We start from the raw sequence: 243,793 nt of genomic DNA, 5'->3' as shown, positions 1-243,793 counted from the left end.
TGGCACCCGACGGTCCTTTCTTCCCTCTGAAGGGAAGCCGGTGACCCAACCTTCAGTTGTAAAGAATAAAACCAAGGACGTAAGACAGAATAGACCAGATAAAACCATGCTCGTGTGGACTGGCTGGGGGGTGAGCTGAGTCTGAGACTACAGAATATATGAATTTTTCCTTGCCCCTGAAGTTGTGACAGGGACCTGAAGGAGGGGCCTCGGGATTCCTAACCACGCCCACGGGGGCATCAGGGAGCTGAGAGAGAGCGTGCCAACCTGGTGTCCAGGAAAGGTATGCCCAGCAGCGGCCAGGCTGCAACCACCCGACTCCCAGACCAGGGGGGACCGGTCCCACGTGTGCGCCACTGTCGAGGGCAGGAGCTCTGCTCTGGAGCCTGCCCTCTGATGAAGAGGGAGAGAGCGCTTACCGAGGACTGACGATTGCGAGTCCACACACCATTCTTTATTCACGGAAACAAGTCGTCCAACCTGGGCTGAGCCTGCTGCCAGCTGGCCGTCTGGGGAGCAGAACGGAGTGGGGTTTGGGTCTGTTCCCCAGACTGTGTTCTGGGTGGTCAGGTCTTTGTAAGGCAGCTGCCACCTCCTGGACACACTGGCACATAGACTACTCCTGACTCTTCTCCCTCCCGCACACTTTGGAGGCAAACTGTTGAGAGATGGTGCCTCTCCCTCCTGGCAGATTTTTCCTGCCCTGGGAGTTTGCAGTTCGCTTGGTAATTCCACTGCTGAGCCCTTTGCACATTCTTCACTCATTCAAGAAATGCTTATCCAGAAATGCTCACCAGGTCCTGCCCACTGAGCATGGCCCCTGGAATGGGGGAACGGGCGGGGGGGCTCTGGAGAGGCTGCCATGTGGCTGAGGAAGGGGATGTGTCACACACCTGTTATGTCCGGAGCGGGTGCAGGCAGACCCGTGAGCCCAGCGTTCCGGGACCCGTGCAGGTAAATGGGGCACTGAGGACCCTCGGGCTGCAGCCTTCCGACTCCTGTTTGGAAATGCACGCAAGCTCTAGAGCTACGATCTTTTCTCCCGGCCAAAAGCTTGTTAGATTTCTGAAATCTGTGTGGAGCCTTGCCAGGATGCAGGCTGGATGAGAAACACCTCTGGGAGACATTTAGGAATTTCCCATTTTGGCGTTTGCTGTGTACGCGGGCCTCAGGGCTAGAATTCGGGTAATGACCACACAATGAGAACTGTCTTGGCAACGATCGTCACACACAGACCCACAAGTGCTTAAATACAGATTTATTGCAAACCAACACCGGAGACAGGGTGATTTTGCAGGTGTGTACCCCACTTCCTTGGACCTCAGCTGACGGAGCTCAGTGGCCAAACTGCTGCTGCCAGGTTTGAAGAGAGAAAATGGGCAGAGTGCACAGGCTCCAGGGCCCAGGCCGGCAGCGAGGGGCAGAGGTCTCCCACGACACGGCGAGGGCGAACGAGCACTCCCTCCCCTGAAGCCCCGCACTCCCAGATGCCTGCGAGCTGCTGTTACAGCGGGCGGGGTGGGGAGAAACCAACACTGGAAATCAAATCGGGCAAAAGGAAGACAACTGGCCACCGAGTCCACAGCTCCCAAAGTCTCCCAAACAGCTGAGGCGCAGGCACCACAGCCCTGCCGGTCGCAGCAGAAGACCCCACGGGGGCGGCGGAAGGGAGGAGGAGACAGGGGCGTGTTGAGAATGGTTCTCTCACAGACACGTGCCAGTGAGACCTTTCGCTATGTGGGACAGGTGTGCAAATCCTGAGGGCGCTACAGAGGGGCCTCCAGCAGCTCCGTGACCAGCCTCGGTGACAAGTGCAAACAGCAGGGCCCTGTGCTCCCATGGTGGCGCTTCCCCCAGCCACCTGGTGTCCACGCCTCCTGTGGTGGCATGAGAGCAAGCAAACGCTTCCCAGGGACCCAGGGATGTGTCTACAGGGCGCTGTGAGCCAGAAACCTGCCCCCACAGACTGTGATGAAGCAGCTCCCACCTCTGCAGTTAAAGGGGGAAGGCTCCAGAAAGAACGCCCCCCAGACAGGGCTCCTTCCTCCCCCAGACCAGAGAACAGAGCTCACGAGGGCAGGTTCCAGGGTGCAGAGACCTGCAAGGTCACTGCCCGGAAGGGCAGCCCCACAGTCCTGGTGAAGGGCACAGGCTCTGGGTCCTGGGACAGCGGTGGGAGCAGAGCCACGAGCTCTGTGCGGTGCAGTCTGGCCTCAGCCAGGAAAGGACCAAGGGCTGCACCGAGCAGCTGACACACCACGGGGCCTCCTGAGGGTGCCTGGCCCAGCTCACTTTGACAAGAACCGGATCCCCCGAGAGAAAAGTGCTAGGCTGGGTGGCAGCAGAGCAGCCCGGTCAGGAGAGGGACAGATCCTGCCGTGCCTGCACCTGAGGCCACAAGACACTTTCTTCCAGCGTCCAGATCCGGCGGCAGGACCCCAGTTTCCCCAGCTCCTCAACGAGCTGAGGCAGGCGGTGAACGCGTACAAGCAGGCGGGCAAGACCACACGTGAACACACCCAGCAAAAGGTCGAGGCTGCGCTCTCCCCAAACTGGCCAGGAGCTCGGCCCTCAGGCTGCACAGTCCTGCCCACGCTTCAACAGCCGAGCAGCACCCACGCCCGCCCCAAGCGTGAGAACAGCAAGCAGAGAGCACACGAGCAGCAAGCGGAGGGAGGGGGTGGCTAACGGCCAGGAGGGGCCGGAGCTGCGCCTGCCAGGACACCCCCTGCTCTCTAACACCCGCCCGGCACGGGCCACGCAGCCCCCGCCCTGCTCTACAACAGTCTGGAGATGCAGGGCCAGAGTGGAGGCCGGGTTCCCCCTTGAAAAGAAGGATGGCAAGGGTGAACCAGGCGAGCGAGTCCCCGCCGGCGAGGGCTTCCTTTACTCCGGTCATTAAAACTGCACAGCCCCGGGGGAGATGTTGAACATGGCCGGGTCGAATCGCTGGCCTCGGAAGGGGGAGCCTTCAGCATCCCACCCCTTCTTCAGCATCTCATGGACTTTCTACAAACAGAAAATAGAGAGGTTAACTGTAGTCACCAGGCCCGCATGTCCTAGAGCAGGACTCTGCTCTGCTTCCTCCGGAAGAGGACCTGCCCAGGGTGACAGCAGACCCTCCGCAAGACTGTGCTTCCCACATGCAGATTCCACCCCCATCTTGTCCCCAGCGAAGCACCGGCTATCTTCCTGGCTCAGATGCTGTCCCTTCTCACCAGAAATACCTATCCGAACTCCAAATGGCCTGAGGGCTACAGCCCACAGGGCTGACTGAAGTGCAAAGAGGGGTTCTCTGCTCCCCCTTCCCAGGGAGAAGGCTGGTGGCCTCGAGGCCTGCACCCTCAGATAGTCTGGGAATGACCCAGGCTGTGACTCAGAGAGACCTCAGGGAGTCTGGCTGTGGACCCACCAGTCACCGACCCCTGCAGCCCTTGGGGGGCAGAGGTCAAAGCTGCTGGATCACGTATCCCAGCACATGGGCAGCCTGGACCATCCAGCCTTCAGGGGCAGCAGCAGGCCAAGCACTGTGGCCTGGGCCAGGGCACGGCAGGAGGCTGCGCCTATGAGGGAGGTCCCTCGAGGTGCTGTAGGCCCTCCTTCCCCGCGGGTCCCCGGGTCTGCCCTCTGTGCTTCCCTGCGAATACATCAGGCTGGGAACCATCTCCCCTTCCTTCTGACCAGGAGAAACAAAGAGACTCACTGCCACGGGGCCAGAAAGCCCTGTCCACCTCTGGCCTCTAGGCTGACAGACTGAGCTGAGGGGAAAACTCCCGGTGTCTGGCGAGGCTGCAGGACTCCCCTCCTGACGGGGGGCTTCTTTTCCCTGTTATGAAACCTACGTGGTGCAGCAGCAAACACATCAAAGATGGGTAGTACATCTCAGGGATTAATCCATATTACTCCCAACTCGGTACAGATGACACACGCCAGGGACGCTGGGAAGGGCACTGGAGGAGCGGGCAGTGCTGCCCGCAGGCCGCCCCCCGTGGAGAAGGGGCCAGAGAGGCCGGCCCCGCCCACCAGCCTGACTCCGGGGTTTCCTGGCAGCCCTGCTGGGCCAGGCCTCCTCCTCCGTCCCATCCCTCTTCCTCTAGCTCTCGCCCACCTACCCCTCTGAAGCCCCCTCCTCCCAGTCTCTCAACTCACTCTGTGCCCCTCACCTGAGCACCTCCTCTGCTGAGTGAGCCCTGACCCACCTGACGGGCCCCTCACGCTCCAGCTCCATGGGGCCCCGGCCCGCTGCCTGCGCTGGTCCTGCCGCACGCCCCTCATGGCCACCACCTGCTTTCTTAAGCCGCCCCTCCTCCCGGTAGCCCCCATCTGAAGCCACCAGTCAGTCCTGCTGACTCTCCAGCCCCGATTTCCTTCTTCTCCTGGGGACGCTTTCCTCCGAGGACTCCAGAGACTGTCCGTGGCTTCAGCACCGCGAAGCCCAGCTCCCTCACCGCCAGGCCACGCCAGCTCTACTGGCTCCTCGCGCCTCCAAAGCTCTTCTCTCCGTCCGGATCCTGCTCCCCACACTGCGCTTCCCTCAAGGCCCCGTGTACTGAGGACAGTCCACGTGGAAGCCTGGGAGGCCCCGAATGTCTGCTAAGCCCAGATGAGTCCCAGACAGCAATGCTGGTGCTCCCCCTCTACCACCACGGCCCTGAGGTGTCAGTCCTCTACCATCTCCAGCAAGGGCCGGCGAGCTGGAGGCCCCTGCCCGTCCAGGAGCAGGTCAGCTGGGCGAGGGGTCACCCCCGAGTCCTGCCGCCTGCACCACCAGCCATGGGCTCCTGTGTGTCTGCTGAAGGTCTCTACAGGGCACTGCACTCGGCCAGGCACTCACGCCCCTTCATGGTCAGCACACTGCCTGGCACATGGCAAGCCCTTCCAGAATCCCTTTCGACTCAAACCACAGAGGTCTTTCCATTAGACTGCAGGGTCTTCCAGGCTCTTCTTCAGATCCTTCTTGATCGGCCGGCCCCATCCCTGAGCTCATCAACAGGGACTCGGCTTCCTACTTGGGTCTCACAGCCAGGTGCCTGCCCACTTCGGGGCAGCGGCACCCACACTTTCGACGGCTGCACAAGGTCCCCTCCCGTCAGGCCAGCGTTCAGAGTGCTCTTTCACCTGGTGGCCACAGGCAAATGCAGCACAACTGGCTAAAACTGCCGCCTAAACGTGCACAGAGGTGGGTTGCACTCCGCGTCCTGTGCCCTGCGAGCTCAGCGATTACAGCCAGGGGCCAGTTTCCGTAGACAAGACCAGCAGATGCCTGTGATCCAGTGGTCAACCGTAGCCCTGGCCTCTAGCCCCAAAAGCCCAGGTGGGTCAGGGAGCCAGACCAAGAGGCGATTCAGAGACTCGGGGAGGAGTGACAGACAAGACTGGAACCAGCTCAGGGTTCAAACCCCAGCCCTGCTGTCTGGCTGTGGGACCTTGAACACGTGCTGTGACCTCTAAACCTCGACCCCCCTCTCAGGGGTGCTGCAACAGGGACCATGACCCAGCCAACCCGACCCAACCTGCGTGCAGTAAGCACTCACTAAGCACTCCCCTCCATGGCTCCTTGGCCGTTGAAAGAGCGAGGCAGGCCGTTTGCATGCAAGGTCTGAATGAGACAGAAAGGAAGGACCACAGGCACGGGGCAGTGGGCGGGGGCGCTCGACGGCCCCAGGCCTAGAACACTCACAGGAGCCACAAAGTGAGGCCCCTGGGAGACAAAACAGGACGCCTGAGAATCTGAATGGCACTGGGGGTGGGGTGGAGGGCGGGCCTCGTGTCTGACACATGAGCAGCCTTGGAGATGGGCCGTGGTGCCATGGCTCAAACTCCCGGCGCTGTTCACGTGGGACACTGGGAACTAAAAATAACCTGAGAAAAGCAACCCTCACTTCTGCAGGGAGCCACTCTTGGGAGTATTAAAGCAGAAGGAAGACGGTACACATCTAACTAATCCTCCTCGTTGTGGCCACCACAGGCTCAGGCACGAGCCTCCTCTTTAGTCACTAACTTCCTCCCGTCCCCCCACAGCCGCAGGCACACTTCTCACGCCTCTGACATTTCGAAGTGACTTGGAAGGACTTTCTTCCCATTGGCCCTTTGTGGTCAAACCCGCACCGCCCTGAGGCAGGGCTGGGCCTGACTCTCCCTCCTGTGCTGAGGGTCCTGGAGGGGCTAAGGGGAGGGATCCGTCCGCACGGCCCCAGCGTGTCAGCTAGCAACACGCGATACCACCGGGACCCCGAGGACAGACAGCTCTTGGCTCTGCTGGCTGGGCGCCCCGTCCCAGGCGGCCAGCAAGCCGGCGTGCCCGCGCCAGGAGCCCACAGCAGCTCGCCCCGCCCCCGCTCCGACCCCAGAGGGCCCGTACCAGCTCGTGGCTCTGCGGCTTGCCCTGCAGCTTCTGCTGGTAGTCGAAGGCGAGCCTGTCCAGGACGGCGCGCTCCTCCTCGTCCACCGTGGCCATGGAGCGCTCCTTGTTGATCTGGTCGATGTCGATTTGCTCCTCCCCCTCCAGGATGGCGTTCCACCAGTACTCGCCCACCTTGTTCAGGCTCACCTGGCACACGAGGGCAGAGACACAGTCAGTGTCGGGCAGGTGGCACCGGGGACCCAGCGGGGCTGTCTAGACCCCGGGCACTGAGTATTCCACTCTCCACCACCATGACTGGGCGGTGCCTGCGGTCCTTGTCCCCCAGGTCCTCTCAGAAGACACTGACCCCCGTAGGCATCAGCATCCGCACTGCTCAGTCACCAGAAGCCCAGCCCACTCGGACCAGAGTGGGGCGTTTCCCAGCACTCCGAGCTGCCCCATCCGCTGGTACCCAGACCCCGTCACGGTCTCCCGAGCTGCCGAGGGAAGCTGGAGCCCAAACAGGAGCTTCTGTCAACATCCACCTGCCCGGGCCCCGCTAGCTCACCCCTCTCCCTCCTGCTGACCGTTGCCGCCTCCAAGTGCAGCACCCAGGCTCCTGCCTGCTGGGGGGACCAAGCACTCGGTCTGACAATGACTACCCGCCAGCCAGACGCCCAGGCGCCTTGTCCCATTCTCTTTCCTGGCCAGGCGGCTGCAAGAGTGGCTCCCCAGCCCTGCGACCGCTGCATGTGACTCACCTGCCACTCAGCCTCATGGTGCAGCCCAGTGAGGGACGGGGGGAGTCGGGGGGACACAAGAACTCAGAGACGGGGACTGCAGAATAGCAGGGCTTTGCCTGAAGCTGATGCCAAGTACACGCATCCCAGGGACCACACAGGGAGGGCCCAGGCCACCTCCTCCCTATGGTAACTGGCCGGCTCATCGGGAAACTCTTTACTGACTGGCCAAGAACTGACAGGAGGGCTGCCCACGCTCCCTCACTCTGTCCACTCTCAGACGGGATGTAACCCCCACTCATGCCCAGAGGGGCAGGGAGGTGACACAGAGATGACGGAGCCAGCAGTGAGAGCGGCGCTTCCTCACAGGAGCACCGTGAGGAGAGGCTCACTGGCCAGCGGGCAATCCTGACAAAGTGGAGTGCGAGCTGGCCCACAGGCGACATCTGTGAAGACACCGCAGGCCCACGGGGCCTAAGGAGTCGGCCCCGTGGCTCACGGGCTGCGGGGAGCGGTGCTGCCAGCTCCAGCCCTGCTGCCCGAGTCCACGGAGAGCCCCTGCGGAGCCCGGGTCCCACAGCGTCACAGCAGAGCTAAGTCTCGGCCCTGAGAGCGGCTGAAGCGTGGGCAGTGATGAGGGCGGGTCACACAGTGGAGACAACCTCCAGGAAACCACAAGCACAGCATGAATGTCAGCATCTCAGCACATTACAAAAGCAAGTCGCCCCACTTCTGACCATCCTGGGTGGACGCGGGCGTCCTGGGTGGACGCAGGGGTGAGATGGCAGGGGTTCTGAGCACCCCCTGCCCACCTGATCAGATGAATGACCTCTACCCTGCCAATGCCACTGTTTACATTCAGGGTGCAGCTTCTGTTTTCAGATGCTCTGTCTAGCCAGCTTCTGGCCAACTGCACTCTCCTGTTTGCATGCGCAGACCTGACCTGGCCCTCAGAGGCCCCAGTGCCGAGCACTGAGCCCCGTCTTTACAGAGCTGCAGATCACTGCGCCAGTGCCACAGAAACCTTCCACGGGGGAAATACATTCTCTTACCATTCCAGGAGAGACTTCTGAGGAAGTCGGCCCTCTGTATCCACAGGTTCTGCATCCACTGAAGTCAACCAACTCCAGATCAAAAATATTTGGGAAAAAAAATTTCCAGAAAGTTCCAAAATGCAAGACTTGAACTTGTCACACTTCAGCAACTGTTTACATAGTATTTACATTGCATTAGGTATATGATGTGAAGTAAACAGGAGGATGTACGCAGGTTACATGCAAACACTACACCATTTATGTAAGGGACTAGAGCATCCTTGGACGTTGGTATCCTTGGGGCGGGGAGAGGTGGGGGGAGGGCTGGGTTCTGGAACCAATCCCCTGAGGATACTGAGAGACGACTGTAAATCTCCAGAGACAACAGACCCTTTAGACTCATTTTACTTGTATCTTCGTTAGTCGTCATCATGGCCAAGATCTCTCTAACATGTATTGTTAGCGCTCACAACCTCTGTAAAATACCCACTATTACCTCTACCTGGAATTCAGCGCCTCGCCTGGATCGCCCAGCGCTACAGGCAGAACAGAGCCATGCTCGGACCAGCAGCCCGTGACAGCACTGTGGGGTCAGCCCAATCCCCGCCCCAGGGCTCTGCTGCTGCTTCTGCGCGTACGAACCACACACGGGGTGTCCCAGCCAGGTCCACACACACATCCAGGCCCGACACAGCTCGGGGGCTCAACGGGACTGACCCTGAAAACAAGGAGCCTGGTGGGCCTCGCTGCCCGGGCCTCGTGTGTCCACAGAACAAGTCCGCATGGGCACTCTGCAGACCCAGTAAACATCAAGATGAGCCGAGCACCACAGTAAAAATAATTTAAGGTGAAATTCACATTAACATAGAATTAGCCATTTTAAGGTGAACAGTTCAATGCACTTAGCGCATTCACAAGAGTCTGAGCTATTACCACCTCTTATCTAGTTCCAGAACACTCTCATCACCACAAAAGGAGAACCCGTGCCCATGAGCAGTCACTCCCCACTCTGTCCCTCCCCCAGCCCTGGCAACAAACCATTTATTTGCCTGTTCTGGACATTTCCCAAAAACGGACCCACAGGCTATGTGTCCTGTGCCTGGCTTCTTTCACTCAGCACGATGTCCTCACGGTCCATTCATATGCTAGTGAGTCAGAACTTCATTCCTGTTTCAGGTGGAATAATACAGAGTGCAGAAGCAAGAGGACATGGGTGAAATGTTCTTGGAATGGAGCTCAAGGATTCAGGTCTAAAAGTAACATCTTTGATAAAGCAGTCTGATGCTTTAACATTTGGTTTTGATTTTTTATTTTAACATTTTTTTATTTTTTTTTTAAATCAGGTTTGTGGAGGCGTAAGCTGGCACACAGTAAAATTCACTCTCTTGAGGGTGCATCCTATGAGTTTTGACAAATGCAGCCACGTAGCCACCACTGCTATCAAGCCACACCCCAAAGCTCGCGGTCCCCTTTCGACGGCGATCCCCTCAGCCCCTGACACTTGCTTTGCCATTTCGTTGGTCTGTGTCCGTTGGTCTGCTCTTCTCTTAGCGCAGTGGCCTGGTGTTCAGCCATGCTACGCGCGCATGGGGGTCACCCCGACATAGGCCGACGCACCTGTGGGTGGACAGGTGGGTGTTTCCAGGGTTCAGCGGTCAGCTACCAGGCTGCCTGCAGGGCTTTGTGGTCTCCTTTCCCCTTCGTAGGTATCCAGCAGTGGGATTGCTAGGTCCTATGGTAAGTGCACATGTAACTTTATAAAAACTGTCAAACTGTTTTCCAAACGACCTGCACGGTTTGGCCTTCCCATCCACAGTGCAGGGGAGCCCTAGGGGCTCCACACTGTCACCAGTCCCTGCTCCTGTCGATTCTTTCCAGGAGCCAATCAAATAAGCGTGAAGTGACATGTCGCCGTGGTTTTAATTGGTACTGCCTTAATGACTAACGACGTTGAGCATCTTTTCATGGGCTTATTTGCCATCTCATTTCTTAAAACATTCTATTTAGAATAATTTCGAACTTACAAGTTATTAGAATTATTCAAGTACAAAGAATACCTTTTCCTCGAGTCACGCACTGTGAACATGCTGCGCCTTTTCTTCATCACGTGTATGTGTGTCTGCACATACGCTCTCACCCTATGTGTGTAAGTTTATAATATGGGGTAAATTACCGGAATTTTTTTGGAATCATCTTGGCCCTTTACCCCTAATATTTCGGTGAGTGTCTCCTTCCTGAAGGTATGGAAGTTCTTTACTATAGTAACTTCAGCTCACCTTCCCTCCTGCACAGGATCCAGTCCAGGGTCCTGACTACATCTTAGTGGGCCTGTCCCCTTTCATCTGGAACATTCCACCGCCTTTGCCTTTTGTTGTTAAGGACCATCCTTCATTTGGGGTTTGTTTGGTGCTTCCTCCTGATTAAGCTCAGGGATGTGCCCCCGCAGGACCTGCACAGGTGATGCTGCAGCCCTCCTGGGATATCCCCCCTGCAGGCACAGAAGTCATGTGCCACATTCCCGGGGTTCCTCCCTGACCCCATCTGCCCCACAATATGGCAGGGACATACTTCCAGCCCCAACAGGTGCTGTGCAGGGGCCAGCAGGGGCCTTCTCCTCCATGATGCAGCCACTCTGTCGTCAGCACCAGCTCCTGGACACATAGCATCTCAATGGCTCACTCATTCCCATCCCTGATCACACAGCACTCAGAGTGCCCCATCTCGGCTGGTCACGGGTGGTTGCTGTGACCTGATAACACACCCTCGTTCCTTGGCTTTCCTCCAGGTTCCTTTTAGCAATCGGTCCCAGACCTAGAATCAGTTTCTCAGGGGAACCCCTAGAGTGCTGGTTGAACAGTTTTCCCAAAATGTCCTCAGAGAAACTTCCAACTCCACATGGCTCAGCTCACCTCAGCACCCCGATCTGTGTGGTGATGATGACTCACCCACACTCATCTCCCTCCCCTCCTTTGTCACAGAACGCTGCTTCTATTCAGAGAGGGAGGCAGTGCGCCCGGCGAGGAGGACGGCTCCTCGCAGTTGCCCGTACGTGGGATCAAGCTTGGGCCAAGGAGATGCAGGTGAAAGCTGTGGGATGGGGCTTCAGAGAGGCGCCTTGAAACAAGGACAGAGGACAGGAAGAGGCAGCAGGGGCCTGCTCAGCTCCAGGCACTTCTGCGGGGAGGACGCGGCCCCGGCCAGACCGCTGGCCTCTCAGGGCTCTGCCAGAGGCAGCACTGCAGTGGGCAACCTCCTGGTTTTAATGTCGTCAACAAGTGTTTTAAGCTTAAACATTAAAGCACTGTAGGGCCAGACAGAACCCGGCCATGGTGGGCTGTGGATGCGAGGCAGGTGACCACGCAGTGCCAAGCTGCGTCTCCACTCTCCTCCCCCACGGGACGAGGGGACGCGCGCTCTGTCCACCAGGAGCGTGGTCTTCCAGTTCTGCTCGACACGTCCCTTCTATTCACAGGCAACTTCTCCAGAACATGCGGACTCGGGCTACCTGCTTCTCAACACCCGGTGGAGATCCAGGTGTTGGTGATGATGCCAAAAATGTGACCACCTTGAGAAACACGACGGGTCCTGGGAGACATGAGCACTGAAGGCCAAGAACTCGCATTTCAGTCCCTGGACTAATTTCCAGGCTTTGGGCTCTTGCCAAAATACTAACGTAATTTAACTTGTATTCTAAGCTGAACGATGGCCCCTCAGAGCCAGGCAGGGGGCCGGTGGCCACCAGCGACAAAACAGAAGTGGTGAACCACTTCACAGAGAAACGCACATCCCCACTCGAAAACAGCCCAGTGCCAGGGCACACAGGGATCTGCTGATGTCACAGAAATCCGACATCCTTCTTAGGGGAGCCCACGGCAATGGCCGAGGACTACACTCAGCCTGTAACTCTACTTTTGAGGACTGTAATCTAAATATATAATCTAAATACGGGGCACGCAGCTTATATAAAAACACTCATAGGTTCAAGCACCAGACACACCCAGTAGCGCGAGCTTTAAGGCAAGCAGATGAAGGTCTGTGAACACTCTGCAGCTACTGTACCAGCTTTAAATGACGAGTGTGGATCGTGTCAGTGTGTGGACTGGCGTCGCCTCACGAATGGCTACAAACGCCGAGACCGTGGAGCCTCGAGGGCTCGAGGCCATGGCCTGCAGGTGCCCACGGCAGGGCCATTAGCCCCACCTGCAGGGAGAAACCAGGACAGTGAGCCGAGGCGGGTTCTGGGACAGAACAAGCCACGGGGGGAGGCCCCGATTTCGCGTCTCGGGAACCAAGAAAGGAGCTTGCCTCAGAATCAAGAAGCCTCATTTAACATTCTCGAGTGTGGGAGGGAGGGAGGCAGGAGCTGTCATCCGGGTTTAGCTGCCACCCCTGCCTGCTCTGAAAGCCTGCCCGGGCGTGTCTGATGTGGATCCGGCTCTGGCAAGGAGGGAGTGGTGGCTGGGCATCAAGGGGCATGTCTGCACTGGCCTGCTTGGGAGGTCAGGACCCGGACCACGGACTCTGGTAAGGTGACAGGCACCCCTGGGGTGACCCCTCCTGTCCCAAGTGGCCCCCACAGAGATCATGCCACGTAAGGCCTGGGCTAGTGTCCTGGGGCAGCCATAACAAAGCGCCACGCGCTGCGGGCTTCAAACAAGACTCTTCTCCGTCTGGAGGCTGGACGGGGCTGCACTCCCTCCAGAGCTTCCAGGCGACCTTGCCTTGCCTTCACTTCACTCTGTGTCTGTCTCTTTTCCTCCTGTAAGGACACCTGTCACTGGATTTAGGGCCCACCTGGATAATCCAGGATGGTCTCATCATCGCAAGGTCCTTAACCTCATCACATCTGCAAAGGCCCCGTCTCCAAATAAGGACCTATTTGCAGGTTCTGGGATCTGGCGAGGACATCTGGAGGCCCTTTTCGGCCCACGCAGCCTTTAGGAGGAGGGCCCTTGGCTATTTTCCTTAATCGCCCCAGTGCCCAGCACAGGGTCTGCCACTTAGTGATAAGCAACCAACAAACGTCTGGGGATCGACCAACCAAGGCTCTGGGCCTCACTTTAAGATCGAGGAACGGAGGTCCAGTGAGTGGGGCTGAGGCACAAAGCAGGCCTGGCCACCTGGGCAGCCACGCTCTCCCCCTCCAGAGGCTCGAGGGAATGGCACTTGTTCTGGTCAGCAAAGGCCCCAGGGTCTTCACACATCAAAGCCATGTGCTTACTGAGCTACAATATCATCTCAGATACGTGGTCCTCAATGTTACCAGTAAATAAATAATTACACTGAGAACACACCCAACCTTCAGCTCCATAAGCAGCAATGTCTCCATTAAGACACTGGCATCGGCTGTACCCGAGGACCGTGGTCAGGAGGAAGGCAGAGACAGGCAGGATCCCCGCAACTCCTGAGAAGGTGCACGCCAGGTGTGCAGGGGGCTGGGCTGGCAGGGAAGCTCCGGAAGAGGATGTGATGCTCTAAATTAAGTCCTCTTCTTTTTCTACAAGTGGTGGAGCAGCATCAGAAATGTGATGCCATCCACGGATGATGAAAGCCACTCGAAGGAACCTCGGGGAAGAACCAGCCCAGCACCTGCAATTCTGAGAGGTGTCTCCGTGGACCTCGCAGGGTTACGCAGGAGCAGAACAGCCAGAAGCCATGCTCACAGGCAGTGACAGGTGCACCGCAGCCCGTTCTGCTTCTTTATAACTCCTCGAGCAGCAGGTGCTTGGCAAAAGCAAACTGGAAAACTAAAAGGCAGTCAGGGCACAAGCCTCCCCCTGGACCAGAGGAGGGCCTGGGACGACCACGGGGCCTGGGAGCATGACCGGACACTGAGGCCGTCTCATCAAGGTCAGCAGGGAAGGCGACGCACCAGTCTCCCTGCTGGCCCGGGGCTGTTGGTCACAAGCTATGCTGCGCCGCTGCCAGCTCTCCTCCCCGCGCCTACTCGCTCCTGGGTGCCTTTCAGCTGAAAGTTAGAGAAGGAGAGAAACGGGAGGCTTCTGGGTCTGGGGTCTGGCTCCACCCTGAGCAAGCTCTTCACCCTCTCTGAGCGCCAGCATCCTGATTTGTACAACAGGCTTGCAGAGACGAAACAGCACCAACAGGCACCTCACAGAGCCAGGGCCAAAGTGTACCCAATAGATGGAGGCCATAATTACAAGGAGTTATTGCCCTGGCCACGAGCCACGTCTGTATTCAGACGCAAGTTGCACAAAACACGCAAAAAAGGTGACACGGCTCTGGAACAGGCATGAAGAAGTCAACATCACCTCTGGCAACGAAAATCCCAAGAGTGAGGTACCTGCTTAACAACCACATCTCTGCAGAAGCCACGTCAAGTACAGGGAATCCTCGGTACCCTGATCACAACCCCGACAGACCTGTGTGTAAACAGTGGCTGTGGACCTTCAGCGTCCAGCAATGAGGTCAGTCTTTCCGTCCCAGGTGGGGACTCGAAGACAACAGGGCTGAAGACAACAGAAGCACCCCTCAGAGGGAGCAAAGCACAACCAGCTGTCTGCCGGGACGAGCTCTACGTGCACAGCTCTGGGCGGTCCATCAACCCCACACAGGAGGAGTGAGGCCCGGCATCCGTGGACAATGGGGCACCCAGGATCACGGGTCCACGCTCCCTGTGACCACTTGAGCCATCATAGCGGCGCCGGGAGAGGGTGGGCTGCCTGCCGCGGCCTCCCGCTGGCTGCCTGCGTGACCTCGGGAGGCGGGGGGATAATGAGACCCTGGCTTCCTACTCCCCACAATCGTGGGAGGTGCAAATGAGACCATGCCCATGAAGGTATTCTGCAAATGGAACTGGTGGTTAAGAGCATGGGCCGTAGTCTGGGGAGCGGCACTGGGGGTGGGGAGGCACGGGGGTGAACAGACGAGCGACTGAACCCCAGGGTGATAAGGGGGAAATCATGACTGTTGCACACTAGTGGCGAGAAGCAGAAACCTCGGAAGGGCAGGGGAGGTGCGACAGAGCACGGTTTAAGCAAGACTCGGGCAGACTTGGCCGGCGCTCTGCCACCGGGTGTTCCTGTCACACAGAGGGGCCTGTGTGTGCTCGGGGGTCCCGGGCATGCCGAGACCTCCAGCCCCCCCAGCAGTGATGGAATGCTCTCCGCTCCACCGGGTTTGTGTGTCTGCGAGCTGCGAGCAGCCAGAAGAGAGCGCCGCGGGCCTTGTCGGTCAGGACCAAGCAGGCAGGCCCATGGGCACCTATTCCCAGAGAGAGTGGATCACGAAGAAACGGCTCACTTTGCACATATAAAAAACATGCCTATATAAAATTCTGAGGTCTTTTGTACCCAAAGACTTAGTATTTTTCTTTTCATCTTTACCCCTTTCACCACACCCTGGTTAAGCATCCCAGCAGGAAGGAAGAGGAAAGGAACAAACCCAAATATATAGTCTCCCTTCGCTGTATGAAGCCTCTCTTCGCTGTATGAAGCCTCCCTGGGTGCTGCCCACTGACCAGGTGCAAGGCTCTGACGAGGGAGGATGGAGCCACCGAAGACTCTAGTAACTGGAACACGTACCCCTTCGTTTGGATCTTGCACCCTCGGCTAGCTTAGCCAGTTGAGACCCACTTTGTCAAATGGGCTGTCTGTTTGAATTTAGTAACTCTGCATCCCCCAGACTGGCATTCATGAAAGCGACCTGCCTTTTAATTTTTAACTTCTTTGGTTTTGCCGTAGATGTAACTGAATCCCTGGAGAGCAGAAGCCTCTGGAACTGAGGGGACATGTCCGGTGTGAGCAGAGCCGCGCTCTGGGGACGATGCCCCAGCAGGACCTCCTCCGTGGTCACTGCATGCGGTCTGTGCATGGGCAGGACAGGAAGCAGTGAGAAACACTGCACTCCAGCGCCCCTCCGTTTGTTGTTGACACGGGCCCCACCTCAAGGAAGCAAGCAGTGGGACGCCGAGAGGCCAAGGCTGTAGATGCAGCAGTGACAATCAGCTGAGGCCCACAAAGGTGCCCTTCGAGCTGCTCGGAAAACACCGAGGAAACTCCCCAGCTGGCAGAAATCAACATCCTCACAGTATCACTGCCCACACTTACCAAAACGCACTTCCCGGGTTCAAGGCTCCAGAGGGAGCTCTCGGTGTTGATCTTGTGGGTGAACTTTCCTTCCATGAGGACGCGCTCCCCGTTTTCCTCCAGCACGGCCACCCGGATGGAGCTGCTGCTGAGGGCCACAGAGACCTGGAACAGAGCGGAGGAGAATCATCTCGCGCTGGGAAGGTGGTGGCCGGCGTGCTCCAGGGTGGGAGGGAACGGAGGTTTCCAGGGCGCCTGACCACACACTGCAGGAGAACAAGATGCAAAACCAGCCCAAAGGTCATCAGGCTTTCTGAATGATGAAAACCATACCATCCAATTCACACGTGAAGCAGCCTCTGCATCATCATCTCCTTCAAGGAAATGCACTAGAAGATGTCTCGATACGCGTAACGGTAACGCGGGGGGCTTTGTGGGAACCGCTGGTTTCCCGCCGCAAACTCTACTCCTATTAGGGGAGGCCAACTCCCTGGGCAGAGGGCAAGCAGGGCCGGCAGCAGGAGCTGTGCTCCCCCGACGCCCACCCTACTGTCTGGCGTGGACAGCAGCCCTGCCCTGGAGGACACGCCCGGGGGGCAGAGCAGCCGCGAGCCCGGCTCTGCTGCCTGCCAGGAGCTGCTGTGCCACCTGTGGCCACAGCTCAGCTTTCACCCAGGACGGTGAGGCCAGGTGCTCTGGTTTTATATTTTGTCTTTGTTCTCCCATCTCCTCATTCGCTGGAAACACCCTCTCCCTGCTCTCACCGTCTGTCTCCACAACAGCACTGGAGCTGCTGGACTGGGGGCCTTATTTCGTGTGTGTACCCCGGCCAGCAGGATCCCAAGCACGTGGACCCCAGGACGTTCAGCAGATCAGTAAACAGAGGGGAAAGAAAACAGAACTCCGGGTTTATTTTCCCCCCACTTCTTCTAAATTCTAAATTTTGCGTTTTATAACGTAAAAATCTTTTATAATAGTATTTGCATAATGTCCGCATTAGGACTTTCTCACAGGTGGGTGGTGTCAGTCAAGGCGTCAAAACAGTCTGGAGATGGCCCTCCCATGTCACTTGCGAAGTGCTTATTAAATGCACTTGAAAAGAAACCCTCAGTGTCACAGAATTTTCAAACTGGAGTCTACACCTGTCAGTGGAATCTGATACTATAACCTACCTGTATTTTAAATAACCATAAATAAGCGATGGAAAGGAGAGAGATGCCTGCACACACCGTGTCCGCATGCAGGTCCCAGGGGGGTCCTGTGAGCCCCAGCTCCAATTGCACCCAATTTCTGAGAGAATGTACCACTTAACTCGGTTCTGCTAAGGCACGGGCACAACTCACTTCACTCCCAGCTGCCCAACAGCGGCCCAGCACACTCCTAGACAGATGCAGACAATCGCTGGCCGAATCGCGCGTCCCTGACCACGAACTCGGATGTGCGGTGAACACCTGACAGAGCGGACCAAGGCTCCACCAGTCCTGGCCTCCCAGGAACAAGCTCACTTTAACAAATAAAATCCTCCAGCCAACTTTATGTCACAGGATAATTTCCAAACCTGGGTGAGCTTCTCACAATGCTCGTCTCTTATACAAAGCGGATATACCCAAGCACCAAGGGGAAACCAGACCAGAGATGCTTCCAGGAGCTCCACAGTTCAAGACGTCACTCTGGGAACAGGCGGCCGTCTCCTGAACTCCATGACCCACAGAGATGACAGGAAGAAAGCACGCAGAGAAAAACCCCAGACAACACAGGGAAGAAGGGAGAGGCCAGGACAGAGAAACTTTCAACAACTCTATGGAGAGGAAGGAGAGGCGTGTGGCAAGAGACAGCACGGAGCAGGGACAAGCACAGCCGAGTGGCGCTTCTGACCAGCAGTTAGCAGGTATGGAGCATGGAGGCAGAGCGGCTGAGTCAGTCCACGGGCAGCCGTGCCAGCGGAAACCCCGTGAGAAGGGATAAGAACCCACTGTGTGCCACGGAGCTACAGGGGGCCCTGCTCCAGAAAAACTGGCCGGCAGTCTGAGGGAACTGGGTGGACACCCAGCCCAACACACTGCATGGCAAAGCCAGACAGTCAACTCCTCAGTTGTGAGCAGCGATGGGAGCGGCAGACCTCAGACACGTAAAGGAGAAAACCATCAACCTCATCCCACACTCCAAAGAATGGGGAAGATTTTTTTTTTTCTTTTTTGCCGCACCACGCAGCATGCGGGATCTGACCAGGGATGGAACCCGTGCCCCCTGCAGTGGAAGTGTGGAATCCTAACCACTGGACCACCAGGGAATTCCCAATATATTTTTAAAATAAAAAAACTAACACGGAACTAAGGATTGCATTCTATGAGAAAAAGCAGCAGCACAAAAAGACAGACTTAGGTTAAAAAAAAAAAAAAGTAAAGATTACAGAGCTAATTAGGAAAAAAGGGAATTCTAAAATATTTCCAATTTATACCCTCGGAGAGATCTGAGAAGATACGGTATCTATAGAACCAGAATAAAACATGAAAACAGAACTAGACAAAACAAACGCTTAGAAAAAAAGAGAGTGAAAATAAGATTTTCAACAGAAAAGCTGGAAGATAAAGTCAAAGAAATCAAGGTAGAGCCAGGAACCAATCCAGGCAATCAGTTTGGCATTCCAGAAACTGTGACAGCAACAAGACAATTTTCCAGAGCTTAAGAAAAATATGGCTTCAGTTTAAAAGGACCCACTGAGGGCTGAACAGGACGAATGAAAGACGACTTCCACAAACTCATGACATTTCATACCACTGAGTATTTAAAATAAGGTCTTAAAAGTTCCAAATAGGAGGAAAAAAGTTTACTCACAAAGAACCGGAATGGAAGACATTTCTAGAAGCTGTAACAGCGGATGTAAGAAGACAGGAGAATAATGCCTTTAATCTTGTTAGGGGAGATTTTTTTTTTTTTTGGCCACACTACGCGGCTTGCAGGATCTCAGTTCCCCGACCAGGGATCGAACCCGGGCCACAGCAGTGAAAGCCCAGGCTCCTAACCACTATGCCAGCAGGAAACTCCCAAGAGAGTATTTTTTAAAGTTAGAATTCTATAAAAACTCAAACCACAAAATAAGCGGAAGTTTAAAATAACCGCATTTTAAGACATTCAAGAACACTGCATTTATTACCACACATCAATTCGAGAAAGTTACCTGCGTCTATACCACAACAAAATGAGGATGAAAACAGAGGAAGATCCTGGATGAGGAGGGGGGTCAAAATCCACTCATAAAATGAGTAAGTTCTGGGGATCTAATGTACAGCATGGTGACTGTAATGAACAATACTAAACGGTACATTTGAAAGTTGCTAAGAGAGAAGAACTTAAAAGTTTTCATCACGAGAAAAAATTTATAACTATGTGAGGTGATGAAGGTTAATTAAACTTATTGTGGTAATCATTTTGCTAAATATACACATCCCAAATAATTATGCTGTACACCTGAAATTAATACAACATTATATGTCAAATATATCTCAATAAAACTAGGGGAAAAAAAGAGGAAGATCCAACAAGGATCTAAAACACAATGAATTTAACCTAGAAGTGCAGTGAAAAGAAGTTCCAGGATGCAAGCTATACAACCGAACTAGAAAATAATCAGTCCGGATGGGAGTCAGAGGTGAGAGGGTCTGCAGGAAGTGATTTCTGGACAATACACAGTACTAGTGAGAGTCTGAATAATTCTGAGATTATGATGAAAGTGTACTATTTTTTGACAAGAAAAAAAGACAGTCAGAAACTCCAGAAAAACAAAAAACTATACAAGAAACTACTGATCCAAAGGGATGTAATGAAAATGGAACAAGGACCTGCAAAGCAGCTTGACGGGAGGAGCAGCAGAGACCAGAGCCCTGAGTGTAAGGGGTGGTGGGCTCAGGGCACTTGCACTCTCAGCGTCCTGACAGCCTGAGCCAGATGACATGGGAAATCTTAGGTCCCCTGAGACTTTCCCGGGCAGCCACTCTGGCTGGCAGGCACGGCTGAGGCCCTGGGGGCATGGCGGCAAACACCAGAGACCAGAACCGCCCTGGTGGGGCCGACAGAGGGAACTCGGGGTGGGGGGCGCACATCATCTGTGCTGAAGGTGGGGCTGCGAGGCTATTTATTCATAGTTGACAACTTGACAACATATGCATAGAAAACATCTGCCCAAAGATCCCAGGAACTAGTACTGTGATTTCTGAGGTTGGGGTGGGGGCTGGTATAGGATAAAAGGGCAGAGGCAGGAAAGAAACCTCTCCTTGTACATTTTATTCTTTTGAACAGGTAAATGTCCTATGCATTCAAACAAAAACAATTTTTTAACAGATAAATGCAGCCTATTAGCCTTTTCTGCTATGGAAGTTTCCTATAAAAAGGAGTCTTCCTACATTTTTTCTAAACGCCTTCTAAGAAGGGAACACTGTGTAATAGAGCTTTTAAGCACAAATTCCTACAGCTGAATCAAGCTCTGGGGCACAGCGTCACTGTACAAGACATGCCCAGGGGCCTTGGTGCTGTTCTGGAAGGTTCCCATGGTGAGGCGAGAGATGGCATGCAGCATGGCCGTGAGCCCACCAGCCAGCAGGAAGGGCCTCAACCGTCAGTAAAGACCCTGCACAATCTCCGAGAGGAAAGAGAATACTGAGAAGGAAAGTAATTCACTTGTCACTCAATGTCATCCAGTCATGACTGTGTGCAACAATATCATGACATTTTCCACGCAAAAGACAACTGATCAGACAGGGTGGAGGTGGGAGCCGGGTCCTGCGCTCCGCTCCACCACCGTCTCACCGGACAGTGTGGCGCCCTAGAGGTTTAGGTCTCCAGGAGAGCTCTCTCATCTTCAAAATGAGAGTCAGACTAAAACTCTCTGGAGTTCAATTTTCCTGCATTAAAATCCTATGATTCGGGCTTCCCTTGTGGCGCAGGGGTTGAGAGTCCGCCTGCCGGTGCAGCGGACACGGGTTCGTGCCCCGGTCCGGGAGGATCCTACATGCAGCGAAGCGGCTGGGCCCGTGAGCCATGGCCGCTGAGCCTGCGCGTCCGGAGCCTGTGCTCCGCAACGGGAGAGGCCACAGCAGTGAGAGGCCCGCGTACCACGAAAAAAAAAAAAAAAAAAAAGAATGGCAGTTTTAAAAAACTTATGAGCTACAATAAACCATTTTTTAAAAAAATCCTATGATTCAATGAAATGCCAGGTTTATAACCAGCCCCAGCTGACATTAGCAATCACACACATGACGTCCTGATGGCAAAGTTCCTTCTCCCTACCCCATGGCTACACTGAGGAAAGAATGGGGAACTCGGCTGCTTTTCCCGTGCAGAGCGGACAGAACAAAGAACGTGATGAAGCAAAGACCTAACTACATTTCACTGATGAATGAAACCAAAGCTTCATTTCGAGAAGTTTTCCGTTAGATGCACCAGCAAAATGATAAAAACAACACAGACAAAAAAACAGTCGCATGTAAAATAAGAACGCTTGAACTTAAAGCGTTATGCACCTGCGTTTATCTGTCCCCCACTACCCTTGAGAGGCAAATACGTTTTCCACAGGGAAAAAATCGGCAAGGAGTAAAGGAGGGGCAATGTTCTGAGTCCTCAAGCACCAAGCTACAGCTGAAGAAGAGGGGGCCCGGGACCCCCCTGCATTAACCCTCAGTGCTCCCACATCTACCCATTACCCCCAACACCCCTGGCCCCTCACACACAGAGCTAACAACAAATCCAGAACAACTGCGACATCATCAGCTGGGCCTCTACAATCACAGCTACCAGCATGATGCTATCGGATAGGTGCCACAGACAAAAACCAAAAATAAACACTGCTGACAGGTAGCCGTGACAGGTACCGCAGGCAAGAGCTGGAAAGGAGCCAGCCCAGAAAGAAAGTGGCAACTCAGAAAAAACCCTTAGGCCAGCAAAAGCCGAGAGATACAAAATAAACTTATCCCTAGGTTTAAAGTGAGGCATGCCTAAAACTCTTTAGATCACCAAGAACTAGAGAGACCATGCATTTTTCAAAGGCTGCAGTATAAAAGCGACCTGGAATTTGAAAGTTGCTAAGAGAGTAAATCTTAGAAGTTCTCATCACACACACACAGTTCTGTAATATGGTGAGCATGTTAACCAGACTTACTGTGGTGATCATTTCGCAGCACACACAGATATCAAACCATTATATTGTACACCTGAAACTAATATAACATTGTATGCCAATTATACATCAATTTTTTAATGATATGGGGAAAAATACTACTGAAGGAGAAAAAAAATTCAACCACGTAGGAGACTAGTGTAAATTAAGTCAGCAGGTGTCACAAAGCGCCAACACTAGATAAATAAATGCCTTACGGGGAACACGCCTCTTCCAATCCCAGCGTCACAAACACCCAGGCTCATCCACACCCCGCGAGTGGCGGGAGCGCTGGCTCCAGAGCAAGCCAGCCTGGAGAGACCCTCACCGTCTCCGCGTTTCCCCCTGTGCACACCGCAACGCCTCGAAGGGCTGCTGGGAAGAAGGGCCCGAGGGGTGCCCGGCTGCACAGAGCTGGTTGAGCCAACAGCCTGTTTATGCTCCACACGGCACCCGCCACACCCTGGAACTGTACTGGCGCACCTGCTGTCATCAGCTGAGCCCCACGCAGGTCAGCTCCAGAGCAGCGATCTTGTTTGAGTCTTGGGGACCATCATGTGGTCAGTAAACGTCTAATGCAGGAATGAGCAAAACCCAGGGTTATCCTCAGTGAAAGCGAGGCCATCTCCTCCCAGAGGTCACAACAAGTGGATTTAGGAGGCATAGATATGACTGAGGCATGACAGTCTGTCCCTCAGCGCAATGAGACGAAGGACAGGCCCCTCACAACACACCGCTCATGGCAGGGCAGCATCGTGAGACTGACACCCCCATGACCAGGGTGCACATCTGAGATGCTGTTTTCAATGGGAAGGTTTCCCAGATGGCTGTGGGAAGTTCAGCAAGAGATGCCAGGTAACCTGTGTCTCTTAAGTCAAAGAAAGAGAAAATAACTAGTTGGGTTTTTTTTCTTTCTGGCCGCACAGCGCAGCTTACAGGATCTTAGTTCCCCGACCAGAGATTGAACCCTCATCACCGGCAGTGAAAGCGCGGGGTCCTAACCACTGGACCACCAGGGAAGTCCCCAAAATAACTAGTTTTAGGTTGGGCCTAACATAAGTCCTTCCAGAGAAAGCTCCACAAGTTCATGGAGAAGTTAGAAGACAGACACTAGACCAGGAAGCTGTAACATTTTTAGCCAAGTAGTGAAGTATAGTTACCAACGCTTTTCATAATTTATTCGCCTACACACAAGGCAATCCTACCAAAAATCAAAATGAAAATCAACACCTGACCCACTAAAACTCTAAAGGATGCTAAACAAACTATTCTGACAAGGAAGGTCAGCCTGTACCCACTATGACCCACCACAATCAGAGGGAACACAGTCATCAAAAGTAGGACTCTGTAGTGATGACCCCTAGCTACCTGGTCTGACCTGGATCCTAAAGTCCATTGGGTCACTGGTCACTGAGCCCTGGTGAGATCTCCTGGGATGGGGTGGGAAAGGGAGAAAGGGAGGAATGAGCAGACAGTGCTGCTGCAGCCACCATCTCCATGACACCCTGGCGCACACCCACGTGGAGCCGTGAAGGCTCAGGGGCTCCTGTCCGGCTCCTGTCTTCTGTGCTGCAGAATGAACTGCATTCGTCTGACACTGGCGGAAAGTAGCCGTATTCTTAGAGGCTTCCCTGGGCCCCACCCGGACTCCTGCACAGGGCAGGCCTGTTTTAGGTAGAGTCTAGGGAACCAGGGAGGGAGCAGCAGGGGCCTCAGGACGGGGGCGGGGTGGAGGGGAGGCCTGGAGGGGCTCACTCACTGCCCAGAACCTGGATCCACACACGTACCCAGACCAGCAGGAGCCACTTTACAGGGCATCGTTTCTCGAAAATGCATATGAAACTCAACTTCTGTTTTACATGCTCTGGGACCTTCTCTTTGAAAGAAGCCAGCAGTTATTTCGCTTTATCAAGTGAGGAGTGGGACACAGGGAAAACAGCATGAGCTTCAGAAGCAAACACACGTGAATCAAACCACGGCTTTACCACTGCACCCATTCAGCCATTCACTCCTTCAGAAACATTCGGGCAGTGCTCACTGGCCCCGGCACAGCAAGAGTGACGGAGACACATGGTGACTTTTCCACGTCACCTGGATAACCAAGTAACTTCTCTCGGCCTCAATTTCTCATCTATAAAACATAAAAGATACTACTTACTTTGCACGTTGTAGTTTCTCATTATGACTGAAATAAGGAAACAGTTTCTGGCATATATCGGAATTTTTTATATTACGGATTATAGTAACAATGTCCCATTTCACGTGAGAGTTTTTCCTTTAAAGTGATGCCTACCTATTTCCAACAAGCTACAATCATGTTATTCTCAGCAACGTCCCCAAGTAAACATCTCTCTCCTGCTAAAAGATTAAATTTCTACTCACTCAAGCTCATTAAGATGGAGAAATCAACTCAAGCTGTAAATGTTACAACTCCGCAGAGCACAGGACTGGAAGTCCACTTGTCACTACAGAACCTGTAGTTCTTTGCTTTGCCTCTTGGGACTCCACTTTCTCCATCTATGAAATGGGTATAACAATAATTGCTTTGCCTACTCTGTAGTGCTTTTGCAGAGACTAAAGGCAATAAATGATATGAAAATACTGTCATTAAAAAACAACAACAAAGCTCAGGTTCTATTCACGTAGGGGGCTGAGCTGGGTCTCATACTTGACGTGGTTAAAGAGGATATGGGGTGGCAGGCTTGTGACTGCAGAAAAGAAGCGGTTTTGTGTTGGTGGCAAAACGGGGAGACCAGCTCCAGTGCAGCCCACAGCCTGAAGCCTATGCCCCAAGGAAAGAAGCTGAGCAGAGAAGCTGGGAAGAACCCCCGAGGTTACCTGCTTGCCCTTCACCACGTGCTTGGGCACCGGCACCTTGAGCTCCAGGTCAGTGTAGTCCTGGGACCAAGCGTAGTTCTCACGCACAGCACCATTGTAGCTGTCGGGGTTTCTCTGGAACTGCTCCTGCCTCCTGAGAAAGAACAAGAAGTAAGATGACAGCCCAGGCCCACACACAGGGCAGGAAGGCCACAGGGGAACCCAGGTACATACTGTCTCTAGGTTGTGAGAATTTTCACCTAATCTCACTTGGTTTTGCATCTAAAACTCTCCCTCTCTCTGGGCGATTTCGTTTCTGACCCCCCAGCTCGGGCTTCCTGGGAGGTCACAGGAACAAAGAGAAAAGCCCAGGAGAAGACCCTGAGTGCAGCACCCTTAAGGTTAGGGAAAGTATCCAGCACCACAGACCACGGCACAGCCTGGTCCTCCTGGTCTTCATGAAGCTTAGAAACCAGGCCAGCCCACAAACCAAAGAGCCTCATTAATAAAATCCTGAGGGGACTTCCCTGGTGGCGCAGTGGTTAAGAATCTGCCTGCCGATGCAGGGGACACGGGTTCGAGCCCTGGTCCGGGAAGATCCCACATGCCACGGAGCAACTAAGCCTGTGCGCCACAACTACTGAGCCTGCGCTCTAGAGCCTGAGAACCACAACTACTGAGCCCACACACCACAACTACTGAAGCCTGCACACCCTAGAGCCTGAGTGCCGCAACTACCGAGCCCGTGTGCTGCAGCTACTGAAGACCACACACCTGGAGCCCATGCTCCGCAACAAGAGAAGCCACCGCAGTGAGAAGCCTGCATACTACAACGAAGAGTAGCCCCCGCTCACCACAACTAGAGAAAGACCGTGTGCAGCAACGAAGACCCAACACAGCCAAAAAAAAAAAAAAAATCCTGGGGCTTGTGGGTGCCTGGTTTCTCATAAACTACTTGGCAGGACGTATCTCTTAAAAAAAAAAAAAAAAAAGGCAAAACAAGTTCAGCCTACAGCTGCTCAACTTCAATCCTAATCCAACACCAGCCTCCATTTTCTCTCGGTAAATAAATGAAAGCCAAGGCAATGTACTAAACTGCAGGCTTTCCTAAGATGCGAGCAGTGTGCTTATGAGACAGCCTAGAAGAAACCCAGTCAGCCAAATCCTCCTGTACACGCATTACCAACCCAGCACAGATGCAAACAGGCATGGCCAAGAAGCTGATGTTAAAAATAAAATACAATAAAATACTTGCCACAGAATTTAACAGTGTTAATGATAGTATGAACACCATACAAAAATAAGCGTAGAGTCCATCATAGTGAGTTTTAGATCTAAATTAAAGACAGAAGCTTAGTCGGGGAGGAGGCAACACCTATGAGGAAGAACAGATTCATTCGGCCACCTTCTCCTGCCCTCGGAGAGCCCAGCAGATGCACCTGGAGGGAGAGGCCGACGGGTGAGATTCCACTCACCGTGAGCATCTGCATGTGTGCAGATGGAAACACCCAGAAAAGGGTCAAGAACACATGTACCCATCAGCCCCTCACCCCTGGTCAGGAGGAGTTGGGAGCGGTGGTTAATGAGGACTCACTTTTTCTGGCAAAAGTTTTAAGCCAAGAACATGTTTACCTCCTGTGGGTATGCTTTACACACCTTGTATCTGAGGCTGGGCGTCCATCACAGCGCAGGCTCTCTGGGCTGGTAAACTGGTGGCTGCTACAGGCTGAACCATGTCCCCCAAAATTAATACACTGAAGTCCTAACTCTCAGCACCTCCTTTGGAGACAGGGTCTACACAGAGGTAATCCAGTTAGAATGAGGTCATTAGGGTGGGCCCTGATCCAATGGGACCGTGTCCTTAAAGGGAGAGAGATCCGGACACGAAGACACACGCACAGAGGGACAACGTGTAGAGACTCGGGGAAAAGACAGCCACATGGCGACGGCAAGGCAGCTGCAAGTCAAGGGACGCTGAGGGCTGTCAGCCACCCCAGAAGCTGGAAGAGGCAAGGAAAGATTCTACCCAGAGTCCCAAAGGGAATGCAGCCCCGCAACACCCTGATCCTGGACTTACGACTGCACAACTACGGGAAGATTTATTTCTGTTGATCTAAGCCACCCAGTTTGTGGTACTTTTTGCAGCAGTTTAGGTCAGGGGCAGGGCTGGGCACTGACCAATCAGAACAGATGCCAGCCCCAAACTACCTGCTCACGCAGCCGGGGAGGGATGGCGGGCCCCAGAGGAAGCAGGGTGGGGCAAAGGAGACGGGAACGGCCAAAGCCTGGCCACAGGGTGGTCAGAGTAAGCCTGATGCGGATGCCACCAAACGCAAGCGTCTGCACAGGGGCTTCAGTGATGCGAGGAAAGCTTTCAATATACTATAGAACTGACAGAGGACATGCAGCTTTTGTGCATGGTACAGGTTCAGTCTTCTAAGAAAACACACACATAAAGACGTGTGTGTATGTATAAAAGGAAGTCCATTAAGCCTCTGTGGTTGTCTCTGGGTAGCAGGATCACAAGCAGTTTGATTTTCTTTTCTGTATCTTTAGGTATTGTCCGAATTCCCTACAACATGCAGACACTTTACCACCAGGAGAAAAAGAGCTCTCTTTAAGAACACACTGACAGGAGACGGTGATCTGCCCTGTGGCCCCCACTCCCGGGAGCTCTCCAATGGCCACGCCAGCCTGCTTGCCTGCTGAGCCCCTGAAACAGGTCCGGGGGACAGGGTGGCCCAATACCCACGTGTCCCTGACCCACAGGCTTCCTCCCCGCTCTAGCACCTACTGCAGCTGTAAAGCTCACATCTGACAAACACTTGAACGTGCACAGAATACCGCCAATGAGCACCAAGTAACAGGAGGGGTGGGAGGAGGCCTGACCCTCCCCGTACATCTTCTCTGCATGGCCTTTTGAATCGTGTGTGTACGTTACCTGTGTGAAATAATCAAGGTTATGAAAACACGGAAATAAAATACCCACACACAGAATAAAAGCCTATGTGGCCTGGCACTGGCAGAGGTTAGGAAATAAACCTAAGAACCCTCAAAGTGGGGGGATAGCTACTTCCCATGACATACGGCTAAGCCCTTATCGGCTGCCATCCACGTGGGCCCTCCAACCAGGACGGCCAGCAGACGAGCAGAGGATGGGAGATGCCATGAGGTCACACCTCCTCAAGGGGCCACCCTCCACCCCACGGGCGGCTGTGCTCAGGGAACCCCCTCCCCCAGAGCAGGAGGGGCGCTGCTCAGGCAGCATCGCAGGGGGGCGGCTCAGCAGGCGCTTGCCCCCCTCCCCCCAGACCTGCAGCCTCTTCCCAGCGGAGCCAGGAGAGTCACTCCCAGCACAGATCAGCAAGCTGCTGGGCGTTTTTAACTCTAAAAATCCACCTTCTCTTTAAATACAGTTGATTACTTCCAGCCAACAGTGTGCAACAGTAAGTCTCCTGCCATGGGCAGATGCTCTGGGTCCCCGCCCTCACCCTGTCCCCCACCAGCCTGCGGCCACCCCCCTGCAGCTGCTGGCCAGCGCTGGAGGTGGGGAAGGGGGAAGGAGGAGCGTGAGTCAGCAGCCAGGGCGCCGCGGCGGTGGCGGGTGGCGCTGGCCACAGGCCTCACTGCAGCCCCCACGCCTGGAGCCGCAGCAGTGGATTACAGGGCTGCGACCGTGTTAAAGGAAACGCCAGGCCCTGTGTCTCCAAGGGACCGGCTCTGCTGGGCAAACGCCCACAGCCAGCATCACCTGCACAGGTGGGGTATGAGCTCAGGCCGCCCCCACTCTCCCCTTCCACGCCCCTGCGCCACGGCAGCATGGAAATGAGAACAGCCAGTGGCAAGTAGGAGTCATCGCGGGTAAAAGGGGTCACAGCCCCCAGATAAAGGCTTTTGTGCAGCAGGCTGGAGCCCATACAGGGAATGGGTTATAATTCGGGGAGAAGCCGGGGCTGCTCTCAGGCCCCTTCCCAGGCTCCCGGGGTTGGTGGTGGCTCCCCCTACGTGAAGACAGGTGCTGGGCAGTGCTCACCAGGTTCCCAGAGCCAGAAAGAGCTGCTTTCACCCTGGAACATCCTGCCTCCACACACTCACACTTGCCCCTCATGACCTAAGGCAAAGGCCACCTCTCCACTGTCCTCAGTGGTGCCCAGGTGTGACAGCTCTGGCCACACCTCCCTACCCACCTGTAGATGCCACTGCCCCTGAACCCAGTGGGAGGGGCCAGGGCTTATGCGTGTACGAGCACACGTGTCGTGCATGGGTATATGTGCATGAGCACATCATGTGACCATGTGTGCTGTAAGCATGTGCATGGTGTGTACGTGTGGTGTGCACGTGTGTTATACGCATGTTTGTGGTGTGTGTGCGTGTACGGGGTGTATTAGGTGGTCAGTAGACAGCAGCTCATCCTCTCTCTTCACAGACCAGCTCCATCTCTCATCGACTTCCTTCTCTTCTCACTGATCCCACCATATCCCACATGTGGATGGGAGCCATTGGAAACAGTGATTTTTCCTCTGGATTTCTGCATTTTCCAACCTATACAAAGTGAGCATTGTTAGAACACTTGCCCACCTCGGAGCCCCAACTCCCTGCTTCGGAAGCCCAGCACCAACTGTGCCCTCCTGGAAGCAGGTCCCCGGGCAGCATTCTCAGCACTGCAATGTGACTGTCGGGGCCGGGATCCTTAGCCATTGTGACTGTCTGGGATGACCACGCCACACCATGTCACACTTCACCTCTGCAGCTTAGAAAGGAAAGGGTCAGATGGCAGCGTCGGTCCACATGACCCGCCCAGAGGGCGCTCTGCACCAGACGGCCCACCGTCCTCCCTAGCCTCCTGCCCAGTCTCCTCTGGGGCCCCCCACCTGCAGGATCCTTTCTAGTACCTGCCTCTTCTCAGCTCCTCAGGCAACAGGAGCTAACACCACCGGGCCCCAGGTGCGGGGCTCAGAGCCCTCTACACCAGGCCCAGTGGTCACTGAAAACCCCGTGTCCACAGCACTCAAGGCCCGAGGCCGAGCCCATGTCACTGGGTGCCAGCCATGAAACCTCAAGCAGGTCATGGCACTCCAGTCCCTGCTCCCCAACCATAAAACCAGAACACTGACAGCTCTGTCCCAAAGAGTGGCCAAGAAGAATAAGCGAGACAAACGTGTAAAATGGCCCAAACGGGAAAATGTTCAGGGTCACCGCCCTCCGCGCGCTGGATCACTGCCCTCTTCAGTGCCTTCCCACCCAGTTAGAAAGTCTGCCTACGGACGCAGGACTCAACAAGTGACTTTTATGAATAGAGATTTCTTGACCTTCTGGGGCATTCAGGGAGGGAAGTTATGCATTCTGCCTAATAAGCTTCCAGTTCTACCCTTGAGTTTCTTTTTAAAAATCTCACATCAGTAAGTTTATCTACACTGATCTCACCAGTTTAGCATCTGCCACCAATCGGTCTCCCCAGATAGTAGCGGGCCTGCCTCACCAACAGGACCAGAGCCCCTGTGGAGAGGCGGCTAGTCTCCAGCCGGCCTAAGCTAAGTAGTCCCCTGAGAGCAAAGATGCCATTCAAGGTGAGGAGGGTCCCACGAGAGGCACACGAGACCCCCAGAGGGCTCCTGCTGGCCAAAGATGGGACAATTTGAGCATCAAAAAGAATAACATGAAATAGTTAAAGATCCATGAGCTCATAAAACCCCAGTGGTCACCTCTGGTGAGCAGAGCACAGCTCAGTCTGAAAATTAATTTTAAAAAAAAAAGGTTCTACAGGAACTGGAATTTCAGAAAAGCCAAGTCCCTCTATAAGGATTCCAGAAAAGCCAAGTCCCTCTATAAGATAATAAATGAAGGTATAACAGAATGAGAAAATCACCACTGTGTAAACTACAATGGAAACGTGAGGCTGGGCAGCATCCCTTGACAGACGCTGAGCGCTAGGTGAGTGGCAGATGGGAGTCTGCCCACGGAAGGATCAGAAAATCACCTATGTCCGCAACAGCCAGATACCAGGCACCTCCTGAGAGAGCCTCACCTTTGCTGTAGTCCTGCACCAACGCTGGGCCTTAAATCCACCCCACCCCACAGGTCTAATCACTATAGGGAGCACAAGGGACAGAGAACATCTTCATCAAAACCACGTACATTGGGGCTTCCCTGTGGTGCAGTGGTTAAGAATCCGCCTGCCAATGCAGGGGACACGGGTTCCATCCCTGGTCCGGGAAGATCCCACATGCTGCAGAGCAACTAAGCCCGTGTGCCACAACTACTGAGCCCACACGCCACAACTACTGAAGCCCATGTGCCCTAGAGCCCACGTATCACAGCTACTGAGCCTGCATGCTGCGACTACTGAAGCCCGTGTGTCTAGAGCCCATGCTCCGCAACAAGAGAAGCCATTGCAATGAGAAACCCGCGCACCACAAGGAAGAGTAGCCCCCGCTCACTGCAACTAGAGAAAGGCCGCGCGCAGCAACGAAGACCCAACGCAGCCAGAAAAGCAACAACACCAAAAAAAAAAATAAAACCAGCCAAGTCCAGAATCTGGAAAATTACAATAGACAAAACTCTAAGTTTCTTTACAAATAAATGGCATAAAATGAAAAAAGAGAAGGGAAATGATTCTAAATTAAGAGACTTAGAAGATAACAGCAACCAAATGTAATGTTTGGACCTGCTGGAATACTATTTTGAAAAAACTAACTGAAAAAAGACATTTTGAGACAATCAGGAAAGAGTGAACACAGACTGGACATTAGATGATTATAAGGAACCATAAATTTATAAGTTATGATAATTACATTAAGCCCTTTTTTTTTTTACTGAAGTATATATATGGGTGAAGTCTGTGATTTCTGGGATTTGCCATATCAAAAAAAAAAGTCTGGGATTAGGGAGAGAAATGAAACACGAATCATGACATGCTGCTAACAAGGAAGGGGGGGAACCTCGTGGACATTCGTTATGCTACGCTTTCCTTTTTGTGTCACAAAACCTGAAGGGTTTGTCTTGGTTATGCACCCAGGAGTGGGCCTGCTGGGTCAAGAGTGTAAAAGTAAGCAACCTACCCTTAAGAGGCAGTGCGAACTCATTTCCAAGGGCTGCCCCAATTCACCATGCACCAGTGGTGTGCACGGGGTCCCGTCAACCCATGGGGTCATGTTCAACAGTGTCACACTTTCTTAAGTTTTATGAAGTAAAAATATGTAAAAAATACTATTTCCGTATGGTCTTGATTCACATTTCCCTGCGTATTAATGTTAACTGGCCGTATATGCGACTCATTTCTGTGAAATTCCTGCCATGGCTTTTGTTTGTGCTTTCCCTGGTTTGAAGAAGTTCTCTATAAACTGATAAGAATTCTTCGTTGGTTTCATAGTTTACAAACGACTTCTCCTGGTTTATTAACTTGTCTTCCTACTTCCTTCCAGATGTTTGATTAACTCAAGCTCCATCACTACCACCAAAAGATCTTCACAGCTCCTCACCTCCTTGAGGTCTGAAGGGTGTCGTCGCGCCTATTTTCTAACAGGAATACTCTAATTTTTTAATCTCTACTTTTTGGAGTTATTGCTCCCTTTGCATTCAACATGGTTTCCTTGTGTAGTCTTTTCTTCTCTTGACCAGTTGTACCAGGAGCTTGTCTAAATATAAAGGGAAAGTCCAGCTGAGGAACACAGAGGGGCCAGCTGGGGACAGGACTGGCCCGTGGTCACTGCGTGCACCAGCCTAGCTCCTCCGGGATGCCTTCCATTCCTTAGCGCCCACTCATGGCCAAGAAACTGTCAGGAAGGCTCAGTTTAATAAAAAAAAATCTTACAAAAAGTATATTTTGAAAATGTGCTTTTAACATTGTAAAATTAATTCTGTAGCACAGTTAAAAATATGAGACGATTCTATATTTACCTAAAATAAATGAGGCAAGGTGATTGGAGTCTCATGATAAGCCCATGAATCATTTGACAGGTAAAAATGCAAATTTAGGGAACGTCTTTGACAATCTGTATCAGATGGTCAGCCAACAAAAACATAATCAATATTTACTATGAACTCTTCTAATTAACTAAAGATATAAGTTGGTTATAGTGAAACTTTTTCTTAAATCGTGTTAATTACTTCAACAAGGGAAGAAGGCATTCCAATTTTTACAAGTATATAAATATGAAATATACATTTAAAAAAAAAACTAGATAATCTACTCCATAAATATGTTGAATTCTTAGTCTTTAACTCAATTTTCTATTCCTAGTCATCCAAAATCAGGACAGTTATGACCAGCTTTACTATTTCAAGTCCCAACAGACTTCCCAATTGAGGAACACAAGCACACCTCAGAGATATGGTGGGCTTTGTCCCAGACCACCACACCACCACAATAAAGTGAGTCACATGAATTTTCTGGTTTCCTAATGCATGTAGAAGTTATGTGTCCTCTACACTATACCATGTAACTATTCTGTAGTCTGTTAAGTGTGCAACAGCATTATGTCTAAAAAGACAATGTACATACCTTAATTAAGAATATTTTATTGTTAAAAAATGCTGACCATCATCTGAGCCTTCGGCGAGGCATAATCTTCGTGCTGGTGGAGGGTCTTGCCTTGGTGTTGGTGGCTGCTGACTGATCAGCGTGGTGGGTGCTGAAGGCTGGGGTGGCCGTGGCCATTTCTTAAAACAAGACAACAATGAAGTCCGCCGCATCGATTCACTCTTCCGTTCCCAAATGATCTCTACAGCAGGCAATGCTGTTCGACAGCATTTTACCCACAGGAGAACTTCTTTCAAAATTGGAATCAATCCTCTCAAACCCTGCTGCTAAGTTTATGTAATATTTAAATCCTCTGCTGTCATTTCAGCAATCTTCACAGCATCTTCACCAGTAGATTCCATCTCAAGAAATCACTTTGCTCATCCATAAGAAGCAACTCCTCATCCGTTAAGTTTTATATTTATAACAAATATAATAATAATGAAAAGGTTTGAAATATTGGGAGAAGTACCAAAATGTGACACCGAGACCTGAAGTGAGCAGACGCTGCTGGGAAAATGGCGCTGCAAGGCCTGCTTGACAGAGGACTGCCGCAGACCTCCAACTCGTAGGAAACACAGTTATCTGCGAAGCACGGTAAAGCAAAGCACAATAAAGTGAGGTACAGTCTGCAATTAGACCAGAGGGAAACAACACCCAAACCTCAGAAGGGGTGAACCCAGCAACACAGCCACCTGTCAGAAACGCCTGCATCAGAAGTTGCCCGTGGAGACAGCGTAACAAGGGGCAAGAGGTCCAGTGAGGGGATGAAACGGAACCCAAACCAGATGCGTGCGTGAGAACCGAGCACTGCCACACGCTCACCACAGATGCAGACTAGAAGCCACACCTGGCTGCAACATCAACAAGCCTCAGCACTCAGCCCCTGCTGTCACTAGCACTGACTATTCGTGACAGCAACTTCCCCAAAGAGCCCTCAACTCTTCCATGAATGTAAACTCAACCCCCACTTTACACCCAGCCTCTGAATCCCTCAAAATCATAGCCTTGCAGTTTCCACCAATCCTGACTGTCCTCACCCAGTCCTAATCAAGACTCCCACCCCACATTCTCACGTTGAAAGACCCACCTTATATCAAACTTCTAATTCTCAACAAGTTCTGGCCTTACCACCCCCTCCAAGAGGCTGTCAGAGCTCTGGAGGTGGTGCTGTCCCTCCCGAGGTGAGCAGTACTTAGCTGTCTCACCAACAGATGACATGGTGGTCTCTGGGGCTGCCGTACGCAGGCATGCAATGTGCACATGTGATGTGCATGTCAGGACACAGCAGGGTGGCTCTGAACCCACAGGGTCTGCTCTTTCTGATGCTGACATCCCATAATAAGTGAAGTTCATCAAGTCCTGCTTCAGGTGGACCAGGTTGTGATGAATGAAAAGTACCACACTGGAGGAAAGAGATCGGCGTTACTTTTATTGAAAGTAAAAATCAAAAAATAGGAAAGAAGGAAACTTGGGAGGGCTGAGGAGGGCTTCCCTGGGCCCAGGTGAAGAGGCGGTGAAAGTGTCAGGGTTGAGGGGCAAGCCTCAGGCCATACAATCGGCTGGCCACCTCTGTCCTGGTGACAAAATGAACTGGTTAATGACACCACCACTATCACTGTCAAAGAATTTACAGCCCAATCCGGGAAAGTCGTGTGCCCAGCCCAAGATGAAAGGTGCCAAGTGTTAGCTGCCAGCGCTAGGCTGCCCAGTACCTGCGAGCACTGAGGGACTTCGGGGGGGCGGGGGGGGCAGGGAGAACGTGGACACCCCGAGACGGGGAGCAAGGCGAGGCGTGGCGACTCCTATCACTAGGACATGTGGTCAGGTCACGTGGGATGGGGCCTCCTCCACTCCCAGGGGCTCCATCCTGGGAAGGGGCAGCATGGAACAGCAGACGCACAAGGGATTCAGGATGATTAGCTACGACCGCTCACACCCTCTCTGGGCTGCAGGTTCTTCATCTCCTTTTCACCTCCCAGGATTCTTAGATGAGAATCATATGGAAGTGCATGCACACAGTGCACCTGGTAACAGGCATGCTCTGTGTGATTTTATCTAGTGTTTCCCTCCCATAAACCACCACCCGCAACTCCTCAAGGAAGAAAGCAAATGCCCTTTCATCCTGGAAGCTGTCTGCTGTCCTCTTCTCTCAACATCTTCCTGACCATCCCACCGACTGGACGACCTCACCCACAGAGCGAGGTGGCATGCCTGCATCTCTCCAGTCCAGACCATAGAGAGAGGAGGATAAGGCCCAGAAAAAAGAGAGGTAGGGGAATTAAAATAGAGACCAAAAAGGATGCCAAGAATCACCAAGATAATTCTAAAGAAGAAGAAAAACAAGGGGGGAGAACAGCCCCTGCTGATGTCAAGTGTGATCCTGGCACTCGGAGCAAATATGGCCACCAGGGAGAACACCCAGCCCTGAACCAGCCCCTCCCACGGAGACCGAGGTGGCACACGGGTAGGAAAGAATGGCTGCCTGACAAAGAGCAAAAAACTAAACCTATATGTGAAAAACACACTTGTCTTTAAAAATTTTATAGGGAAATATTTTTATTAAATCCAAGTAGAGAAGTATTAACAAGACACCTTATAGCATAGAAAAGACCGATCAGTTAGGGCTTCCCTGGTGGCGCAGTGGTTGAGAGTCCTCCTGCCGATGCAGGGGACACGGGTTCGTGCCCCAGTCTGGGAAGATCCCACATGCCACAGAGTGGCTGGGCCCGTGAGCCATGGCCACTGAGCCTGCGCGTCCGGAGCCTGTGCTCCGCAACGGGAGAGGCCACACAGTGAGAGGCCCGTGTACCGCTAAAAAAAAAAAAAAAAAAAAAAAAAAGACCGATCATTTGAATCTAAACTAAATGTGGGCTTCCCTGGTGGCACAGTGGTTAAGAACCCACCTGCCAATGCAGGGGACACGGGTTCGAGCCCTGGTCCGGGAAGATCCCACATGCCGCAGAGCAACTAAGCCCATGTGCCACAACGACTGAGCCTGCACTCTAGGGCCCGTGCACCACAACTACTGAGCCCGCAAGCCACAACTACTGAAGCCTGTGCACCTAGAGCCCGTGCTCCACAACAAGAGAAGCCACCGCAATGAGAAGCCCGCGCACCGCAATGAAGAGTAGCCCCCGCTCACCGCAACTAGAGAAAGCCCGCGCGCAACAAGAAAGACCCAACGCAGTCAAAAATAAAATAAATAAATTTAAAATAAAACTCTAAACTAAATGTAAAACTTCTGTATGAGAAGGCCCCATGAGTACACAAAGTTAAAACATAGGCCACAGGGACTTCCCTGGTGGTGCAGCGGTTAAGAATCCGCCTGCCAATGCAGGGGACACAGGTTCGAGCCCTAGTCCGGGAAGATCCCACATGCCGCGTAGCAATTAAGCCCATGCGCCACAACTACTGAGCCTGCGCTCTAGACCCTGTGAGCCACAACTACTGAGCTCGAGTGCCACGACTACTGAAGCCCGTGCGCCTAGAGCCCGTGCTCCACAACAAAGAAAAGCCACCGCAATGAGAAGCCCACACACCACAACGAAGAGTAGCCCCCGCTTGCCACAGCTAGAGAAAGCCCGCGCGCAGCAACGAGGACCCAATGCAGCCAAAAATAAATAAATAAATGAATTGGGGGGGGAAGAAAAGGTAGGCCACAGAGAGGAGGAAGATCTGTGACACATAATCAACAAAGAACTGGAACATATAAACAATTTCTACAAATCAGTAACAGAAATAGGAAAGTCGGCAAGGGCTATATAAAGAGGACATTCAGAGAGGAGGAACCCGAACTGCCACTGAGCATAGGGCTGCATGGTCTCCCGAGTAACTGCAATCATGACCAAAATGACGGACTCACCCATCGACTGACGAAAAGGAAAGGAAACCACCGAGGTAATCAGAGAGCAGGGCAAGAGGACGTAACTCTGCACACACCACTGGAGGGTGCACACCCTAGAACAGCACTTCTCAGAGCACGGGGCATAAAATCTACATGTGGAACAGAACACAAAATGGAACAGACAATGGGAAGCTGTACTGCAGAGAAAGAGCCAGCACAGCTTCACGGCGCTGCCCCCATGTTGGTACCGGGAATCTGAGGGCACAGCCAAGACAGTGTGCAAGTCGCTGCCTAAGAGAACCTATCACACACGCAGGAGAGGAACTGCACCATGGTCAGGAGAGGTCAGGGAGTCGAGAGAGGGTCACAGGGCCAGGAGGGAGGAGGGTCCTGGGGTAAAAAGGGGGTCACAGAGTGAGGAGAACACCACATCAGAGATTATCTAGTAGCCAGTGAGGGTGAACAAACAAATGACAACAGGTTCAATCAGTGGCCCGGTGTATGAGGCTGAATAACTGGAAACAGAGCTTAAAGATGAAGGGTAACGACTAAGTGGTGCTAGCGTTGGGGGAAGGACACACCCATCATCACAAGAGAGAGACAGAAGAAGCTGGGGGCTCACAGTCAACCAATCAATCACAAATGTAGGAACACCTCCTCCAGCACACATCCAAGCTGGGACACAGAATTCACCTATTAGAAGGATTTGCTAATTGCATCACAGGTGCAGGTGACAGGCGCCATGCTCTGGTTCTCAGAGAAAGGTACAAAGATTTTCATATATTTCCAGAAAGAAAGATATAAAAATAAGGAGACAAGCATGTACACTGACAGGGCCCAGAGGCAGGGGCGCCCAGCAGCAGTGAGCTCATCCACTGCCACATACGGCTTCTAAACACTGTCCTCACACAAAGCAATCAGGCTCCTTGGAGAATGGGTGGAAGAGAAAATACGAGATGAGCCTGGAGCACCTGGCAGTGCCAGAAAGTAAGGAAGTGCTCAAAAAACCACAGGATGCAGAATGTCAAAAGGACAAAGAAGCCAACCGGAGAGCTCCCAATGGGCAGAGCTGGAACTGATACGAGTGGCTAAATATATAAAACAGCACTGGATTATAATGCAGAGAATAGGGACTTCCCTGGTGGTCCAGTGGGTAAGACTCCACGCTCCCAACGCAGGGGGCCCGGGTTCGATCCCTGGTCGGGGAACTAGATACCGCATGCATGCCGCAACTAAGAGTTGCTCAGAAAGGTCACAGAGCCACAACTCCGGTCAAGGGAGCCACTCGGAGGCTTGACAGGTAGGAGGAGGGTGCCTATGACCCCGGTGAGCAAGGGAGGCACACAGCTCCAAGCCAGCTCTGCCACTGACTTGCCGTATGACCCTGAGCGGATGCCTCAAGCTTCTCACCTGTAAAATGGGGACGCATTAGTACCGACCTCACAGATGTGAGGATTAAATGGGTCGAGATATATATAAAGCACTCAGAGCAGAGCCTGGCCCAGAGCAGGTGTCCCAATCATCAACATCTTTACTCACCTGGATCATCAGTCCTGTAAACACTGCCACTGTTTTGTCAAAGAGAGTAAGCGGTCGTGCCAGGCAAGACCTGGGCTTTTAAAACCAGGCAGGGTTCACAATTTAATCAAAAAGTCACAGGTAGTCACCACAGCATTGGAACAGGGAGTGACATCATTTGATTGTTTTAAAAGGTCCCTGCAAGGTTGCCGTGCGGAGGCAATCGGATGGCAGGACGCCCACTGCATGGGAAAGGAGACTGGTCAGTGCCGGCGGGAGTCGGGCTGGTGGGGTGTCGGCAGGGATGGGAAGAGCTGTGGAGGCGAGGGTGCTGGGGGCCCAGCCTGCAGGCGGCACAGGAGCCTGAAGGGTGGCAGGAGGGCGAGCACCTGGAGGGCTGGCAGAGCCCGACACTCAGAACGTGGGGGCTGAGGGTGGAGGGCCGGGTGACCCCCACTGGAGGCCTGCCTCACCTCATCCACCCGCTTTTCTCAGCCCGCTCATCCCATCCTTTCCCCTCACCGCCAACCTCTACCAGGACCAGGCTTCCTCCCTGATGACAAGAGGGGCGAATCTCCCCCTTCACAATCAACACCAGGACACAGACGACACCGCAGACACACCCAGAGCAGGCCATCCTGCACTTACACTCAGGTAGCCACATGCATAGCTGTCATGGGGTCCCATATGAGACCACAATCTTCCAGAAGAAAAACCACACCTAACATGGGGTCTAACACACTGGTATACAGTTGGGACAAATTCTGAACAAACTGAACATAAACCACAGAACTTAACGAAATACATACATCATAATCTTATGGAAGAACTTCTCCCCGTTTCCTTTAAATCCATCCAAAAAGCTTCAAGTTACCAATGTCTGAGTTTTGTTTTCAATCTCACAAGAACACCCTGGAACTCTAAGTAGAGATGTAGTCCATCTCCTCAGCTGTGAAGGCCCGGAGTTATCAGGGGTGGAGAGGGGTTTCCACTGCAGGCTAAGGCCCAGCCTGAAGGTGTCCTATTGCGGGTCAGCCCTCAGGTCAGCCTTCTACATATGCACCAGCTTCCTCTCAGTAAAGTCTAGAATGTCTTTTCTGCAGGCAAAAATGCACACCTGGAATTTAAGATCATAATCCATTAAATTCTGGTAAGTAAATATCGATCACGAACTGAAGGCCCGGTGCACTGAAACAGGACCCTGGCATAAGACTGGGTGGCCAGCACAGGGCAGCTGCAGGCCCAGGCCCTGTCCGGCCATTTCTATCCTCTCTGCTCTCAAGTTCCCTGAGATGGAACTGGCCTGGCTCCTCCATCCCCACCTCAGGTTCCAGCTGCCTGGCTCTCACCCGCCCCCTAGACTGTAAATCCAAACAGAAAAAGTCAAGGCAGGGGAAGCAGCCCTCTTCTCAGCCAGGCATTCGCATCACTCCCTCCACACCTTCTCCACCCTCGGCCAGGCTGACCGCGGGAGGAGGTGCACCAACCCCTGAAGACCTTCACTCGGGTGCGGTGTGGCGTGTATCTACGTTTGCAAAGAGAAAATCTCCAATGAACTAAGGAGTCTGCTATTGAATGGAATCTTAGGGTAAATGCTTTTGGTAAAGTGAAGCATTATTTTGACACAGCAAAGCTCCACTTCTCACTGAACACTATATAACACGGAACTTCGACGTCAACTAGAAATGCTGAGTCCTGGGGACCTGGGCTGTGCTCTTGCTTCTTGCTGTCAAGGTCAATGGGCCAGGCCCCCTGGCCAGCTCCTGCTCGACCCCTCCCACAGATATCCCCTGTCCCTCAGAGCCACACTGCTCCAGCCCTCACACCTCACCCAACCTTAAAGACAAACAAACAAGGACTCGAAATCCTGCTCCCACCCTGCCTTCCCTTCAGGAAGTCAATTTCTCTCCACCTCACCTTCCAGCACGCCCCACTGTGAAACTCTGGCCAGCCCAGCAACCTCCAAGTGCCAAAGCCAAACTGGCCTTTCATAGGTTTCAGAACCTGCTTTCCCCTACAACATCTGACATCAACATCCTGCCCTAGACACACCCGGTCTCCCCCTCTCTCCTCCACCATCACACCCACCACCACCTGGTCTCCTTTGGCTGACCTCTCCTCCCCATAAGCTCCAGGCGACACAGCAATAACCCTGCCTCTTCCACACACACACCTGGAAACACTGCAACAGTGAGGTATCCTGTCTGCATCCCCAACCTCATCCACTCTGTCTGCTCCCTGTTAACTTTCAAACAAGCTGGAGTACAGAACTCTGGAGTTAGAAACCACTGGGTAGCCCACTCTCCACAAGATAGACTCAATTCTTCAGCATGACACTCAGGGTACTTGACCGCGTCATCCCAGCCCCCCAGGTACACAGACAAGCCCTCTCTCCTCCGACCTCCTGCGGGACCACAAGAACTCCAGCACTGACTGTACAGGAATTCCTCCTGACAGGGTGCCTGCCCTTCTCAGCCTGCTGACCTCCCATGCCATCTCCCCCACAGTCGGGCACAGTCTCCCCACCGACTGTTCCTGGTGTTCCTGTCTGCTTTGTTTTTGGAAGGGAGGAGGACTGCTGCTGTGAGCGTGTGCGCACACACATGTGCACAGCAGAAGGTGCATTCCAGACTCTAACACAGCATAGGCGGTCCACACGGTGTCAGGACCGGAATCAGCAGCTCTGAGCTGATGTGACACGTAGAAGCAATGAGTACCCGACCCTAGTGAGAAAGTGAAAGACTAGGCAAAGGGGTTCAAATGTCAGACCTCCTTAAGGGAAGGAAGGTCTTCGAAGGATTTCAGATAAAAAAATAAAGCAGAATAATTTAGTGCTCGAGGACACAGACTCTGGAGTCAAAGTCCCTGCTGGGCCACAGACCAGCAGTGGAACCCTGGACAAGCTGGCCCCGCTCTCCAAGCCTTGGTGTGCTCATCAGTGCAATGAGGGATGTAACCCCTCACTGCGAAAACAGCACGGGCTTGCGAGCTAACAGACCGGCAATGGCTGACACCCCCAGAACCCACCTACGGGTTGTGTTGATCCAATCCTTATCCCCAGTTTACACACATGAGGCTGCACAATTCAGGTCCAGACACACGCTCTAGGCCCAGCTGTGACCTCTGGGTGCCATCCACCTGCCCACCCACACGACCCTGAGCCCTGAGAGTGTGTGGTCAGACTTTCACGCTGACAAAACGCACTTCTCCATACATGTCCAGGGTCTTGTGTGGCTGCTTCCGCCTCCTGACAACAGCTCAGCTTGGAAGAGATGACGGCCCAAGAGCACAGCCAAAGCAACAACGTGCCATGGGAGCACTAACGCTTGCTGGATTTCAGTCTCTGCAAATAGTACTTTCCGTTCTCATAGTTACAGGCTGCCAGGGAATTTTAGCTGTGAAGAGAGTGAAGACAGGCTGGAGAAACACTCCTACTATTTACGAAGTTCTGTGTCAGACTCGATCCTCCCTAACAGCCCCCTCCCCCCATATATATGAGCTGAGACCCTCCAGCAAGTGCTGTTCTGAGGGGGGCTGAACGGATGGCTGGACAAGACCCAGGCCACAGACTGGCCAGGTCCTCCCGCAGCGCCGGCAGTGAGCTGCAGCACGATGCCACCCAGCCTCTCTGAGCTACTCTGCTGCTTGGCTCCTGCTGCCTGTCCCCACACAGCATGAACTGTTAACTTTACTGCCTCCTAAAAAGTGCTTCAGGGCTTCCCTGGTGGCGCAGTGGTTGAGAGTCCGCCTGCCGATGCAGGGGACGCGGGTTCGTGCCCCGGTCCGGGAAGATCCCACATGCCGCAGAGCGGCTGGGCCCGTGAGCCATGGCCACTGAGCCTGCGCGTCCGGAGCCTGTGCTCCGCAACGGGAGAGGCCACAACAGTGAGAGGCCCGTGTACCGCAAAAAAAAAATAGTGCTTCAGAGGAGCCTCTTAGACTACGGTATATATTTGCAATCTCTGTAATTTTACCCTTTAAAGAAGCAGAACTGGATGCTCTACCAAACATAATTACCTCATTGGACTAACAATGCCTGAGGAATGCAGCCTGGTTTCTGGCAATGTAGACTGGAGAGTTCTATGTAGAGGCTTATAGAGAAAGGTCTTTCTTACGATAACAAGAGTCACAAACAAAACTAGCGTCAGAAAGGCATCTCTGACAGACAGCCCATGCTCCGCAACAAGAGAAGCTACCACAATGAGAAGCCCACACACCGCAACGAAGAGTAGCCCCCATCCGCCGCAACTAGAGAAAGCCCGGCGTGGCAATGAAGACCCAACACAGCCAAAATAAATTTATTAAAAAAAAAAAAAAGGAAATGTTGCCAAGGATATGGAGAAAAGAGAACCCTAGTACATGGTTGGTAGGAATGTAAATTGGTGCAGCCATTACAGAAAACAGTAGGGAGGTTCCTCAGAAAACTAAAAATAGAGTTACCATATGATCCAGCAGTTCCACCCCTGGGTATATATCCAAAGAAAACAAAAACACTAATTCGAAAAGATATCTGCACCCCAGTGTTCATAGCAGCATTATTTACAATAGCCAAGATATGGAAGCAACCTAAGTGTCCGTCAACAGATAAATGGATAAAGAAGATGTGATACACACACACACACGCACACGCACACGCACACGCACAATAGACTACTACTCAGCCATAAAAAAGAATGGAATTTTGCCATTTGCAACAACAATGGATGGACCTTGAGGGGATTATGCTTAGTGAAATAGGTCAGAGAAAGACACACACTGTATGTTATCACTTATATGTGGAATCTAAAAAATAAAACGAATGAATATAACAACACAAAAAACAGATTCATAGACACAGAGAACAAACTAATCGTTACCAGAGAGAGGGTCAAGGTAGGGGTAGGGGATTAAGAGGTACAAACTCCATGTACAAAATAAAATACAACAATATATAGTACAGCACAGGGAATATAGCCAATATTTTACAATAACTTTAAATGGAGTATAATCTATAAAAATGCTGAATCACTGTATGTTGTACACCTGCAACTAATACAATATTGTAAGTCAAATACATTGTCATATAAATCAATCAATCAGTCTTCTTCCATGTCAAAACTGTATGCAAAGAGCACATGAACAGAACGATCTGCTGATCTACCAAGTCCTGCCATCCCAAATGTGGCCACATGGTTGAATGGGTGAGTTCAACTCCTCGAACTCACTCTCAGTCCACTGAGTCCCACCCTGCCCCCGCCAGACGGCTCTGCCCACTGTCCCAGCTCAGGTCAGCAAGTCTTTCCCAAACCGTCTTGCTCTCCGATTCCCCCTCCACCCGTCTTACCCCTCTTCAGGGATTGTCTTACCCCTCTTCAGGGATTCCTTTTCTTCCACCGGATTCGACAGTCCCCAGAGCTTCAGAACGCTTTCCCCCAGTCTCTCACTGGCCGCTGCCCTTCTCACTCCCTTCAGAGACAAAACTTCATTTCCAGGGTTACAACCACCACTGCCAAGATGATGACTCTCACACCTGGCTCCAGCTTTTGCTTCTCTCCCTAAACTTCAGACTGACATGTCCCTGTCAGCTAACCGCTTCCACTCACATGTCCCAGTCACCTCATACCTGAAACCAAACACACACTTCTTATACCACAGAACCCCCAAAGGCTCTCGAGCTGGGGACACAAGTTACCTTAGGAAGTAGGGAAGTGGGGCTAAATACTGAGGACAGGTTAAGGAATCTGTCTAGGAAGAAGTCAGCCCCCTCTTCTATTCCACAAAGAGGCAACCACCCCCCCACACCCTCCAAAACCCTAGAGGTTTATTCTACACGGAATTGGAGACAGATAAACACACACACGTACACACATCTCCATCCTCGTGTGTGTGTCCATCCTCTCACAACAGTGAGAAGATACCGCAGCCTTGAAACAATAACAGAATATTATGTAAAAAACAACCCCTTTCAGAAAACAAAGAAAGAACTTGTGGAAATGAATACTGATAGCAGAGTACAAACCAACTCAATACAAGGACTGGAGGATACAGGTGAGGAGATCGTGCATGAGTTTCCCAGAAAAAAAAAGAAAAAAGTCAGAGACAGAATACACAGGCTTACCACATTTTATTGCACTTTGAAGATACTGCATTTTTTTTTTTTTTTACAAATTGAAGGTTTATGGCAACCTTATGTTCATTGTCAGATGATGGTTAGCATTTTTTAGCAATAAGGTATTTTTAATTAAGGCATGTGTATTGTTTTTGATATATAATACTATTGCACACTTAACAGACTTATAGTGTAAACCTAACTTTTTTATGCACTAGGAGTGACTCGCTTTATTTTGACATTTGCTTTATTGCAACGGTCTGGAACCAAACCTGCAGTATCTGCAGAGTGTGCCCATCAGTCTGACGGGCCCACCAGGCACAAAGCACATCAAACTGAACTAGAGCCAAACTCAGAGAAGCAGGATACACTTTTGGAAGAGCAGGAACACTGGGAAGAGTAAGCTTCCCACCAAGAGCAAGAATCCAAACGCCCTCCAACTCCCTAAGAGTGACACTGTGAGCCAGAAGAAAACAAGGGAATGCAGGGCACACTGCCAACCTAACACTATATAGAGCCAAACTATCAATCAAGTATAAAGAAAACACAGACACATTCACACATTTGGTAGAGTGGCCGGCCTGCCGTGGTTTCCTTGGGGCTTTCTTTGCTTCAGCACTGGATTCTCACATCCTGGGAACCTGCTCAGTCATGGGCAATGGTTTGCCCATAAAACTAAAAGTCCCTGATCCCAAGAACCCTTTAATCCCAGGAAAATCAGGAAGGTTGGTGAGGTCTCAAAAACTTTCTCTCAATGGTCACTTTCTCAGGAAGTTACTAGGAGGTGTTCTCAACCAAAACATGAGAGTAAAGAAAGACTAAGGCCCACAGTTCACATCACACTTAAGCGTGAAAGCCTGAATGCTTTTCCCCAAGTCTGGGAACAGGACAAGGATATCCGCTCTCATAATTTCTAGTCAATGTTGTACTGGAGGTGCTAGCCAGGGCAATTAGGCAAGAAAATAAATAAATAAAAGACACCCAGACTGGAAGAAGTGAAACTATCTCTATTTGCAGACGACATGATCTAGATAGATAGACAGATAGACTGACAGATAGATGCTTAAGAATTCACTAAAAATTATTAGTTAATAAAAGAGTTAAGCAAAGTTGCAGGTTACAAAATCAATATGAAAAAATCAATTGGGTTTCATAATGGTAGCAGTGAACAATCTGAAAAAGAAATTAAGACAATTCCATTTACAACAGCATCAGAAAGAATAAAATGCTTAGGAATAAATTTAACAAAAAAATGATAAAAACTTACACTCCAAAAAGAAAACATTGTTGAAAAGAATTAAAGAAGAGCTAAATAAAATTGAAAGGCATCTCAAGTACAAGGACTGGAAGACTTAAATACTGTTAAGATGACAATACTCCCCAGACTGATCTACAGAGTCAATGCAACCTATCAACACCCCCACTGGCTTCTTTGCAGAAACTGGCAAGCTGATTCTAAAATCCATATGGAAATGCAAGTGATCCAGAATAACCGAAACAATCTTAAAAAAGGAGAACAAAGGTTCCAATTTCAAAGCTCACTTACTAACAAAGGTGTAGTAATCAAGACAATGCGGTACTGGCGTAAGGACAGACATGGAGATCAACAGAACAGAACCGAGAGTCCAGAAACTCTCAAATTCACGGTCAACTGATTTTCAACAAGAGTATCAAGTCTATTCAATGGGGAAAAGAACAGTCTTTTCAACAAATGGTGCTGGAATAACTGGATATGCAAAATAAAGTTAAACCAATAGCTCATATCGTATGCAAAAATGAACTCAAAATGGATCAGAGACCTAAATGCAAGAGCTAAAATAATAAAACTCTAAGAAAATATAAGAGTAAATCTTTGTGATCTTGGGTTAGGCAATGATTTATTAAATATGGCACCACAAGCATATGCAACCAAAGAAAAACTAGACAGACTTCATCAAAATTTTAACCTTTTGAGCTTCAAAGGACATTTTCAAGAAAGAGAAAAGATAACCCACAAAATGGGAGAAAATATTTGCAAATCATTTATTTGATAAGGGCCTAGTATCCAGAACATGTAAAGAACTCTTCTATCTAATGATAAAAAGACAACACAATTAAAAACTGTATTAAAGGATTTGAACAGACATTTCTCCAAAGAAGATATACAAATGGTCAATAATCACATGCAAAAACACTCAACATTTGTAGTCACTAGGAAATGCAAATCAAAATCATTAGGATGGCTACAATCAAAAAGATAGATAATAACAAGCGTTGGCAATGACGTGGAGAGATTGCAGCCCCATAAAGTGCTGGTGTACAACGATGCAGCCGCTGTGGAAAACAGTCTGGCAGTTCTTCAAAAGGTTAAACATTGAGTTACCATGTGACGCAGCAATTCCACTCCTAGGAATATGCACAAGAGAAATGAAAACATGTATCCAGACAGAAACTTGTATGTGAATGTTCACAGCAGCATTATTCATAATAGACAACCAAAATATTCATCAATGGATGACTTAACAAAATGTGGTCCGTCCATTCAAGGAAGTATTATTCAGCCAATAAAAGGAATGAAGTCCTGACCCATGCTATACCACTGATGAATCCCCAAAAGCATTATGCTAAGTGAAAGAAGCTAGACACAAAAAGCCAAATATCATATGATTCCATTTAAATGAAATGTCAGAACTAGCAAATATAGACAGAAAGTAGGATGCTGGTTGCCTAGGCCTGGGAGGTTTGGGAGGAAATGAGGAGTGACTGCTAATCGGCATAAAGTTCTTCTGGGGATAATAAATATATTCTGGAACAGAATTAGATAGCAGTGATGATTGCACAACCTTGCAAATTTATTAAAAACACTAAATAGCATATGATAATAGGTATTTTATGATGTGTGAATTGTATCTCAATTTTTAAAAACTGTGTGTGTGTGTGTGTGTGTGTGTTGTGAGCATGGAGGAAGGTATGCAAGAATATATTTCGCGGTATATTAACATTAGCTACAGAATTAGGAGGAAGAGTTTACTTTTAAATATACCTGTAATTCACCTATTATAGTGGCCAAGTATTTTCTAATGTTAAAATGATCTAAAAAAAGAAATAACAAATGTAATTTTTTTAATTGGAAGGAAATTCAACAGTATAGTAATACTGATGGAACTTGAATAATTTTCTCTATTTTCCAAATTTTCTAAAGCCTGCCTTTATTACTTTTATAATTAATTAACTGCTTTCCGAACTGCCACAAGCTGTAACAAACAGTGGCAAAGAAAATGCCATTCCTAAATGCAACATGAACATTAAAAACGTGGATATTAATTGAACTCAGGATACATGAAATCTGTCTATAACCCTCCAGGGCAACTTTCTGTAACTGAATTTAATGAGAGAAGGAAAGGAAGCCATGAACAATGCAATGATATACCTGCTTTTAACAGGGTATTTAATGGGAGTATAATGATAACATATACTGCAAGTTAATATGCGGTTTTACCGTAACATCAATTAAAGACCCAAAGGGGTATAACACAGAACTTGATCAAGTCACAGTAAAATTCATTTTAAAGAAATCAAACAATATTAAAGAACAGCCTCAAGCCCCTTGTACACAGTGGAACGGTACATCCAACCTACGACTTGAAAAGAGAGAGAAATTTCTAAAATCTAACAACATAAAGGAAATCACTGAACTCAAGATAGATGTGGCAAACTCCCTGCACAAAGTTCAATGAATCAACTGGAAAAAGAAAAGCAGCAAATAAGAAGACACGTTAAGTTTTATTTGTGAAACTCTACAGAAGGGAAATACCCAGATTCCAGGTACTGGAGTAGTTAACAGAAGGAAACACCAATTTTAAATCACTGCACAGAAAATGTAATCCTTCTTATAATTAAATTAATGCAAATTAAGCTGTAAGGTACTGTCACACATGTTTAACTGAAATTTAAAACTTGCTTGTTATCCATGACGACCAAGTAGGCCTGTCCCAGAAGAGGCAAAACACAGAGAAATAGGAACGTGCTCCATCCCGTCACCACAAGACTCTCTACAGACAGCATACCAGACTCTACCACAAGCCCTTTTTAAAAAACCATCAGTATGTGTAATATTCACCACCACCAAAGCTAGACTAACCACAGGAAAAAAACTTTCACCACTGATGACCCCTGAGGCTTCAAATCTACCCATACACACTCTCCCCAAAGGACACTAACAAACCAACTACCTCCAAGAAATAGAGGAAAATACGACTGTGGCATGAAAATAAAGGTGAAAAGGACCTGATGCTTTAACTTTGGGGGAAAAAAGAAAAGGGAGATCAAAAGTTTAAGTACTGGATGGAGGATGAAACAACTGCAACTTACACTGAATTCATAAACACCACAAGACACTCCACATGAAGTAATTCCACTACCCAACCTGTGACCGTTATACTTTTCACAAAATTTGCAATAAGGGATTTTAGTTTTCTTGGAAAAACTTTCAGTCTTTGTTAAAGTCTATCTGAACTGCATCATGATTCTTTTCCACGCCCACACATCCTAGGTGGCCCCAGACAGCAGACCCAAGAACTAGCCTGGCCGCAACCCTACCCGCCTCACAAGCTCCTTCAAGGCTGCACCCTTCCGGGGAAGGGCCCTGGCGTGCCCGCCCGCCTGCCTGCCTGCCGCCACACAGGCTGGAGGACTGGGAAGCCCCCACCCCTGGCTCCCGGAGCCCTGGCCAGCACACCCTCACCAGGAAGCATTTCGGATGTCTAAGGGAGCTGTCTGACCTCTTCCTTACACTCAGCACACTGGACTACAGCTGTCTGTCCCCGTCCCCACACCGTGAGCCTGCAAGCACCCCCTGTCCCCCCAGCACCTACAGCAGGGCCTGGTACAGCACACAAGAGACACAAACACGCATGTGGATGCGAGGGGAGAAGGGTAGGCCCGTGAACAGACACCTCCTCTAACATCAGAGCAGTCTGTGAAAGGAAGAGGCGTTGCAAATAACCGGAGTTTCCCGTCACTGGCCTGATTGATTCCCACCCTTGGGGGTGTGTGGGAAGGCAGAGGACAACCCACCCCCAGCGCTGAGGGTCAGAACCCGGCGCCCACAGCTGTGAGTGCATACTGGGCCATGCTCTGAATGGAGTGTGGCCATGCCTTTAGCCCCAGCAGCCGGAACAGAGGAAACTGAGGAAAAGGGAAGCCTGGGAGCCAAGCCCAGACAGGTGGGACAGGGCGGCTCCTGGGGGCACTGCCACCCTCCTCGGCAGCCGGCCCCGAACCCGTGACCCCATGGAAGCTGTCCACACTTGCAATGAACAGGTGATGACAGGACAACTTCTACAGCAAACAACATCAGTGCTCAGACCAGTCAGCTGTGCAGGCAGATGTCCGTGAACAGGTGGCCTCCCTAGGAGACTTTCTGTAGCATTGTAAAAATAAAGCCACACACACACTCCCTGGGAGAGAGGGAAAGACAAAGAGAAATGTGTGTTACCTCCAGATCCTTGAGCATATTTCAAGTTACTCAGTCAAAGGGCTGGATATATTTTGCTTACAAACATTGCACAAATGGCCCTAAAATTTCAACAAAAACTAATTTCCAGGGTTCTAGTCACAGTTTGAACAAATGTAACCTATAATAAATTAACACACATGCAATTCACCTGCTAAAATCCTCTAATGGTCATGTCTCCAGGAAAAGTCCTAGGTAAGAAAAACTGATCAAAATATAAGCTTAACTTCTAGTGGAATAAAGAAACCCTAAAGCAGATCACTCCACTTGTTTAAATGTACATGAAACCAGGAAAGTCCTACTTGATGGGCAGCTCTCAAAGGGAGGGACACCGTGGAGTGTTGGCGGCCTGGAGGGAGCTGGTGACACTGGGCCCTATGCACTGTCCTCTGACCCACACCCCTCTACACGTCCCTCTAGACAGCAGGCAGGTGGCAGCATGTTTATAATTAATCTGAGCCTGGAAAAGAGCTCAATTTTAGATACAAACCCTAACAATCTTTTGCCTGGTCTCATCACACTGTGAATTTTCCAGGCACACAAGCGTGTGTGAATCTGTTTGATTCTGGGCTCAAAGTTAGTCACCTTTTTGAAAACTCATGACCAGCACAGCGCTACTGAAGCGACACTGGTAGACTTCACCTAGAATAGTCAAATGCAGTGGCACAAAATATTTCTTACAAACATGGAGCATGGTCTGGCAAGGTTAAGAAGTTTAGGAGGAAACCTAGTTTTCACTATTTAAATAAATGAACGCTTAGCAACTCTTCAGAGAGTCACCTCTTGATATAAACTTACGGGTCTGAAAAGTAAACACAACACAAGGAGCTGGCTGTGAGGCTCCAAGCCACACAGGTTTTCCCCACAGACAAAGCCACCCGCCGGCCCTGTGCCCCCGACGAGCAGCACGCACAGGGCTCGGGCCACACTCAGGGGACGCTGTGGCTCCATGCAGGACAAGTGCTCTGTGCAAATGCTGTGCCCCCAGCATTACAGAGCGGAGGCTGGAAGGACCGCAGAGATCATCCGGCACCATCCCCTCATTTATCCAGGACAGAACTGTGACTTGTCCACAGGCACACAGCTCTGCCACCGCCTTGTCCCTGACCCAGGCTCAGCAGTCAAGTCCGCTCAGACACGTTCGGGGAGTAGGTGCTGAAGCGGTGCCTCAGAGGCACCCTAAAAGAGGGAAGTGAGGGAGCTTTTCCCTGGCAGGAGCACCGCTCAGCAGGAGTCTAGTGGCCCGTGGGACACGCCTTCTGGACGATGTGCGGACCCGGGCAGTGTCACCAGTGCCTCAGGGAGGACCAAGGCTGAGCCAAAGGTTCACATCCCCTGGGGCTCAGACCTGTCAAGTCCTCTTGCAAAACGCGGTCCCTAACAGATGTCATAAGGACACCTGAACAGCCATTTCGGAAATGGTAACACTGGATCCACACCTCACACGTACAAAGAGAGCAAATGGATCAGAGGCATAGATATAAAAAATGATACTACACAAGGGTTATTTTCACAGAACTATAGAAAAAAAGCACACAAGTACCACAGGAAAATGGGTGAAATCCTTCCTGAACTCAACACAGGGAAAGCTTTCTAACTCAAAATCAAAAAAAAAAAAAAAAAAAACTGATAAAGTTTATGAAACAAACATTTTAAATATTAAAAAAAAGTTTTGCTTGGAGCAAAACCTATCATAAGCCAAGTCAAAAGACAAACTGGAGGAAAATATTTATAATATATTACAGATAGAGGTCTAATTTCCCCAATACAGAGAGCGAGCTCTTAAAAGTTGAAAAAAGTAACAAACCCTAACAGAAAAATGAGCAAAAGACATACAGTATTCTCAGAAAAAAGATATACAATCAGCCCTTAAATGCATGACACTACATACAACTTCACACATGATAAAAGAAATAAACATTAAAATATGAGTGTATCTCATCTTCCAAAGAGTAAAAATTCAAAAGCTCGGCACACATAGTCCACTGCCCAGCTGTGGGGACAGGCTCGCAGTAGGAATGCAGACGGCGCAGCCTTAATGTCATTGGCTTATCTAACAAAATCACGGACACACACATATGCAGCGACTGTAAGGGAGTGGGTGGCACACAGAAGGAGCGCGTGGGGAAACTTCCAGTTATTTCTCGTTTGGGAATATCTTGTTCTGGGTGGTGATTCACGGCAATGCTCATTTGTAAAAATACACCAGACTGCACTTGAAAACTGCACCCATAACAGATGTGTGTGCTGTGCCACCCTGGCTAAGGGGGCCCGTCTCTCCGAACCCCCTTCCCCAGGCGGTTCTGAATTAGAGTCGGCCAGAAGCTGCCCAGGGATGGAAGTGAAAGCTTTGAGGGGGTAGCAGCCTCAACTGTAAGACAGGCCCGGGGTGTCTGGTGGGCTCCAGCTCAACCTCATGACTTAGAGCTAACTAGTATTACTTCGCCTGCTGGTGGTTGAACAGACCACCATCAGGCCTGCAAGAACCACTACTAAGCAGTATGTGGCTAAATCTACCAAGTATTCCAGGGGCCTTCCAGGTCTGAGCCCAGGTGAGCTGGTGACTAGGGACAGAGGGAAGATCACGGGGTCGGGGGGCCCTCAGCAGCATGCAGGGGCGGCCCCGACTCCTCAGCAGAGATGGGGGTGAGCCCTGTGCTGAGATGGTACCTTGCTGAGCAGGTGGACGGAGGCAGCGCCGGTGCCCAGAGTACTTCCCTCCCCAGAATCAGGAGAGCAGGCCAGGCTGCACGTGGAGGGGGCAGTTCAGGCAGGATAACCTTTTGGGTTTCTAACTTACAACCTGCTTCGGATAATTAGCTGCAGGGTGCACCCCTCAAGCCTATGTCGTACTTACACACACGAATGAAGTCTGATATGCAGAAAGTGATACATGCTGGGAAAATGCACCTGAGAGACTTCAGGGAGGCCCGGCCTGGACAGCACTAGAGCGAGCGTGCACAGGCCGGAGAGGGAGGCCAACAGAAAAGGAGCCGGCGTGCAAGGGGCAGCATCCTCCTGTGAGGGGAAGGAAGGTCCACAGAGACATCAGGGGATGAGCCGAGGATGGAGGGGGAACAGCAGGAGACGCCCCCCTGGGCAGAAGTCTGAAGTGCAGAGCATGAGGCTTGCAGGAGGACAGGGACCGGAGAGAAAGCACCCAACGAGCTTGGGTCCTGAGACGGGGCTGAGTGACTCGAAGCCTCAGGGAGGGAGGGAGGAGGCCACCCGGCTTCAGGGAAGTATTTTACATACCTGCATGAATGTGTATGAGACTAAGTGGAATGGAGAAAGGCCACAGACCAAGCAGGAGGCTTCAAGCCCCGGTCTGCGTGGAGGGGTCAAAGATGCAGAGATGGACCCAGCTCTGGTCTCTCCCAAATAAGGAGGGCCAGCGTGCTGAAGGCAGGACAACAGAAGGGCCACGAGTCCACCTCCTGCCCCCTTCCCAACACATATAAAATCTGAACCAAGTGGCACCCAGCCCAGAGAGTGTGGGGACATGTCTGGTGACAGCCGGGAAGTGGAACTCCATTCCTGCAGAACAGCAACCAGCGCAGGACACCCTAGGCCACTGCCTAAAAATTTCTAGAGACCAGGTGTGGAACAGTGACAGCATTCACAGACAGGGTAACAGGAGTCTCAAGCACAAAAATGAACACAAAATCAGGAATCACCAAACCCTTCCCAGGGCGGAGGCCACCAAACTCTACAGGGAAAGAAGTGCTGCTGAGAGCCACGGAGGGAACCGGGCACCAGGACTCCACAACAGACACGATCACCCTTCCAAGTGACGGGAGGGACACTGCACTCCGAAAACTCAACCAGCCATCTGAGAAACTAAAACCTGTGATCACTGAAATTAAAAAAACAAACACAAAAGGTGAGCTCCAGAAGAGCAGTTGCCTCTGGGAGCAAACTGCGATCGGGGCGGTCAAAGGGGGCCTGAGATTTACCTATGCTTCTGAGTGTACTCTTTAACTATTGTGTAAATTAAAATTAATGAAAAACTTCAAAGAAATATATTTTCTGGATGAAATAAATGAGAACTTAGTACTTCTATAACCTTTCAGGCTCCTCCGAAAAAAAAGTCCCTCAAGGTGACAGCAGGCCAATTAGGAAGGAAGGAAAAGGCCCTGTGGTCTAACTGATTTGGTAAATGCTGGGTTAAATCACACGTTTCTCTCTTCCAGGACCACCAGGTGACAGTGCCACAGCGCAGACCAGTGAGTCACTGATGCTCCAAGAACACCTGCCACAGAAACATTCGCGACTGGAGATGCCCAAATCTGCGTGTCAGCTTTCATTCTTTTTTATTCTATGAACCAAAAGCCTTTTGGAAAAAAAGCAACGCCCACTCCTGGGCTTCTGGACAGTCTGTGCCCCCTCATTCATTTTCCTCAGTGAATACACATTACTTCGGAAGGTATTTTTAGGACTGTTAGAATCTCATAGTCTGTTTAGTCACTGTTCTCCTCTAGTTCCATGAGAAACGAGGCCGACGGAGCAGACAGAGTCACTGAGCACAGTTTACACAGAGGAACACGCCAGGTGGCCGCTCCAAAGCACACAGAGCACCGAAGAGGACACATTTATAAGGTTCACCGTGTGAAAAAAGCCAGGGATGAGCAGTGTACACAGCGCGCCATCCCCCCAGGAAATCACCCCGAAAGGCACGATGGTGACACAGGGAGGCTGTGCGTGTGGGAGCGGGGCTGCGTGTAGACTCTGTGCTCTGCTCACTTTTGCTGGGAACCTAAAACTCCTCTAAAACATACAACCTGTTTTTCTAAAAAGTAGGGGAGAGGAGCACATAAGTACCCTCGGATCCTCACAGACTTCCCCTGTGGTGTCCCTGTGGTGACAGGCTCACGCCGGGGGGCCTCTCTGCAGACAGAACAGGGAGGTGGGGTCATGGTGAGAGGAGGACTGATGTTCCACGGCCCCCCTTTCTGCTATTGCGATCTCTTTAAACATCTGCATGCGGCATTTTTCAAAACACCAGTAAAAAAATGGTTTTAAGGAAAAAGGAAGTTCTAGGGCTAAAGGGGTACAAGGGAGACAGATCTAAGTAAAGGCTGCAGCAGCAAAATCAAAGGCACTTGGCCACAAAGTGGGGAAGAGACTGGCACAAGGAGGCAGAGTCTGTAAAGAAACGACCATGGGACCCAGGGGCACAGCCTCTACCCTGCAGCCAACTGCGACTGTAGGGCCCAGGGCCACCCTCGCTCGCAGGGCTCTCCCTACCATCCTCCTCATCAGATTTCAGCCTAAACCTGAAAACTGCTGGTAACAGTGAGATCTACTCTGTGTCGCTAAGAGGGCACTGCCAACCTGCTGGAGGACAGGGACCACACTCCACATCAGCTGTGTGGCAACCATCCCCCTCCTTCCTGACTCTGAGCTCTGCGAGGTACTTCCATGAGTTTTGCTGCTTTTGTTGTTTGGAGAGTCTGGGACTTGTTTTTCTTGGGAAGGAGAAGAGACTTCTTTCTGTTCTCTTACTCCGGACCCAACAGAGTGGGCAGGGGTGGGCGGTCCCACGAAGCAAGTTAGGAAACCAGTTGTCACTGCACCGTGTTGTGCAGCACCCATCCTGCCAGGCATATAGGCACAAGGGTCATGGGGTCAGCATGCAGGCACTGGGGTCATGGGGTCACCCCGTAGGTACCAAGGTCACAAGGTCAGCTTGTAGGCACCAGGCTCACAGAGTCAGCAGCACTGCCTTCAGAAACAAGAGGCAAGAAGAGGCCTGGAAGTTTGTTCTCCTGGGAGAACATGAGCATCTGAAATGACATTCCTCCTACTTTATTCAGCTTTCCCCAGGGACGCCCTGAAAATGCTCAAGTGTTTTTAGGTCACAGCTAGTCCTACCTACCCACTTACTGCAACGCTCCAGCAGCAGCAGAACAGAAAGCTCTCAGGGAGCCTGTCTTCCTGCCCGGGGACACTGGCAGGGGCGGATCGGGTGCCCAAGGCACAGGGCTTCGTGGGGGGACCAGCCCAGACCTGTCTCCCACCCCTCCTGCCGTTCCCCCGCAGAGAAGATTCTGTCTAAGCATCTGGGGGGCTCGTGGCCACCCCTGCAGAAAACTAAGGGGCGCTGGCTGGTTTCCTTCCAACTGCCCCCCTCACCAGCCCCCAGGCTGCACTTACTGCGAGCCACACCCCACTCCACGGAAGAACCGGCCAAGAAAGGCAGAAAGGTTACGCCAGAGGAGGAGGAGAAGTTCCTTCCAACCCCACACAGGACAGTGCCACCCAGAGATGGGCGATGAGCGGGGTGCTTGCTGTCAGAAGCAGAACATACTGCTAGAACCAGGACTGCTCCTTTAACTGGGGACAGCGAAGCACCCACTCCTCTCTCCCCGCATCCCTCCAGCTGTAGAGCAGCTCGGGATCAAGGAGGCTTCGGAGGCGCTGCCCCTGCACCAGCCGGCCAGAGGCCCCACCAGGCTGGCACTCCCAAACCCCACATGCCCCAGGCCCTGAAACAAACCTACACAAGCATTCATTCCATAAATACTTGCTGAATGAAAGCACCCAACTGAGCACTCAGCGTGTGCTGACCACTCTCATTTTACTCTCTCATTTAACCCTCACAACAACCCTTTAAGCTGAGAATCATCACCCCTACCTGACATATGGGAAAACTAAGGCCTGAAGGCCAGATGGCTCAGCAAGGTCTGAGCTGGCATTTGAATGCAGGGCTTCTGACTTCGAGATTCACACTCTTAATCCATACCATGAATTTTTCAAAAGGGAGGAAAGAAAACTGGAAGTGAAAAGTTGGGCAGGATGGTTTCAGAGGGTAAAGTAACCAGGAAATGGGCATAAAACAGGCCTAGAAGCCAGGACACCAGCAGCGACAGCACACCTGGTGCCCAGATCCTTGATTTCAGACCATTCTCCAATCAAAAGCCAAGGCTGGGGACTTCCCTGGTGGAGCAGTGGTTAAGAATCCGCCTCCCAATGCAGGGGACACAGGTTCGAGCCCTGGTCCAGGAAGATCCCACATGCCTCGGAGCAACTAAGCCCATGCGCCACAGCTACTGAGCCTGTGCTCTAGAGCCCGCGAGCCACAACTACTGAAGCCCGCGTGCCACAACTACTGAGCCTACGCTCTAGAGCCCGCAAGCCACAACTACTGAGTCCGCATGCCACAACTACTGAAGCCTGCACACCTAGAGCCCGTGCTCCACAACAAGAGAAGCCACCGCAATGAGAAGCCCGCGCATCACAGCAAAGAGTAGCCCCCGCTCACTGCAACTAGAGAAAGCCCGCACGCAGCAACAAAGACCCAACGCAGCCAAAAATAAATAAATAAATTTAAATTTAAGAAAAAAAGCGAAGGCCACTTGGAGAAAAAGCCGACTTCACAGCAGGATGACATGGAACATCTTGTGGTGCAAGCACACAGAGGAGTGCTCAAAAAATGATGCGAACATGTCAAAAGGACAAGCCCATTTGAAGGGCACCCTGAGCAACAACCCAAGACAGTGGGGCCATAACTATGTAGTCAACATCTGTAAGGACACAATGACACACACAAACAAGTGCATGAATGAGTGAGTGAGTGGAGGAGAAAGAAAAGCCATTCCTAGCAATATAATCCCAATTAATAAATGTAGAAAGAAGGATATAAACAGGAAATCGCAATTTGGCAGACACCACAGCAATAACTGTTTCAGGCAAGAATAATCAATGGTTGCTAAGATTAGTGGGCAAAGTATGAGAAGAAACAAGATATTTAGAGTCTCAAAGTATCTCCACACAAGACACTTATTAATCACAAAAGGGAAAATAGTAACTCTTTAGCACAGAAGAAAAGCAGCCACTGCAGCAGCCTTAGCCGGTCACAAGGAAACATCAGACAAAACCACGCTGAGAGACATTCTACCAAGGAAAAAAAGAAGTCAGTACTCCTTAAAAGGGTCAAGGTCATGAGAGACAAGACTAAGAAACTGTGCCAGATAGAGGAGACTGACGAGACGTGCCCATAATGCAGTGACGACAACGGATGCAACGCTGGCCCGGGAGAAAGGACACTACTGGAACAATGGATGAAACTGGAACAAGGTCTTCAGATGCGCTCACAGCAGCCCCGGGTTACAGGAGGCACAGACATCTGGCATGCTGGGAGAAGGATGTATGGGGTCCCGTGCATGATTTTTGCAACTTTTGGGGGCAGATCTTAATTATCTAAAAATGAAAGTTTTCTTTAGAGACCACAAAATAAATGGATCTTGAGGGCTATATGCGAGAACACGTGGTGGCCCTTGCTCAGCTAAGGACTGGCCCCATTCCATCACATTGTCGAAGCCACGGACCTGACCCTCGAGAGATACTCAGAACCCAGGCTCACAACCAACCAGACACACAGGATTCAGAGCTGAGTCATCCCAGACATCCTACTCCAGGGGTTCTCAAAGTGAGCCTGGAGATGAAGCCACCCGTGCCTCACAGCCCTACGTCAGCCAACTGCTGAGCCCTCACCTGTTGTACGCAGAGGCCTTCCCAGGACTCCACTTACCCACAGGAGGGCAGGTTCCCTGGCTTAAGAAAAAGAGACAAAAAACTCAGACCTGCTCCCACTCCCTTGCAGTACAGCCTACAGGGCCCAAGACCTGCTCACACCAGGGCTCTTGACTCCCAGTCCCAGGCTCCGTCCCTAGAGGGTTCTTCGCCACTAGGGAAGCTGAGTGCCTGGCCCTTCAGTACAGAGACAGGGAAACGATAGAGGCCTCAGGGCTCTATGACCACACAGGACTCAATTAGGGAGTTTACAGAACACTGAGTTGCCCTAAAAGAAGACAGGGATGAACAGTACATAGAAGATGTGAAAGCCCTAACTATGAAAATTCAAGAAAAACTGAATGTTACTGGATAATGGAATTCATTAGATATGTTAAAATTCAAAGGTTTATCATTTTTTCACATGACTTTTAATTTGAATCACACACTCACTCAGCTGGTTACTAAGTGCCAACTATGCCGCCAGGGACGTTCCAGGCACTGGACACACAGTGGACAAGATAAATAGACCAAGGTGCACACAGTAACAGAAAAGCTGCACTTTCTGCCGACTGCCCTCCTCCTGGTTTCCCCGGTGAGAGAACTAGATACAAAATAGGCAGTTTACACGGGGACACACACGGGAGCCGCCACCCGGGGCCAGAGACAAGGGTGCAGTCTGAGCCAGAGGCCAGAGAAGCACCCGCCACAAGGTGAGCCAACCACAGAAACAGAAACCAGAGGACAGGTCAGGAGTGTATCCCAAAGGAAAGGGGTGACGAGCGAGCTGAGGACTTCAGGGCTGGACGGCTGCAGGGAGCAAGCGAAGGGTGAAGTAACAGCGCATGTGACGGTGCAGCGCGTGTCACCACTGGCCTCCTCCCGCGTGACAGGACACTCTCCTGGTTGCCTTGCTCGGGCCTGCTCCCCCAGGTCACACACCCCGTTCTCCTGGCCCCCTAGGCAGACGGCGCCTCACCTCATGTACGACCCCCCGGCTCTCAATCCTTGGACCTCTTCTCCATATACACTCACTGCCTCGGTGACCTCATCCAGTCTGTGCCTTTAAACCCACTGATATGCCGATGTTTTTCAAACTCCCACCTCCAGTCCTGCTCCCCTCGGACTCCACCTACATGGCTCACAGCTTCTCGGACCCCGGAGACCCCGCTGTGGCCAAAGGCTAACCTGTCAGCCTCAGAACCAGCCGCCCCCGACCCCTTCCCTCTGCAGCTAGTGTCAGCTCCATCCTTCCAGGTGCTCGGGGCAACACATTTTGAGAGGGAGAAAAAAAATGAAGTTACATTTAAAATTCAAAATATTAAAAATGTATTTATTACTGAATATACTTGTCACTAAAATACTATAATAAAAACTGAAGAGTCTATATTCCTAGAAAATCCAAGAAAATCAACAGAGAAACTATCAGAAAATAGAGAATTCAGTATCGGTGTACAGGGCTTATTGAATAAAAACATTAAAATTCTACAGAAGAACATAAAACAAGACTTGAATAAATAAAATACACCCTGTTCTTAGACAGAAAGACTCAATAATGTAAACCTGTCATTTCTCTCTAATTCAAAACATAAATTTAATGTATTCCCAATGAAAACTTCAACAGAATTTTCACATGGAAAAAGTTTCCAGAAAAGTCTGGGGGCAAGGGATTAAACACTAGTCCCACCAAGTATTAAAATGTATCATAATGAAGCTATGGTAAATAAAACAGCTTGGTACTGGCAAACAAATAGAACAAATGGTTTACTATCTATGAATAAATGGAATAGAAAAGGAAAAAAACACAGAAACATACACAGAGCCAATCAGAACCCAACATACGTCACAGTGAATGGCATTTCAAATAAAACCAATGAAGCAAAAGTAAGAGCAGCCAAGAAATGGGTTAGGGATGCTGGCTGGCACCTGGGGTGGGTCAGGTACCCACCATCAGACAGCCTGGCAGTGAGAGAACAAACCGGTACAATCTCTCTGGGGCCACTTTAGCAACATCCATCAAAATTACACACTTCATACCCTTTGACCCAGTAATTCCTGTTCTGGGAACTCGTCCAACAGAGATTCATACACATGTTCCAAGAAACACATACAGCACAGTCACTGCAGCATCATTTGTGACCGCAGTAGATTGGAAACAACCTAATAACACTGCCTGTGGAGACTCACTAAATAATGACGCCACATCCACAGGATAGAACTCTGAGGGAGTCGAGAGAAAGACTGTAGTCAAGTCTGACTCTTGGTTACAGCCAGAGTCACCTGGGAAGCTTCTGAAAATCCTGACACATGGTCACACCTGGGCCAGTTAAATCTGATCTCCAGGGGCAGGCCCAGGAATCAGCATCTTAAAGCCCCACAGATGTGAGGACAGATACAACGCACAGCAGGAAAAATGGCACCTGGCAACAGGGAGACTGCCTCCTTGTTAGCTGCTTGTCAGCTGCTCGGGGGGATGTAACTAGAAGTCCACACACAGCATACTGTATACAACAGAGAAAATATACATAAACGAATATGAAAAATAAAAAGTTTATAAAACAGAAAACTTTTACGAAAGTACGCACAATGGCTGCCTTTAGGGAGAATTCACTTTCATTACACAGGCTTATAACTTTCAAAAGTATTGACCCTAAATCCAACTGCCAATTTACTACACCACGTAACAGTCAGAGAGTGGGAAACTCAACATACCAACAACCTGATTTTTTTCTTAACAAATAAATTTTGAGAGAATAAAAGCAAGAGAAACAGAGAGTCAGCTACAAAGTGATATGTGGTTGGAGCCTTATTATAGATGTAAACTTTTTTTTAAAAAATTATGACATTATGAGAAGACTGGAAGTTTAAACACTGGTTGAAAACATTTACAGATGAAATGATGAGGTAGAATTTGCTTCTGAATAACACAGGAGGGGGAGAAGTAGCCGGGTGTACTTCACAGGGTTGGCAGTGAGTACACGCGGATTCACTGCATTCTTCTGTCTACTCACCTTTGTATTTAAATTCAACCTAATACATTTTCCACAAGGTGCATACACCTTTTTTTTCAATAGGAAAAGAAAAAAAAAGCTAGCATAAAAAGTTATACTTCTTTAGTGACATAGAAAAATATTCAATTAGATACTGGTTGTGTTAGTTTTGAAAAGTATCTCTTAGATAGTTCTGGTAATAGTTCCTTTTTCTTAACAACAGCAAAGCGAACATACCCATGTCTGGGCCTCTAAGCGCACTGGGAACTGCTTCAGTTCCCCATGACTCTGGCCCTCCTTTCTAACTACGGTTTCAAGCAAAGCACTTCACCACTGTTCATCTCCATTTCTCCATCTGTTAAAAGGAAGCCGATTGGGCTCTGGCATCTGGAAGTACACACTTCCCAGGGGGAAGAGTACCCTGGGGGAGTCTCACTGGCCTCCTCCTCCGGCCCAAAAACATGCTCACTCTCACAGGCTAGGACGCCAGGTCATTTTTACCATCCGGCTTCAGTATCCAACCAACTCAACATAAGTCATCGCTGTAAGATATACAGGCCAATCTCTTCTAAAAATGAAGCCTATAAGCTAGAAATGAACTGCAAAATGAAAACAAAAACACAATGCTTCTAGAGGAAAAAAAATCCTTCTAACAAACAACCTTTCCTCATCTGTGATTTAAATCAAATCCCTGAGGCCACTTACACCTGAGGTTCCTTAGAGAAGGGGCAGTTTCAGGGCGAACTGGGTGAAAGAACAGCTTCTATACCAGATGAGACTGAAAACAGACCCTGAGGCCGGCAGGCCCAGCAGAGCCCCAGTGGGGGAAAGCTGGCAGACATCCCTGGACTGCTGGCTTTCTGTTTACTATTCTCTTGAGTGCATGATTACAGCCAACAACCTCATCTGAGCAAAAGAACCTCTTGGGCACACAACACTCAACAGTGTACAACATGAATTCAAAATCAGCAAAAGGGATGCAGGAACCGTTCAGCATACAATGTTCAGCAAAACAGAAGCCACAGTGTAAGACAATTTTATAAGCATACTTTGGTGTGTGTGTGTGTGTGTGTGTGTGTGCGCTCAAACATACCCACGCACATGTTTATATGCATAGAAAAAAACTGTAGAAATATCCCAGAAAGTTAATAGGGAGTGGTAGGACGTTTTCTCTTCTTTACACACTTATCTTTATTTTCCAAATAGTCTACACTGAGCATAATGAGGAAGAAAAACAGTTTGTTCTTGTTTAAGTTAAGAAAAGCAATACTGAGAACAGCTCGTACCTACTTGAGGGCTCACTATGCGCCAGGAATCCTGCTCACCAGGTCTTACACACTGACCTCAGTCAATCTTCACCATAAGCCAACAGGGTGGGTATTTGGGGTAGCATTCCGGTATGTCCACGTGACTCTATCAAAGGGCCTCCTGCAACGGGCACCTGAAAAAGCAGGGACCAACAAAGGAAGGACCCCATTTAGAGACAAATCCAGGAAGCCAGCTCTCAGGCAGCATGACTGCACACAGAAAGGATGCCCCAGCAGAGAGCAGCACCCTTCTGGCTCTTGTGACAGCCTGCCTAAGGGACATCTAAGCCACAGACATCACGAGACATGGGTGAGTAGAACCAAAGGAGAGGCACTAAGGAATGAACTCAGCACGCATCGGATGCTCACCTAACACACAGCTGGGAGCTGAGAGGGGCTGAGTAAGTCTCTGCCCCAAAAATGAAAGATGTAAGAACTAGCCATAAACAGATGTAAGATGAAACCCAGGCTCAGAGGAGACGCGGATACCTGTGGCAGGGAGCAGAGGGACAGAGGCGCTGGAAGGCCTTGCTGTGTGGACAAGAGCACTGAAGAACGTGAACAGTTCTGTGCTTGGGGCAAATGAACCAGGTGTGATGAAGATGAAGCATCTGCTGAGGATACTATTAGAAATCTGAAACTTCTCTTCCAAACTACACCATCCCTTTCCCAAGATGGATCCCTGTAACAGCTGGACACAAAGGCCATGCCACCCAAAATAAAAGAAAGCACTGAGCAGCTTTCTAACACATCCTTGTTCTACCAGGACTTCACCAGATGGGTCAACACATCAAGTAGTTCCATGACACCCCCTTCTCACGAGGCCCTGCTGTCTGCTTCCCTGTGCAGGACAGAGGGGTAGCTCAGGAGGGACTCAGGGCATGTACCACCATTCAACACCGACAGCGCAGGAGCGGCTCCTCTGTATCCACAGTTCCACATCCACGATTCAACCAACCACAGATTCTGTGGTATTGTACCGTTTACTACGGAAAAAAATCCATGTATAGGTGGATCTGTGCAGTTCAAGGTTGTGTTGTTCAGCGCCAACTGTAATTTACTCTCAGTGCTACTTTCTTTCCTTTTTCTTCTTTTTAAAGAATCCTGTTTGTGATTTATAAGGGCAAAAGCCAGAGGTGGCACAGCCTTTTGTACATTTTGCTTGTGCATCCCAGCACAAGCAAATGCAGTTATCACTGTTTTGCCTACAGCGACACCTGCAGATCGAGAGGGAAACTGCAGGACCTATGGCCACCGAAGCGGGACCAGACACAGATAGCACCCAAGAAGCAAACCCCACCAACAGCTCTGAGAGGTGCCCGACTTAGTGATTAGGACGTTGATGCTGTTGGTTTTGCATCCCTCTCTCCTTCCACAGCACTAGTAATGTCATCAGCATTTCTGAAAGCTTCCCAGCTCCCTAGAAGTCCTTTGAGCACAGATCACTGGGTCAAGTACAATATAAACACTGCACTTTTTACAATATCTTCACTACGGATAACTCATAAACTGTGAAGCTCCTTTGCAGAGTATGTGCACCTCTCAAAGCTATCTTGTATGGACAAGGAAATTTTTGTGTACCCAAATTCTCTCATCTCTAAGGAATAAAACTGGGCACTTTGAGCACTAGGGTGGTGGCATGTGGCTTTATGTGTAAAAATCTGTAATTTTATGTATAAACGAAAATGTACACTTCAAAAACTTTAACCCACGGTTGGCAGGGCCTAGGCTGGGGACAGGGGGTTGACTCCAAAGTGTGATTTGCCTGTAGATGGAGCGAAGTTGCCATCACCACTACCTAATCCTGGGCAGAACCACCAGCAAATGGGTAGCAAGCAGGAGTAATCAGAAGTCAGCAACGTCAGACCCAGATTCTAGGTATGTAACTGGTTTTTGGACAGGGTGCCCCACAAAGGCAGTGCTTCTGTGTGGTCACCTGAAGAACAACTATCTTAAGTTATTTAATTAACAGAACCCCCAGATCTACAGTTTATAGGATAAGCAATTCTGGGCACTGACTGGAGCGACTTGGGGGGCCACAAAAGCTACAACAAAGATAAGGATGGCTTTCATGTTCCATTTCAGATCTGCCACAGAACAGCCTTTCAGATGGAACTAGAGCGATGTGGACCACAATTTCTTGTTTTGTTCATAGAAAACCAGTGAATACCTGAAGGCTGAGAAGGTTCAGTCCGTGGACGCGTTGAGCCTGCAGCACCAAACTAAGGTTTCCTGGAACACACCCAAGTCTTCAGTCTATGCTTACACCACGGCAGGACTAGTAAAACTAACGCTGATACTAACCTGGATACAACTCATTGGTCCAAGAATAAAAAATAGGGTCTCTACAAGATAACAAGGCAGCTATTCTAATCTATTACTCAGGAATTAAAAACAAATCCCCCCTTTCAATAGAGTTTTTAGAAATTATAAAAAGAATGCAAAAAAATTAGTAAAGCAAAGTGTATAGTTCATTGTAGAAAAATTAGAAAAAACAGTAAGGGACAACGATGGCAATGAAAAACACTCACAATTCCACCACTATTCATAATGTATTTCCTTCTGGGCTTTTTCTCTGCATGTACAGTTAACCCCCCTTGAACAACAGGGGGTTAGGGGCACCGACCCTCCATGCAGTCGAACTTGGACTTTGAGACTCTGCAGCCTTGCCCCAACCTATCTCCACAAAGTTTATTTTCCCCCTACTCCGCATTTTATGCCACTCCAAGTTGTTCACTTTGCTTCATTAACTAGGAACTACATTCAAAGAGTCCCCAAAACAGGTCAGAGGGAGAGTGCAAGGAGAGGGAAGAACAGAAGGGAAGTTTAGTCAGAGAAGGGCCAAGGGGGAGAGAAAACCCAGGAGAGGGCAGGGAACAGTCCCATGAAAGAGGGAAGAGAGCAGATTCGCCTAAGAACAGAGCAGGCCAGGAGCAGCATGCTGTCTTTCAGACACTGACACAGCTCATACACAAGGAGGCATCAGCTCTTCTCACCCAAACAGGGGCAGGGAAGCACCAGGAAGCAGAACTCCTGAAAAGTGAGGACAAGTACAGCACAGGGCTTGATCTAAGCCCTACCACTCATCAGCTGCATGACCCTTGGCTCATTCAATATTCACAACAGCTTCTGAGGGAGGTGCTGTTATTATCACCTCCGCTTTACAAAGGAGAAAACTGAGACACAGAGAGGTGATGCAGCTTGCCCAAGGTAATACATTTACTAAGTGGCAGGCTCTGAGGGGACTCTGGGTCCGCAGTCCCCCATTCCAGACAACCTCTTCGGGTGTACGTCAGACCAAGAGGACTGTGGGCCCATGTCCCAGCAGTTGCTCCTGCAGGGAAAAAACAGAGTCAAGACACACAGACAGGCAGGTCTCACGGGAAAGCATAACTCTATGAGCCCAGCGCTCTAACTCTGGTCTAGCTCTTTACTGGCTGTTTGACTGTGGGCAGATTATTACCTTACCCTATAGAGAGAAAAAGGAAGAATACTGAAACCAGCTGACCTCCCATCCTACACACTGTAAGGCCGTTTGCAAACATGAAGAGCTAACTAAATGCTGAAATAGAGTCAGTGTGTTACCAAGTAAGACCCACTTAGGGACAAACCCAACCACCAGATGTCAAGCAAGAAAGAGGCCACCTCTGACATAAAACTAGCGATGTTTCCTTAGGTCAGTCTCCCAAGGCAAAAGGAACAAAAGCAAAATAAACAAATAGGATGTAATCAAATTTATAAGCTTCTTCAGAGCAAAGGAAACCATAAACAAAACGAAAAGACAACCTAAGGAATGGGAGAAAATATTTGCGAACAATGCAACCAACAAGGGCTTAATTCCCAAAATATACAAATAACTCACACAACTCAATAATAAAAAAACAAATAACCCAAATGAAAACTGGGCAGAAGACCTAAATAGACATTTCTCCAAAGAAGACATACAGATGGCCAGTAGGCACGTGAAAAGATGCTCAAATCACTAATTGTTAGAGAAATGCAAATCAAAACTACAGTGAGGTATCACTTCACACAGGTCAGAATGGCCGTCATTTAAAAACTCTACAAATAACAAATGCTGGAGAAGGTGTGGAGGAAAGGGACCCTCTTGCACTGCTGGTGTGAATGTAAATTGGTGCAGCCACTATGGAGAACAGTATGGAGGTTCCTTAAACAACTAAAAATAGAGTTACCGTATGATTCAGCAATACCACTCCTGGGCATATACCCAGAGAAAACTCTAATCTGAAAATATATATGCACCCCAGTGTTCACTACAGCACTATTTACAACAGGCAAGACATGGAAGCAACATAAGTGTCCATCAACAGATGAATGGATGACGATGTGAGATACACACACACACACACACACACACACACACACACACACACACACACAATGGAATACTACTCAGCCATAAAAAAGAACAAAATAATGCCATTTGCAGCAACATGGATGGACCTAGAGATTATCATACTAAGTGAAGTAAGCCAGAGAAAAACAAATATCATATGATAACACTTATATATGGAATCTTAAAAAAAAAAAAAAAAAGAAGATACAAATGAACTTATATACAAAACAGAAACAGACCCACAGACACAGAAAACAAACTTATGGTTACCAAAGGGGAAAGGGAGGTGGGGATAAGTTAGGAGTCTGGGATTAGCAGGTACACACTGCCATGTATAAAATCGATAACCAACAAGGACCTACTGTATAGCACAGGGAGCTATATTCAATATCTTGTCATAAACCATGATGAAAAAAAGAAAAGAAAAGAAAGAAGCCACAAAGTAGAAATTCTTACTTGGGAAGAGCTGGCGGGCTCCTTGGGACTTCAGCAGCGCCAGCATCCGCTCCTGGTGGCTCTGCCTCCCTGGCGCGGTGGGCCACTTCCTGCACGGCGTCCTGCGGGCCGGGGGGCTCCTGAGGGCCGCCTGAGTCTGTGGTGGAGTCAACCTCCACCTCCTGAACCGGGGCTGGGACTGGCTCCTGCTCGGCCGCGGCCTCCTCCCCTTCCTTCCTCCTGATCTTCTCCTCCAGCTCCTTCCTCCTCTTTTCATCATCCTGACGGGCCATGCGGTCAAAGGTTTTGAATACCTAAAATCAAACAGCAATCCTGCAATGAGTTCATCCGCCCAGTACTGTACCACACATTCTGCAGAAATACAGCAAAATCTGGTAAATAAAGAATGAAAAAGCAGTAGACTAAAAAAATGTTCCCATTGGCAAAATGGAAATGCACTTCAACTTCACCAAATGCCGCTAGGAAAACAATCTTTAAAGGGGAGTTCCAAAATCAGTGGAAGTGAAACCTTTACAAGCCAAGGCTCAAAATATTTACATGCCTATGAGGCCAACTTTCAAGTCTAAATGATGCATAACTAAATGGTCTCACCTGTCATTACTTTTATAGCCCCAGAGAGCCTTGTTCAAAACGCAAAGAACACGCTGTCCTGGTACTGAGAGCTGTAAAGGCACCAACAACTCAGACGAAAGAAGAGAAGATGGGAATTAGTTGAATTTCAATCCACAAAATACAAGCCGGCTCACTGGACTGCTGCTATCTTCCCACACTGCATGGGCTGCGGGAAGGTGCAGGTCTTAGCCTGGGAATTCAACAAACATCCATGATGTGCCTACAATGTGCAAGGGGCACCCAAAATCCAAATGACAGCTCCCAACCTCGAAGAACTCCACTTTCTGGTGTGTGGATCAGTCATTAATCTTTTCGGGGCCACAGTCACACCCACAAAAGTGCTGGGACTCTCCATCCAAAAAGTGCACAAGAAAATGGTCTTTTGTATGCACCATTCAAGGGCGTACATAACCCTGAAGTGCAGCCAGGACAGACCCAGACATGACAACTCTGACAGGAAGAGGCTGTGACCAATACATGTGATGCCATCAGAATGAGGGTGCAAACAAGCATTTCCGGTGAAAGAGAGCTAAGGAAGTTTCTTGGAAGAAGGCGCTCTGCATCAGACCTTGAATGAAAGGCACACCTTCCAGAGGGAATGACAGGAGGAAGGGTCATCAGGAGATATATCCTATGGTATCTCCTCCCGGAGACAGGAAAGCTGGGAGATCCACCTTGAAAAGTGGGTGGGAGAAGACCCTTACATTCAACCCAGCAACCTCGCTCCAAGGTATTTACCCAAAGGAGCTGAAAATATGTCCACCCAAAAACCTGTACACGGACTGTGTATAGCAACTTTATTCATAATTGCCAAAACCTGGAAGCAACCATGATATCCTTCAGCAGGTGAATGGATAAACAAATTGTGGTACATCCAGACAATGGAATATTATTCTGTGATGAAAGAAATGAGCTATTATTAAGCCATGAAAAAACATGGAAGAACCTTAAATGCATATTAGTAAAAGAAACCAATCTGAAAAGGCTACACGGTGTATGATTCCAACTATATGACACTGTGGAAAAGGCAAAATTTTAAAGACAATAAAAAGACCAGTGGTTGCCAGAGGATGCAGGGAGGGAGGTTGGAGGCAGCAGGTAGAGCGCACAGGATTTTTTTAGGGCAGTGAAAATACTTCGTGTGGTACCATAATGAGGATTACATGCCATCACACATTTGTCCAAACCCCGTAAAATGAACAGTAAGAGTGAACCCTGAAGTAAACTGTGGGTTTAGGTGACTATGATACGTCAATGTAAGTCCATCAACTGTAAGAAATGCACCACTCTGGTGGCAGCTGTTGGTATAGGGGACGCTGGGGGAGGCGGGGGTGGGCAGGGGGGACATGAGAAATCTCTGTACCTTCCCTTCCATTTCGCTCTGAACCTAAAACTACTCTAAAAAACAGTCTTAATAAAATAAAAATGTTTTAACGTGTGTAGGAGTCAGTTTCCAAAGGGCTAGAATGCAGACAAGTGCTAAATAACTGTTGCGTGCACTGGGCAGGAAGACAGAACCAAAGAAGTTACTGACTATGCCAATGTTTTTACAGACATTCTCTCAAAACCCTCGTGAAAACGCCGTGAGGAAGACAGCACTGACATTTCAAAGATAATGGAAAACTAAGCTCGGAGAGGGTAACCTGTCCAAGGTCCTGCCAGTGAAAGAAGAAAGTAAAAAATTATACAGGAAACACACCAAACACTGAAAGGAGATGTAGGCAGAGGAAGATAAGTAAAGCCCTAAGGCTAAAAACTGGAAACAATATCTCTCTCTACTTCTTCTGAGAACCTGAGCCCCTGACTCACTCCTCTTATACTCACGTCAATGACACCGGACACCAGACCCGTTGCCCTCAGAGCCATTCATCCTCCTGACGCCACACATCTTCATCTTAACTCCAGAAAACAAGCAACAGCAAGGGCTCTCTCCAAACGCCGGGGGGCTCTCTCCAAACGCCGGGGGCCTCCCTCGGACCCTGGGCCTCACGTTCCTCACTACACTGTGGCGCCCACCGCCCCTGCTTACTCAGCACCCCGCCTGCCCCCTGGCTTCACCTCTCATGTCGCCACTGACCTCAGCACTCATTTCAGAATCCTGGACTGCGGAGCTGGAAGAGATGTCCCTGACCTCCAATCAACCTTCTCAACTGACAGAGAGGAGAGTGATTCTCCCAAGACTTCCCAGCAAGCTCAGAACAGATAGAGCCAGCTTTCCTGACTCTCATGGGGGGACCTCTAAGCTTGCCAAACTGGACTCCAGGATAAACACAGAGGATCCACTGATACGAATGAAACGTCATTCAAAATTATTGTTTTCTTAAAACATACTAATAAATCATGGAGTGGAATACAATTTCTACATGCATCTTTCCTGCTGAGGGTCTGGCAAGCTGTACATTCAGACTGTGCAAGCCCTAAGAATTAGCAGGAAAAGTCTGAGAAGGCTTAAACCTCATCAACAGCCCATACCCCAAAATATCAACGGAGAACTTTTGGGTTCCAGAACTGAGTACCCCAATACTCCCATCCAAACCCTCTTTGCCTGAGTTCTGAAGAGACCCCCAAGCACCCCACTGCCAAATGCCTCTGTGGATAAAAGAACAGCTCCCCAGGACTTACCCTGATCTACCCAACCAAAATACCCAGGGAATATCTGCTCTTTTAAAGTTCCTTGGGCAATACTGATGATTCAGAACCACTTTAAAAAAACACTACACCCCTCCTAACCATCTGCTGGAAACTGTCCCCCTTGGTTTCCCTGAAACTTACTGTCCTGCCCACTTCCCTCCATCCCCCTCCCACTCACACAGCCTCTTCCTTCTCCCATCCCTTCTCTGGGATCCTTCCCCAAAGGGCTATCCTCCACCTTCAGTTCCTCTCCTTCAAATCACTCAGATTCCTCTACCTCCCTTAAAATCCAGCCCCACAATTCAACAGCCTGTGGGAAGGGACTTCTGCCTGCAATCTCCAATTCAACTAAGCTTCTTCCCCTAAACTCAGGTGACAGTTCAGTGAATGCATTATCATTATTACAGTGCCCAGGTTTGAAACCCTGGATCACCTCTGGCCCATCCCAACCCTCTCTCTGCCCTGCTCTCCACCTCCACTTTATTAAACTGTTCACCAAGTCTTAACCTTAAGGGTGTCTGAAACATGGTAGGTGTCTTACATGAATTACCTGTCAGTTCACCTGTAAAACAAGGGAAAAGACCAACCTTTCAGGTTGTGTTAGAAATAAATAACATCCTAGAATGTAAATTACATAACAACTGGTACATACTAGGTGCTCAGTAAATGTTCCTTTCTCCTTTACATCTTTTCTGCAAAAGATCACCCGAGACAGGGGCTTCCCTGGTGGCGCAGTGGTTGAGAGTCCGCCTGCCGATGCAGGGGACGCGGGTTCGTGCCCCGGTCCGGGAAGATCCCACATGCCGCGGAGCGGCTGGGCCCGTGAGCCACGGCCGCTGAGCCTGCGCGTCCGGAGCCTGCGCTCCGCAACGGGAGAGGCCACAGTGAGAGGCCCGAGTACCGCAAAAAAAAAAAAAAAAAAAAAAAAAAATCACCCTAGACAAAAGTGTTCCCAACCTACAATGGATTGGCTAAATAATAGAACAGAAAGATCTGGAATCCGAAAAATGAAGTTTTGAGTTCCAGCTCTATGATGAGTTTCATCAAATCACCTAACCTTGCTGAACTGGCACCCTCATCTGCCACATAAAATTCAACCTTATCTATTTCACAGTCTTCCATGAAAGCATTAATTTGACATAAGGGCCTCCTAAAAACCATCTCTGACACACAGCTCTCTGATCACTCAGATGGCACCTAACAACTACAAGGGTGAGGAACAGCCTTAAGTCTTGAAATTGAATACCACCCTCACTCCTCACCTGACCATGTTATCTTTGGTAGTTAAACATTGTAAACTTCTGTTTCTTCATGCAGGCACTGAGGAAAATACCTGACCAACCTGCAGCTTGTAGCAAGTCTTCAGAAGATGAACATTTGAAATCACTTCATAAACTGTAAAACGCTACAGAACCGTAGGAGGTTATCACCAGCATTTCTACCTTCTCAGGTTCCTAGAAACAGGCTCAATGCTTGACTGAGTACCATCTTTCAATCCCATCCAAGTCCCACCTCTTCGAGTAGCACTGACGTATATACACTACCAAATGTAAAATAGAGAGCTAGTGGGAAGCAGCTGCATCGCACGGGGAGATCAGCTCGGTGCTTTGTGACCACCTAGAGGGGTGGGATAGGGAGGGTGGGAGGGAGACACAGGAGGGAGGGGATATGGGGATATATGTATACATATAGCTGATTCACTTTGTTATACAGCAGAAACTAACACAACATTGTAAAGCAATTATACTCCAATAAAGATGTTAAAAAAAAAAGTCCCACCTCCTCTATAAAACTTTTCTCCATTTCCAAACCATCATTTCTATTCCTTTCCTTCCAGTGGGCTCTGTCACATAATTGGCCTTGCATGGTTCTCTGTTACTGTATTTTACCTCCTTAACTAGAGCATAAGTATCCCAAGGAGAGAGACCATTATTTAACCATCTGCATTACCAGTGTATCTCCAATGCTTCTGGCAGCTGAGAGTATAAATACATTCAGTACATAAACTCTTGGTTATTACATTCCAAGTACCCTGTCAACGTCAGTGAATAAGTATTACTAGTACCTCAAACAGACAATAAACTTAACCTGGGATGTACAGATATATGTTCAAATGTAAACTTATTAAGTACTACTATGACTGTCTTTGACCTGAAAAGTCACACTTCGAACAGGGGGACCACACCCATCAATCACAGAGTCTCCCTTCCACGTCCAGTCGTCGCAGTTCTGGGGTGCAGGTGTCCGTGCTGCCGCCCGTTCCCCCGTCTAGCCTGCACTATTTTTATTCTCTGACTGGCAGGCCCCGGCACCTCGAAGGGGGTTACACGCTGCGGGAGCTAACCCTGGCCCTGAGCGTCGATGTATTACTTCTGATATCCAAGTGCACCCGGTCGTACCAGGCTGCTCGAGAGCCAGCCCCTCTCGCACGGAAGGAGTAAACTGATACCTGATACCCCAAGAGCATGTCTGCTGAAGCCGCGGCCCCAGGAGGCTGGTCCGGGGCAGCGCCAGAGGATGAACTGAGGCCGGCAGCGAACGGAGCGGCGGTCTCACAGGGGTCTGGGCTCCCGGAGAGTCGGGGACTACGGGGGCGCGCTCGCTGGGGCGGGGTCGGGGCTCCCACGGCCTCCCCCCACCGCGAGCTTCCCGCCGGCCGCGCATTACCTGCAGCACCAGAGCCTGCGCGGCCCCCGGCGGGAAGCCCATGCGATCCGACGGGTGGCGCAGCAGGCGGTAGAAGTCCGTCTTGCGGTAGAGGAAGCCGAAGAGCACACGCAGAAAGTCCTGAACGTTGCCCACGTGCTGCAGGATGCCCAACAGGGCCTGGTCGTACAGCTCCGCCGCCCCGGGCTCCATGGCGTCGCTGGCCGGAGGAAAGCTCACTCACGGCGGGCGCGGCCCGGACGCCGGTCTGGGCCCACTTCCGGTGCGCTGTGATTAGGACTCCGGCAGCCAGCTCGCCCGTGAAACTTCCGGTCCGCGCTAGGTCGTCCCAGCGGTAGGGCTCGGCTGGGCTGAGTTTGAGCCGACTTGACGCGGGCCCCGCTCCCACCGCCACTGGCTTCCCGAGCGGTCTCGCAGAGGAGCGGACGTGGGCCCATAAACGCAAGAAAGCCCGGAGCTGCGGGACTGAGGGCGCCTAGTGGCCATGCTGGCAACGGACGGAAGACGTGTAGCGCGGGCAAGTGTTACGTGAGCCTCGCTTTTGTCACGTGGTCTTTGGGTTGTGTTCCCAACTGGGTGTCCCGAGCCCCAGGCGGGACGGTGGGAGCCTTTTGCTGGCGCGTCAGAAGAGGAAATGCGAGCGCTTGCGGGTGGTGTCTGTCCTGTTAATGACGGAGCCGTGGGTGAAATGCAAGGTGAAGTGCATAGATACAAAAAGACAAGAATGTAAAGTGAGTGCATGCACAAATATTAAATGGAAAGAGCTAGGCGCAGAGTAGAGAATCTGGCGTGCCATCCTGTGAAATATACACATACGTATGTATTTGTGTGTAGTATATACATTGTATGCGTAGTATACACCCAGCGTGTATACGTGTCCTAAGTGTCTGTCAAAGCATAATCTTAAACTAAAAATATAACACTCATACAAATATATAATGAACACATGTGAAACATTTATACATTTTAAGTAAAGTAACCAGTGATATGAGATAGCTAGTTTGGAGAAGCTTTTGGAGAAACTGGATATTTATCAACACTTTGAGAAAATAGAGTAAGATTGCTAGGTGGGATATGAAGCTGGCTGGTGTCCTACAGAATGATGTAGATTATCTTTTCCAGTGGATAGAAATGATTTGCATCTCTACTGGCCTAAAATCTACACGTTAACATATATCTTCATAGTGCATGGGCGCTAATGAATTGTAAATAATGGCAAACTCAGATAAATTGCCCTAGAGCAGTGGTTTTGAAACTTTCTGGACTTAGGACCCATTTATTGGGAATTCCCTGGCAGTCCGGTGGTTAGAACTCTGAGCTCTCACTACCGAGGGCCCAGGTTCAATCCCTGGTCAGGGAACTAAGATCCCACATTTTGTGAGGCGCGGCCAAAAGAAAAAGAAAAAAAAAGGACCCATTTTCACACTTAAGATTTATTGAAGACTCCAGAGAGTCTTCAATATTTTATGTAGATTATGCTTATCGGTAGTTACCACATTGGAAATTAAAACTGAGAAAATTTTTAAATATTTCTTTATGCATTCTAATAACCATAAAAAACACATTACGTATTAACATATTTTTATGAAGAAATAATGTTCTTCAAAACAGTAAAAGTTTATGAGAAACATAGCATCCTTTTAAATTTTGCAAATCTCTTTACTATCTAGCTAATTGAAGACAGCAAGATTCTCTCATCTGCTGCATTCACTGCATTGCAATATGTTGTTTTGATTGAAGTATAAGAAACCCAGTCTTGGGGCTTCTCTGGTGGCACAGTGGTTGAGAGTCCGCCTGCCGATGCAGGGGACACGGGTTCGTGCCCCGGTCCGGGAAGATCCCACATGCCGCGGAGCGGCTGGGCCCATGAGCCATGGCCGCTGAGCCTGCGCGTCCGGAGCCTGTGCTCCGCAACGGGAGAGGCCACGACAGTGAGAGGCTCGCGTACCGCAAAAAAAAGAAAAAAAAAAGAAACCCAGTCTCATACAAATAGTAGTTTGTCTTTTTAAATAAATGTATTATTCTTGGAAACTACACCAAAATTCGACAGATTGTAGTTTCTCAGTGATTAGTTGCAATATGGAAGCTGAAAACCCAATCAATAAATGTTTCCTACTTTGTCACATTAATACCCATTGGTCTATCCTATACTTTGAATGGAACTTTGTTCGTTCACAATCTAGCCCCCGAACACCCAGGGCAAGGAGAGACCGAAGAAAGAGGCAAACCACTTCAGATTGGTAGGCGGCAGGTTTAATAAGCAAGGGAAGTAACTTACAAGGCTTGCCTGGGCAGCCACTCTGCCAGAATCTTAAAAGTTTATACAGAAGCCTTAACTGGGTTCAGTCACCTACACTGACTGGATGGTCTCATCAACACCTTACTCTCTCAAGGCTGTTTCCCTGAAAACAGCTCCCACTGTGGGAATGGTAGGCTGAGCGTACATTACAAGGACAGCAGAAGGGGTGAGGGGTCTCCTATTGCCTGGGTCCAGCTGGAGGGTCAACCAGGGATAGTGTTCTCTTGATTACCCGCCCCCAACAATCTTTTTTACACACATGATTTTGTAACACCAGAATGGAAGGAAGAATGTGACGCAAGAATCTAACTGTATTAAAAATGTACGAAACAGCCTCTCTGAAAGGGGTGGTAGAAGAAGATGCTGACCTAAGTAACTTTGGAAATGAATGGTGTCTGGAAGACTAAAGGCTAAAGGAACTGTACATAGTAGACACTTCATTCTAAGGTGGTTTTCCACAGGGATATGAGTTATCATTTCTGAGACTACTACATATGTACAGAGGAAATGAACAATTATGTAAACGGTGAGGGTGGTACAGCCGGGCTTCTCACTATTGGCATGGGAAGCTACAGATAAGCAAGAGAGCAGTCTAGAATGATTCGCGTGGTTATGGGTTAGAGGTGGAGGCATCAGCATAAACTCCTGTTTAGCTTAATATAGATACAGATGGCTACATATAGCAATATTTATAGAAATGTGTACATACATGGGTCAGTGTACACACGTTTCCTTGCTCTCTCAGCTGAGAGGACCCAGAAGCAACAATGCCCCAGCAGCAACGCACACACTGAACACCCAGATCCTGGTTTCTAATCCCATCTCCAATAGAAGGGCTAGAACTCCTGGGAGAAACGACTGACTCTAGGACTGGGGCAGAAATATACAAGTTGAGCCTGGATCATCTTATAATGCCAGAAAGTAAGGAAGTGCTCAAAAAGGGGAAGAAATTCCACAGTGACGGGAGTATGCCAAAGGGACCCAGGAGCCATTTGAAAGAGCTCCCAATGGCCAAACGTGGAACAATTTGAGCCTCAAATAAAGTAGTATATTAGAACCCAAAGTACAAAATGAGTATCCGTGAGTCCATACTGATATAGATATCATACCGAATAAATAAATAAATGGAGAGGAATAGACAATTTTCCTGTTCAGAAGAGTTCCGAATAAGTTATGTAAACACCCCACCTGCCAGGAAGTGGAACATAACTCCCCCCTCCTTAAGTGTGGGCTGTGCATAGCGACTTCCGTCCAAAGAGCACAGCGTGGAAACAGGTGCAAGATAACTGTACAGGGAAGACGCCTGGCCGTTGCAACCTCAGCCAGGTGGTCAGAGTCAGCATCACAGCGATGAGTGGTGGCGACTGCAGGCACCCTTGGCACGATATGCTGAGAACGGTGCTCTGCCTCTGTGGTCTCCCTCCCAAAAGCCCATCACCCTAGTTTAATCAGGAGAAACACCAGACAAACCCCATTTGAAGGACATTCTATAAAATGCCTGACCAGTCTTCAACTGTCCGGGTCATCAAAAACAAAGAAAAGGAGAGTCTGACAAACTGTCACAGCCCAGAGGAGCCTAAGTAGACATAACATCTGAGTATTATGTGGTGTCCTGGATGGGATCCTGGCCCAGAAAATGGACACTAGATAAAAGCTACAGAAATCTAAACAAAGTATGGGCTTTAGTTAGTAGTAATTATCAGTACTGGTTCATTAATTGTACACTGACAAGTGTATTATACTAATGTAATATGTTAGCAGGGTAAACTGGGTGGGGGGCATACAGAAACTCTCTGTACTATCTTTGTAATTTTTCTGTAAAACTAATCTAAAATTTAAAAGTCTTCTTTTAAAAAAGTGTTTTTAAAAAAGGGATAATCACCCATAATCGTACTCTCCTGCCTCTCAAAAGTAAGTGGAGCGTTTTGTTGGTATTGGTGCAGGGAGAGAGGCACCCTCATCCACTGCTGGTGTGAACAGGGCAACCTCTCTGGGAGGCATTTGACTGTATGCCGTTCAGTGCTACAGCGATGGTAGCTCCCCACACATAGACAGGAGACGTGTAAGCACGTACTCATCACAAAGGTCCATGGTTCCATACCTGAAATCCCATAGGTGAGCTGAATTTCAGGATTTAGAACATTTTTTAGAAAGGTAATTTGATGCTTACAGTACATTAGCTATTAGACCCCAGGAGGATCTGGGGCAGCAACACGAAATCAAACTCATTAATGCACTGAAACATATGACTATTCACAACAAGTTGGTTGAACAGTGTAAGTATCCTATTTATAAAGTATAAATAGATACATCTTGTCTGATCAGTTTTTGCCACCAAATGAGTTTGTCCCAAACTTACAGGAGAAAAAGAGACAAACACAGTAGGTTTTCAGAGCTTTGGGAGCTCTGAATTCCACAAAAGTGACTGTGGACTTATAGCAGAAAAATAATTGGGGACAATGTGATTGCCCACTAGCTGGGCAATGGATAAAAACACCGTGTTCGTTCACACAATGGAATGCTGTGTCGCAGTTCAAATGATTGGACTAGATCTCCACGTATCAACATGAATAAATCAAAACAATGTATGTTGCGTGCAAAAAAAAACCACCTCATTGCAAAAGGATAGGTCAAGTATATCGATTAAGGAAAACTTTTAAATGTGCAATAATATTATATGTTTACATACACAGAACTAAAGTTTTAAAACTTGCATGAGGAGGACACACGTCAAATTCAAGAGGTGGGTCAGGACCAGATCACACCCACGCCATCGCGCGCCACCTCCATCACAATCGTGTGTCCCTGTGGGTGAGACCTCATGGCCAGAGGGTGACCTGTCACGGGCACTCCTGTGGGGACAGCCTCTCCCAGGCCCTGAGGGCGGGGATGGGTCAAGGGACCCCCACAGAGGAGCCCTCATGGCCCCTCAGGTCAGGGCCGATGAGCTTGGACAGGGGCTCCGGCTCCATCAGAGCTTCTGCCTATTGTGAGGCGGAGAGCTACCCAGGCCACCCTCGCTCTTGTCAGGACATTCAAAGCCGTAGTTGACATGGACACTGTTGGCCGTGCTCGTCGGGGCAGGGCGCTTTGACCAGGAGGCCGCCTTGGCTGCAGTCACCTCCTCCTCCTGCTTCTGCAGCTGCACCAGACCTGGGTTGACATCAGGCCCTGCAGAGGGATAGGTACAGAGGACCACGGTCAGGGAAGCGTGTGCTGGATGCGGGGCGCAGGCGTTTGCTGTGGCCTAAAAAGGAAGTTCCCGAGAGCGAGAGCTAAGCCCGAAGCCCTCCACCTCCACCACTGCCCCTCGCCTCAGCCCTCGCTCCACCCTACACCTAAGTGCCAGTAGCCGTTTCAGCCACCATCTGCACCCAGCCCCTGGCCCACCTGCCTTCCAGTGCAGATCCCTGCCATCCGGGGATCTTGCAGGGGAAGCCCCCAGACACCCATGGCCTGTGACTGCCACCCCCTCCTCTCTTCATGGACACCCTGTGCAAGCGCTCCTTGCCGAGAGAAGCTGTTCCTCACCCTGTTGTCAGACTCAGGTCAGGGAGGGGCCCGGGGGTCTCTGCGCCTGCCACTCGCCTCTCTGTCAAGATCCCAGGCCACTCTGAGGGGGCAGGACCTGCGAGCTCCTTCCTCACTCCCGGCCACTCGGAATCTCCAAGGGGTGGCCACGACCTGTGGGACCTGTAGCTCCCCAACTGGGTGACCCCTGGGGCTGTCCTCCTCGCCACCCACCATCCCCAATACACTCTCCTCTTCCAAAGGGGGTCAGGAAGTTTCTACAAGATGCTGGTGCCTTAGGTAGGGGTGCTGGAGCTGTGTGGCCTCCAGATACACTGCGTGTGACCAGCTCCGTGACTGGGGTGGGAGTCTCAGTTTCCTCATCGGTGAAATGGGGATGAAAACATCACCTACCTCCAGAGGTGATAAGACAATTAGTGCACATATATTAGAGCACAAACACACCCTTCTGTAAATGTTTTCTCTAAAATTACCATTGTTATTATTCCGGGTGTCAGGGAATGGTGCAGCATTGAACTGCTCTCAGCTTGCCCACCGTAACAGGGGGGACGCTTTATCCTGCGGGCCCAGTTTAAATCTCTGTGGGTGTGGGGCGGTGGAATTCCCTGGTGCTCCAGCGGTCAGGACTCCGTGCTTTCACTGCCGAGAGCACGGGTTCAATCCCTGTTCGGGAACGAAGGTCCCGCAAGCTGCCCAGCGCGACCAAAAAAAAAATCTCTTTTGGGGGACGGGGTGTGTAAATGACTGTGCTCAACAATGAGGAAACAGAAATGCACGTGTTGCTGATAGGAGTTTAAATGATAAAACGTGCTGGAGGGCGTTAACCATTGGCATGAATAATCAACATTCACAGACTGGACTTTCTCCAGGAAATATTGGAGGATGAGGTCAAAGATTCAGCCACAAGGATGGTCATCGCGGCATTGGCAATAACATGGGAAGTCAGAAATAGTCTAATGTCCAGCAGCTGGGAGCTGGTTAAATGGATTGTGGCTGATCCATAGGAGAGGATATGTTTTTCGACTGCAAGGAGTCACCCATGAGTGAGTCATGAAATCAATTTCGCAGGTAACACCAGCATTTTTTTAAAAATCAATGATAGACTAGAACAGAAAATATCCAAGGCTTCTCCGGCAGTGTCATTTTGTGAAATGCTTGTTCTACTCTGCCTGTCCGTGTCCGTGCCTGTACACATCACCTCTCAGTGTGAGAATATATTTCCTGCTGAAAGTCACGATCAAAAGTTCAACAGCACACAGCACAGACCATACGGCCACTGAAAGTGTTTGAAACACACATCTGACAAAAAAAAAAAAAAGATGTTTTCACATGTTAAATGAAAGACCCCAGTTTTCCCAAGCCAGGAGGAACTGTGTGCGCACAATCTGGGCAGTGACTGTCCCGAGTAAGCAGGGCTGTGTGTGTTCGTGGCATTTTGCCCGTGGCCTGGAGTCATGAGGGAGGGGCCTGGCAGTGTCAGAGGAGCCCAGGCGCTCACCCAGGTAGCTGAGGACGACCGGCAGGAAGACCAGGCCATGCAGCAGGCCCAGCACAGTGATGAGGAGGTTGAGGCGGAAGAAGAAGATCTGGATGAGCTGCGCCTTGGCCAGGCCCAGGACGAGGATGCCGGGCAGGTTGGTCATGGCCACTCCTGCGAACACCTGGGGGTCACAGGTGGGCGTCAGGCTGGGCACGGGGCAGCCGGCCGAGGGCTAGGTGAGGCAGCCCATCCACTCACCGCGCTGCCCATGGAGATGGTGGCCTCCTTGGCCCTCTCAAGCCGCGTGGGCTTGGTGCTGATGGCAAAGGAGCGGGTGATATGGGACACGAACTCCACAGAGATGCCCACCGCCTGTGGGGAGAGAGGGGGCTTCAGCCACAAAAGGGCGGGGGCAGGGGTCTCCACCCAGACCAGCGGGCAGCACCTAGACTCTAGAAAGAGCTGGGGTCGTCCTATGAGGCCAGCACCCCTCCTGCCCTGGAGCCCCGCCCCTTCGGCCAGCAGGTTACCGTGACCAGGTTGATGAGGGACACAGCATTGTAGCTGATATCCCACAGGGTCATGAAGCCCACAGTGTCCACCAGGATCATGATGATGGAGAACAGGTTGAGGAGGCCGGAGCAGATGTCCATGCCCAGCAGGAAGCAGCAGACAGCGAAGGTGGGCAGCAGGCAGACGGTGAGCATGAAGAGCCCCTCAGGGACCACGGTCAGGTACTGCTCATAGAACACGTTGGTGATCCTGCGGGTCGCAGGGCACAGTCACCACTCCATGGCTTCCCACGCCCACTTCAGGATGAGCATGCAGCTAGGGGAGGGTGTCGGGGGGCCCGGGCCCAGGTGCAGCCCGAGCCTCCCTGCTGCAGCCCATCCCCACCCAGCAGCCGCCCTCACCAGCCCAGCACCCTCACCCGGGCCCACCTCCCTGCATCCCAGTGCCCAGGGACTCACGTGTAAGGGAAGACCTCGAAGTCTGGGTCGGTGCCCGGCACCTTCCGCAGGTCGGCAGTGATGTTGGCTGCCAGCGCCCGAGCTGCCCGCAGAGCCTCCGTGTAATCCTGAGAGTTCTTCAGCGGCTTGTGGTAGGCCATGAACCGCGAGGCTGCAAAGGTCAGAGCCTGTGCCAGGTGCCCTCAGAACCCCCAAGGGATAGCGCCCGGCTGGGTTCAGGGCTCTGCCGCCACCATTTGGGAATTCTTAATACATTTTGAGCAAAGGGCCCAGCATGTTGGTTTGGCCCCAGTCCTGCAAACTCTGCAGCTGGTCCTACTGCCGTGCAAGACTCAAGTCCCAGCCCTGCCTCTGAAGGACAGAGCTTGCAGAGATCTCCCAGGACTTCCTGGTGGCGCAGTGGTTAAGAATCCGTCTGCCAATGCAGAGTACACGGGTTACAGCCCTGGTCCAGGAAGATCCCACATGCCGCAGAGCAGCTAAGCCCGTGTGCCACAACTACTGAGCCTGCACTCTAGAGCCTATGAGCCACAACTACTGAGTCCATGCACCACAGCTACTGAAGCCCACGTGCCTAGAGCCTGTGCTCCACAACAAAAGAAGCCACTGCAACGAGAAGCCCAAGCACCGCAAGGAAGAGTACCCCCCTCTCACCACAACTAGAGAAAGCCCGTGCGCAGCAACGAAGACCCAACGCAGCCAAAAATAAAATTAAATTAAGAAAAGAAAAAAAAAAGAAGGGATCTCCCAGATGAACCCAAACGCTGCTCTGTATGGTTTCAAAACATGCATTGGATTTTTAAAATTCATTTAATTACTTTTCCAATGTACATATTCCTATAGGAAAGGACCAGAAAGGGAGTCAGAAAAATGGAAACAGCTGACTTAACAGAGCTGTGCATCAGGGCACCCACTGGGTAAGTCAATAGTCATTCATTTAACCAGCTGCCCACTGCCCACATCTGGGTGTGACTTGTGCCTGAGAGAAGAGGATGTGGGTGGCTCCCGGGTGTGGCATCAGCCACTGAAAAGTCCATGAACGTCACACTGACCTTGGATTTGGGGGTGGGGAGAAGGAAGCAGGGCAGAAATGGGGTAAAGTCTGAGGATGTGGAGCTGGGCAACGTGACCTCTGAAGATAGGGCCAGGGCAGTTAGAAGTCCCCCATAAAGGAGGAAGGAGAGAAGGTTCGAGATGGAGCTGTTCCCTGGGACTCGTGGGGCCCCTGGAGCAGCTGACTCTGGTCTTCCCCTCCAGTCGAGGCCGTGCTTACCTAAGACCTGCCCATCTGGGCCCAAATTCACGGAGGTGCTGTACGCTGCCAGGCCGCTGCAGGGAGAAGACCAGAGCAGGTTAGCCAAGGATCGGGCCCCCTCCGTGTGCCTGGCCTATGGCCACTCCCAGAGAACCCACACTGCCTCCTGCCCCTCTGTGCCCCTGCCTTGGGCGCCCACACAGCTGTCCTCCCTGGTGGACCCACCACCCCAGCCTACCCTTTGGGACATTTGATGTTGGGCTCATCTTGCAGGAACCAGGGAAGATACTTGTGGAACTGCTCCACTGATGGCCGGACAGACCCTGCTGTGTGTCTCATGCAGTTCTTCAAGCAGGCCAGGGAGTCTGCAGAGAGAGCAGAGGCTCCAGGTGGCGGCACCCACAAGGCCAGTCATCGCCCCCACTGCCCACCTTGTGGTCCTTTCCCATCATGATCCCCACGCACTGCCACTGCCGCAACAGGCATGGGTACTTCTGGAGAGATTTGCATTTGTCTCTAACTATGGGAGGAGTTCCCCTCTCAGTTATGGAAACAGCTGGTACCTATGAGCAAGTGAGGAAGAGAAGTTTGGGACAGAGAAGCAGCCACCACGGGGCCTCCCCGCCCCGCCTACAAGCGCAGCTGCTCCAGGGTAGGGCCACGTGCCGACCCCAGCTCTCACTCGACTCCCTCGGCATGTGAGCAGCAGCCTGCCCAGCGGGTGTGGGCACAACTCAGCAGGGGCATGAGGGGGTGATTGCCTGGTGGGCCAGCTGGGCGTCCACACATACGGGTGCAGTCCCCCACACCTGTGCACCAAGACGGGACCCCCCCGCCCCGACTGACCCTGCCGAAGAGCAGGAGGGGCTAAGAGATCCTCCACCGGTCCTCTCCGTTTTCTAGCCTCAGTTTCCCCAAGATGTAGTGGGCCCTGAGCCCCCAGAGGCCCCATACTCACTGACAGTCGAGGGGCAGAACTCATCTTTATTGGGGCCAAAGACATAAAGGCGGCAGCAGGAAGGTGAGGACAGCCAGTCAATGAAGTCGTCCACCCAGGAGGAGGCAGGGATGGCCAGGTAAGACCTGAGGGTTGGGGAGAGGAGCTCAGGGGACAGGACCACACAGGCAGGCTGCGGCGGGTCCTTCCTACGGTCCAACCTTCACTCTGGGCCTCCCCAGGCACATGGCAGCAGGTGGGCAGCAGAGCAGGGTAGGGGGACAGACAGGGGTGGGCTGGGGCACTCACTCATCAGGGAACTCGGCGGCGTACTGGATCTTCTGGGTTAAGGAGAAGTTGTTGCAGCCTGCGCTGGAGCAGATGGCATTCAAACCTGCCTCACTGGAGAAGTTGTAGCCCCCAGTGGTTACAAAGTAGACTGGGACCCCCACCTCAAAGTAGCGGTTCAGAAAGAGGAAATAGTCAAGCAGGTACGAGTCCTGGAACAGAGGACAGTCAGTGAGGCCAGGGCCAGACACACCCCAGGAGCCTCACTCCAGCAAATGCTCAAGAGGTACACACACAGAGGTGCATGCTCACAGGGGTACAGAGATACGTGCTCACAGAGTCACACATACGGTTCCATTACAGATGTACATGGTCAGAGGTGTGCCCATGGAGGTACACACTCCAAGGCACACACATCCAGGTATAATTACAGGTACATGCACAGAACACACTCATGGAGGTACATGCACAGAGCATCACATGCCAGCCTGCATGAACACACTCTGACACACACACAAACATATACACATAATTTTACCCCTTCTTATCATCTCCGGTTTGGTACAGCCACAGGTCTAACAAGTGACCACAGACTGCACAGACACGCACATGTAAACACCCATGTGCACCCCCTCAAGGCCATGTGCCAGGCATCTGCATGGCCTGTTCCCTTCTCCTATAACGTAAAACCTCAAAGTGACAGCAGGGATGATGTTGGAATAGGAAGAACCAGGATTCCACCTCCCCACCTAGACTCCAACTGCACTGGCAGAATCTGTCTGATGTAACTATTCTGGAATTCTGGGGTCAATTGAGGGCTTGAAGCTTCCAGAGAAAGGCTTGGATGGTTCTTAGCATGGTACTGGCTACTCATCCTTTATCCTCCCAGCCTGAAGCAGGCAGCCATGCACACATTCCAGGAACAGTTTGCACACAGCTTGCAGGATCCAGGGTAGGCTATAAGGCCCATCTCTTAAATATCAAGGATATGTGTTCTGATTACTCATTGCTGCTTCTGATATCCGTAGAGCAGACACAGAGTCAGGCACCATTAAAACCTTCACCTCAAGCTGAAGTTACTTCCAAGATATTTAGAGAGCAAGTGCTTGATTTATTGTTTTTCCCCTTCATATCTCCCTTTTTCTCCTTTTGAGAGCCAGACGTTCAAGAAACATGACACTCAAAATCAACCACAAATACAGGGGAATTTAAACAGTCACTGCTCATGCCCAGGGAAAGGTGAAGGCTCAGAAAAGATCTGGAAAGACTTTAACTTTACATCTCAGGCTGATCTCCATGACAGAGACATCAGTAACAATTAAGTTTTTAAAAATAAATAAATAGGGCTTCCCTGATGGCGCAGTGGTGGAGAATCCGCCTGCCAATGCAGAGGATATGGGTTTGACCCTGGCCCAGGAGGATCCCACATGCTGCAGAGCAACTAAGCCCATGTGCCACAACTACTGAGCCTGCACTCTAGAGCCCGCGTGCCACAACTACTGAAGCCCATGCACCTAGAGCCCGTGTTCTGCAACAAGAGAAGCCATGACAGTAAGAAGCCCGCGCACCGCAATGAAGAGTAGCCCCCGCTCACTGCAACTAGAGAAAGCCCACGCACAGCAACAAAGACCCAACACAGCCAAAAATAAAAACAAATAAATAAATTTATAAAAATAAATAAATAAATAAGCAAACCCTGGGGAAGGAAGAGAATCTGATCTCTAGAGTTACTGTGGACTCTCAAATGTCCATTTTTCAACAACAACAACGAAAATCATAAAACATACAAAGACTCAGAGAGATATGGCCCATACCTAGGAACAAAAATTAATCAACAGACACCATCCCTAAGAAAGACCAGACAATGGATTTATTAGACAGAGACTTTAAAACAACGATCTTAGAGATGCTCAAAGAGCTAAAATAACATATGGACAAAGTCAAGAAAACGATGTATGAACAAAATGGAATGATCAATAAAGAGAAAACATAAAAGAGAACCAAAAAGAAATTCTGGGGCTGAAAAGTACAATAATTAAATAAACAATTCACTGTAGGGATTCAAAAGCATATTTGAGCAGTCAGAAGAAGAATTACCAAACATGAAGATAGGACAATTGAAATTACCAAGTGAAGAAGAGAAAGAAAAAAGAATAAAGAAAAATGAAACTGTGGGACATCATCAAGCAGACCAACATACGCATCATGGGAATCCCAGAAAGAGAAGAGAGAGAAAGAAAGAGGAAGAAAGATTATTTGAAGAAATAACAGCCAAAATTTCATAAATCTGATGAAAGATATGAATATAAACATCCAAGAAACTTAACAAACTCCAAGTAGGATAAACTCAAAGAGACCCACACCAAGGCACATTACAATTCAGCTGTTGAAAGATAAAGACAAAAAGTGAATTTTGAAAGCAACAAAAGAGAAGAAGCTTATCATATACAAAGGATCCCAAATAAGATTATAAGCACAGTTCTTATTAGAAAACTTGAAGGCCAGAAGGTGGTGGGTTCGTATACTCAAAGTACTTAAGGGGAAAAAACTGTCAACCAAGAATCCTACTTCTGGCAAAACCGTACTTCAGAAATGAGGGGAAGATTAAGACATTACCAGATAAACAAGTGCAGAAGGAGTTTGTTGCCACAAGACCTGTCCTGCAAGAAGCACTAAAAGGAGTCTTTCAAGTTGAAATGAAAGGATGCTAGGGTATAACTCAAAGCCATATAAAGAAATGAGGATCACTGGTAAAGGTAAATACATCGAAAATTATAAAAGCTGGTTTTATTGTAACTTTGGTTTGTAACTCCATTTTTTTATTTCTACATAACTTAAGAGACTAATATATAAAAAATGATTAGTCTGCATTTTTGGATACACAGTACATAAAGATGTAATTTTGTGACAGCAATGACTAAAAGGAAATGGAAAGGAACTGTATAGGAACAGATTTTTTCTATGTAATTCATGTTAAACTAGGATACATTCAACAAATTTTAGGATATTTAATGTAATCTCCCTGGTAACCACAAAGAAAATAGCCACGGAATATACACAAAAGGAAATGGGAAAGGAATTTAAGCATTTCACTATCAACTAAACAAAAAGAAGATAGTAATGCAGGAAATGAGAGACAAAAAAGCTATAAGGTATATAGAAAACAAATAGCTCAATGACATAAGTAAGTCTTTCCTTATCAGTACTTACTTTACATGTAAATAGACGACTCTCTCCAGAAAGAAGTCAGAGGTTAACAGAATGGATAAGGAAAACATGATCCGACTACATGATGTCTATAAGAGACTCACTTGATATCCAAAGTTGCCCACAGGTTGAAAGTGAAAGTATAGAAAAAAGATATTCCATGCAAATAGTAGCCAAAGGAGAGGTGGCTATCCTACTACCACGTAAAATAGACTTTAAATAAAAAGGTTACGAAAGACAAAAAAGAACATTATATATTAATAAAAGATTCAACAAAGCAAGAGTAAGTGTGTATAAACAGTTATACACCTAATGAATGACCATCAAAATCTATGAAGCAAAACTTGATAGACATGAAGGGAGAAATAGAAAGTTCTACAATAATAGTAGGAGAGTTCAATACTCCAGTGTCAATAATGGTAGGACACACAGACAGAAGACAATTAAGGAAATAGAGGGCTCGAACAACACAATAAACCAACTAAATCTAACAGACATATGCAGAAACTCTCCCCAACAACAACAAAATACATATTCCTCTCAAATACACATGGAACATTCTCCAGGATAAACCATGTGTTTGGCCACATATTAGATCTCAACATTTAAAAAGATAGTTATCATATTATGTATATTCTCAGACCACGACTACATGAAGTTAGAAATCAATAACAGAAGGAAAACTGAAAAATTCACAAACTTGTAGAAATTATACATCACACTCTTAAACAACCAGTGGGTCAAAGAACAAATCAGAAAGGAAATTAGAAATTTACAGATGAATGAAAATGAAAACATAACATGCCAACACTTATGGGATGCAGTGAAAGTAGTGCTAAGGAGGAAATTTATAGCTATAAATGCTCACAGTAAAAAAGAAGAAAGATCTCAAGTCATCATCCTAACTATACAACTTATAGAAACAGAAAAAAAAATGACTAAACACAAAGCTGCCAAGACAAAAGAAATAATAAAGATTGGAGCAGAGATAAATAAAATAGAGAACAGGAAAACAATATAGACAATCAATGAAACCAAGAATTGGTTCTTCAAAAAGTTTAACAAAAGCAACAAAGATTTACTTACGTCGACTAAGAAAAAAAGAAAAGACTCAAATTACTAAATCTGAATTGAAAGTGGGGACACAACTACTGATTCTACAGAAATAAAAGGAATTGTAAGTAAGTACTATGACCAATTGTATGCAAACAAATTGGATAACCTAGATGAAATGGACAAATTCCGAGAAACACAGAGCCTACCAACACTGTGAAAAGAAGAAATAGAAAATCTGAATAGACCCATAACTAGTAAGGAGTTTGAATCCATTTTCAAAAATCAACTCAACATAGAAAAGCCCTGTACCTGATGACTTCACTGGTGAATTCTACCAAACATTTTAAGAAGAATTAACACCAATACTCCTCAAACTCTTCCAAATAATTGAAGAGGAGGAAACACCTTTAGCTCATTCTATAAGGCCAGCATTGCCCTAATACCAAAGCCAGACAAAGACACTACATGAAAAGAAAGACTACAGACAAATATCCCTTATGAATATTGATGAAAAAAAATCCTCAACAAAATACTAGCAAATTGAGTTCAACAATATTTTAAAAGGGTTATACACTGTGACCAAATGGGATTTATCTCAGAATTCAAGAGTGGTTCAACACATGAAAATCAGTCAATGTAATACACCACATTAATAGAATGAAGAGAAAATCACATGATCATCTCAACTGATGCAGAAAAACTTTTGACAAAATCCCACACCCTAGGAATTCCCTGGCAGTCCAGTGGTTAGGACTCAGCCCTTTCACTGCTGTGGCCCAGGTTCGACCCCTGGTTGAGGAACTAATATCCTGCAAGCCGTGCAGCGTGGACAAAAAAAAAAGAATTCCACATCCTTTTATGAAAAAAAAAACTCAGAAAAGCAGGAGTACAGCAGAGTTCCTCAACATGATAAAAGCCATAGATATGAAAATCCCACAGCTAATATCATACTCAGTGGTGAAAAACTGAAAGAATTTCCTCTAAGATTGAGAACAAGATAAGGATGCCTGCTTTCACCACTTCTATTCAACATAATACTGGAAGTTGTAGTCAGAGCAGTTAGGCAAGGAAAAGAAATTAAAGGCATCTAAACTGGAAAGCAAGTAAAATTATCTCTGTTCATAAAATACATGATCTTATATACATATATAAAACTTTAAAGATCCACCAGATAAAACCCGTTAGAACTAATAAATTCAGCAGAATTGTAGGTTACAAAATTAACACACAAAAATCAGTTGTATTTCTATACGTGAGCAATGAGTAATCCAAAAAGGAAATTAAGAAAACAATTCCATTTACTATAGCACCATAAAATACTTAGGAATTAACTTCACCGAGGAGGTGAAAGACTTATACACTGAAAACTAAAAAACATTGCTGAAAGAAATTAAAGAAGACAGAAATTGAAAGACATCCAATATTCATGAGCTGGAATATTTAATATTGTTAAGATGTCAATAGTACCCAAAGCAACCTATAGATTCAATGAAATCCCTCTCAAAATCCCAATGATTTTTTGGCATAAATACAAAACTCCATCCTAAAATTCATACTGGAATCTCAAGGGACCCCAAATATTAAATAATCTTGGCAAAGAAGAACAAAGTTGAATGACTCATATTTCCTGATTTCAAAATTTACCACAAAGATACAATAATCAAAACAGTGTGACTGCAAAAAAAAAAAAAAAAAAAAGTGAAATTTTGGGGCTTCCCTGGTGGCACAGTGGTTGAGAGTCTGCCTGCCGATGCAGCAGACACGGGTTCGTGCCCCGGTCCGGGAAGATCCCACATGCCGCGGAGCAGCTAGGCCCGTGAGCCATGGCCGCTGAGCCTGCGCGTCCAGAGCCTGTGCTCCACAACGGGAGAGGCCACAACAGTGAGAGGCCCGTGTACCGCAAAAAAACAAAAAAAACAAAAAAAAACAGTGTGGTACTGGCACAAAGACAGACACATAGACCAATGGAATAGAACAGAAAGCCTAGAATTAAACCCTCACATATATGGTCAAATGATTTTTGACAAGGGAGCCAAGACCATTCCCACCAACAAATGGTGCTGGGGAAACTGGATATCTACATGCAAAAGAATGAAGTTGGACCTTCAAAAATATACATAAATATATATATAAATCAACCCAAAATGGATCTAAATTTACGAGGTAAAACTACAAAACTCGGAATAAAACAGGGCGAAAACTTCAGTACATTGGATTTGGCAATGATTTATTGGTTTGTTGTTGTTGTTGTTGTTGTTTTTGGCCATGCCACAAGGCTTGCGGGATCTCAGTTCCCCAGCCAGGGACTGAACCCGGGCCCTGGCAGCAAAAGCCCAGAGTCCTAACCACTAGACCATTAGGGAACTCCTGGCAAAGATTTATTCTTGAATATGACACTAAAGGCACAGTTAACGGACAGAAAAATAGACAAATTAGACTTTATGAAAATTAAAACCTTTGGTGCCTCAAAGTACACTACCAATAGAGTAAAAAAGCAACCAACAGAAATGAAGGAAATATTCACAAATCACATATCTGATAAGGGATTGATTATCCAGGATACCTAGAGAACTCTTAGAACTCAACAACAAAATCCAATCCAATTCAAAACTAGACATTTCTCCAAAGGAGCTATACAAATGGACAGTAAGTACATGCTTAACATCACTAATTGTTAGGGAAATGCGAATCAAAGCCACAATGAGATACCACCTCACACCCATTAGGATGGCTATTATCAAAAAAGAAACAAACAAACAAACCAAAAAAACCCAGAAAACAAGTGTCGGTGAGGATGTGGAGAAATTGGAACCCTGTGCGTTGTTGGTAGGAATGTAAAATGGTACAGCTGCTGCTATGGCAAACGGTATGGAGCTTCCTCAGAAAACTAAAAACTAGAATTGCCATACGATTTAGCAATTCCATTTCTGGGTATACACCCAAAATAATTGACAGCAGGGTCTCAAAGGGATACTTGTAAACCCGTGTTCATAGCAGTATTATTTCACAATAGCTAAAACGTGGAAGCAACCCATATCCATCAACAGAAAAATGCTTAAGGAAACTGTGAGGTATATGCATTCGTATACATATGAATATTCTCCAGCCTTAAAAAGGAAGGAAATTCTAACACGTGTTACAACATAGCTGAACCTTGAGGACATTATGCTAAGTGAACGAAGCCCATCACAAAAGGACAAATAGCGTATGATTCCACTTACATGAGGTGCCTAGATTAGTCAACTTCAGAGCCAGAGGGTAGGATGGTGGGTGCCAGCGGCTGGGGGGAGGGGATGGGGAGTCAGTGTTTAATAGGGACAGAGGTTCAGTTTTGCAGGCTGAAAGGGCCGTGGAGATGGATGGTGGTGAATGTTGCATAACAATGTGAACGTACTTAACGCCACTTTAAAATGGTTAAAATGGCAAATTTCATGTTACGTATATTTTACCAGAAGAAAAAAACGGAGAGAAATAAGTTTTATAACCTCATAAAAAACAAACAAATCTCCCCCAAAGAAAAATAAACAAAGGGCATAAACAAAACCTCAGCTGGGTCTGGCAGCCCATCACCACCTTCCTTCTCGCTCATCGGCTCTGCCCACCAGGTCCCTGATGCCCGTCCTGGGGGCACTGGGGACCCTCTTCTCTTCGGCCCTGTGAGCAGCCCCCAGGGCCACCATGGGTGGCAGGGTCATTCTGCACCCTTGCTGGCTTTGCTGCCTCCTCTTCCTCCCTATGGTGGCTCGAAGGTGCCGTCCTGGCTGTCAGCTCTCCTCCCACCTCATCTTGCTTCCAAGGCCAGCACCACCTGCAGATGGCTACCCAGACTACTCATCCCAGGGCTCCTGCCAGCAAATGGACTCCCATCACCCTGCCCAGGGTGGCCCTGGGTGTCCGAGCCCTCATGACGCTCTGCCTCCCCTGGAGCGCAGGCACGCAGACTTGCTCTCCCCCAGCCACCAGCCCACACCACCTCTGGTTGCACGTCCAGACGAGCCTCTCCGATGTGTGCTTGCTGGCCCCAGCCTGGCAGTCAGCACCCTTCCCCACCCCCGAGCCCCGGCCTCCCGCTCTCGGGCTCTACCGCCACTCCTCCCCACACCCAGTCACTCCCACACCCAGGAAATGCACCTGGGTGAGCCCCAGCCTCCCACGGGTCCGTGCCGTCACCCTTGCTGCCTTCCTCTGCAAATCCCGCTCATGCTCAGATGCCCCTTGATCTCTCCTCTGCCCAGGACCCTCAAGCCACAGAGGTCTTTCCTTCCACTCTGCTGCCAGCCTCCAAGAACTCCTAGTACCTGGTGGGGAGGGGCTGCCCCGGCTCACCTAGGAAGAAGCCCCCGACCCTCACTGTCTTTCAGAGGACGGTACAGTGACATGGGCTGCTGCAGAGCCCAGGTCTGAGGATGTGGCATGCCCAGCAGAAGGCAGGTGCTCAGCGAGCCTGCCCTGACAATCATCTCGAGCGGCTCCCATGGCCAGCCCCTCGGGTGCCTGGTCGTCTCTCTCTCGGGGCCTGGGGCTGGCGCTGAGCTCCTGCGTTTTCCATCCATGACGTGGCTTCTCTTCCCAGCTCCACGTGACGAGCGGTCCCACACTCCTACCACGCCCCTGCTCCATGCCGCCCCACCAGTTGTGTGCTGCTGACCCTCCCCACGTCCCTGGGGGCCGAGGGCAGGGGAGGGAGGGCACCCATGGGTGGCCCCAGGGCCCGCTCACCTTGGGCAGGGCCAGCTCCTGGTCCAGCCCCACTTTGACGTAGCACATGAAATAGAGACTTGCTCCAAACATGGCCAGGAAGAGCAGCAGCTGCGGGGGGAAGCGCTGTGTGAAGGCCTCCTGCCCAGCAGCTCCCCAGGCTGGGTCTGGGCGGGGTCTCGTGGGGAACATTCTGGAGTTGGGCAGGCTTGAATCTCAGCCTCCCTCTTGCTTCAGCACCTGGACCTGGGCAAGCTCGACACCCCTCCAAAGATGACGGGCGAGGCGAGGGTCCAGGCTGAGCAGACCCCTGTCCCCGGGTGGTGCGAGGCCCCCCCAGCTTCCCCTCTGTCCCCACTCACCACGACCACACGGGTGAACCGGTGCAGCAGGAACGGGACGTAGAACTTGCGGAAGCATCGGAGCAGTAGCCCCTCGTCCTGGCTAGGCGGGGGCAGCTCCTGGGCGCTCTTGCAGCAGCAGACGTCCAGCCGGGAGGCCTGGAAGGAGGCAGGCGCTCAAGGTGGCCCCAAAACAGACCCCAGGGACCACCTCCCTCCCATGGGGTGGGAGAGCCACCTTCCACAGGTGGCCCGTGCCAGCACCACCCAGTGGGGACATGCCACTGTGCGTTGCCTTTATCTCTATTTTCTACCTTGATAAAACACCTTTGAATTTTGCACCATCACGGAAACAGGAACTCCCTCCCTGTCAGTCTCTCATTTATATTTTATGTCATGACCTCGTGTACTTTAGGAGGTTTGATCATATTCCCCCAAATTACCAAAACGAGGTTGCTTTGGGACGTTGGGGACTATGTGGCCCAAATAGTCCAGCGCTCTGTTGCCGCGCTCAACGCCACACTCTGAGGCTTTACTTCTACACAGTAAAGCCACCCCAGCCCCAGCCAAGATGGGGGTCCCTGGCTCTCTCCACCTCCCCTACCTCCTGCCTTCTGCTGTCAAGGGAGAGCAGGGCCACGAAGGCTGACATCTGCAGCAGGAAGTCGAGAAGCAACGCAAAGCCGGAGGTCAGGGCAAAGGTCCGCACAGCTGGCATGGGGGTCAGAGCTCCTGGTGGAGGAGGGGACCAGGGTTGAATCTCAGGGCCTGGCACCCGCTCAGACGGTACAAAGGGAAAGGAGGCTGCCAGCCTCCAAGAACTCCCCGTACCTGGTGGGGAGGGGCTGCCCCGGCTCACCTAGGAAGAAGCAGATGGCCTCGGAGAGGCTGCAGAGCAGCATGCTGGGGGCCACTCTGCCCAGGGCTCGGCCGATGTGGGCCTCCCGTCCCTCCCCAGGCCTCCGTGGCAGTCTCTGTGTGGGGATGGCAGGGACACGGTCAAGATCCAGCCAAGGGCTCTGTCCCTCGCAGGCCAGCAGGGAGCTGGCGCGTGCCACCCGCTCCCCCGGGCACGGCCATCGCCTGGAGACCCAGCCAGGCCTGAGGAAATGGCCCCACCCTCCCCAGTGCGAGCAGACCCTGCCAACACTGTGCTCGGCCACATCTTCCACTTCTCAGGGTCTGGCCCAGAGAAATGCATGGCACGTCTAGGGATCATCCTTGCTCTGACCCATCGTGGAACCCTGAATGTTCACTAACAGGAGAGGCTAAACGGACCCTGACTTGTCCTTCCATGGAATGCTACCTAGTAGCACAAAGACAGAGGTGGCTGTGTGTGGGACAGAGAAGAACAAACCTGACTCCATATTGGATCTCTAACCTTTGTGCTCTGTTGCCTGTGCTTAGTCATGCTGGCTCTGAATCTTTCGTTCAAGAATGTTGCCTATGGCCTGAAATATACATGATGGCCCATTCTCAAGGCTCTGACCTTTAAAGGTAGAACACTTTTCCATTCACACAGAGATAAAAAAAGTTGCAGAGCAGAGTCTAACATGTGTCTTGTTGGAGGTTTATAGGAACATTGTGACCAGACCTACATGGACAGCTGCAAGAACAAAGGATTCCTGGCACCAAAAAGTTTGTAACAACAAGCCACACCCCCTCCCCTTTTAGTATAAAAGAAGCCTAAATTCTAACTCGGGTAAGATGGTTCTTTGGGACACTAGTCCACCACCTTCTCAGTCTGCTGGCTTTCCGAATAAAGTCACTATTCCTTACCTCAACATCTCGTCTCTCGATTTATTGGCTTGTCATGCAGCGAGCAGTATGAGCTTGGGCTCAATAACATACGTGCTGTGTGACACTCTTACCAGACAGTATGTGGGGCTGACAGAGAGCAAGTTCAGGTGACACAAATGGTATGAGTACATTTATGTGAAAGATAAATAAACGTAAAGCACTGTTTTCTACAGGAATCGTACACATGGACATCAGCGCTTAGGAAGAGGCCGTAAGAAGCCCAGCAAACCCACGCAGGGCTGCACCTGGGCATGTAGGGGCAGCTGGGGGTATGCAGAACTCCTGCCCCCTTACCTGGTACTCGAGAACGAAGATGAAGATGTTGTCGGCCCCCACGGCGAGCACCAGGAATGGTACCACTTGCAGGATCACCAGTGAGGAGGGGACACCCAGGTAGGATAAGAAGCCCATGGAAGCCATGACTGCTCCCAGCACCACAGCCACCCCGCCCAGGCCCAGCGTGGCCTTGGAGTCCACCTGCAATGGGATCAGGCTCAGCCTCCTGGCTGCGGGGCTGCCCGATGTGCCCCCAACCCGAGTTAGAGGAGGGCAGAGGGCAGGCTTGCTCCATGCTTCTGTGTTTTGGCTGCTCCGCAGAGCCATCCTCCCAAGGGCAGGCCCTGTGAGCCCGCCACTTCTTCCTCAAGCATGCATTGTAAGACAATGTAAATATTAGCTTTACATTTGCACAAGTTGGGGGTGGGGTATTGTCAGGGAGCAGAATGAAAACTTTTGAAACAGAACACCTCAAGAAGCTCCACCCTTTGGGGGAGCCACTCTGGGTGTGTCCACTCTGCTGTTTTGAAGTGCTCTGGAAAGCAGGTTGGAAAGGTTCTAAGCACCCCGATGGGCCATCCCCACCCTCGCTGCTCCCCTCGCTTCTCACCAGTACTCGGCGCCAGCTGGAGTAGCTGCCCAGGGCCAGGGAGATGTACAAGAAGATGACGAGGTAGCTGACAGCGAAGATGGGCAGGTCCTCGGCTGTTGTGCTGTTGATCTCATCCTCCAGGGAGCGCTGTGGACGCACACCCGACCAGCCCCACTGACCCAAGGGCTCGGCCAGCGGGCACTGTGTGCGTGAGCCACCGTGAGCCCCGGCAAGGCTGCGAGAACAGCTGTCGCATCACCCCATCCTCCTGGGCAGGCAGACGCTAGCTAAAGGTCACTCAGGAGGGGCGAGGACATGATGGGGACACAGGACCCCACCCAGAGCCACTTGAACTGTCCTCCCCAAAGCCAGGGGACCCTACCTCCGCCATGAATGTGACCTGGAACACACCAGCCGTCCGACGCTGGAAGGCTCGCATCTCCTCCAAGAAGGCCCCCTCCCAGAGCTTAGCCTGGGCCAGGCGGGGGTCCCCAGGAGGGTAATTGTTGAGGGGGAAGGTCATGATCAGGGCCTCCGCCTCAGAATAGTCCTTCCCTGGAAGGAGAAATGCTCAGCTACCCTCCAAGCGCACCTCTGCTTTCCTCCCCGACCCCAGCCGCACCGCTGTTTCCCCTCCCCCTCCCCTCCTCATCCAAGTCATTGTCGAATGACTACACCCCACTTCCCTCTCTCAGCCAAAGGCAAAGTCTATGGGCCCAGGCACAGAACCAGAGAACCTGGGCAGGGCTGGGAGAAAATGAACGGGGTGGCAGAGGAAGCACAGAGGATGGGCGGGTCTGCAGCCGCCCCCAGGCAGCAGGAAGCCCTTTGCCACTCCCATCCTCCTGCCCTTGACTCCTGCCCCGTATGTCCCCTCACTGTCCTTCTGGGGGCCACCCAGCTTACCTTTGTAGCCCCCCACGGCGAGGAAAGGGAAGACGGGCGCCCCGTAGTCAGCCATGCAGCTCAGGGCCAGGGCCGTGCCATCTTTGTAGGTGAGGGGGGCGCTGCAGGGAGAGGAACGCACCTTTCCTGATCCCACTTCCATCTCCGTGGCCCGGGTGCCCCACCCCGGACCCGCAGCGCCATCGCCTGACCCTGTGGTCAGAACATTTCTGGGCCCAACCCAGAGTGAACTGGAGCTCCCTGAGCGGGGCCTCAAGCTCTCTCTCCCCTCATCCCAGCCTCACCCTCCCGGCTCCGCCATCATGTCCTCCCGGATGCGGCGGGTGGGTGAGCGTCACACACGCTCCCCTGGGGTGGGGGCCGGAGTCTGGCACACAAGCCCCCCGGGTCCTAACCACCAACAGAGCCACGCAGGCCTCACGCTGCCCTTAGCCTCCTCCTCCCGCCAGCCCAGAAGCCTCCAGGCCCAGAGGTGGGAACTCCTTCCTTCCTTGGACAGCGTACCAGCCCTGCAACCTTGGGCAGGTCTCCATGCCCTCCACTGAGCCCTTTCTGCGAACACATCACACGTGCGTGGACGAAGCGCTCATTGTGAGCAAGTGCGTCCGTCAGTCACCAGCTGGCTGGGAGTGCTGGTTGCTGTGTGACCTTGAGCAGCTCACCATACCCCTCTGAGCCTCAGTTTCCATGTCTCTGAAATGGGGATAATCGGGCCACCCAAGAATTGTTGTGAGCATCCAAAACCAAAGTAAAGCCAACTCGAGGACTGGAAACCTGGGGTCAGAGCGTCCTCCCTGACCTGCCTGTTCTGAGGGCCAGCCCTGGGGCTGAAGCACAGACTCTGGGAAGCAGCCCAAACTTGGCTCACCTGAAGGGTGGGAGCCCTGGCTCCCCTGTCCAATCCAGAGGTTCTCAGGGTGGCATGGGGGCCTCGGGAGCCCTGGAGACCCTTTCAGGGGTCTGCAAGGTCAAAACTATTTCCATAATAACACTAAGATGCTGTTTGCAATTTTTACCCTTTTTCGATCTCGAGTCTGTGGAGTACAGACAGTTCACGGACATGGCTCTAGTTTCCATACTGCCGCTAACATTTAAGAAAAGATCACTTGGGGACTTCCCTGGTGGTCCAGTGGTTAAGAATCCTCCTTCCAATGCAGGGGACGCGGGCTTGATCCCTGGTCAGAGAACTAAGATCCCACGTGCCAAGGGACAACTAAGCCCACGCGCCTCAACTAGAGAGAAGCCCACATGCTGCAACTAAGACCCAACGCAAAAAAGAAAAACAAAGATCACTTGCTGAGCTTTGGTGACGTATCAGAGCAAATCCACAATTCTCTGGAAAGGCTATTACAACACTCCTCCCTCCTCTGGCTACACGAGTGTGTGGGCAAGCATTCTCGCTGAGCTTCAACCAACAGGCCAAACGCAGAACCAGATGCCAGGATCCATCCAGCATCTTCTGCTAAGCAAGACCCTAACGAGATTTGCAAAGATGCAGAACAATGCTACTCTTATCACTCCGGATATTTTTGGTACAGAAAGTACCATTATTTTTCATAAAAATATGTTATTTGTGGCAGCATGTAATGGGCCTATTATTATTTTTTAAAGAATTAAGAAATATTTCATCATTTCTCCGTTCTACTTTCTCACGTGGTAAATGTCAGTAGATATAACCTCTATCCAAACCCAAGCTCTCTGGAGTCCTCGGTCTTTTGTCAGAGCGTGAAGGGACCCTGAGACCAGGCTTTTGAGGACCTCTGCCCATTCCAACCCCAGAGAGCCTCAGCGGCTGCCTGCCCACCTACCTGCTCCCCTCCAGGCTTGGTAGCTCTCAGACCTTCGCTCTTGGTCCCAAGGCCCAGCGCCTTCACTGGCCTCCTGTTTGCACCACGGCAAAGTGGACACAGCCGGGGACAAAACCCTGAACAGCGTGAAGGGGTGTAGCTGCAGCCTGCACAAGGGTACCCGGCCCAGGCGAGCAGGACCTAAAACCAGCCCCGGCCCCTGCCCTGGCCCGGGGCACCTCACGGGCTACCCATGGCCCTGCTGGCGTGCATCCAGGCCCAGCACAAAAGCAGAAAGGAAAATAACGAAGCACACCCGTGAGCAGGGCCCTCGGATTGCTCTGCGACCCTTAGACCAAGAACATGCAAGGATGGGCCCTATGTCAGGAGTGCTGCAGAAAGACCGCATGGAGGCTCTGATGGCCGGGTGCAAACCAGCTACAGTGAGCACGCACCCCGCTTAGGGCGTGCGGGTCCGAGAGGGAGCACGGAGAGAAATGGCACGTCGCCGCCCCTGCGACCGAGACCCAGAGCCACACGGGGCCCCTCAGTTTGGGCTGTGTATCTGGCCTGGGCTCCAGGGGGCCCACGCCGACCCCCGCAGCCACGCCCGCGAGCACTCACTTGGCGCAGTAGAGAAAGTGGTCCTTCCAGTCCACCTGGGAGGTCTGCCCCGACAGCGTCTGGTTGGCCGTGAGCAGCAAGCGCGTGCGGTTGTTCTGGAAATACTGCAGGAGGCTGTTGACGCTGCAGTCGGAGAGACTGGCGTTGTGCGGGTTGAGGGGGGCGTAGCAGGTGTCCTGCAGGGAGACGTTTCGCTGCTCCTCTGGCGACCACACCTGCAGGCGCCGCAGCCTCTCCTGCAGCTCCAGCACCTCCAGCAGCAGGTCAGAGGACAGGATCCCACTGAAGTTCTTGGGCCCCAGCAGCAGGGAGTCATACCTGTAGCGGGGCCGGCCAGGTGCCGTCAAGATCACCTGGTTGGTTCGGAAGAAGGGGCCAAAATGCTTGTCGTGGAATGCCTTCTCACTTCGGGCTTGGCTGCTGGGGGCTGACCACAGCTCCACGGGGTCTGTGGTCAGTTCTAGAAAAGCCAGGCCCCCTGCCATGGGCACCACCACAACAGTGGACACCACCAGGATGGTCACTGGCCACGAGGCCACCCACGTGCCCCAGCACTGGAAGCACTGGCTGAGGACGGTGTGGGTGGAGAGGCTGAGCCGGTGGGCGAGGCCGATGCTCGCCTCGGGGCTGCGCGTCTTGCGTTGGCCCCGCTTGGCCAGGCGGGACCACAGGAGGAAGGCGGTGAGCGAGACGAAGAGAGAGCCGAGGATGAGGATGAGGGCCAGGCTCCCTACCATGCGGCCCAGGTAGAAGGTGGGGTCCAGGGCTGGGGGCCGGGCGATGACGGGGCAGGAAGCAGCGCAGTCCTGGCAGGAGCAGGCCGACGCGCCGTAGCCCAGGGACCGGTTGCAGGGCACGACCTCACCGTTCAGAGGTTGCATCACGCTGCCCTCGGCCTGGCTAGGCTCCCACAGGTGAAAGGTGATGTCCAGGGGTGCCAGGCCGTTCCCCGTGTCCCCCTGGAAATTGAGCCAGCGCTGGGCATTGCAGAGGGCAGAGCCGTAGACACCGCACATGGAGCCCACCACCAACGTGGCGGCCGCAGGGATGCGCACCCGGCTGCAGGAGTCGTAGGTCCGCTCGGCGAAGCTGCGCTGGTAGTAGGCCTCATAGGCCACCACCGCCCGGGGCTGGCTGCCCCCCTGCCCGGCCACTCGGGTCACGTTGATGAAGAGGCTCTGGTTGGAGCTGCAGGTGTTGTGACAATGCAGGCTCACGAAGTTGTCAGAGCAGGCAGGGCAGCGGGTGAGGAGGGCCTTGGTGACCCTCAGGCTCACGTCCAGGGCCACCAGCTGTTTCGGGGAGCAGCAGGCGTAGGTGGTGTTGGGGCCAGTGTAGAGGCGGGGACAGATGCTCTGCAGGAGGGTCAGGTGGTCACCCGTGATGTGGCGAGCAGGCGTGTTGTCCAGGCAGGACACGTTGGTCAGTGAAGCCAGGCTTCCAGACAGCTCCGGGTTCTTCCCGCACTCGTCGTAGAAGGCGCAGTATCCGGGCCGGTGTATGGGCGTGTACAGCTCGCTCTGGGCCTGTGGAACAGGGCAGCATCACCCCGAGCCCCAGCGCCGGCCAGCACCTCCGGGTAGCTGATGGGGCAGCGGGCAGCCAGGACAGGCATGGAGAAGGAAGCAGAGCAGGGCGGGTGAGGGGTGGACGCCAGGCAGGTCCAGGACGCCAGGGATCCTGGGGGAGTGCTGGAGGAGGTGGGGCGCCGAAGCAGCACGTGGGGCTCCCAGTGGGGTCTGAGGGTGGTGAGCGGATGGGAACAGCCAGGCCTCCACCCTGAGCGACAGGGTCACTGGAGAGAGAGGTGACCTGGCACATCTGCCTTAGCAAGGTCACTCCGGAGGGTAAGGGGACAGTAGTGAGAACGGGGTCACCCAGGGGACCCCTGGAAGCCACTGTGTGGTCCTGCTGAGAAACGATGACCCCTGGACAGGCGGAGGGCTGCTCCAAGGGGCCGTGTGGATGCAGGCCCTGTGCACCTGGGGCACCATTGCCATTGCTGGCGGCTGCCACCGTGCCCAAGCTGCAGCCAGGGCCCCTCTTGGAGATTCTGAGCAGAGCTTCCCCTGCCCTTACCTGCTGGGGGCTGAAAGCCTTCACCCACCTTCCCAGGCGTGCAAATGAGCAAGAAACTTGCGAGGCAAGACCTCCTCCCAAACCTAGATGCTAAATCCTCATTAGGTGATTCTCCCCCTGAACCCATGCCGTCAGCACCCCGGGACTGGCTCCTCCTTTAACCTTCCACCAACCGTCTTAGGCCAGGACACCCACAGAGGACCAGGAATGGGAGGCACTCAGTCACACCCAGTCCAGCTACCCCCTGCTCAACGCTTGTGTCCATCTAACCCCACGACCTGAAGACTTGAGCAGCTCAGGGCCCTCGACCTGCACCCCTCCTCTGGGGAGCCTGGGATCCCTCATCTGTTTAGAAACTGCCCCCTCCCCAGACCCCAGGCCCTCTCTCACTGTTGCCAAGCAGCCCCCTGCCCGGGGTGGACATAGGGCCTGGGACTCACCGACTTCAGGAGCAGAGCCCAGAGCAGCCAGCCCTTCAGGCCGACCTCCACCATCCTGGCACTGGGAAGGGGTCAGAGGGTAAGTGAGGCCAGGACTTGGGGACAGCCAAGGGCTGGCTCCTGGCAACACACAGAGCTCACTGCGGCCGTACATATACTAAAACTGGGGACGGCCTACGAGGCAGCTTCCCCACCCGGGACAGTGTCACCCGATTGAGTTGGGGACCAATGGGGCTGAGCCCTGCACCTCCCAGGGCTCCCAGCTGGTTAATGATCCACCTCACTTCTCCCTCCAACCTTTGGCTGCACCCTCTCAGTTGAGCCTCCCGGGGTGTCCCCTTCATCCACTTCCCAAAGTGACTAAGGCCAGAGGACTGAGTGAGCCAGAGACTTCCCGTGAGCTCACCAAGCGGCCTCTGCTGCAGGAGGTCCCAGGCCCAGAGACAAGTGCAAGACGTGGCTGGGCCCGGGCACCGGCCCTCTGAACCTCTCTTCGCGCCCCCAAGCCCCAGCCTCAGACCCCCCAGTCTCCCCAGCACCCTCTTGGGTCCAGGCCAGCTCTGGCTGGGACACACCCTTGCACTGTCATCCTTAGCAACTGTTGTTAATTAATATTAACAACCCGATAACAGAGGGGGCAGTTAGGGGTGGAGTGACACAGTGACAGTAGTCTCCTCTGGGTGGAGGGGCAAACACCAGCTCACTGGGGTCTGACAGTGCACAGAGACCCCAGGTGTGAAGGGTACACACAGCCTCGCTCCTCCGCCCCCGGCCCCTCCCTTATGTCTCGTGCCCGGGTCTGTCCCCACCAACCATGGAGGAGCTGAGTGTCGCTGGGAGCCCCAGGCAAGCAGCCCCGCCCCCCCGGGCCCAAGTTACACTTCATTCACCTTCTGCTCCTTCCAGATAGGGAGCTCTGAGGCCTCCCTTGGGCTCTCCCTATCACCAGAATGGGTCAGACCTTGGCCCCCATGCCAAGGCTGAGCAGATAAGGTCAGCCCGGCGGGGGGGCTATCTCTCATGTGGCCACCTGCCACAGGCAGCTGCCGGAAGGAAACTGCTGTCTCCCTGGTCTTGTGTTTGCTTCATAGACCCTGGTCTGACTCGGAGGGAGCCACCCAACACATACAGGGGAAGACAGAAGCCAAGAGCGGGGGAACCAGACGCCAAGGGGGGATGCCAGGGCAGGTGCCGGCGGACCCCTAAGCCCCCAGTCAGCCACGGTGGAGAGGAGAGCCAACGGCCCAGGGGCTGCCCTGTGCAGTGACCTCCATCCGGCACCTCCCGGGCCCCGCCCCCATACACCATGGCAGGCAGATGCTGGGAATCCAGCTCCGTCTCCCAGATAGGCTCTGTCCTCTCTCCTAGATGTCTATCCCCCGAAGCAGACGCTGAGGCAGGGATTCCAGTGCAAAGAGTTGATTTGGAAGGTGATCCCAGAGGGCACCAGCAGACAGTGGGGATGAGCCAGGGGATGGAAGGAAGCAACCAGAGTGCATTGAAGAGTGGGTTCCTTGGACTTCCCTGGTGGTCCAGTGGTTAGGTCTCCATGCTTCCACTGCAGGGGGCACCGGTTCCGTCTCTGGTCGGGGATCTAAGATCCCGCATTGTGCGCTGCGCGGCCCACAAAAAAAAAAAAAAAAAAAAGAGTGGGCTCCGGCTTGAGTACCCACAGCCTCACGGGGAACCTCCGGAAGATGATGCGGAGCGTGCCCCAAGGATGTGTGCTTGTCCATCATCTTCTTTGGTCGCTGGTTGAGGACATTCTCTGCAGCTTCAGCCCCAGGCCCCTCTGGCACTTGTGGAGCCCCCGGGCACACCCTCTTGACCTAGTTTGTCCCTAGGGGAGGCCCACAGAGACGGAGACCAGATGTGTGGCCTCTGGGATCTTCTCCGAAACACACACAGGGGGAAAGCAGCAGTATCCAGCTCTGAGTAAAAGACGAAAACTCTCAGCCGCAATCTCACCACCTGGCTCCCTGGGCATGTGTGGGGTCTCCGAGGCCACGCCCCGGGCACAGACTTCTGTTGTGAGCACAGTTTTTGTACACTCCCGTATCCCACTTTATCTCCTGACATTTAGCGCAGACTCAACACTTCCTTCAGACTCTGACTACTGTGTGTGTCACTGGGCTGTGTCCCACAGAGTGAGGGATTGCCTGCTCTCCTAGTGCCAAAGGTCGGCTGCTTCCAATAAAGAAGTTTTTGGTTGATATCTTTGTGCCGAACTGTATTTCCTCTATTTTGTATTTATCTTCCTTAATCCAGGATTCTAGAGATGAGATGAGAGTGTTGACGAGTACCACGTCTACAGCCCTAAGTACACACAGTTCATCAGCTCTCCCCTTGGGCTAATCTAATCTAGGATGTCTTGACTAATTACCAGATTCTTGCTTATTGGTGTCGGGTGAAGGGGTCAGATGGTGGACACACATGGATTCCCCAAGGGTTGCGACTCTTTTCACTGACACCAGCAATAACCAAAAGTGCCAAGTCACTAGCCTCACCTTCACTGTGTGTTCGATCTGTTGTCAGACTTTACAAATTTAATAACTGTAAAAAGATGTCTCGTTTTCAATTCTCCTTTATTACTAGCGGGATTGAACCTGCCGCAGCAGTCCCAGAGAGGGAACTGGAGCTGAACACTGTTGCTAAGCTCAGGAGGTGGCGAGGAGGGGCCAGCTGCCAGCATAGGAGCCTCCTGTGGTCAGGGATGCCTGGCCGACGCAGCACGCCTCACTGGCTTGCCTCTCTGCTTCCCAGGAGCGTGCTGAGGGTTTGCAGTCTGGGCTGAGAGGTCAGGGTAAGACGGTGATGCTCCACCAGTCACTGGTCCGGGCCATGGCACCTGGCTAACTGTGTGTGCACTGCTCTGACCAGCAGTGATGTGAACAGTTTATGGTCATTTCCAGCTCACAGGGGTAACCAGCCTACAGGCTGAGATTTGGAACCTGGTCACTTAGTGGACCCTTCATCTTCTTTGCCATCAGACCCCAATTCTATTTGGTGAAGGACTGTGTCCACAGTCCAGGTGAGAGATGCTGCTCCCTGCTCTCCCAGCCTCCTTTGCAGCCAGCAGTGGTCCCGTGATCCTGTTCTGGCCAATGTGAAGGCTTCTTTTAAGAAAAAATAGATTTAATTTTTGAGCAGTCTTATGTTTATAGAAAAATTAAGCAAACATAACATTGTAACAACTATATTTCAATTTTAAAAATTTGGGGGGACTTCCCTGGTGGCACAGTCGTTAAGAACCCACCTGTCAACGCAGGGGACACGGGTTCGAGCCCTGGTCCGGGAAGTTCCCACATGCCGCGGAACAACTAAGCCTGTGTGCCACAACTACTGAGCCTGCACTCTAGAGCCCGCGAGCCACAACTACTGAGCACACGTGCCACAACTACTGAAGCCCACGCACCTAGAGCCCATGGTCCGCAACAAGAGAAGCCACCGCAATGAGAAGCCCGAGCACCACAGCGAAGAGTAGCCCCCACTCAATGCAACTCGAGAAAGCCTGCTCGCAGCAGCGAAGAACCAACGCAGCCAAACATAAATAAATAAATAAATATCCTTCTAAAAAAAATTTTTTTTCTTAACTGAACAGAAGGTACATAGCACCCTCATGCCCTTTCATCCCCTCAACAGTTTCATCTATTACGACTCTCTTGCATTACTGTGTGGCACATTTGTTGCAATCAATGAGCCAATATTGACATGTTATTATTCACTGTAGTCCATAGTTCACCTTAGAGTTCACTCTTGGTGTGTGCATTCTATGGGATTTGACAAGTGTATAACGACATGTATCCACAATTATTATATTATACAGAATAGTGTCTCAGCCTAAAAATCCCCTGTTCATCCTTTGCTCTCCCTAAACCCTAACCACTGAAAACCGCTGCTCTTTGTGCATACATTTTTTTGTGTTCATAAAATACACATACCATAAAATTTACCTTCTTAACCTTTTTTTTTTTTTGCGGTACGCGGGCCTCTCACTGTCGTGACCTCTCCCGTTGCGGAGCACAGGCTCCGGATGCGCAGGCTCAGCGGCCATGGCTCACGGGCCCAGCCACTCCGCGGCATGTGGGATCTTCCCGGACCGGGGCACGAACCCGTGTCCCCTGCATCGGCAGGCGGACTCTCAACCACTGTGCCACCAGGGAAGCCCTCTTAACCATTTTTAACTGTACAGTTCAGTGGTCTTAAAGACATTCACACTGTTGTGCTACCATCACTGTTGTGCTACCATCACCATCCTCCTAACTCATTTCGTCCGGTAAAACTGAACTTCGGTACCATTAAATGTTGACTCCCCATCTTCCCCTCCTCCCAGGCTCTGGCAACTACCATTCTTCTTTCTGTCTCTATGAATCTGACTACTCTAAGTACCACATATAAGTAGAATCATACAGTAGTTGTCTTTTTGTTACTGGTTTGTTTCATTTAACATAATGTCTTCAAGATTCATCCATCTTGCAAAATTTCCTTCTTTCTTAAGACTGAATAATATTCCATTGTATGTATACACCACATTTTGCTTATCCATCCGTCAATGGACACTTGCTTCCATTTTTGGGCTATTGTGAATAATGCTGTTATGAACACGGGTGTACAATATCCCTTCCAGACTCTGCTTCAGTTCTTTGGAGAATATACCTAGGTATGGAATTATGGGACCGTATGGCAGTTCTATTTTTAATTTTTTGAGGAACCGCCATACTATTTTCCACAGCAGCTATACCATTTTATGGTATCACCAACAGTGCACAAGTGTTCCAATTTCTCCATTTCCTTGCCAACACTTGTGCTTTTCTAGTTTTTTGATAGTAGCCATCCTAATGGGTGTGAGGTGGTATCCCATTGTAGTTTTGATTTTCATTTCCCTAATGACTAGTGATGTCGAGCCTCTTTTCATGTGCTTATTCGTCATTCATATATCTTCTTTGGAGAAACGTCTATTCAAGTTCTTCGCCAATTTTTTAATTAGGTTTTTTTCTTGTTTGTTTTGGTTTTTGATGTTGAGTTTTAGGAGTTCTCTCTATAATCTGGATATTAATCCTTTGTCAGATATATGGTTTGCAAATATTTTCTGCCATTCTGTGGGTTGTCTTTTTACTATGTTGACAGTGACTTTTGATGCAAAAAGTTAATTTTCATTTAGTCAAATTTCTCTATTTTTCCTTTCGCTAAATGTGCTTTTGGTGTCATATCCAAGGAATCATTGCCAAATCCAATGTCATAAAATTTTGTCCTATGTTTTATTCTAAGAGTTTCATACTTTCAGCTCTAAAGTTTATCTCTTTAACATCCTAAACTTATAACACTCTAGCTTTTATTTATACCAGCTTAAGTTCAATAACATATAAAACTCTGTGCCTTTACAGCTCTGTCTCCACCTCTTTCAGCTGTTGTCACAGAATTACATCTTTATATATTATGCATCCAAAAACATAAACTAATAATTATTTCAAATGCATTTGGCTCTTAAATTACATAGAAAGTAAGATTTGGGGTTACAAACCAAGGTACAGTAATACTAGTTTTCACAGTTTTTTTAAATTAGTTTCTTAAATCAGGTAGGAAACAAAAATTGTAGTTATAAATCATTGTTACAGTGAGATAGCTTTTATAATTGCCCACGTACCTTTACTGAGATCTTTATATCTCCATATGGCTTTGAGTTACTGTTTAGTGTCCTTGTAGCACTCCTTTGAGCATTTCTTGCAGGGAAGATCTAATGGTTACAAACTCCGTCCGTTTTTGTTTATGTGGTAATGTCTTAATTTCTCCCTCACTTTTGAAGGACAGTTTTGCCAGATATAGGATTCTTGTTAACAGCTTTTTTCCTTTTAGCATTTTGAATATATCAGCCCAACATCTTATGGACTCCAAGGCTTCTGATGAGAAACTTGCTGATAATCTTTTTTAGGATCCCGTGTATGTAACAATTTGCTTCTCTCTTGCTGCTTTCAAGATCATCTTTTTGGCTTTTGTAAATTTGATTATAATATGTCTTGGTATGGATCTGAGTTCACATTACTTGGAGTTCATTGTTTCTTGAATGTTTATGTTCATTTATTTCATCAAATTTAGAAAGTTTTCCACCATTATTTCTCCAAATATTTTCTCTGCCCCTTTCTCTCTTTATTCTCCTGAGACTCCTTGATGCATAGGTTGGTATGATGGATATTGTCCTACAAGTCCTTTAGGCTCCATTTGCTTTTCTTCAAATTTTTTTTTTCTCTTTCTCAGACTTGATAATTTACATTATCCTATCTTCAATTCACTGATTTTTCTTTTTTTTATATAAATTTATTTATTTTTTTAGTTTATCTTTGGCTGCGTTGGGTCTTCGTTGCTGCATGGGGGCTTTCTCTAGTTGTGGCGAGCGGGGCCTACTCTTCGTTGTGGTGCGTGGGCTTCTCATTGCAGTGGCTTCTCTTGTGGCAGAGCACAGGGTCTAGGCACATGGGCTTCAGTAGTTGCGGCACATGGGCTCAGTAGTTGTGGTTCGCAGGCTCCAGAGCAGAGGTTCAGTAGTTGTGGTTCATGTGCTTAGTTGCTCCACGGCATGTGGGATCTTCCTGGACCAGGGCTCAAACCTGTGTCCCCTGCATTGGCAGGTGGATTCTTAACCACTGTACCACCAGGGAAGTCCCTTTCCTTTAGTTCTTCCAACATCTTTAGGACAGTTGTTTTAAAGCCTTTGTCTAGTATTTCTGCCAGTAGGTATTTTTCAAAGACTGTTTCTGTCGATTTTTTTTTCCCTTTGAATGGGTCATACTTTTCTGTTTCTTTGTATGCCTTGTGATTTTTGTTGTTGTTGTTGAACACTGGACATGTGAATTTAATAATGAGGGAACTCTGGAAATCAGATTCCTCTCCTTCCCCAGGGTTTGTGGGGGTTTGTTATTGTTTTTGTTTATCGTGTATTGCTTTTTTTAAATTTTTATTGGAGTATAATTGATTTATGATGTTGCATTAGTTTCAGGTTGTTTATTGTGTATTGTTTTCTGATTGTTATAGGCTGTCTCTGTGCCCAGGATCAACCTAAGGTATAAACTTAAGGTCTTCTCAAGTCCTTTTTTAGACTTTTCCTGGGCATGCAGGGTCACTTTCTAATTTTCTCTGTATATGCAGTTGTTTTTGAATGTCCTAGATTTTAATGTCTGGCCCCTGAGACAGCAAAAAGTGAAAAATGAAGGTGGGAATAAAAGAGCACTGGTCCTTTAAACCTTCTGGAGGTCACTTCGCCTGGAGGGGGAGGGGCTTGCAACAACGGGGGAGGTGACTATTTGTCTGCACCTCTGTGACCTGAACCAGCAATCAGCCATCAGAGCACAGATCCCCAGTATCTGGAGGATAGGGTCCTTTTTGTCCACCCTGGCTCCAACTAGCTGTTGCGCACAGCTGCCTGCCTACAGGCTGGAAGTTGGGGATGGGTAGGTGCTACTGTACAAAGGGCTGAAATCGAGAAAAATTAACCCCAGTTTACCCTCCAAGTCTTCCCCTGGAAGTTGCAAGCCTTCAGCAGACTCCAGATTTCCAAAATAGTTACATCAGACAAGTTCTGCCAGTGCAATTGTTGTCTAGGTGGGGAGACAGATTCCTGGTACATCCTACTCCATCAGCTTCTCATGATCTTCTTTCTCCAACATGAAGGCTTCTGTTTCCCTCATTAAATGGGATGTATGCAGCGGGCATGGTATTCTAGCATTTCTCCCTTTTCACTGCCCTAGACATAGATGGAATGTCCGGAGGTGTAGCAACCACCTTGTGGCCCTGAGGCATCAAACATGAGGAGAAAGGCAAGATGCACAAAATCACAGAGGGAGTGATATCAGCAAAATGGTGAACTAGGAAGCTCCAAGCTCTTGTTTTCCCACAAAAACACTGAAAAAACAAACAGAGGATTTCCCTTGTGGTGCAGTGGTTAAGAATCTGCCTGCCAATGCAGGGGACACGGGTTCGATCCCTGGTCCAGGAAGATCCCACATGCCACGGAGCAACTAAGCCCATGAGCCACAACTACTGAGCCTGAGTGCCACAACTACTGAAGTTCATGCACCTAGAGCCCATGCTCTGCAAAAGAGATGCCACCGCAAAGAGAAGCCCGTACACTGCAACAAAGAGTAGATCCTGCTTGCTGCAACTAGAGAAAGCCCATGTGCAGCAACAAAAACCCAACACAACCAAAAATAAATAAATAAATAAATAAATTTATTTATAAAAACAAGCAGAACTGTCAGAACCAACTTTTTAGGAGCTCTGGAAAAAATTCAAAGGTCTGCAGCAACCAAGCAAGTGCTCAACCAGGAAAAAGCCATCTTCAAGACAGTAGGAGAATATGACAAACCCACAGCCAACATTGTTCTCAATGGTGAAAAACTGAAACCACTTCCTCTAAGATCAGGAACAAGACAAGGTTGTCCACTCTCACCACTATTATTCAACATAGTTTTGGAAGTTTTAGCCACAGCAATCAGAGAAGAAAAAGAAATAACAGGAATCCACATCAGAAAAGAAGAAGTAAAGCTGTGACTCTTTGCAGATGACATGATACTATACATAGAGAATCCTAAAGATGCTACCAGAAAACTATTAGAGCTAATCAATGAATCTGGTAAAGTAGCAGGATACAAAATTAATGCACAGAAATCTCTGGCATTCCTATACACTAATGATGAAAAATCTGAAAGAGAAATTAAGGAAACACTCCCATTTACCATTGCAACAAAAAGAATAAAATACCTGGGAATAAACCTACCTAAGGAGACAAAGTCCTGTGTGCAGAAAACTATAAGACACTGATTAAAGAAATTAAGTATGATACAAACAGATGGAGAGATATACCATGTTCTTGGATTGGAAGAATCAACATTGTGAAAATGACTATACTACCCAAAGCAATCTACAGATTCAGTGCAATCTCTATCAAACTACCAATGGCATTTTTCACAGAACTAGAACAAAAAATTTCACAATTTGTATGGAAACACAAAAGACCCTGAATAGCCAAAGCAATCTTGAGAAAGAAAAACGGAGCTGGAGGAATCAGGCTCCCAGACTTCAGACTATACTACAAAGCTACAGTAATCAAGACAGTATGGTACTGGCACAAAAACAGAAATATAGATCAATGGAACGGGTTAGAAAGCCCAGAGATAAACCCACACACATATGGTCACCTTATTTTTGATAAAGGAGGCAAGAATATACAATGGAGAAAAGACAGCCTCTTCAATAAGTGGTGCTGGGAAAACTGGACAGCTACATGTAAAAGAATGAAATTAGAACACTCCCTAACACCATACACAAAAATAAACTCAAAATGGATTAAAGACCTAAATGTAAAGCCAGACACTATCAAACTCTTAGAGGAAAACATAGGCAGAACACTCTATGACATAAATCACAGCAAGATCCTTTCTGACCCACCTCCTAGAGAAACGGAAATAATAACAAAAATAAACAAATGGGACCTAATGAAACTTAATAGCTTTTGCACAGCAAAGGAAAACATAAACAAGATGAAAAGACAACCCTCAGAATGGGAGAAAATATTTGCAAACAAAGCAACTGACAAAAGGTTAATCTCCAAAATATACAAGCAGCTCATGCAGCTCAATATCAAAAAACAAACAACCCAAGCCAAAAATGGGCAGAAGACCTAAACAGACATTTCTCCAAAGAACATATACAGATTGCCAAAAAACACATGAAAGGATGCTCAACATCACTAATCATTAGAGAAATGCAAATCAAAATTACAATGAGGTATCACCTCACACCAGTCAGAATGGGCATCATCAAAAAACCTACAAACAATAAATGCTGGAGAGGGTGTGGAGAAAAGGGAACCCTCTTGCACTGTTGGTGGGAATGTAAATCGATACAGCCACTATGAAGAACAGTATGGAGGTTCCTTAAAAAAAATAAAAATAGAACTACCATATGATCCAGCAATCCCACTACTGGGCATAAACCCTGAGAAAACCATAATTCAAAAAGAGTCATGTGCCACAATGTTCATTGCAGCTCTATTTACAATAGCCGGGACATGGAATCAACCTAAGTGTCTACTGACAGATGAATGGATAAAGAAGATGTGGCACATATATACAATGGAATATTACTCAGCCATAAAAAGAAATGAAATTGAGTTATTTGTAGTGAGGTGGATGGACCTAGAGTCTGTCATACAGAGTGAAGTAAGTCAGAAAGAGAAAAACAAATACCATATGCTAACACATATATATGGAATCTAAAAGAAAAAATGGTTCTGAAGAGCCTAGGGGTAGGACAGGAATAAAGACGCAGACGTAGAGAATGGACTTAAGGACACGGGGAGCGGGAAGGGTAAGCTGGGACGAAGTGAGAGAGGGGCATGGACATATATACACTACCAAATGTAAAATAGATAGCTAATGGGAAGCAGCTGCATAGCACAGGGAGAGCAGCTCGGTGCTTTGTGACCAGCTAGCGGGGTGGGATAGGGAGGGTGGGAGGGAGATGCAAGAGGGAGGAGATATGGGGATATATGTATATATAGGTGATTCACTTTGTTATAAAGCAGAAACTAACACACCATTGTAAAGCAATTATACTCCAATAAAGGTGTTAAAAAAAAAAAAAAAAGACAGTAGGGGACTTCCCTGACAGTCCAGTGGTTAAGACACCATGCTTCCATTGCAGGGGGTGCAGGTTTGATCCCTGGTCGGGGAACTAAGATCCCACATGCCACGTGGTGCAGCCAAAACAAAAAACAAACAAAAAAAGACAGTAGGAAAGTTTTCCGGTGTTTCTACTCAACCATGCCCCACCCCCTCTCTGGCACAGCGGAGGTCTTCATCTTGAAGTGATGTCAACACAGTTTCTAATCCCCTCCCTCAAACCAGTGGAAGCTGAGGCACCCTTATTTGCAAATTACTGTGTATATACATTCTAACCTGTGTTGGGGAGACCTAAAGAACTGCAACATAAAGAAATGTGAGGCACTTGCTTCTCTTTCACGTCAGGTGGAAGTCAGGTGGACAAAGCAACAGCCACTGCTCCTAAAAGACATCTGAGGCAAGGGATTATGAGTGGAGACACACAACAGATCATATACAGCCCAGAGGAGAAGCTTGGAAAGTTAGTACATTCAAAAGCAGCTGTGTATAAGGGGTATTTAGAAAGCCACATGCATGCACAGCACAAGACACATACCCAGAAAAGACCTGCAGAGACCTGACGCTTCACCCTGGGCTTATGCCTAGGCTCAGAGCAAGCCTGCATAAATATTAAAGGATAATCCCAGCACAGAGCCAATCTGAAAAAAAGGGAGAGGTGGAGTTTTGTTTGTTTGTTTTTCTGTTTCTCTGTGTGTGTGTGTGTGTGTGTGTGTGTGTGTGTGTGTGTGTGTTTTGCTTGTTTGTTTAGCTCCTGGCATTCAAGGAAATCTCTACCAAAACATTAGCTGATCATGAGCTAAAGGAGCAGAGATTTCAGTGAGCACACACAAGGAATAGTCTTTGCAAAAATAGTTTGGAAAAGTATAAACATAAGCAGACCACTACAACCTTCAACAGTAAAAACATAAACAAACCAAAAGAGCAAATGCTAGGGAATAGGGAGAATCTGATTTCCAAAGTTAGCACATTTTAATAATCAAATACCCAGTTTTCAACAAAACAATGATAATGCATACAAAGACACAAGAAAATATGCCCATTCAAAGTAACAAACAAACAAAAAAATTGACAGGGAATTCCCTGGCAGTCCAGTGATTAGGATTCTGAGCTTCCACTGCAGGGGGCATGGGTTCAATCCCTGATCCAGGAACTCAGACCCCACAAGCCACACAGTGCAGCCGAAAAAAAAAAAAAAAAAAATTGACAAAGACCATCCCTGAGGAAACCCATAAGAAAAGATCTTAAAACAACTGTCTAGGGAGTTCCCTGGTGGTCTAGTGGTTGGGAATTGGTGCTTTTTACTGCTGTGGCCTGGGTTCAATCCCTGGTTGGGGAACTGAGATCCCACAAGCTGTGCAGTGTAGCCAAAAAATAAACCAAAACAAAACCAACAACTGTCTAAAATATACTCAGAAAGGTACAGAGGAAAAGGTACAAAGAACCAAAGGAAATCAGAAAAAAAAAGTATGAACAAAATTAATAAAGAGATACAAAATCTAAAAAGAAATCAAAAAGAAATTCTGGAGCTGAAAAGTACAATAACAAATGAAAAATCCACTAGAGGGGTTCAACAGCAGACGTGAGGAAATAATCAGTGAACTTGAAGATAGAGCAATTGAAATAATCAAGTTTGAGGAGAAGAAATAGAAAAGTAGGACTTCCCTGGTGGCACAGTGGTTAAGAATCCACCTGCCAATGCAGGCGACACGGGTTCGAGCCCTGGTCCGGGAAGATTCCACATGCCACGGAGCAACTAAGCCCGTGCACCACAACTACTGAGCCTGTGCTCTAGAGCCCGTGAGCCACAACTACTGAGGCCATGTGCTGCAGCTACTGAAGCCTGCGCGTCTAGAGCCTGTGCTCCACAAGAGAAGCCACCTCAGTGAGAAGCCCGCGCACCACAACAAAGAGTAACCCCCGTTCGCTGCAACTAGAGAAAGCCCGTGCACAGCAACAAAGATCCAATGCAGCCAAAAATAAATAAATTTATTTTTTAAAAAAAAGAGAGAGAGAGAGGACTTCCTCAACATGATAAAGGACATTTACAAAAATCCCACAGCAGGGCTTCCCTGGTGACGCAGTGGTTGAGAGTTTGCCTGCCGATGCACGGGACACGGGTTCATGCCCCGGTCCGGGAATATCCCACATGCCACAGAGCGGCTGGGCCTGTGAGCCACGGCCACTGAGCCTGCGCGTTGGGAGCCTGTGCTCCGCAACGGAAGAGGCCACAGCAGTGAGAGGCCCGTGTACTGCAAAAAAAAAACACAAAAAACCATATACCTGATAAGGGGTTGATATTAATATGCAGAATCTATTTTTTTAATTCCACAAATTCAATAAAAATAACCCACCCAGGGAACTCCCTGGTGGTCCAGTGGTTAGGGCTCTGCGCTTCCACTGCAGGGGACACGGGTTCAATCCCTGGTGGGGTAACTAAGATCCTGCATGCCATGCAGTGAGGCCCAAAACAAACAAACAAAAAAAGCACCCAACTCAAAAACAGGCAAAGAACTTGAACAGACTTTTTTGCCAAAGAACATAGACAAATGACCAGTAAGTAAGCACATGAAAAGATGCTCAACATCGTTAGTCTTTAGGAAATGCAAATCAAACCACAATGAGATACCACTGCACACCCATTAGGCTGGCCTTTATTTAAAAACATGGAAAATACCAAGTGTTGTTAGTGATATGGAAAAGTTAGAAAGCTCACACACTGTTGGTGGGAATATAGACTGGTGCAGCCACTATGGAAAACAGTTTGGCAGCTCCTCAAGAAGTTAAACATGGAATTGCCTTAGGATCCATCAATTCTACTCTACTCCAAGGTATATACCCAAAAGAACTGAAAGCAGGAATAGGTGTACACCAGTGTTCACTGATGCACTATTCACAATAGCCCAAATGTGGAAACAACCCAAGTGTCCATCAATAGATGAATGGATAAAAACGTGGCATATACATGCTTGGAATATTATTCAGCCACAAAAAGATATGAAATTCTGATACATGCTACTACCCGGATGAACTTAAAGACATTATGGTAACTGAAATAAGTCAGACACCAAAGGACAAATACTGTGATTCCACTTATATGAGGACCCTCGAGTGGTCAAATCCATAGAGACAGAAAGGTAGAATGATGGTTGCCAGGGGTTCGTGGAGTGGGTCAGAAGTTATTGTTTAACGCGTATTGAGTTTCAGGTTGGGAAGGTGAAGATGTTCTGGAGATGGATGGTGGTGAATTCACAACAGTGTGAATGTACTTTAAATACTTCACACTTCAGCAATGTGGATTGTACACTTAAAATGATTAAGATGGTCAATTTTATGTTATGTATATTTTACCACAATTTACAAAAAAGAGGGCAGGGCAGGAAGATGGAAGAACTCGGATCCCTGCAGCCATCCAGCTCCAGTTATCCGACCCCTCTTCCTTTACATCCCTGTCATGGGGCTTCTCTTACTGCAGCTAGACGCACTCCTAAGTGATGTGCCCGGAACTCCCTGCTCTCTCTCACCTGGCTCTCAGCATCCCCTACTGGTGCTTTGCAGGGCCCAGTTGATATTTTCAGCCAGATACCTCTTCTTTGTGGGGAATGCCCTGGGCATTGTCGGATTTAACAGCATTCCTCCTTCTACCCACTAGATGCCAGTAGCATCCACCCCCAGATGTGATGATCTCAACTGTCTCCACTCCTTGCCAGAGGCCGCGTTGGGGCAAATCACCCCAGTTGAGAACCACTGCCCCACGAAGCCTTTGCTAAGCCAGCTAACTTGCCCACTGTTCTCCACGTGTCCTGTGGGTCCCTTGCCCCCAGCTCAGCTGTGACGCCACAAAGGCCCCTCCACGTCTTCCCGATTCCTACCTGTCCTTCACAACTCGCGTCAAATTCTTCAGCGTGGTGGGGACTTTGCCCACCACCCCAGGCCCAGGTGGGCTCTCCATGCTCTAGCCATCACAGCATTTGGCCTCTCTGTTGCCTTATGTATGTGTTTTGCTCCTGGAAGCTGAGTTCCTGGTTCCTGGGGGCAGGAATATTGCACATATAAGGGTCCAATCTATGCATTTCAGTGAACATATGAGATTGTCTTTCCCTGGGGCCCAGCCGCAGCCAGGAAGCACTGGTGTGGAAGCCAGAAAGCTCAGGGCTGTCTGGTCCTTTGTCCCCATCCCCGGTGGGGCAGCCACCAACATCTCGGGAGTCTGCTCACCCAGCTTGCTCACACAGCATCTCAGGAGCCTGAGGTGGGGAAGGGCCTGCAGGTCCATGGAGAGGATGGCCCAGGACTATGGCCTGGCCTGGTCTCTGCCCTGAGTCACAGAGGTGACTTGGAGGGAGCGTCCAGCCCATTGCATCGGGGGCAGAGTCCAGCCTGCTTAGCACATCCTTCCTTCCACTTTTAACTGGAACTAGTGCTCAAGAGCCTCAGGCAGGAGAGGGGCTTGTGACAATGAATCACCCTCAAGGTACCAGGGACACTCTCAGGGGAAAAGCTTTGAATGAACATGGGTGAGTCCTGGTTGGGCCCAAGAACCCATTAACAACTTGGCATGGTGCATGCTTCCAAGAGCTCCCAGGCCAGAGTAAAGACCAGGCCCCAGAGACAAGCCTAATGAGGTCAAGGGCAGTATTAGATACTCACCGAGAAAAAGGTGCCCAGCCCAGGCCAAGGATCAGGAAGCCTTCCTGGAGGAAGCCATGCCCAGGCAAGAAAGGTTCCACACTCTAGGGTTGCCAAATTTAGTAAATACAGAGGAAGATGCCCAGCCAGTTCTAAATTTCAGATAAACAACTAATAATTTTTTAGTATGTCACAAATATTGGATGGGACATATCAATACTTAGGCTAGAAAGTTACACCCTTTATCACTGCCCCTCACAGATGAAGATGAGACTCAGAGAAGGGACAGGACAGGGCTGGACCTTGGGTTCTAGAGGGGAGCCCACTGATCTGAGCACCCTCCTACTCTGCCACTTAGCTGGCTGGCACTAGGCTGGCTACTTACTCTCTCTGAGCTGCAGTTTTCCAACCTGTACAATGGGATGTGTGTGTGGACAGTAAAGCTCTCAAGGGCTGGTGTGGGGTCCAGCAGCATCAGGCTCCCACAGGAAGGAGGTTATTAGAAATGCAGAATCTCTGGCCCTGTCCCAGACCCGTGGGATGAAACCTGCATTCTGAGAAGCCTCTGCGATCCAGGTGTGCATTCAAGTTTGAGGGCGCTGTGTGCAGAGCTGTCCCATGGGACCCAGGGGCTAGCACAGAGCCAGGCACGGGGCGGGGGGCGCTGGGGCACAGGGGCTCCCAAGCCTTATTGGCTCATCCTACACACAGGGACACTCGGAGAGGGCACTATACACCCACTTACAGCTGAGACCCCAGAGGAGGCCAAGAAAAGCGAGGCGCTTCCCTGGAGGCCGGGCTGGCACATCTCGGTGCCACAGAGGCAGTTCTTGGAGCTGGTCTGAAGGCCTCGGATACACCCGTGCTCTCCAGCTCAGCCGTGCCACGTCGATCTCACTGCTTCTCAGCAGCCTTGAGGATGGATTCGTGGGCAAACAGACACTCGAGCTCTGAAGAGGCTCTGAGCTGAGTGAGGTTGAGTCTGCCCAGCGAGGTGCCTGGCGCACCGTGGGAGACTGGGCAGAGGTGACTTTTCCTGCCCAGAAGGATCACGTCTTCTTTTTCCACATAAACATGGCTGTGGTGAACACACGAGAAGTGGCTCTGGGCCCCGCTGAGAAGCAGGACACCCTAAGGCTTTTTTCCGGGGAAGAGGATGGCATTTGGCAGGGGTGCCTCCCTGCACGAATTCAGCTCGATCGACATTGCCTCCCTCCAGGAAAAACTGCCGCTAAAGACCAAAGTCCCCGAGAACAACTAATTCCCCAAAGGCTGAGTCACCGATCCTCAGCAGATGGGGAGAGAATTAGCTGGAATGGGAAATGCACTTGAACTGGTTCGTGCTCTGGGTCCAGAGGTTTCTAGGGACACTCTGTTCTCCCATGCGTTATCGCCGTGGCTAAATCTGATCAGGGTGCTACCCTGCTTCAAATCCACTGGCGCCTTTCGGTATCTTTTGATTTTTTAACATGTGACTATTATCTTTTTAAAATAAATCAGGTTAGTTTTTCAGTCTTTGCCTGTTTTGGTGACGACCACTTTGGTTTTCTTTTCATTCTCAGATGTGCCGGGTTCCCTCCCACCCGGAGCACTTACACACACTGTTCCCTCTCACAACTGCTGTTCCCCCCACCCTTCCAGTCTCACCTGACTCCTCCAATTGGGTGAGGCCCCAGGTAACCCTCCTGGCACCGTGGACGTCCCAGAAGGGTGCCAGTCTAGCCAACAGTGCGCTGGCTGGGGGGCCTGGCCCGCTCCCTCCTGCCCCCAGCCCAGCACCTGCACCTGGCAGCTCCAACAAGCGTTGGCGGAGCAGAAAGGTGCTTCAGGAGTCTGTAGCTTGGGGGAGGTTGGGATGCACTGAAAGCTTGGTTCTTGACCCCTCTAAAGGTCCTCCCATGCAGGGGCTGTGCTCTGTCCATCTCCCCTAGACCCTAGCCCACAGCCAGGAACACAGTGGCACCCATTCAAGCCTACGCGTGGGTGGGAGTAGGCCAGCCAGGGGTGGAGAAAGTCCCTGCACTCTGCTGCCCCCTTTGCCGTAAGCTCTGTGCGTAGCCAGCCTGGAAACGGCTGGAAACAGGCCAAGCTTATCTGTTGCTCAATGAAGCTGAGCTTAAGGCAGACTAATCCCACCTCTTTCCTTCCAGGTCCATATAACCCATCACGTGCACGCCTGTGTCCCAGGGCCTGTCCAGTTCTGTTTTGGACGTGCTTAACGAGGGCACAGGTTTCGGTATCAGATACACAAGTTCAACCTCTGAGGGCCTGTTTCCCCACGTGTAAATGGACAGCAGTGCCTCCATCCAAGGCTGTGTGACTGAATGAAACATCCGTACACCTTCCCTCTGCAGACCCAGGGCATGGGGACACACCACTCTCCTCAACCCGCCCAATTCAGATCCCACCAAGTGCCAGGGCCCATTCCAGCTGAGCGAGGGTTATGTAAACACAGCCCAGGGTTATGTAATAAAGTGCCTAGGGTGGCACCTGCCCCACGCTGGTGAGAGCGCCGGCAGCGCTGGCTACTCCTCCGTGGGCGTGGATAGCCGGGCCAGCCCGAGACACCAGAGCAGGCCTGTGCTGACCTCCAAATCCTGCCATCACCTGCCCTGTGACCTTGACGACAGGTTAAGTTCTGAGCCTCAGTCTCCCACCCAGGAATCGGGAGTAGCCTTATGTTGGTAGAATGCTCAGCACGGCTCCCGGCACACAGCCTGCATCCAGCACGCGGCCGCCAAGCCCCAGCTCTGTGCCCAGGTGGGAACACAGCCCAGAGCAGAGGCCCCTTTGAGAAGGAACATCACTGGGGGAACCCGAGGCGCCCACTCTCCTGCATCCGGGCTGACTCTGGGTGTAAGCTCATTGGCCGGGATGCCTGGAGGTGGCAGGCGGAGGAACAAGGAAGGTTACAGTGCGAGGTTGGCACACATCGTAGAGCAGACAGCCTCCTCGATGGCCCGGGCTGTCGTGTCCCCAGGGCCAGGCCTCAGCTGCTCACCTGCCTCGGGCAGCAGAGACTGAAGGCAGCAGCCAGGCGGGGGCCAGGAAGCTCTCCAAGGCCGGCTCATCCCACGCGCAGTGACACCCACAACGCTCTCGGTACAGTTCTGGGACCCAGCAGACACTCATAAGCAGCCATCTTTGTTCAGCTCCATTAACCAATCTCCATTAAGGCGCCCGAGCCAGGGCAGACCGCAGGAACGCTGGCTGCATTGCACTGGCCGCTGTTCCACTCACTGATAATCCCACCCGAGCAGCAACCCCTACCACGCACACCCTGGCTCCCTGGAAATCCTCAGAACAGGAGCAGGAAATGTGGAGACCCCAAACCTGAGGTCCCAGCAACCCCAAGTCCCAGCACACCGTAACAGCAGCCAGAGACCCGGGCTCCTCCCGCCATGCAGACCAGATGGCGCTGACGCCTGCTTTTCTTTCTGAAAGAAACTCAAGCACTTTTGATTTTCTTCCCCGGCACAATCCAGGGCACTGAGTCATCAGCGTCGTGCCTCCTCCAGACAGCAGCTGGGAGGCCCAGATGTGGGTTGGGACCCTCTACTGTTACAGCCTTGCAGCTGAGCTGACAGCAACGGAACAGGGCGTGTGGGCGTCACACTGCCACTCGTGCATTTAAAACCCAGGTGGAGTCCGGCCCCCACGAGCTCCTGAGTGGTCCTGAGCTCACACCCAGCTTCTCCTTGGCCTTAACCTTTGCGCCGCCATCGCCATCATACTAGGCGCCGCTGACCACCGGCGCTCGGTAGCAGCAGCCGCAGTCGCCTGGACCAGCCCTCGAGTCCTCCTGCACCCCACTCCAGTCCCCGGCCCCGCTGCCGCTAGCCAGTCAATTCGCTGCTAGTCCCATGGGTCACGTGAGACAGAGGAGGAGTGTGATGCTCACTGGGTGACATACTTCAGTAAGCCAGATACTGACGCTTGGGAATTGCATAAAGGGACGAACATGCTAGTTGGCTATGATGTGGTTCCAGAACGCAAAATCACTGCAGACATGCAGACACTTAAATGATTCTGCTAGTGCAGTTCACATCCTAGAGGTTAAGGTCAAAGCACGACCTCATAAGGAAATCTACCCTAACGTCATCCAGGAACCTAGACGAACTTTAAATGAACTGGGAATCTCCACTCCAGAGGAACTGCGCCTTGACAAAGTGTAAACCCCATGGATGGGCTTCCCAAGGATTTACTGATACTGCTACTTGACTGTAAACAACCACCTGGAAATACTGAAGATAACATACTACCTTACCTGAACGAGTTTTCCTTTTTGAGTACCAAACCATGTAATATATCGATAACTTGGACTTGAATAAAAGGAAAATGAGTTTGAACTGAAACAAACAAACAAACAAACAAAAAAACCGCACCCAGGTGTGCTGAACGGAGCAGAGCAGAGAGCAGTTTGGGGAGGAGAGACAGCTGTCCCTGGCTGCCTGAGAGAGTGGAAGGCTGAATTTACAACGTGTCCATATCTGGAGAAAGACCATCTTCCCTGCAGGCGAGAAGTCGTTTCCAAGCTTCAGGGAAGGGAGGCTGTCAGCCTAATCCTAGACAGGAAGGCTGGAGCTGCTGGCGGTTAGGCCAGAGACCCAGAGGAGGGCAGGTGTCTCCTGGGCCCGAAGGCACCAGGTTGCAGCACTGCATGGCTTACCTCTTCTGGCCAAGGAGGCACTGTACACAGCAGGCAGAGAGCCAGGCACTGCTTACCGGAAGTGGTTTCTGATTCCCAAGGTTTCCAGGGATGGCCCCTTCCTACAGGCAGGAGGCACAAACCAGGGCAACTAGGATTTTTATTCTGTTGTTAAAGGCAAAGCACCACCCTGGCCATAAGTCTAGAGGGCCACAGTGCTGCCTGCCCCGAATCCAGTCCATCCAGTGCGGGAATCAAGCTCCCTCCAGGCTGGGAAGCCTGCTCCACACCCTGTGCTCAGCCCCGGGAGAGGCCCTGGACAAGCTTAGGAGGGCGCTGCTGTGGGTCCGCACTTCTCTTCTCTGTGCCTGAAGCTGCGCAGTGGGTTCTGGGTTTTCGCCTTCTGTGGGGGCAAAACTGTGGATTAGCTGTGGCGAGTGGACGTCCGTGTGAGCAAAAGGAGACAGACTCAGAAAAGGGGGTGCCGTTGCCACTTGACAAGCCGTACAGGCCATGAGCCAAGGACAGGAGCTGCTGTGGACACCACAGGGGCCCACCTTCTACTTCCTGTAGCTTGAAGAATGAGGAGGGCAGTGGGGACAGAACAGCAGGTCCCCCTTTGCTCCTGAAGCTGCCCCGTGGGTGGCCAAGGCAGAGCCCCAGTACCCACAACCTTGATCAGGGGCCTGGAGTTTGGGGCCAGTCCTCGGGACTTCTCCCTCCTGAGGGCAAGGGGCAAGCACATCCTGGCGACAAGGGAGCAAGGTGAGAGGGGAGCCCTGCAGCTGTCACCGAGGCCCCAGGGGACATACCTTGGCCTTCTTAGAGGAAGGGGGCTTCTTCCGCTTCTTGTGAGGGTGGAGGAGGCCGCGAAGAGCAGGAGGAACTGGAAGAGATATCTGGCTCAGCGGCCACTGCCCACCTCGTGCGCCAGCTCCAGCCCCTCTCCTCAGCCAGCGTCTGAGAGCCCGCCAGCTCCACCCTCCAGCTGGCTCCACCCTCCAGCTGGCTCCACCCTCCAGCTGGCTCCACCCTCCAGCTGGCTCCACCCTCCAGCTGGCTCCACCCCCCAGCTGGCTCCACCCTCCAGCTGGCTCCCAGGGTGCTCTCTCCCACTCTGAGCCAGTGCCTGGCACTCCAGTACACACTTAAAATGCCTAAGAACACACGACTATCTATTATCACACATGCACAGGGCCAGAAGAACAGCTATCCCCAGGGGTGGGATTCTGGGGACTTTCACCGTCTAAAACACTTCTTTACAGTATTTAGATTTGTCACAGTAAATGTGTAACAGAGAAAAGAAAATGCTGGGACTTCCCTGGTGGTTCAGTGGTTAAGACTACGCTCTTCGAATGCAAGGGGGGCCCGGGTTAGATCCCTGGTCAGCGACCTAGTTCTGTGTGCCGCAACTAAGAGCCCACATGCTGCAACTAAAGATCACGCATGCCACAACGAAGATCCTGCATGCCACAACTAAGACCCGGTGCAGCCAAATAAGTATTTAAAAAAAAAAAAAAAAAAGGAAAGAAAATGCTGCTGAAACAAAAAAACCCTACATGTAATTTCTTCCTATGTGGCCCCTCCTCCCATATCCTTCCTCACCTGTCAGGTGCCACCATCACTGCTCGTGACCTGCTACATGATCCCTGGGCTCTGCTGTCACTCCCAACTGCCCAACAGCACAGGGTCCCATCCGGCCAGGCCACACAGGTCCTGACAGGCCTCTGGGCATCACACCGCCACACCCTCCCACGTCACCTTGACCCCTTTAGGTCACACGCTTCTGGCAATGACTTTGCTCCTTTGTGACAGAGAGGATGGAGTTCCCTCCTGAGGCAGGAGATAGATGAGCCCCAGGTTAGCCATTTACAACTAGCCTCCTGTTTACACTTTGAAAATAAAGATGATAATAATAGGAACAGGATAAGCAGCTGGACTTTGTCTCCTGTGGACACCTCAAGGTAACGGGAATGGCAGGAACAGAGAGGGGTTAAGCGCTGCTTAGGTAAAAGATAAGGAAACCACATATTTCCCATTCTTGGGGTCAAGGAGACCTCCCAAACTATGCATGAGCAAACAGTTCCTCAGGGGACGGGGCGCTAGACCATAATATGGTCTGCTAACCTCCCCAACACCCTCGTGCTGGAATCCATCTTGGCTAAAAGATGCATGCGCACATCCGGCAGGGCCTTGAGTCCAACCAGGTATGGACCTGGAGCCAGATAAAGCAAGATGACTGGCCAGATGAAACTGGAAAGCTGCCTCCACAGAAGTGACTTGAAGCACCCCAAAAGCTCCCGGCTGGCTCGTGCTCTCTCTCTCGAGCCCACCCATGTTTCTCTGCACCCATCTTCCCTCCTAATAAAACTTTACTTACCTCACTACTTTTTGCTGAATTTTAAAGAATTGCTGAACTCTTTCTTCAAAGCAGACAAAAGCCAGGGCCCTGCTCCTAGGCACTACTAGTCTCTGGTGGTCTAGGGGCTAGGATACGCCCCTCTCACCATCACGGTCCGAGTTCGACTCCCGCTCAGGGAACTGAGATCCCACCTCAAGCTGCCACTCCCAAGAGCACTCCCACCCCCTCTCCCCCCTCCTTTCTCACTCCGCAGACCAGGACCCCGGCTGGTGTCCCCTATAGCTCACTGTCCTGGGGGAAGTTGGTATTTTCCCGTATCTCCTGGATCCTTCCCTTCCACTCGCTGGGGCCTCTCCTGCCACACCTGCCAGTTTATGCCAATCCAGCGGGGTGCTGGGGAAGGGGGTCTGCACTCACCACTCCTCTTCCTTAACCCACTTTAAGCATCTTCAGCATAAAAGTCACACATACTCGTTACCAAAGACACAAAGGACATCGTTACCCAGGTGTAAACGGAGCCAGGCTCCTGAACACCTCAGCTGGGCTTTGGCCTCCTCTACATCACAGAAACCATCTCAGGGTCCATTCTTGTCCTCACAGCTGCAACCCGGACATCCCTTGTCCCCACAAGGTCTGTTCTCTGTTCCCTCTGCCAACTGTTCTAGGGACTCCAGCCACCTCCCACCCCCCGGCTTGGCCCGGTCACTAATCCCGAGTCTTCTCCAGCACCAGCAGCACTGCCTCTTACCTGCGACACCCCACCCCCACCCCCGCACCTGGTCACTCCCTTCCACACCCAGGCGGCTGCTTGGCCAGGTACTGGCTCGCACTTTCACTGGGCCAGGCTCTGGGGCGAAAACCCCTGGCCTTGAATGCCCGGTTTCCTGTCTCCCCAACAGAGACAGCAATGCCTACCCAGGAGGCTGTGCAGCTCAGTTCAAGCGAGTGAACAGAGGTGCGTTTGTGTCTGTATGCATGCTTGCTGCCCAGTCCCCATGGTCCTGTGTCAGCCCAGTGCACGGCAGCTGAGGGACAAACGCCCACCGCGTCCCCCAGCCCTGCTCACCCAGGTAGTCAGGGACGTGGCCCAGGTGGGGCTTCACCACAGCGGGGTGCAAGGGTAGGTCGTGCCGCAGCAGCTGGAGATCCCTGGGGTTGTCTTCAAAGTACGTCTGGCAGGGGAGAGAAGTGGGCACTGCGGGGTCAGTCCTCCTTCTGCAATTTCACAGGGGAGTTTCTGAACTGGTAATCGGTCTTCCAGAATTTCAAGGGCTAAGGTCTCACACCGCCTTCATCTGTGGTCACCTGGTCCCCCTCCAGAGCCAGCTCCAGACCTGGTTTCTCACCTCCCCTCAAGTGCTCTGCACACATGGGAAGGCATGTGTCCCCGTTCCCACTCCCCTTTCTGTGGAGAGGTCAGGAGCCTGCTGCACCCTCCTCACTGATCATCACCCCACGGGCCGTCCTGCACTGACACACAAACAGCCGCCTCTTCCTTTTCTGTGTAACACGCACCGCGTGGATGCACCCGACTTGGCTTCCTGCATCTCTGTGGAGGACTCCCAGGTGTTTCCACCTGGGGAATCATGACGAACACGGGCACACGTGCGACTGTGCACGTCAAGAAAATAAACTCCAGGAGCTGTGATTCTGATGGACACGGCCACTGTCCACCACAGAGGCCAGGCTGATTCACCTCCTAACAGGACAGTTGGCGTCCTTCACCCGCTCTTGGCCTGTTTCCTCCCCACCGACCTGCTGAAGGCACAGCTAGCTGTCCAGTTCACTGCCTCTCACGCTCATAGCAGGGCCAGCCTCCTGGAAGGGCGATGTCCTGAAGCCTCGCCCCTCCCTCCCCACGGCCCCTCACCTTGAGCTTCTCCGAGTGCAGAAGCTCCTCCTTGATCTCCTTCAGCCTCGCCTCGCGGATGGCTTGTTTAGTCACTGAGCGCATGGCGTCCTGGGGGCAGACGCCGAAGGTCAAGACGGCGGGGCTGTGAGCCAGCCCTCCTGCCGTGCCGGGGTGCTCAGCAGCAAGGGCCTGACGCTGGGTCCTAGAGAAGCTCCGAGCACTCCCGACCCCAGGGGGCCCCGCTCACCCTGCAGCGGTAGCGGAAGCCCTCGATCTCCTCCATGCGGAACTGGTAGGGAAGCAGGACGGGGGCTCCGCTCCCTGTGGAGGAGACGGCAGTGAGGCTCCCCTGGGCTAAATGCTCAGGCTGGGGTCTAGTGGGGGCCTACTGCTTAGAGGTAGGGGTGAGGCACCCCTCACGCTGGGGCGAGGCAGCCGGGGAGCCAGCCCACTCCTTCCCCGCAGCGCACACGTGCGCAAAAACACCTGGGTCTCACGGACAGTTCACAACAGGCGATCCACTCTGCTGTGGCCAGGGCGGCTTGTTGTCCCCACGTCCTGGGTTCCTGTCACATCTCTCAGCCTCAGGACCTGCCCACCCGCCCACTCTCCTCCTTCCAGGCCACTCCAGCCACGAGGTACCCGTGATGACAGCCGCGGAGCACTAAGGAGCACCAGCCCTTTCCGTCAGACACCGGTCTGTCATAGTAGCGTCCTGGGTCACTCGATGTTTACAAAAGAAGATGGGGCAGGGGGGCGGGGTTTGGCGGTGCAGCAGGGGCTTCACCCATTTCAGGTAAGGAAACCAGGGCACAGAGAAGCAAGGCCCAGAGTCGTCCCTCGATCCGCCGTCACGCAATGCCCCAGGCCACCTTCTACACAAGCCCAGGGCTCAATGCCAGGTGGTGAGCATGTCCTTTCTCGGCCCATGTGGCAAGCAGCAGTGAGGCCCCACAGGAAGCCCAGGCTGGACCCTCCACCCATAACCTGCTGGATGGTGGAGCAGCCCTGCCCAGCCCCGGCTAGCGTGCCCTTCCTGCAGCCTGGAACGCCGCCTGGCTGCCCCGCTACAGCATGACCTCCCAAAGGTGCCAGTGCAGAAACCCCCCAGCAGCCCCCTCTCCCAGGGTCTCCTCTGAGATGCCACCAGTCCCACCCTGTCTCCCAAACCTCTTCCCTTGGCCCTTCTGCCCCATGAGGCAGAGAATAAACATGACTTTAGCCAATTACACGACGGCTCTGGACCTCAGCTGGCTTGACTGTGAAGGGGGGCAGTGCCTGCCACCCAGGGAAAGGCAAGGACAGGTGGAGCGACATGGTGCACAGCATGGCCAAGTGTGTGGGCGGCTGCTGCTTGTGCCGGTGTCCCTGCTGCCATCACCACCACCGGGTCTACGGTGTCATGGCAGAAGCCTGGCCCTGGCGCAGACCAGTGAGAGCTGGGCTCTTACCTCCGCTGAGAAGCTCCTCGATCTTGCCCAGATGGGACTGCTCCGTGGGCAGCACGAAGGTCAAGACGATGCCTGGGTTGTTGGCACGTGCCGTCCTGCAAGGAGAGACGGCCCAGCCCGTGTCTTTGGCTATGTGTCCTGCAGTGTGCCCTCCGTCCAGGTGCCCAGCCCGCCACACTCCAGTTCTCCTACCTGCCGGCCCGATGTATGTAGGCCTCGGGGGTGGGGGGGAGATCAAAGTTGAGCACAGCACACACGTGGTGGAAGTCTATGCCGCGGGCCACACCAGCCTCCGGATCAGCGGCCCTGCAGGAAAACGCCCCGACCTCAGACAGACCCCTCCTCTCCTCCAAGGCCACGTTCTCAAGCTTATTTAATCCGCAAAATCTCTACACAAAGCCTTGTATGGAACTACAGGACCCTGACACGTGTAAGACTCTTAAGCATCTGAACTGGAACAGGAACTAGGGTAGTGGGGGCAGCCAAACCGGGCTCTGACCTCAGCTCTGGGGCAACACTGCCCACCGTCAATCCGATAACAATTCCCAGCCAGCCAACCCGTTAGGCAGACAGAGACTGGGGACTCCTCTTTCCCCCTAAGAAAGATCCTTCCCAAAAGTCACAGCCACTGGAGGCTGGGCCACCTCCCCTCACAGGATGATGACGTGCCAACAAACCAGGCAGTCTGGCCCTTCATGCTGCCCATGCAGCACGTGTGTTGGCCCTTCACTCCCTGCCCCCAAAGGCTGAAAAGCGGGTCTCCCTGGGGAGGGCTGGGAGAAGAGAAGCATGGACTCACCTGTTCCGCTTGGGTCCTTTGCCCCGATGCTTGCCCTTGACTGGAGGCCCCAAAACTTCAGCATCTGTTGCTATGACGCAGTCATAGAAGCCTTGGTTAAACTGTGAGATGATGTGGCACCTGTGGCCCGAGAGCAGACGGAAGTGAGCCCCAAGAGCAGGCTGGAGGTCCCTCTCCTGCCCCCTGCTTGGTCATAACGGTCACCCTTCCTGACTCTTCCCTCTTCTTCAACTCTTCCCCGACTTAATCTTTGTGCCTCAACCTCCTCAAATGAAGATGGAATTACAGTAGGTACCGCAGAGTTGTGACAGATAAAGTCAGCGAGGATCAGTCAAGCCCAGAGCCTGGGCACGATCTTCAACCAAAACATGGGAGATGGCACACCTGGAGCGCAGCGGGAGCTCTCCATTGAGCACACAGGCGGGGATGCTGAACTGCTCCAGGAACAGGCGCAGCCGGTAACTCCGCTCCATTGTGTTAACGAAGAGCAGAGACTTTCCCCGAATCAATGACAGTTTGAGCAGGGCATACAGCAACAGAAATTTGTCTTCCTCAGTCTCACAGACCACCTGAAACTGCTGTAACTGGTCTGGCCCTGGCAGCTGGGACTCCTGTAACTTGAGGGTAACCTAGGGGAGGACAGGCCTGTGGTCAGGAAAGAAAAGAAGACAGAAATGCTACTGCAAGCCACTGGCTCACCAACCACAGCACAAACGTGTTAGTGCAGGGCACCATGGGTCCCCTCCAACTGTGTAATGTAAGAATTCAAAGCATGCTAACCGTTGTAGTGTACAGAGAACATCAAACTACAAAACTACAAACATTTGGGGCACAGAACAAAGAGAAACATGCTATAAATGACTGTAGTGAGGAGAGAACCCCTATAGCAGCAACCTTCCTGAAGAGTAAAGTTCACATAAGGTGAGAACTTTAGCCCTGCTGCTCAAAGTAGCCTTTGTGCCCCTTGGGGGTCCCTTCTCAGGCTTTAGGCAAAGCATGGTTTGAAGCTCCTAGCGGACATCTGGAGCTACATAGTGATTTTAGGTTGGGGGGCAGGGGTATGGTTACAACTACCGGCTTCTAGCACATCAGAACCAGGAATGCTAAACCAATAATTTCCCACCCCAAATAACAAAGGGTTCCTTTGAGAAGGGAGAAGCAAGTCCTTTTGAGTTTCATGTCAACGCCTCTAGATGCTTCCAAAGGGCCCTTACCGGGTTATGCAGTACCAGCTCCTTGAGTGCTTGTACGTCCTCATTAAAAGTAGCCGACATCAGAAAAGCCTGGTAAATCCGGGGCAAGTGACTAAAATGAAACAGAGCCCCATCAGACGCCAGCTCCAAAGCCTCTAACTGTGGCAGATGAACTGCCCCCTCACTCTAGGTCCTAGTGTCTATTCACAACCCCTTTTCCTTACCAGAGAAGACTCTTGAGTTCCTCCTCAAAGCCAAAGGAGAAAAGAAGATCAGCCTCATCGACCACCAGCAGCTCCAGGGAGTCTTGCAGTTTCAAGTTGTCTTGTTGCAAGTGGTTTAATATGCGGGATGGGGTCCCCACCACTACATCGGGCTTCTCCATCAGTACAGCTCTGCAGGTGGGCAACACCTCAGTATTGGGGAGAGGGTAGCAGCTGGGATCTCACCCTGGATTAGCCCTCTTTCTTGCTGCACACAAACCCAAACCCACATCCCAGTGCAAACTCATTCCCCTACAGCCCTGTTGCTTTCACCCACCTCTGAGAGGCTGAGTCTTCAGCGGCTGAGACATTGGCCACCCGGATGTCTCGAGCACAGTAGGCAGCCAGCTGTTGAATCATGGACTGGGCCTGCCGTGCCAGTTCCTTGGTCGGCACAAGGACAAGGGCTCTCACAGCCTGCTCTACCGCGGGGCCTGTCTGCAAGAGACGAATTAAAGACTTCAGCCGGTCGGTTCATGTCATCACAGCCACCGCATGCTTCTCTCTACCTCTTCCAGACAATCTGACCCAACTGCTGTGGCTTCCTCACAACAATCCAGTTGTGGTCTGGTCATCCCTTCACTTACTTTACCCACCTCTGAATGTAGATAGAAGACTTTTCCCAGGCACTGACCTCAAATAGGATAACTTACTTCATGGTTACAAAGTTACTTAAAATGTACTAATTACGACATTGGCTTTTCTGGAGGAGAAAATGTGCCTACTTTTTACAGTATAAACAAGAGAAAGCGATTTACTCAAGATTACACAAAGAACGGTGGTCGCAGGGCCCGGACTTAGAACCCAAGTAACCTGAATCCCAGGCCAGAGCGTTTTACCCCAAAACCACCAGGTTCTCTCAGACCACGCTTCACGGGTAAGAGGTCAAAAGAAAACCCGGTTCTTGGGAAAGACTTGGGTGCGTGCGGGGGGCGGGCACAGCTTTCCAAGAGGGCACAACGCAACTCAGACGCCTGCTGCTCCCTTTCCCGGCCCCTCCCCCGACTCACCGCCTTCTTGTGGAGCAGATGCTGCAGCATCGGAATGGCATAAGCGGCGGTCTTCCCTGAACCCGTGCGGGCCCGAGCCAGGAGGTCCTTCCCCTCCAGGGCCAGTGGGATGGCCTTTTCCTGGATCAGCGTGGGTCGCGACCAGCCCAGGTCGGTGACGGCCTAGAGGAGACAAGGGACGGCTCAGGCAGCGCGCTGCCCTGCCGCCGCCCCTCTCCACGTCAGCCCGGCTCCTCAGCCCTCCCCGGTACCTGTAAGAGCCGGTGGTCCAGGCCCATGTGTTCAAAGCCCAGCGTTTCGGGATCCTCCATGCTGCTGCTCTGTAGTGACAGCGCGCACGCGCGACAGGAAGAGCACGCAATGACGCGTGGGCTTGTCAGAGCAGCAACCAATCAGCTTCAAAGGAGTCAGCACGTCCCGGAAGTGGGCTTCCGGTGTTACGCGGAGTGCTGCGGCTGCGGTGGCTTGTGCGGCCGGGGGTCTCGGGGAGGGGCGGGGAGGGGCGGCGAGGGGCAGGGACCCTCCCGGGCGGGGACCCTCCCCTCGGGTCCTCGCCGGTTCCCTGACACGACCTCCAAGTGGCGTGCTAGGTTAAGGTTACCAGCTGCAGGGGCAGGCTCGCCCTAGCAGTAATGCCAGCATTAGTTATATTGACAAATACATAAATGTTTAGAGTGTTCGTCTGTGTACTACCTAAGAACAGGCATGCTGCGGGTGGTAGCTTACCACGTTCGGGAAACACTGGTGAGTCCTGCGCCCTTTCCTACCATTATGCATCTGGGAGATCTCTGTCAGGTTTATCTGTAAGCACTAATTGCTCTGCCACCTGCTGTACTCAGGAAAAGTGCACCAGCATATGTGTTCCAGGGCTGTTTGCCTGTAGCAGTGGTGGGAACCGTGGGAATCTGTAACGGGGCAATGGCTTTGAGAGTAGAAAGCGACGCTGGGTGTACCAGCATATAACAGAGGTCACCGAGGCTGGGCTAAGGTTCAGGGCCACAGGCAATCCAAAGGACAGGCCATAGCAATTGGATTGTACAAGGATGAAGGTTGGAAGAATGAGTGGCATAAGAAACAAAAAGGTAGGTTGCTCTGGGTTTCCCAAACCTAGCAGCCCATGTTGCCTGCACCGCTTGGTTAAAAATAAGAATTCTTGGGAGTTCCCTGGTGGCCTAGTGGTTAGGATTCCGGGTTTTCACGCGGTGGCCCAGGTTCAATTCCTGTTTGGGGGAACTGAGATCCCACAAGTGGTGCAGCGCGGCCAAAAACAAAAAGTTTTCTTAGTCCCCACCTGTATTAGTTTCCTATTGCTGCTGTAACAAATTACCATAAACTTAGTGGCTTAACACAAACTTATTATCTTATGGTTCTGTAGGTCAGCAGTCTGAGGAGGCCTCACTAGGCTGAAATTACAATGTTGGCAGGGCTGCATTCCCTTCTGGAGGCTCGAGAGGAATCATCCCTTTTTTGCCTCTCCCACCTTGGCTTGTGGCCCCCTTCCTTTATCTTCAAAGCTGTTAATGGAGGGTTGGATCCTCACCTCACATCACTGCAACTTTCTTTTGCCTCCCTCTTCCATTTTTAAAGAAACTTTGTTATGATATTGGGCCCACCCCAATAATCCAGGATAATCGCCGTATTTTAGAGGCAGATGATAGCAACCTTAATTCCTCTTTGCCATGTTTGGTAACATAGTCACAGGTTTCAGGAATTAGTACATCTAACTGGACATCTTTGGGAGGCTATTATTCTGCCTACCACACCACCCCAAACATAAACCTACTTAAACAGCTGGACCTGAGTGTTGCCCAGGAATCTATATTGACGAGTTTCTCACATGACCCTATAAATCTCCTCTGACGTGGGCCCAGCATGAGAGCCAGAGGTTAGGCTCTGGCTGTTGTTAGGGTGAGAACTGAGAGCAATTCATGCACCACAGGTAAAGTGGGGCTGGGACCAAAAGATGGAGATGGGAACTACCAGTCCGAGTGAGAGCTGGGGACTGGGCCAGGGATGATGGGATGAGTAGAATGGCTCCTACGCCCCACCCCCTTTTTGTGGTAAGGAGGTAGAAGGCTGTTTGATAAGGGTGTTATATAACCTAAGAAAGCAAGACTTTCAGAATGGAATCAAGGTAGTACTGGGGGGGGGGGGAGAAAATCACCAGAATTCCTTGGATGTAGCCGAACTTTCAGAAACATCTTCCTAGGCCATAATGTGTCTGAATACCACACACCAGTATGGAAATCCTTCTTTCCCCCATAGCCACCACCTATTAGCCTGTCCTCTGGCAATCGAGATTCCAAGTGCCCATCAGTGTAAAGGTGTGCTATACTCCCACCTTTGTCCTCACTCCACTCCCCTTCCTATCAAAAAATTCACAGGAGGAGAAACTGAGGACACACTGATGTATCAGCATAATTAAGATGCACAGCTGGACAGACTGTTGAAGGCCACCCCAGCTCTTCTGTGTAGTTTCCTGTATTCCCACAGTCCAGGCTCCAGTGTCTGATTAGCTGGCTAGATTCCTAGTAACAGCCACAGAGCAGAAATGTGTTCCCTTCCTGACACATCCCATGGTCCCCAAGAGGCTCAGGCCAGAGGTCCACACGCTGACTAGTTCCAAGGCTACCTGATTTTCCCTGTGTTAATTCTATGAAGACAATTAAGAACAATTTTAAATATCCAAAGAATTTTGGAAGAGTCATTTATGGCATTTCACCTCACTGGACCGTTAACGTGGCCATCCAGAATTAGAATTTTTAAAATATCTACAAAAATATTAAATGACAAAGCCTATACAACTAAATTGCATATACTTTTTTTTTTTTTTTTTTTTTGCGGTACGCGGGCCTCTCACCGCCGCGGCCTCTCCCGTCCCGGAGCACAGGCTCCGGACGCGCAGGCCCAGCGGCCATGCCCTGCCGCTCCGCGGCACGTGGGATCCTCCCAGACCGGGGCACGAACCCACGTCCCCTGCATCAGCAGGCGGACTCCCAACCACTGCGCCACCAGGGAAGCCCTAAATTGCATATACTTTTATAAGTGAAAGTAGGCACACACGTGGAATAGTATAGAACATAAAGAGAAAAACAAGAAGGGCAGAATTTAGTTTTGTACGTCAGATAAATAATGTATTTTAAGTAAATAAAACCACGAAATAAAACGTCAAGAATGGGCAACTAAGGGCATTAAGCTTTATACAGCAGAAGGGCATGAGGGAAGTACACTAAGATGTGTTTAAATTTATGATTCCAGGGAGCTAAGAAACGGGTACGTAATCTCCTCACAGGATTCCTTGCTGACAGGTCTACTTGGTTGAGCTCTGTGAATGGCTGAGCCACCACCCTGTCCATTCCCACAACCCCAGAGTCTCAGTCAGGCCAGGCTCTAGCACCACAAGCCCACATGCTGAAATCCACTCTGGGTCAGCTGCAGAGGCACCCAGACCAAGAGCCTTTCCTCCATTTCCCTTTGTGCCTCCCCTCTGCCCACAGCCTCTTATTTCATTTCAAACACAGCTACTACAACACGCTTTATTTCACTGGAAAAATCTGTATAAAGAACCAAATCTGGTTCCCATGAAGAAAACATTTACCACAGCTTAAATAAACGTTAAGGGAAATGGGAGGGTAAGAGTGCCCTGCCTTGTGCTAGCTCTGTCACTGCCTCAGTCTGAACTCGGGCCCTGTGTGACGGAAATCACAGGTGTCCCAGAGAATTCTCTGCCTGGCCCTCTGATTAGGCCTTGAGAGCAGCTGTCATGTCTGCTTTCTGGCCCTGAGAACTGAAATCCTGAGAGCTGCCATGGTAGTTAGTTATCAAGAATGCATTGGTAAACAATGCAGAAGAGACTGCATTGGTGTTTTCAGCTAGTCACACAAAGGCAGTAACACTTCAACTAGGAAGGAAAATATATAATTTTATCAAAAAATAGTTCTAATATATAGAAAAACATTTCAATCCTCTGGGGCCTTTGCCCCTTATTTACATTCACGAAGCCACTGAGTGAACCCAGGACTGACGGGAGCAGTGAGGTGGGGCCTCCTCGGTGGGGCATTTTGGTCGCCTACTTTCTAAGCAGACGAAGAGAGAGGTTAAAGCAGTAGGAGAGACATTTGCTCATTTTGTGACAGGATGGAGAGGAATCACTAGTGGCGAAAGCAGCAAGACAGTCCTGGGTCAGTTCTGACTCCCCACAAACCCCAAGACAGATCTTTGAAAGCTTGGACCAATGTCCTGTGTCCTTGAGAACCAGTGTTGTTAACAAGTGGCTGATCTGAATGCTTTGTTGCCATGGAACCAATGTGGCTTATATTCTTTTTTTCACTGTTTCTTCCCTCAAAATCCAGATGGATAAGGTATTGGGTGGGGAAAGTACCAAACAACTGAGGTGACAGGAAAGGGTCATATGGAGAGGGCACTACACCAGCTTCTTGGCCTCAAAGAAGCTCTTGAGGTGACGCATCTGCCAGATGCCAGTGAGGATGAGGATGGCGGTCTGAGCGATGGACCACCACAGGACTCTCTGGTTGGTGCTCTCACTGATCAGACGGAAGCGCTCTTCACGATACTGCGTAGGACAATGGACGCAGGATTAAATGTGTAGGAGAGACAGTCCCAGCATTTGTGAGGCCCCTCCCTCCTGTGCGACGACTCAATTGTGGGACCAAACGCCTTTTGAAATGCTGCCTCTGGTTCCCCTGGAAGTGCCCCAAGGAAGTGACATGCTGCCCCTCCACAAGCATCTCTGCTAGGACAGAAATCACGCTCTTACCATTTCAGCAAGATCCCAATGTAAAGAGGTAGGCAATGGCTATTGATAGTGTGTGAACTGTCCTCTCTACCCTTTATTCTACGGAGCGGAAAAAACGGCTGATAGCCCTTCGTTCCAGTCTTTGAACAGCTGATCTCCCAAGCAGGGAAGGCCCCAGGCAGAAACTTCCAGTAAGTGTAGTGGGTATAAAGGTCAACTGCCATGTCCAAGTACAGTGACATGCCCTTACCCTTTGGTAATCCTGCTCCTTCTGGATCTGTTCCACCTGATCCAGCAACTGGCGGGCTCGGAGCTGCAGCTCTGTCAGTTTATCCTTGGCAGCAATCTCGGGGTAGTTGTTGGCATGCTCCCCGACCTGGATGTCTAGATGCACACGCTAGAAGGAAACAGGGTTGGACCCCAAAGTCGTAAGGTCAGAGACACTCTGTGGTTATGGTGTCTAAGTGGTGGGACCTCCGATGGTCTGTTCCAGGCTATGGAACCCACTCTTGTCCCTGGCTGTGGGACAGAAGGGCAACGTCTATTTCTTGCTTGTGACTGTGCCAGAAAGTGTTACAAATGATAAGGGTAATAAATCAAAATTTTGTAACCAAGTGAGAGATTCTGAGCTATGGCCAAAGAGAAAATTCTCTTACCAGTCTGCCGCCAGCAAAGAGAGCCATCCTGGTAGAGTTGGAGTGCAGGCAGATCTGATGGTCACCAGGAGTGTGGGAAGTGAAGGTGAAGCGGCCCTCTGAGCCATACTGCCGGGACAGCACCACCTGCAGCACAGCAGTCAGTGAAAGCCCCCGCCTCTACTCTGACCTCTCCAAGTGCAAGCTCATGTCTTCTGAGCTCTGTCCACCCCAAGAGCTCTAGTGAAGGTGGCCTTACCTTGCCTTCAGGGTCCTTCACCTCCACATGCATGCCCAGGCCGGGGGTCGAGGGTAGGAAGATCTCCTTCTGCTTATCCCACATTTGGGTGCGGTAGTTCCCTGCGGAGCAGACGGAGCTGTCACAACCTACCTAGTCCGTCTGGCTCCCACGCTCCGCGGGGCGCCGCGGTTCCCAGGACGCCGGGCAGGGGGCACTGCTCCCCCGGCCACGGTCCGGCGTCCACAGGGCGCCGCTAGGAGCGGGGAGCCGGACCGCGTCGGGAGGACACGCAGGGCCCTGTCCACCCTCGCCCCGCCTGACCGATAACCATGGTCTCGTCGGGGATTTCCTCGATGAAGCAGCGCTTTTCGGTCTCGCCGATGTGGAAATAGAGCCCTCGGGCGCCCGGCGCGCACAGCGCGATGAGCAGCAGCGCCAACAACCCCATTGCCCGCCGACGCCCAGCCCCAACACCTGCCAACGCGCGCCCCTCCGCCCAGGGCGCATGCGCGCACCTGCGCCCAGCTCTCAAACGACGCAGCAAGACCCGGCGCAGAATACGCGTGCGCGGTGCCTCCCTCCCTGCGTCCGCTCTGCCCCGCCTCGCGTGCGTCTTCCAGGCCAGGATGCACAGCCGAGGGGAGGGTGCGCACGCGCAGGACGCTCGGGGCTTCCCTCACGCTCTCTGGCTGCGCAGTCTGTTTGGTCACCGGCCAACGAGCGGTTTATACCCAGTGCGCATGCGCGCGCCTACGTCCCGCTCCCAGTAAACGCGGCACGGCGGAGTGGAGAGTAAGCGTGGACCGACGCCTTCTTTGCAGATCCTGCTTAGAGTTCTGCTGGCCTGCGCCGGGGCTTGTGTCCCAGATCTGGACGGCTGGAGGGCGGGCCCCAGATCTGGAAGATTGGGTCCCCCGGGGCGTCCGGACTCGGGGTCCGCGCAAGGCGGGAAAGTCGGAGCCCAGGGGCCGACGGGCACTTCCCGAGACCCAGGCTGGGCGGGTGTCGGTGTGAGAGCCCTTCTGGCGTGCAGGGGCCTTAGGCGCGTCCGGTGCCGCCTGGAGGAGAGGCCCGCCCGGCCTTTGGAGTCCCTGACCCGGGAGAGGAGGCCTTGCCTGGATGGGGCTGCAGTCCAGCCGACAGGAAACGACATTCCGAGCCAGTGGGTCTCCAACAGGCTTTTAGGTGTTGCTGATTTTAGGAGTTTGTCGGGGTTTTTTGCATGCGATGTCGGTGTTGCAGTGGTTATTTTCTGACACTCCCCTGCTTGGGGTACACACTGAAGTATCCACAGATAGTCACCCGGGGGTGCTGACCTGGGAGAGGAGGTGGAGATTGGGCTCCAGGTGAGAGATGTGTGGGAGGAGGGACGATGCGAGACGGTCCAGTTGTCGCTAGACTGCTCCCGAAGGGCGGGGCGAGGCTTGGCGGCGTCTCCGTCTGTGTTCTCCAGCCCGTATTGCTCTCTCAACTTGTCCGACTGCCCATTGTCCCCTAGGTGAAGGTGATATGGGACATGCAGTCCCTTGGACTGCGGGTCTGCTCCACTGGCCCGTAGTGGTCTGAGGCTCAGAGTGGAGAGAAATGTGGAGCAGAACGAAACCTGTCCTCGTGGCTCTTATGGGCCCGTGACAAGTGCAAGTGGGGGCCCATTGCTTGCTCTGCTGCCTGCCTTCCTTGCTAAACACAAAGAAACCCTGTAATAGCGTGCTTAGTGTTGCATATGCTCCTATTTATCGCGTAAGAAGTGGGATTGAACCAAAGCAAACATCCTTGTGGAATTAAAGAAGTTTTACAAGGCAAACCTCCCTGAGGAGCAGCTGTTCTGCGGTGAGGATGGAAAATAAGATCTTTTTAAGAAGCTGGAAATTTGGGTTTCAGTATGAAATCTGATTGTTAAATATTAGCCTGTGACTCAATTCTTCTCTAATGGAATGAACAGCAAGGCACAATCTGGCCACATTCAGCAGTCATGTGAACAACATGTGATCTCATACAAATCCAGTGGGGGACAGTCTTCTGGTTTAAGTGACTTACCCTGTTTGCCGGCTCCTCCCTTCAGGGTTCTCTGCGTCTTTCTCCTTTCTTTGAACAAACTGGTACAACTTGAGACTGAAGATCTGGGCTAAGAAAATTGAGGAAAAGTATGAGGAAAACTCAGAATGAGTAGGTCCATGAGGCCTGTTTACATCTCCTAGTTACAGCACCCCTCTTTTGGGATGGAGGAAGGTGAAAATCAAACCAGAAAGTTTCTTACTGGGCATGGAATTAGAACAAAGAAAGGTTGAAAATTTGTTTTAAATTTTCTAATAAGAGAATTTCGAAACATAAAAGTAGAATAACTACAATGAACTTTCATATACTCATAAACCAGTTTCAACAACAGTCAAGATTTTGCCTTTCTTATTTCATTTATCCCTTTCTGCATTTTTGTTTCCTCAAGTGTGTTAAAGACTCCCTGGATATCATATAGTTTCACCTATAAATATTTCAGTGTGTCTCTAGCAGAAAAGGACCGTTAAAAATACCATTATCATACCCAACACAATTAAAAATCATTCTTTAATAATTCTAATACATAGTATATATTCAATTCCTCCCCCCTCCCCATCAAAAAACTTTGGATTATTTAATCAGGTCTAAACAGGTCTGCTTACTGCATTCATTTATATATCTCTTAAACCTCTTGATACACAGTAGTCCCCCCCTTATCCAAGGGGGATACATTCCAAGACCCCCAGTGGATGCTTGAAATGTCAGATAGTACCAAACTCTATATATACCATGTTCTTTTTCTGTACATACCTCAGGTAAAGTTTAATTTATAAATTAGGCACAGTGAGAGATTAACAATCACAAAATAGAACAATTATACTTTAACAAGAGTTGTGTGAATATGGGCCCTCAAAATATTCTGTTGTACAAATTTAATGCCTCTTCCATCTTAAGTTCTCATCATGCACTGTGGTTATAACTTTTGTAGTTTGAGATTCAACAGCAAAACCAGCATGAATTTCTTTTTTCCTTCTTTAAAATTCCACAGAAGTTTTGTCCTTAACATAGATCTTAGCAACTTCAGCATATGATTTTTTTTCTTATTAAGTCAATAACTTTCACCTTTTCAACTTAAAGAAATTTACGGCTTCTCTTTGGCATATCTGAATTGCCAGCATCACTACTCTTGCACTTTGGGGCCATTATTAATTAAAATAAGGTTTACTTAAACACAAGCACTGTGATACTGGGCTAGCCAATCTGATAACTAAGAGGGCTACGAAATGGGCGGGATACACTGGACAAAGAGATGATTCATTTCCCAGGCAGGACAGAGCAAGATTTCATCACGCTACTCAGAACAGCGAGCAATTTGAAATTTATGAATTATTTCTGGAATTTTCCATTTAATATTTTCAGACTGCAGTTGACCACAGGAAGCCAAATCCATGGATAAGGGGGACTACTGTATTAACAATTCCCCTTCCCTTTTTGTTGTTGATGGTGATGATGATGCCATTTACTTATTGAAGCAACTGGATCATTTGACCGACAGAATTTCCCACATTCTGGATTTGGTTGATTGTTTATTCATGTGTCATTTAACAGGTTTCTCTGGCCTTGGTACATCCTTCAAACAGTTAAATCTAGAGCCAAGGAGTTACAGTAAGACAAAATGTGTTTAAATCCATTAAACCCATTACCCTTATTTAAAGCTCAAATTCTCTCATAAACACTTTTGCTATGCTCTTTTTTGACACAATTCCAGTAGCGTTTAGGAGCTTCCTTACATTCCATTTTGTACATTTCCTGCCCTAGACACCAAATCAGCCATTTATCCAAGGAATCCTAATTCACTTTTAGCAAGAAATGGTATCTGTATTTCTAATTTTTTTTTAGGAGGACCCTGAAATTTGTCCTAATTGATGGGTAATTGTAAGAAGATTGCATTCCCCACAGGAAGAAACCTGCCTTAAGTAATCTAATTCCCGAGGTCCCAAACCTTTTCCCCTCAAAGGTGGGAGGCGGGAATTTTTGCCAACATTTACCTAGGCTAGCTACCCCTTCATTCATTCATTCAGCCAATATCTGCTGAGTACCCATTTGTGCCAGACACTGTTCTAAACCCTGGGAACACACTGGTTAACAAAACACAAAAATCCTTGTCCTCAAGGATTTATCTTGGTTATTGTCTGTCAATAAACAAGATAAATGAGTAAATATATAGCATGTCAGATGGAGATAAGTATCGAGGAGGAGAATAAAGGGAGTATAATGAGTTGAATGGTGGCCTGGAAAAAGACATGTCAATGTATGAGTCCCTGGAACCTGTGAATGTCACCTTAATTGGAGAAAGGATCTTGCAAATGTAATTAAGGATCTTGATGAGATAATCCTGGATTATCTATGCAGGCCCTAAATCCAATGACAAGTGTCTTTATGAGAGACACAGAAGATACCTCACACCCACTAGGATGGCTACTATTAAAAAAAAAGAAAGAAAAACAGAAAATAGCAGGTGTTGATGAGGATATGGAGAAACTGGAACCTTTGTGAACTGTTGTTGGAAATGTAAAATGGTGCAACTACTATGGAGAATTGTATTGAGTTTCCTCAAAAAATTAAACACAGAGTTACCGTATGTCCCAGCAATCCCACTTCTGGGTAGATCTCTAAAAGAATTGAAAGCAGGATCATGAAAAGATATTTGCACATCCATATTCATAGCACTATTCACAATACCCAAGAGGTAGAAGCAACCCAATTGTCCATCAATGGGTGAATAGATAAGGGATAAACAAAATGTGACACATATATACTATGGAGTATTATTCAGGCTTAAAAAGGAAATTCTGCAATATGCTACAACATGGATGACCCTTGAGGACATTAGATAAGTACAATGGTGGTTGAATTGAAGGGGAAGGGGAAGTTGCCTAATGGGTACAGAGTTTCCGATTTGTAAGATGAAAATGTTCTGGAGATCTGTTTCACAACACTGTAAATGTACTTAATGCCATTCAACTGTACACTTAAAAAAGAGAGAGACAGAGAAAAGGAGGTGGCCGTGTGATCGCAGAGGCAGGCATTGGAGTGAGGCAGCCACAAACCAAGGAATGCCTGGAGCCACCAGAAACTGGAAGAGACAAGCAATGAAATTTCTCCTAGACCCTCTGGAGGGAGCACAGCCAGCTGACAACTTGATTTCGGACTTCTGCCCTCTCTAATTGTGATAGAATGAGTTTCTGTTGTTTCTAATCCAGTATGTTTGTGGTAATTTTTTATGGTAGCCACAGGAAACTAATATAGCGAGTGTCTGGTCAGATGTGGGATGGGATACAGAAGAGTGGCCAAGGAAGGTTCCCTGAGAAGATGCTGTGTGAGAGTGGCCCTTAAGGGGCAGGTTACATGGATACCTGAGGAAACAGTGAAAGCCCCAAGGCTGTTGTGTGTCTCGTGAATTGAAGCTCAAGGAGGCCAGTGTGGCAGGAGGAGAGAGAGTGAGGGGGAAAGTAGGAGGAAACGAGGCCATAGATGGGCGTGGGAAGACTAGGTAGGGTTCTTAGACCATTTAAGGACCTTGGAAAATAAATGAGAACCTCTTAGGTGAGTTTTGAGTAAGGAATGACTTGATCTGTCTTAGATTTTTTTTTAATAAATTTATTTAATTGTTTGTTTACTTTGGGCTGTGTTGTGTCTTCATTGCTGCGCGCAGGCTTTCTTTAGTTGCGATGAGCAGGGGCTACTCTTTGTTGTGGTGCACAGGCTTCTCATTGCGGTGGCTTCTCTTGTTGCGGAGCACGGGCTCTAGGCACACGGCCTCAGTAGTTGTGGTGCATGGGCTTAGTTGCTTCGCGGCATGGGGGATCTTCCTGGACCAGGGCTCAAACCTGTGTCCCCTGCATTGGCAGGCGGATTCTTAACCACTGCGCCACCAGGGAAGTCCTGTCTTAGATTTTTAAATGATCCTGTTCAGGCAAAAGATACTCATTGTAAAACGTAATCTATGAATACAAAATATTTTTGTAAGTTATGTTTAATTTCAATTAGGCCTTTGTCCATCTTGCAGTTTACAGGAAATTCAGAAGTTAGAAGACGTCATGAGGAAATAATAAGGTAAATCCAGAATATGGAACAATTGACTCCAACCTTTCAAAAACTAAAGCCAAAAAAGGGGCGGGGGGAAGTGGGAGAAATATAAATACTAATTTAAGAAACTAAAGATGGATAATACTAATTAAGACGTGAACCTTGATTGGACCTTGGTGTGGTAGAATGTCTGTGAAGACCTTCTCCAACAATCCCTCCTATCCCCATGTGCACATGCTGCTCTTCCCACTGAGGAGTGGAATCCATTTCCCCTCCACTGGAATCTGGTTTTGACCCTGTGACTTGCACTGACCAATTCAATGCAGTGGAAGAAAAGCTGTATGGCTCTGGCACCTGGACCTTAAGAGGCCTTGTGGCTTCCATTTTCACTCTCTTGGAACCCAGATGATATGAGATCCAGCCTGAGCCACCAGTTAACAGAATGAAGCTCTTTTGGATCCTTCAGTCCCAGAGGAGCTGCCTCAGTCAATACCATATGGAACAAAGATGAGCTGTCCCCACCAAAACCACTCTATGCAATTATGCCACTGGAAAAAATGAAGATACTCTTTATGAAATGATATATTTATAAACATTTCCAGGATATTTTGCTAAGTTAAAAAAGCAAGGTGCCGAAGACAGTACATAGTATGCTATCTTTGGTGTTTGTATTTGCATGAAAAATGCTGGAAGAATATATAAGACTATAATATAAGTGGTTACTTATAGGTAACATGAATATTCAGCAAATATACACCAGTATGGCTGTGCTGTGTAAACTACAGAATACTTCTGTCCTAGTTAGTAAATGGCCACTCTCCAAGCCCCTGAATTCCCTCCATCTCTGCTCTCCTCCTGGGATACCTGATTGCTCCATGATCCAACAAATAAAGAGTTACCCCTGGCAGGGAAGGGGTCTGCCAGGCCAGCAGATAATGACGTGGATGGTAACAGGGGTGGTGCAAGGGAGACTTTGCAAACTAGACCTTTTAATATCTTTCTGATTTCTGAACCAAATGGATGTGTTACTTAGTTAATAAAATATATTTTAAAAACAAAAGCAGTGCTACCGTGATTCTCTATCACAGCACCTTGTTTTATGGATTTCAAATCATCAATTTCTGTCTTGTTGGTTTACCCTAAAAGGTCAGCACTATGACAATACAGATCCTGCCTGTCTGTTGTGTTCACTTCTGTATCCCCAGCACCTAGACCCAAACTGGTAGAAATATTTGTTGAATGAATGCAGAATGTATATTTTGATGAAAAAGCATACTGAACAAAAGCCGCAGGATGCAGTGAAGGCAGTGCTCAGAGGAAAATTTATAGTTGTAAAAGCCTGCATTAAAAAAGAAGAAATCAATAACCTCACTTTACAATTTGATGAACTAAAATAGAAAGAATAAAGAAAAAAAAGCAAACTAAACCCAAAGTTAGCAGAAGGAAAGAAATAATAAAGATTAAAGTAGAGGTAAATAGGGAATTCCCTGGCAGTCCAGTGGTTAGGACTCTGCGCTTTCATTGCTGAGGGTGCAGGTTCCATCCCTGCTCAGGGATCCTGCAAGCTGCACAGCACTGCCAAAAAAAGAAAAAGAAAAGAAAAAAAGGAAAAAGAAAGAAAGAAAAAATGTCAAATGAGGCTATCTTAAAAATTATATATAAAAAAGTAGAGGTAAATAAAACAGAAAATAGAAAAGCAATAGAGTCCATGGAAGGTATAAGTTGATTATTTGAAAAGATTAATAAAATTAACAAGGCTTTAGCTAGACTGACAGAAAAAAAAAGGAAGATATAAATCACTAAAAAATCAGAAATTTGAGGCATTACTACTGACCTAACAGAAATAAAAAGAATAAGAGAGGGCTTCCCTGGTGGCGCAGTGGTTGAGAGTCCGCCTGCCGATGCAGGGGACACGGGTTCGTGCCCTGGTCTGGGAAGATCCCACATGCCGCGGAGCGGCTGGGCCCGTGAGCCATGGCCACTGAGCCTGCGCGTCCGGAGCCTGTGCTCCACAACGGGAGAGGCCACAACAGTGAGAGGCCTGCGTACCGCAAAAAAAAAAAAGAAGAAGAGAATACTATGAACAGCTACACACCAACAAATAAAATAATTTAAATGAAATGGACAAATTCCTAGCAACACACAAATTACCTAAAGTGACACAATAAGGAAAAGTCCAAAAATTGACTCTCCTGGTGAATTCTACCAAATATTTAAGGAAGAATTAATAGCAATCCTACTTAAACTCTTCTAACAAATTGAAGACAACACTTCCTAACTCATTCTATGAGGCCAGCATTACACTGATACTAAAGCCAAAGATATCACAAGAAAAGAAAATTCAACCAAAATCCCTTATGAATATAGACGCAAAAGTCCTCAACTAAATACTAGCAAACCAAATCCAACGGTATTTTTTTTTTTCTTTTTGCTGCGCTGGGCCTTCATTGCTGAGCGCAGGCTTTTCTCTAGTTGTGGGGAGCAGCAGGGCGGGGCGGGGGAAGCTACTCTTCGTTGCGGTGCATGGGCTTCTCACTGCAGTGGTTTCTCTTGTTGCGGAGCATGGGCTCTTGGCATGCAGGCGTCAGTAGTTGTGGCTCGCGGGCTCTAGAGCGCAGGCTCAGTAGTTGTGGCGCGTGGGCTTAGTTGCTCTGTGGAATGTGGGATCTTCCTGGACCAGGGCTCGAACCCGTGTCCCCTGCATTGGCAGGCGGATTCTCAACCACTGCGCCACCAGGGAGTTCCCCCAACAGTATGTTATGAGGATTATACATCATGACCAAATGGGATTTATCCCATGAATGCAGGGGTGAGTCAACATAAGAAAATCAATCAATGTAATGTATCACATTAATAGAATAAAGGGGGAAAATAAACATGATTATCTCAATTGATGCAGAAAAGGCACTTAACAAAATCCAACACTGTTTCATCACAAAAAACACTCAGAAAACTAGTTAAAGAAAGTAACTTCCTTCACATGATAAAGGACATCTGTGAAAATCCCACAGCAAACATCATACTTAATGATGAAAGACTGAATGCTTTCCCCCTAAGATCAGGAATAAGACAAGGATGTCAATTTTCACCCTTGCAATTCAAGATTGTACCGGATGTTCTAGCCAGGTCCATTAGACAAGAAAAAGAAACAGAAGGCGTCCAAACTGGAAAGGAAGAAACACTATCTCTATTTACAGATGACACAATCCTAGATATGGAAAGAATCCAAAAGAAAGCTACTAGAGCTAATAAATGAATTCAGTGAAGTTGTAGGACACAATATCAATACACAAAAATCAATACACCAGTAATGAACAATCAGAAAAAAGAAATGAAGAGAGCAATTCTACTTACAAATGCATCCCCCCAAAAATCTAAGAAAAATTTAACCAAGGTAAAAGGCTTGTACACTGAAAACTGAAAACATTGCTGAAAGAAAGTAAAGAAGATAAATAAATGGAAAGACATCCCATGTGCTTGGACGGGAAGACTTATTATTGTTAAGATGTTGTTACTGAACCAAACCAGGTTTGTTTGCTGGACAAGCAGCAAGCCAAACTCAGAGACTCGGAGGTTTGCAGCTGAGAAAGTGTTTATTCACAGGGCAGCCAAGTGAGGAGATGGGAGAACAAATCTCAAGTCTACCGTTCCAAAGACATAGGGCTTGGGATATTTATGGTATAAAGCTGAAGCATGGGGCGTGTGGGGAAAGGTGAGTAGAAATAAGAAGGTGAGATAATCATCATTCTGCACAGGTGCAACTAAGCTACAGGCTTCATCATGGGACACATTCAGGAAAAGGCGGTGTTAGCATGTTCTGAGGGTAGAATTTTTGGCCCTCTGACGTCAAAACGTCATCAAGTGGACACTTGCTTGGTAGTCTTAACCAGTCTTAATGAGCTCAAACTGGACATAGCTGACTCCAAGTTCCTGAAAAACAAGTTGGGCAAACATTTTATTGTTTAGGCTGCAGGACACTTGGACGACATTGATTGATTGATTGATTGATTTGATTTAGGCTGCACCAGGTCTTAGTTGTGGCAGGTGGGATCTTCCTTGAGACATGCGAGATCTTTAGTTGTGGCACGCATGCAGATCTAGTTCCCTGACTAGGGATCGAACCCAGGCCCCCTGCATTGGGAGAACAGAGTCTTACCCCACTGGACCACCAAGGAATTCCCAGAATTTTTTTATAGGAACAATTAAAGCAAGCTTGATCAGTGAAGGCAGGTTACAAGTTTAATGGATCTAACTGATGATAACCCTTGGTTTCAGTTTCAATACTACCCAAATAGATCTACAGATTCAACACAATCCCTATCAAAATTCTAACAGTCTTTTTTGCAGCAGTGGAAAAGCCAATCCTCAAATTTATATGGACTTGTAAGGGGCTCCAAATAGCCAAAATAATCTTGAAAAAGAAGAACAAAGCTGGAGAAATCACATTTCTGGATTTCAAAACTTACTACAAAGTTACAGTAATCAAAACAGTGTGGTAATGGCATAAAGAGAGCATACAGACCAATGGAATAGAATTGAGGATACAGAAATAAACCCAACATATGTGATCCATTCATTTTCAAAAGGGTGCCCAGTCCATTCCATGGGGCGAGAATCATCTCTTCAACAGATAGTATGGGGATCACTGGAGTTCCACATGGAAAAAGATGAAGCTGGACTCATACCACATATCATATACAAAAATTAACTCAAAATGGATAAACAACCTAAATATAAAAGCTAAAACCATAAAACTCTTAGAAAAAACATAAGGGGAGGGGCTTCCCTGGTGGCGCAGTGGTTGGGAGTCTGCCTGCTGTTGCAGGGGACACGGGTTTGTGCCCCGGTCTGGGAAGATCCCACATGCCGCAGAGCGGCTGGGCCTGTGAGCCATGGCCGCTGAGCCTGCGTGTCCTGAGCCTGTGCTCCGCAACGGAGGAGGCCACAGCAGTGAGAGGCCCACGTACCGCAGAAACAACAAACAAACAAAAAAAACAAACAAAAAAAACATAAGGGAAATCTTCATGATCTTGGATTTAGCAATGGATTCTTGGCTATGACACATAACACGTTAAGCAACAACAAACATGGATAAAATGGACTTCAAAATTTAAAACTTTTATTCATTAAAGAACATTATAAAGGGGACTTCACTGGTGGTCCAATGGTTAAGACTCTGTGCTCCCAATGCAGGGGGCCCAGGTTTGATCCCTGGTCAGGGAACTAGATCCCACATGCCACAGCTAAAAGATCCACATTCCGCAATGAACATCTCACGTGCCACAACTAAGACCCAGCACAGCCAAATAAATAAATACTTTTTTTTTTTAATGAAGAACATTATAAAGAAAGTAAAAGACAACCTACAGAATGGGAGACAGTATCTGCAACTCACATATCTGATAAGGGATTAATATATAAAGAACTCCTCCAACTCAACAATGAGACAAAAAACCCAATTCAGAAAAGGGCAGGGGACTTCCCTGGTGGCACAGTGGTTAAGAATCCACCTGCCAATGCAGGGGACATGGGTTTGATCCCTGGTCTGGGAAGATCCCACACGCCACGGAGCAACTAAGCCCGTGCACCACAACTACTGAGCCTGTGCTCTAGAGCCCGTGAGCCACAACTACTGAGACTGCATACCACAGCTACTGAAGCCCACTCTCCTAGAGCCCATGCTCCACAACAAGAGAAGCCACCGCAATGAGAAGCCCGTGCACCGCAATGAAGAGTAGCCCCCGCTCGCCACAACCAGAGAAAGCCCAAGCGCAGCAAGGAAGACCCAATGTAGCCAAAAAATAAATAAATGAATGAATAAAAAAAATTAAAAACAAAAAAGAGCAAATGACTCAAATAAACTTTTCTCCAAAGAAGATACACAAATGGCAAATAAGCACATAAAAAAAATGCTTGAGGGCTTCCCTGGTGGCGCAGTGGTTGAGAGTCCACCTGCCGATGCAGGGGACATGGGTTCGTGCCCCGGTCCGGGAAGATCCCACATGCAGCAGAACGGCTGGGCCAGTGGGCTGTGGCCGCTGAGCCTGCGTGTCCGGAGCCTGTGCTCCGCAACGGGAGAGGCCACAACAGTGAGAGGCCCGCATACCACAAAAAAAAAAAAAAAAAAAAAAGCTTGACATCATTAGTCACTAAGGAAATGCAAAACAAGACAACAATGAGATCGCCTCACACATACTAAGATGGCTATAATACAATTTTTAAAAGAAAATAAGAAGAGGATGTGGAGAAATTGGAAATGTCATGCATTGCTGGTGGGAATGTAAAATGGTGTGGCCACTATGGGAAACAGTTTAGCACTTCCTCAGAAAGCTAGACATAGAATTACCATATGACCAACCACTTACACTCCTAGGAAATACACAAAAGAATTGTAAACAAGTACTCGATGGATACTTGTAAGCCAATGATCATTGTAGTGGAACCATGAAGCACCCTGTGGGACCTTCCCAGGGACAGACCCCAGTGTCCCCTGCCTCTTTTTTTTTTCATATTTAATTTTATTTATTTGGTTGCACCGGGTCTTAGTTGCGGCAGGCAGGCTCCTTTAGTTGCGGCACATGAGCTCCTTAGTTGTGGCATGTGAACTCTTAGTTGCAGCATGCATGTGGGATCTAGTTCCCTGACCAGGGATCGAACCCAGGCTCCCTGCATTGGAAGTGCGGAGTCTTAACCACTGTGCCACCAGGGAAGTCCCTCCCCTGCCTCTTGTTCGTAGAAAAGCTTTAGCCTCCTAGGCCCGCCCCATGTTCCAAAGAACAAATTTAATCAGAGAAATGCGAAAATGCAGAAACAAAGGAAAACAGTCAAACAAGACCAAATAATAATAGTTTAGCCATAAAACAAAGGCAAGGAAGGACCTTTAGTTCCTCCTCAAGGGCCACAGATAATACTCTGAACAATCTCCCTGTTTTGCAGATACGAAAGCCCCCACTAGGTGGAAGAAGTTAACTGCATGCTGACCACAAGCACATAGACCTCAGACCAGTTGGAACCAGGTTGATGTTGCTGACTCCCGAAATACCACCTAGTTACTCCACCACCAACCAATCAAAAGAATGTCCACGAGCTGACCAGGCACCCTGCAACCCTCTCCCCTACCGTTGCCCCTGAGTTCTGGTCTTTTGAACATGAGCTGCCTTTTCTCCTTGCTTGCCCTTGCAATAAATGCTGTATTTTCTTTCACCACAACCTGGTGTCAACCCAGTTTCGCTGCCAGTCTGGTGAGCGGACCCAAGTTTGGTTCAGTAACAGTAGCAGTATTCACAAAAGCCAAAAGGGGGAAATGACCCACGCGTCCATCAACAGATGAATGGATAGACAAGGTGCAGTATAGCGCTGTAATGGCATATTATTCAGCCATGAAAAGGAAGGAAATTCTGACCCATGCTACAGCATAGATGAACCTTGAAAACATGCTAAGTGAAATAAGCAAGACATAAAAGGACAGATAAATACTGTATGATTTCACTTATATGAGGTAGGTGGAGTCGTCAAATTTATAGGGACAGAAAGGATAGTAGAGGTTACTAAGAAACAAGAGGGGAGGGGAATGGGACTTTATCACTTAATGGTTACAGAGTTTCTCTTTGGAGTGGTAAAATAGTGGTCATGGTTGCACAACATTGTGAATGTGATTAATGCCACTAAATTGTCCTTTAAAATGACAAATATTATTTCTTTTATATAGTTTACCACAATAAAAAGAGAAAGGAAAAAAAATACTGAAGTTTTTTCCTTGGTTCCTTCACTTTCTGTCTCCAGATCCTTATCCCACATATCAGCCCAATTTTGTTCTTACAAGCACTTATACTTCCTACAGAAAAAACAAAAAAGAAAAAAACACCTCCTACTTTGCCTTTCCCTTTTAGAAATTTAGAAATCGCTCTAAGTCTATCACACCTGTGAGCAGGTGGCAAAGTCCTCAGTTTGAATTTCAGCCCAGATTCAGACACTTGTGTCCTCTATGGAGCTTTCATGGTCAGATCCCTATGGTCAGATTGCTGGCCTTTGTCACCCCAGTATCCCTGGCTATGCCACATGACACAGCCCTTGTCTTCAAGTTTTGGGGAATAAACACCGAAGAACAATTCAAGACAGGGTGGAACAGCGTTTCCCTAACGTCAGTCATTTGGATGCCACCTTCCCATACTACTATCTAGTTAATGTAGTCTTAAAATGGAAAATTTTATTACAAGAGAAAACTTTTTTAATTATATTCTTTTTTTTAAGATTTTTTTGATGTGGACCATTTTTATAGTCTTTATTGAATTTGTTACAATACTGCTTCTGTTTTATGTTTTGCTTTTTGCCTGAGGCATGTGGGAATCTTAGCTCCCGAACCAGGGATCGAAGCCGCACCCCCTGCATTGCAAGGCGAAGTCTTAACCACTGGACCACCAGCTAAGTCCCCCAAAAGAAAACTTTTTATTACTGTAAATCAGAAAACCAGTATCACTTGCCATAAATGTCAAAGATAAACTGTCACAAATCAGGAAGACAAAGTAACTTAAGTTCTACCTATATTATTATCCACCAAAAGTTTTCAGCCTAATTTCTTATCTCTTTGTCAAAAAAGGGAAAGAAGAAAAAGTGGAGCGAAGGATACACTAGCACGAAATGAGGCTTTCTCCTTGCTGTAATGAAGACAGAACTGCAAGGGCTTTCTCAGTATGTGATTGACTACAATTTACCATAGTTCATCAAATCTGACCGTTTTCCCCCCACATTTTGAAATAGAGCATCTTACGATCGAGGTGTCCTAGTAACACTGTTTTTTCTTTTTCAGCAGTAAGTAAAATAAGCTCTGAAAGCAGATGACCATTTGTATTCGATGAAATGGCATGATACACCGTCCATGCACCACGTGAAGGTCCCCGCGATCCCACTGCCCACTTTGGGAAACCGTTGTGTCGGCGCTGGGGCTTCCTGGTTCTCACTCCCCCGGGCCACTACCTGCTGCGCCTCGAGCGCGCATTTGCCGATCAAGGTTCCTTTCTGTCTGGCAGCACAGACTAGGTCAGCTCTCCATCAGAGGGCTCCTAACAACCCACTGCAGGAGACACTACTTAGCAACGTGCAGACCCCCTTTTCAGACCCGTCACGCGTCCCGGTAGGGACCGGCCGGACGTCTCCCGGCCGCAGCCTGGGCGTCTGCACTGCTCCCCCAAGAACGCGCCAAGAGCAACGAGGCCGCAACTCTGTGACGTCAAGACCCCGCTCACGAGTTAGGGGCGGCCCCTCTCCTCCCAGGGCGGGGCGGCGTGCTGACGCCACACGCCGGGGCGGGGCCGAGAGTTTGGTGCCCCGGAGTGGGGTGTCGGCGCCTCATTCGGGTGGAGCTGAGTCGGAGACAGGTAGGCTCGGGCTGCAGTCGGGCTCGGCCGGATTTGGGAGGCTCCGCGCCGGTCGGGCAGGAGGCGGGGGTCGCGGCAGGGGGCAAGGCCGCCACGGCCTCGTTGCGGCCGGTACCCCGGTGACAGGGAGTGAAGCTGGCTGGAGCGGGGCTGACGGGGGGAGGTGGGTGGGACGGGGCCTGACAGACGGGCGTGGCAGCCAATGGCGCGGCGGGCGTCTCCTGGCGGGCGGAGATTGGCGGGTGCGGGCGTGCGCAGAGGTCGCGCGGGGCGCGGAGCGGCGCTCCATTGGCTGTAGCAGGCAGGGGGTGGGCCGCACGGCGGATGTGAGGGAATGGGCGCCGCGGCGCGGGTGACCCCCAAGGTCGAGGAGGCGTCACGTGGGAGTCGCCCGGCAGTGTCCTCTCCACACCCGGACGGATGGAAGGGTGGCACGCCCTTGAAGAAACGGCTGCGAATTGTGGGCAGTCCTCCCTTTCCAGAGCGCGGAGACGCTGGTCGGCTTCTGTCCGGGCTGATCCTTTGCTCCTGGGGTGAACCCTTGAGGAACGGATTACCCCGCAGTACCCCCACTTCTTCAGTACCCCACCGTACTAATCCTCCCTGTGTTCCTTGGGGTGACTCCCTTGAGGAGCGGATTACCCCTCAGTATCCTCTGTGTTCAGTACCCGCTATATCCATCCTCCCTGCCCTTTCCTGGGGTGAACCCTTGAGTGGATTACCCCGCAGCATTTACCTTAGGTTAGTATCTCTACCGTACTCAGGACGCACCGTACCCATTCTCTCTGTGCTCCTCAGCGTGACGCCCCTGATGAGTGGATTACTTGGCCGCAGCATACCGTACTCAGTACCTATATACTCAGGATCCCTCCATACTCAGCACCCTCGGTACCCATCCTCTCTGTGAGCTCTTTGGGGTGACACCCTTGATGAGTAGAATACCCTGCGGTACCCTACCGTGCACGGTACGCCACCATACTCCTCTTTCTTCCAGGGGTTTGATAGCTCATGTTGAGATGAAGTGCATTTCCTCGAGGAACACACTAGTGTACCTTTTCCCTTTTTTACCTGATGTCGGTGTAAGTTGGGTACCGAGACCTAGTAGAAAACCGGTGGCGAGAGACGAGTAGATAAGAAACTGCTTTCTCTGCTTTTCGCCCAGAACAGATGACTCAGGCCTGAGGTGTGAACTCTGTCCTGGGGTTTCTCTGCGCCTTGTTCTGCAGTCCTGCGCCTTGAAGCAGGGACTAGAGGCCCACTTCCAGGTACACTGCTCTGAGCACCTTTAGGATGAATCACCTGGGATGAAGCCTTGTTTGCACTGTGTCAGGACGTGCAGCAGTCCAACCGCACAGATTTTTGTGCAAGACCTGCGCGGTATGAAAGTATATAATACTATTCTAGCTTTGCATATTAGCTGAGGACTAGCTCTTGAAAGTTGGAGAAATATCAGAGTATCCTGATTATATTTTTGAGAGCAGTTTCCAAGTTTTGAGTATTTTTTTTTTCCTTAACAGCTTTATTGAGATACAATTCATGTATCATACAATTCACTCTTTCAAGTATGCAGTTCAGTGGTTTGTAGTATATTTACAGTATGCAACCATCACCAAATTTCAGCACGCGAGATCCGGGATCCAGCCCCGCGCCCCCTGCAGTGGAAGCACAGAGTCTTAACCACTGGACTGCTGGGGAAGTCCCAAAATTCAGTTACTTTTAAAGACTAACTTTAATTTCAGAAATATGAATTTCTTTTGATTTCATTTAAATTTGAATGCAGTTTATTAAATGTGAAATATTTACCGTGTTTATTACCTGTATATCTTGCATATACATCTATGTGTTTCACCTCTGCTTTTAATCAGTCTTACTCCTCACTGCCCCATTTGACGGAAGTACTGTATCGTCTCCATTAAAATTTTAGGTCGTTTTATTTTGGGATAATTGTACAATTATTGAGAAATTTATTTTAGAATGGTATAATTTTGAGAAATTGTACATGCAAATCTATTATACGCAGTTATAACAGATGGTACAGAGAGGTCTCAGTGTCCCTTTACCCACTTTTCTCAAATGATAACATTTTACAAAAACTACAGTATTATATCACAACGAGGTATTGACATTGATAACAGTCAAAATGGAGAACATTTCTATCACCACAAGCATCCCTCCTGTTACCTTTTTATGGCCATACCCACTTCCATCCTGCTTCCAATTCCTTAGCTTCTGGCAACCACTAATCTGTTTTCCATTTCTGTAATTTTGGTGTGTCAGGAGTGTTACATAAGGAGATTCATACAGTAAGTAACCTTTTGGGGTTGGCTTTTTTAATTTAAGTGTAATTCTCTGAAAATGCATGCAGGGTGTTGTCTATGTCAGCATTTTGTTCCTTTTTATGCGTCCAGGCTATTGATGTACCACAGTTGGTTTAACTCTCCAACCATTGAAGGACGTCTGGATTGTTTCCGTTCTTCGGCTATTAAGCTGTTATAAACATTTATATACAGGTTTTTATGTACGCATAAGTTTTCCTTTCTCTGAGGTAAATGTCCAGGAGTGTAATCACTAGGTCATATGGTGGTTGCATGTTTAGTTTTTTTTTTTTTTTACAAATAGACAAACTGTTTTCCAGAGTGACTACCATTTTATATTCCCACCAGTAATGTATTTGTGACCCAGTTTCTCCATATTCTTGCCAGCGTTTGGTGATGTTACCATTTTCTAAAGTTTTAGCCATTCTAATAGATGTGTAGTGATTGTGGTTTTAATTTGCATTTCCCTGATGTCTAGTGATATTGAATGTCTTTTCATGTGTTTATTTGCCATGGGTATATCTTCTTCAGTGAAAAACTTCTTCATATCTTTTGCCCATTTTGTAATTGGATCATTTGCCTTTTTTAATGTTTCATTTTGAGAATTTCTTACACATTTTAGTCCTCTCCTGGATATGTGGTTTGCAGATATTTTCTCTAGTCTGTAGCTTGTCTTTTCATCATCTTAACAGTATCTTTTGCAGAGCAAAAGCTTTTAATTTTGATCAAGTCCTGTTTATGAATTTTGTCTTTTATGTGTTGTGCTTTTAGCGTCAAGTTAAGAACTCTTTGCCTGGCTCTAGTTCCTCTTACATACTTTTCTAAAAGTTTTATAGTTTTGTGTTGTACATTTAAATCTATAATCCATTTTGAGTTGATTTCTATATAAGGTGTGAAGTCTAGTTCGAGTGGTTTCTTTCTTTTCTTTTCCTTTCATTCTTTCTTTTTTTTTTTTTTCCCTCCCCATATGTATCCAACCAGCAGCATTTGTTGAAAAGACTGTTCTTTCTCCGTTGAATTGCTTTTGCTCTTTTGTCAAAAATCAGTTGGTTGTGCTTGTATGGGTCTGTTCTAGAGTTCTCTGTTCTGTTCCATTGGTCTTTTTGTCTATTTCACCATCAGTACCACAAGTCTTGATTATTGCAGCTACATAATAACTCTTGAAATTAAGTAGATTGGTTCTTCCCACTTCATTATCCTTTTTCAAAATTGCTTCGGCTGATCTAATTCCTTCGCCTTCCCATATAAATTTTAGCATAATCTTGCCTATATCTATAAAAATTCTTGCTGGGATTTAGATAGGAATTGTGTTAAAGTTGTTTATCAATTTGGAGATAACTTCTTTACTATGTTCAATCTTCCAATCCTTAAACAAGGTATGTCTATTTATTTAGGTTTTTTCTTTCTTCATCAGTGTTTTCTAGTTTCTAGCATACAAGTCCTGCACACGTTTTGTTAGACTTATACTATTTCCTTTAAAAAAATTTTTGTTTTCATGTGTCTGTTGATAGTTTGTAGAAATACAGTTTTTTTGTGTATATTTATCTTGTATCCTGTGACCCTGCTGAATTCACTTATTAGTTCTATAAGTGTTTTTGTAGATGCCTTGAGATTTTGTCATAGATAATCATGTCATCTGCAAATAGTAGTAGTTTTATGTTTTACTCTCTGATACATATGCTTTTTAGTTCCTTTTCTTGCCTTATTTCTCTGGCTGCAACTCTCAGTGCTACACTGAGTAGTAGGGATAAGAGTGGACATCCTTACATTGCTCCCAGTTTTAAAAAGATGCGTTCAGTCTTTCACCATTAAGTATGTGTTTGCTGTAGACTTTTGTGGATGCTTTATATTAAGTTAAAGTTCCCCTTTATTCCTACTTTTATGAGAGTTTTTATCATGGGTGTTGAATTTTATCAAGTGCTTATCTGCATCTATTGATATGAGCATGTGATTTTTCTTCTCTAGCCTGTCAGTATGGTAGATTACATTGTTTTTTGAATATTGAACTAGCTTACATCCCTGGAAAAAACCCCGTTAGGTCATGGTGTATAATTGCATTTATATATTGCTTAATTCTATTCGCTATATTTTGTCAAGGTTATTTATATGCATATGTATTCATGAGGAATATGAGTTTAAAGCTTTTTTTTTCCTTTTTCTTTTTTCTATCTTTGTTTGGATTTCATTTCAGGGACATACTAGCTTCATGAAATGAATTGGTAAGTTCTCCTCCTTGTATTTTCTGGAAGAGATTGTGTAGGTTTGGAGTTAATTAATCTTTAAACATTTGATAGGATTCTGTAGTGAAACCATCAGGGCCTGGAAATAACGTTTTCTTTTTTTTTCTTTCTGCACTGCGTGGCTTGCAGGATCTTAGTTTCCCAACCAGGGATCGAACCCGTGCCCCCTGCAGTGGAAGTGCAGAGTCCTAACCACTGGACTGCCAGGGAATTCCCTGGAAATTACTTTTCCAGGAGCTTTTAAATTACATGTGAAATTTCTTTAATAGTTATTTCAAATTGGGTGAGTTGTGGTAGTTTGTACTTTCGTTGAGTTTCTCTGTATCCTTGCTGACCTCGTGTCTAGCTTTTCCATCTCTTGTTGAAAGGGGGGTTGAAGTTTCCAACTGTAATTGTAGGTTTGTCTTTTTCTCCTTTCTCTTTTATTGGTTTGATTCACATATTTTGCAATTATGTTGTTTGGTGCGTACACATTTAGAATTGCTATATCCTGTTAGCGGATTAACCGTTTGTCATTAATATCTCTGTGTCTGGTAATTTTCTTTGCTCTGATGTCTACTTTATCTGATAATAATATAGTCCTTCTCCTTTCCTTTGATTAATGTTTTCATGGTATATAATTTTTCATCCTTTCACTTCCAACCTTCCTGTATTGTTACATTTGAAGTTTCTTCTATTATTGGATCCTGTTGTTTTATCCGTTCTGCCAATCTCTGTTTTCTAATTGGTGTATTTAGGTCATTTACATAACATATCAAGTAATTATTGATATGTTAGGACTTAAGTCTGCCATTTTATCCTTTATTTCCTTTTTCGTTTTTTGTTCTGCTTTCTTTATCTTGACTTCTTGTGGGTTACTTGAACATATTTTTAAATTCTGCTTTTATTTATATGTAGTGTTTTTGAGTATATCTGTTTGTGTAGCTTTTGTAATGGTTGTCTAGGCATTATATATACATAGTTTATCACAGTATACTGGTGTCATCATCTTATCAGTTTGAAGTATAGAAACCATATCTCTGTTTACATCACTTTATCCTACTCCACTTAAAATTGTCTTTTAACACATTTTTGACTGGAGACGTATTATGGCCACAGGCGTTAGTTTCTGCAAAAATCCCCCAGTCAGTAATGTGTTAAATATTTCCTTTACAGACATATCATTAGAACCACATCAGATGTGTTGAAATTTTTGCTTCATCAATCACACATCATTTAGAAGATTTCTAGAGGAAAAGGAAATTATATTTACCCATACATTGTCTTTCTGTTGTTCTTTCTTTTCTTCATGATGTTGCAAGATTCCTTTTATCATTTACTTTCTGTTTACAGGATTTCCTTAAGCCATTCATTTTGGGTAGGTCTTCTGGCAGCAGATTTTTTTAGTTTTTCTTCATCTAAGAAGATCTTTATTCCCCTTTTGTTCCTGAAGGATACTTTTTCTGGATATAAGATTCTGGATTAACAGTTATTTTCCTTCAACACTTGAAAAGTGTTATGCCACTTTCTCCTGGCCTCCATAGTTTCTGGTGAGAAATATGCTATTCAAGTTGTTTGTAGTTTTCAAAAGCTTGTGATGGGTCTTGGAGTGGATTTCTTTGGGTTTATTTTGTTTGGGGTTCTCTCAGCTTCTTGAATCTATGGGTTTATGTCTTTTTGCCAAATTTGGGAAGTTTTCAGCCATTATTTGTTTGAATACGTTTTCAGCCCCTTCCTCTTTCTGCTCCTCCTGAGGTTCTGATGACATTTTATATTCAGCATTAGGTCTTTTGTTATAGTCCCACGTGTTCCTGAGGTCCTGTTCTTTTTTTTTCCCCCAGTCTGTTTTCTCCGTTCAGATTGCGAAATTCCTTTCGTTCATGTTTGTCCATGTTCATGTTCACTGTTTCTTCTTTCTTCAGTTTAACCTATCCATCAAATTTTTTATTCTGGTTATTGTAATTTTCAGTTCTGAAATTTCCATTTGGTTCTTCTTTATATCTTCTTTTTCTTTACTGAGGCTTTCTACTTCCATTTGTTTCAAGTATGTTTCTAGTTGCTTGTGGAAGCATTTTGATGCTGGCTCTTTGAAAATCTTTGCCAGATAATTCTAACATCTGTGTCATCTTGGTGTTGGTGAGCTTCCTCTGACACTGCTGGGGGGGTAGGAGGTGCTGCCTGGTTATGAAGGTAGAGGCTCCTCACCTGGCCTCCTTGGTATCTGTGGGTAGGGACTCCTTGTTACTGCTGTGTGGGTGTAATTTCCCAATTACACCTTTGGGATTCCACCCTGCCTGGGAAGGGAGAGGTGCTGCCCTGTTACTGCTGGGCGAGAGTAGAATCCAGACTCCCTCCTAGATTGTTGGGGTGGGGAGGGTGGCTCATTGTCACCTGGTGGGGATGGAAGTCCCTGATCTCCTCTGACACTACCAGGTGGAGTGGGAGTGGGCCACAGTGTTTCTGTGGGGTTGGTTGCAGTAGAGTTGTTATTGTCTAAAAGTATTCTGTCCTGCTAGGCTGCCCCATTCCTGGTCCTTTGGCCAGAGGGCAGGCTTTTACTGCAGCTTTTTTTTGGTCTACATTAGTTGGTATTTCTGGGTTGCCAGCTTCTTCAGCATCTAGCCTGGAATATATGAGGCAAAAGGAAAACCGAGAACTCAGTGCTCAGTCTTTTGGGGCCCCGAGGCCCCTTCCCAGTCTGTCTCCTCTCCACCTTTCAGAGTCTTATGTTTTGTTTTGTGTTAAATGAAGCATCTCATGTTTTTAGCTGCATTTAGTGGAAAACAGAAGTCCTGTATGTGCTTTTTAAATTTTTAATAAATATTGACAAGTGTCCTTGCTTTCCATAAAAATTTAATAATTTCTACTTTAACCAACACCTTTAAAAAGTGCCTATTTACCTATACCATACACCACTGCATTCAGGGCACCTTTGGAAACACAGTGCCGGTCTGGGCAGGATGGATCACTCTTCAGACCCATGCACTGAAGCTTGTTTGGGGTTCCCACTTCAGAGGTGGAAGTCCCCCCCAGCAATCTGGTCAGCTACCCACTCCAAATTTACTTCTGTTTAGTTTTACCTCGGGAACTTCAGCTTTTTAAGACATACCATTAGTTGTGGGGTGGGGTTTTTTTTTTTCTTCTGGTAGATTATAGTTCTTTAGTCATAAAAATACCTAAAAAAAATAAATTTATTTATTTTTGGCTGTGTTGGCTCTTCATTGCTGTGCGCGGGCTTTCTCTAGTTGCAGTGAGCGAGGGTTACTCTTCGTTGCGATGCGCGGGCTTCTCATTGCAGTGGCTTCTCTTGTTGCGGAGCACGGGCTCTAGGTGCGCGGGCTTCAGGAGTTGTGGCACGCAGCTTCAGTAGTTGTGGCTCACAGGCTCTAGAGAGCAGGCTCAGTAGTTGTGGCGCATGGGCTTAGTTGCTACGCGGCATGTGGGATCTTCCCAGACGAGGGCTCGAACCCGTGTCCCCTGCATTGGCAGGCAGATTCTTAACCACTGCGCCACCAGGGAAGTCCCATAAAAGTACTTTTAAAGTGTGCAAAGTTCTTTCATGTTTGTATCATAATTACAAAAAACATTGAGGGAACAGAAGTGATTGCATCCTTCACTTTATGGCAAAGGAAACGAACACAGATCAAGTGATACATTTAAGGCTCACACAGCAAGGAAGAGTCACTCTGCCTGTTTGCCCTGAAGGCTCAACCACTGTTTCTGTGTAATAACGGCAAAGTACCTTTGTAGTTTAAGAGTACTCTGCACTACCTCTCAATCCCTCAGTTTATGTTTGATGAGGCATCACAAGTGAAAGACGTTGCATTCTCTTGAGATTCTCAACCAGTAAAAGAAAACTGGTACTTGTGCTCTCCCTGTACATAATGTCTGTATCACTGCTAAAACTAGAATAATGGATTAACAGCGATAGGTATGTAGCAAGCATTGTTTTCTTGATTCATCATGAAAATCTTAATGAGTCCAAAACCAAAAGAAAACAAAAAACAAAAAGTCTCTCAAGGTAAGTTTTTTTAAAATGGTTCTTAGGCAACACACAATGGTAACAATCATTTAATGATGCATGTGCTCTTCCCTAAAAGACTCATGTCCTGAGAAATGCCCAGGCTGTTTTTGCCTCTTTAATTACTCCTCTGCTAGCCAGCATGAGGGTGGTAGACGTCAGGAGTCAGTTTATCTCCTCATCCTGTGAATGGGGAGGTGGCCTTGGGTAAGGTGTGTGCTGCCTGACTGGGGAATGTCCAGGCACAGATAAACTGTTTTATTTTCCTAAGGGCAGAGCACTGAACCCTTAAAAACAAATTTTGCTTTGGTTTTTGGGGTTTTTTTAATGTTATTTTTCTCAAATGTATAGATTTATACTTGCATCTTGAAATTAATGGGTTACAGATAGTGTCACTTTGTGTACTTTATTGATAGGGATAGGCTCGTTTATGTTTCTTCTTAGACTTTTTTAAAAACAACTTTATTGAGGGGCTTCCCTGGTGGTCCAGTGGTTGGGACTCCATGCTTCCACTGCAAAGGGGCACGGGTTCGATCCCTGGTTGGGGAACTAGGATCCCGCATGCCGTGTGGTGTGGCAAAAAAAATAAAGTTTAGGTTTGGGCAAATCTGTTCACAAACATTTAAAAACAAAAAACTTTATTGAGGTATAATTCATATACCATACAATTCACCCATTTAAATTGTACAATTTAACATTTTACAGTATATCGTAAGGTTGTGAAACCATCAGCATTATCTATCAATAGTTTTAGAACATTTTCATTCCCCGCCCCCCCCAAACAAAAAATAAAACCCGTACCCGTTAGTTGTTATGTCTTATCCTTGCTACCCCCAGTCTTGGGCTTTCTGTCTGTATCAATTTGCCTCTTTTGAACATCTTCACATAAATGAAGTCATACAACATGTGTTTTTTGTGTGTGAATGACTGTTTTCACTTAAAAGTTTCAAAGTTCATCTGTGTTGCAAGAGATATCAACATTTCATTCCTTTACATTGCCTAATACTATTACATGGTATGGCTATACCACACTCTGTATACCCATTGATCAGTTGATGGACATTTGAGTTGTTTCCACTTTTGGGCTCGTATAATGCTGCAGTGAACATCCGTGTGGACGTATGTTTTTGTTTTTCTTGGTTGTATACCTAGGAGTGGAGTTGCTGAGTCATATGGTAATTCTATGTTTAACTTTTTGAGGAACTGCCAAACTGTTTTCCAAAGTGACTGCACCAGCTTACATTCCCACCAGAATTGTATGAGGGTTCTAAATTCTTCACGTTCTCTCCAACACTTGCTTGTGTTGATTGTATCTAATCTAGTGGGCATGAAGTGGTATCTTGTTGTGGTTTTGATTTGCATTTTTTTCCCTAATGACTAATGATGTTGAGTATCTTTTAATGTGCTTATTGGTCATTTGTGTGTCTTCTTTGGAAAAATGTCTGTTCGTATCCTTTGGCAATTTTTAAAAAATTAATCAATTTATTTATTTGGCTGCGTCGGGTCCTAGTTGTGGCACGAGGGCTCCTGGTTGTGCTGCATGCGGGGTCTTCCCTGTGGCATGCAGGATCTTTAGTTGTGGCACGCAAACTCTTAGTTGCGTCATGTGGGGTCTAGTTCCCTGACCAGGGATCGAACCTGGGCCCCCCTGCATTGGGAGCGTGGAGTCTTAACCACTGCGCCACCAGGGAAGTCACTTTTGGCAGTTTTTTGATTGGGTTATTTTTATTTTCATTATTGAGTTGTAAGAGTTCTTATCAGCTCTATGATTTGCAAATATTCCTTTTACTCTTAGACTGTCTTCTCTTTGTTGATGTTGTCCTTTGAAGCACGAAAGTTTTTATTTTCTTGAAGTCCAGTTTGTCTATTTTTTTTGTTGTTTGTCCTTCTGGTGTCCTAAGACACGTTGTTTGTCTCAAGGCTATGAAGATTTATTCCATTTTAACTTGGAAGTTATAAAACTTCTAAGAGTCTTACAGTTTTAGCTCTTACATTTAGGTCTTTGATCCATTTTCAGTTAATTTTGTATATGGTGTGAGACAGGGGTCCAAACTTCATTTTTTCACATGTGGATCTCCAGTTGCCCCAGCACTGTCTGTTGAAAAGACTATTCTTTCCCCATTGAGAATTTTTGGCCCCCTTGTCAAGTAGAAATATTGTTCTAAACCACAAGTCAGAACACTTGGACTTCTTGGACAACCCGAAGCTTTCATGAAAGTGTTTGAACAATCCAGTGTTTCTACCAAAAATGGTGCACTATTCGTAATGTTGACTCTGGAATTGGAAGGATGGAATCTGACCCTACCAAAATCTGAAATGTATATATACCTGCTGTCTGCTCTGTGGGTCCATAAGATCGTGGATAGAGAACAGCTGTTCCTGGTCTTCCCAGGGTGGAGGCCGGGGATGTTGAGCCATCTGCTGAAGGGCAGGTTTTCCGATGAGTCATCTTAAGGGAAGTTTGAAAATTGCTAGTAACAGTGCTCGGCAGCACTGAGCTATTTGTCAGATTCCGTGACTGTAGATAGCTAGGTAACGTGGTTTGTTTATAGTATCATATTGGAAGGACTGCATTGGGAAGAACACATGAAACGAGCAGTTTTGTGCTTGTCAGTGTGGTGCCTGTTAATTGGGTATCGCAGCAACTGAATAATGACAGTTAATGGTGGTGATGATACTAATGGAGGTGATGATACTGCTGTGTTCTAGGAGAAAACCCCAGCTCAGGGGCCATCGAGTGTTTCAAGCTGCCTAGATAATAATGACATTGGAGGAAAAAAATGAGTGTTTTCCTTTGGATCTGAATTTTTAAAAAAATTAACGTGGAAAGCAGCAGTAGTAGTATTTTTGCCATCAGTGTCTTTCTTTGTCTGCCTGTGAGAGAAAATGGGAGTATAGTTGGAGGTAGGAAGAACTACTGAAGTTACTTAAGGTTAAAAAGAAAAGGAGTTAAGATTGCATTCTATAGCAAAATATAGGCTTGTTCATCTTTAAATTTTAAGGAGGAAGTTTTTGTTTGTTGTTCAGTTTGTTTTTAAAGTACCTGTTCTCCTTTTCCCTTTTGCTGACCTGTCTTTTCTGAGCAGGAGAACAGGCCAGAGACTCTGTCAGTGTCCTTTATGCGTATTCTGATCATATTTGGCTTAAGAGGAAGGGTTCGTATAAACTGTGTAGAGGATAGTTTATGTAACATTTATTTCTGGGTAATTCTCAGCATGTCTCAGAGCTTGGATTTCCTTCAGGCAGGAGTGGAGGTGGGGTGTAATTCCAACTTGACAGCCCCGGCACTTGCTTTAAGGCAGATTTAAGGGCAACCATGTGTTAGGCCAGCAGGCACTGTATCTCAGGGCAGAGGGCTGTGGTGAGCCTCGTCCCTGCCCTGGGGCTCCCTTTCCCTCCCACAGCCTCTTTCGCTTTGACTGGAAGGTGCCGGGATCTTTACGGGGAGAGGAACTGCACAGTGTCCTTATCCCTTCCTGACTGGGTCCCTTCCCGGAGGCATCTGGATTCTGACTCGTGCTTGGAAGTGGTTCAAGACCCGTCTGGGGACAGTCTAAACTCTTTCATGATCTGGTGGGTGCATCAGCTGCTTTTGTAAAATGGCTGGCGTATATAGAGTTACATACTAGATTTAGTAAAATTACAATCCTCAAACTCAAGGTCTATTCAACCTTGGGGGAAAGTTAAACTCAGAAAGGTGACCTGTAAAACAGAAGAGCTAGTGCCTGCCTTCTAGGGAGTTGGTGGGGTTCGTGAAGAATCCTAACATGTCAAGTTGATGACCACAGAGCGCCCCAAGGTAGGTAGACACTTGTGTAGTCACTGCTGCCCGTGCTTCCTCCCACAGAGCCCGCTCCCAGTCCCAGGAAACGGGGCTCAGGACCCCTGGCTGTCCAGCCAGTCCACCTCTCCTGCCAGACAAGACGATTCTTGCTCTTCCCCTGTGTTCTGCTCGCCTTTCCACCTCTCTGTCTTTCCTCCTCCTGATTCTTATATTTAGAATGCCTGCCGTTCTGCCTCTCCAGAGCAAAATCCTCCCTGTGTTCCGCCCCTTCCCCAAGCTTTCTCAGCCGCCGGAAAGGAACACCTGGAGGAGCGGCTTCTCCCATGGAGTTGTGTTGGCATTTTCTGTGCCTCTCAAGCGCTCAGTGCTGTCGCTGTAATTTTTAATTTAAAAATTTTTTTTTCTGCTGCTCAAAGATAAATTATTTGAGGGTGAGCAAAACATTTTTCCAATGTCTCCGTGTTCTCCAGAATACCGTGAGTCCAGCGGGTACTCGGTAGTCTCCGAATAGATTAGAAAGTATCTTTCTCATTTTACAATTATATTAATCTAATCATTCATTAATCTTTGTTGCCTTTGCCTATAATTGTTTTATACAACGTATAAACTTACAGGGCGTCACATATTTATCATGATATATCGTATCCCTCAAACTAGATTGAAACTTGCAGGGGAAGACCATACCTCTACAGCTGTGTTCTCTCCTCCCCATGTGGAGCACAGGCCCTGTACATAGGAGGTTGGTCAGTCTGACTACCTCATGCTGTGTCGTGCTCTCTGAAGCAGGGCACGCGGCCACAAATGCATTTACAGGGTCTTTCTCCTCCAGCCACAGTCTGCGAGGTTTTCCCCCAGTAGCCTTGGCTGCTACAATGCTCTTTCTAACTTTTCTTTCTTTTTTTGGTGCAGACGGTCGTGAGAGACTTCAGGACAAGAATGTTTCACTTAAGGACTTGTGCTGCTAAGTTGAGGCCGTTGACGGCTTCCCAGACTGTGAAGACATTTTCACAAAACAGACCAGCAGCAGCTAGGACGTTTGGGCAGGTCCGGTGCTATACTGCCCCCGTTGCTGCGGAGCCCTTCCTCAGCGGGACTAGTTCGAACTATGTGGAGGAAATGTACTATGCTTGGTTGGAAAACCCCAAAAGTGTACACAAGGTAAGGCTCAGAGGAGCAGGTGTCTTCGTGTGTTTGGAGTCTTGGCCGATGGTGGCTGGCCATCCAGGTAAGTGCATGTGTTCTGAGGACCGTCAAGAAGGAAGGCAGGCAGGTGGCTGGAAGCCCCACCGACCCGAGTTCTCTGCGTCAGCCCAGCTCGGCCGTCACACCAGGCCCAACTGGAACCGCCTTCTCTGGAGGGGCATGTCCCTCTCTCCGTGTGCGGCGCGCTCAAGGCCTTGCTCCCTGGAACAGCCAACGTGTTAACCCGGCAAGGATGTAGAGGGCACTTGCACCACTCCCAGGCTCTCACCAAGGCTGCTGCAGGATGGTGATGCTGCAGAAAGGAAGCCCACGGAAGGAGAGGCCCCGCAGGAAGCTCCTCTGTCCCGCTGTCCTCGGAACACCTGAAAACCATTTCATGTGATTTCTGTATAAATGACATTTTAGATCAGTATGTTCACGTTTTTCTCTTGTATTTGAAAGTAAATTCTGTGAAGACTTCCTTCTACTTTCTCTGTGTTAACCAGTGAGGCTCTTCCTTAGAGCCTCTCTCTTCACACGTTTACTTGATACAGAGCGTGCCTAGTGGGAGAACTTATTCACAGCATTTTGGCCAGTGATATTTATGGGTTTTGATGACTGTTTCTTGGTTTTCAGGTCAGGCAGCTGGCCCAGCAGAAGCTGGAGGGTAGATCCCCAAGTTGCTCAGACTCCTTGTGCCCCATTGTGGGGTGTGTGAAGGAGACAGTATGTGTGAGGTGCTCAGGGTCTGCGCAGAGAAAGTGCCCACCGGAGGCTGGCTGTTGTCACTGTTGATCTGGCTCTTTCCTTGTGAATTTTGGGGACTAGCTATCTAAAGGCAGCCTGCTTCCATTGGGCCCTTGAGTGTAAGCTTTACCCTTTTACCCTGAAGCACTAGTGACATTTAGATTGGGTACGTTTGACTGCGGGAGCCACCAGTCCCGTTTCATCAGGAATGCCACCTCTTGGTCTGAACCTCCTTGCCCAGCAACGTTTCCATGGCAACCTGGAAGCTGCATTGCTCCATGAGCAAGATGAGACCTGGTTTCCTATGGGAGGAGATCTGCGGTATGTTTCCCAAGACTGTAGACAAATGCACTGCCCGGAAGGAAGTGCCTCTGCCTGTGATGTCAGATATTAGCGGTTTCTGAAGACAGTTACTCCAAGGTTATCTCTCAAATAAACTTAGCCCAGAGGTTTCAGAATCAGACTTTCATCTTGTGTCCAGGCTGTCCCTTGCCTTCCTTTTCTCAGACGTAACCTCTTTATGGAACCAACCAAGTCTTCTTAAGTTATATTTGGTTTTAGGGAGAATAGCACATGAGTGAGCTATTGCGAGTTAACAGGGATCTAGGTTGGGGAGCGTCCGTGTGTGAATGCCTGGTGTCACGGGAATGGGTTGCAGTGGTGAAGCACACTGTGGCTCTGTGGTGCAGAGCTCTGCAAAGTGAGGCTGAAAGCATCACAGTGGCTGCTACCATTATTAGTATTTGTATTAACATCGTTATCGTTATTGCTTTAAAAAAATTGTTTAGGGCTTCCCTGGTGGCGCAGTGGTTGAGAGTCCACCTGCCGATGCAGGGGACGCGGGTTCGTGCCCCAGTCTGGGAGGATCCCACATGCCACAGAGCGGCTGGGCCCGTGAGCCATGGCCGCGGGGCCTGTGCTCCACAACGGGAGAGGCAACAGCAGTGAGAGGCCCGTGTACCACAAAAAAACAACAACAACAACAAAAATTGTTTAAAAGACTTATTCTGTAGAGCAGTTTTAGGTTTATAGCAAAATTGAGGGGAAGGTACAGAGATTTGCCATGTACCCCCTGCCCCCACATGCAGTCTCCCCGCCATCAACATCCCCCACCAGAGTTACAACATTTGTTATAATTGATGAACCTACACTGACGTGTCATCATCACCCAAAGCCCACAGTCTACATTAGGGTTCACTCTTGGTGGTGTGCGTTCTGTGGTTTTGGACAAATACATAATGCCATGTATCACCATTATAGTATCATAGAGAGTATTTTCACTGCCCTAAAAATGCTCTGTGCTCCACCTATTCTTGAAAAGGATTTTTATCGCATGGTGTCGAGGAAGGTAACACTTGGGGGTTCTCAGGCTGCGTGGGAGGGTCACCGTGTCCATCTGTCCCAGGGATGAGGACAGCACAGTGAGAGGACTACTGACAGGCACAGATAGATGCAGCCTGCTGAGGAAGAATGCAGAGTGAGGATTGGGTCCTTGGGCTCCGCAGGTCAGAGCAAGCACCTCTTTAGCACCTCTTTGAGAGATTCTGCGGGGGATATGGGTAAAGGATCTCAAAAAAGGACTTTTCAGTTTAATAAGAGAATACATGCAGGTTGACATCTTTGGGCCAGATTTTATGTGCTGGTTTCTGTTGTCAGTATTCTCCAGGGGACACAGTGTCTCCTTGAGGGAGAGGGACGGGATGGTGTAAATCAGTGGACATTTACAATGGCAGTGTCCCTCTGCGGCCATCCCAGCAAAGTGGACTTGATCGCCTCTCCAAGTTGAATTAGGCCCAATACCTGTTGTATGCTCATTTTTTGAGGGACAGGATCCAGAGCTTTCATCAGATTTTCAAAGGCATTTGTGACCCACGGAAGGCCTTGGAAATCGTTGGTTTTATTAAGAATGCTTTGTTTGTGCTCTGTGTTAGAAAAAATAGTTTAGGGAGAGATAAAGAAAATTAGGTTTTAAGATTTAGATTGATCATCTTTCTGATCTCTCATTTCTGCATCAGATAAGGGATGTCACATTCCTTGTCCTGAGAGCTGGTTCTTTCATCATTCTCTTCCCTCCCTTTGCAGAGGGCTTATGAGGAACTGCTAGGACTGAATCTTTTTGTGTCCAGCAGAAACAGCACAGATTTAGCATCTTCCCCCCTCCCTGCCCTTCTATGCTCTGCTTTCCTATTATTTTTTAAACTTTTTATGACGTTTTCAAACATACAATAGGAGTGTCAATTACAAATTGACACTTAGCATCTACCTCTACAAGGATCAGATTATGAGCTCTGCAGCTGCTGACCTTCAACACCCCCTGAAAGGAGTTCAGGGGGTGGAGATCAGGAATGAAGCACTCTGTGCTCTGGGGAAAGCTGGGAGAACAGGTCTTCAGATAGATATCTTCAGGAGAAGATTTTATGAGCCCAATTCTGTCATCTCCCTGTATCTAGAGAAGCACTAAAATCCTTCATGGTGCTGTCTGCTCCTCGTGACTAGCAGAAACCTTCTGCAAAAAATGTGTGCTCGATTGCATGGACTCCCCCTTCACGAAAATCACAAATATACTGACCTTCCCCACCACCTCTTTAGAGCAGTTTCTCAGAGCTCTCTGAAATGCTGTCTCCCGGGCTATAGTCCTCATTTTGCCGCAAATAAAACTTAACTCACAACTCTCACGTTGTGCTTTTTTTTTCTTCCCCCAGTTGACAGGAGTGTGAAATGAACCTCCGTGAGGAGACCCATCACGCAACTTCAGTAGCTCTCTGCAGTTTGCCAGTCTTTAAAAATCTATTCCTTCCCCACTTACTTTTCTGTCATAAATGCATCTGAGTGGCTCTATCAAGGGAATGGTTTCTTCACCACACCTAACAAAATTAACAAGATACTTCTCTAATACTATAATCTCATTCTCAATCTATATTCAGCTCTTTGTGATTATCTTAAAGCTGCCCTTTCACGTTTGACTTTATAATTTACTTCATAATTTTGTCGTATCCCTATCTTTAAAGAAAAATTTTAGGGCTTCCCTGGTGACGCAGTGGTTGAGAGTCCACCTGCCGATGCAGGGGACACGGGTTCGTGCCCCGGTCCGGGAAGATCCCACATGCCGCAGAGCGGCTGGGCCCGTGAGCCACGGCCGCTGAGCCTGCGCATCCGGAGCCTGTGCTCCACAATGGGAGAGGCCACAACAGTGAGAGGCCTGCGTACCGAAAAAAAAAAAAGAAAGAAAGCTTTTATTTCTAAATGTTTAATGGTGAATGTTATGTTTGTGGTAAAGTAATCAAGCAGTTCAGGGGTGCAAGCCCCCGAGCGCTCCCCGTGCCTCTGCGCCCAGTTACCTGGGTCTGCCTTTGCACCCCGTTTCGCCGTCCCTCTGCTCTTCGTCCCTTGGCGTGGTCCTCTCCTAGACAGCCATCTCTTCCCCATCATTTTCTCCAGTTCGGCCTCTGCGCTCCAGTCGTAAACACCTTGTCAAGTGTAGCTCGCCCCTTGCCCCCCTAGGACCCGTCAGCCAGGGCCTGTTCTGTCAGCGTGCAAAGCCCTCCCTCATTAAGGTCTTGGCCATGTTGGGGACAAGTCAGATGGTGGCATCTTATTTTTGTTTATGTCTTAAAAGCAGTCAAAGCCAGATTGCCCTTGTTAGTGTTTCACACAGACAGGTAATTGAGAGTTGCTGAGCCCTCACCGAGCCCATCCTGTGCAGCAGAGGCAGGTGCCTGCCCTCACCTCCACCCCCACCACAGTCACAGCGTGGTGTCAGCCCTGCGGGGAGATCCCGGGGTCGGGCCCCGTGCCCTCTCCACCCTGTGGTGCCCTTTGTGCCCCTGCTCACTGAGCCACCACGGCCGTCCTTGGTGCATCGGAGCTCACTTCCCCTGCCTGGGCCTTCTGAGTGACCCCTGCCCACTTCCTAAAAGCCTGTCTTCCTCATCTTGCTGACTGTGTCCATTTCCTCTCCTGCCTTCTGCGGCCCAGCTCCCACGTGTAGTAACAGCTCTCTGGTCCAGTGTGGTCACCACAAGAGCTCTGTGTGGCGCTCGACATGCAGATCCTAGACTCTCGGTCCCACCTCTCTGAGCTCGGCCATGCCACCCTTCTGGGCCAGGCACTTCTGCTTCTTCCTTCCATGCTCGTGAAACACAATGCTGTTATTTTCTGTAATTGAACCAGACAAGCAGAGCAGAAACAGACACACATCGTCCCCAGTATGGGGTGACACCGTTCCTTTTCATTCTGCAGCTTTGAAACTGCCTTGGCTGCACTTTAAAAACTCAGCGGCTGTTCGCCCTAGTTCTTTGCTGGCCTTGGGGAAAAGCACACACGTGGTATACTTCAGGGGCTTTCAGTGATCGAGGCTGTTAAACCTCACTTTGAAGTTCCCCCTCCATGCTCAGCTTCCTAAATCAGGATGAATCTCAACCCTGGTGACTTTTTGTGTTAAATCGACTAAACCAACAAAGAACATCTTCCCTAACTTCAGTATAGTATTTTACTCTTAAAGAATTTGTGTTTATACCGTCAGGGACATAAAATTAACACCTTTGGAAAGTGTAAGGGTCCTGAAGCAGTGCCTTCACCTTATGTGTGTAGCGGTTCACAGCTCGCGACAGTTTTATTGGAGGACTGCGTCGACTGGCTGCCAGGAGGTGCGAGTGTGCAGGGCCCGCTAGCTCGTGGGCCCGTGGGGACTTCAGTAAGCCGAGCACAGTTAGAATACAGAGTAAACCTCACCAGCTTCTGCAGGGAAGCGCCAGTTGTTCTGAGTTTTGAAGGGTAAGGAAGGGGCCTGGCCAGGGACAGGGTGGCTGTACCCAGAAGAGGCACGTGTGAAGGCAGAGGGCTACAGGGGCATGGGAAGGGTCGGGGGGCACTCAGCGAGCACTCACAGAAGCTCCTGGGAGGCTCGGCACCAGGAACCCAAGGCAGCAAAGTGAAGACCAGCAGTTTGAGCTGCGACATACGTGGAGAGGCCCCGAGATCAAGCCGAGGGGTGTTGGCTTAGTTTGTGAAACACTGTGGGAGTGTGGACCCCTGAGCAGTTGGCAGAAAGTGAGGGTGTCAGACGCTGATGGAGAGCTAACTAAGCCTGCAGTGGCCGGAGGGCGGGCTGGGAGTAAAGGCGTGCTGCATCTTTGGGAGCGTGATTTTTTAATGCCTATCCTTTTATACTGTATTTTAAGCAAGAATCGTGGGTTTTTAAATGTCAGTGATAACTGGAGAGAGAGATCCAGAGCGACCTCAAGGGGAAGGTGGACACCAAGAGCAAGAAAGGAGCGAATCAACCTCGGGGCCGGGGCAGCTCCTTTTTTTTTTGGTCGCACCAGGTTTTAGTTGTGGCAGGTGGACTCTTTAGTTGTGGCATGTGAACTCTTAGCTGTGGCATGCATGTGGGATCTAGTTCCCTGACCAGGGATTGAACCCCGGCCCCCTGCGATGGGATCGCAGAGTCTTATCCACTGCGCCACCAGGGAAGTCCCTGGGGCAGCTCTTGAGAAGGGCGCAGCGAGCTCTGCCTCAGCCGCCTGCCTGGCACCTCCTCTCTGGGGAAGGGAAGAAGGAGCGCGTTGTCAGCCGGAGGCGTTCTTTGGGGCCTTTCCCAGAAAGGGGCTGTGGTGGTGATCACATCGTCAGTCCAGAGCCTCTAGGCCACTCACTCCCCGACTCCGCCTGTGCCAGGCCCCCGCGAGGGGTCTGAAGGTCTGCTGGGCTCTGGGCTCTGCCGTCCATGGGCAGTTTCTGAGTTTAGGGCCTTCTCTCTTAAGTGGTCCCGACTCGCAGAGCCAGAATTCTCTCTCAGCCTGAGGCTTGGCTCCGCTGGGCTAGGTCCTCCAGGTGGGGCCATCCACTAGGCGCGTGGGGACCAGATGCCCACTGTGGTCCCGCACAGCCGCCCTTGAGAGTTGCAATTCTGAGTTGACAGAATGCACTGTTGGGTGCGGACCGCCAGGCAGAGGGCAAGGGCTCTCACTTCCTGAGCAATGCCAGAAAAACTGCGCATGAGAGCCGTCACAGGCGTCCTGCGTATAATATTCTCCTGCAGTAAAAGTCTGGTTTCTACGAGCGTTTGTGTAATAAACCAGCCCAAAACTTGGCAACTCGAAACACCACCAATGAAGTCTTTCTCATGGTTCCCAGCTTCCGTGCAGCTGAGGTTTGGCCAGGCTGCAGCCCCGCAAAGGACCCCCTCACATCTGGTGCTTGGTGCTTGCTATCCACCAGGCCCTGCCATCAGCCAGGGGACCAGAGAGACTCCCTCACAAGTCCTTAGTGTAGCTCCAAGAGGAGAAGAGAGGAGAGAGGAGGAGAGGCTGCAGGCCTTGGATGCCCCACCCAGAACTCACACTGCCACTCCCACCCATGGCCTTGGTCTAAGCAAGTCTCAGGCCAGCCCCCAAGGGCTCACCCCCAGTGGAGGAGCCACATGGCCACTGCAGGGGGCCTTTTGTGGACCTGGGAGGACGTGTGGCCCCTGGGCAGCCTACCACAGTCCTTTCTATAATGATCTGATGGGGCTACTTCCTTTAGGGCAGAAACCCAGGGAGTATCATTCCTCTATCAGCAGATTCCTTAGAGCAGAGCTGAGGCAGCTTTTCTTTGCTAAACTTGTGTGTTTATTGACATTTTACCTGCACGCCCATACAGAGAGAAGATAGTAGAACTTGTCTGGAGATGTTCTCTCGCCTGTGCTACACTGTGCTTTAAAAATAACAGCATAGCTCTAATCGAGCACAGTTCATTTGGCTTCTGTGGCTGAGGCATCCCCGAGCAGAATGCCCAAGTTTAACTGCTCCCAGTGTAAATAGATCTGTGGTGACAGGTCAGGCAGGCCCTGATCCTGGTGCCTCCTAGACGTGGTGGTGGGCAGTGAGCTGGGTCGGGACATGGCCCCGCCCGTCCTCAGCTGGGGACAGTTTGAGCAAGGCCCTGCCTTGGTGGTTGGAGGGGTCTGCAGCCCAGCACTATGCATGTCTTTCGAGACTGCCTAGCCCTGAAGCAGGAACCTTTTGTGCAGGTCTGTGGCAGTCCACCGCGGGTCTTCTCGCCCCCTCACCCCGGGCATCGTCTCGTCAGGACGTTTGGACAGTCCCACACGGTGTTTTCAGGAAAGGCATGGAGCCCAGCAGTTGGCACAGACAGGGCACAGCAGGAGGGTTGTAGACACTGCCCCATGCAGGCTTTTCATACACAGCACAGACATGAATCGCTCAGCTCCACACCATAGCTGGGCTGGTGTGCACAGAAAGCTAGGCACTTAGAAAATAATTGCAGAATTTGCCAGCGCACTTTCTAAGCTGGAAGAGCCCCTGTGCAGGGTGGGTAGGGAGACGTGCAGCCTCAGAGCAGTGCCAGCTCCCTCCAGGGCACTAGGGTCCTTGAGGAGCGGCACCTCCTCAAGGACAGCTGGCGCTGTCGGCCAGCGAGTCACAGGTGACCATCCTTGGCTCAGGGAGCTGTTGCCTGTCCATTTATTTGACTGAATTAGCCTGAACCCGCCAAACCCTTGTTTGGCCATGCATGTGTTTTCCTTGGTCACTTGTTCCCTTGAATTTCACGTTTGTGGCAGTTAAAAAGCATTGTCAGTATCAGAACATAATGATATGGTTGTTTGTGACAGTGCTGGCATCTGACGTCCAGACCTGGCAGTCATTAGTTTATCAACTGTGATGGCCTTTGAGCCTGGGGTTTGGTCCATTCAAGAGGTGGCCAGAGGCTGCCCCGCCCGGTCCCCCACGTGGTGTTTACGTCAGGGTCCTTGGCAGGGCGCCCAGCAGAGGGTGGTGGTGGCTAGCAGGTGACATCATGTTCTAGACCAGGGTGCATGATGCGGGTGGGTGGGGTTTGTTCCATAGCTAAGGTGGAGACGAGACAGCAGGGCATCTGAAGGGGACTTTGCACGAGAGAAAGTGGCCTGGCCAATCCAGAACCCAGAGTCATAGAATTGAGCAGCTAGAATAAGCATTAGTAACCCTGGGGTTAAGCTTTGATCATCAGCTTCTTGAACAAATATGAGTATACCTACAGGTGCTTTTTAAGGTGTAAAAAGCTACACAAGTACAGGGCTGTCGTCCTAAGTAAGTGCTCCCTACCTTTATAGGCAAGGAATGGGGCACAGAGAGCTGACGCGACTTCCCTGACCCTCGCCCAGCCTGTGGGGGTCAGGACTGGGGCTCCCAACGCCCAGGAGCGGGCGGGCAGCAGGCAGGCCCACTCTGGTGGGCTCAGCCTGTGCGTGGCCCCGGTAGGTCACACGGTTGCACTGGCCTACGTATCTGACACACATCGGGGGACTTTGAGACGGGGTGGGGAAGGGCGCTTGGTAGCAGGTTTGTGACCCCTCCAAAGCCAAACCCTTCGTGAGCAAGTCTCTGTCACGACCTTCACAGTCAGGAACTTGGCCCTGACACTCTTGCGATCTGCTGACAATCAACAGGGTAAAGTCTGCTTGCCTCACTGAACCACTGACGCCCACGTCCCCTGGTTAGCACTCCCACAGCCACTGAGGTCAGTGCCTTATCTGAGATGAGGACTCTGGACGGTCCACGGTCTTACAGCTGTCACCGCACCCACTGCTGCACCTGACACCCTGCCTAGCATAGCACTTAGCACCACACCTGACACCATCCCTAGGACCACGCCAGACCGAGCACCTGGCATCCACCTCGCATCACACCTAACACTGCATCTGATACCACCCCTAGAACTACAGCTAACACCCCCCAGCACCACATTTGACATCCCAGGGAGCACAGCACCTAGCATCACACCTGATACCAGCCCTACCACTGCACCTGACATTGCATCTGACACCACACCTGTCAAGGTGTTCGCTTTTGAAGGAGTCTGACCTGTCTGAACTTAACTCAGCAGGTGTGTTGAGCACTTACTATGTGCAAAGCACCGGACCCGCTTCCTTAGACGTTACAGAGAAGGGATGTGTTTGCAGCTTTGAAGAGCTCCCTCTAACTGGGGAGAAGAGGACTGGCGGCGGGCGGGAAAGCCCGTTGGGGCTGTGAGAAGCCTGGGAGGTGTATGGGGGAGCAGAGGAGCTAATGGCTTTTGAAAGCAGACCTTCATGTACTACAGTTAAATGCTTTTAGTTATCTAAAATTAAATGTAAGAATTCTGGTTTCACTTCACCCAGAATGTTATACTTATTTGTACTTGAAATCTATCGTGTTTTGGTATAAGTCATTTCAGCAACAAGTTGATGGCCTTAAACCCATTCATGGGAGGTGGGTGGCCTGCCTACACCTCCGTTGACGGGCCAGGGCTGCTCGCCTCTATGGCACGGAGGCCGCGAAGCTCCACGTGCAGGGGGCATGTGGGACCGCACAGGCGTCCTCTTCTTGAAGTTTTCTCTTCATTTGGGAAAGGGCCCACTGACCGGTCACTTCAGCCTCGTGGTCACCTGTCCCTGCAGCGGGTCTGCAGACACTTGGTTCTGACAGCAGGGAAGCCGCTGCCGGGGAGAGAACCGGAACTGGCAGCAGGTAGACATACGGGTAAACAAAGCCTCAAGTTCAGATGTGTGCAAATGAGGGCTGCGATTATCAGAAGGGGAACCCTCTCCAGATAGTGGCAGAGCCACAGGTTGAAGATGACGCGGGTCAGTGTGTGGAGAGGGGATGAGCGCCCCAGGCAGCAGGAGTGGGGGAGGTGCAGGCTACTACCGAACGAAGGTGGAAGCCAGTTCAGGTGTGGGGAGGGGAGGGGTGGAAGAGGCATCTTGGAGAAGATGCTGGAGGGAGAGAAGCTCTGCCTCTGAAGGGCGGTGAAACCTACAAGCCAGAAAAAATGACCTTCACTTTCACAGCTTAAATCAACTTTTTTTTGAGGTCTGACTTACATGAAAATTTACCGGTTTTAAGCTGCGGTGCGAGGGTTTTGCAAAGTGTATGCCACCAGGAACTTTCTGTCACCCACGTGTGCAAACTGATCGGATCTGGTGGAAGGGGGCTTGCTGTTTGTTGGGGTGGGCTCCTTGGGCGGGCCCTCATCTGAGTGCAGGTACCCACACCTGCCCAGAGCGTGCGGGGGAGGGCCTGCCGGAGCTGCAGGGAAGCGTGCGCAGCGGGGGTGAATTACGGGCCTGGAGGAAGCTGCATTCCTGGCATATTCTTTCCCAGTGTTTCCCAGCTCTCTGCAATACTGGTAGGAACCAGTTTTTTCTGACCGCCTCCAGCTTGAGCAGAATTTCAGTCTGTGTCGCTGTCCTCAGCCAATTGAAAATCACCTGGAGTTTTATCCCAAGCACAAAAGAAGGTCAGAGAGAGGAGGCCCGATGACTGCGATTTCCCTCCCCACCCCACTGCCACCCAGGGGCCTTGCCTGCGCCCTCCGGGTGTCAGCCCTGGAAATCCTTTGATTTTATTGTTTGCTGGCTTTGGCAAGGGTAAGCCAGCCTGAGAGACGCTGTTTATGTAAGGGTTGCTCTGTCTTACTTAACCTGATCAGTATCTCTGCCTGGTGACCACGCTGTCAGTCCTGCCTGCCTGAACCTCTCCCCAGGAGGCTGTAGTTGGCATTCCAGGTGCTTGGAACATCAGTGTGGTAACTACTCCTACCTCTGTGGCTGCCACTACTGTTCTTGTTATTCAAAGCTGATTTTTCTAAAGAGAGGTGAACTTGTGTTTTTTGCTATGCCTTTTGGCTCTGGGTCTGTCAGCAGCTGGTGCCCATCAGGGTGAGGGGTCGGCGTGCAGCCAGGGGACCCTCTCCATCCAAGGTCTTGTCGTTGGGCGACTGCCGCTGCATTTCTACACATGTGTTCATGCGTTCTGTGGGGAAGAAGACAGTGTTTAAGGCTTGAAGAAAGTTGGGATCCTGTGTGCTGCTCTCCAGAGGCTACTTGGTTTCAGGGTCATGCCCTGTCCTTCAGCCCCCCTGCAGCCCCAGGGTAAATGTCCAGAGCAGGACTTGGCGTGGACACACGTAAGGGTGGGGACGCCAGTGCTAGAGCCCGCTGGGGGCAAAGCAGAAACTAGATGAGGTTTTACAAGGCAGGAACGGTGTGCTGTTGGTTCTTGCCGTGCAGGGCTGGGCTGACTCCTGCCGCATCCCCTACCCTATCAACGGGGCTCCTTTCAGTCCAGGCCCTCGGTTACTGGAGGTATGGGTGGGGGTCAGGGAGAGCCCTGGGCCAGAGCTGCTCCCAGAATGCGTGGAGCTTGCATGGCCTGCTGTACGAGCTCACAGAGTCAGAAATGTTTGGGGGTGTCCAGCGTGTCTGCTCCTTAGGCCTGTGTAAGGAACCAGGTGGGTGCCGAGCTTGGGGCAGCCTTGCCTTGCCCAAGGCTGCTGATCCTGAGGCATCCTCTCCTTTCTCTCCCAAGAGTAAGTCGGTTGCTTTCTCTGGTGGGCATACTGCTTTTACCCCTGTTAGAGGACTCAGAGGGAGAGAATGGTCTTGGGGTTCCAAGCCCTGGGTGTAGAATGCCCCTGGTTGTCAGGTCACGTGATGCAAGGTGCTCTGCAGTCGGTGTTATGGCCTTTGCCAAAAGAGAACCCCAGAGCTCCCTTCTACCATCAGCTGACATGCTGAAAATTAACCAGAAAGGTAAAAACAGTAAAACCTTGAATAGTGAGATATGTTAAAACATTTAAAAATTGTTATTGAGGTAGAATTTGCATGTAAAAATTGTACAATTCTGGTTTTTAGTATATTCACCGTGTTGTACTATCATCCCTAATAGTTTGATTTTTTTAAATTAATCTTTTTGAATATAAAAGGACTGTGTTCTTATTGTAGAATGATATAAACATTCTGGAAAGCTCCCCTCAGAAACACTTGTAGTGAGAGGCCGGGCTGCCTTGTGTGATGCTCCAGGCCTGTGCGCATCCCAGGGGTTTGTGACTGGCAGCAGCATGCAGCCATCTCTCGGACCGTCCAAGTCAGTACGTCTACATGTCATAAAGAGCCTGCCTGAAAAAGCCAGAAGACCTTCAGGCTTCAGGACCAGTCTCAGGGTTTCTGCCCAGACATAGATAGACCCATTCGATACCTGCCCAAGCTCCCAGACGAGCCCATCTGGACAACATCTTGGTAGCACTTAACTGGGAGGGCGAACAAAAGTCTAGTGAAGTTTCTCCTCTCCAGATTTTTCAAGAAGTCTAACCAGAGTTTATTGACAGAAGAATCTTAGAAACTGGAAAATGCATGGCAGAGAAGAAAGACAATGTTTTCATGTTTCTAAACTCTCTGAGTTTTAATATATATTTTTTGGCAATGGAATTTTATTAAGTCTTAGTTTCTCTGACCTCTAAAATTTTATTTTAAGCTTCACGTCTTTGTATGAGATAAACTATTATAGTTCACAATGTCTATGCAGATTATAAATTGAATCAGGGAATTCCCTGGCACTCCAGTGGTTAGGACTCCGAACTTCCACTGCAGGGGGCACAGTTTCGATCCCTGGTCTGGAAACTAAGATCCCACAAGCCCCACAACATGGCCAAAAAAAAAGAAAAGAAAAAATTGAATCAAATACAAAATAGCCAAAAATAATAGGAAGAGGAGTTAGTTCACATTAGCACAAAGGAAGTTGAAACCAGTAGTAATACTAGTTACTACCAGTAATGCCAACTGCCTACCAGATTGTGTGCTAAATGCCTTTAGTCTTTACAAAAAAAAACCTATGAAGAATATATAGATCTTTTTTGTCCTCATCTTACGGATGAAAGAACTGAGCACAGAAATTTAGGTTATTTGCCAAGATCTCAGAGCTCAGATTTTTTTTTTTTTTTAATAAGTCAATGATTTTTAGTAAATTTATATAGTTGTACAATCATCACCATAATCCAGATCTAAAACATTTCCATCATCCAAAAAATATTTTCTGGGCCCATTTATAGTCAGTCCTCACTATAACCCCAAGCCATGGGGAATCACTGATTTTTTTTTTTTTTAAAGAATGTGTTGGGGGTAGGAGTTTATTAATTAATTTATTTTTGCTGTGTTAGGTCTTCATTTCTGTGCGAGGGCTTTTTCTAGTTGTGGCAAGCGGGGGCCACTCTTCATCGCGGTGCGCGGCAGAGCTCAGATTTAAGGTTCTGCCTCCGACTGCACACCCTGAGCCCTTAGTGACAAGACTATTTCTGTAGGGGTCGGTGAGGACGCTTCAGGCTTCACAGGTCCAAGCTCCGGGCTGCCTCTTACATAAAGGCCTTGATTCTGTTTGGGATTTTTTTGTTTTTGTTTTTAATATTTATTTGGTTGCGCCGGGTCTTAGTTGCGGCAGGTGGGCTCCTTAGTTGCGGCTCGCCGGCTCCTCAGCCACGGCGCACGGGCTCCTTAGTTGCGGCATGCAAACTCTTAGTTGCAGCATGCGTGTTGGGATCTAGTTCCCCGACCAGGGCTCAAACCTGGGCCCCCTGCGTTGGGGGTGCAGAGTCGTAGCCACTGTGCCACCAGGGAAGTCCCCCTGATTCTGTTTTATGTCCGGCGAGAAAGCACAAGCAAGCAGGCCTGGGCTTCAAAAGCTGTGCCACGCCTCTGGGGTCTGGAAAGAGGATCTAAATGCACTCAGTTCCCCTGAGGAGGCCCAGTTGGGGTTTGAGGACCTGGGGCAGCTGCAGCCCTAGAGGCAGGAGGGCCACGAGCATTGGTCTTCCGGATGACTAGGCAGGGAACAGATGGGGCAGGAAGGCCTCTGTTCACCTGCCTCCTGGGCTGCCTGCCATGGAAGCAGTTGGCACTCACAAGCCGGGCAGAGCTGCTCGGCCTTGGGCCTTGGGGGTTTTGATGGGAGGGCATCTGCGTCGTAGGGTTGGGGTGAGGAGGCGCATCTGAGGGAATGTTGGTAGCAGGGGCCCAGCCTCTGAGAGAGCCACCCTCTGGGGGCAGAAGCAGGCTGTCCAGAGTAGGAAGAAGTTGACCCAACCAGGCTACTGGTAGATGGGCATAATCAAGGCTTACCTGCCGAGAACAGTTCTCTTTTTGGCTAAAAATGAGTCCTAGGCCTTAGGGGAGCAACGGAGTGACATGTGTGTTCCTTCTTTGTCTTCAGTCATGGGACATTTTTTTCCGAAACACCAACGCCGGAGCGCCCCCGGGCACCGCCTACCAGAGCCCGCTCCCCCTGAGCCTGGGCTCCCTGTCAGCTGTGGCCAGAGCGCAGCCCCTGGTGGAGGTTCAGCCCAACGTGGACAAGCTGGTGGAGGATCACCTGGCAGTGCAGTCTCTCATCAGGGCCTACCAGGTAAGGTGGCAGCGGCCAGCCATCCGTGACAGAGTGCCCCGCTGACCCCATGAAGGTTGTCGCTTAACTTTCACCCCCACCAAACACTAGGCGCTCTCTCTCCCTGCTCTGGACTGGAGGGAGGCAAAAATGACATATGACAAGAGAAAAGGAGCCCAGGCGGTCTCACCCTGTTTGAGCAGATCCTCTGCCACCTTTAGCACCTGCCCTTATTTCTTCCCATAGCTTGGCAAGAATGATTTGTGAGCAGGGAAACGCGGTCAGTGCCCGGGTGTCAGGGGAAGTGCCGATGCCCAGGAGGGAGCAGTGACCAGGAGGGGTGTGCTGCTCCCCTTCTCAGTTGCTAGGGCCCAAATGCAATAAGACAAAATGAACCTGTAGGGTTTGGGGACAGAAGCAGAGCCCATGGAAGCAGGGAGAGGCAGGTGAGGGGCAGCTGAGCCTGCAGAGGGGCCACCTCTCCAGGAGCATTCCAGTCAGTGGTCAGCCCTGTTGGAGGAGGCTCATGCAGAACCAAGGGCTTCCATGGCCTTTCTCAGAGCCCAGAAGCCCCTTCCAGGATATCCGCGTGGTGTGGAGAAGAGCCCAGAATTCAGACCTTACCACCTGGTCTGTGAGTAGTTCTCAGGAGGAAAGGAGGAGAAATCGGGCCCGGGGAGGCCCTTCTGGGAGCTCCCAGGACATGGGCTCCCCTGCTGCCTCTTCTGGCATTGCTGCAATGTAGCAGGGGTGTCACACCACAGAGTTCTGTCTCCGATGTTCTCTTTCCTGGAAATGGCCATGTGGACCGTTCCCCTCCGCCCGCGGGGCCAGTTGCCACAGGTGTCAGGACAGGTAGCACAGGGTGGGTCTGTCCTGTTGGAGCCTGGCAAGTCAGGCTCTCTCCCCAGGGCAAATGACGAGACGCACGCCATTCACAGTGGGCGTTTCTGTAGAAGGAGGCACAGTTGGTGTGTGCTGACCACTGCCTGACTTATTCAGCCTCAGTCATTTCTGTTGGTCTTTAAGTGACTTCTCAGCAACTGCTCCCCTTCCCAAATTGTTAGCAAGAAACAGTGGATAAAGTATCCAAGACTTAAAGAAACAAAATTGGAAGGGATTTTACGTGTCTTTTTGCTTTTAAATGGTTCAGATCAGGCACTGAGGTCCCTGTTGTAGCTGTCTGCTGTTGTGCCCCCTGTGCCCTGACCCACGCAGCAGGGCCACACCCACCCCTTCCTTAGGGACTTTGTGTTCTAAGCTGAGTGGTCTTCGCACTGGAGCTAAAGTCCCCAGCATATCCCATTTCTGTTTATCCAGGAAAACTGTGAAGGATCCCGAGAAGTGGGTCCTTTTAGACTGCCAGGTTTATCAAAACCTGAGGAGCTTATCCCCTTTTTGTAAAAGTGCATTTATGCACAATAGTGCTTTAAAACAAACTATTGTAAGTCTTTTTACTAACTGACTTTGTTGTTTGGGTTCATTGGCACTCTCAGGGAAAGGTTTGACCAAGTGCAACTTTTACCCCTCGCCACAGCCCACAGGACCTGCTTAATGACTGCTTGTATTATTGCTTCCAGGTCAGGGGTCACCACATTGCAAAACTTGATCCTCTCGGAATTAGTTGTGTAAATTTTGATGATGCTCCAGTAACTGTTTCTTCAAACGTGGGTGAGAATTAATCTGTAAACACTAATTTTAATGTAATTTTACTTTTTTTTTTTTTTTTTACCCCTTCCCTCTTTTTTTTCTCCTGTCCTTTTGTGTGTGTCCTTCCCTCTCCATCGCTGGCCCATTCGTAGATACGAGGGCACCATGTAGCACAGCTGGACCCCCTGGGAATTTTGGATGCTGATCTGGACTCCTCCGTGCCCGCTGATATTATCTCATCCACAGACAAACTTGGTGAGGGTCTGAGAGCGGCCAGCGCTGCGTGGCTCCTCTCTCTGTGTCCCAGCCTGTGGCAGCCAGGACGTCCACAGGCGGAAGGGAAAGACTCTTAAGTTTCCTTCGTTCTGATCACTTGACATTTATCAGTCATGTAGCCTTAGTGTGTTTTGGGCAAGTTATTTTTATCTCAGCTTTTCAGCCAGATCGTATGAGCTCAATTATCTAAGTCTCAAAATTGGAAAGTAAAATTTGGGGGCAGAAAAGGTTTGTGGCACAGAGAAAAAGATGACCCACCCAGGCAGGCGGGTCAGAAGATATTCCAGAGACCAGCTCGTCTGGCTTCGGTTTCCAGATCTCAGGGCAGTGCTGCCCCAGACGGGGCACTGCTCAGGGCCGTTGTCACACACTGTCTGCTCTGAAGCACGGTGTGGCCTGCCTTTGACAGGGCGAATTCCAGAGCAGGTGGTGCAGTTTGGGTGTCTCGATTCTCAAATGCCGGTGATCATACTGAGGAAACTTTGGAAGGCGTCCCCGCGGGCGCTTGTAGTCCCGCTCACCGTACCCTCTCTGTCTTGAGCAGAGGGGCGTGGCTGGGCTCACACCTGCGGTTGCTTTCTCAAGTTAACCTGCTCTAAGTCACCGTGCTGCTAACCTGTGCTGCAGAAATGACGACGTGACTAATTTTTAAATGGCCAGGTTGTTTTCGAGAAACACTGTGCATGCTAATAAAACTGATGATTACCTACCTGCCTAACGCTGCTCTTTGGGAGGGGACGAAATTTGCCTCCTGAATAACAGTCACTAACGCTTTGTGGTGCCCGAATGCCCTTAGAGGCGTGTCCGAGTTGTGACGTGAGAGGTCAGGCACTAGTCAGGTAAGGCTGGATTTCAAACAGTGTTGGCCCTGGGATTGCTGTTAGAGGTTCGTCTCTGTTCCGTCTTCATTTCAGAAACACTCCTAGGTAATGCAGGGTTTCCTCTACTTTGTACCTGCACTTTTGGAAGAAAGATTAGAGAAGCCCTCCTGAATATGATTAAATAGGGCCAGTTCAGATTGTCGGCAGGACGTGAGCTTAATCCTGCTACTTTATTGAGTGGTGACAACTGTGCACCCCAGAAGTGAGCTTCTCTTTGCAGTGTCCCCGAGGACACTTGGAGCTCCTTTCCTCTTCCTCACCACTTAGTCCCCGCAGCACCCAGTCCCGACCCAACCTGTGCTCACCAGTGCTGAAGCCCCCTCGGCACCGTGAGTCCCCTCCAGGTCCAGGGCAGAGCACCCCCTCTACGTGAGAGGCCTGCGAGCCCCAGGGCACCAGCTGCCTGATGAGAGCTCAAGGCCCTGTGCCCTGGAGCTGTCTCTCCAGAAAAGGATGACTGCAGAGCCAGCCCGGCACAGGCCACAGAGCCTGGTGTTCCCATGCACAGTCAAGCATTTAAACAAGAAAGGCACAGGGGAGGTGGGGTCTCCTTCTCCCATCCGAAACTGCATCTCCCCTGTTCCTTGTGCCATCCCTGGTTGCTAGTTTCTTGGTATCAAAACGGACCTTTTTCGGTGGTTCCCAGCTCATTAGTACTGCCTGGGGAGCCTGGAGCTCTTCTCTGTCCCACGCAAGACTGGTCAGGGTGGGATGGCGCCCGCCGCAGCCCACAGGCACAGGTGGGGCTTTCTTGGAAGCGCCCCCCAGGCCATCCCAGCCCAGGAGTCTGTGAAGGGTGGGAGCCCCCAGGCCTGTTGATGCTGCCTGGCTCCTCAGTTCACAGCTCTCATCAGGGGCAGGGGCAGAGGCAGGACCTCTGTCCTTCTTCCTAGTTCTTTCTTGGCCATCTCGGCCTTGCCTTACGTTCTACTCTGGAATAGTGCCCCGAGTGTGCCCCTGTGAGGTTCTGCGTCAGCATGGCGAGGGTTATAAGCCAGGACACACAGAGGTGGCCCAGAACTTCCTGAGCTCATTTGAGGAAGACTGGGCATCCTCCAGCTGGGAGCCCTTCAGAAACAGCAGGAGAAAGTTGGGCAGCAGCCCCCTCCTGTGCAGGAGAAAAGGTCACTGCATCCCGAGAATTCAAAATAGTGTGACATAAAAGTCATGATCAATGGGGTTAGTGTAGGAAAGTTAGTCTTAAATTATCTCATCCTTGATGTATGTAGGTCTTTATGAAAACAACTGGTCCAACGTGACCGCTCTGTTCAGGGACACTGGACAGTCCCTAGAGCACTTTCCTGCCCACCATCTTATCCGAACCTCAGGGCCTGGGTTCGAGCCAGCTTCCTATGTGGAAGCCCGGCTCTGCCAGGACTAGCTGTGTGCCTCTGTCTCTGTCTCCTCGTCTGTTAGGTTGTTTCAGAATTAAATAAACTCCTGAGAATAGTGCCTGGAGCTTACTAAGCTCCATGAAGGTGTGAGCCACTGTGATTGTTAATAATCTTTTGAGATAAGTAGCTCCTGGTCTCTCTGGTAAAGATATATATTTAGAAACCAAGAAATGGAGCAAATTACCCAGAGTGGGTCCCACAGGAGTTGGTAGTAGTAAGGACTGGGCTGCACCCTGAGTGACGAGGAGACAGGGTAGCTCCTGGGCAGGGACCTGCCAAAGCGGGGGGTCGGCGTGGCCCACGTGTTGGTCTGGGGTAAGTGAGTGACTGCAGTGGTGTCCTGTGTTGCACAGAAGCCTTCCCCAAGCCTGCGTCCCACTCGTAACACCTCTGAGCTGCCCTTCCTTTCTCCCGGTGGATGCGGCACGATTTCTCCATCCTCTTGTGGGGAAACTGAGGCCCAGGCGGTGATCACCCCTCAGGTATTTGAGCATTGTGCTGTTGCTGGAGCAGCACGAGGGCCAGAGGAACAGCTGCGAGCCTTGGGTGAAGTCAGGAAGCCGTTCCCAAGGGCAGCGCTAGCCAGTGCAGGTCTGCAGGGTGAGCGGGGCTGATGTCCCCTCAAAATTTTTTTAATAAGGTGGAAAATATGAAAAGTTTCCACTGAGTTCTTGCCCTTTTCTGACCAATTCTGAGAAGGTTGGGAAGCGCTGGCCTAGGTTGCCTATGCTAACATCCTAGAAACACTCATGGCCCCTGCAGTCACTGGTAGAGAGTGTTAACAGGTAGACAGCTGACTTGGCCGACATGCTCCAGCTGCTGGATGGTCCTAGCATGTCAGGGTCACCGTGAGACACGTGCACGCAGAACATACTGTGAATGCAACAGAAATATCATTGAGATGGTGGGGTTATCGATTATTTTGATTAAAATTTAACAACGTTAGAACAGTTTCTCAGTTAGGTGTGGGTTATGGTCTAGAATTGTGCGCTGACTGCTTAGGAAAGGGGGGCCTTTTCCCAGGATGTGTTATGTTAGGAGCCAGCTTCCAGGTGTCCCCCAGAAGAGCATCTTGATTTATGTCGCATCGGGTGGAGGAGAGTTGAGCTCCAGCCTGAGATGCCTGGGCACATATTCCACATTCCTCCCTAGGGAGAGGTGGGAAGTCTCCAGATGGGATCAGATTTTCTAGCGAGGCCTCTCCTGGTTGGCCCTAAAGAAGGGTCAGCATGCAGCTTTTGACAGCGAGTCCCTTGGGGTCGGGGTTGTTGCCACCTTAAGTAGAAACAAATCAACTCCAGACAGCCTATGCGCTCTTCCCCCTCCAGGCTGCAGTCCTGCGCTGGCATGCAGTCCTTGCTTCGCTGGGGTGAGGACGGGGCGTGGGGCAGTCTTGTTTCTGGCCTCAGCAGAGCTGCCCTTGGCTGGGTGGGGACATGGTGAAAGTTCTCATTAGCTCTTGCCCTCCATTTCCTCTCCTCTTCCAAGGGCAGCATTTGAGTTAGATTCCAGCTTAAAAGTGCCATCGTCTGTGGTTTCTGTATAAATTCTATAGTATAAACTATTCGCAGTGACAAAATGATTGAAATTTACTTAAATGTGAGACTTAAACATAATTAAAGGAGAACTCAAAACAAATTCTGTAAATAGAGAGGAAGGCGTGAAACTTCTATTTACCATTAGTGTTTGCAAATTGTCAGTCTTAGGAAATGAGCTTGAGTTAAATAGTTAAAAGGGCAATTCAAAAGTCCAAATGATGGCAACATTTTAGCTACTTCATGTCCAGCAGCAGGACATGAAGTCTCCCCACCCTTCTGACCTTCCAGAGCGTTCTTTCTGGTTGAGTTTTGCCCCCTTGATGGCTGGGAAGAATGAGCTAAAAATAGAGTTGAATTTTAATCTGCTTTCATAATTTCAGAACAATGGAGGGCAGTTTACTTAGCATTTATTGGCAGCTGTGTGCAGTGTGTGGTGCCACCAGACCACTGAGTGAAGAGTTGGGATCACGTTCCCCAAGTGACTCAGGAGGGCAGGCCAAGCTAAGGTCATTGTGGGTACCTCCCCCTGCAGGGGTGTCCTCCGTCCTGGATGCCCAGGAACTGGCAGACCAAGGCACATCCCTGCTTCTTGCCACCTATGCTTCACTTAGGAACAACACGGCCAAATCTCAGCCGTTCTCTGTCTCTCCAGCAGAGCATCTTGTGCTCATCAAGAAGTAATTTTTAAAAATGTTTTAAAGTGCTCAGGTGCTGGGAATCCCTTGCGCTTTCTGTAAATGACAACCAGAATATCTATTCTCTTTCCATTCTCCTTCGGTTTGTGTCTTTTCTTTGTATTTTATTTTAAAAATATCCAAAAAGTGCAGATAAGAATAAAAGCATCCACGTATCCAGTACCCGCGGTGAACAAATGTAAACATTTTACCATATTGCCTTTAGATTTTTTTTTAGTTTTATTTCATTATTTTTTGGCTGCGTTGGGTCTTTGTTGCTGCGTGCAGGCTACTCTTCATTGCGGTGCGCGGGCTTCTCATTGCGGTGGCTTCTCGTTGCAGAGCACAGGCTCTAGGTGCGCGGGCTTCAGTAGTTGTGGCACATGGGCTCATTAGTTGTGGCTCACGGGCTCTAGAACGCAGGCTCAGTATCGTGGCGCACGGGCTTAGTTGCTCCGCGGCATGTGGGATCTTCCCGGGCCAGGGCTCGAACCCGTGTCCCGTGCATTGGCAGGCAGATTCTTAACCACTGCGCCACCAGGGAAGTCCCTAGATTTTTTTTAACAGATGCACGTTTGCAGTTCCCTTTGAGGCCGGCGGCGGGTGGGGAGGTGGCAGGGGAGGTGGCAGGGGAGGTGGGGAGATAGTCCCACAGGCAACTCTTATGGCTCCTTGGCATGGTCGTATGTCTTGATTATGAGGATTGAAGGAAAAAAATGAAGAGTCTTCATCCTTGCCTTAAGCAAAGCATCCATGCTTTTGTGTAGGACCTGGACGTTCCATTGTCTTGAGAGCCACTGGCTCTGAGGTCTTTGGTAGGTGCTGCCGTCCTCGAGGGCAAGGAGGAGAGCTTTACCCACTCAGAGCAGGCATCTCCGTCCTCTCTGAGTCAGAGCTCTTGCCATCAGCGTCCAAGGATGCATTGGCTGGCCTTCCTCTCTACTCCCAGGGCAGGGAGCAGCCACAGTGCCAGTGACTATGCTCTGACCCCTCAGTCATCAGGCCCACCCTCCCAGGGAACCAGCGTCAGGAGGCATTTTGTGTGTCCAGATCAACATCTTGATTTTCACTAGCGCCAGGCAAGCTTCCAGGTGTGGGGCAGGAGTGTGTGCAGCTGTGCACGTGTGTGGCTCTCAGACTGTCCTCAGCAGCTGAGTTCCTCCATCCTGGTTCTACCTTCTTGAGAGGGGAGACCAAGGACCTACCTTCTACTCTTTAGAATCCAGCAGGAGCTTGAGGTTTTGGGTCTAGTCTGCTGCCTAGTGCTCCAGTTCTGAGGAATGGGACACAAAAATTAGGCTTTTTCATTTTCTTTTCCCCAGTTTTTTCATCCCAAAGCAGTCTGGACTGGGTGGATTTGACTTCCCAGGAGAGCTCTGTGTCGGCCACTTGTTCAGGATGGGGAAATGAGGAGGCCTCAGCTGCCACCACACGGTGGCTTCTCGGTCTCAGGGAGCGGCCTTTCCCTCCTTCAGATTCACCTTATTCCAGCTGTTCATGAACCGTTTCCATGTTTATCAGACCACATATCCCCCCTCCCTTGTTCTCCTTCAGTGTCTATGTCTGTGTGACAGTGTTTGTGCTACCTGTTTCTGCGGTAATGGTATAGGGTTTTGGGTGTTTGGGGTTTTTTTAAACTAACTCGCCTGTCTTTTTCCCTCTGCACTCACCCATGCTATCCCACTCTGCCTCTCAGATCTTGCAGTTTTCAAGGAACGACTTCGAATGCTAACAGTAGGAGGTATGAAAATAACGAGCCTTTCACTTTTCTGGAGCTGAGGACTTCATTTGAGCAGGATGTGCAGCTTTCCCCAGCATGCAATTTGGGGAAAGTTGACACAACTCTGTCGAGTGTTTTGAAGTTTGTTAATTGTCTTGAGATATGTTTTTCCTGTCATATAGCTGTTATCCAACAGGTAGAGCTACTTACCATGTCATATTAGCTTCTGTCCATTTGTGTTCTGAAGAGCATTTTCACCTCCACGTGTCCACCATCGCTTCGCTGGGCTTCCGTCTTTAGCGTAGGCTGTCTCTAGCTCCTGCTGTAGCCAGCGGGGACCTGAGGCCACACTACATTCTGCATGTTGGCACGTCGTTTCCTCCACATCCTGCACTGTGCCTCTGACTGGACTCTGGATTCTTTCAGATTCTGCTTCCTGGGCATTTTTTCCCTTTTGATCTTCCCATGTTTGAAGGACAACTAAAGTACTGATAAAACGTTACTTAATGAAGTAAGGAGTCCTTAATGACCCTTGGTTCTGGGCAGAGCACCTTTGAAGAATCCAGAGTGGGGTGCCGGGGGTCATCTGCCTGCTGTCACTCACCACAGTGGCCAGTCTTCCTTCCATGCCAGGTGTCACTCAGAAGTTCTCTTTTCCTCCATCTTATCATGTCTGTGAGACTCTAGTTTTGATTAAACTTTTCATTTTGAAATAATTGTATGCAGTTATGAAAAATAACAGAGACATTCTCATATGCCTTTCAGCCAGTTCCCTCAGTGGTACCATCTTGTAAACCATAGTACATCACAACAGGATACCGACACTGACAGCAGTCAAGCCACAGAGGTCTACATCACTCCAGCGGTCATTCCTGCTGCCCCTCTGTAGCCACACTTACTCCCCTTCTACCCCACCCCCATGTTTGACCCCTGGCAACCACTGTTCTGTTCTCCATTTCTATAATTTTGTCATTTCAAGAATGTTTTACAAATCACAATATGTAACATTTTGGAATTGGCATTTTTCAGTCAGCATGCTTTTCTAACACTGATTTTTTCCTTCTTAATTGCTGAGTAGCATTCCTTGCCATAGGTGTCCCAGAATTGTTTTAACCATTTACTCACTGAAGGACCTTTGTGTTGTTTCTTCTGTTCTTCGGCTAATAGGGTCTTTTACAGAGCAAAAGTTTTAAACTCTATAGTCCAGTGTATCAATTTTCCCTTTTATGGATCATGTTTTTGGTATCAAGTTTAAGAACTCTTTTCTTAGCTCTAGATCCTGAAGATTTTCTCCTGTATTTTTCTAAAGGTTTTATAGTTTTGCATTTAACATTTAACTCTGTGATCCATTTTGAGTTCATTTCTGTATAGGATATGAAGTTTAGATCAAGGTTTGTTTATTTTTGGCCTGTGGATGTCAATCACTCCAGCACCATTAACTGAAAAGTTTGTCTTTCTTATCATTGAATTGCTTTTATACACTTTTATCAAAAATCAGTTGGACTTATTCAGTGGGTCTGTTTCTGGGTTCTCTATTCTTTTAATAGGTGTGTCTCTCCACCAGTACCACACTGTCTTGATTACTGTAGCTGCTGAACTTTATTTTCCTTTTCCAGAATTGCCTTGGCTGTTCTAGGGCCTGTCTCTTTCCATGTAAATTTTAGAATAAGCTTGTCTACATTTACAAAAACTCTTGCTGACATTTTGGGAGGAATTGTGTTAAACCTATAGATGAATTTAAGGAGAATTGACATCTTTACTATGTTGCCCTTCAATCCATGAACATAGTATGTCTCACTTATTTAGATCTTTGATTTCTTTCATCAGCTTTTTGTAGTTTTCAGCATACAAATTCTGTACATGTTTTGTTAGATTTACATGTCAGTACTTCCTGTTTTTAAAAAAAATTTAGTGTCCATCTATTCATTACTAATATCTTGAAGTACAATTGATTGTTTTTATGTTGTGTCCTGTGACCTTGCTGAGCTCACTTATTCTAAGACTTTTTTTTTTTTAGTAGATTCTTTAGAATTTTGGGGGTAGACAGTCATCTCACTTGAAAATAGGAACAATTATTTCTTCGTTTCCAATCTGTTTGCCTTTTATTTCCTTTTCTTGCCCAATTGCCCTGGTTGGACCTTCCAGTACCATGTTGACTAAGAGGCATAAGAATGAACATCCTTGCTTTGTTCCTGATCAATGGTGGATTACATCGATTGATTTTCAAGTACTGAACCCAACTTACATGTACTGCTGGAATAAACCTCAATTGGTCATGGTATATAATTCTTTGTGCATATTGCTGCATCTATATATATATGTATTTGTATCTGTATTCGTAGGGAATATTGGTCTGTAATTTTTTTTTCCTGTCTTTGTCTGCTCTTGGTATCAGGGTAATTCTAGCTTTGTAAAATAAGCTGAGAAGTTTCCTTCCTACTCTAATTCCTGAAAGAGACTGTGTAGAGTTGGTGTTAATTCTTCTTTAAACATCCAGTAGAATTCCCCAGCAAAACCATATGGGTTTGGATTTCTTTTTCAGAAGCTTTTTATTTATGAATTTGATTTCTTTAAAAGTTAGAGCTATTCAGATTATCTCTTTCATAGTGGGTGGGTAACAGCAGTTTGTGTTGTTCTAGGAATGGTTTGTTTACATCTGAGTTGTCAAGTGTATGTTGTTCATAGTATTCCCTTAGTATCTTTTTGATATCTGCAGGGTCTGTATTGATATCCCCTTTTATTCCTGATACTGGTAATTTGTGTTTTCTTTTTTTCTGTTAGTCCTTTTAGAAGTTTGTCAATGTTACTGATCTTTCCAAAGAACCAGCTGTTTCATTGATTTTTCTGTTTTGCTGTTTTCAGTTTCATTGATTTCTGTTCTTATCTTTATTTCCTTACTTCTGCTTTCTTTGTATTTTTTTTTCCTTCTTTTTCTAGGTTCTTGTGGTAAGATCTTATAGATTACTGATTAGAGCCTTTTCCTCTTCTCTAATGTTTGCATTTACTGCTATAAATTTCCCTGTCAGAACTGCTTTAGCTGTCCTACAAACTTTGACATACTGTATTTTCGTTTCCATTCAGTTCAGTGTATTTTCTGATACCCCTTAATATTTCTTCTTTGACTCATGGATTATTTAGAGGGTGTTGTTTAGTTTCCAAGAATTTGGAGATTTTCCTTTTATATTTCTCTTATTGATTTCTAGTTTGATTCCATTGTTGTTGGAGAATGTACTCCGTATAATTCCAGGTCTGCTAAATTTTTTTGTTTTTGGCTTCGTCGAGCCTTAGTCGCAGCACGCGGGATCTTTTGTTACAGCACGTGGGCTTCTCCAGTTGCATCGCACTGGCTTCTCTCTAGTTGCGACGCACAGGCTTAGTTGCCCCATGGCATGTGGGATCCTAGTTCCGCGACCAGAGATCGAACCCACATCCCCTGAATTGGAAGGCAGATGCTTAACCACTGGACCACCGGGGAAGTCCCTCAGTTCTGCTAAATTTGTTGAGGTGTTTTTATGGCCCACTATATTGTCTGAATTGGCATTTGTTCCATGGACATTTGGAAAGAATGCATACTCTGCTGTTGTTTGGTGAAGTGTTCTATAAATGTCCATTAGATCCTGTCAGTTATAGAGTCTTTCTATATCTTTGGCAACTTTCTATCTACTTTTTTAGTTGATTATTGAGTGAAGGGCTTTGAAGCCTCCAGACGAACTGTGGGTTTGTCTGTTTTTCTTTTCAGTCCTCAGTTTTGGTGGTTTTTTTCCCACATATTTTGCATCTCTGTTGTTTGGTGCACGCACATTTAGAATTGCTATGTCTTCTGGGTGGATTGATCTTTTTATCATACAGTGTCCCTCTCTGTCTCTAGTAATTTTCTTTGCTCTAATATATACTTTATCTGATGATAATATAGCTACTCCTGCTTTTGTTGGACATGTTTTACATGACATATCTTCTTCCATCCTTTTACTTTCAGTCTGCCTAAATCACTGTATTTGAAGTCAAGCATATAGTTGAGTCCTGTTTTTTTAATCCACTCCGTCAATCTCTGTCATTTAAGTAGTATATTTAAACCATTTATATTTAATGTAACTATTGATATGTTAGGGCTTAAGTCTACCATTTTATCCTTCATTTTGTTTGACCCTATTCATTTCTCTGCTTTCTTTTTCCTGACTTCCTCTAGGTTTTTAAACCTATACTTTAAAATTCCACTTTTATTTATATATAGTCTTTTTGATCATCTCTCTTTGTGTTTTTAGTGGTTTTTAGCCTTTTTAGTGGCTGTTTAGGTGTTATATCACTACATAACTTATCACAATCTAATGGTGTCATCATTTTACCAGTTCAAGTGAAGTGTACTTACCTCCCTTTACATCCCTTCCTTCTCTCCATGTAAAATATATAGTTATCTTAAACATTTCCTCTACATATGTTTAGAACTGCATCAGATAATATTACAAATTTTGCTTCAATCATCAAACATAATTTAGAAGACCCACGAGGAGAAGGAAAGTCTTTTATTTACCTGTATTTTTTAGTTCCATGTTCTTTCTTCCTTCCTCCTGTCTGATTCCTTCTGGTATCATTTCCTTTCTGTTTACAACTTCTTTTAGCCATTCATTTAGGATGACAGATTCTCTTAGTTCTCTTCATCTGAAAATGTTTTGATTTCTCCTTCATTCCTATAGGATATTATCACTCTGTATAGGATTCTGGGGAAACAGTTCTTTTCTTTCAGCTCTTGGTAAGTGTGGTGCTACTTCCTTCTGGTCTCCATGGCTTCTGTTGAGAAATCCTCTACTATTTTGTCCTCTGTTGTTTTGTCCTCTGTTGAGAAATCCACTGTTATTTGAGTTGTTTTGCCCTCTAGGCAAAGTGTCACTATATTCTGGCTGCTTTCAAGATTTTTTGTCTTTAAATTCAGAAGTTTAACTGTAACATATTTTGACATGGATTTCTTTGGCTTTATTTTGTGAGTTCCCTGAGTTTCTTGAGTCTGTGGAGTAAGTCTTCTGCCATATTTGGGAAGTTTTGAGCCTCCCGCTTTCTCTTCTCCTTCTGGGATTCATCAACACAACCGTGAAATCTTTTGTTACAGCATCACACGTCCCTAGGACTTTCTTCCGTTTTCTTCCCCCCAATCTGTTTCTCTGTATTCTTCAGGTTGGTTGATTTCTGTTGTTCTCCCTTTAAGTTCACTGATCCTCTGTCCTCTGATAATGCCATTGAGCCCGTTTATTAAGTTTTAATTTGGGTTATTATATTTTGCAGTTTCAAAATTTCCCATTTTGTGCTTCTTTGTATCTTAATTTTTTGCAGAGACTTTCTGTGTGTTTGCTGAGACTTAATTTTTTTTTTCATGTCTCATGTTTTAATTGCTCACTGAAATCATTTGATAATGGCTTCTTGAGAATCTTAGATAATCTAACATCTTAGTGTCTATTGATTATCTTTTCTCGTTCAATCTGACATATTCCTGGTTCTTGTTATAAGTGATTTTTCTTTTTTTTTTAATATTGAAACCAGGACGTTTTGGGTATTATGAGATGGGATCTTGTTGAAATCTTTGTTATAGCAAGGCTCCTCTGAACACTGCAGTAGGGAGGGGCCCACCTAGTTACTCCCCGGTGGAGATGGACATTCTGGGCCCCAAAGTCTCTGTTGACATTAGGGTGGGGGAGTGGGCTAGTGCATTACCTCCCAGAGGGAATGAAAGTTTGGGCTTCCTCTTGGGCCTTCTTTGAAACCTTTGGGTGGGGTCAGAGGTCAGAGTGCACTGCAGCCTGACAAGGGTGTTGATGGGGCTGCAGTGTGTTCCGTATGTTTGGGTGGAACAGAGCAGTTACAGTCTAAAAGTTTTCTGTCCTGCGAGGCTGCCTTTCTCCTGGTCCTTTAAAGAGAGCAGCTTTTGTTGGGGCTTTTTCTGTCTACACCTGTAGAAGTTTCCACATTCTTTGCTCCAAGTCTGGGATATGGGAGCCCAAAAGGAAACCTAGGGACCTCCTTGGCTGATTGGCTTTTTTCTCCACCCTTTGGCGTCATCTTACATTTGTTTTATATATGATATCTGGGGTTTTTAGTTGCACTTGGTGGGGGAATAGGTAGGCATATGTCTATACTACCTTCCCAGACGTCTGTAGATTTAAGTTGTCAAATGACTGAAGAACTCAGAAGCAAGGCCAGCAGTTTTGAAGTTCAGTAGTAGAGCCCAAGAATGATCAGTTCACGGTGATGGAAATGAAGAATCACACATGTGGTGAGGCCAAGGGCTCTTCATGCTGAAAGGTCACGACAAGCCCACGTTCTCCTCTGGGACACACAGGTCGTTGGTTAACTCCACAATCAAAATGTTCAAACTGTTCCCAACAGAGTGTGCACTCTTTGGATACCCCGGTTCCCTTAGCCCCCACTGCTGAGTGTTCCCATGAGCTAGGAAAAGTGTCCCCCAAATAACTCTGGTTTTCCTCCATAAACACTGAGAGCTGGGCTGTGAAGGGCCAGAGCCATGCTTTATCAGGCCCACGTGATGGCCCATCCTCATTCTTGATAGAATAACAGCAGGAAACGGGTGCATAGCTTAACCAAGCCACTCTACCATCACCACCACCACCCCAAGGTGAAAAAAAGCCAGGTTGCTTTTGTTTTAATAAAACAAAAAAAGGTTGAAAAACATAGAATTTGCTTTTAAAAGTTAAAAAAAAAAAAAGTGTCCTAGAGCATTAGATAAATAAAAGCTGTGGTTCCCAAGCCAGCTTGAATAGGATCATCCAGGGATGTTCATGGCCCATCCATGACCAATTGAGTCAAGTCCTGGCATTGGAGCCTGGAAATGTGCATTTTTACAAGTCTCCCAAATTCCCTAGAGATTTGGATACACAGCTGTGTTTGCAAGCGACTGCTTGGGTCCCTTACTGGGCCCTCTGTCTTATTTACACTTAATTAGGCCAGGAAATGGGAGACTGTCTGATCTTGCACAGTCAGGTGTTAGAGACTGTGGGTGCTCGTTTCACATTTCATCCTGGCGTCTGGGATTGTGAACTGCACCTTGCCTCACTCCAGCCAGTATCTTGTGGGTGGGAGCCTAACCTATAGTGTCACTGGGCAGTTTTCCTCCAAGTCTCTTCCCCTTTGATAATTATTGCAACATGAAACAAGCGCATAATGCCCTGGAAAGAGCCCCTCCGCTCCATCACGTGTTTGTCAGTTTGAAATATGCTTTCAGATGAGGAGGCACCTTGCACGTGGTGCTCAGCAAATAGCGGTGATGAGTCAGTGATAGTCGGTTCCTTAGCAATTAGTCAGTAAATACGTGTCGGTTTGGACTGGGGAGAGCGATAATCAGATCTGTGACTTACGAGCGCTGTCTGGAGGATGGGTCTTTATGTGCAGTTGGAGGTCTTCCAGGAGATGGTGCCGTCCTTCATCAGAGGTGGCTGTGGAAGCCTCTGCCCTGCTGCCTGGCAGCTCTCCCGCAGGCCACTGGGCTTCTTGGTGACTGTCCCTCACTTCTCAGTCTCCTAGCTTCCACTCACCACATACAAATGCCATCACCATTAAGACATATATGACCTAGTCTAGTCCAGTTCCTCATTTTCTACTTGAATTCTCTCCTTAACTGTTTTTCATTTGCTTTCTGATTGACTTACCCAGTGCCTTTTCAAACCTAAATCGCTTTGTGTCTGTGGGGCCTTGAAATACATTTTTCTCTAAATTATGAATAATTGGTGCACTGGACTAATATATGCATCATATGAATTTATTCTCCTTTACCTGTGATGCCAGTAATATACTCAGCTTCTGTTTGTTGCTAAACTTTGTGTTTCTGGCTGTAATATAGTATTTATTTTCATACATAACAGAGGTTTTTATGATTTTGTTCTTTTTTCTCTCCCCTGGGGAGTCCCTCCCCCTTTTCCTAAACTGTGGCCCCCGTATGGCTGTGCCCATCTCTCCTCACCCCCGTAGGGTTCTACGGCCTGGACGAGTCTGACCTGGACAAGGTCTTCCACCTGCCCACCACCACGTTCATCGGCGGACAGGAGTCGGCCCTTCCGCTGCGGGAGATCATCCGGCGCCTGGAGGTAAGAAAACACAAGTCATTTCCAGAAAACTCCAGTGGACTTGCTAAAAACTTGTGTTGGCCGGAGGCCTCCAGACTAGGTTGTTTTTCTCTTGATCCTATATATTTTTTTAATGTAAGGGAAGGGGAATTGTTTTGTTCTGTTTTTTGCTATTTTGTTGATGAAATTCCATGTTTTTTTTATTTTTACAATCAACCATAACAAAATGTAGACTTTGCTTCCGACTTTAAAAAATGTGTCCTGGGCTTCCCTGGTGGCGCAGTGGTTGGGAGTCCGCCTGCCGATGCAGGGGACACGGGTTCGTGCCCCGGTCCGGGAGGATCCCACATGCCACGGAGCGGCTGGGCCCGTGAGCCATGGTCACTGGGCCTGCGAGTCCGGAGCCTGTGCTCCGCAATGGGAGAGGCCACAACAGTGAGAGGCCCACGTACCAGAAAAAAAAAAAAAAAGTGTCCTAAAGCATTAGGTAAATAAAGGGTGTCATTCCCAAGCCAACTTGAATAGGAACGCCTGGGGAGATTCCTGGCCCACCTATGACCAACTGAGTCAGCTCTGGTTTTGGAGCCTGGAAATGTGCATTTTTACAAATCTCCCAGAGATAGGGATACGCAGCTGTGTTTACAAGCGACTGCTCGAGCCCCAGGTTGTACTGATCCAGCATTTGAAAGGGGCAGAGAGCCATGCACGGCTCTCATTTCATCCAGTGCCAGAACCCAGGAGTTGGGCTGTTGTGGACACTTGGACCTGGACTCCAGGGGTCCCAGCCATAGCACCCCCTGTCCCCAGAGGGCCCCACGTCCAGGGCTCTTCCAAGAGAGCCTACCATTCTGACTTGTCCCAGTTCGGAATACCCCTTCTCGTTGTTTACAGATATTTGTGTACACTCACCCGATGATGGTGGGTTAGGTATGTTTACACGTGACATGTGCGTGCACTGGGCGGCTGTGTGAGCTGACAGAGCTTAAGTATGTTCTTGGTCCTATGACATAATAATCAACTTGCAGCTCTTTGAATATTTAGAGCGAGTGCAATTTCTTGGCTTCCTAACGTCTCACTAGAGAGAGAGAAGCTAAGAATCGGCACCTAAAACTCCCTGCTCTTTTCTCCTGGGGATTGAGCCAAGAACAGGAGAAACAAAATATGATCCAGGGGCCCAGTAACTATGTGTCCAAGTTAATAGCTAAATTCATGCTGATAATAATGGAGACATACTGTTTTTGACCTGATAATTTCCTTTGAGCCTTTAATTGTTCAGTAATGGACATACTGCCCATCAGGCATAAGGAGCACGGGCGTGTTCTCCTGCCTCCATGGGTAAAGGAGGGAGCCCCCTCCCCCTCCCCGCCTCTTCCCTCCCCACTTCCTCCCTCCCCCTCCTCTCCCCCTTTCCCTTCCTTCATTCTCTTCCCCTCTCCCCTTCCCCTCCCCTCTCTCCCCACCCCTTCCTCTCCTCTCTGCTAGGCTTACAACTCAGACTTGGGTCCCAGGGAAGATGCACCCTTTTTTAAGCTGATGGAGGAAGGTTCAAGGTTCATGTTAACAGACGCTGTGGCTGGGCCATGTTTTCTCAAATGTGTTTGTGTAGAAATACACTTTCTTCTGCGACTCAGTAGATCAGGGCACTGTCACTGTACAGCTCCGGTGGAAGTGGTGACTCGCGCTGGCTCTGAAGTCAGGGAAGGCAGGCCAGCACCCCCCATCCCTGGGCTTCTTGTGCATCCAGTTTAAAAGTTCCCAGTTTATCACATGAGGTGTCCTCAGGGAAATATAGTTTTGGAGTTAATGAAAACACCTTAAACACCAAGGTCTTTCCCAGCTCCATTTCCTCTTTTTGTCCCTAGGCAAGATTTTCCTCCTCTTGGCTAGGATGATAGCGAGCGCGTTGTGGTTGGCCATTATTTTGAGTTCAAGCAAATGTCGCTTTGTTGCATTATCATAGAATTAACATGCAGAGGTGCCCACCCCTGCTCTGGTGTCACATCTGGACCCACCACTGGGATCCCAGGCGCATCCTCACCCTGCACTGTGCCAGCCAGTTTCCATGTCTGTTGTGAAAACCAAAGGGGGTCACAGACAGAACCACCAAGCAGAACCCGGCCCTCTAAGTGCTTGGTCAGCATGACTGCTGCGAAGACGTTGAAAGGCATTTGTGGGCTCTAAAACTTATTGTCGGGAGTTCCCTGGTGGCCTAGTGGTTAGGATTCAGCGGTATCACTACCGTGGCCCGGGTTTGATCCCTGGTCAGGGAACTGAGATCCCACAAGATGTGCAGCATGGCCAATATATATATATTAATTAATTTTAAAAAATTATTGTCACACCAGGGCATTGCTTTTTAAATTCCTAAAAGCAGTGGTTAAGAATCCTCCTGCCAATGCAGGGTACATGGGTTTTAGCCCTGGTCCGGGAAGATCCCACATGCCGTGGAGCAGCTAAGCCTGTGCACCACAACTACTGAGCCTGCGCTCTAGAGCCCATGAGCCACAACTACTGAGCCTGCGTGCCGCAACTACTGGAGCCCGCGTGCCTAGAGCCCGTGCTCCGCAACAAGAGAAGCCACCACAACGAGAAGCCCGCACACTGCAACGAAGAGTAGCCCCAGCTTGCCGCAACTAGAGGAAGCCCACACACAGCAATGAAGACCCAACGCAGCCATAAATAAATAAATAAATAAATTTTAAAAATAAATAAATAAAAGCCTGCTAACTTAAGTGGCCACTGAGCTGTGATATCCACTGGCAGCACAGGGCCTTTCTTTCTCAGGGTGGTGGGCACAGTCTGACCTTGAGGTCAGAGAACCTGTCTTCCCCAGGAGCTTCCCCGTCCCTGGGCTGGTGCTTCTGTCCTCCCGCCATGAGGGGAGCATGTCTCGGCTTAGTGGTTCTCACTGTCCCCTCCCTGCCTATTGGGCTCTGTACTCTGTGGAGGAAGTATTTCATGGCCAGGTTCGGAGTGAGAGGAGGTTGTGGGCCCAAACTTGGTGCCCCAGATCACAGCTGGCTCTGTTGCATTTGAAAGGGAGGCCACCTGTTCCTGCCAGCCTTCTGGCTGAGTGGGCAGTCAGCACACCTGGGGGGACATCCCCTTGATTGTGTGTGTGTGCGTGAAAAACAGATGGCGTACTGCCAGCACATTGGGGTGGAGTTCATGTTCATCAATGACCTGGAGCAGTGCCAGTGGATCCGGCAGAAATTCGAGACGCCTGGGATCATGCAGTTCACCAACGAGGAGAAGCGGACCCTGCTGGCCCGGCTAGTGCGCTCTACCAGGTACGGGGCTGCACTGGTCCCGTCAGTGTGGCACAGCTTGTTGACAGGGGTGGGTGGGTTTGGAGTGTGGCCACAGCCCCACGAGAGCAAGGTTGGCCCTGGTGACTTGGCTCTTCAGAGTGGCTTGTTTCCTGTCCAGGTTTGAGGAGTTCCTGCAGCGGAAATGGTCATCTGAGAAGCGCTTTGGTCTCGAAGGCTGCGAGGTGCTGATTCCTGCCCTCAAGACCATCATTGACAAGTCAAGTGAGAACGGAGTGGACTACGTGATCATGGGGATGCCGCACAGGTACCTGGCTGCCCTTCATGCATCCAGAGCACGGGGTGGGGCACTAGGCAAGCAAGGAGGCTGGCTCGCCTGGAACGCACTTGCACCCCTGTCCTGGGACAGCCATCGCCACAGCATCCCCCTCCCTCAGTAGCCACTGTCACACTCAAGGCCGTAGTGGTTTTAGGCAGGCATCTTGGCCTCATGCCCTTGTCGGGATCACTACTGAGGGAGGTTAACCTAGAGGGAAGGCTGCTCGGTGACGTGGAGCGGAGACCTCAGCTTGAGGCGGCAGCGGAGGCTGAGGGTGGAGCGTTCGCCGCAGGCCGGCAGTGTTTCTCCGTTTTCTACCTTTCTTCCTCCCACCTCGTCGTGGCCCTGGGTGCCGGGCAAGCAGAGGCTGAGTGTCCCACATCAGCTCTGCTCTCAGCTCCTCTCGGGCTGCAAACCGAGGCACTGCCTGTCCATCGGGGGAGGAAGGGGCTAGAACAGCATTGCCTGCTGCCTGGAACACAGCTCAGGCCCTGCTCGCTCCTCTGTGTACCAGAGGGCGGCTGAACGTGCTTGCAAACGTCATCAGGAAGGAGCTGGAGCAGATTTTCTGTCAGTTCGACTCAAAGCTGGAGGCAGCTGATGAGGTGAGACACCTGATTTCTTTTAGAAACTAGCATAGCTCCGACCCACACCAGACCCTGGTTCCACTTGTTTCTCCGGAAGCACCTGGGCCTGGGATCCTCCATACCACTCACAAAGGAGGTGGCCGGTGGCCGACCTCCTGGAGAAAAAAGAGATCAGAGGCTTGGCAGCCCCCGCAGTCCTCCCCACTGGGGTTTGGGATGTGCGCCTCTGGTTGAGGGACCTTCTCCCTGTGCCCTAGGTAGAGCCGTTCTGGGGAAAGGCTTTCCATCCTTCCAGGAATGGGGGTTCTGGGAGGAGAAGTAACACAGGACAGGGCTGTCGTGAAGAGTAAGCATCTCCACGCCCAGGATGAAGACTGACTGTTTGTACCTTCAGGGTTCTGGAGACGTGAAGTACCACCTGGGCATGTATCACCGGCGGATCAACCGTGTGACCGACAGGAACATCACCCTGTCGCTGGTGGCGAACCCTTCCCACCTGGAGGCTGCCGATCCCGTGGTGATGGGCAAGACCAAAGCTGAGCAGTTTTACTGCGGGGACACCGAGGGAAAGAAGGTAAGGCCACGGGGACTGGCCAGGGGCAGCCCTGAGGCCACATGGTCCAGGACCGGCTCACAGCCTCAGGCACGTCCCAGACCTCATGTTTCTGGAATTTAACAAAATATTCTGAATGGATCTTGAAAGAGTAGCCATAGTATTAATAAATTAATCCGTTACAGTTAATGCTTCCTTCCAAGTTGTGACCACCAGAGCTAGGTGGGGAGTAGATTGCTTTCATTGTCACCACACCTGTGGAGAAGCTAGTCTTGTACAGTATCATGGCGGACAAAGAGCCTTTGTCACTGAACAGGAGGAGAGAGTCTTAAGGAAAAGATGTGGGTGAGCCTAAAGGAGGAACTGTAAAACTGACAGATGGGGGGCTTCCCTGGTGGCGCGGTGGTTGAGAGTCCGCCTGCCGATGCAGGGGACGCAGGTTCGTGCCCCGGTCCGGGAAGATCGCACATGCCGCGGAGCGGCTGGGCCTGTGAGCCGTGGCCGCTGAGCCTGCGCGTCCGGAGCCTGTGCTCCGCAACGGGAGAGGCCACGGCAGTGAGAGGCCCGCGTACCGCAAAAAAAAAAAAAAAAATACAGATGGGAGGAGAGGTGTTCGAGTTTGTAGCAGGGTGGCACCGTTTAGAGATGGAGAACAGCTCGAGTTCCGGGGGGCCCTGGTACCGGCATTTTCCAGGTGTGTGACGCTGAATGTTTAATGTTGGTTGGACAGCCTACTTAAGTATAGAAATCCTCAATGGATTTTAACTGTTTGTCCTTGTTTAACCTCAAAGTAGAAGTCTGTCTGTAACAAATTGTACAGTTCTTATTACTTAATGATAACCTCAAAGCCAAGCAATAAGAAAAATCAAGTTTTTGTAATGTCTGCGTGTGCATTCTGGGGCATGTTCAAAGTCAGCATCACCACCCTACTCTCAAGCATCTCTTGTTCTTCCTAGAAATAGGGTCATATGTGAGGAAGCTAACAGAACATACACAATGTGATGTAAAGCTGCAGGTTCACTGGTAAAGAACTTCAGAAGAGGTATATGGGTGTGGAAGGAAGTGGAATGAAAGGCAGTCAAATCCTCTCATCGATAGAGTAGGTAGTTGTCATATTTAATTAAAGAAACAGCAGGATTTAGGTAGATGGGAAGAAAAGGACATTCTCTGGAGATGAAAGAAGGACAAGGATGGAGGTGGGGTTGTGCTGTGGGCAGAGCAGGGAGGAGCTGGGCAGGGCAGCCTGGCCCAGGGGTGCCCTGGAGAGGGGTCAGACTTTTTAGAGGTGGAACCAAGCATTAGTCTACTAGGTTCTATAATTGAAAACACTGTGAGTCTACTCGTACTGTGTTTGCACAGTTAGAGGGTAACGGGATCCCGACTAGAGGTGGCATTGGGAACAGGAAGTGGTTCCTGCACCACAAAGAGTGTGGCCCACGGGGAGGGTGTCGGGACATGAGAGTTACTTTGCTGAGCTTGGGGGCCTGGATGGTGCCTCAGAAACTCCAAGAGGGTAGAAAGTGGCTTCCTGTGCAGCCCCCGAGACCACCAGTGACACTGGCCGGGGACGGATAGGGAGGAAACCAGCATCAGTGACCAGTGCCTCCAGCATTTCCGCTGTCTGTGGCTGGGACCCTTGCCCAGGCATTTGGGGCCAGGGAAGGGAACAGGATTGCAGAAAACTTTGTGACATCCACGTTCATAAATTACAGACGAAAAGCCACTCCAGCATCGCTTGCTTAGAATGCTGGAGACATCCTGAAAAGGAATGAAAGAACTAGGGAGAAGTGGTGGAGGGTGTCTAACATGCTTCAGATGATCACAGCAATCCATCCTGTGAGGCCAGGAGAGGCTGATTAGCCCTGTGTGGTCACCAGGCACTTGTCTGAGGGAGTGCCCTGTCCATGGGAGTGCCCTGCCTGGCGTGGACGGCCCATCCCTCCAGGCCCCTGCCCCCGCCCCTCTATCTGAGCCCACCCTTGCCAGTGCTCAGCGGGCGGGTCCAGACCCCACCAGTCCTTCACACCTGCTCTCCTGGCTACTCTTCCCAAACCCTTAGGCAATTATCTGATTTCTGTTAAACCCAGAATCCAGGGAGCTGGAGTGTTTGTTACATAACCTTCAGTGTTTCAGAAAAAAACTATGTAATTTCTATAAATGTGGCCAAGGTTGTTCTATAACCTGGTGCAAGACTGAGCCTGACCCAGCTTGGCTCAGGGCTGATGTGGCCCTTGGGCCATTCATGTGGGAAAGCAGCTCCCTAGCGCCGCGGGTGGCCTGCCACGGATGGAGGCCCGCTCCTACCTGGGTCCAGATCGGGCCGCCAGGGTGTGTGATTTTAGCAAGCAGCGCTGTGCTGAGGAACACAAGGGACCGAGTGCAGCCTAGCAAGGGGCACAATACAGCTTCTCCAGAAGATCAAGAGAAACAGCGTGAGGAGAGGGGAGGCTGACCCTGAGGTGCCCGACGGCAGAAGGCCGAGGTTGTACAGAGAAGGCTCTGCAGAGAAACGCGCGTCCTGGCGAGCAGGAAGAGGCACCGTGTCCCCCGGTCGTTTGGGCCCTGGCAAGGCTGCAATCCTCTGAGGAGGTCCCTGCGCAGACCCGACACTTGTGTCCACTTCCACCCGTCCCAGACAGTGTCCCTGTGTCCCTCAGGGCAGGACACATGGGGTTCTGCTAAAAAAAAAAATCTAGATTTTTGTCCCTGAAGAGCACGTGGACCTTCTCTTCCTGGCGCTGCGGACCAGGGAGGTGACAGGAGCTGAGTAAACACAGCAAGAGGGCGTCAAGGAGCAGGGGTGGCAGGGCCGTGGGGCTGTACCAAGCAAACAGGTAATGTGCTGAGGACAGTGGGAACAGTGTCTCACGGGGTAGGAGATGTTTATAAACGCGGAAGGAGGAAGGCCCAGAAAAAGGGTTGGAATTGGAGGCATCACAGTTGTGCAGTGTACAGATTTAGAAATCTCTGTGTGCGTGAACCCGTGCTTCTGGTTTTTGGCTCTGTGCTGGAAGAGCCTAGAAGTGTGATGTTTCTAGTGGTGATGAGCACACAAATACTAGTCTTCAGTGCCGTCCTCCACTGAAGGAACCAGGCTCCTTAGAGAAGTGTCTGATTCCAGGGCTGGGCAGGAACAGTGCAGCAGGGGGCTGAAATCTCTGTTGTGCCAGAAAGCACGGAGGCCCCCACGAGCCATGGGGCCTGTCCAGATGGCACGGGACCCCCACGCCAAGTATGGGGCAGTGTGAGCATCCAAATAACTACAGATACTGGTCAGTTACAGCCAGTTGAATAAAACAGGAATCCGGGAGCACATATTAATACAAATAAATAAAAGTCGAGAAGAGAAAGCTTTTATGGAATGCCAGCGCGTGAAGGCAGGAGTGACACCTGGCAGCATCCCGGGGTGCCGCTCAGGCTGCTGGGTGGGTGGAGGTGTGGTAAGGAGCAAGATCTAGAAGTTCTCCTCACTGTTCTCGTTACCGAGGAGAAATGGCAAGTTTAAAGGGAGAAACACAGACTTCCTGGCGGTCCAGTGGTTAAGACTCTGCACTTCCACTGCAGGGGGTGCAGGTTCGATCCCTGGTTGAGGAACTAGGATCCCACATGCTGCGCAGCGTGACCAAAAAAAAAAAAAAAAAAGGGAGAAACAGACAGCTACCTGTCCATGTGATCCAAGTCAACTTCATCCACGTGGGGTAGGCCAGCTCTGGCATCCCCTGGTACGGAATGCACCGTTCCTGAGTCTGGTCACACAGGACCATCAGAGCCCAAGGCCTGTCCGCGACGTGGAGACGGGAGACACAATGGGCTGCTCCAGGTCGAGAGGCTAAAGAGGCGTGGCCCTAAGAGCACGTCCACGTGGGGTCTGGGCCAGCATTGCTTTCCTGATGAGAGGGTCCTGCGTGGTGGGTTCAGGGGTGATGGGCATTGGCTCTGCAGCAGATGATGGCAGGGTGGCTGGTGTGCAGACATGGAGGGCACCCTCGTGGAGCACATTCTCAGGGGGAAGGGGGTGCTGGGGGGGCCTGGGGGGTCTTTGTGCCTTCCTGCCATTTTCTTTCTAAGTTCGAAATTATCTCAAAATACATCATTTTTTGAAAAGTGGATTGTGACTGAATCTCCAGTGTGCCTTGTGGACGTGGTGGTCAGGACCATGTCACATTTGGGGTCTCCTTTGCATGTCTGCAGGTCATGTCCATCCTTCTGCACGGGGATGCTGCGTTTGCCGGCCAGGGCATCGTGTACGAGACCTTCCACCTGAGTGACCTGCCGTCCTACACGACTCACGGCACTGTCCACGTGGTCGTCAACAACCAGGTAACCTGGGCTCCAGGCGGGCTCTGGGGTCTTTGCAGCAGAGAAGGCTGTGGAGGCCACAGCATCAATTAGACTTTCTCCTGAGGCTTCTACGCTCACATCAGCCTTACTTAGAATGACATGGTTTCATCATTTAATACATTTGTTGTTTTCTGATTAATAAACTTGGACAAACAGGAAACTTTCTTTAAAGTGGAGAGATTTTAATTACAGTGTTTTAAGATCATGGTGTTATTTCAGAATATTTTCTTCCATATCCACAAGCATATAGGTGGCTTTCCTCTTTTAAGAAACTGGGTTCCATACACACAGTTTTATATCCACTTCTTATTTACCACAGTGTTTTCTCATGTGGTATATATTCTTAAAATATTAATTTTAATGGAAATAATTCATTATAGGTTGTTTCATAAAATAGATATTGAAAAGGTGCCAAGGAAAGAGAAAGGTCTAAAAACAACCTCTGAACTGTGTTTTAAACAGATGACCAAACACAGAGAGTCTTTACTGCTTTTTGGGTAGGGGCTGAGATGCTAACAGGAATGGTCTTCAATCTGGAAGAGTACAGCAAAGACCATTCACAGGGATTGGAAGCCCAAGACACAGGGGGATTTTTTTTTTTTAAAGAAAAAAGTTTTTCCATGAGTAGTCTCCAGAGTCAGGTGAATTCCATCCCAGGAGTTTTTTGCTTGGTTGATTGGTTGGGTTTTTTTGGTGCGGTTTTTTGGGGGTTTTTTTGATTATTTATTCTTTTTTTAAAATTAATTTATTTGTTTATTTTTGGCTGCGTTGTGTCTTCATTGCTGCACGTGGGCTTTCTCTAGTTGGGGCTGCTCTTCATTGTGGTGCGCGGGCTTCTCAGTGCGGTGGCTGCTCTTGTTGTGGAGCACGGGCTTTAGGCACGTGGGTTTCAGTAGTTGTGGCATGTGGGCTCAGTAGTTGTGGCGCGCGGGCTCTAGAGCGCAGGCTCAGTAGTTGTGGCACACGGGCTTAGTTGCGCCGCGGCATGTGGCATCATCCCAGACCAGGGCTCGAACCTGTGGTCCTTGCATTGGCAGGCGGATTCTTAACCACTGCGCCACCAGGGAAGTCCCTCTCCTTTTGTTTAGATTGGGTAATTTCTGTTCCATCTTTAAGTTCTCTGAGTCTTTCCTTTCTCCCTTCCATTCTGCTATAGAGCACCTCCATTCAGGTTTGGGGTTTTTTCCCCTGATTTCCACCCCCCCCCGGGGGGGGTTTGTTTGTTTGTTTGTTTTTTCAACTCTAAAGTTTCCACTTGGTTCTTCTTGTATCTTCTGTTTCTTTGCTGAGTTTCTATTTTTTCATGTATTTCAGGAATGTTCATAATTTTTATTGAGGTATTTTTATGAAGTTTGCTTTGAATTTTATGAATTTTAATTTTATGGTCTTTGTGAGGTAATTCTAAAATCTGTGTCATCTCAGTGTTGGCTTCTAATGATTGCTTTTTCTCATTCAAGCTAAGATTTTTCTGGTTGTTGGTATAACAAGTGATTTCTTATGAAACCAGACATTTTGAGGATATGTTATGAAACTCAGAATCTTATTTAAATCTCCTGTTATAGGAGGTGTCCTCTGGACATTTCGGGTCGGGGTTGGGGGACACTTGTTACTGCCAGGTGGGGTAGGGGTCCAGGTTCCCCACCCCAGGTCTGTTGATACCCAGGGAAGTGAGGGGACGGAGGGTGGGTCAAGGGTGCTTTGTTACTGCTTCCCAAGTAGCCTCCACTAATACCAGGGATGGAGTGGTTGCCTAATTACCAGCAGCCTAGGGGGGCTGCTGGGGACACCGGGCCTTTGCTGGGGCAAGTGGGGGTGGCCACGGTGTTTTCTGTGGGGTTGGCTGCAGCAGGGTGATGATTGTCTAAAAATCTTCTGTACTGCTAGGTGGCCTGTTCCTGGTCTTCTGGCCAGAGAGAGCCACTTTCCTTGAAACGTCTTTTTGCTATGCCTGTTGGCGTCTCTGAGTTGCCTGCTTCCCTAACCCTAAATCTCGACTGTATGAGGCAAAAAGATAGCCCTGGGAATGATCACAAGTCGTTCCTCGGGACCGGAGGTCCCCGGCTGATCTGCTTGCTTCTGTCTGCCTTCAGTGTTTGTCTTATATATATAATGCCTCGGGTTTTTAATTGTACTTATTAGCAGGAGAAGGAGGGAAAGGTACATCTCCTCCATCTTCCAGAAGTGGAAGTCCCTATGAGCACTTTTTTCTAAGTGTAAATTCCATTTCTTTAGTAAATGCAAGACTATTCAGGTTATCTGTTTCTTCTTGAGTGAGCTCTGGTTACTTCTGTCTGGAATTTTTTCATTTCATTTAAGTTGTAAAATTTATGAGCATAAAGTTTCCAATGTTCTCTTATTAGGGCCTGTTGTTTTATCCCTTCTTTCATTCCTAATACTGGTAATTTGTGTGTTTTCTCTTTTTCTCGGTTATATAGATTTGTTGTTGGTTTCAAAGGAACAGCTTTGGTTTCATTGCATTTTCTCTGTTGTTTTCCTGTTTTCTATTTCATTGGTTTCTGCTCTTTGCAATTTCTTTCCTTCTACTTGCTTTGGGTTTAATTTAGTCTTCTCTTTCTAGTTTTTTATTTCTTATTCATTGACTTGAAACCTTCCGTCTTGGCAATATAAACATTTAACAGTATTTCAATTTAAGAATCACATTACATGGGCTTCCCTGGTGGCGCAGTGGTTGAGAGTCTGCCTGCCGATGCAGGGGACACGGGTTCGTGCCCCGGTCTGGAAAGATCCCACATGCCCGGGAGCGGCTGGGCCCGTGAGCCATGGCCACTGAGCCTGCGTGTCTGGAGCCTGTACTCTGCAACGGGAGAGGCCACAACAGTGAGAGGCCGACATACCACAAAAAAAAAAAAAAAAAAAAAAGAATCACATTACACAAATGCAGTACAGGTAAGCCTTTGGTTTGTCAAACTTCTTATGACAGAAGGTCAAGCATTTTGGTTGAACTTAAGTGAGACTGTGTCCAGAGGAGAGAGTCTTAGGATGGCATAGTGTCTGGAAAATTACCCTAAAAGGAAGCCGTGACCATGTAGCCCAGAAGATGGAAGACTCCTAGAAGCATAAGAGCTGTTTTCAAATAAATGAATGCTTCACAAAGCAAGGAATATAATGGGCAGAGTCAGCACCAATGCATAGCAGTTACCAGGAAGCAGCAGATTTCAGCTGAATGAAAAGAACTTCCAACAATCAGACCTGTTCCTTTTTTTTTTTTTTTTTTTTGCGGTACGCAGGCCTCTCACTGTTGTGACCTCTCCCGTTGCAGAGCACAGGCTCCAGACACGCAGGCTCAGCAGCCATGGCTCACGGGCCCAGCCATCTGTGGCATGTGGGATCTTCCCAGACCGGGGCACGAACCCATGTCCCATGTCCCCTGCATCGGCAGGCAGACTCCCAACCACTGCGCTGCCAGGGAAGCCCCCTGTTCCTTTTTTTTTTTTTTTGCACCGGATAAAATTTAATAGGGTGGGGAAGACACTGAAAACGGGACAAGGAAGAAGGTGCAGAGTCCGGGTTGGGTGAGGGCCTTAGTTAGCCAAATCTGGGGCCTTCAGGCCCACCCAGCTGCATCTGCAGGTTGACGCAGTAGCCCTGAAAGCTGCAGAGCGCCCAGCACATGTGGGAGCAGGGGTAGTGGCGTGGATGGGGGCAGCCAGGGACAGAGCTTCAGGGTTGAAGGAAACAGGGCTCCAACCAGGATAGACCATTTGCCTCTCGCGTCCCCTCTGGCTCTCAAACCCAGCAGTTCCACTTTGTGGGGTTTTCCTACTAGTACACTCACTCCCAAATGTCTTCTTTAAAGATATCACTTGGGGAATTCCCGGGCTGTCCAGTGGTTAGGACTCGGTGCTTTCACTGCCAGGGCTAGGGTTTGATCCCTGGTCAGGGAACTAAGATCCTGCAAGACACACAGTGTGGCCCAAAATATATATATATATATTTATAATATGTACATAATATATATGTCACTGCTGCACAATTAATATCTTAATAAAACTGGAAGAAAAAATAAATGTACAAAACTGAAATAAGTAAATAATATGGAGGGGCATTGTGGGGAAGCTATGACTGCTGCAGCAAGACTAGAAACCAGAGTTTCTACCACTACATCAGTAGGGAGCTGGTTAAGTAGTTTATGATGTATCCATCCATGTGTTACAAGGCTTAAATGAATTAATACATAGAAATTAATATACATAAAGTGCTCAGAATAGTGCCTGGCCCATAAATAAGCACTAATGTAAGTTAACTGCAACTGCAGTGTAATAAAACCATTTGAGAGAGTAGGATCTATATATACTGTCGAAATGAACTATAAGGTACGTTAAGTGGGGAAAAGAAGTGCAGAGCAGAACGTGGAGTATAGCTGCATCTCTGTGTGTGTGTGTGAGTGGGTGGGTATGCGTACACCCACCATATGTGTTTAAAGATGAAGAAGTCAGGGACTTCCTTGATGGTCCAGTGATTAAGACTCCGAGCTCCCAGTGCAGGAGGCCTGGGTTCAATCCCTAGTCAGGGAACTAGATCCCGCATGCCACAACTAAGACCCGGCACAGCCAAATAAATAAATAAATATTTTTAAAAAATAAAATTTAAAAAATGAAGTTGGTAACAGTGGTGGATATTGGGGAGGGCAGCTGGGGGACTGAGGTCTCAAAACTTCGAAGCAGTTCACTTTCTGTGGTGTTCTAGCTGTAATGTTCATATTATGATCACTGTCTTACCTGGTCCCTACCCTCATTTCCCTATGGGGAGACCCAGACCCAGATGGACCCTGGGATTGATCAAGGTTCTCTGTAAATGCTCATCAGAATTCTCCCTGGTACATCTTTTTTTAATGTTCTCATCAGTTTGTGACTATTTCTAATCTTTTCTTTAGTCAGTGTAATAAAGGAGTTTAGTAAAAGCAATTCATCATAAACAAATAAATAAAGAATTCTCAGACTTCTGTAAGAACTACAGTTTTGCTAATGTTTTCTTAAATCTTTTTACTGTTTTTGATAACATCAGTCATGACATGGGGCCAGTAAGATCTGTAGCAGGAAAGGAAAGACGTGCTTTGCTGAGGCTCTTGTTTCTCTAAGGACACATGTAGGATTTCCTATTCTGAATTTTTCTTCTAAGGAAGCCATCAGTTGCTAAATGCTTTTGTATAAGAATGTTTATGGGCGGGGTGGGGGGGCTTCCCTGGTGGTGCAGTGGTTAAGAATCCGCCTGCCAATGCAGGGGACATGGGTTCAAGCCCTGGTCCGGGAAGATTCCCACATGCCGCGGAGTAACTAAGCCTGTGTGCAACAACTGCTGAGCCTGCGCTCTAGAGCCCGTGAGCCACAACTACTGAGCCCGTGTGCCACAACTACCAAAGCCCGTGTGCCTAGAGCCTGTGCTCCACAGCAAGAGAAGCCACTGCAACAAAAAGCCTACGCACCACAATGAAGAGTGGCCCCCACTCACCACAACTAAAGAAAGCCGGGATGCAGCAAAGAATACCCAAAGCGGCCAAAAATAAAAATAAAATAAATTTTAAAAACAAAATCAAAAAAACTTAGTAAAAAAAAATGTTTATCGGGCTTTCCTGGTGGCGCAGTAGTTAAGAATCTGCCTGCCAATGCAGGGACACGGGTTCGAGCCCTGGTCAGGGAAGATCTCACATGCCACGGAGCAACTAAGCCCGTGTGCCACAACTACTGAGCCTGCGCTCTAGAGCCCACGGGCCACAACTACTGAAGCCCATGCACCTAGAGCCCATGCTCTGCAAGAAGAGAAGCCGCCACAATGAGAAGCCCGTGCAGTGCAACGAAGAGTAGCCCCTGCTCGACGCAACTAAAGGAAGCCCATGCACAGCAACGAAGACCCGATGCAGCCAAAAATAAATAAATAAATTAATTTTTTTAAGAAAAGATTTTTCAGGGAAAAATTTAAAAAAAAAAAGAATGTTTATAAAAACCAAAGAGTCTTTGTATAAATTTTGGCAAAGCCATAGGAAGCAGTATTATATAATCATTAAAATATTTAATATCCTGGGGAAACGGTCACAACATGGTGAGTTTAAATGCAGGTTACTCATGCTGCTAGTAGGAGGGTGAGTGGTACAACCACTTTGGAGAGCACTCGATGGTATTTAGGTGCAATGTTCTGACCCTGTGGCTTAGTTTTCCCTTCTTAGGAGTACTGCAGAGAAACTCAGTGCTTGCTGGAGAAAACCTCCGTTAAGAATGTGTACAGTAACAGTGTATTAACCACAAGTTGGAAACAACTAAATGTCCAACAACAGGAGAATGGATAAATGAACTGTGGTATATACTATTCAGTACTTAGATTTCACTAAGCTCTACTACAGGACGTAGAGGTACATGTTTCAACCTGGATGAACCATGAATATAAATATTGAACAGAAAGCAAGTTGCAAAGGATTTGCACAGCATATAGAGTATGACACCATATGTAAGGTACATAGACTGTATATCTCTATGGTTTAAAAGACATGGAAATACTCTTCCAAAATGTCAGTGCTATGAAAACCCAAGAAAAGCAAGAAGGCTTCAAGATTAAAAGGGACTAGAGAGAGGTGACAACTAATGCAGGGTGATGTGCTGGATTGGATATGGGACTGAGGCAAGAAAGACTGGGTATCGTTAGGACAATTGGTGGAATGTGTCTACTGAGGGTCAGATAACGGTATTCTGTAATATTAAATTGCTTGGGCCGAGAACTGCACTCTGGCTGGTAATGAAATGTCCATGTTTTAGGGAATAGGGACGTCTACTACTTACCTGCAAATGGTTTAGGAAAAATGTGTGTGTGTGCGTGCGTGTGTAATGGAAAGAGCATGAATAAGAAAAGGGGCAAAATGGCAACAGTTGGTGAATCTGAGTAAAGACTGTGTGGGAGTTCTCTGTATGCTTTCAACTTTTCCATAAGTCTGAATGATATCAAAATTTTAGTGAACAATAAGCCTAAGAAGATACCATATATTATTTATGGACACATGGAATACATATTGCAACATGTAGAAACTATGTCCTCCACTTTCAGGGCCGTGCTCTCTGTGTGGGGGCCAGCTGTAGCAGAAATGTATAAAAAGTCCTGAAACTGTTAAGATTTGTTCATTTTGGCTTGTGAGTTCATGGGTGATCATTATAGTATTATCATACTTTCTATATGTTTGAAGTAGTCCATAAAAATAAATTTTAGGTATTTGTTTTTATTTTTATTGTTTTGGTTGCATCAGGTCTTAGCTGTGGCATGCGGGATCTTTTGTTGTGGCATGTGGGCTCTTCGTTGTGGCATGTGGGCTCCTCTCTAGTTGTGGCGTGTGGGTTTTCTCTCTCTAGTTGTGGCACGTGGGCTCTGTAGTTTGTGGCACGCAGGCTCTCTCGCTGAGGCGCGCGAGCTCAGTAGTTGTGGCTCGCGGGCTTAGTTGCCCCGCAGCACATGGGATCTTAGTTCCCCGACCAGGGAACGAACCTACATCCCCTGCACTGGAAGGCGGATTCTTTACCACTGGACCACCAGGGAAGTCCCCATGAAAATAAATGTTAAATGCAGGTTATAAAATTACAAATATATGATTAAGTTTTAGTACATCTAAGTGGTGAGGCCTTTAATTTTCTTTTCAAAGAAAAAAATGCTAATGTTAAGTTACCAAAGTACAAAACTACAGAAATGATAGGATCTGAAATTTTATATTTATATTTCATGTGTATGCATGCAAAGAAAATCATCTGGAAAGGAAAACATCAAAATATTTACACTGAACCTGGTAGAATATAGTGACTTTGTTTAATTTTTCATTAAACTGTCTTCCAAACTCTGTTGAACACGTATGAATTTTGTTACCAGAATAGGGAAAAAAAAACAATTAAAAAAAAAATAGCCTTTGGGAACTGTCTTAGAGTAGGCCAAGGGCAGCCAAGTGGCCTCCAGCAGGTGACCTTCAGGCTCCACCCTGCCTGCCGTTAGCCCCGCCCTCACCCTCAGACACATACATTCCTGCTCCTGCCCTGCCCTCTTATCCTGCCCTGCCCTCGGCTCCACCCCCTGTCCTGGTTCCACCCTGCCATTGGCCTGGAGGGTGGGCCTGCTCTGCCCCGCCCCACCTCTGCCCCACCCATGCTCAGCAGCATGCCCAAGCCCCCTGGCCAAGCTGCCTGTCTCTTGCAGATCGGCTTCACCACCGACCCACGCATGGCCCGCTCCTCACCCTACCCCACCGATGTGGCCCGAGTCGTGAATGCCCCCATTTTCCACGTGAATGCGGATGACCCGGAGGCAGTCATGTACGTGTGCAAGGTGGCAGCTGAGTGGAGGAGCACCTTCCACAAGGACGTGGTGGTGGACCTGGTGAGTGACCTTAGCCCGTGTCCTGAAGAGAGGGGTCAGGGCTCCCTAGAGCCAGGGCACCTCAGTGCCCCTCCTGAGGGCTCCTGCATCTTCGGCCTGGGTGATCTGACCTGGGGAAGAAGGTAGTTGGAATCCTGTCCCGAGATAGCCCCAGGTCACTCTCGTTTCATCTCATGTGACAGTCAAAGCAATTCTAGCGAGTGAAGGAGTGAGAGACAGGACCCTAATTCTAGAAGAGGTAAACTGAGGTGTCACATAGGAGAAATGGGGGCAGGTCCTCGTGGGTCCCGGGTCCCAGCCAACATGGTCCGTGATGCTGGCGTCTCCTGGCTGTGTTCAGGTGTGTTACCGACGCAATGGCCACAACGAGATGGACGAGCCCATGTTCACACAGCCGCTCATGTACAAGCAGATCCGCAAGCAGAAGCCCGTGCTGCAGAAGTATGCCGAGGTGCTGGTGTCGCAGGGCGTGGTCAACCAGCCTGAGTATGAGGTGCGTCCCCGGCTCTGGTCCCAGTGGGCCTTTCCAGAGCCAGGGAGGGATAGAGAAGGCCCACCACAGGGCAAATGCTCGCTTTCGCAGAGTAATTAGGATCCAAGTGAGAACACGTGAAATATTTACAACTATAGCATTTCGGTGCATAACTTCTTGGAGAGTCCAGGCTACTGAGGCGTTGGGTGAGGGAGGTGGGACCTGAGAGCACTTTGGCACAAGGCAGTGGCCTCCTTGGCTTACAGAGTCCAGTGCACAGGGGTGAGAGGGCGAGAGGCTGATGAGGGATCCAGCTCGTAAAGGGCCTGCTGTGACCTGGTCAGTTCTGGCTGGTTATGAGTGCGAAGGCCCGTGCAGGGTGACGGAGAAATGGAGCAGGGCTGCGTATTCAGGGGCTGTGCTCGGAGCCATGAGAACTCATCCGAAAGAATATGGTGAGAGGGTGGGCGGGGACAGGGCTCCAACTTAGAGCAGGATCTGCAGCCAGCAACTGTGGAGAAGCAGCTACGGGAATGAAAACAATAAAACGGAAGCTTCCCACAGACCTCAGGGGTGATGCGTGTTGGGAGGAGAAGGCCTGGAGGCCAGTGGAGTCTGAGGGACTCTGCACTCAGGAAGTGCAGGCGCGCTCTGGCCGTGTGGCTGGCGTGCCCTGTGCAGAGCGGCCCTGACGGCTGTGTCGGGCCCGACCCTCCAGGAGGAGATCTCCAAGTATGACAAGATCTGTGAGGAGGCCTTCACCAGGTCCAAGGACGAGAAGATCTTGCACATCAAGCACTGGCTGGACTCCCCCTGGCCTGGTGAGTGAGGAACGCCACCAGTGAGCCCCCTCCCCGCTCCACAACACCCTGTGGGCCCTGGACTCGGACCCCTGACTTCGGCTCTCGGTCCTGGCCACCGCTGCACAGCATCTCGCGTGTCCACGGCTCCTTGAGGAGTGGCACCTGTGCGTCAGCTTGCCGCTTCTCTGCTAGGCTTCTTCACCCTGGACGGGCAGCCCAGGAGCATGACCTGCCCCTCCACGGGCCTGACGGAGGATATTCTCGCGCACATTGGGAACGTGGCCAGCTCCGTGCCTGTGGAGAACTTCACCATTCACGGAGGTAAGGGCGCCACCTGGACCTTTGGAAGTGTTGGGCCGAGTCCAGTGCCAACTGTGTCCCAGCATGAGACCAGTCCTCGCCCACCTTAGGTCCCTGCTTCGTTCAAGGCCGGGGTGGCTGGATGAGGGAAGCCCTCGCCTCACCTCACCCCTGCCCTGGCGAGGTCCTCAGCCGGCGGAGCAGTGGAGGAAGGGATGGGATGTCACGGCCGCTCTGGCCTGGTCTCCACTCAGCTCCCTTCCCCACTCTCCCGGTGAGTCAGGACTCCCAAAAGCTGGGGCCAAAGGAAGCTCAGCTCTTGTCCCGAGAGGGGGTGCCGGGTGGCTGGTGAGCACCCTGTCTCTGCAGGGCTGAGCCGCATCCTGAAGACACGTGGGGAGCTGGTGAAGAACAGGACGGTGGACTGGGCTCTGGCGGAGTACATGGCTTTCGGCTCCCTCCTGAAGGAGGGCATCCACATCCGGCTGAGCGGCCAGGACGTGGAGCGGGGCACTTTTAGGTAATGGTCCCGGTGCTCTTGTGGGCCCTTCAAAGCATGGGAGATGGAAAGGAAGGGCTCTGGAGTTCCTCTCCCAGAAGAAAATCCCTGCAAGGAGAAAATCGTTAGATCCCATTGCTCAGACCCAGAAGCACCCTTTCCCTGCTCTGATTAGACGCTTCTGTTAAGAACGGGGCTTTGTGCTCCCCCGGCGGTGCACGGGGCTGGCTTCTGCCGCTAATCTGTGCTGTTCTCCCTCAGCCATCGCCACCATGTGCTGCACGACCAGAATGTGGACAAGAGAACCTGCATCCCCATGAACCACCTCTGGCCCAACCAGGCCCCCTACACCGTGTGCAACAGCTCGCTGTCCGAGTACGGGGTCCTGGGTGAGCACCCCAGCCTGCGAGGCCCTCCTCCCTGCCGCCTCCCCGCTGCTTCCCCTGCCACCCCTTGCCCCTCCTCCCCTCCGCCCCACTCTCCCCTCCTCCCTGCAGCCCCCTTCCCGCCCACCAGCTGACTCCTGTCCGGTCTTCTCCCTCCCTCCTGCCCTGCAGGCTTTGAGCTGGGTTTTGCCATGGCCAGTCCTAACGCCCTGGTCCTCTGGGAGGCCCAGTTTGGTGACTTCCACAACACGGCCCAGTGCATCATCGACCAGTTCATCTGCCCGGGACAAGCCAAGTGGGTGCGGCAGAACGGCATCGTGCTGCTGCTGCCCCACGGCATGGAGGGCATGGTGAGGCCCCCGCCCCTTCCCGGCAGACCTAGAACGTGGGAAGGGCCTGCCTAGGACCCTGACCCCGAAATTGGCACCGTACAGGCTCTGCTGGTGTTCCCCACCTCCCTTGGAAGGCAAGAGGCAGGTCCTGCTCCGTTACTGATGAGAAGTGGCAGTGCGGACGGGGACCTCCCAGGCTCCGGTGTTCCCTGTTCTCTTCCCTCCTCCTCCGCCAGGCCCTGTGGGGGGCTTGCTTAAGAACCGGGTTTGGAAACCAGGAGGAACCAGGAGTGCTGGGCCCTGTCCTGATGTGGAAACGCCCCCTCCACGCTCCATGTGCAGGAGGAGAAGGAATTAAACTGCCAGCAGTAAAGAGACAGTTTGGTGTTTTTCAGACCAAAATGAGCAAGTTGGTTAAGGAAGAGATGTACTGAATGCAACGGTCAGCATGGGGGAAGCTCCTGATCTGTAACTTGTGTGTCTGGTTCCAGGGTCCAGAACATTCCTCCGCCAGGCCGGAGCGGTTCCTGCAGATGTGCAATGACGACCCAGACGTCCTGCCGGTGAGTGGCACACCTGGGCGTCTGTGGGCAACTCTGAAGGCACGACTGCTCTGTGCCTCTCGGGAGTCGCAGGTGGGCCCCGAGCCTGCTGGTCTCCACAAAGTGAGAGGCCTTCTTAGAGCACAGAAGACAGTGCCGGGCTGCCTCCTGTCGTCCCTGCTGCTGTAGAAAGCAGAGGCGCTGAAAGCTACAGCAGAAGCTTCTAGGAGTGACACCGCCTGTATTTTGATTCAGGCAAACAGTTTAGAGGAAAGAACTCTGGGGTGATTCTAGTGAAATTTTAAGAGCTAAAAGGAAATTTGGGGGGTTCTAAGGAACATCAGAATTGGTTTTAGGTAGAACCTGTATCTGTCCCAGACCAGGCAGTAGTTTTCAGAGAAATAGGGGTTACATGGGACTGAGAATCCCATTCAGAGCGTGGGGCTGGCTGGCTGAGCTCTCGTCAGTGCCCCCTGTGTGTGCATCTCTGGAGGAGCTGTGGCGCCCTAAGGCTGCGGCCATGAGGCCCTCTGCCTTGATGCCCCCTGCGACGGGGTGCTCAGTGCCGCCTGGCCTCTGGCCCTTTCCCTCCTTGCTCCAGGACCTTAAGGAAGCCAACTTCGACATAAATCAGCTGTACGACTGCAACTGGGTTGTTGTCAACTGCTCCACCCCTGGCAACTTCTTCCATGTGCTGCGTCGCCAGATTCTCCTGCCCTTCCGGAAGCCGGTCAGTTGGGGGTGTCCCAGCTCAGAGAGGCCTGACCTGAGAACTCCAGGGCCCCAGCCCAATGGGAGGATGGACTTGTGGGCGGGTGGTCGTAGATGGTGCGTTGAGCTTGGAGGAGAGCTGAGCCCCCAGGAAGCAGTCTCCTTGGTGAGGTGTGGAAGGGTGAGTAGGAGTGTGAGTGAAGGGTCCAAGGGGAGAATGCCCCCTGCTGCTGCCGGCCACAGTGCAGGGCCAGGCAGGCCCATGGGACAGGACAGCCCTGGCCACAGGCAAGGACGTCAGGAAAGGCTCAGGGGTCTTCCCCAGGTATAGGGTAGGGGGCACCCAGGGCTCCGAGCAGGCTGGGACAGACCCTGGAGGAGTGGATGCCCAGTGTCTCAGGGCGGAGGAGAGGGGACGAGGGGAAACCGCATCGTTCTGTTCTCCTTCTCTTCACCTCTACCCTGCGGATCCCGCTGACCTGACCGTAGAGCTGGGAGGGCAGCATTAGATGCCTGTTCTGAAGGCGAGGCCTGGGCAGCCCCTTGCTGTCAGCCCTCCTTCTGGAATCCTTAGAACCTGAGCCTGTGCTGCTGTGTTTCAGTTAATCATCTTCACCCCCAAGTCCCTGCTGCGGCACCCTGAGGCCAGATCCAGCTTTGATGAGATGCTTCCAGGTAGGCTTGAGGGGGGGTGAGCATTTGGAGTGGGTCTTCACTGCTACTCTGTGGGGGGCTTATCCTTGTCAGTCTCACTCTGGTCCTTGCCACAGTTTTTGGTTGTTGGGTAAAGACCACTGAACACGACAGCCTGGATGTCAGAGCTCATGTGCAAATTGGTCAAACAGCATGTCTCGCGTCCCACTGGGGTCTGTGACCCCTGCCTGGGTGCACCCCCGCAGGACTCTTTCAGAGGCAGTGAAGTGAGTCTGAGGTTAGAGTTCACGCTGCTGCCCGGGCACTGCTCCTGGGGGGCTGATGGCAGCTCACCGCCAGGAAAAGAGGAGAAGCACCGGTGGGTAGGGGCTGCCACGTAACATGGCAGCTCAGTGGTGTGAGGTGACGCCCACAGCACTGAGATTTCCCCCCGGACAGCAGACATCAGGTGGCTGACAGCACACAGTGGCCCCACACAACCCCGGGCTTACAGGGCCAGGGGAGCCCACTTGCTCCCAGCCATGGAGCCCCCTTTAGTCTTCGGTCAAGGTAAACCCCTTCTTTGGTTTTTTTCCCATTTTTTTTTATTATGGTGAAATATACATAATATAAAATTTACCATCTTAGCCATTTTTAAGTGTACAGTTCAGCGGCATTAATAAACACCTTCACGTCACTGTGCAACCATCAACCCTGTCCATCCCCAGGACTTTTTCATCTTCCCAAACTGAAACTCTGCACCCATTGAAGAACTCCCCCATCACCACCCCTCCCCCAGCCCCTGGCACCCACCATCTGCTTTCTGTCTCTGTGGGTTTGGCTGCTCTAGGAGCTGCATGTGAGTGGGCTCATACAGTATGTGTCTTTATGTGACGGGCTTATTTCACTCAGCACAGTATCCTCAAGTTTCATCCATGTTGTAGCAGGTGTCAGAATTTCCTTCGTTTCTAAGGCTGAATAATGTTCTGTTGTATTTTTATACCACTTTTTGCTTATCTATTCATCTGTCAGTGGACACTTGGGTTACCTCCACATTTTAGCCATTGGGGATAATGGCTAAAATTATTAGCCATTATGGCTAAAATTTTTAGTACACCTATGAACATGGGTGTACAAATCTCTCTTCAAGACCCTGCTTTCAATTCCTTTGGGTATATACCAAGAAGCAGATTGCTGGGTCATATGGTAATTCTTCAGGCATACCATACCGTTTTCCATACTGGTTCACAGCAATACACGAGGATTCCAGTTTCTCTACATTCTTGCCAACACTACTGTTTTCTGTTTTTGTTTTCTTGGTTTTTGTTTTTGTTTCATAATAGCCATCCTTGTGACCATGAAGTAGTATCTCATCGCAGTTTTGATTTTTGTTAACCTAATGATCAGTGATGTTGAGCGTCTTTTCATGTGCTATTGGCCATCTGTATGTTATCTTTGGAAAAATGTTTAATCAAGTCCTTGCCCATTTTTTAATTGGGTTGTTTGTTTTGTTGTTGGGTTGTAAGATTTCTCTCTGTTTACTGGATACTGATGCCTTATCAGATATGTGACTTGCAACTATTTTCTTCCATCTGTGTGTAGTCTTTTTTTTTCCAGGCCTGTTTGTGTGTTTGTTTGTTTGTTTATTTGCTGCACCACACGGCATGTGGAATCCTGGTTCCCCAACCAGGGATCAAACCCGTGCCCCTTGCATTGGGAGTGTGGAGTCTTAACCACTGGACCACCAGGGAAGTCCCTGTGTGTTGTCTTTGGATGCACAAAATTTTTAAATTTTCATGAAGTCCACTTTTTCTCTTCTTTTTGTTGTTGTCTGTGCCTTTGGAGTCACATCTAAGAAATCACTGCCAAATTCAATGTCATGAAGCTTTTTTTTTTTAATAAATTTATTTATTTTTGGCTGCCTTGGGTCTTCGTTGCTGCGCGCAGGCTTTCTCTAGTTGCAGTGAGCGGGAGCTACTCTTCATTGTGGTGCGTGGGCTTCTCATTGTAGTGGCTTCTCTTGTTGTGGAGCACAGGCTCTAGGTACATGGGCTTCAGTAGTTGTGGCGCGTGGGCTTAATAGTTGTAGCGCACGAGCTCTAGAGCGCAGGCTCAGTAGTTGTGGCACATGGGCTTAGTTGGTCCGCTGCATGTGGGATCTTCCGGACCGGGGATCGAACCCCTGTCACCTGCATTGGCAGGCGGATTCTTAACCGCTGTGCCACCAGGGAAGTCCCAATGTCATGATGCTTTTGCCGCATGTTTTGTAGTTCTGTAAAACATGCCGTTGGTAATTTGATAGGGATTGCATTGAATCTGTAGATTGCTTTGGGTAGTATGGACATTTTCACAATATTGATTCTTCCAATTCAAGAACATGGTATATCTCTCCATCTTTTTGTGTCCTCTTTGATTTCTTTCATCAGTGTCTTACAGGTTTCTGAGTACAGGTCTTTTGCCTCCTTAGGTAGGTTTATTCCTAGGTATTTTATTCTTTTTGTTGCAATGGTGAATGGGATTGTTTCCTTAATGTCTCTTTCTGATCTTTCATTGTTAGTGTATAGGAATGCAAGAGATATCTGTGCATTAATTTTGTATCCTGCAACTTTACCAAATTCATTGATTAACTCTAGTAGTTTTCTGGTGGCATCTTTAGGATTCTCTATGTATAGTATCATATCATCTGCAAACAGTGACAATTTTACTTCTTCGTTTCCAATTTGTATTCCTTTTATTTCTCTTTTTTCTCTGATTGCCGTGGCTAGGACTTCCAAAACCATGTTGAATAGTAGTGGCGAGAGTGGGCAACCTTGTCTTCTTCCTGATCTTAGAGGAAATGCTTTCAGTTTTTCACCATTGAGAATGATGTTAGCTGTGGGTTTGTCGTATATGGTCTTTATTATGTTGAGGTAGGTTCCCTCTATGCCCACTTTCTGGAGAGTTTTTATCATAAGTGGGTGTTGAATTTTGTCAAAAGCTTTTTTCTGCATCTATTGAGATGATCATATGGTTTTTATTCTTCAATTTGTTAATATGGTGTATCACATTGATTGATTTGCGTATATTGAAGAATCCTTGCATCCCTGGGATAAATCCCACTTGATCATGGTATATGATCCTTTTAATGTGTTGGTGGATTCTGTTTGCTAGTATTTTGTTGAGGATTTTTGCATCTATATTCATCAGTGATATTGGTCTGAAATTTTCTTTTTTTGTAGTATCTTTGTCTCGTTTTGGTATCAGGGTGATGGTGGCCTCACAGAATGAGTTTGGGAGTGTTACTCTAAGTGTTTGATAGAATTCACCTGTGAAGCCATCTGGTCCTGGACTTTTGTTTGTTGGAAGATTTTCAATCAAGGTTTCAATTTCATTACTTGTGATTGGTCTGTTCATATTTTCTGTTTCTTCCTGGTTCAGTCTTGGAAGGTTATACCTTTCTAAGAGTTTGTCCATTTCTTGCAGGTTGTCCATTTTATTGGCATAGAGTTGCTTGCAGTAGTCTATTATGATGCTTTGTAGTTCTGTGGTGTCCGTTGTAAATTCTCCTTTTTCATTTCTAATTTTATTGATTTGAGTCCTCCCCCTCTTTTTCTTGATGCGTCTGGCTAATGGTTTATCAATTTTGTTTATCTTCTCAAAGAACCAGCTTTTAGTTTTATTGATCTTTGCTATTGTTTTCTTTGTTTCTATTTCATTTATTTCTGCTCTGATCTTTATGATTTCTTTCCTTCTAATAACTTTGGGTTTTGTTTGTTCTTCTTTCTCTAGTTCCTTTAGGTGTAAGGTTAGATTGTTTATTTGAGGTTTTTCTTGTTTCTTGAGGTAGGCTTGTATAGCTATAAACGTTCCTCTCAGAACTGCTTTTGCTGCCTCCCATAGGTTTTGGATCGTCATGTTTTCATTGTAATTTGTCTCTAGGTATTTTTTGGTTTCCTCTTTGATTTCTTCAGTGATCTCTTCGTTATTTAATAATGTATTGTTTAGCCTCCATGTGTTTGTGTTTTTTACATTTTTTTCCCTGTAATTGATTTCTTACCTCATAGCATTGTGGCTGGAAAAGATGCTTGATATGATTTCAGTTTTCCTAAATTTACTGAGGCTTGATTTGTGACCCAAGATGTGATCTGTCCTGGAGAATGTTCCATGTGCACTTGAGAAGAAAGTGTAATCTGCTGCTTTTGGATGGAATGTCCTATAAATATCAATTAAGTCTATCTGGTTTACTGTGTCATTTAAAGCTTGTGTTTCCTTATTAATTTTCTGTCTGGATGATCTTTCCATTGGCGTAACTGAGGTGTTAAAGTCCCCCACTATTATTGTTTACTGTCTATTTCCTCTTTTATAGCTGTTAGCAGTTGCCTTATGTATTGAGGTGCTCCTATGTTGGGTGCATATATATTTATAATTGTTGTATCTTCTTCTTGGATTGATCCCTTGATCATTATGTAGTGTCCTTCCTTGTCTCTTGTAACATTCTTTATTTTAAAGTCTATTTTATCTGATATGAGTATTGCTACTCTGGCTTTCTTTGATTTACCTTTGCATGGAATATCTTTTTCCATCCCCTCACTTTCAGTCTGTATGTGTCCCTGGGTCTGAAGTGGGTCTCTTTTACACAGCATATGTCTAAAAGCCTGTGTCTTTTGGTTGGAGTATTTAATCCATTCATGTGTAAGGTAATTATCGATATGTATGTTCCTATTACCATTTTCTTGTTATGGGTTTATTTTTGTAGGTCCTTTTCTTGTCCTGTGTTTCCCACTTAGAGAAGTTCCTTTAGCATTTGTTGTAGAGCTGGTTTGTTGGTGCTGAATTCTCACAGCTTTTGCTTGTCTGTAAAGCTTTTGATTTCTCCATCGAATCTGAATGAGATCCTTGCCGGGTAGAGTAATCTTGGTTGTAAGTTCTTCCCCTTCATCACTTTAAATATATCATGCCACTCCCTTCTGGCTTGTAGAGTGTCTGCTGAGAAATCAGCTGTTAACCTTATGGGAGTTCCCTTGGATGTTTTTTGTCGTTTTCCCTTGTTGCTTTCAATAATTTTTCTTTGTCTTTAATTTTTGTCAGTTTGATTACTATGTGTCTCGACGTGTTTCTCCTTGGGTTTATCCTGCCTGGGCCTCTCTGTGCCTCTTGGACTTGGAAGTTTTTGACTATAATCTCTTCAAATATTTTCTCGGGTCCTTTCTCTCTCTCTTCTCCTTCTGGGACCCCTATAATGTGAATGTTGTTGTGTTTAATGATGTCCCAGAGGTCTCTTAGGCTGTCTTCATTTCTTTTCATTCTTTTTTCTTTCTTCTGTTCCATGGCAGTGAATTCCACCATTCTGTCTTCCAGGTCACTTATCCGTTCTTCTGCCTCAGTTATTCTGCTATTGATTCCTTCTAGTGTATTTTTCATTTCAGTTATTGTATTGTTCATCTCTTTTTGTTTGTTCTTTAATTCTTCTAGGTCTTTGTTAAACAGTTCTTGTATCTTCTCAATCTTTGCCTCCATTCTTTTCCGAGGTCCTGGATCATCTTCACTATCATTATTCTGAATTCTTTTTCTGCAAGGTTGCCTATCTCCAGTTCATTCGTTTTTCTTGGATTTTATCTTGTTCCTTCGTCTGGTACAAAGCCCTCTGCCTTTTCATTTTGTCTGTCTTTCTGTGAATGTGGTTTTCGTTCCACAGGCTGCAGGATTGTAGTTCTTGCTCCTGCTGTCTGCCCTCTGGTGGATGAGGCTACTTAAGAGGCTTGTGCAAGTTTCCTGATGGGAGGGACTGGTGGTGGGTAGAGCTGGGTGTTGCTCTGGTGGAAGACTCAGTGAAACTTTAATCCTCTTGTCTGCTGATGGGTGAGGCTGGTATCCCTCCCTGTTGGTTGTTTGGCCTGAGGTGACCCAGCACTGGAGCCTACTGGCCCTTTGGTGGGGCTAATGGCGGCAAGGAGTACTTCCCAGAACTTCTGCCAGTTTTTTTGTCCCCACGGTGAGCCACAGCCACACCCTGCCTCTGCAGGAGACCCTCCAACAGTAGCAGGTAGGTCTGGTTCAGTCTCCTAGGGGTCACTGCTCCTTCCCCTGGGTCCTGATGCACACACTACTTTGTGTGTGCCTTCCAAGAGTGGAGTCTCTGTTTCCCCCAGTCCTGTCGAAGTCCTGCAGTCAAATCCCACTAGCCTTCAAAGTCTGATTCTCTAGGAATTCCTCCTCCCGTTGCCGGACCCCCAGGTTGGGAAGCCTGATGTGGGTCTCAGAACCTTCACTCCAGTGGATGGGCTTCTGTGGTATAAGTGTTCTCCAGTTTGTGAGTCACCTACCCAGCGGTTGTGGGATTTGATTTTATTGTGATTGCGCCCCTCCTGCCATCTCTTTGCGGCTTCTCCTTTGTCCTTGGATATGGGCTATCTTTTTTGGTGAGTTCCAGTGTCTTCCTGTTGATGACTGTTCAGCAGTTAGTTGTGATTCTGGTGCTCTCACAAGAGGGAGTGAGCGCACTTCCTTCTACTCTTCCATCTTGAACCAATCTCCGCATGTTTTCTTCTAAGTTTTATAATTTCAGTCTTGTGTTTAGTCTTAATCCATTTTGAGTTAGTGTGTGTGTATGGTGTAAGGGTACAGCTTCCTTTGCATGTGGATATCCAGTTTTCCCAGCACCATTTGTTGAAGAGACTCTCCTTTCCCCATTGAATAGTCTTGGTTCCCTTGTCAAAATCATTTGACCATATACGTGAAGGTTCATTTCTGGTCCCTCTGTTGTCTTCCATTGGTCTATATATGTCTTTATGCCAGTACCACTTTGATCTTGTAGCTTTGTAGTAAGTTTTGAAATCAGGAAGCATGAGTCCTCCAGCTTTGTTTTTCTTTTTTCAAGATAGTTTTGGCTATTCAGGGTCCTTTGGGATTCCATGAATTTTAAGGTGGACTTTTCTATTTCTGAAAAAATGTCATTGGGATTTTTTTTTTAAGACGTATCATTTATTTAGGCTGTGTTGGGTCTTTGTTGCTGCACACGGGCTTTCTCTAATTGCGGCGAGCAGGGGCTACTCTTCGTCGTGCTGAGCAGGCTTCTCATTGCGGTGGCTTCTCTTGTTGCGGAGCACGGGCTTTAAGAGCATGGGCTTCCGTAGTTGCAGCACGCAGGCTCAGTAGTTGTGGCTCACGGGCTTAGTTGCTCCACAGCATGTGGGATCTTCCCAGACCAGGGCTCGAACCCACGTCCCCTGCATTGGCAGGCGGATTCTTAACCACTGCACCACCAGGGAAGTCCCTGTCATTGGGATTTTGATAAGGATTGCATTGAATCTGTAGATTGCTTTGATAATATTAACGTCATGGCAATATTAAGTCTCCCGATCCATGAACATGGAGGACTTCCCATTTATTGGTATCTTCTTTAATTTCTCTCAGTAATGTTCTATAGTTTTCAGTGTACAAGTCTTTCATTTTCTTGGTTAAGTTTATTCCTAAGTAATTTTATTTATTTGATGCTGTTTTGAACAGGATTTTTTTTTCTTAACTTTTGGATTGTTCATAGAAGTACAACTGAATTCTGAGTGTTGATTTTCTATCCTGTAACTTTGCTGAATTCATTTATTAGTTCTAACAGGGTTTTTTTGTATGTGGAATCTTTAGGGTTTTCTACATGTAAAACAAACAGATAATTTTATTTGTTCCTTTCCAATTTAGATACTTCTTAGTTCTTTCCCCCCCCCCCCCCCAATTGCTCTGGCTAGAAATTCCAGTGTTACGCTGAATACAAGTGGTGAGAACGGACATCCTTGCCTTGTTTGTGTCTTAGGAAAATGCTTTCAGTCTTTCACCATTGAGTATGATGTTCGCGGTGGGTCTCTCATATCTGGCCTTTCTCATGTGAAGGTAGTTTCCTTCTAATCCTAGCATTTGTGTGTGTACGTGAATGTGAGCATGTTGTGTGTTGCTTATGTGCCATTAAGGGAACCCCTTATTTTGAATGCAGCTTCCTGAAGTCGGCCTTGTTCGCAGGGGAATGGTCCCGGCCGTGAGCATCTGAGCATTTGCTCTAGTTTCCAGTGTGGCAAGTTTTAGTATTTGTAAACTTATGAGGAGTCTGAGCAGAGTGGTCATGGGATGGTCTTCTAGACCTAGTTGTCCCTGAAGTCTGAGGTAGGTCGTTCTGAAGAATGAACTGATGTCCCTTGCTCCTCAAGGCTGGCCTTGCCTACTGTGCCTGTTAGGCTCTCTCAGTGTGGATTAATGCAAGGGCATCACAGGCTGGCGAGTGGGGGAGAGCCCTAACCCTCAGAAACTAAATGTTCTGGTGTCAGTTGTGGCACAGCCCCACCTCGTGGAGGGAGGGCCCTGGACACCCTCAGCCAAGTCCTGAGCAGACCCCCAGCTGTGGGGATTCTCTTGTAGGTACCCACTTCCAGCGGGTGATCCCAGAAGATGGCCCTGCAGCCCAAAACCCAGAAAACGTCAAGAGACTTCTCTTCTGTACCGGCAAAGTGTACTATGATCTTACCCGAGAGCGCAAAGCACGGGATATGGCAGAGCAAGTGGCCATCACGAGGATCGAGCAGGTGAGGGCAGGTGGTGCCCAGGCCGGTCCTGGCATTCCTCCTCTGGGTGGACCCCAGAGCTTTCCCAGAGTTTCCAGAACATCCTTCAGGGGTCACTGAGCTCCTCACCTGGGATGCCAGCCCCTCTAGGACACCAGCCTCGCCCAGTACTCTGAGCACCTTCTCCTGACAGGAGCTCCTCTCTCTCTCCCCAGCTGTCGCCCTTCCCCTTCGACCTCCTGCTGCAGGAGGTGCAGAAGTACCCCAGCGCCGAGCTGGCCTGGTGCCAGGAGGAGCACAAGAACCAAGGCTACTACGACTACGTGAAGCCCAGGCTGCGGACCACCATCAACCGCGCCAAGCCTGTGTGGTAAGGTCGCGGGCAGTCGGCTGGGGCCCGGGGAGGGCAAGGGGGCGCGGACCCCTCGGGGGCCTTCGCCATCACCGCGCACTGTCGCTCCCCTCAGGTACGCCGGCCGGGACCCAGCAGCGGCTCCAGCCACCGGCAACAAGAAGACCCACCTCACGGAGCTGCAGCGCCTCCTGGACACGGCCTTCGACCTGGACGCCTTCAAGAAGTTCTCATAGATGCTGCCTGGGCTCCGCCTCACGACTGCCCCTTGCTTCTCCACTACAGAATAGTGCTCCGCGCTGCCCGCGCCTCTGCCCGTCCCTGCACCACACACACCCCCTCCTCGCTCACTTAGGAATTAAGCCGCTCCCCCACGTGCTCGGCTGCCCCCAGGCCAGGTGCTCCCCAGGCTCTGTGACTTCTGTCCAGCTGAGCAGCCTTCATGGAGGCAGTGGAGAGCGGGGGGAGGAGAGGCAGCCCCCGCAGGAGTCCTGGGAGGGTCACATCTGCCCTCACCCCCGGATCACCCCCAGGGCCCGCCTCATGTGGCACACCCTTGTGCTGGCGGTCCCTGTCACCCAGCAGGGTGGCTTCCTCTCCTCAGGCTGAGCCCAGACCCCTCAGGGGAGCCACCACGGTCAGAGGCTTTGTGGGGTGGGAGGGCTCTGTCAGGACCCTCGCCGCGCAGTGAGCAGAGGGCACTGACGCGGGCTGGCTGGTGGGAGACGGCCCAAGACTGACCTGCACAGAGAGGGCAGGTCCGCTCTCCTCAGCGTCCACTTCCTCCCCTCGAGAGGGTCCCGGGCCGTGCACAGGGGCCATGCACACTCCACCCGCCTGGAGCTGGGTGGCACCCGGGCCCGTGGGGTGTGCGTGGCGGGAAGCGCCACTCGGGGCTCTCGGGCGCAGGCGCAGGCTGCTCATCTGGGTCCTGCCCTCCCTTAACCTCCAGTTCCACCTCCTTTCCTCTTTCCTTCTACACGATGGAGACTCCGAAGCATCCTTCTCTCTGCTGTGCCAAAGCTGGTCCGAAGGGGAGAGGAGGGCCAGGAGTGAGGGGCAGCACTAGGCCGGGGGCCAGCTCCCCTGACCTGTCACAGGGACAGATCTGATTTATTTATTTTGGTTAAAAAAAAAAATAACGAAAACAACTTTGCATTGCATTTGGCTTGACCCATAAACTAAGTTATCCTTGGGCCTGTGTGGTGTCATTCTTTCTGCTCCGCCCTGCCTGGGAAGCAGCCCCTCCTCGCTGCAGGGCCTGCGTGCCTGCGGGGCAGCACAGGGGTGGCGGCGCCGCCTCCTCCCTCCGGCCTGGCCTCGCTGTCATCATTGTGGCAGACTGTGTTGGACACACCCTGGTTTCTGAGTGTCCCCTGCTCCCAGGTCCCCCAACACTCCACCTAAAAAAGTACTCTGCAGTCTGTGCTTCAGCCAGCGTGGGTGGTGGGCTCGCCCTGGGACGTTGCTAGCAGTCTCCAGGAGCCCAAGCAGCTCATTGGACCTCTGGAGGGGAGCCGGCCGTGCCAGCTGAGCCCTTATGAGGCCGTGTCCCCTCTTGACAAGAGCCCCACTGCCTTCAGCCCACAGGACGCCAGCCTTGGTTTTCTGGGGGTTGGAGAGGTCCCGGCACTGAAAAAGAGCTCAGGGAAAGGCCTGGGTGTGGACATGGGGGTACCCTCCAGCAGTGGGGCCCCCTGCCGTTCACCCCATCCTTGGGGCCACACCCGGGTCCCTTGTCCTTGAAGGCTTTTCAGAATGTCTTCATTTTGTCCTGTGGCTTGCCCAAGAGTCTTCCGGGCCTGGCATGCCTTGGGCAGGTAGTGGCAGGGGAAAAGATGTCACCTGCCCCTGTGCTCCTCTGTGTGCTCCAAAACCAGCACCCTGTCCCCGTGTCTGATGCGGTCAGCCAGGCAGATTAGAGCTAATAGGCAAAAAAGGAGTCAGGAGCCCCTTTCCCTGGAGAGAATTCTGGTGCTCTAAGGGGGCAGCTGTCCCCATCCTGCACTCTGTGTGGTGAGTTAGGGTTCCGCTCTTACCCCGAGGCAGAGCACATCGGGGTGAGACATGAGATGGAAGTTTGCCCTCACCTCTTGCTGCTTCTAATCTGGTCGGTGGGTACAGGGGAGCCAAGAGCCCAAGGGGGTCTGGGCACTTCCTGGTGGGGTACCTGAGGGAGTCCAGGGCTCCCAGGAGCCACCACCACTGGCCCATCTGCAGGAGCCGAGGCAAGGGACAGGGCGAGGGACTTGGGTCTCTCCCACTCCTACAGCTCTGCGTGGGTCTGCAGATGAGGGGCAATCAGGCCACGCTGGGCCACCCGCCAGACAAACGCTTCTCTGGTCAGCTCTGTTCTGCTATGGTTCTCAGTCGCCCCTTTCCTAAAACGAAAAGAGCAATGGTGAGAAGGAAGCAGCCTCACAGTCTAGGACAGCAGCCTATATGCTTAGACTTCCAGAGGACCTGGACCAGTGTGTGAGAGCATGCATGTGTGGGCATGTCAGTGTGTGCACGTGCATGTGTGTGTGTGTGTGTGTGTGTGTGTGTGTGTGCACGAGAGTGCCTGGGCCACTTGATGTGGATTCCTGGCCTTTCTGGATATTAAAGGCCCATCTGGGCTTCCCTGGTGGCGCAGTGGTTAAGAGTCCACCTGCCGATGCAGGGGACACGGGTTCGTGCCCCAGTCCAGGAAGATCCCACATGCCGCGGAGCGGCTGGGCCCATGAGCCATGGCCGCTGAGCCTGGGCGTGCGGAGCCTGTGCTCCGCAAGGGGAGAGGCCACATCAGAGGCCCGCGTACCGCCAAAAAAAAAAAAAAAGGCCCATCTGACAGCTGCACCTGTGAAAGTGTAGGAAGAGGGTCAGCCTGCCACGTCCCTGTTCCCGGGAGCGGCCCCCAGGACAGGTGGGCCTGGGGAGTGCTGGGGGGAGAGGAGGGGCTCGGGGTGAGGCACAGGTGGGGCTGAGGCCTTATGCATAGTTCACCCTTGATGTGTCAAGTGTCCACCCACTGGGGTGATTTTATCTCCATTGGAAGTGGAGTTGGAATCAGTGTCAAACCTATTTCTGCCCTCAATTAGGTGGGGCAGTGAGCTGCCCGGTAGGGTAGTATTCACCTGGGACCGGACTACAAAGCTAACCACACCTCTCAGATTTCCCCCAGCTTTTGTCCCCTGGGAGTCCCAGCTGCCACACCCAGCTGAAAGGAATGGGGTCCAGGTCCCCTCCACCAGGGCTGCTCTGCCCCTCCCCGCGCGGCCTCACCCCCAGGACTTAACCCTTGCACTGTAGTCTACCCTCCCCCACGCCCTCGCCTCCCCCAGGGCCTCGCTCCCACCAGGGCAGACCCCTTCCCCGCAGCCCCATCACCTCCCCCCAGGACCTCAACTCCCTCTTGACCCTTTTTTTAATTGATATATTTGACATATAACATATTAGTTTCAAGTGTACAACATAACGATTGGAAACCAACAAGGACCTACTGTATAGCACAGGGAACTCTACTCAACGTTCTGTGATAACCTATATGACAAAAGAATCTGAAAAAGAATGAGTATATGTATGTGTATAACTGAATCTCTTCGCTGTACGCCTGAAACTAACACAGCATTGTAAATCAACTATAATCCAATAAAATTGACGGCATGATGATTCAATATTTGTATATATTGTGAAATGGTCACTACAATAAGTCTAGTTCACGTATGTCAACACGTTTCCTTTTTTTTTTTTCTTGTGATGAGAACATTTAAGAGTTTGCCCTTAAACAGTTCTCAGTAATAATGATCTTAAGGGAAAAAAAGATGAAACTGTTATCAGGCAAGAGAAGTAACAATAGCAAAGATAACAAATCACCTGTTATCCAGACTCCCAGTTCTGCTTCTTTGGTAAAGACTGGCCTGAAGCACTTTCTTGAGCCATTTTGCAGAATTTAAGCCCCCCTCAGGTGCTCAACCACTAGATCAACAGGAACCTAAGGTTAATGATGATGTTGACGTCTTCTGACCCTCGTGACTTCAATCAAGTAAAACTTGGACTCTCTCCAATACCCAAGCTGCTACATGAACATGCATGTACTCTTAGCTTAAAACTTCCCCAGGTTTGCTCTTCGGGGAGAAACTGTGTACGGTCAGGCCACTCAAGGTGGCTGTTCTCTTGCTCTCTGTCCATCCCCTGCTCGACCAGTGCCTGCTTCACCTACATGCTGCTCACAGGACTGACCTTCCTACTTGCTCCAAACCCCAGCTAATGATTCTTCTTATCAAAGGGGCGGTGAGGGGCGTGCTCCTCTGCTGGTTTCCCTGGTAACCGATGAGCCAATCTGACTCATCAATTCCCCCTATAACTGGCAACCTCCCCCGCCCCCCCCCCCACCTCCAGAGCGTCGACTTCCGCCAAGTCCAGCACGCCCAGGGGGGAGTCGCTCCAGGACCTTGCTCTAGAACTGTAAGCTCCCCCATCCATTAAACCATTGATGTCTCTGTGGCTGACTCTGGGCTCTTTCTCAGGTCTGGAAGCTGAACAGGTACAGGCCTCGTAGGCCTGTGGGATGTAGCCCCACATATATATTCCTTGAGGAGGAACTAGGACTCTGTTTTTTATCACTGAACTATTGTTTCTTTTTTTTTTTTTTTTTTTGCGGTACGCGGGCCTCTCACTGTTGTGACCTCTCCCGTTGCGGAGCACAGGCTCCGGAAGCGCAGGCTCAGCGGCCATGGCTCACGGGCCCAGCCGCTCCGCGGCATGTGGGATCTTCCCGGACCGGGGCACGAACCCGTGTCCCCTGCATCGGCAGGCGGACTCTCAACCACTGCGCCACCAGGGAAGCCCTGAATTATTGTTTCTTGATTGCTTCTCCCTTGTCCCTACAGTCCCTCACTATCCTTAAGATTTTTCATTACTAAGACCTGTTCAAGACCAAGCATTCTGGTCTGGCTTAGATCACAAAATGGCTTAGGCTAAAATCGTCTTCTCTTATGTCAAGAAAGCCATGCCTGGTTCTCTTTCTCTGGGACACCCTAACCTATCTGCTTACGTGGAGAGTCTGACATATCTCGTGGCTGTGGTCCCCCCTCACCCGATGAGTCAGAACTCTCAAAACACGGTATTGGGGCTTCCCTGGGGGCGCAGTGATTGAGAGTCCGCCTGCCGATGCAGGGGACGAGGGTTCATGCCCCGGTCCGGGAAGATCCCACATGCTGCGGAGCGACTGGGCCCGTGAGCCATGGCCGCTGAGCCTGTGCGTCCGGAGCCTGTGCTCCGCAATGCGAGAGGCCACAACAGTGAGAGGCCCGCGTACCGCAAAAAAACAAAAACAAACAAACAAAAAACAACCACGATATTGGTACTCTACCCTGCTTGATTGGTTTCAGTTTCCTATTGCCTATAAGGAAAATCATGAAGCACCTATCAAATAAATTAGGCAGTCATCAAGAGTATTTTAAAGAATTTTAAATAGTTTTTACAAAATCTACAAATAATGCATCCATCCTTACAGTTTGGCTCATTCCTTCCTATCATTTTTTAATGCCTTTAAAAATACTTTTTTTAGATTTCCCAGCTAACGCTGGGAAATCTAATTTGACACATTCCTTTATTTCTATCTACACACACTTAATTGTTTTGGTTTAATCATGTGAGCTTAGTTGCTGACCTCATGACCCTTCACCTTAAATACTTCTCCTTGACAGTCTCCTAAGAAGAAAGGCATTTTCCAAGCCCACAATGCAGCCATCACTCTCGGGGAATTTCACATCCATTCAATGCTATTATCTCATCTCTGGCCCTTATTCAAATTTCCCTAAGTGTCCCAATAATGTCTTTTTTTTTTTTACCCTTTTCTCTCTTTTTAAAAATTTATTTATTTATTTATTTTTGGCTGTGTTGGGTCTTCGTTGCTGCGCACAGGCTTTCTCTAGTTGCAGAGAGCAGGGGCTACTCTTCGTTGCAGTGCGCAGGCTTCTCGTTGCGGTGGCTTCTCTTGTTGTGGAGCACGGGCTCTAGGTGCGCAGGCTCCAGTAGTTGTGGCTCGCGGGGTTTAGAGCACAGGTTCAGTAGTTGTGGCGCACGGGCTTAGTTGCTCTGCTGCATGTGGGATCTTGCCAGACCAGGGCTTGAACCCACGTCCCCTGCATTAGCAAGTGGATTCTTAACCACTGCACCACCAGGGAAGCCCCCCCAATAATGTCTTTTTTCCTCCATCCAGAGTCCAATCAAGGATCATGGCACTGCATTTACTTCTTGGTCTTTCTGGTGTCCTTGAAATAGAGCAGGACCCTGTGGGGCCCTCTAGGGTACAAAAGCCTTTGCATGTCCCCCGTTTCTTATTTATAGGAAAAAGGCTTCAGCCTCCTAGACCTTCCCTGAGTTCCAAAGGGCAGATTCAAACAGTTACTAATTACGGGAGTGAATGAATGCAGAAACAAAGGAAAGGCAGTCGAGAATTTCTCATGATTCGATTCAGGTTGAACCTTTCTGGCTGGAACTTCCAAATGCAGTTTTCTGTGTCAACACTGAGCATCACACCAAGGGCATAGGATGTCAGCTGGTCCCACACTTGGTGATGCTGACTTGGTTAAGGTAGTGTCTGATCCATGTCTTTATTGTAAAGGTACCTATCTCTACTCATAATGATTAGTGGCTTGTGGAAGATTGTCTGCTCCATAAATGTTTTTTACCAGCTAGCATCATACAACTTTGTATCCTATTTTTCTTTTCTTTTCTTTCTTTCTTTCTTTCTTTCTTTCTTTCTTTCTTTCTTTCTTTCTTTCTTTCTTTCTTTCTTTCCTTCTTTCCTTCTTTCTTTCTTTTCTTTCTTTCTTTCTTTCGGCCATGATCCCAAGGCATGTGGGATCTTAGTTCCCCGACCAGGGATAGAACCCATGCCCCCTGCAGTGGAAGTGTGGAGTCTTAACCACCGGACCACCAGGGAAGTCCCTCTCATACCTTTAAATATTTCAAAAACATGATTTTGGGTGCTGCATAAATTCCAGCCTATGGGGGTGTTTTACTAAACTATTACCTAGGAGAATTGAACTATTGGCTTACTAATGAATGCTCCACAACAGTGGGATTTTTGTCTGTTTTACTAGCTGCCACATTTCCTGCACTGAGAACAGTGTCTGGCAAATAGAAGCTCAACAAAAGTTTGTTGAATGAATGAATACAGCTTGTGTCTAATTTTTCAGTATCATCGATAATGCCACAGCAAGCATCCTTTTATATAAATCTTTGCAGCGTTTATTTTATGAGGATCACAGATAATGATAATAAGAAGGGAAATGTTTGTTAATAGAGTGAAAAAATAAGGATGCAAAACCACATAAAGGCTATAATCTCCAAACCACACAGATATGCAGAGAGAACCATCAGAGATAAAATAGACCAAAATAACAAGGATTCTCTCTCAACATTTGTGGGGTTTTTTGCGGTACGCGGGCCTTCCAACGCTGCGGCCCCTCCCGCCGCAGAGAACAGGCTCCGGACGCGCAGGCCCAGCGGCCATGGCTCACGGGCCCAGCCGCACCGCAGCATGTGGGATCTTCCTGGACCGGGGCACGAACCCGCGTCCACCCGCATCGGCAGGCGGACCCCCAACCACTGCGCCACCAGGGAAGCCCTCTCTCAACATTTGGACAGTGGAAGGTTTTGATTTGTTATGAACATTTTTCTGTATTCTCTACAATTAGAATATGTTGCAAAAAAAGTAGCAGTTTTTTCTTTTAAAAGTTAGTTTTGCAAGCCGAGATCACGTCAAATTATTGTGCTTAAGAGCCATTCATAATAACTGAAGGTCCTGGTTAAAAACCAAATTCTGGTTTAGGCCACATTAACTGCAGGAAAGAGCAGACCCACAGAAGCCCCCATGCTGTGCTAGGCGGGCCACATTTAGAATATTGTGTCCCGTTCTTGGTGTCACTTTTTTTTTTTTAATTTTTACTTTTTTAAATTATTTTTAGCTGCATTAGGTCTTAGTTGCGGCACGCGGGACCTTCATTGCAGCATGCGGGCTCTTTCGTTGTAGCATGTGGGCTCTTCGTTGTGGTGTGTGGGCTTCTCTCTACTTGTGGCGTGTGGGTTTTTCTCTCTCTAGTTGTAACGGGCGGGCTCCAGAGTGCTTGGGCTCAGTAGTTGTGGCACGCCGGCTTAGTTGCCTCATGGCACGCGGGATCTTAGTTCCCCGACCAGGGTTCCAACCTGCGTCCCCTGCATTGGAAGGTGGATTCTTTTTTTTTTAATTTAATTTATGTATTTATTTGGCTGTGCCGGGTCTTAGTTGCGGCATGCGAACTCTTAGTTGCAGCATGTGGGATCTAGTTCCCTGACCAGGGATCGAACCCAGGCCCCCTGCATTGGGAACACGGAGTCTTAGCCACTGGACCACCAGGGAAGTCCTGGAAGGTGGATTCTTTACCACTGGACCACAGGGTATGTCCCTCAGTGTCACTTTTAAAAGGATACTGTCTAACTGTCGTGCATTTGAAGGAGAGTGGTCAATCCGTATGGGGTCTGGAAATCCTGTGGCTGTTAACACTTAAAGAACTGGGCGTGTTTGTCTTCCAACAGCAGATTCCAAGGGAGTAAGTTTCTTCTAATACCTGAAGAGCTGTCAAATACCAAAATGAGGATTCTCATTTTATACAGTTGTAGAAGGGAGATTTTAGGGAGGCAGATTTTTTTCCAGTAAATAAGGGAGACTTTTTTTTTTTTTTTTTGGCTGCATGGCTTTCAGGATCTTAGTTCCCTGACCAGGGATTGAACCTGCGACCCCTGCAGTGGAAGAGCAGAGTCTTTTATATTTATTTATTTGTTATTTTTTTTTGGCTGCATTGGGTCTTCGTTGCTACATGCAGGCTTTCTCTAGTTGCGGCCAGCAGGAGCTACTCTTCATTGCGGTGTGAGGGCTTCTCATTGCAGTGGCTTCTCTTGTTGCAGAGCATGGGCTCTAGGTGCGCGGGCTTCAGTCGTTGTGGTACGTGGGCTCAGTAGTCGTGGCACACGGGCTCTAGAGCGCAGGCTCAGTAGTTGTGGCGCACGGGGTGAGTTGCTCCGCGGATCTTCCCGGCCCAGGGATCGAATCCATGTCCCCTGCATTGTCAGGCAGATTCTAACCACTGCGCCACAGGGAAGTCCCAGAAGAGCAGTCTTAACCACTGGACCTCCAGCGAAGTCCCCTAAGGGAGACTCTTCTAACAATCCACATAATCAAAGATGGGATTGGGCACCAAACAGCATCTCCCAGTGGCATTGGGAGGAGGTAACAGAGCTGCCTGCAGAGTTCAAATGCAGCACCCTGGTGTGGCCACTTCTGGCCTCTTCCAGGAACCTGCCTGCAACTCCCCCAAACTCACAGCCTCTTGGAGGCAGAAGACGGTCAGGTTCCATGGGGTCTGCCTCCCCCTTCATGCTGTCTCTTCTCGGGGCCAGGTCTCTAGAGAATTCCCCCCTCCCATTTCCCAGCATTCCCATCCTCCGGTCTTGCTTTATTTTTCTTCCTAACCCTTGCCCTGATGGAAACATTGTTACCTGGTGAGTCATTTCCTTCTCTTTGTCCCTTCTAGTGGGGCCAGAGAGGACTTTCAAACGTGGTCACTGGGGCGTTCAGAGCACAGACCAGTGACTGGCACACAGCAGGCCGGCCATATTTGTTCAATGAAGTAATGGTTCTCAAAGGATACAGAGCACAGGGTTCAGATAACCTTGAGGGAAGAAATTTCAGCAATATTAAAAGTTAATTGTGGGACAAGCCACAACTACGGAGCCCGCATACCACAACTACTGAAGCTTACGTGCCTAGAGCCCATGCTCCGCAACAAGAGAAGCCCCCACTGGCCGCAACTAGAGAAAGCCCCCACTCAGCAACAAAGACCCAACGCAGCCAAATTAAATAAAAATAAATAAATAAATGAAGAATTGTTTAAAAAAAAAAGTTAATTGTGGGACTTCCCTGGTGGTTCAGTAACTAAGGTTCTGCACTCCCAATGCAGGAGGCCGGGTTGGATCCCTGGTCAGGGAACTAGATCCCACATGCCACAACTAAAGTTCCCGCACGGCACAACAAAGACCCCATATGCCACAACTAAGACGCGGTGCAGCCAAATAAATAAAAATTTTAAAAACAGTTAATTGTGAGACATCCATTGATAGAGGAATGGATAAACGAAATGTGGTATACACACACAATGAAATATTATTCAGCCTTCAAAAGGAAGGAAATTATGCCAGCTGCAACAGGGATGAAACTTCAGGGCATATGCCAGTCACAAACAAATATTGTATGATTCCACTTCTAACGGGTCCCTAGAGTAGTCAAATTCAGAGACAGAAAGTAAAATTGTGGGTGGGAGGGGGATGAGGAATTATTGTTTGATGAGTACAGAGTGTCAGTTTTAGGAGATGAAAAAGCTATGGAGGCGGATGGTGGTGATGGATACACAACAGTGGGAAATGTGCTTAATGCCACTGTACACTTAAAACTGGTTAAGATGGTAAACTTTGATATTGTATTTTACCACAATAAAAAAATTGTGGGTAATCGGGTGAACGTGGTCTTCCTAAAGGAAGGGTAGAAAATAGTTGCAAATAAAGGCTGCTAATAGCATATGAAGATGCCAACTGATCAGAGGTTGCTTCATCTGGCTAGAACTCGAATGACTTTAAGAATGCTTCAACAGGGCCGCCCTCTGGGAAGAGGGAAGAACAGCGAGGAAAGCGACTTGTTTGGTTCCGCGTGGTTTTCCTTACAAGACCCCTCCCAGAAGTGGCCGGTTGACACCGGGTCACCTCCGTAGGCCCCGCCCTCTTATAGGCCCCGCCCTCTTATAGGCCCCGCCCCGTCTCACCCCTCCTCCTGGACCCGCCCTCTTTCTGGACCCGCCTCCTCCGCCCCGCCCCGGCGGAGAGCGAAGAGGAAGCGCGGGTGACTCTGCAGACGCCGCGTTTGGAAAGGTGTGAAGGGGGCGGGGAGCACAGGTCGCCCCCAACCCGCCCTCCCTCCCCGCCCCGCCCCCGCCCCGCCCCCGCCCGGCCCGCCGCCCGGCCCGCCGCCCTGGCCTGCGCAGGCCCGCGGCCACTCGCTCCTGAGCGCCGGCTCGGGGCTCCACTGCTCTGGCCTGGGGGCGGGGCCGGCGCGCGGCGTCATGCATATGCATGAGCAGCGCGGCGGCTCCATTGTGCCCTCGGAGCGGGCGGCGGCGAGATGGCGCGGACCGCGGCGGCCCCGGGGCGGCGGGCGGCGCTGAGGGCGGGCTGAGCGCATGGAGCGGCGCGGACCGTGGGCCGCGGCGGCGAGGGGCCTGGCCGGGCCGCTTGGAGGTGAGCGGACCGGGCGGGCAGGTGCGGGCGGCGGGGGCGGCAGGTGCGGCAGGTGCGGGCGGCGGCAGGTGCGGCGTCCCCGGGCCCGGCTCTGCAGCGCCTCGGCGGGGCCCCGGCGGGGCTGGAGCCGGCCCTGCCGCCCACCTGCCGCACCTGCCGCGCGTGCGTCGTGGTCTTGGGCCGACTGGCCCCGTGCGCGCCGAGGCGACCCTTCACCTGAGCCTTTGTTGGGGCTGGCCGGAATCCGGCCGAGCACCCGAGGGGTCTGGGACAAGAGGCTGACCCGGGCCCTCGCCCAAGCTGGTCCCGCTGCCTCTTCTCCGCGGTGTGGCCTGAAAGCTCACCTTTCGGGCCCCTCCGGGCCGCGCGCGCCGCCGGCACGCGGATGTAAGGTCCGCGGAGATAGGCTCTGGGGCTGGCGACCCTGACCTTCCAGCCCCCAGCCGTGCTTTTGGTGGAGATACCCTGTTCCCAACAGGACATATTGAAGTCAGGCGGGAGGGTGTCCTGCCCCCCGGCGTGTCTTGCCTTAGCCTCCCGCATCTGTTCCCCGCTGCCCTGTACCCCCCACCGCGCTACCCTGCTACCCCTGTCCTGCTCTTCCGGACCTTCCCCACCTCCCCCCTGACCTGCTCTCCTACAGCCTGCTCCCCATACGCTCTTCGCGGTAGTTGCAGAATATCCATGGTGATGTCTTTAAGTCCTTCGTATAATATTATCTCAGAAGATTTCACAGGGAAATACACAGAACATGTGACTCGATCTGTAAGACAGTTGATAGGGCGAACACAGACTCACCCACCAAATCCTCTCATACTAGAACCAGAGAGCTTCCGTTGAAGAAGCTTGAGAGAGGTAACAGGATAAGTGAAGGAATCTCAGCCTCACCCCGTGAGTACTGGCCTTGGGGACTTGTCACACCCAGAGGGTGGCTCTTGGCTGGGAAGAGAAAGGTGAGATGATGAATGACAGATTCAGAGCCACTCGTGAAAGACTGGTAGGGTATGCCCGGGGAGGATTCCTGATCATTGGATTGATCGCCAAGGGCAGCCAGGCCTCCCCATGGAGTGTCCACTAGCGCTTGGGTCCAGGATGGGATCGGGGGCTGATGACTTAAAGGTGGTCACGTGTTCTCCCTTTTCCTAGTCCTAGAGTGGCCACCACGTACCTATTTTACACATTGTAAACTGAGGCCCAGAAGAGTGCAACCCTTCAACTGTTCTCTGAAATGACCCACACCTGGGACATTCAGAAATGCTCATTCCTGGGCATTTTGGATGAACTCTTTTTTTTAATTTATTTATTTTATTTATTTTGGCTGTGTTGGGTCTTCGTTGCTGAGTGTGGGCTTTCTCTAGTTGCAGCAAGCGGGGGCTACTCTTCATTGCAGTATGCGGGCTTCTCATTGCGGTGGCTTCTCTCGCTGTGCAGCACGGGCTCTAGGCGCGCCAGCTTCAGTAGTTGCAGCACGCGGGCTCAGTAGTTGTGGCGCACGGGCTTCGTTGCTCTGCGGCATGTGGGATCTTCCCGGACCAGGGCTCGACCCGTGTCCCCTGCATTGGCAGGAGGATTCGCAACCACTGTGCCACCAGGGAAGCCCCTGGATGAACTCTTAACACTTATGCTAGTCAGTGTGTGGTCTCCCAAGTAGAGGGGCGGGACTTTGAGCCACTGGAGCATGTGAGCCCCCCACATGGTGTCCTGCGATGCTCGAGCTATCATTCTCCGTTCTCTGAGCGTGTCTGGTGTTCCCCTGGCTGGGGCCCGTCACTGGAACCTTGGGAACTGTGGGCCCCCTGCTGCGGGGGGAGGCAGCGAGTCCCTGCCCTCCTGGGGTCGGGTGGTGTGTCGCGGGGCCTGCTGCTCCTGGGTGACTAGGCCGGGGTAACGGAGCGGAGGTAGAAGAGGGCGGACCCATGTTAATTAATGTCTGCCTTTGGAGACTGTGGTGCAGGCGCTGTGAGGTCCTGGGGAAGAAGGGTCTGGGTAGTGAGCTGTCTGTAGCTCTTTTTCGGGAGGAAGATGTAATCTGACCCCCAGAAAACCCTGTGGCCTTCTAGACTGACCTCAAGCCAGGACGTTCTGCCGAGGTCCTGGCTTCCAGCGAGTGTCCGTGTACAGGGAGAGCCCCCAGCCGGCAGGAAGCACACACACCCAAGCTCTTTCTTACCTCTGCCTCTGAGGCCAGGAGGTGGGAGGAGGGTCTGTGCTCACAGCATGCCTCTCCCTTTGTCAGGAGCAGAGGGTCACGGGGTCCCTGACCTGGAGAGTTTGGGGCTTCTCAGGGAGGAGACCAGACTTGGTTCAGGAGCTTGGCAGGAAGTCAGGAAGTCACTGCCCCCGCACAGAGAGCTCAGGGGGAACTGGAAATGTCTGTGGTCTCGTCCACAGCCGTGGGGCTGGAATTCCCCAGAGTCACGTGATGTAGGAAGCTGCCCTGGGCCCCAGGCCAGCACCCTCCACGGCCCCCCCCCCCCCCCCCGCCCTGCACCTGCCCTGTCCCCCTCCTCCCCAGCTCCCCTGGGCTCTCAGATTGTGGTCCGAGTACCAGCAGCGGCAGCACCTGCAGACTTGTTAGAAATGCACGTCTTAGGCCCCACCCCACCCTGCGAACTCAGAGTGGGGCTGAGCAGTCCTAGATTCCGGCGTGCTCCACCTGCCCTGAGGCTCTGACCCAGGCCGGGGTGGGGGGAGTGGGCTGTCTTCCCGTCTTCCTCCTGCTTTTCCCTGTCCTTTGCTTCTGGGACAGCAGAGTGGGCCTGGCCAATCCAACCAGCTTTGGGAAAGGATTGCCCTGGGCATCTCTGTGGGGAGAGAGAGCTAGTCGCGGTTGTACATTAAGTAAATTTTTATTTTGAGAGAATTATAGATTTATAAGCAGTTATAAGAAATAACACAAAGAGCTCTGTATCCTTTACTGGCTTTCCCTAGTGGTAACATCTTGCAAAACTGTAGCACAGTATCACAGGAGGGTACTAACTCCATCAATACAGTTGAGATACATGTATTTCCATCCCCACCTTCTTATATTCCCACTCGCTTCCCTTCTCCCCACGTTTAACCCCTGGCAACCACCAGTGTGCTCTCCATTTCTGTAATTTCGTCATTTCGAGGATGTTATATAAAGGGAATCATACAGTGTGTAACCTTTGGGGACTGGCTTTTTCCACACATCATGATTCTCTGGAGATTCCTGCAGGTTGGTGCCTGTATCAGTAGCTCTTCCTTTTTATGCTTCCAGGCTCACAGTTGGTTAACTCTTCACCGCTAAGGGACATCTGGGTTTCCATTCTTTGGCTATTAGGAATAAAACTGCTGTAAACATTCACGTCCAGATTTTTATGTTTACACTTCTCTGAGATACATGTTCAGGAGTGCAGTTGCTGGGTTGTATAGTGGCTGCATGCTTAGTTTTATAAGAAACTACCGAATCGTTTTTCAGAGTGGTTGTACCATTTTATATTCCCACCAGCCATGCACGAGAGATCCAGTTTCTCCTAGCCAGCATTTGGTGGTATCACTATTTCTTATTTTAGCCATGGTGATAGGTGTGTAGTGATACCTCGATGTGGTTTTAATTTGCATTTCTCTGATGGCCAGTGATGTTGAACATCTTTTCATGTGCTTATTTGCCGTCTGTATTTCTTCTTTGGTGAAATGTCTTTTCGTGTCTTTTGCCTGTTTTCTCATTTTTTTTAGCTTTCGCATTTTGAGAATTCTTTATGTACTCTAGATACTAGTCTTTTGTCAGATACGTGGCTTGCAGATACTTCTTCCAGTCTATAGCTTGTGTTTTCACCCTCTTAGCAGGGTCTTTCACAGAACAAAAGTTTCCAGTTTTTCCTTTTATGGATCATGCTTTTGGTGTCAAATCTAAGAAAGTTCTTACGGTTTTGTGCCGTACATTTAAATCTGTGACCCACTTCGAGTTAGTTTCTGTATAAGATGTGAAGTTTAGGGGTTTTTTGTTTTGTTTTGTTTTTGTCTTTTGCTTGTGAATGTCCAATAGCTCCAGCACATTTGTTGAAAATGCTGTCCTTCCCCCAGTGCATACTTTTTGCACCTTTGTCAGAAACTCTGTCTGGGTCTGTCTTGGGCTCTCTAGTTTGTCCCGTTGACCTGTGTGTCTGTCCCTCTGCCAATACCACAGTCTAGAGCAGCCCGCCTATATTCTAAGTCCTGAAAGCGCTGCGTGTT

At 49.4% G+C, this 243,793-nt stretch overlaps 6 protein-coding genes across 20 annotated transcripts in view; 2 read left to right on the top strand and 4 right to left on the bottom strand.

The window, feature by feature from the left end:
- Nucleotides 1-1,243: 1,243 nt before the first annotated feature.
- NUDCD3 (NudC domain containing 3) lies at nucleotides 1,244-74,321 on the bottom strand. Its single transcript, XM_067745781.1, has 6 exons — nucleotides 74,130-74,321; nucleotides 68,220-68,512; nucleotides 25,152-25,284; nucleotides 16,187-16,330; nucleotides 6,362-6,550; nucleotides 1,244-3,009 (listed from the first exon to the last, which is right to left on the bottom strand). Exons 1-6 carry the CDS (start codon nucleotides 74,319-74,321, stop codon nucleotides 2,899-2,901), a joined length of 1,062 nt encoding a protein of 353 aa, XP_067601882.1. The 3' UTR covers nucleotides 1,244-2,898.
- Nucleotides 74,322-76,346: 2,025 nt separating this feature from the next.
- On the bottom strand, nucleotides 76,347-122,635 carry NPC1L1 (NPC1 like intracellular cholesterol transporter 1). The gene is made up of 20 exons (XM_067745780.1): nucleotides 117,239-122,635; nucleotides 102,697-105,812; nucleotides 100,178-101,703; nucleotides 97,767-97,867; nucleotides 97,243-97,415; nucleotides 96,879-97,007; nucleotides 96,287-96,469; nucleotides 95,052-95,166; nucleotides 94,797-94,924; nucleotides 94,214-94,351; nucleotides 93,873-93,962; nucleotides 84,912-85,102; nucleotides 84,624-84,748; nucleotides 83,904-84,030; nucleotides 83,684-83,739; nucleotides 82,411-82,561; nucleotides 81,970-82,201; nucleotides 81,698-81,811; nucleotides 81,458-81,620; nucleotides 76,347-79,599 (listed from the first exon to the last, which is right to left on the bottom strand). The coding sequence occupies exons 2-20, from the start codon at nucleotides 102,748-102,750 to the stop codon at nucleotides 79,400-79,402; spliced, it is 3,996 nt and encodes a 1,331-aa protein (XP_067601881.1). The 5' UTR covers nucleotides 102,751-105,812; nucleotides 117,239-122,635; the 3' UTR covers nucleotides 76,347-79,399.
- Nucleotides 122,636-122,786: 151 nt separating this feature from the next.
- DDX56 (DEAD-box helicase 56) lies at nucleotides 122,787-131,936 on the bottom strand. 2 transcript variants are annotated; one of them, XM_067745778.1, is made up of 14 exons: nucleotides 131,825-131,936; nucleotides 131,574-131,735; nucleotides 130,841-131,001; nucleotides 130,525-130,695; nucleotides 130,322-130,412; nucleotides 129,492-129,736; nucleotides 129,108-129,227; nucleotides 128,501-128,614; nucleotides 128,309-128,403; nucleotides 127,105-127,178; nucleotides 126,876-126,965; nucleotides 126,072-126,177; nucleotides 123,456-123,529; nucleotides 122,787-123,046 (listed from the first exon to the last, which is right to left on the bottom strand). In XM_067745778.1, the coding sequence occupies exons 1-14, from the start codon at nucleotides 131,882-131,884 to the stop codon at nucleotides 122,969-122,971; spliced, it is 1,641 nt and encodes a 546-aa protein (XP_067601879.1). In that variant the 5' UTR covers nucleotides 131,885-131,936; the 3' UTR covers nucleotides 122,787-122,968. The 2 variants fall into 2 exon arrangements, with proteins under 2 accessions (XP_067601879.1, XP_067601880.1); XM_067745779.1 differs by lacking the exons at nucleotides 122,787-123,046; nucleotides 123,456-123,529; nucleotides 126,072-126,177 and adding an exon at nucleotides 126,180-126,220.
- A 3,159-nt stretch (nucleotides 131,937-135,095) lies between these two features.
- Nucleotides 135,096-137,716, bottom strand: TMED4 (transmembrane p24 trafficking protein 4). The gene is made up of 5 exons (XM_067745774.1): nucleotides 137,527-137,716; nucleotides 137,224-137,324; nucleotides 136,986-137,111; nucleotides 136,580-136,726; nucleotides 135,096-136,146 (listed from the first exon to the last, which is right to left on the bottom strand). Exons 1-5 carry the CDS (start codon nucleotides 137,651-137,653, stop codon nucleotides 135,997-135,999), a joined length of 651 nt encoding a protein of 216 aa, XP_067601875.1. The 5' UTR covers nucleotides 137,654-137,716; the 3' UTR covers nucleotides 135,096-135,996.
- A 14,830-nt stretch (nucleotides 137,717-152,546) lies between these two features.
- OGDH (oxoglutarate dehydrogenase) lies at nucleotides 152,547-229,478 on the top strand. 5 transcript variants are annotated; one of them, XM_067745770.1, is made up of 25 exons: nucleotides 152,590-152,663; nucleotides 153,826-153,928; nucleotides 165,912-166,160; nucleotides 180,938-181,129; nucleotides 182,911-183,013; nucleotides 189,218-189,262; nucleotides 197,210-197,325; nucleotides 200,440-200,594; nucleotides 200,734-200,880; nucleotides 201,407-201,497; nucleotides 201,874-202,053; nucleotides 206,224-206,352; nucleotides 214,552-214,731; nucleotides 215,072-215,224; nucleotides 215,922-216,024; nucleotides 216,199-216,327; nucleotides 216,676-216,826; nucleotides 217,067-217,194; nucleotides 217,363-217,541; nucleotides 218,015-218,086; nucleotides 218,667-218,795; nucleotides 219,379-219,451; nucleotides 227,789-227,952; nucleotides 228,147-228,301; nucleotides 228,399-229,478. In XM_067745770.1, the coding sequence occupies exons 3-25, from the start codon at nucleotides 165,939-165,941 to the stop codon at nucleotides 228,517-228,519; spliced, it is 3,117 nt and encodes a 1,038-aa protein (XP_067601871.1). In that variant the 5' UTR covers nucleotides 152,590-152,663; nucleotides 153,826-153,928; nucleotides 165,912-165,938; the 3' UTR covers nucleotides 228,520-229,478. The 5 variants fall into 5 exon arrangements, with proteins under 5 accessions (XP_067601870.1, XP_067601873.1, XP_067601874.1 ...); XM_067745771.1 differs by having other exon boundaries at nucleotides 152,627-152,663; nucleotides 153,831-153,928; XM_067745769.1 differs by lacking the exon at nucleotides 153,826-153,928 and having other exon boundaries at nucleotides 152,547-152,663.
- Nucleotides 229,479-239,123: 9,645 nt separating this feature from the next.
- The window catches only part of ZMIZ2 (zinc finger MIZ-type containing 2), a 16,201-nt gene continuing 11,531 nt past the window's right edge, over nucleotides 239,124-243,793 (top strand). For 4 of the 10 annotated variants that reach the window (XR_010945365.1, XM_067745763.1, XM_067745764.1 and 1 more), the window contains exon 1: nucleotides 239,443-239,596. The gene's annotated coding sequence lies outside the window, so the exon portion shown is untranslated. Of the gene's footprint in view, nucleotides 239,231-239,441; nucleotides 239,597-243,793 lie in introns of those variants that run through there. The other 6 variants (XR_010945366.1, XM_067745768.1, XM_067745767.1 and 3 more) reach the window with 4 other exon arrangements.

This window comes from Pseudorca crassidens, chromosome 8, assembly GCF_039906515.1.
Source record: "Pseudorca crassidens isolate mPseCra1 chromosome 8, mPseCra1.hap1, whole genome shotgun sequence".
In the NCBI taxonomy this organism is placed as follows: Eukaryota; Metazoa; Chordata; class Mammalia; order Artiodactyla; family Delphinidae; genus Pseudorca; species Pseudorca crassidens.
The sequence above is the reverse complement of the archived record's forward strand: the minus strand, read 5'-3'. Positions and strand labels throughout refer to the sequence as shown.

What these genes read in the sequence shown, in the direction of transcription:
- NPC1L1 (XM_067745780.1), bottom strand. Translation starts at nt 102,750, where the DNA reads ATGGTGGAGGTCGGCCTGAAGGGCTGGCTGCTCTGGGCTCTGCTCCTG. An exon ending in GCCGCCGAGTTCCCTGATGA is followed by an intron (nt 84,749 to 84,911) that starts GTGAGTGCCCCA and finishes CCCAACCCTCAG; the next exon opens with GTCTTACCTGGCCATCCCTG. An exon ending in GTTCTGCCCCTCGACTGTCA is followed by an intron (nt 84,031 to 84,623) that starts GTGAGTATGGGG and finishes CTCTCTCTGCAG; the next exon opens with ACTCCCTGGCCTGCTTGAAG.
- DDX56 (XM_067745778.1), bottom strand. Translation starts at nt 131,884, where the DNA reads ATGGAGGATCCCGAAACGCTGGGCTTTGAACACATGGGCCTGGACCAC. An exon ending in AGCTGGTACTGCATAACCCG is followed by an intron (nt 129,737 to 130,321) that starts GTAAGGGCCCTT and finishes GTCCTCCCCTAG; the next exon opens with GTTACCCTCAAGTTACAGGA. An exon ending in CGAGGAGCTTCTCAGCGGAG is followed by an intron (nt 127,179 to 128,308) that starts GTAAGAGCCCAG and finishes TCTCCTCCACAG; the next exon opens with GGAGCGGAGCCCCCGTCCTG.
- TMED4 (XM_067745774.1), bottom strand. Translation starts at nt 137,653, where the DNA reads ATGGGGTTGTTGGCGCTGCTGCTCATCGCGCTGTGCGCGCCGGGCGCC. An exon ending in CGACGAGACCATGGTTATCG is followed by an intron (nt 137,325 to 137,526) that starts GTCAGGCGGGGC and finishes TCTGCTCCGCAG; the next exon opens with GGAACTACCGCACCCAAATG. An exon ending in TGAAGGACCCTGAAGGCAAG is followed by an intron (nt 137,112 to 137,223) that starts GTAAGGCCACCT and finishes GCTGTGCTGCAG; the next exon opens with GTGGTGCTGTCCCGGCAGTA.
- NUDCD3 (XM_067745781.1), bottom strand. Translation starts at nt 74,321, where the DNA reads ATGGAGCCCGGGGCGGCGGAGCTGTACGACCAGGCCCTGTTGGGCATC. An exon ending in AGCCCGCCAGCTCTTCCCAA is followed by an intron (nt 25,285 to 68,219) that starts GTAAGAATTTCT and finishes GTTCTTTCTCAG; the next exon opens with GAGGCAGGAGCAGTTCCAGA. An exon ending in ACGTGGTGAAGGGCAAGCAG is followed by an intron (nt 16,331 to 25,151) that starts GTAACCTCGGGG and finishes GCTCTGTTCCAG; the next exon opens with GTCTCTGTGGCCCTCAGCAG.
- OGDH (XM_067745769.1), top strand. Translation starts at nt 165,939, where the DNA reads ATGTTTCACTTAAGGACTTGTGCTGCTAAGTTGAGGCCGTTGACGGCT. An exon ending in TCGAATGCTAACAGTAGGAG is followed by an intron (nt 189,263 to 197,209) that starts GTATGAAAATAA and finishes TCACCCCCGTAG; the next exon opens with GGTTCTACGGCCTGGACGAG. An exon ending in CGGCTAGTGCGCTCTACCAG is followed by an intron (nt 200,595 to 200,733) that starts GTACGGGGCTGC and finishes TTTCCTGTCCAG; the next exon opens with GTTTGAGGAGTTCCTGCAGC.